General features: G+C 39.2%; 5 protein-coding genes and 1 long non-coding RNA gene across 6 annotated transcripts; 3 read left to right on the forward strand and 3 right to left on the reverse strand.

The window, feature by feature from the left end:
• The first annotated feature begins 29,873 nt into the window (after positions 1-29,873).
• Positions 29,874-31,788, forward strand: LOC134794979 (uncharacterized). Its single transcript, XR_010144738.1, has 2 exons — positions 29,874-29,992; positions 30,814-31,788. It is a non-coding gene; the product is annotated as an uncharacterized LOC134794979 (long non-coding RNA).
• Positions 30,010-187,789, reverse strand: LOC134794924 (uncharacterized). The gene is made up of 4 exons (XM_063766781.1): positions 187,774-187,789; positions 32,283-32,751; positions 31,640-31,731; positions 30,010-30,772 (listed from the first exon to the last, which is right to left on the reverse strand). The coding sequence occupies exons 2-4, from the start codon at positions 32,518-32,520 to the stop codon at positions 30,080-30,082; spliced, it is 1,023 nt and encodes a 340-aa protein (XP_063622851.1). The 5' UTR covers positions 32,521-32,751; positions 187,774-187,789; the 3' UTR covers positions 30,010-30,079.
• On the forward strand, positions 62,141-64,765 carry LOC134794783 (putative nuclease HARBI1). Its single transcript, XM_063766569.1, has 2 exons — positions 62,141-62,746; positions 63,646-64,765. Exons 1-2 carry the CDS (start codon positions 62,291-62,293, stop codon positions 64,420-64,422), a joined length of 1,233 nt encoding a protein of 410 aa, XP_063622639.1. The 5' UTR covers positions 62,141-62,290; the 3' UTR covers positions 64,423-64,765.
• Positions 62,753-64,963, reverse strand: LOC134794784 (uncharacterized). The gene is made up of 4 exons (XM_063766570.1): positions 64,767-64,963; positions 64,466-64,622; positions 63,562-63,590; positions 62,753-63,468 (listed from the first exon to the last, which is right to left on the reverse strand). The coding sequence occupies exons 1-4, from the start codon at positions 64,961-64,963 to the stop codon at positions 62,901-62,903; spliced, it is 951 nt and encodes a 316-aa protein (XP_063622640.1). The 3' UTR covers positions 62,753-62,900.
• On the forward strand, positions 71,907-89,952 carry LOC134795217 (uncharacterized). The gene is made up of 3 exons (XM_063767047.1): positions 71,907-72,123; positions 81,320-81,726; positions 89,486-89,952. The coding sequence occupies exons 1-3, from the start codon at positions 71,907-71,909 to the stop codon at positions 89,657-89,659; spliced, it is 798 nt and encodes a 265-aa protein (XP_063623117.1). The 3' UTR covers positions 89,660-89,952.
• Positions 187,790-188,724: 935 nt separating the features above from the next.
• On the reverse strand, positions 188,725-214,605 carry LOC134794966 (nuclear pore complex protein Nup58-like). Its single transcript, XM_063766838.1, has 14 exons — positions 214,353-214,605; positions 213,673-214,076; positions 213,003-213,134; positions 211,961-212,098; positions 210,037-210,081; positions 209,228-209,305; positions 208,663-208,793; positions 206,855-206,999; positions 203,505-203,648; positions 199,813-199,971; positions 196,996-197,112; positions 195,834-195,917; positions 189,742-190,759; positions 188,725-189,605 (listed from the first exon to the last, which is right to left on the reverse strand). The coding sequence occupies exons 1-13, from the start codon at positions 214,430-214,432 to the stop codon at positions 190,629-190,631; spliced, it is 1,788 nt and encodes a 595-aa protein (XP_063622908.1). The 5' UTR covers positions 214,433-214,605; the 3' UTR covers positions 188,725-189,605; positions 189,742-190,628.
• Positions 214,606-288,358: the final 73,753 nt, after the last annotated feature.

Consider the following 288,358-nt stretch of genomic DNA (forward strand, 5'->3'; position numbering starts at 1 on the left):
TATTTTTTTCATCTCTTGTTACTAATATTATATATACGACTATATATGCTGCTATTTTTAGAATCGAAGGAGGCAACGATGCAGACGTGTACCCAGCCCACCATCAAGTCCCAAGAATTCTGACGGGGAAGAAGTTGAGCTCCCTGTGATAAATATAAAAATAGTTGGGGTCCCCCCAGAGCCCAAACCTGTTGCAGAGGCCCCAGAGCTCAACCCCGTTGCAGAGATTCCTCTTGAAGCTCTGGCCCCGGAGGCTCCAGAAGAGGTCATAGAGCCGGCCAATGACAATGCAGTAAGTTATAAATATATGTATATAAATGCATAATGATAGGATTAAACGAACTTACCGTCCTTTATTTCTATAATATCTTTTTATGTATTTTTTTTAGATTAAAGCTACAGAGCTTTGGAAGAGAATTGGAAGATGGGTTCCCGGGTCCGGGACCCGGGGTCCCGACTCTCTTCTGGACCACAACTATGCGTTAAATTTACAAGAGGTATTGTAATAATTTATTAATTATTCTTTTGGCCCCTTTTTCCTTCTTTTCATGTACTTTCATTGTATTTTTATTGTTTCTAGGAGCCCGTAAGAGATGTCTAGTCCGTCTCCATTTTCAGGTAATAAAAATAATGTTTCCCAACTTTGTTAGATTTAAATATAAATAACATTACTTATGAATTCCCGTCAATTATTGTTCATCAAATCACCTTCTTTCCAAAATTGCATAAGAAAGAGAACGAAAATTATAGATGGATCAAAACAAGCCCTACTACTAAAGTGGAGATGGGCTGGCCATTTGTCCAGATATTTGGATGGAAGGTGGACCTTAATGGTAACAGAATGGCCTGACCATTGTTACCCTTAAGGTCCACCTTCCAAAAGGAAAAAGAGGTTGAGGAAAACCTCAAAAACGATGGACAGACAACATCATACAACTAGCTGGAAAGAACTGGATGGAAACAGCAAAAAACAGAGAGAAATGGAAGGGTAAAGAGGAGGCTTTCACCCAGCAGGGATCAGTGCCATCAAAAGTGCAACCTATCTAACATAACATAATGTAAAGCACTGAGCAAATAAAGCTATAATAAAAAAAGGATTTTAATAAGAACCCTATATTGTGAATTATTATTATTAGATGATTCGATAAATCAAACCATTATATGTTTGATTTATCGAATCATAGCCACTCAACCCATAGCAACAGTAACATTGTATTTTGTCTAAAATGTAGTTTGTAATAATCGCAGTAATATAATTTGTGTGAATTGAAAAAATATACCCTTGTTAGTGAATACTAAGTATTAATTTTTGGATTCCAAGAACACTAAGCACTAACCTCCAGGCCCGTGGACAACCCATGGAAACTCAATTTGCATTTCCCAATACCAAAATGATACATAAACAAATATTATAGGACATTCTTACACAGATTGACTAAGTCCCACAGTAAGCTCAAAAAGGCTTGTGTTGTGGCAAATAATAAGACAATATGAAAAGATTTTTTAGAGAAACACTGTGAAACAAAGAATGTTTGGCAAGGGCAGTTCACTCGCCACCACAATGGGCACCAAGGGCAGTCACAATTTTAAGACATTTGAAGAGAAAAAACACACAAGCATTGCACGAACAAACATGATTTTCCTTAGTTATGAATTTTAACTATATTAAGTTTCCTGAATGAAACAAACGTTTTACACATTGCTACGATTCATGTTGGTTTTCGGCTTGAAGTATCGCAACTATTAATATGCTACCGGAATGAAAAAAACGAGGTGTTAACATGAATAAATGGCGATGCTTCGATAACAGTAGGTACTCATTACACAACACATTCCATAACGCTTTGTACATAGATTACGAGATAAATGATACACAGAAAATATCTAAAACAATTGATTGGAAGAGGTTTTGCGGAATAAAATAAAATACTACTCGTTAAGTCGTTACAGTTACAATGTTCACATGATTTATGATTAGGGGTTAGAGTGGTTAGACAAAAGTGACAATGACAAATCCCAAATTGACATAATGACGAAATGTCTTATGTATTTTTTCTATCTGCCTCTATCACTCTTGCGGGCTCAGCACGGTTCCATTTTTATCGACTATCACTATGCGCGTCCCTTTCGCACTTACATACTTGTTAGAACGTGACAGGCATGGTGATAAGGGATAAAAACGCGACCGTGCTAAGCCGCTTGGTTATTCGAACTATAAAGCCCCTGCTACACGGCAGCCGACAAGCCCCCAAACCGCGTGGCCTTGGTCTGTCCCGGACCGTGTAGACAGTTGTTACCAACAAAATTTCGTTTGACCTCCGGACGCCCTTGGCATGCGAGCGCGCGCCAGCGACCGCGGTCTGAGCGGTCGGTCCGGAAGTCCGGAACCGTGTAGCCGCCCGACGCCGACCGCACTAGGCCATTTCGCTTGAAGGACGCGCCGTGTGCGCTCGTGTGGTTAATAGCCATGCCATGGGTACTCAGTAGCATTTCTAATAATTCATCAAATACTTTCCTCTTCATTCTCAGAAAGTTATGTATGTCCCCGTAGCGTAGTCCAGCGAATTCATTAAGTTGAAATGATTCAACAAATGCCGTTTTTTGAGCCAGCGTTTCATTCATATACCCTTTTCTTTTTTTACAAACTTTTTATTAACTTGCAATATACCTAATGTAAGTATGTAAATATGTTTTTATGGGTCAAATCTTGCAAGTTAAATTAGACCCGCTTTCTAGTATCCGATGGAGCTGAAAATTTGCATACATATATAAGTTGGGTGACAATGCATTATTATGGTACCATAGAGCTGATCTGATGATGGAGACAGGAGGTGGCCATAGGAACCCTGTGATAGAACAACGCGACCTAATTGTGTTTGGGGTTTTTAGAATTGTCTCGACGAGTATTAGATGCCTCAGGAAAGAAAAGTACAGTCAGCGATAAAAGCTTGTACCAAATATTATTTTTTTGCCAAAAACTTATTTTTTTGTCATTGCACTAGTATGAGTAGGTAGGTTATGAAATTTGGCGCCCCGGCCAATAAGTTTTGCCGCCCCAGAAGTGAAGGAAGAAAAACAAAATGCAATCCGCCAGGGGTGGCATACGCAGCCCTTAGGGCCATACGCCACTGAGTAGGTACTAATGCCATGCCAACTTTCTGAAAGGTTAGGGGCCATTTTGTGCGCTTGCAATACGTGTTGTCTGTCCGCGAGTTCTGAACACACTGTGGTTTGCCACCGTCTAGCCAGACAACTCAGACGGACCCACACACCAAGGACAGACCTAGGTCAGACGGTTAGTAGGCTTGTCGGCTGCCGTGTAGCAGGGGCTTAAAGAACCGAGAGACGACTGAAAGTCTCCAAACGAGCTTGGAGCCAACACCCCAAGGGCCCAACGTTTTCTGTTCTCTTTCACGGCGCAGCAACTAGTATCATTTCTCTCTCCTCGCTCTTTTAAAAATGCCGTTTGTCAAAAATGGACAACCATACTGTTGACAAGATGGACTTCAAATCAAGTGTTGCCTTTTGTGATGCGCCCAGGCTGTGTATGTGTGCGTAAAAGTGTATATGTGTGCTCTTTTAGGGATGTGAAAAGTCGATTTTAATCATGTTATATATCGATAAACGCTACACAGCGGAACGAAATAGCGATTAATTGAAGCTTCAATATCTTCGTTAAACATAAACATAATTGAAATGCTAATGGATAATGAATATATTATAATATAATTCAATTATTGCGGAACACCTATTTTAGGAGGTATTTATGTATTTTAATTAAATATCTGAACTTTCCCTTGGTTCCCTGCTGGGGCGTGACTATAAAATTGTGATCTGATAACCACAATAAAGAATAAAAGCGTTTTTGTTCATTTTAGGTACCGTTAAACCTTTGAAGTAAAATTAAAATTGCAAGAAATGTCGATAGTTTATCGATATGACTTTATCGACATGGCTACAGCAAGGTCCTTGTTAATCGTACACTAAACAAAAGTGGCAACAGTGACAGCTCGCTGAGACATCGTCTCTATATATTATAAGTCTATGCAACACCCAACAGTGGTTTGCGGTAGGCCCCCAGGTGTTGCCAGTTTACCACAATGTTTTTTTTTAATAGTTAAAGCCGTAATAGACTACTGCACCGCGACCTTAGTGCGTTAAAATATCGCGGTGCAGTAGTCAGTTACAGCTTTTACAGATACATTAACTGACAGGCGTACCCGGCGTACATGAAAGCCACAGAAAGCAAAAAAACTAGGTATTTTATCTAGCTGGATGCACGTATGACCGTACATTATTGACCCTGATTGACCCACGTAGGCACTTGTTGTTGTCTGTGGCATGTCTGTGGTAGGGTGCTAAAATTGTCAAAGTCAATTCGTTATTGGTCAGTTGGTCACATAAGTCACATAACGTAACGGTCTGGTTGTTTCTTTAGTTTGTGTCTTAAATTTAAGTTTTTAACACTGATATGTGTTTTGTTGTTGTTGTTTGGGTTGTTTAAAGAATAGGCCGAGTTATTCCACGTTATTTGGAGATTAATCTCATCCTTTTAATGTCACAGATGAGTCTTTTTTTGGTCCGCTCCCATCCCGTCTAACTGTTTCTCGGCTCACGAACCGGTTTGGCCATAGGATTTCTCATGTTGCTTGCTAGCTTTTCGTTTGATATTGGATCATTCCATTGACTGGTATGATTATTAGTTTTAGCATGATCAGTTAAATACTTTTTGTGGACTGTTAAGTTTAGTGTGCACTTACAAGCCTTGAATTGCACCATGCCTTTGTTATGCCGAGCCCTAAATGCGCTTAGTGAAAGGAACAGGTTTGACAATGAATTAATAATTGTAGTCCTGCGTTGTATTAATCATAATGATGTGTGTGTGAAATTACAATTAACTAATAATGTTTAATTATATCTTTAAGCCCTTTTATCCTGAATAATGAAATGAAAATGAAAAAAAAAAAATAGACTAGATTATATCTCTTAACTTCGTGTGTTGATTGGCAAAGGCCTGCTCTAGCTCTTTCCACTGTCATGTATAGTCACTTTAGATATATCAAGACCAAGGTGCTCACTAATATTTGGACATGCCTCTATTGTCAAGGCGCTAGAGTGTGTGTTCAGTTATTTTTTAAGCACCTCTGCCACTTGGTAGAGGATGGGCTGCAATAGTTTAAAGTTTTACTTAGCTGTATATCTTTGATGGATTTTTCCAGATCTTTGGACTTTTTCATTATTTTATTTTTCATTAAGTCATTTCCAAAAAAGGAGGATTTAAGTGTTTTGTTTAAGCCGGGTATTCATTCGCATTTCTAGTTTCTGTGTCTAGAAAATGGAGATCTGCTAGTAATCTTACAGAGTCTCAGTAGCTCCACATAGTCTTTCTTATTTCTATTTATGAGGTCCTTTAATATCTTATTTAAATTGGCGATAATCAATCCCAGTTGATTTTGTTTTTCACATAATTTCTCAACCCTGGTTTTGGTGCTTTTATTTAAGGTAATTTTGATTTCTTCATTTAGTTTTGGTGCTTATACAAAGCAGTTTTCTATCAAGCCGGGATTTTCTATTATGTAGTTTCAATAAATGTAAGTTGTGGTTTCTTTAATGTTTTCGGGAAATCAACACAATAGTGTTTCTCCTTCCTTTTCTATTGTATTTTTAATAAACCCGATATAGTAGGTCCATTTTTTTTTATTGTATTTAACTAGAACGGAATCATTTAGGTATTTTTTTCACAGCGTCACAGTTTTGATCTCTTGATCACTTTTTTAAATCTTATTTTTTTCACAAGCATCCTCTGCACCATATTCTTATTTACTTATGTTTAACATTTATATGAATATAAATGTTCACAAAACAATCTGAACTAATTTACCAAAAATAAAAAATAAATGACAAGTCGCTATACAACCTGTATAAGTGTATACCTAAGTAAGAGGTTGTTGACCCTAGTTCTTAACAGTTTAGATATTTTCCAAAAGTGAAATAGTTGCTTTATTTTTGCTATTTTATAAGTTTTGCTGTCTGTTTCTACTTGCCCTTTGTGCCCGGACCTACTCAATTGGATTTAACTCACATTAATAGAGAGGGAGTCTTAAAATGAGCGGCAATTTCATCAACTGCCAGTGCCAATACTCGTATTTTGGGTTTTCTTTTTTCACCAATACCCACAACTCTGGCCTTATGATACTTGCAACCAATAATTCGGCCCTTGTTTCATCCCATTTTTCAATTTTACTTGAGTGGCATGGAGCATTGTCCATAATAAGATTAATGAGCACGGAGTTCGGCTTTGGCTGACTAGTATTCCTTAAAATGTTTTGCATTCATTTCCTTGTGATAATCATTGCTCGCCTTTATCGCTGCCCGCCTGGCTAATAATACATCGCCTCCCCAGTTTTGCATTTTTGTCATGTGTAGTTGTCCTTGTACATGGTAGTACCAGTTGTGGTCTTTATTTGTGGTGTTCCATCTTTATCAACTTTATAATAAATATTTATTTTTCTGCGATTGCTATTTTCTATGCTAACATTATAGGCCGATTTTTGACATTTCACCTTTACCACCTCTTTCATTCTCCGATCTAAGCGTAGCTTATTTCGTAGTGAGGTAACAACGATGTAACGGTAATTTCTCTCAGAAGTAATGCCAGTTCTGCCAGCGCGGGTCTTCTGGAGAATGGAGAACGTCTGATCGTTGCGGAACCTCTGGAAGACACGTTGCACCGATGACTTCGATAGGTTCAGTTGTCGACCCACTGCAAGTTGACTAAGCCTTCCCTGCAATAGGGCAACTGCTTGGCCGGCTTCAGTTGGGGTGGTATCCATTTTTGTAGGCTGTTCAGTATTTCGATTTTGGCAAAGTGTTTTTGCTCATAATTTAATTCACCCATGGTGGGTCAACATTTCGCAAAAGCTAATATCTTCGTCAAAAGACTTTTTCGCGTAGAATTTCTAAAATTGGGTATCTGTGTCATTTGTGTAATCAGTCTTAGGATTATTATACGCGCATACTTTATATTGTTCCGTTAAATGATTGATGCGACACTACAAATGAATAAGTACTTACTAAAAAAAACTGTAAACATAATAGGTAATTATTCTAAAACTAAAATATATCAAATAATGGCCCCTGCGGCATAGTACCACCGAATGTTTATTTATTAAAATTTCATTGTTCTTAGTTTTTTTTTTCAGCTAAATGCAAGAGTCAAAAGTCAATACCTATTGATTCTGTGTTCAATAGTTAATATGACAAGATTACAGTCAATAGCCTCAGCCCTGACTTTGTTGAGCGTAGATAATTTTTGATTAGTTTTAACTTAGAAACGGGATTCTCGCAACGGGCATTGCTAACTGCTGTTGTCATCCCAAACTTTATAATGTTAGGTAACTCTTTTAGCCTTGCTCCCACTATGTATTTTAGCAAATCTAATAAGTTTGACTTCACTAGTTGTATATTCTTGTCTGCGTCTGAGGCTGTTACGAAAGCCCGGATCTTCTCCGTTAATATCTTTTTCAGCGTGATCGAGGTTGATATTGCCGTCGCCTAATAAAGTTTCCGGTCGCAAAAACCCATGTTTATGGGCTAGATCAACTGATAATCTTTGTTGGATCTCAGAAATCACTCTGTCTGTAGAAGCAAACATTTTTCGATGCAAGTCTGATTCATACGACAACCGACATCTCTGCTTCAAGCACCATACATATGCTTCCGTCTTGATTGCCTTCGGGGCTCGCAAGAAATATAGGCAGAGGGCCTTTGCAAATAATTCATGAATAACTCCTGCTCTATTTCTTGCTCTTCCTTATTTTTGGTGCGAAGTTATGCTTTACATTTTGCATGAATACCAAAGTCATGCTCAAGTGCTGTTAAAATGTTTCGATAAGGACAAGACCACATCAGTCGTAGCTTTATATTCCTTTATTGTCTCGAGGTTTCCTTGTCGACTAAATTATTTTCTTTGTAAAATTGTTCCTGAATTTCAGGATTGTGTCTGTTCACAGACCTGCAAGTTTGTTGCACATATTCCGCAGTAAAGGATTGTGGCATTCCACTTTTTCCATTATGTGGTTTTCGTCTGCAATATTTTTTAATAAGTATTTCGTTAATTGTTGTTGGCGTCGGTATTGGAGAGAGCGTAGAATATGGGTGCATGAAATAAAACAGAAACAAAGGAAACTTGGAGAAAATAAACTGTCTAGAATTCAATCACATGAAGATCGTTTATTATTATTTTTTAACAAGAGACTTAGAATAAATTTTATTCAGGACGCTTCATATACAACAAAAACATGTCACAAAAACGGTTTAAAATGTCACAGAAAAGGTTTCCACTCGGCTTGGTGTCAAGATACCTTAATACCTTGCCTGCTCTGACTGAGAAAACTTTATACGTTCTTGTTTTAGGCTTCTTAAGATAGTAGTAGAGATAGTAGTGCTTCTCCGCGTCGGATATATCCCTATTATCTACCAGTGATATAAATAGATCATAAAATGACAACCACTCTGGCAGGTTGCCACTGAAGGTGGGCAGCTGCACAGAGGGCAGTTTGACCTTACCTGACTGTCCACGGGGTGTGTGTGACTGGCCAGCCTCTCCAGCCGACGCCTAGTCTAGCTGGATCAGCAGCCGGTTCACCTCACTAAAACACTCCTGGTACTGGAGCCGCTCCTCTTCGGAGAGCTCACCTTCGTAGGCCAGCAGTGATTCGTGCACCTTGACATACTCGAGATATATGTGATCAAAGTGCCGCTTCGCCACCGACGCGGCCATGCTGTGCGGACGTGAGGTGACCGTGCCAGCATAGTCGCTCAACATCTGGTAGGTACTTGGTGCGAAGCTGCACCTTGATTGCCTTTAACGACATGATGTGAGAATCTAATTTACGATTAATGTGAAGAAAGACGCTAATTTGTTACACTTTTTGACTAAATAGGTGGCTTTGGCCTTTTACTTTAAAGTGTAATTACTATTAATCTATTGACTTGTTTAAGTTGACAGATAATTTATAACCTAAATGTCCCAACTGACGTTAGCTGGTAACCGGAAATGTCCTCTTTTAAAGATGGCCGCTCACCGCACTGTGCGGACTCCGTCTGCTCTTACGCAAGAAAATGGCGGCCGACGCCTTCACTTTTATTTTCACCTTTTTTAGTGATATTTATGCCTACCGCACTAGGCTTTTGTTCGATCACTGAATTTAACGGCAAACTAAGCTAATGTTGCCCCGATGACTATTTTGATGCGAAGCGATGATTAGGTACGTAACCCGTTGTATGCTACGATGTACCGCTGCGATACTGTATGACGTGAATATGGACTAGGCATTGATGAAGGTCTAGAAAAATATTGAGGGGATTGTGTATGACGTGCATATGAATTTTGGTTGATTCTGTTTATAAACAACCCATCTATTTGGTACTACATCATAAGTTTCCGTTCATCATTTGGCAGTTCGCGTAGCTTTATAGCTAATAGCTTTGTATATAAATCGCAATCGTCATCTTTGTCAACAGGTCTAGTTTCACTTTGCTTTTGACCTAAAACATTTGTTAGTTGTCCAAATGCTGCGGCCATTTGCTGTTCAGCCGTTTCAGAATCAGGGCGACGACGTTTATTAGTAAATGTCAATGGTCTGGATGGTGTAGTGACCGTACCGGTATGGTCTCTTAGCAAGGGATCTTCCTCTGTATCTTCTATTTCTTCAGGCATAGCATTTTCAGGTTCCAGATAACCGATTCGCTCTGGTAATATTCCAGAAACGATAAACTCTCTTCGTTCGACCAGCCACTCATTTAAAAAAAAAAACAAAGAACTAAACATGCGCTCGTCGCAAGATCACAATAGCTACTATGCTACTAAACGCGCACCAACATGTGAACGCGTCGCTAGCGCTTGCCGCAAGCGCCCTTCGATCTGTGTCCAAAAACCGACTCTGGACCGGATCGGAGACAAGCGTCCACAAGCTCACGCAAGCCAAGCCAAACGCCCTATTTCCACGCTTGTACTTGTCGACGATTGCCAAGGCTTGGCAAACGTGAAATGGCACCACAATGGGAACACCAAAATGTCGACGTCAAAGGCGGGCAATCCTGGATTGTCGTATGACGCTCTAAAATACTTCTTTGTACTTTTGGTGTTCATTGGTTGACGTGTAGTGCCACCACCGCTCCGGCGTGGCGTCTCGTAGTCCCTGGAGTAACTAGGCCTTCCCAAGCCTGCTGCGTTGCTGATGAGGACCCGGGCCGCTGCGGTTGCGGGGTCTCGGGTAGGTGTGGTTGCAGAAGGAAACGCAATCTTTCACTAACGCGTTGAAAAATTTCTTTAACCTACACTTAAAACTGGCTCGTACACTTGCGCCTGATGCGCGACAACCGTGATACGACGTTTACTATATTTTAAAATAACGATACACTGAATCATACGCGACGTGGTCAATGGCGTTGCACAAGTCTATCCTCAAACCCGGCAGCCAAGCAAGATACGTGCGTTCGCTTCAACTAGATATCCAACCGGCGACGGAAACAGAATCTATCGACATGAAGTTTTACGATAATTAATGTAATGACATACCATCTAAATTACTATTTAAACTCTAGGAAATTGGCCTGCAATTATTTATTGCACACGGCACATATGAACATTATGAACTATGCTTGCATTTGGCGCAAACATAAGTACATAGTTGAGTAATCTACCATATATTGTAGGAGTGTATGGCTAGTAATAAAGGTGGAGGTCTTGTATATGTAGGGTAACTTAATAATAACTCATATGTGGGTATAAATGAATCTGAAATAAATGGTGGGCGTTCAATACGTCTTTTATTTTACAATATGGAAAGACTCCTTTGCGCGACAATAAGTCAAACGCACCCTCCCCGTCAATGTCTTGCGAATGTGATTGTATGTGTTTAGGTAGGATTTTTAATTGCTCTCGCGATATTGTTGACAAGTTTGTCCAGGCTACTACTTAGAAATTTGTACGAGTCAATGAAACGAAGTGTCATATCTGCATTAATCTTCTTGTAAAAGGATATATACTTCTCCTTAGTATGTGGTATAGACCCAATTTCACCCCTTTTTAGCCAATTCGGTAAAGAATAAATGGCTATCATACTCGCTAAGATTGTGGAAAATAACAGGCAAAAATTTTGGGATAGTGTACTCGAGATTACAGTCTTGTGCGCTTTACCGCGTACTCGCCCCGTCACAATTACAATGATCAATGACACAATAACCTTTCAAGGGCTCTTCACAAATATGACACACGTTCGAGGCTTGATTAGTCATCGTCTCCATAGCGATTGGAACAATTTTTTTAAGAATTTTCAATATATTTCGAGCGTGTTTGTACAGTTGTCTCACAAAGATTTTTACACAATTTTTCCCTCGGTATGAGGAAATATAGCACAAACTCTCGTCATATTCACATGAACGTAGAACGCAAAACTATATACACGGTATAGATGTTGCGCAACATTAAATGTGTTTTTAGACTTGCTCTGCTTCCTGCTCATTGGTGAAAGGATCGACTCAAAGTCAGCATAAATCATGAATGGTACTTTATATTTACGGTGGAATTCCTTAAACTTGAGAATTTCTTCACCTGCCCGGGGTAGCACAGGTAATTCTTCTCCACACCACAGTTTCGCGTGTATATTAAATTAATTATACAGGGTGATCAATCCAAATGGGTCAGTATGGAGAAGTCAGAAACTATAAGAGATAGCGAAATCTGTTCTTAGGAACCATGGCGTCGATTTTAGTTTTAATAATAATGGCATTCAATTTTTTTTAATCTATCATACATAACTGGGATTCGAACCTGGTCAATATTCTTTATGTAATCGCGTGTAGTATTTGTTTGTATGGCAACTTTTAAACGATGCGTGATAGGTGGGGGGTGCTCGACCAAATATCATAGAGGGCCCCGAACAAAACAAACGACATTAAAAAAAATCAAAATGGCCGACTTTTATTTTTAATTTTTTTCATGTGGTCCGAGCACGCTGAGATTTGGCATGCGGCGAGCCTGGGGGCCCAAGATTACCAAGTCAAACAAATTTTTGAAAAAATCCAAAATGGCGGCGGACACGGGCAAAGTCAAATTTCCAAGTAGGTTAAGTGAGCCCGAAGGGCCATTCAGGCCGGGAGGCCTGAAGCTCACCCTTCGGGCCCACTTAACTCTGACTCCACCCCGACTCCCAAAACGCGACTCATAATAGGAAAAGTGTTGGGTCGTGTTTAAGCTCCAACTTCTCCCTCTCGTGTGACGCTTTGGGCCTTCGGCCCTACGCGGAGCTCGGCCTTCGGTCTTCGCAAGCCTCGACGCTTCGTCGTCGGGCATTCGGCCCGCCGGCTTCGCTCATCAAGACAGTTGACTTGGTAGAACGCTTGGAAGCACCGCATTCACGCTCTGCCTTCGGCCTCGCGTGTTGGGAGTTGGGGTGGAGGCTCTGGGCCTTTGGCCTTCCGCCGGGGTCGGCCTTCAGCCTCCCGGCCTGAAGCTCGCCCTTTGGGCTCGCTTAACCTACTTGGAAATTTGACTTTGCCCGTGTTCGCCGCCATTTTGGGTTTTTTCTAAAAAAAATTTTTGACATGGTAATGTTGGGCCCCCAGACTCGCCGCATGCCAAATCTCGGCGCGCTCGGACCAAATTAAAAAAAAAGCCGGCCATTTTGTTTTTTTTTTTTAAATGTAGTTTGTTTTGTCTCGGGGCCCTCTATGATATTTGGTCGAGCACCCCCCACCTATCACGCATCATTTAAAAATTGCTATACAAACAAATACTACACGCGATTACATGGGGGCTGTCCATAAATTACGTCATCGATTTTTGACGATTTTTGACCCCCCCCCCCCTATAATCATCCAAAAATCATGCTTCAAATGACCCCTTTTCCTCCTACTTCATGCTACCGTCATCCGATGTCCAGACCCCCCCCCCTAATTTGAAATGACGTAATTTATGAATAGCCCCATAAAGAATATTGACCAGGTTCGAATCCCGGTTATGTATGATAGATATAAAAAAAATGTAATGCCATTATTATGAAATCTAAAATCGAAGCCATGGTTCCTAAGAACAGATTTCGCTATCTCTCATAGTTTCTGACTTCTCCATACTGACCCATTTGGATTGATCACCCTGTATGTAATTTATATACGCTCAATATTTTGGTGAATTCAGGTATTAAGGCTGGGAGCTCCCAAGCCTTCAACAGTTCACAAACTTCCTCCATGTTGCACATACACTATTATACATTAGGTAGGTACACAAAGCAAACGTAACACGTTCTCTGTTCCAATCTGAAGGCTTGCCGTGAAATAAATACACAAGTACTTAAAGTTTATTTCGGTGAATGGGTACTTGAATGACTAAGTAGTTGTTCAAGCTGAACGCTGAGGCTGAGACTGACTCCCCGCTCGCACGAGTCGCACGGTCGTGCGCGCCTACCCCCCTTCTTATCTCTTAATTGACCAGATTAACCGATTATTTAATTTAATTATTAAGAAAATCGAGTTAACAAATAATTCTTACTATAATGGAATATTAGTTTCGTAATTAATACAATAACTTGATCATAATGGAATTGAATGTTTTATCTTCGTTGTTCTAAATATTACATGTTTAGTTGATTAAAATACCAAATCTTAAACATAATCACATAAACTATTAAAATGTTCATAACTATTAACATGTATATCTGTTTTAATTAATTTGTTAAGGATCGAATCAACCTACGTTACATAATTATGCCAACAAGTTAGTGATAGATGCAAAGCATACAATTGTTAGGATTTATAACATACCTACTTTATTAGTTCAATCGCAGATACACTTATTGTTTTAAGTAATCAGCTTTCTTTCATTTATATAAGATCGTTATTGGGGCTGTCCATAAATTACGTCATCGATTTTTGACGATTTTTGACCCCCCCCCCCCTATAATCATCCAAAAATCATGCTTCAAATGACCCCATTTCCTCCTACTTCATGCTACCGTCATCCGATGTCCAGACCCCCCCCCCCCTAATTTGAAATGACGTAATTTATGAATAGCCCCATTGTTGTAATTAACTTAACGTCAACTAAGAGAAAACTGCTCTTAGTTGGTCTTCATTTTTTAGAGTGCATACATCTTAGACCTCAGCCCTACGAATTCGGTTATTATTCTTCCTCTAACCTCATCCTTCATCATCCCCACAACTTTTTTTTTAACTCTTGGTAAATTATAAATGTTATCCTCTTGCAAATCCGAAGTGTCGAATTTCTCACTCACATTCGGTTTAATATCCTCATAGAAATCGTTACTGTAAATTTCATATACGAAAGAATCTGTGTCGGTATATAATAATTTATACTTGCCACCGTCATACTTTTTCACCATATAGTCATAATGAAACTCGTACATCAGAGTTTTTGAAAGTTCTAATATTGTAAAACCTACATACGTTCCTACGTATGTAGGTTTTATATTAGAACTTTAACAATCCTTTGTTATATACAATTTTTGCGCTGTTCAACTGTACCGCAACCAGATCTTCTGATGGGTCCTCTACACGATGGGTCAGTGCCGGCCACTTCAAGGGACGCATTTATGCGTTAGAGGGAGCAAGTGATAGTGCTATCTCATTCTACCGCATGGCTGCGTCCCTTGGAGTGGCCGGCGCTGGCCCATCGTGTAGAGGAGCCATGAAAAAACTACGCAGTTGTGGAAATGTGGTTTTGATATGTACCTCAGTAGCCCATATCGAGGCTTTGAATACTTACGTCACAATGTGATCCCAATGTGCAAAAATGCACTACTTTTCTCTTTTCAATATTATCAATTCTCTTACCAAAAATACTACTTACAAACAGTTTATACAGGTCTTTTTCAAAAGCGCTTGTCGCCTGCGCTCTTTTTTCAGAGTTGAGGTCGACGTACGGTTTCAACCATTGCTCCTGACGGAACGAATGTATTCTATGTATTTTACTTAAAACAAGTCCTTTTGATATAGGTACGCTGTTTTAAAACGTGAATGCAAAATTGGACATTTATCTAGACTTGAAAGCAGTTTATTTGTCTTAGACCCGGGTGGGCATTTAGTTTCAGCGCAAAAAGGATAATCTCGATGTGAGTCGCGTAATTCACCAGGATATATTAAATCTACTTACGTCTAAAATGTAGCCAACGGGAGAGCCGGGTTTGATCGAGTCGAGGTGGAATTATGAAATTTCCTCATCGGATAAACACTTTAAATTGGCGATGGGGAGGTGCTGCATCATGGCCCAACCATATAGACTGTTACATCAAGATACGTAATAAATGTGTCCACCTTCTGAGGGTCTTATATCCGCATGTACTTATTGTTTGCAATCGAATGTCGAATGACGCTTCGTCACATGACTAACACCGCCCATAATACTGACCTTTATGAATTGAATCATTTCATAATCCGTTAATAATTCCTATTCAACACGGGTGTAACGTAGCATAGCACTCCGTGAAAGACCCGGGCTGTTTAAAAATGGCAGCGGTCCAGTTTATATGCTTCAAGACAAATTAGACGAAAGTTTTCAAACACCTCCGCCAAAAGGAGCTCATCCGTCTTTAAGTTAAATCACTGTACTCACCGAGGGATTTTATTTCGTTTTTTTCCCAAGCATTAAGAGCGTGGTGAGTGAGTTTACTATAAAACTGCTTTCTTTTTGGTGTTTTTTCGTCTAGTTTTTCCCAACAGTCGACGTAATTATATTTAATTAGTTAAGTAATCTACCATATATTGTAGGAGTGTAAAGCTAGTAATAAAGGTGGAGGTGTTGTATTATATGTAGGGTGACTTAAATAATAATAACACATACATATGTGGGTAGCTAGGGATATTTTGTCTCATAATAAATGGTGCGCGTTCAATACGTCTTTTATTTGTCAATATGGAAAGACTCCTTTGCGCGACAACAAGTCAAACGCACCCTCCCCGTCAATGTCTTGCAAGTGTGTTTAGGTGGAATTTTTAATTGCTCTCGCGATATTGTTGACGAGTTTGTCTAGGCTTCTTCTTCTTCCTCCTCGCCTTTTCCCGTTATACGGGGTCGGCTTTCCTTATTTTGAGTCTCCAGGCAGTTCTATTCTGAGCGTCTTCCTTACGCAAGTTAAGGCTTTCCATATCCTTCTCAATAATTTTCGTCCATGAGGTATGTGGTCTACCTCGTCCTCTTTTTATAGTATTCATGGATAGGCATTTTCTGACGATATGATTTTCCGGCCTTCGCATTATATGACCATACCACCTTAGTCGTGCTTCAGATATTTTTACTTTATCACAAAGGTGTTGATCTACTATCACTCCAACTCCATTTCTGTTATTTGTTGTACCGTAATAGATAAGCTTGAAGCCGTTTCCAATCTGTCGTGATTTTTCGCCTTTCCATTTCGTCTCTTGCACGCAACATATATTGATGCGACGTCTCTGTAGAATAGCGCTGAGTTCAGCACTTCTTCCCGTCATGGTTCCAATATTCCAAGATGCTATCCGTAATTCGAATATTGGCTCCACGCCCTTATGGTGTTTCTTTAGCTCGTCGCTTAAGGGGAACGCCCTAATATTCCTTGTCGCATCGATGTCGTCGCTTGAGGGGGACGCCCTAGCTCTTGCTCTCTTTGCCTTATTCGTGTTCCTCATCATAAGTATGTATAGTGGCATTTGGTTTTTACGGCCGGTTGCCTCCTGACGCCAAGGCCGTAACCCTCTTTAAGGATTTGAGCGCCGCCGTTGACCACACCCGTGGTTCCTCCGCCGCCACCTCTAATGTGTGCTCCGGCCTGAACACCCATCACAGGGAAGAGCCTTTACTCTGGATACGCCTGAGCAGCCTCGCCACTGGGTTTGATAACGAAGTTTTCTCTCCGGCCTGTTTGGTCCGCGGGAGGTATTTTATTTCCCTCCTACCCTGCATATCTGCCGAGTCTTCCCCTATCCGCCACCTGGGGACGCGTTCTCTAGGGGTGAGGCTCCCCCGAGAAACGAGTTTGTCTAGGCTACTACTTAAAAAAATTTTACGATTCAATGAAACGAAGTGTCATATCTGCATTAATCTTCTTGTAAAAGGATATAAACTTCTCCTTAGTATGTGGTATACACCTAATTTCACCTTTTTTTTAGCCAATTCGGCTATCATACCCGCTGAGATTGTGGAAATTAACAGACAAAAATTTTGGGATAGTGTACTCGAGATTACAGTCATTGTGCGCTCTACCGCGTACTCGCCCCGTCAGGTTTACAATGATCAATGACACAATAACCTTTCAAGGGCTCTTCACAAATATGACACACGTTCGAGTCTTGGTCAGTCATCGTCTCCATAGCGATTAGAACATTTTTTTGAGAATTTTCAATACATTTCCAGCGTGTTTGTACAGTTGTCTCACAAAGGTTTTTACACAATTTTTCCTCTCTTATACTCTCGTCATATTCAGAATGAACGTAGAACGCAAAACTACACGGTATATGTTGCGCAACATTAAATGTGTTTTTGGACTCTTCTGTTTCCTGTTCATTGGTGAAAGGATCGACTCAAAGTCTGCATAAGTCACGAATGGTACTTTATATTTACGGTGGAATTCCTTAAACTTGAGAATTTCGTCACCTTCCCGGGGTAGCACAGGTAATTTTTCTCGACACCCCATGTTCGTGTGTTGATTCAATTTGTCATGGGTATTGCTTTTGTAAGCATCCATCACATAAAATAGTTTTTTGTGTTTCCACCTTTTTTCGAGCACATGGATAACAACCGCGACATACTTCTTATGTCCGAAAAGTGACAGCTTAGCGTATTTTCGTGAAAAAGTAAATGTACCTGTCTCGTGTGAGCGTTCTTTACCACATGGTAAACACATATGCGATATGCGTAAAGGTACAATTAGAGGCCAATCCTCCTGTGTATCATGCCGTATACGTGCACTGTCACGTTGTTATTATTTTCAAACGTTTTAATGACTTTCGACTGCGTGGGGAACGTAATAATAAGTCTAAAGAATCCTTATACTGCAAATACTTCGACACGCGGAAACCATTCCTATCTTGAGGATATAAGGCTGCGAGTACCGCCCACATGAAGCATGACTATCGCTAATTCTCACAATAACGCAATGCCTTTTTTTGCCTCGACCCAGTCGGGTCAGCGTATTTAGATCTAAACATTATGTATGAAAAGTTAGGCGAAGTTAGTTAGGCAACATATATTCATGTTTTGTTTTTCGTCATCAAGTAATAATCGTAAAACTAATAATATATAATCTAAAAAAAAAAAAAAAAAAATTCAGGACTAGTAGTGTGTAAATTAACGCGATTTGTCAAAATTTTAAGTATTAATATATGTCATGTCATGTATGTCGATACTTATTCAATAGTTGTTGAAAACGTAGAACAAGTACTTCATTGAGTTTTATGTATACTTAATTTCTAGCTTCGCAAACTCAGTGTAACCTCTTACTAATCAGCTGAACTTAAGCCAAGATAGGTACTTTTTCGTGCTTCTATATAAATATATGTTTAATAAAAATGGAAACTATAGGTTTAGATTAAGAGAAGAAACTGTAACAATATTTTTTGTATGACCGTTTGTTTCATATTTAAATAAATAAATAATTAATAAATTATACATTATTATGATTATAGATTACATAATAGATTATACTTAATGATAATCTTTGAAAGGGGGAAAAAATATGTGTAAAGAAAGACTATTCGGTTTAGTTTGATGTAGGTACCTTCGTCCAGTCTTCATCCTAGTCTTCTATTGTAGTATTGGTGGTCATGGTCGCTTGGTTGTGGCGTGTGGCTCGCCCTTGATTCTGCTTCCTTGACGTGTTGGCTTGGTGGTATTCTTGATATTCTTCCGCCTTATACATTTTTCTTAATTTCATTCTTATAATTCAGAATTCTTGCTCGTGATTTGTGGAAAATTGTTTATTATTTTAAGAATTGATCGCCAATGAGCCATTTTGTAACGTCTGCATTGTGACCTAATAATGTAAGCTGACTTCGTGATACTTGTCACCTGTCGTTTAAAAAGTACACAGCGCCTTTTAATATCGCTCTGGTCGGCCGACCTTTTTTTACATACAACATATTTATTAAGGATACAAAATTTATTATCTATTATAGCGCGCTAATACATATTATTATGTATTATCAGATAGTTGTTTTCACACATCGGAACAACAAAAAACCTTTTCGTGTGCCCAAGGACCGCTGCAATTGAGAGCTCGCTCGAATTGTTTTGGTTTCAAGGGTTATTGCCTGGTTGTATCCTGGTGTACCTTGCTTACATTATTTATTTCCAAGAGCATCAAGAAATCATCATTTTGAAAACTTTAAGCATATATGAGTCACAATAACTTTTAGGCAATCAGGCTAATTGTTGGTTGCAACACTTATCAGATTTTTTTTTGATTTAATAAGTTTATAGATTTGATCAATAGATTGTAGATTATACTTAATGATAATTTTAACTGTATCTTAAATAAGGAGAGAGAAAAAAGAAAGATCTTAACTAGTTGATGTGTTTGCTAGTTGGTGTGATTTCTTCTTTGCTGTCAGTGCTCCTGGTAGACTGGGTACTGCCCATGACTTGCCAAAATTTCGGCTTAGCTAACGCGGCGCGTTTTAGTCGGCCCGGAACCGGTTTACACCAGGACTGCTGAGAAGCAGTACGACGGGCAGGGTCGCCATGAAATATGATACGGAAGGGTAGAAAGTAACACCACTATAGTCGGGTAAATACTGAATGCTTTAATAGAATACTGTTGGCCTTACGAGTATATACTAATTTACATCCTTTGTCTGAGTTCAATCATGTGGAAAATCGAAATGAATCATAATAATATTAATTGTATTTTATTGTGTGAGTTACATTGGAATGCCGATTATTATTGAAGCGTGAAAGAGAATTATAATTTATCTATTTGTCAGCTGATCAGCTGTAGTCAACTGTGTGGCCTCACTACAAAGAAATTCTTTACTTAGATATTAGGTATCTATATCCTAGCAACGACTGCAGCGCTGACGCCTTTACTTTTTTTCACACACCGTACATTGTAACAAGCGTTTTGGTCTTATTAAACTATGGGCTATTGGTGGTACTCAGGGTTCGTGGGTCTGACGCTCTATTGTCACACTACACGTCTGTGTTATTCCTAAAAATCTATTTTAGTAACTAAATTAATTTTAGAGAGAAAGAGTAAGCAGTAATATTGGGCGCCAGCACGCTATAGAGCGTACAGATAGGTAAAACTAAGATGAGATAAAGAAAAACTATTGTTTAAGCTCGAGACAATTAAATATAATTTCAAAGCTTCACACAAGGAAAACAGTAGTAGTACAGTAAAGCAGTACAGAAAATAACCTTATGCTAATTAAGTATACTAAGAACACTATGCTATCGGACTGGCTAGGCAGTCTCAGTTAAAGTTTATTAAGTCTATACACTAATTATGCACTGAGCACTTGAAGTCTAATAAGAGGCCACTATTGCGTGAAGCTAATTAAAGTCTATTGATACTAGCACACCTAAATCACGTGTCTATAGTAAAAGGCAGTCTGGCTGTGTCCAATGGTTACGCCAGAGGCGCATAGGTTGGAGCCAAAAGCCGCGGTGACACGTGCCGAAACCGTCAGCCACGTGTCCAAGTGGCCGCCTATCTACCACGCCAACGTCGCGATGCGCAACAGTAATCACGAGCTCGAAAGAGCCAATAACAAATTAGATCTGACCACACCTGAGTCACGTGTCCATAGCAGAAGACGGTGAAGCCATGGCCACGCACTGCTCCAGAGGCGCGCAGGGGAACAGCCAAGAGTCGCGGTGACACGCGGTGATACCGTCAGCCACGTGTCCAGGTGGCTGCCTGCCCGCTTCGCCAACGTCGCGCTGAACAGCACGAAGCTCCAGCCCAAGATCCACAGCAACGCCCAGCGCCGACACGTGCCCGAAGAAAAAACCCAGGGTAGAGACCGGCATTAAAGCTGGATTTCATGAAGCTGCCGATGCTACACTGCCGACATTTATAAAAAAAATAATCCTAATTTGCCCTTACAGGGACTTAATATGGGACGCCATGTTGAGTTCTGTTTGCTTGCTACAAGAAGTCGAGATGTGTTTCCATATTTTACAGGGATGGCTCCCGTACAAAGCGACCAGAGAAGATCTGCACCAACTTTCTCACATGGCTGCGGAAATCTCAGTGACTTGATCGCGCTCGACAATCAATTTCCTCTCTTGTTATTTTTTTTTCAATCTACATCCGCGCTTTAGGGCAAAGGAATTTTGCCAGGCATTGCAAACGATGTCCCAAACAATATTTGAAAATTATCATATTAAAAGACTAACGATATTGAGTACTAATATTTTAGAAGAATTAAACCTAAATCTTTCAATCATTAAAGAAAATCTTTAATACTAAATAAGAACCATAAAGTTTCCTAGAGTAACAGCTTGCGACTAAGTGATCAAGTGCCATCTTGTGCGGATAGATGGCGCTGAAGACAATCCTGTGCGGTCTGTTCAACCACAATGCCGCTAGGTGTCGTTGTGAGTACCAAACTAAAAAAAGAAATTTCCCCTGCTACGTTTGAAACGTAACACGTCTTTCTTTTTGTTCGCTGGCACTTCAACATCATCATCATCATAATCATCCTCACATTGTTTTGTATCATCGCTATATAACTCCAATGCGTATGCATACATCTTAGACCTCAGCCCTACGAATTCGGTTATTATTCTTCCTTTAAGCTCAATAACCTCATCCTTCATCACCCCCACAACTTTTTTATTTACCCTTGGTAAATTATAAATGTTATCCTCTTGAAAATCCGAAGTGTCGAATTTGTCACTCACATCCGGTACGTAAGAATCTGTGTCGGTATATAATAATTTATACTTGCCACCGTCATATTTTTTCATCATATAGTCATAATGAAACTCGTACATGAGAGTTTTTGAAAGTTCTAATATTGTAAAACCTACATACGTAGGATTGTTATATACAATTTTTGCGCTGTTCAACTGTACCGCAACCAGATCTGAAAAAACTACGCAGTTGTGGAAATGTGGTTTTGATATGTACCTCACTAGCCCATCTCGAGGCTTTGAATACTTACGTCTCAATGTCCTCCCAATTATTGCAGAAATGCACTACTTTTCTCTTTTCAATATTCTCATTTCTCTTACCAAAAATACTATTTACTAAGTGTTTATACAGGTCTTTTTCAAAAGCGCTTGTCGCCTGCGCTCTTTTTTTAAAGTTGAGGTCGACGTACGGTTTCAACCATTGTTCCTGACGGAACGAAAGTATTCTATGTATTTTACTTAAAACAAGTCCTTTTGATATACACTTTTTTAGATTCACCCCGTGAATGACGTGATTTGACTTTTGATCTAGACTTAAAAGCAGTTTATTCGTCTTAGACCCGGGTGGACATTTAGTTTCAGCGCAAAAAGGATAATCTCGATGTGAATTGTGTAATTCACTAGGACATAATCTAACTCATGTGAAACGTGCTATTTTTAAAGGGTAAATTAAATTGCAAAGCTCCGGCTTGTTCAAGAAAGCTATAGCACGTTAGCACAGAAAAGAAAATGAAATAAAATAGTAAAAATGTGGTGTCTAAAAATGCTTGCTGGGGAACCTAATTTGGGAGTAAAAAGGCGAACAAAACTTATATTAAAGAACTTTATTAAACCTAAAATCTTGCCAGTGGAAAGTTTGTGGCTAAATCTAAACCTGTGACTTCTGCGTGAAATTTTAACTTGATGTTAAACTAATATGACACCTATGTATAGAACTTAGCTCAGTGTAAAGCTGGGCCGCTTAGAGGTCCAGAAATAAAGCTTCACACAGAATTCTACTTATTTATAACCTAATTTATTTTAATACTAAATACTATGTACCAGGATTTTCAAATGTCTTTATCTTACTTTAATAAAATAAAATAAACTAACTTTTAAACACCAGTTTAAAAAGATACTGCTTGAAAAACAAAAAACAGGGATACCATATGGCTTTTTGGTTGCGGATTTCAGGATCTAATCGGTAATTCGGAGGATTTCCAGGAGAACTAGAACCAAACCCTATGCACTTACTCACTTTTATTTTATTTTATGGCCACTTAATATTCTTATTTCTGTTTTATTTATGTATTTTTATTTCGGAACATTTTAACACCATTTAACTACACACTTTTTTACCATCATATTTACCCAACTGTAACGTGATCTGGGTTCCGGCAGAATATCAGTGCTTTGCTCAAAAGAGCGAAGCGTATAGCTGAGTCGGAACCCTTTTGTTTTTGCTGCAATGCACACAGTGTACAGCAAGTAAACCCATCTTTTCGTGTTTAAGTATTTTTTTTATTGTTAATTAAACTCTGTACATATTTTTAGTTTTGTTCTGTTTGTAATGCACCTATTTGTAAATTGTGTGTTTTTGCAGCATCCAAATAAACGTTTTATCTATCTATCTATCTATCTAATGGTTGCTCAAAATTCTAAATTCACTCTAACTTTGCAGCTGGCGCTGATGCCCTACAAAATTAAAACATGGAAAGGACCGACCTCAGGATTGAAACCTTTTTTCCCCCGTGAACTGCTAGAAGCTGAGCGGAGGCGTAGAGCACAGGGGCCGCGCACGTGGTACTAAGACGACGTGGCAGAGGCAGATGGTGTGCTTAAATTTTTCAATCCAGGAGGTCTCCAAAACTATATTCTTAAATTGACTTCTTAGATTTTGAACCTTTTGAAATGATGATGAAATAAATCAATGAATCAATCTAACTCTAAAATGTAGACAACGGGAGAGTCGGGTTTGATTGAGTCGAGGTGGAATTATGAAATTTCTTCTTCGGATAACCACTTTAAATTGGCAATGGGGAGGTGCTGCATCATGACCCAACCATATAGATTGTTAACATCGAGATATGTAATAAATGTGTCCAACGTCCACCTTCTGAGGGTCTTATATGCGCATGTACTCATTGTTTGCAATCGAATGTCGAATGACGCTTCGTCACCTGGCTAACACCGCCCATAATACTGACCTTTATGAATTGAATCATTTCATAATCCGTAAATAATTCCAATTCAACACGGGTGTAACGTAGCATAGCACTCCATGAAAGACCCGGGCTGTTTAAAAATGGCAGCGGTCCAGTTAATATGCTTCAAGACAAATTAGACGAAAGTTTTCAAACACCTCCGCCAAAAGGAGCTCATCCGTCTTTAAATATAAATCACTGTACTAACCGAGGGATTTTATTTCGTTTTTTTCCCAAGCATTAAGAGCGTGTTTGTAGTCTTCCTTTTTCACATGTGAGTCGGTGAATTTACTATAAAAATGCTTTCTTTTTGGTGTTTTTTCGTCTAGTTTTTCCCAACAGTCGACGTAATTATGTATATTTAAGTAGTTAAGTAATCTACCATATATTGTAGGAGTGTCCTTTGCGCGACAACAAGTCAAACGCACCCTCCCCGTCAATGTCTTGCGAGTGTGATGGTATGTGTTTAGGTAGAATTTTTAATTGCTCTCGCGGTATTGTTGACGAGTTTGTCTAGGCTACTACTTAAAAAATTGTACGGTTCAATGAAACGAAGTGTCATATCTGCATTAATCTTCTTGTAAAAGGATATAAACTTCTCCTTAGTATGTGGTATACACCTAATTTCACCTTTTTTTAGCCAATTCAGTGATGAATAAATCACTACGGCTATCATACCCGCTAAGATTGTGGAAAATAACAGACAAAAATTTTGGGATAGTGTACTCGAGATTACAGTCATTGTGCGCTTTACCGCGTACTCGCCCCGTCAGGTTTACAATGATCAATGACACAATAACCTTCCAAGGGCTCTTCACAAATATGACACACGTTCGAGTCTTGATCAGTCATCGTCTCCATAGCGATTGGAACATTTTTTTGTGAATTTTCAATATACATATTTCGAGCGTGTTTGTACAGTTGTCTCACAAAGATTTTTACACAATTTTTCCCTCGGTATGAGAAAAATTTGCACAAACTCTCGTCATATTCATAATGAACGTAGAACGCAAAAGTACACGGAATATTTTGCGCAACATTTAATGTGTTTTTAGACTCACTCTGTTTCCTGTTCATTGGTGAAAGGATCGACTCAAAGTCTGCATAAATCACGAATGGTACTTTATATTTATGGTGGAATTCCTTAAACTTGAGAATTTCTTCACCTTCCCGGGGTAGCACAGGTAATTTTTCTCGACACCCAATTTTCGTGTGTAGATTCAATTTGTCAAGAGTAATAAGCTTTTGTAAGCATCCATCACAATAAAATTGTTTTTTGTGTTTCCACCTTTTTTCGAGCACATGGATAACAACCGCGATACACTTCTTATGACCGAAAAGTGACAGCTTTGCGTATTTTCGTGAAAAAGTAAATGCACCTGTCTCTTGTGAGCGTTCTAAACCACATGGTAAACACACATGCGATATGCGTAAAGGTACAATTAGAGGCTAATCCTCCTGTGTATCATGCCGTATACGTGCACTGTCACGTTGTTATTATTTTCAAATGTTTTGATGACTTTCGACTGCATGGGGAACGTAATAATAAGTCTAAAGAATCCTTATACTGCATATACTTCGACACGCGGAAACCATTCCTATCTTGAGGATATAAGGCTGCGAGCATGAAGCATGACTATCGCTATTTCTCACATTAACACAATGCGCACATTTTCGCCTCGACCCAGTCGGGTCAGCGTATTTAGATCTAAACATTATGTATGAAAAGTTAGGCGAAGTTAGTTGGGTAACATATATTCATGTTTTGTTTTTCGTCATCAAGTAATAATCGTAAAACTAATTACAATTAATAAATTATACATTATTATGATTATAGATTACATTAATAGATTATACTTAATGATAATTTTTGAAAGGGGGAAAATATATATGTAAAGAAAGACTATTCGGTTTAGTTTGATGTAGGTACCTTCGTCCAGTCTTCATCCTAGTCTTCTATTGTAGTATTGGTGGTCATGGTCGCTTGGTTGTGGCGTGTGGCTCGCCCTTGATTCTGCTTCCTTGTTGGCTTGGTGGTATTGCTGAGTACGCTGTACTGGCGGGATTGGCGGTCGGGGTCGATGGCGGGTATGTGGCTGCTTCCGTGTCAATTTTGCTGTTCTTGTAGGCTGTCCTTCAGTATTTACTATTAGTGTTACCGTGATTGTATTTAGGTCGCACTGGGCTGAAGCTTTGCTTGGTTCTCCCATAGTTGTGCAGGGTCGTAGCTGCGTGGAACGGAATGTCATTCCAATTTTTTGCAGAAATGCACTACTTTTCTCTTTTCAATATTCTCAATGCTCTTACCAAATCTATTTACAAAGAGTTTATACAGGTCTTTTTCAAAAGCGCTTGTCACCTGCGCGTTTTTTTTAGAGTTAAGGTCGGTTTCAACCATTGTTCCTGACGGAACGAAAGTATTCTACGTATTTTACTGTAACGTCCCTTATTGGCTAACGCTATCTAAATCTGATTGAGGCTCAGTGAGCGGCCGCCAAGCCACTTTTTCCAACAAATTAATCTGTCTGTACCTCCTGCCTAAAGAAGTTCTTTAAACAACTAAATTATGGAGAGGGTAAAGACCCTACCAGAGTACAAAAAGAAAGAAATTAAGTTTAAACTAAAGGTTCGGGCGCCTGGCAGAAAGCACAGAAACAGATTAAATGACCAGATACCTCGTATGAGCAAAATAGACTTTTAATACTAGGGAGGGCTAGGAGAAAAAGAAAACAAACTTATTGCCTTACAACTTATATTGTATGGAAGATGCGGGTTACAATTAGGTTGACAAGATATTGGTTTTGCAGCCCCACAGAAGGTGGTATCTAAATTTAAGCTAAATAATTCTAATAAGGTTTTTGAGACACATTAAATAAAGAAGGGTCACCGACCTGTGGGTGGGCACTACATAATACCCGTTGGAAGCCTTGGGCAGAGGTCCTCACGCGGCACGAGCTCCACTGCGCGGAGACAAGGATCGTAGAGCCCGGAAAGGATGTTATCAGACTTCCCGCAGGTGTAGGCGGTTAGAGCTGTTCCGTCATCGCCGACCCGGGCGAGCACGTGGGGTACGGAGGTTAGAAAAGCATCATGAGCTCACTCGCCGCGATCTCATAGCCGGCGCATAGCGGCGGGAAAATGGAGGAGACGAAGGTTCTTTTTAAAAAAAAAAAAAAAAAAAAGGATTATAAGGGCTAACACGCCCCTTATCTGGAAAAGAAAAATGGCGCGAGTCAGCTAAAGTCGAACCGGAAAATTTAAAAGGAATCGCATTTTCCGAAAGACGATTGTGGAAATTGAGGAAAAACTTACGTTAGCCCTTCATTAGGTTGCCGGGGTTTGCCGTGGCGGCACTATTTTCGCCCCTAATCCATTCCTATAACAAAGGGGAATACCATGTGAAATCTGGCGAGACCGAATTTTCATATAAAATGGAAATACTAATAGAAATCTACATACCTGAGGGGCGGAGGAAACCTCCGGAACAAAACACTGCTGGTATTTCACCAAAATAATGGAAATTTACAATGATTTTCTCGGATCAAAATTTTATCTGTTTTCCAATGAGAAAGCTGCCAGTAAAATGACAAGACGGAATTCACATCGAACCATCGATAAGAAGAAATGTTACCAGATACGAAATAAGAATGATTTTTGCTAACCAAAATGCTAAAATTGTAATAAATTTTGAACAATTTTTGACGAATATATTATTAAATATATTATCAAATATTGTCGGATCTATTTTTCCTAAAACAAAACTACCACTTGCGAAATTTAAACGAAAAGAAGACTTTATCAAATATGAAAACGTTTGAGACAATTTTAAAGACATTGGAATGAAAGTTACCGAATCTGTCAAAGACAACGAAACTCAAATAGTTCGCTGTCAAACGTCAAAGTGACAAGCGAATGGTTGTAAATAAAACAGGAATTGGAAATATTTTCTAATTTGGAAATAAATCTAAACAAATGTAGGCTAACTCATGGAGAACTTTATTAAATATGTGTTTAGTATGTGACGTGACTTATTGACACGTTACATTACCCCCTTTCTATGAAAAAATAAAAAATAGGAACTATTTTTTATGGAAGAAAACAAAAGCTAACTCAAAAATAACCGCTAGACTAGAACTGAACTGCTGAGCTTAGAGTTTATCAAGGAATACTTTGGACGGAATACTAGAGTAAACTTGTAAGAGTAATTATTGTAATTATAGGACATAGAAAAACTAAAGTTGAAAATCCTGTAACTAACTTTAAAACTTGCTATTATTAATGGTTCTACGGTACAAGAGGGAAAGAGTGAGGAACGACCTGCCTCGGCACCACCTATCAACAGTTCAATTCCGCTTCTACATTGATTTTAGGAAAATTGAAATTAAACAAACTTAAATTTAAGGGATGTAAAATGAAAACTAACCATTAACTCGACAAACCCTTGATTGGTTAGGCCGTCAAGCCACCAATCAATTATACTCTACTCGTGCAGATGCAATGCTTTAAGTTAACTAACAATTAGAGACAGTTGAGCCCCAAAGCCACTGTCTGGAATTACTAACATGCGAAAACGAGGTTACCACTAAATTTTATTATTTATGAAGAAACAAAATTTATAGTATACTAAGTTAAGGGAATTATAATACAGTTAGGCACCTCTGCCACTGTCTTATGCTAAGCTGACGTGCTGAACTATTTTAATTTAATTAGAGACTTAAGGTAATACAAAACGAGGAGATAATTAGTACAGTTAGGCACCCACGCCGCTGACTAGTTTCACTTTACATGCCAAAGTAACCTACAGTTAAAGAAGAATTTGCTATTAACTAACAAAGGGGGTAGTGCAGCTAGGCACCATCGCCGCTGACTAATTTGGAAATAAAAGGGAATTTAGAGTGCAGTTAGGTACTGTCACCACTGACTATCGAAAAAGAAAGGAAATGGAATGTGTGTACTTTGACAACTCAATGAAACCGTTTGTGACTGGCACACCACCACCAGCTTTCCTTACACAATGGAAGGAAATGAAATAAAATGTAATGAGTGTACTGAGACAACTCAATGAAACCGTTTGTGACTGGCACACCACCACCAGCTTTCCTTACACAATGGAAGGAAATGAAATAAAATGTAATGAGTGTACTGAGACAACTCAAATAAACCAATTGTGACTGGCACACCACCACCAGCTTTCCTTACACAATGGAAGGAAATGAAATAAAATGTAATGAGTGTACTGAGACAACTCAAATAAACCAATTGTGGCTGGCACAACACCACCAGCTTTCCGCACACAACGGAAGAAAAGGAACTAGCACTAAATAGTGTAGCCTTTTAAGGTGGCGACTGACTAGTAACATTTCGGTGTAATGTATCGTTCGCGGCGATCGTGTTACATTACAGTTACATTACAGCTACGCGGCGAACGCTCGCCCTGAGCGCTCTGTTCGTTTGTGCTCCATTCTGTTTCAAAATGTCGGATATGGAGGTCGCGTGTGCTTCACTTATTGTACTAAGTTATTGCTATCTAAAATACAAGAAGAAAAAAACGAAACGATATTGGATATCTAATTTGTACCAAAGAAGGAACTATGATACGAATATAATGAATATTCTTCGAAACCAAGAGTTTACTGGACAATACAGAAACTTTATTAGAATGTCGTCTACCGATTTCGACCGACTCATTAATTTAATTGGACCGTTAGTGGGCAAGCAAGATACAAGATTGAGAAAAGCTATATCTGTTACAGATAGGCTAGCAGTTACACTACGTTTTTACACTTCTGGAGATTCTTTTACAAGCTTGCAATATCTTTTTAAAATTTCTAGACAGAGAATAGGCTTCATAGTAAAGGAAGTCAGTGAAGCAATAGTGAAAGTATTGAAGAATTGTATAAAGGTAAGCAAACCAACATGTGCTTTAGTTATTTTTTATTTAAAAATGTAATTTGAAAATAGGAAACCAAGACTTACACATTCTATATATCTAATCAATCAAGTCGCCAAATTCTCGCAAGAACCTGGCAGTTTCTTCACTGTTCTCCGGTATTTGAGGTGAAGGTGAGGAATAATTGCGTTGGGATGAAGTGAGGGTGTGAGTATCTGGACGTTGTAATCCAGCAGTATCTTGACTGCACTCCGACATTTGAGGTGAAGGTGACGAATAATTGCGGGCTGAAGTGAGGGTGTGAGTATCTGGGCGTTGTAATCCAGCACTATCTTGACTGCAATCCGACATTTGAGGTGAAGGTGTGGAATCATTGTATTGCTGCGAAGTTGTTGTTCTTGTAGAATGAGTTTGAATTGGTCCAGGTGTAGAAAAATAGCCTTGACGAGTCGAATAACCGTAACCATAGTTGGGTTCATATTGTCCCCGATCAGCATTGAATAAAATATTTGAAATATGGTGTTGTACGTAGTTTCTGGTCTGGTTAGAGTACGATCTCAATTTGTTTGCAATGAAAGCTCCGTAGCTGTCACACTCGTCCAAACTTTTCGAACTTTTCTCGCTTGACGTCTTTTTTAAAATGTCATATGTAGAAGCCATTATTTCCTCGGGATCCATGACTGCTTTTTTCTTTTTTTTAGCGACATGAATCGGTCGCTCGGTATGTGACCCGTTGTCCAAAACTGTATCCACGGTCGCACCACGTTGCTCGCTTTCTTCATCGGGGTTTAACTAAAAAATACATAAAAAAATATTATTATTGTTTGTTGCAGATGCCAACAACACCTGAGGAATGGCAAGGTTTAGTACAACAATATGACACATTATGGAATTTCCCCCATTGCCTGGGCTCTATGGATGGCAAACATGTAATAATACAATCACCGATGAATAGTGGAAGTGATTTTTATAATTATAAAAATTTCTTTAGCGTCGTATTATTTGCTGTAGTTGACGCTAAATACAACTTTGTATATGTAAATGCGGGATGTCAAGGAAGAATATCGGACGGCGGTGTATTTAACAACTCTGAACTTTGTCAAAGAATAAAAAATAAATCGTTAAATATTCCTGAACCCAACCCATTACCTTTGCGAACTCTAGACATCCCATACTATTTCATTAGTGACGAAGCTTTTGCCCTTTCAGAAAATGTAATGAAAGTTTACTCGGGATTCCATGCAAAAGGGTCTATAGAGAGAACATTTAATTACAGACTTAGCAGAGCGAGAAGAGTAGTGGAAAACGTATTTGGTATAGTTTCAGCAGTTTTTCGAGTGTTAAGAAAGCCTATGTTATTAGAACCAAACCACGCCTCTTCAGTAGTAATGGCAATAACGCATCTTCATAACTATCTCAGAAAAAGTGATGAATCCAGTGACATTTACACACCTTCAGGGACATTTGATCATGAAATAGAAGGAGTTGTTAGACCAGGAAATTGGAGAAACGACAGCGAACTTACAAGCCTTTTCGCTTTGGAGAGGCGACCGCGTAGAACAAGTACAACAGCGAAACAAATACGCCACGAAATTGCAGAATACTGTTCACGGGAGGGAGCTTTGAACTGGCAAGAAAGATATACTTAGAAAAACTTACCGTATCATTTGTATTTCGTGGTTTATTTCGGTCCAACACAAATAGTAATGGTTTAAATGCAAACCATGTACTAGTATAGATTTCGTCGGCACCTGAAAAATAAATAATATCATTAGGACACTTTAAAAATAAATACTATAAACAAGCGATTTGAGGCCTTTTTTTATTACCAGGGAGCGTACCTTTCATGCCGATGACATCAAATTGACGTCAGGTTGCATATAGGATGATACAATTTTTTCTGAAATTATCAATCATTCATCATGATACTTATGATGTATGTAACACATATGAATAAACGATTGATGATTAATGATTGATGACTACAATAAGACTAACTGGAATTATCCTACATATTTATATGCAACGTGACGTCAATTTGCTATCATCGGCACGAAAGGTACGCTCCCTGTTTATTACCTACCGCCCGTGGTTCGAATTTAAGTCTTGTCCTTTGCGGTAAGTGAGATTTGCCGCTACCCCGCGGCAAATCTCACTTACCGCCCTGGAGGGTGATTTTTGAGCAAGTGAGTGACTCGATATCACGTTTTTTTGTATGGAAAAAACGTGATATCGAATCACTCACTTGCTCAAAAATCGGGGCCCAGGCCCAGTGACGCGTAAAAAAACATTTTAAACTTACCTTTGCCCGTTCCAGTGCTGTTCTTTATTTTAGCCTTCTCTCTTCTTAGTGAGGCAAGTAAACTGGTAATTTTTTTCTTGGCCTCTTCAACCGTTATATTCATATCCTCGGATAATTCTACCCACGCATCGTTTTTTTTAAACTTATTGAAGTGATCTCCGTGCGTGGGGTCCCACAGTATTTCTTTATCTCTGTATTTGTCAATAAATAATAGAACTTTCTCTTTATCCCATTCCATATTTATTAAAATCCTGTTCCAAAAGCACAATCACGGAAGAAGTGCACTCGCGGCGACTTGCGAACCTGTACTGACTTGTAATGTAACACTCAAAGGGATTCGCGTAAAAACCGACAGCTGAGTGGAGCACGCGGTGCTCGCGTCGAGCGGCTCGGCTCGCTGCACTGACTGTTGTAATGCTCGGGTTGTAACACGTTACATTACACCGAAATGTTACAAGTCAGTCGCCACCTTTAAATGACCAACTTCGCTGAGGAAGTGGTGAGAGTAAAGTCCGAGTCCTTCCTCAGGGATCCAATGAGGGGAGGTAAAAGTCAAATCCGGGAAATATACTTATGCTAAATTTATACTAAACCGATCGGCCATCTAATTTTATAATTTTAATAACTACATTTTACTTGAACGAATAAATTAGGAATTTTTAGAGTTATCATGCGGAGAGATAAACTAAATTACAAAAAAGTTAAGAGAGAAATGGAAAAGGATTTCTAAACTAGAATAGTCCCTTTTCTGAACTCAGGAACTGGTTTGCACAGTTAGACGCCTCTTACGTCACGCTTCTGGCTGCGGTAGGGAAACGTATTCTATAACCCATCCCTACATGGGGACTGGTTTGCACAGTTAGACGCCTCTTACGTCACGCTTCTGGCTGCGGTAGGGAAACGTATTCTACTACCCATCCCTACATGGGGATTTAGAAGGCTGAATGATTCCTTCCTTTAACAACGATTCTACCTCCGCATATAATTCATTTTGTTTCGCAGGACTCAAAGGCCAATAACGCTGCTTTATAGGTTCACTAGTAGTAACTATTTTATGCTCTACCAAATGTGTAAGGCCTAGCCCCTTCTTTTCATACGAAATATCCTCAAATTCGGCTATAACCTTATCTAATTCTTCCCTTTCAGTTGGCGAAAGACGGACCGCCGATGTCACGGAACAAACAGAGGCTGATTTTTTGGACCTAAAAACTATTTGTTTAAGAAATTCTTCTGCTATACCAAAAATTAACCAGAAATCAAATCCAAGAATAATAGAAGGCTCAAAATTAGGGATTACCAAAAAAGGTACCAAATTAGTTACGCCGTCCACTGTAATAGGCAAGTCCATTACCCCCTTCACATCCGAGGCTGTACCGTCAGCGGTACTAGCACTGCCATACAAACGGTTAGGGTCTACAGTGTGTTTTTTTTAAGTGGGACAGTATGGGGAAATCCTAAAGTATAAGAGATACAGGGAAACTGTCTTAGGAAACATTAGGTACTTTTTTGTGAAAAAAAAATTGGTATAGTCAAAATTTTGGTCAAGTGTGAGTTGTCCCTAAAAATGATTAATTTTGATGAAATTTTTTTTTGACGCACATCTACTCAGTTTCATGAGGGGATCATTTTATTGTATGGGAAGAAAAAAATCGGGACAGCAGAAGTTAGGTAAATTTAATAAAATAATTTTACATTAAAGTAAATGTTCAAAGTGGCCTCCCTCTTGTCGAATGCAGGCACGAGCGCGTTTCAGAACACCTCTGGTAGCTTTAGACAAGGCGTTGTGATGTATGTTGTTCAAATGATAATGCACTGCGTCTTTTAACTCTTGTACCGAGTTGTAAGTATCTGCATAAATTCGACCTTTAAGGTACCCCCAAATGAAAAAATCCAACGGTGTTAAATCGGGTGAACGTGGTGGCCATTTAATAGGGCCATTTGTGCCCATCCAGCGATCAAGAAAATGTTCATTTAAAAACTGTTTCGTAGCGATACTATTGTGGGCAGGGGCGCCGTCTTGTTGGTAGATGATATTATTCAAATTATTTAATGGAATTGCCATATCTACTAAATCCACAGCCATGTTTAATATTTCCTGATATTTTTGACTATTCAATGTTCCATGGTAAATTTTAATGGCAAAGATTTTATTATCTAATATTGCACACCAACAATTAAAGGAAAAGCGGACCTGGTTATGGGTTGCCGTAGTTCGGAAGGGGTTTGTACGTGCCCAAAAATGATTATTTTTTCTATTGTACATGCCATTGTTTGAAAAATTGCATTCATCTGTCCAAATAATCCGGCTTGGAAAAGACGGGTTTCTAATCGAGCATGCTACAAACCACTGGCAAAATGCTAATCTCCGGTCAGTGTCTCCTGGAAGCAATGCTTGTACAAGATGACCTTCTATGTAACACTTGTACTTGTAAGCCTTCAATACCTTTCGTACTGTAGATTTATGCACACCGATAGTGTTAGCAGCTTCCCTCAATGAGGCTTTTGGGTAGGCTTCAAAATATCCTAAGATTGCGATAGTTGTAAATTCATTTATTACTGTGGCTCGTCTCTTCCGTTTTAATTTAAAACAGCCTCCCTTTCTTAAATTTTTCACCAGTTTGTCAAAAATTTTGCGGTCCGGTTGATCGCGGTCCGGATAACGTTCCCGATACCACTGTAACGCATTCACAGAGCTACGATAATTTACAAAATACGCTTCAATTAAATCTACTTTATGCGAGTTTGGTAATTCCATGACGAAAACTTAACATAATGTTAACTTTAAACAATGAAATATCAAGTAAAATACTGTTTGTTTCAAGAAGTTCCAAATTTAAAATTTGTTTTTTTTTTTAAATTAGATTTGTAAGGTAAGGCTCGCGTAAGAATATCTTAAAGTATTTTAATCCTTTTTAAACCAAATAAAGTGTTCCAAATTCAAATGTAAAACTGGAATAGGCAATATTTTTTAAATAAAAACCTTGCAGTGGGCAGTGGTTTTCAATTTACACGGGTTGTAAAAATGAAAACGATTTTCTTAAATTTGACTAACTTCTGCTGTCCCGATTTTTTTCTTCCCATACAATAAAATGATCCCCTCATGAAACTGAGTAGATGTGCGTCAAAAAAAAATTTCATCAAAATTAATCATTTTTAGGGACAACTCACACTTGACCAAAATTTTGACTATACCATTTTTTTTTTCACAAAAAAGTACCTAATGTTTCCTAAGACAGTTTCCCTGTATCTCTTATACTTTGGGATTTCCCCATACTGTCCCACTTAAAAAAAACACACTGTATAGTATAACCGGCTTCCAGAAAACGTCGATGTATATTGCAACCGAGAACACAAGTAGACGCACCACTATCCAACAAGCCGGAATGTTCTACCCCGTTCACATGGAAAGTCAAGAAGGGTCTAATGTCATCATCCTTTACAAACAACATAGGCGCTATCCTATGAAGGCCAGAATAAACTCTAATGAAATCTAAACACTTTTGAAGTTCTGACTTAATAACATCCGGGGAGAGGTTTAAACTGGGAATGGAATTGTTATCACGGCCGGCCGAAACACGCCTCACTTCGGAACGAAATGGTGTTCGACCGCCGTCTACTCGTTTTTTGGAGACGCTACTTTCGTCGGTTCAGTTGTGCCCGACTTACATATATCACAGGTTAGGGTGGTGACGTCCCTTTTTTTACACTTAAAGCAAATAGTGCCTCTTATTGTTTTACAATCCCTATAGTGGTGACCATTCTTTTCACATTTCAAACAGGTTAAGGGTTTAACAACGTCTATGGGATTGTATTTTCTAGTAGGCTTGTCCAAATTAGAGTTAGACGTACTTTGATGTTGTGAAGGTACAGTCATGGTATACGCATCAATTTCCTTACTAAGCCGCACAATAACATCCATATCATAAGTGGTTTTACCAACAAAGTGTACCATTAAAGACGGTAACATGTTATGTCTAAATATACCTAACAATACAGTTTCAGTTAATGGGAAGGTGAGTTGCCCATTCATATCCATGAGATCAATAATAAAATCCGAAAGTGACTCTTTAGGTCTCTGCTTACGTGTGCGAAGTTGATACTCAAGCTGATAATCAAAATCATTTTTATCAAACCGGCGTAGTAACGCGAGCTTTAATTCATACCAGGTAGTTACCCGGTGTCGAACAGTACGGAACCATTTCAAAGCAGAGTCTGATAGTAAACACGGAAATGCTCTCACTAAATAAGCCTCATCGATTCTCCGAGCATACTGAAGTTCTTCAACTCGAGTCAGAAACTCACGCACGCAAGTCCTACCATTGTAATTAATTTTACATTTTGTAAGGTCAGGCTGTTTGGTATAAGTATGGTTTATTCTATTGTCCATCAACATAGTCTGGTTAACAGGAGGTAAGTTGAGTGCAGTTGGAAGTCGCTGCGCACTGGTGTCCGTGCTGTTGTGACCAGCATCAGGGTATCCGGAGAGTGTTATTAAATCTCCCTGAGATGGTAAAAATTGGAATTGGTCACCCGCACCACTAATGTGTCGTTCACCGGTAGTCATCGACTCCATTGAAGGACGAGAAACCCCTGGGGCAGTCTCAGGTTCTCGATCCCCATTGACCGACATCTTGAAATTAAATCAAACCGACTACGTGGATGTACAACAAGACAAAGTTCAAAGTTAAAAATCTAAAAGTTCCTCCAAAATAAATCCGAATTTAAAATTTAATTAAAGTTTCTAAGTCGAAAAAAATTTTTTTTTAAACCTTCACAAAAATTTAAACCACCCTGTATAACCAAAGGTCACAGTTGCCAAAATATTCTAAGTTCAAAATTTAATTTAATTTAATTACTATCAATCTCAATTTCAATCTCACCCTGTATATTCTTAAGCGAGTACCACCCTGTATATAAAAAAGTTGTTGACCTGAAGTAGGTATTATACCTAGTCACTAAGTTTATTTTAATTGCAAATGATTAACTATTTTTTATATCACTGTATGTAAAACTTTAGTTTTTAAGTGGAAGATTTTTACAAAACAAGCTGTGGAACACACACAGAAATTCAAGAAAGATAAACACAGTATTAAACAATACAATAAACAATATACCACAGGTGTCTCAAACTTAAATTCAAAGGTACAATATTCTAATGAAAATTAAATTCCCGCTAAGGCAATAAGTTTGAAAAAGCAAGAAAAAGTCAAGTCCCTGTTCGCGACGACAAATATGTAACGTCCCTTATTGGCTAACGCTATCTAAATCTGATTGAGGCTCAGTGAGCGGCCGCCAAGCCACTTTTTCCAACAAATTAATCTGTCTGTACCTCCTGCCTAAAGAAGTTCTTTAAACAACTAAATTATGGAGAGGGTAAAGACCCTACCAGAGTACAAAAAGAAAGAAATTAAGTTTTAACTAAAGGTTCGGGCGCCTGGCAGAAAGCACAGAAACAGATTAAATGACCAGATACCTCGTATGAGCAAAATATACTTTTAATACTAGGGAGGGCTAGGAGAAAAAGAAAACAAACTTATTGCCTTACAACTTATATTGTATGGAAGATGCGGGTTACAATTAGGTTGACAAGATATTGGTTTTGCAGCCCCACAGAAGGTGGTATCTAAATTTAAGCTAAATAATTCTAATAAGGTTTTTGAGACACATTAAATAAAGAAGGGTCACCGACCTGTGGGTGTGCACTACATAATACCCGTTGGAAGCCTTGGGCAGAGGTCCTCACGCGGCACGAGCTCCACTGCGCGGAGACAAGGATCGTAGAGCCCGGAAAGGATGTTATCAGACTTCCCGCAGGTGTAGGCGGTTAGAGCTGTTCCGTCATCGCCGACCCGGGCGAGCACGTGGGGTACGGAGGTTAGAAAAGCATCATGAGCTCACTCGCCGCGATCTCATAGCCGGCGCATAGCGGCGGGAAAATGGAGGAGACGAAGGTTCTTTTTAAAAAAATAAATAAATAAAAGGATTATAAGGGCTAACACGCCCCTTATCTGGAAAAGAAAAATGGCGCGAGTCAGCTAAAGTCGAACCGGAAAATTTAAAAGGAATCGCATTTTCCGAAAGACGATTGTGGAAATTGAGGAAAAACTTACGTTAGCCCTTCATTAGGTTGCCGGGGTTTGCCGTGGCGGCACTATTTTCGCCCCTAATCCATTCCTATAACAAAGGGGAATACCATGTGAAATCTGGCGAGACCGAATTTTCATATAAAATGGAAATACTAATAGAAATCTACATACCTGAGGGGCGGAGGAAACCTCCGGAACAAAACACTGCTGGTATTTCACCAAAATAATGGAAATTTACAATGATTTTCTCGGATCAAAATTTTATCTGTTTTCCAATGAGAAAGCTGCCAGTAAAATGACAAGACGGAATTCACATCGAACCATCGATAAGAAGAAATGTTCCCAGCACAATTCCTATCACCAAATCAAAATTATTCACCGAACATTCTTATCGTGCGTAGTACGTCTTAAAACGTCGTCATTGGCAAAATCCCTCCTGCCAATACACACAAGAGGGGAAAGCCATAAAAAAAAAAAAAAAAAAAAAAAAAAAGAAGAAATGTTACCAGATACGAAATAAGAATGATTTTTGCTAACCAAAATGCTAAAATTGTAATAAATTTTGAACAATTTTTGACGAATATATTATTAAATATATTATCAAATATTGTCGGATCTATTTTTCCTAAAACAAAACTACCACTTGCGAAATTTAAACGAAAAGAAGACTTTATCAAATATGAAAACGTTTGAGACAATTTTAAAGACATTGGAATGAAAGTTACCGAATCTGTCAAAGACAACGAAACTCAAATAGTTCGCTGTCAAACGTCAAAGTGACAAGCGAATGGTTGTAAATAAAACAGGAATTGGAAATATTTTCTAATTTGGAAATAAATCTAAACAAATGTAGGCTAACTCATGGAGAACTTTATTAAATATGTGTTTAGTATGTGACGTGACTTATTGACACGTTACATTACTTAAAACAAGTCCTTTTGATATACACTTTTTTAGATTCACCCCGTGAATGACGTGATTTGACTTTTGATCTAGACTTAAAAGCAGTTTATTCGTCTTCGCCCGGGTGGGCATTTAGTTTCAGCGGAAAAAGGATAATCTCGATGTGAATTGTGTAATTCACTAGGATATATTAAATCTAACTCTAAAATGTAGACAACGGGAGAGTCGGGTTTGATCGAGTCGAGGTGGAATGATGAAATTTCTTCTTCGGATAACCACTTTAAATTGGCGATGGGGAGGTGCTGCATCATTACCATGATGATGAAAAATTTGCACAGACTCTCGTCATATTCACAATGAAAGTAGAGCGCAAAACTACACGATATATGTTGCGCAGCGCAACATTAAATGTGTTTTTAGACTCGCTCTGCTTCCTGCTCTTGGCGAAAGGATCGATTCAAAGTCTTCATAAATTACGAATGGTACTTTATATTTACGGTGGAATTCCTTAAACTTGAGAATTTCTTCACCTTCCCGGGGTAGCACAGGTAATTTTTCTCGACACCCCATTTACGTGTGTAGATTCAATTTGTCAAGGGTATTAAACTTTTGTAAGCATCCATCACAATTTTTTTTTTTTTGTGTTTCCACCTTTTTTCGAGCACATGGATAACAACCGCGACATACTTCTTATGACCGAAAAGTGACAATTTGCGTATTTTCGTGAAAAATTAAATGCACCTATCTCGTGTGAGCGTTCTTTACTATGTGCGACATGCGCAAAGGTACAATTAGAGGCCAATAATCCTGTGTATCATCCACCCCACCCCGTATACGTGCACTCTCACGTTGCTATTATTTTCAAACGTTTTAATGTCTTTCAATTGCGTGGGGAATGTAATAATAAGTGTTAATAATCCTTACACTGCTTATACTTCGACACGCGAAAACCAGTCCTATTTTGAGGCTATAAAATAATTAAAACAATAAAGCTGCGAGCACCGCCCACATGAAGCATGAGTCATCGCTATTTCTCACATTAACGCATGCCTTTTTAGCCTCGATCCAGTCGGGTGGAGGTATGTTCTTTGCAGCTCGCAGCGGTCAAAACTTGTTAATGTTTAGATCTAAAAACATAATTTCTTCCAACGCCCACCCACTGTCATGTTCTTGAAACTCGTTCACCTTAGCTGTAACGGTCTAAAGTACATTGTCGAAGAAGGCTTCTAAGTCCATTGCGACGTCCAACATTTCACAGTAAACGATTTGGTGTCTCGCATAATGTCGTCACCCTTTTCGCTGACAGTGGATTTCATGTAATTCGCCATTACCTCAACGTGCACCTTGATTTTTCTTCTATGTAGGCCTATTCAAATTCCAAAAGTTTCTTGAGTTTACCATCTTTGAGTTTATAAATCCCTCGGGGTCGAGCGTGTATTCAGTGGTAGCTTCAAACCGATAAGTAATAATTCGACACCTAAATGCTGATTGAACCTCATATGCACCCCCCTCGGACGGTTCTCACTCTGATAGCAACTTGTGAGGGGATAAATGTTGCCTCAAATTTTCCGCACGAACATCTTCATTACAATATTTACAGTGATAATTATCCATGACGAATGTACCTACACACTATATAAAATGTAACGCATACTGAATGAAGATAGGTATAGTGTTTGTTAAATTAGTAGTTATGTAACTATGTAACACCTAAACATAAACACCGGCTCGGCAATGCCCTCGCAAACACAATATAACTTCACTTCCACAACAGCACTCGCACAGCCCGCGGCCATCGTACCATTGACAGTGACAGTTACTTTTTTATGGCTTTGCCGCCAACACAAGGACACACGAGACGACGTATGTGCTATTTAAGCTACTCGCATAATCGCATACACTACAATATGTACGAAGGACGCAATTTATTAAACAAAATACATTCGATGAATTGAATGATGACAGCGGTTGCGGTGATGGGGATGGTAGTTAACCTTTTACACACGATACATTTTAGGTTTATTTTGCATCATCACCAATTTACGTTTAAAAAGAGAATGGTACATAACAAGGTCAACTTGTGGGGAAAGTGTGGTCGTAACAAAAACGTGTAATCATTTATTACCATAGACAATTTTCATAATTTAAAAGAACAGCGAAGCGTTAAATAATATGTCGGCGGCTATACGCTTGAGCTCACAATCAACTTGAGTTATGATCGCACAGAATGTCCATGTATAAAAATGCTGGAGTCACAGTTTCGGGTTTCTTCACTTTTAAATGTTTCTTGAAAAAGTTAAAACGATTCTCGTACAATCTCGATGCTCTTACTCAATTGCCTTATCTGCGCGCTCAGTCGCTCACACATGCTATATTTTTTTCAATATTCAACCAGTCGGCGCGTCCAATTAACAGAGCATTTTGTTCATCGTCGTGAAATATCAACTGGGGGCTGGGGGCCCGGTGAGGAGTTGGTGGTGTCGTCGGTTGAAGATAATGTAAATTTGCATAGCTGGGCACCGTTAATCAAATAGTTAACTTCGTTAATAGTTAATCCGCTACATAAAAAGTTAGCTTCGTTAAACGTTAAAGCTTTACATTTCGGAAGAATTAACGCAAGTTAACGTTAATCGTTAATCCGTTAATATGTGTAAAATTGCATTTTTATATCGTTGCGTTAGTGAACTTATAAAACCTGTTGGTTTAGGTTCTGGAAGTTAACAGGCTAGGAACAAAACAAAATACTTGTATAATCCAAATGTGTAATTTAATCGTCGGGCATAAGGTGCATATTCCCCTTCATGAACATTAACATGTTGAAGTTCTCGTCTGAAAGCGAGGCTCGTTTTGGTGTTACAATGTCTTTACCCGTGGAAAACAGACGTTCAACTGCAGCGCTTGAGGGTATAGCAGTATTGTATTTAATGAATAGATTTATCAATATCTGTAGCAGCGAAAGAACTATTAGGTATTGTTTGTCCTTGTCACAGTCTCACATTTTATAGAGTACAATACAGCTTGGCAAAAAAGAGTAGAAATTAAAAAGTGGCAACACTGTAGTATCGTCCCTTTCAAACCAATATATATAGATGGTCAAGCAAATCTTGTCAGTAGAAAAAGGCGGCAAATTTAAAAAATGTGGGCGCGAAGGGTTATCGTCCCATAGAAAATTTGAATTTTGCGCCTTTTTCTACTGACAAGATTTGCTTGACCAAGTTTATAAGAAAACGGGACGCCACTAAAGTGCTGCCACTTTTTAATTTCTACTCTTTTTTGCCAAGCTGTACTTATTATTAAAGTACGGGTGGCAACCCTAACGATAATCTATACATGTCGGTAGGTATGTACTTACAACGTCACTCTGTGTTAGATTGAGATCAGCTGGTTCACTCTTCCAGTTATTAGTAGGTTGTTACGAGCAAGAATTGCAAAAAGTTAAAAGATCCTAACATTTATCTTGTTGAGAAGGTGTTGAAGCGTAAAGGTAATAAAGTTTACGTTAAATGGCTGGGTTTCAACGAAAAATCTTGGATTGATACGAATAATGTAATCAATTGAAATGAATAAATTGTTGAAAATTAATAAAATAAAAAATGTTTCATTTAAAACCCCTCCTTTTTCAGATAAGTAAAAAACAAATGTTGCACACACAAAATATATTTTTATTTATTCTCTTTATTTATTTCTCAACTTAAGTTAGGTTATTTTATAATATGAATATAAAAGTAAAATATAAAAACACTTACAAAACAATAAAAATTAATATAAACACATTATAAAAAACCTAACCTAGGGTGCCGCCAGCAGCGGGGCAAGGCCCAAGCTACCGGTGGTCAGGGCTGCAGAGAGAGGAACCGGCGGACTATCCGCGCCGTGTCCAAGATCACCGCCTTCTGCATCTGACCCTTGATCCAACCACCCAGCGAGAGTCTCTCTAGGTGTTGGTCGAGACTCTTCGCTATGAGACCGTTCGCTGACACAACTATCGGAACAATGATCGTCGAGTCAACATCCCACATGGCGGTAATCTCATGAGCTAAGTCTAGGTACTTGCTGGACTTCTCCTTCTCGGCCTTCACGAGATTCTCATCATGGGGGATGGTGACGTCGGCGAGCACGGCCCGGCGCAGCGATCGGTCTATCAGCACGATGTCAGGCTTATTGGCGACAATAGTCCTGTCAGTGATGATAGATCGATCCCAATAGAGCGTGGCACGACCATTCTCGAGAACAGGTGCAGGTAAGTACTTGTAGTACGGTACTTCGCGGTCCACAAGGCCGTATAGAAGAGCAAGTTGCTGGTGAATAATCCTGGCTACGAGATTATGTCTGTGCAAGTACTTACCGTTAGCAAGATGAGAACAACCGGAAATGATATGCCTGAGTGACTCTCCGGGACGGCGGCATGCCCGACAAATGTCGACCGTACCGTCCTTCAGGATATATTTCCGATAGTTGTTCGTCATCATCACTTCGTCCGCAATTGCACAGGCAAAACCCTCGGTTTCTCCGAAGAGGTCCCCGAATCGTAACCAGTTCACCGACGCGAGCAGGTCCACATCGGGTCCCGTGAGGGCCTTGTAGAACCGCCCGTGTAGCACCTTATTCTCCCATGCCGCCTTGCGATCCGCAGTACTTAGTACCACAGGTTTGCGCCAGTTCTCGTTTGCCAAGGAGAGCGGCGTGAGGTTCCTGTCTACTGCCACCACATCACGATGCATCCCACACTCGTTGTTAAGGAAATAATTTCTGAGATTGTACACCTCGCGGTTGTGGAGATCCTTGGCGTTTAGGAAGCCTCGGCCTCCACACTTCCGTGGGATGTACAATCTCATAACTGACGAGCGTGGGTGTAGCATGCGATGTGTGGTGAGCAGTGATCGGACCCTCCGATCCAGGGCGTCCAGCTCGGTCTGAGTCCACCTTAGTATGCCAAAGGAGTATGTGAGTATGTATTATTTATTATTAGGTCCTTACCTATGAAATTGGCGTTTTTGTTCATAGATATAAGTCTGATCCTAGTTTTTTTTTTTTTACAAAAGTACATACACAATTACAATAAAACTACAGTGCACTCAATAAACAACGATTTTACATACAATTAATTGTTATTTTTTATTGTTAAGTGTTCAGAATTAAGCCTTGAAAATAGGTCTTTTCATGTGCTGTCGGTTCGAGTATTAAAATTACTTATATTTTTCTAATGGTACCAATTTTCAAGAAATGGAGATATTGAAAACATACCTTAAAGGTGTCAAAAATTACTGGAAAAATTTTGTTTGGTTTGAATTAGCCATCAAAAAAATATCCGCAAAATTAATTGTATGGAAATTCGTGTTTCGTTGAAATTCTCCGAACAAAACGCCAATTTCATAGGTAATGACCTAATATTATTACACACACAATTACATTACATTATAATATTTATAATTATTAAATAGTAACATTGATCACCGTGCTTTTGTTATTGTTTTTGATACACAGAAAAGAAAATTCGCAAAAGGGCTTAAATTAAACAATACTTCGCTAAGCTGTAAAATCGCAATATGCCTTACATTTCTAACTGATCACCCACAGCGATCATGAGACATTCGCAAAATGTATGCGACCACTGTGGGGTTACCACGCACTTCGAAAACTCTCACTGGCATGTCCTCCAATATCTCCTTAAATCCAACTCAATTTACATTCTTGTCCCCCAGGTGCTCCTCGATAAAATATGTCATTCCCCTCCACATTTCGTGGAGTGCATAAAAATCTTCAGTTATGAAATGAATTGAGAGGGCTCTCAAAATCATTGTTAGTATCATCGTTAATGAATGAGTATAGGGCCAACTCATTCTTCCATAACGCTAATAGTTTGCAGTTGTTGATTGTAAAGCCTGACAACAGTTTATTTAACCCTGAGATAGTGTCGCTGCAAACAGCTTACGTATGGCAATAATGTGCGTACGTCATGTATAGTCGGGGTAGTGGGCATTGGCTTCATATAATGTCAGAAACATTGCTTACAGAGAATTCGGTTCTTTCAATTTACCTATTCGTCAAAATCTGATTCTAAATATTCAATATTAATATATTCTTCGTTTTCTGACTCTGACGAAGTCTGATTTTCATCAGATGTTGTGTCGCTTTCAGGACCACCAACCTCGATTATAAAACGTTCAGTCTCCAATTTAATTATAGGATTTTTATCGTCGATCTACATAAACCTGAACCTTACCTGAACCTGAACCTTAAATGAAATATTAAAGTTTAAACCAAACAACTAACCAGTTCAATAAAACCGCGCTATAAAATGTCAATACCGGTCATGTCAACAACCAACTTCAAAACGTTGTTTATTTGAATGCTATGTAATCCTACGTCTTTTGTAAGTTGTAAGTATTTGATTGCATTCACTACAATTTTTTCGCATCTTTGGTTTTTTTAGGGTTCCGTACCTCAAAAGGAAAAAAACGGAACCCTTATAGGATCACTCGTGCGTCTGTCTGTCTGTCTGTCCGTCTGTCACAGCCGATTTTCTCCGGAACTACTGGACCAATCAAGTTGAAATTTGGTACACATATGTAAGTTTGTGACCCAAATACGGACATGTAACGTAAACAAATGAATTTTAAACATGGGGGCCACTTTTGGGGGGTAAATGAAAAAATGAAAAAATTTAATTTTTCAAACTATATCATGTTACATATCAAATGAAAGAGCTTATTGCATTTGTAAGCTATTGTAAGGATCTCGAATATATTTTTTTTATAATTTTCGAATAAACAGTTTAGAAGTTATTCAAGAAAATAGGCAAAAAATGACCATCCCCCCCCCCCCCCCCCCCCTTATCTCCGAAACTACTAAGTCTTAAATTTTTTTTTAAATACATAAAATAGGTCTATACCTATAGATGACAGGAAAACCTATTAGAAATGTACAGTCAAGCGTGAGTCGGACTTAATTACAGTTTTTGATCCGACCCCTACGGATTTTTTAATGAGATTTCACTCACGTTTCACATAAAAAATACATTGTTAACAGTGCCGGATTACTTAGAGTAGTAGTTTTCTTAGAGTAATTGGTGATAATTTTCTGATACGATAATCATTTTAAATATTTAACGGTCTTACCTACTTACGAGTAATTGTAAGGTCAAATTAAAAATAATGTTTAAAAAAATATGTTAAATTGAGAGCTAGCTCAAAGTTTTTTGTACTCGTCGACTTTAGTGGTTGAATTAATAAAGACTTTGTAACCAATAAGCAAAACAAGCACGTGCTTACGGCTCCACGTTCAGGGGGGGCACCAAAATGCCAGGTTGAAAAAGGTGAACAAATTTTAAAATTAGGGACAGACACATCGTTTTTACCACACGATTTTTTTAGCTGTCCAAAAGCTAATTTGCAAAAATAATGGCGCGTAATTCTTTGGGAAACAATCGGTAGCAGTAGAAGAGTCGTGATTACATGCATAGATTCGATTTCAACCCACTCTTTTGCGGTTCGGCGTTAGGTCTTATGCGAGGCCTTCTGCCTTACGGCAAAGTTGATCTTCTGCCTTAATTACACTTCGGCGTGGATCCAAATCCAAGCTTTCCTCTTTCGCAGCTGGGTCTACTGCCTTTCTCACACTTCGCCAATTCAATTCCAAGCTCTCTGCTTTCTTGCATATTTTATGCATGAAAACAACCTCGCTGAGACCCTTAAATATCGAGCCCTATGCGAAGCTAGGCTGATAGAAAACTGTCCCATCCCTTCTCTGTATGAAATCCTGGATTCGCGCCTGGATGGGACTATAACTAAAATTGCGTTTTTATATCGAAAAATTTTCGCGCTCGCTTCGCTCGCGTTTTCAATAACTTTATAAGGTATGATAAAGGTGACATTCGGGTGGCGACTGCAACAACATTACTCTGTTGCAACGTTACTGCTGCAGCACTGTCAACTTCCGTGATAAAATGATGTGACTGATTTCCATACTAAAAGTAAAAATGTACAACTGTCTATCATATTGCGTTTTTATATCGAAAAATTTCCGCGCTCGCTTCGCTCGCGTTTCTATTACTTTCTAAGCTATGATAAAGGTGACATTCGGGTGGCGACTGCAACAGCATTAGGTACTCTGTTGCAACATTACTGCTGCGGCACTGTCAATTTTCGTGATAAAATGATGTGACTGATTTCCATTCTCAGCTGTAATGCGGCAATGAACTTCTCTCAATTTACCAAAAAATCAATGTAATCTTGATGACCCTAGGGAGAGGGGGCACCTAGAAATGCTTAGGGCATCAAAATATCTTAATCCGGCACTGATTGTTAAAAATTGTGTAATATACGGAACCCTTGGAACGCGAGTCCGACTCGCACTTGGCCGGTTTTTTTTGGTATTTTTGTAATAAAACCGTTTATATTTGAATATATTCGTAGATATTTTCCGTTTGTTTACATCGGTGACATTCGATGACATCCAACGTTCGTTGTCAAAGAGTACTTGTTGGCAGTAAAAGAAATTAGTACCATTGAAAATCCGCAGAATGGCGAGGGTCAAATAAACTGTTGTCAGGCTTTAGTTATAAAATCATGTCGGACACCGATTCGGGTAAATTTTTTGGATGCGTAAATGAGCGCGGAGGACATGGTTTTTAAACTGAGTGTGCTATCAAAATCGTTGAAGACATTTCTTGGTCTAATACACAACACAAATGTTACATGACGATCTCCCCAAAGCATATCGGTCCGATCTTATTAACATTTGAGTAGGTTGGGATGGGGTTGCTGCTGACGTCGGTGTTGGCGGCGGTGGTGAGCATGAGGGTGGTGGTAACGATTGGATTGAAGGTCTCCTGAATGTCACTCTTCCGTGGTCACGTCCTATAATGAATAAATTGTTGAAAATTAATAAAATAAAACATCTTTCATTTAAAACCCCTCCTTTTTCAGATAAGTAAAAAACAAATGTTACACACACAAAATATATTTTTATTTATTATTATTACACACACAATTATATTACATTATAATATTTATAATTATTAAATAGTAACATTGATCACCATGCTTTTCTTATTGTTTTTGTTACACAGAAAAGAAAATTCGCAAAAGTGCTTAAATTAAAAAATACTTCGCTAAGCTGTAAAATCGCAATATGCCTTACATTTCTAAGTAATCACCCACAGCGATCATAAGACATTCGCAAAATGTATGCGACCACTGTGGGGTATAATTACCACGCACTTCGAAAACTCTCACTGGCATGTCCTCCAATATCTCCTTAAATCCAACCCACTTTACATTCTTGTCCTCCACGTGCTCCTCGATAAAATCTATCATTCCTCTCCACATTTCGTGGAGTGAATAAAAATCTTCAGTTTTGAAATGAATTGTGAGGGCTCTCAAAATCATTGTTAGTTTCATCGTTAATGAATGAGTATAGGGCCAACTCATTCTTCCATAACGCTAACAGTTTGCAGTTGTACCCGTTAAGATTGTGGAAAATAACAGGAAAAAAATTTGGGAAGAATTTACTCGAGATTACAGTCATTGTGCGCTTTATCGCGTATTCGCCCCGTCAGGTTTACAATGATCAATGACACAATAACCTTCTAAGGGCTCTTCACAAATATGACACACGTTCGAGTCTTGTTATCAGTCATCGTCTCCATAGCGATTGGAACATTTTTTTGAGAATTTTCAATATATTTCGAGCGTGTTTGTACAGTTGTCTCACAAACATTTTTACACAATTTTTCCCTCGGTATGAGAAAAATTTGCACAAACTCTCGTCATATTCATAATGAACGTAGAACGCCAAACTACACGGTATATTTTGCGCAACATTTAATGTGTTTTAGACTCACTCTGTTTCCTGCTCATTGGTGAAAGGATCGACTCAAAATCTGCATAAATCACGAATGGTACTTTATGTTTACGGTCGAATTCCTTAAACTTGAGAATTTTTTCACCTTCCCGGGGTAGCACAGGTAATTTTTCTCCACACCACATGTGTGTAGATTCAATTTGTCAAGGGTAACCTAACCTCTTTTCTTTTTTTTCTTCAAAGAATGACCTAACCTAATTAAATGGGATTCTTCCCGTTTGCATTTTTTATATATTTTTTGTAATATTTTCCATAAGAAGCCTTTTCTATTGCCACATGTTAATGTGTACAAGTTATTTACTTGTATGTTTTTTACTTTACCTTTATTTACTATCTTTACCGGTTTATTGTGTGTGTTATGTGTACTTTTACAGTTCTCTACTTACCCTTAGTTTTTTTTTCTCTTTCTACTGTTGTTAATTCTTCCGTTGCTTTCATGTCTCTTCTTTTCTCTGTTTTATTACCTGTTTCCTTTGTTGCATATGTTATGTGTAATGTGGGTACAATTTTCAACTTACCCTTTTTTTATCTTTTATTTTCGTTAATGTTTTCGCTGCTTTTATTTCTTTTTGTTTTATTACCTACCTGTCTCGCTTTTCGGCCGCCTTCAAATGTGCGCAAGTTCAATTGTGTTTGTATTTGTGTTTTATTCGTTTAAATTATTTTTATTACAGCTAAAATAAAAGTTTAAATATTGCCAGTCCATGTTATGTATTTAATGGACTTAAATATCTATTTACTGGATTCTTTTGTTATTAATGAATGTACTCTCAAAAAGAGTTTTTATTTATACTTTCGCCGAAATATTGCAGCCTGTTACGTTCGTGACAATTTTTCAGTGTTCAATATTTCGGTGTGTTAGGTGGGGAAGTGGTGAAACAAAACGACTATATGCACTTAACCTACGTTTATTTTTTTTGTATTTTTTATAATTTTTTCACTTAACCTAAGTCACTTAACCTAAGATTCTTAATTACGTTTAATTATCATTTTTTTTTTTTTGCTTTTTACAATTTTAATTTTTTATTTTTTATTTTTCATCCCTCTTGTCAACTACTACTACTTAGTGTACAGGAGTCGTTCATATACATTCTACACACTATTCCCTTATGATAGCTTAAATATATCTAGTCAACGTTAGTGTACGTAGCGAACCTTAATTTATATAGACGAACGGAGTGATAATGCCATAAGTTCGAAATATCAACGTCGTGCAAACAAACAGACAGTAATATATATTCGAGTAATAAGATAAATCGAGTGAGTGTGTTAATTAAATGTTAAGTAAAGTCCGGATAAAAAAAAACAACGGGTTGCACTCCGGGAGTGCCGACAGAAGTGACAACTCAATAACTAGTCCAAAATGTTTGCAGCACTATGTATAATTGACCCATCCTCCTTTCTATTGAAAAACTTTAGTTCCGAAATTGCTGGCCAGTGAACTTAAATTTGTAGCGTTAATTGTTTAAAATTCGAATAGAAATTGTAAAGTTACCTTGCAGACCACGCATCTAAATATATTTGGTCATGATATTTTGAGTTTTATTCACCAGTACTAGAGTTCACTTTTATTAGCGATTTCATCAAGATGAGACTTTATTGAATTATATTGGAGTGATATAAAGTTAGAATGTAACTGTGAGATCCTCGTATTTCAGCCCGTAGAAGATTAGAACATTGAGCTTTATTGCTTAATATAAAAGTCCAGTTTTAAATAATTGACCTGATTATGATACGTTATGACTAAAGTTCTTTGGTGAATAACATTGTCCGTCACACATGACATAAGTCACGCAAATAATCGCCCTGCGCCGCCTACATGAAACAGCCGGCTCAGGCATACATTTTCGCCGTGCGGTAGAAAGAGAGGAGAGACGCCTTCGCGTTACGCGTTACGCTGTCCCGAGTTTATCATTTTTTGCCCACCTCAAAAATTGCTCAGCGCCGCTAAAGAAGTTTTCACCCCAAAAAAATTATCAGTTATGTATCTACGACGACCGTCATACTATCATATTATAAGTTTTCCACAGAGACTCCCAGACGAATATAGAGCAATTAATATACTCGCGTATCGGTTTATTAAAGTCATATTGAATTGTTCTTTCGTCAATCGCGTCCTGGGCACCGCTTGTTTGTACATATGTCCCCAGATTGTGGTTAGCAGCACTGTATAGACAGCAACTCTCAACAACCGTTCGTTCTTTATATTTGATGTCAGTGTCCATCTTGGTGCCGGCCGCCAATAATTTCCACTGCTCAAATTGATTGTTTGTCAAGCGACATTCGTCCATAAAACAAGCATTAGTGTTGCAGACTATGGAAAAATTGAATGGACTATTCGGAGTGAGCCCCGTCAGACGACACGTGTTGTAATGCAAGTCGTGAACGGGTGCTGTTTGTGGAGACTTGGTCTGTTTAAGCTAACACAAGCTATTATACTTAGTAACTTTATTTTTATTAATTAATTACAGTGAGACGCCTCATTCTGCTCTCGTATGTTTCTTTTCTCTTAATGAATGTATTAATTATACAGGATATTGACTCTTGGAGACCCTATACATCTCTAAGGATAACTTGATAAACTATATAATCTTATAGTTCTGACACCTAGAGACATTTACACCTCTAAATATTATAGATTTTTTTTTGTGTTTTGTATCTGTATTTTTTATGTAATTCGACATTAAGAGACCATATACATCTCTTAGTAATTGTAATACGTTAGATTGAATTGTTAGTTTTATTTTATAAAATTGTTGATGTTATTATTTTTCCTTGTATGTAAATTCAATGATGACGTGTAAAAGTGCCCTTGTGGCCTATTTGCTGAATAAATGTTGATGTTTGAGTCTACCAACGATTCCATCAACATTGTCTTTCCAGTCGTTGGGGGTCCGTGGAAAAACAAGTTTTTTTTTTGCCCGTATTTCTGATTAAATGATTAAATGTATCCAGCTCAAAACGCGACACGCTAATCTCGTTTGATTGTAAAAGTTTGATTAATTATTCACGAATCGTTTCAACAATACTGGTATTTCCACACTCTGGATCGTTTAACAGTTGCCATTTTCTGCACCGTTCCATTCTTTTTTTCAGGCTTTCCTGAAAAACTAGTACTCTTGCAATATTGGTGGCTGTTTGGATCCTTTTTCGGGCATTCTTTCGAAACATGTATTCGATTCCTTCAGGCGTTTTTGTCAGAATTTTTTCAGCCTCCTGGTGTAAAAGCTTTTGAATCAACAAAGAGTAGAACAAGATTTGTACTGGATAAGTAGGTATTCATTACCTGGATCTCGTGCGGAGCCAGGCCCGTATCTTCGAGTACCCGGCGCCGGTTGTTCTCCAAAATTTGCGTTTTCCTGTTCATGCTCCACTTCCCGTTGTTCAATTCGCTTTTGAGCATTAAGATTGTCACCTTCTCCGAATCTTACATTCGTACCTTCCAAACTATGAAAAGTGCACTTGCAATTTTGGGAATCCTCTCTGGTTAGAATGTTCTTGAACACGGTACGACCATTGCCGCCACTAAGGTATTGTACTAGCTTTTGTAAGCATCCATCACAATAAAATTTCTTTTTTTTTGTGTTCCCACCTTTTTTCTTACGTGGATAACAACCGCGACATACTTCTTATGACCGAAAAGTGACACCTTTGCGTATTTTCGTGAAAAAGTAAATGCACCTGTCTCGTGTGAGCGTTGTTATATGCGTAAAGGTACAATTAGAGGCCAATCATCATATGTATCATGCCTTATACGTGCACTCTCACGTTGTTATTATTTTCAAACGTTTTAATGACTTTCGACTGCGTGGGGAATGTAATAATAAGTCTAAAGAATCCCTTATACCAATAGATAGTGTAACTTATATATTTTATTATAACCTTATGGCTCCTCTACACGATGGCCCAGCGCCGGCCACTCGAAGGGACGCATTTATGCGTTAGAGGGAGCAATTGATATTAGTATCTCATTCTACCGCATGGCTGCGTCCCTTGGAGTGGCCGGCGTTGGCCCATCGTGTAGAGGAGCCATTATACTTACTTGATATTGTCATGTTTGTATTGCAATCTGTGTTTGATTTTATCTAATCAAAATACTACACTGTTTTTCAAGTCGAAACCTTCTGTAAAATTATTTATCTCTTTGCGAGTTAAAATAATCAGTTCGTTCTGCAACTCTTCTATTATATAAATCCGTGGCAATATAATCGATAATCTCTTCATCGTCATCGGAATATAATAATAAATAATTTATCATAGTTCCGTCGTAAAACCAAACACAAAACAATAATTTTACTTCGCGCCAATAAACTGCTAATGATCCGCTATTCTTTTTTCAAAATAATTCGGTAATAGCCCAGAGTTAGCGATTTAACCCTGCTCCGTCGGCGAGTTAAATATTGAACAGTTTAATTCAGAGTTAAACCTTAACCTTTAACGGTGCAACACAAATTATTAGTTTAACCCTGTATTAGCGGTTAACTCAAAGTTAGTTGGATAATTCCGAATGGTGCAAGTGGCCCTAAGAGAGCTTTTGCCTATGATTTTGATATGAGGAGCTAAATAAAGTGTTGAAATTTGAAATAGGTAATGCTTTGCAGGTCGGTAGTGGGGGGAGGATTATTTGTGGTATTGCTGAGTATGCTGTACTGGCGGGGTTGGCGGTTGGGGTCTATAGGAATTAACTATCTGGGAGTGTATAAATGATAATCAGGAATACTGGTGGTGGAAGGACCGACAATACACCCACGCGTACCGAAATAATATTACGAAATAACTCAACCAGATTTTCCTTTAAAAGTCGTTTAAACAATTCACGAACACTAATTGTCACTGTTAATAGTTCCAGGTTCTCTAATTGTCGGGGTCACCAGTTATAGGAATTTAACTATCTGGAAGTATATAAATGATAATCAGGAATACTTAATTAGAACGTGTATTACTTAATACACGGCCGGGGGACAACTAAGGACCAAGCCGCGCGGCGGGCATTCCGTATAGCGCGGGGAATGCTGACCACGTAATCTGTCCCTATAGTGTCGATGGCGGGTATGTGGCTGCTTCCGTGTCCATTTTGCTGTTCTTGTAGGCTGTCCTTCAGTATTTACTATTAGTGTTGCCGTGATTGTACCTATTTAGGCCGCACTGGGCTGAAGCTGTGCTTGGATTTTTGGGCTTGGTTCGGGTCACCTATTTTTTCCCTTTCCTCTTGCATTTCTATCTGGTATGCAACAACAACCTCTCTGCAGTAAGAGTACCAATCCGTTATGGTGACCCGGGAAAGACAACGGCCAAATTCATCCCTGTTGGGGTCCTCGTGAATTACAGTATCATGACTCAATCGATATGCGAAGCAATACATGAAATAATACACATGGACCAGATTTATTTTTACGTTATCTAACCAAGTGTGTATCGTACTTACGTCTCAATGTCATCCCAATTTTTGCAGAAATGCACTACTTTTCTCTTTTCAATATTCTTACCCAAAATTCTATTTACAAAGAGTTTATACAGGTCTTTTTCAAAAGCGCTTGTCGCCTGCGCTCTTTTTTTGTTCCTGACAGAACGAAAGTATTCTATGTATTTTATTTAAAACAAGTCCTTTTGATACACAGTTTTTTACTTTCACCCCGTGAATGACGTGATTTGACTTTTGATCTAGATTTAAAAGCGGTTTATTTGTCTTAGACAAGGGTGGGCATTTAGATTCAGCGCAAAAAGGATAATCTCGATGTGAGTTGTGTAATTAACTAGGATATATTAAATCTACTTCTAAAATGTAGCCAACGGGAGAGTCAGGTTTGATCGGGTCGAGGTGGAATGATGAAATTTCTTCTTCTGATAACTACTTTAAATTGGCGATGGGGAGGTGCTGCATCATGACCCAACTATATAGATTGTTAACATCGAGATACGTAATAAATGTGTCCACTGCCCACCTTCTGAGGGTCTTATATCCGCATGTACTTATTGTTTGCAATCGAATGACGCTTCGTCACCTGACTAATAACACCGCCCATAATACTGACATTTATGAATTGAATAATTTCATAATCAGTTAACAATTCGAATTCAACACGGGTGTAACGTAGCATAGCACGCCATGAAAGACCCGGGGCTATCTAAAAATGGCCAGGGGTCCAGTTTATACGCTTCAAGACAAACTAGACGAAAGTTTTCAAACACCTTCGCCAAAAGGAGCTCATCCGTCTTTAAGTATAAATCACTACTCACCAAGGGTTTTTATTTCTTTTTTTTCCAAGCATTAAGAGCGTGTTTGTAGTTTCCTTTTTCACATATGAGTCGATGAGTTTACTATAAAACTGCTTTCTTTTCGGTATATTTTTTTGTCTAATAGTGTTTCCCAACAGTCGACGTACTCGACGTAATTATATTGTTAAAGTTAAGTAATCTACCATATATTGTAGGAGTGTGTGGCTAGTAATAAAGGTGGAGGTGTTGTATATGTAGGGTAATTTAGTAATAATAACCCATATGTGGGTAGCTAGGGATCCTTTGTCTCAGAATAAATAGTGCGCGTTCGATACGTCTTTTATTCGTCAGTATGATTTAGATTTAGATTTAGATATTTATTCTCATAATATTAAATTACATTATAAATTATGCTAGACTAATCTACACGAATTTATATTATGATCGTCATTCATATTTACATAATATTATTTAATACATACAAATTAAAAAATGTCTTGCAATAATTAATCTTATGTCAACAATTTATCCATTCATGTCAAAACAAAATACGGTAATAACTTAGTACGAGTATCTCTTAATGATCGTCATGTTCTAAATAAAATACTAGGTACATATTACAATATACATAAATCAATAACTGAGAACATGTCAAATTTATACGATTCAATTTTCAATTTAAAATGTCAGGGTCATATACTCATTTACAGAATAAAGTGGATTATCCAATAAAAGGACTCTCAGTTGACGTTCAAATGTTTCGTCAGATGTTTCCGTTCGTAATTCAGCGGGTAGACGCTCGTAGTATGTCGGGCCGATTACTCGCGGGTTTTTGCATGAAAGTGCCATGCGTCGCGGCACTGTTCTGAGTCTCCCCGTGGATCTGATTATTTTGCCCGTGACCTCAACACGTTTAAACAGTGGCAAGTTTTTTCTAACGAACATCAATACTTCGAATATGTATAGTGAGTAGTGCGACATTATTCGATTTTGCTTAAATAGTTCCTTACAAGGGTGCCTGGGTTTAACTCCTGCCAGTAACCGTATCGCACGTTTCTGGAGTATTAGTACGCGATTTGCATCCGTGGAATTGCCCCAAATAACCGTACCATATGACATCAAGGAGTGAAAATGCGAGAAATATACGGCCTTCAGTGACTTCCTAGATATCAATGGTTGTAGTTTTTTTATAGCAAAAATAGCACTACTCAACCTATTACATAGCCCGTCAACATGGCACTTCCAATGCAGATTTGAGTCAAGTGTAAAACCTAGAAATTTGGTCTCATTACATATAGGCATAGGCCCGTCAGCAATACACGGTGGCACTTCAGCGTTACGTCCTGAAAAAATCATAACATGTGATTTGGCCATATTTAAGAGCAGGCCGTTAGAGGAAAACCACGTTTGCAGTTGGTCACTTGCTTCGTGAATTTGTTCAGCAAGCTGCGTGTGCGTTTTTGCGTTGACGATGACTGTTGTATCATCGGCAAATAGAATAGAATTGCCACTCGTAATTGCCGACGGGAGGTCATTAATAAATAATAAAAATAATGTGTTGCCAGTTGCCGACCCTTGAGGGATGCCCAAATTGACAAAACCAGTGACTGAAGACACTGTTTTGCCACCTATGGACATTTTGACCACCTGCTTACGGCTAGACAAGAATGATGCAAACAAACTTAGAGCGGAATCAGTAATGCCGTACATACTTAACTTATTTAGAAGCAATTTATGATTTATTACATCGAATGCTTTCGAAAGATCGCACAGTATGCCCGCCATTTTGTACCTATCATCTAGACCAGTCGTAATACAGTCTACCATCTTATGTGCCGCCATGGTGGTGGATCTTTTTTGCCTGTATGCGTACTGATGGTCAGTAAGTAGCTTATTTGATTCCAAGTGGGCCATTAGGGAAGATGATAGAATGGACTCCACCAGCTTTGAGATGGTAGGCACGATGGTTATGGGTCTATAGTTGTTTACATCACTCTTGTCTCCTTTCCCTTTATATACAGGGCATACTCGTGTACTTTTAAGAACACTTGGGTATGTACCAACTAGAAACATGTCATTTAATAGAAATTCTAAAATGTCAGATAAAATAGGCCATATACTTAATATAATGTTTAAAGATATGTCATAAACGTCAACTGTAGTCCTGGTGTTTAACATAGACTTAATCGTCTTGTCTAGCAGTTCACGTGTTACGACAGGAAAAGTGAATGTCGGTATATCAGAGCCATCCAAGTGCCTACTGACGTACTGTTTGGATAATGACTCATCGCTGTTTATCACGTTTTTCGAAGCTATGTTTAAAAAGTAAGAATTAAATGCATTAGGGATTTCCTCATGAGACATGTAATCGGTCCCGTCAGGTTTTTTTAGAGTAACGGTTTGGGTGCATTTTTTCACGCCGACCTCTTCGTTAACAATCCTCCATATCTCTTTAGATGGATTTTTACTTTCCGCCAGTCTAGTTTCAACATATTGTTGACGGGCTCGTAATGTCTCTGACTTGATTAATTGCGAGTAATGCTTTATGCAGTCTGATATGATTTGGTTGTCAGGATATTGGCGCAATATCTCATGAAGGTCGCGGTGCCTTTGCATATATCCAAACAGTTCGTCTGTCGCCCATGGAACAGTTGATTTCTGTCTTAACTTCAATGTCTTAATTGGAAAATGTAAGTCTATATAATATGTCAATATATTAAATAATTTATCAAATTTATAGTTAATGTCAATAGTACTATCATAAATAAAATTAAAATTGTAATATGAAATGTCAGTGTAAAATGCATAAATAGATTGGCTATTGAATAATCGGCGTTCCATTGTCGTATTCGCTTTGGTGTCTAACTTTTCTATAGTAAACACATACCGCTGCGCGTTGTGATCGCTTATAGCGGTATCCACTGCTGTTACTGTGAGATGCTCGCGCGCGTAGTTAGCTAATCCGCAGTCAATGGACGAGGCAGAGTCGTCCGTAACGCGAGTTGGAAAAGTTACAAGATTTATACAACCAAAAGAATTAAGTACGTCATCCACCCGCCTTTTTGAACTATTGTCAGATAGATAATCCACATTTTGATCGCCAACAATGAGGTACTTTTTATTTTCGTCAGTTAGCTTATTTAATAATAATTCAATACGTTCTAAATAAATATCAATGTCGCCATTACATGTCCTATACAATACAATAATAATCATATGGTAATATGGTATTTCAATTGCAGTGAATTCTATGTGATATGGAACACATAGGTTATGTAGGTCATTTCGTAACTTATATTGTATATTGTCGCGTAAGAAAATAGCTACCCCACCGTGCGCGCCGGCGCGAGCGCGGCAGTAGCCGTTCGCGAGCGTGTACCCACCTAACCTAACGCGCTCCAATTCACTTTTATTACACCAAATTTCGCTTAATCCAAGTATATCTGGGTTTTCATCAAAGCATAATAGTTCAAGTAGTGAAATTTTTCCACAAATCGATCGTACGTTTTGGTGAATGATTGTGAATTTTGTTGTTACCGTGTTGTCGTGATTTCGCGTTGTGCATTGGAGTTTTTTGGTTGTACGACGTTAAAATATCGTACTCCAACCCCCGACGGCCAATTGGCAACATTCTTGGCGGTTTTCACCTTGTCAGCTGGCACATCTAGGCGGAACGAAGTGTAGTTTCCACGAGTGACCACCAGTTGCTGGCACACTGGTGCTGCGATACCCATGCTGGTCTGGACGTGGCGCACGACATCCTCCGTGGTGGTTTCCTCGCTGAGGTTATATACGTGCAGGCTGACCACGCGAGGGCCCGCAGCACGCAGGCCAGAGGTGCAGGGAGACTGTGGCACCGGACCAGTATCCCGGGGCTACTTACAGCAGGGGCCGTTGGAGGACAGTCAGCCTTTTTTGTGGCGCACGTCTTACTTTGGGTCGATGAACCAACTCCACGACGCGGTCGAGATCGGCGTGTCTCAGTCAGATGGTCAGGTTTTGTGGGTGCTGGATCTGGCTGTTGGGCACCAGACTTCACCGACGGCTTTGGATCTGCTGGCTTCTGAACTGGAAGGATAGGGCTCTCATGCCCAGGGGTCACGGCAACAGAGACAGGCTGGGTTGGAGGTGGTGCTGGTGATGATATCAGATCTTCATTTTGGATATCCAGTGGCAAATCATCTTGAAGGAATATAAATCCTTCCGGACCGGACTGATTTAGTGCTTCTTGCGTACTAGTCAAGGGCAAATCTATATTGGTGTTAGTGAGAGTGCCCAAGATTTTTTGAAGACATCTACTCTGATATGTAAGTAGCTTATTTTGTCCATTTATAACACCACAGCAAGAAGTAATCTGCTCTTTCATGTCTTGTATTAGATTTTTTAGATTAGCTACATCTTCCACCAACCTTGTAACGGCCGCTGCCTGTGTCACTTGTTTCGCCATTGATAACAACGTTTTTGTTATTGTTTTTATAACTTAATCACTTATTTGTATACAAAGTAATTGTATAATAACAAACGAAATAGCGTAAATGTATTAATTCAATTAAAAAAAAAAAAGGAAAGAAGAAAATATGGAAAGACTCCTTTGCGCGACAATAAGTCAAACGCACCATCCCCGTCAATGTCTTGCGAGCGTGATGGTATGTGTTTAGGTAGAATTTTAAATTGCTCTCGCGATAAATGTCGAGGCTTATTTAGAAATTTGTACGAGTCAATGAAACGAAGTGTCATATCTGCATTAATCTTCTTGTAAAAGGATATATACTTCTCCTTAGTATGTCGTATACATCCATTTCACCCCCCTTTTTTTTAGCCAATTCGGTAATGAATAAATAGCTATCATACCCGCTAAGATTGTGGAAAATAATTGGCAAAAATTTTAACGGCCAGACGAATGGGCATCTTGTATGAAAATTGTCAAAAATGCGGAGACGTTTCCGGACCACCAGCCACTCCATTCGGCGCTAGGTCACATGCCAGTACCGGCCATCCGCAGTGACCATGTGATCCAGAAACAGCAGCACCACGTCGGGATCCACGACGCGCAGCTCAGACTGCAGCGCCGCCTCCAGATGGGGTACCGGTTTGATGGGACACATCAGAGTGTGCCCAGTAGGTGCGTCGAACATGCTGACGTACTCAGGCACGCCTCCGACAGTCCTCAGAGTACAGCAAACAAACGCTACGGCTTTCCGCGCACCAAAGGAATAGCTGATGTCAAAGATCGCGAACAAGGTCGCATCGACATCCTATATGGGCACCAGATACAGGGACATAATTAAAGACAGGACAGTTCCACCCGAAAGTAAGAAAGTGAATAAATAAATCCAAGATAATAATGTAACAGAAAACCTAAGATCTGATCACATACCGCCATCCTAATAAGGAACCATAAGTAAAAGAGTGTCGTATAACGCATAACATGTAAACATCATACTAACTCTGTGTTACTTTTTACCCTTCCGCATCATATTTCATATGAATGGTACTTTATATTTACGGTGGAATTCCTTAAACTTGAGAATGTTTTCATCTTCCCTCCACACCACATTTTCGTGTATTTATATCCAATTAATTTTATATAATTTATATACGCTCAATATGTTGTCTTCACTATTCAGAACTTCTATTAAATCTGTAAACGTCAACATTTATCATTCAAAATGTACAATTCAAAAATCTTACAATCTATTACAAAATTACAATTGTCTTATCCTAAACTGACAAGACAAGACTCCGTTACCGGTGCCTCCCTGTCAGTTTGGGCCCTGTGGCAGGCCTTTTTGGGGTAAGGTTGGCTTCCTTAAGTCTTCGACGAACTGTCCACTTGCTGACTGGTTGCTCTCGGTTCTGCATCAGCTGCTGCTGGATGTCAACGCCGGTACGCTGTCGATCACGAAGACTGGCCGTAACGATGAAGTGGTCCTCTCTCCTCGATGTGCACCTGGGACGGCCAGATCCAGGTTTGCGAGCAAGGTTTCCAGTCCGAATGAACTTTTGGTTGACTCTGGAAACAGCAGACTGACTTAAATTCAGCTGTTCAGCAACTGCACGCTGCGTAAGGCCTTGATTGAGCAAGACGATAACTTGGCCGGCTTCAGTTTCTGTCGTGTCCATTTGCTTGCAGGTAATTCCAGGGAATGATTGCGGGAGATGTGCACAGGTCAACTTCTGATATCAGACTGATAAGAAAGAACCGGATACACCGGTTTTTATGGCCCTCAAAGGTGCGCAACTAGTGCATAATCAAAGCAGGTAAAATGTTGTTTTCTACAAAAAATAACAATAACCTGAAATTTACCAAACCGATTTCAACGGTTGTTAATGTTTTTGATAGCTTAATTAATAAACAATAACACTGCAATTTCATTTTCACTGAAATATTCAACGTTTTCAGAAAAATTGAAAAAAACTAAAAAATGTGACGAGTCGATTTTTTTGCTACCGAGTGTATATTGTTTGAAGTGTATTCTTGCAACGACTGCCGCGCTGACGCCTTTACTTTTTTCACACACCGTACGTCTTTCTTATTGTTTTGTATCATCGAACAAATAATCAGATATTTACTGGTGAATTCAGGTATTAAGGCTGGGAGCTCCCATGCCTTCAACAGTTCACAAACGTCCTCCATGTTGCACATACACTATTATACATTAGGTAGGTAAGTACACAAAGCAAAGGTAACAGGGTCACTGTTCCAATCTGAAGGCTTGCCGTGAAATAAATACACAAGTTCTTAAAGTTTATTTCGTTGAATGCGTACATGAATGACTAAGTAGTTGAATGCTGAACGCTGAGGCTGAAGCCTTGTTCGGACTAGGCTAGTATTTTAGTCTAGTGGCGAGTAATTTAGTAGCTAAACTATTCGCTACTGCCTAAAAATCGTTCGCATTACAGTCGAGTAAAGCTCACAAGTCAGTGGTACTCTGCAAGATGAACAGCCTACAGCGTAATAAAGTCAATAAACTGATAAAGCTAATCGTAACGGCTATTTTAGAAGAGGTGGATGAGGAAATTTGCGTGATTAATAAAAAGAAGCTGGGGATACGAAAATGGATCAATAGAAGAAATTACCTAGGAGGTACTAATTGTCTTCTAAAGGAATCAGCATTGGAAGATCCCAACGAATACTTGAATAGCTTGAGGATGTCCGAAAGTTGTGTGAATTTTCTTTTAATGAAAATACAGTCTACGATTCAGCGTAAAGATACCCTTTTAAGAAGTGCAATACCTGCAATTACAAAATTACAAGCAGTTCTATACTTTCTTGCTACTGGATGTAGTTTAAGGACACTCACACATATATTTAGACTCGGAAAATCAACTATATCTGAATTCATCATCGAAGTTTGTGAAGCTATCTATGAAGCATTAAAAGAATTTATCAAGGTTAGATTAAATAAGTACATCAGATTTATTATGAAACATTTATTAATTAATTAATCATTTTCAACATTGCTACGTACCATCTTATAACAAATATAACAGTTACTTATTTATTAAATATTAGATTAAAGTTACTTTAATTATTAGTTTGCTCCCATCATTTTTCATTATAAACATTAGCGTTCTGCAATGCTGTTAAAATTAAGTCATTTGATAGAATTGTAACGTTACTCAGCGTTTCATTATTGTTTATATGGCCCGATTGAATCATATTTGAGCAAAACTGATAATCAGTAGGTACAGGGTGTGCAGGTAAAACGGAAGGGGATAAAGATTCCAAATTAAAGTTACTGGTGTCATTATCAGTTATTGAAGAATCGCTATGTAGTGATTCTGTACCATACGACGACTGTGGCGTTATGGTGCTTCTATTTTGATCAGGTGCGGGTTGAAGATGTTGACGTCGAATTCTATTTAAATAAATTTGAATGTGCTCTTGTGCTTCTAATGCCAATAGTAAGGGTAATTGTTTCAGTTGAAGACCAACGTGTTTACCGAATACCTCAAACTCATTTTCTTCGACTCTAGAATTAGTAGTATCAGCTATCTCCTTTAATTGGCTAACCATGCTCGAGAGCTGAGCGACTTTCTTCTTTTTTGCTGCAGGTTGGGGTGTAGGTTCACGAAAACCACCTGCAGTACTATTTTGCTCATTATGTAATTGACTAGCTGTACTCGAGAGCTGGGTGATTGAGGATTGAGGGACCAGGTGTAGGTTCATTTTGCTCAATATGCGTAATATCTGTATCATCAGTGACACTGATTCAGTGTGTGAAGCATTGGAAGCCTGAAACAAATCATGTTTTTATTAGGTATCCAAAATAATCTTGTTTTTTTTTCAGGTTCCTACTACTGCAGGCTGGAATGCAATTGAAAATGGTTTTCGAAATCAGTGGAACTTTCCAGGCTGCTGCGGAGCACTCGATGGCAAACATTTTGTCATGAAGGCACCCCCTGACTCAGGAAGTTTATACTATAATTACAAAGGCACAAACAGTATTGTCTTAATGGCCGTTGTAGATCATAATTATTGCTTTAGTTATATAGACGTTGGGTGCAATGGAAGGGTTTCTGATGGGGGCGTATTTCGAAACTGTAGCTTGTACCAAGAATTAGAAAACGGTGTTCTACCAGAGGGTTATGTCCTAGTTGGCGACAATGCATTTCCCTTGAAAGAATACTTATTGAAACCTTATCCAGGAAATCGATTAACCTTACAGCAAAAAATTTTTAACTATCGCTTGTCTCGGGCTAGAAGAATAGTAGAAAATGGTTTCGGTATACTAGCTGCTAGATTCAGAGTGTTTGAGAAACCGATGCCCTTCAGTCCTGAGAAAATTGTTACGATAGTAAAGACATGCTGCGCTTTGCATAATTGGCTCCGACGAACAAAACTACAGAACAAACAGTATGAATACACAGTAGACACAGAAGATTTTGAGACAGGAACTGTCGTTTCTGGTAATTGGAGAAATGAACCACAGCCTCTCGGAATGCAACCGCTACCCGCTTCTTTAAGTAACCGATCATCGCAAAGGTCTACAGATCGCCGGGACAGATATGCGCAATATTTTGTCGGAAGCGGGTCTGTCCCATGGCAGACAAGAATGATACATTGAAAAATTACTACCCTCTGGTATAAGTAGATAAGTAGGTACTTACCAAATTACTTTCACTTGTTGTAAGTATTGAATTTAAATTTCGCAGGGATGCATCTAATATACTGAACCATTTTACTGATGGAATATAAACTGTGTCCGTTCCCGCGCCTGAATTTTTAGATTCCTTTATTTTTTTTAACTCCTGCGAATAGGTAGATCTAAAAAAAAGTATATCACGTTAGGTTAGGTTACTTCTTAAAACTATGGTAGTAAAAATAATTAAGAGCTAATTGTATCTTTGAACATGTTTAATTGTTAAATAATTATGCCTTTGAAATAAAATAACACCATTATTCACTAACCTGATGTTTTTAATTTTCAATTTTATTTCCTTTTCAGCAAATCCGGCAATATTCATCTTACTTTCTATATCGAGGTATGCGGATTGTTTCTTCTGTTTGTTTTTATAACACGGGGACTTAACATTCCATAAGCAATCATGTTCAATATAAATGGAAACAAATTTTAAAGTAGTTTCCTCGCTCCAGCGAAACGACATTTTCACGCCAACTAATGAACTCGACTAAATCGACAGGTTCGGACTTGTTTAGCCGGCGGCCGAGTGAGCACGGACGCGTGGTGGGGGGTGCTACTCGCTACTAAACTACTAAAAAAAATAGAATAAAATGGATTGACTCGACTAAATTACTTACTAATCCACTCGACTAATTTTTTGGTGTTCAGACACGTTTAGCTACTAAATTACTCGCCACTAGACTAAAATACTAGCCTAGTCCGAACAAGGCTTGAGAGTCTCAAGTGAGACTGACACCCCGCTTGCACGAGTCGCACGGTCGTACTCGCCGCAGTGGCGCGGGCGGGGAGGACCGCGGGCGCACAGGCGCCCCTCTATTTATCTCTTGATTGATCGGATTAAAGTTTCTTCATACCATCTTTGATTGAGTTTATATATCCCTCGGGGTCGAGCGTGTATTCAGTGGTAGCGTCAAATCGATAAATAATAGGTAATTCGACAGGTAAATGCTGATTGAACCACATACGCACCCCCCTCGGATGGTTCTCACTCTGATAGCAACTTGTAATGGGCTAAATTAGAATGTTCCCTCAAATTGTCCGCAGGAAAAGCTTCGTTACAATATTTACAGTGATAATTATCCATTACGAGTGTACCTACACACCAGTATAAAATGTACCGCAAACTGAATGAAGATAGGTACAGTGTTTGTTAAATTAGTAGTTATGTAGCTATGTAACACCTAAACTGTGCGGCACAATCGGCAACGGTAAGATTTTTACTTTCTTTGGAAAAGATAAATTTTATTGGCCTACAGTAACTTGTAGCTGTGCTCCACTGAATGCTTTGATGCTCCACTTCCGAGTCTGTTTATACGCCTGCGTAGTAGACTTGCTGTCAACGTAGTACGCCAAAGCTTCCTCACTTGACAAGCACCTATTTACACTTGGCTCACTTGAACTATTTATTTCATTACTACTCGAAGGTTCACTAAGATGTTTTATAGCATTTGCGGTGTTTCTTTTGCCAGATATACGCACTGATACTTCTGCAGCATATACTAACTCATCGGTATTTCGGGTCCGGATCAAGTCATCAACTCGCCGACGCTTAGTTTTAAGGCTCGAATCTGAAAAATCTGTCTTAGGTCGACCAGGTTTTTCAGTGCAATCTGATGACCCTGATGGGGAGCAAGGTATTATTGACACTCCTAAAGATAAATCTGCACCTTGTAACCACTCTATGTGCTTATTTTTAAACCGTTCTGGTTTTTTTCTGCGTGTTTCCATTTTTCATCAATAATAGCTGAAATTTTCACAATTTCATTTTTATATTTCTGATAGATTCTTCGGCAACCCCACTGAAGTCATGTCTTGATAAATAAAGTGAAACAAATCTTCATTTCTGGTTAACTTTGGGTGATCAAGCCATTCTTCAAAAAAGTCCTTCCTTGACACTTCATACACGGCATCTAGAAAAAAATAAATGATGTACCTACTCTCGTGTGCAATGTCAAACTACATTTATATGAAAGTAGATAAAATTTTCTACAATATATGTAAAAATTGGCCCTAGTACACGCGGGTACATCGCATTGCGCGTCGTATCTCCGCGCTCCGAGAGGCCCATCGTACTCGCGGTTCGCGAATCTTGCATTTTGCGCCATATATTCGATGAGCATGCGTATTTGTACGGCATTTGCACGGCTGAAAAAACACAGCCAGATATTAAGTTAACGATCAAACGAACTGCACGAAACTATATTTTTTCTGCAAATAAATTATTGTTGTTTTGTGCAATTACATTTTTGTTGTTTTGGGTGGCATCCTTCTTCTTCTTCTGCTTTTGTAAACACAGAACAGAATGAAAATTAATGTTTTCAATTTCAACTTTTATGATAAAAATAAGTGACTGGCGATTGCCATTTGTCAAACAATCCTCTTATTATAAATACTTAAGTTGATTTAGCGGGTTTATTAGTCCGCCGGTTTCCCCCAAAATCCTCAAACCCTTCAATAATGTCGTACTTTTTGGAATATTCCAATTAGACATAATTGTCATTTCGTCCAAGCAAATCACACAAGAGTTTTCCTTGATGTTAGCATTTTCAAAACGCTTTTCAATTTGTTTGAAGGTATCATTTGCTAGGCCGGGAGAGCTCTCAGGTTTTGCCAAACATGATCTAATCGTGGATGGAGCTGCTAGAACGATTCCTTGTCGACGCATAAAATAGAATTTTGATGGTGATTTATAATATAGGGAAAGACAAAAATCCCTTTCTTCTTTTGTCCATTTTTTTATGGTTCCTCGATCTACACTATGGGCCAGCGCCGGCCACTCCAAGGGACGCATTTATGCGTTAGAGGGAGCAAGTGATAATGCTATCTCATTTACCACATGGCTGCGTCCCTTGGAGTGGTCGGCGCTGGCCCATCGTGTAGAGGAGCCATTATTGTTACTGTATCACTTAGAATGTAGCTGATCGCTCGATGGTTGGTACTTCACGCTTGCGCGTACACGTAGAAGTTGTAAAATTACGACTTTTGAATTAAATGACACTCTTAGCGACATCTAGCGACGTAGGGTGATACTAACTTACGGGGTACGGTGCGTAGTATGAAGAATGCGGGTCCATTCATTTCTATCCTGTACATATTGGACCAACGCAGGCCAGTCCAAGGGACGCAGCCATGCGGTAGAATGAGATAGCAATATGCTTGCTCCCTCTAACGCATAAATGCGTCCCCCGGGCTGGCCCAATGTGTACAGGGGCCTTTATGTATCTTTCAGTAGGAGTAGCAGGGAAAGAACTATTAGGTATTGTTTGTCCTTGTCACAGTCTCACATTTTATAGAGTACAATACTTTATACTAAAGTACGGGTGGCAACCCTAACCATAATCTATACATGTCGGTAGGTATGTACTTACAACGTCACTCTGTGTTCGATTGAGATCAGCTGGTTCACTCTTCCAGTTATTAGTAGGTTGTTTCTACGAGCAAGAATTGCAAAAAGTTAAAAGATCCTAACATTTATCTTGTTGAGGTGTTGAAGCGTAAGATAATAAAGTTTGCGTTAAACGGCTGGGTTTAAACGAAAAATCTTGAATTGATAAGAATAATGTAATCAATTGAAACTAATAAATTGTTGAAATAATAATAATAATTGTTGTTGTTGTCGGAGTGCAGGCAGACCGAAAAGGAGATGGCGGGACGACTTGGACGCATTTTATCCGGATTGGCGGGAAACTACAAAAGACAGGGTTGAGTGGAGGAAGCGAGGGGAGGCCTTTGCCCAGCAGTGGGACACTTAACCAGGCTAAAAAAAAAAATTGAAAATTAATAAAATAAAAAATCTTTCATTTAAAACCCCTCCTTTTTCAGATAAGTAAAAAACAAATGTTACACACCCAAAATATATTTTTATTTATTCTCTTTATTCAATTAGGGTCTTATGTTAGGGTTTTACAATGTGAGTATAAAAGTAAAATATAAAAACACTTAGAAAACAACAAAAATATATAAACACATTATAGAAAACCTAACCTGGGGTGCCGCCGGCAGCGGGGCAGGGTCCAAGCTGCCGGTGGTCAGGGCCGCAGAGTGAGGAATCGACGTACTATACGCGCCGTGTCCAAAATTACCGCCTTCTGCATCTGACCCTTGATCCAACCACCCAGCGAGAGTCTCTCTAGGTGTTGGTCGAGACTCTTCGCTATGAGACCGTTCGCTGACACGACTATAGGAACAATGATCGTCGAGTCAACATCCCACATAGCGGTTATCTCGTGGGCTAAGTCTAGGTACTTGCTGGACTTGTCCTTCTCGGCCTTCACGAGATTCTCATCATGGGGGATGGTGACGTCGACGAGCACGGTCCGGCGCTGCGATCGATCTATCAGCACGATGTCAGGCTTATTGGCTACAATAGTCCTGTCAGTGATGATAGATCGATCCCAATAGAGCGTGGCATGACCATTTTCGAGAACTAGCGCAGGTGATTACTTGTAGTACGGCACTTCGCGGTCCACAAGGCCGTATAGGAGGGCAAGCTGCTGGTGAATAATTCTGGCTACGAGGTTATGTCTGTGCAAGTACTCGCCGTTAGCAAGATGAGAACAACCGGAGATAATATGCCTGAGTGACTTTCCGGGACGGCGGCATGCCGGACAAATGTCAACCGTACCGTCCTTCAGGATATATCTCCGGTAGTTATTCGTCATGATAACTTCGTCCGCAATTGCACAGGCAAAACCCTCGGTTTCTCCGAAGAGGTCCCCGAATCGTAGCCAGTTCACCGACGCGGGTAGGTCTACATCGGGTCCCATGAGGGCCTTGTAGAACCGCCCGTGTAGCTGCTTATCCTTCCATACCGCCTTGCGGTCCTCGGTGCTTAGTACTACAGGTTTGCGCCAGTTCTCGTTCGCCAAGGAGAGCGGCGTGAGGCCCTTGTCAGCTGCCACCACATCACGATGCATCCCACACTCGTTGTTGAGGAAATAATTCCTGAGGTTGTACACCTCACGGTTGTGGAGATTTTTGGCGTTTAGAAAGCCGCGACCTCCACATTTCCGTGGGATGTACAATCTCATAACAGACGAGCGTGGGTGCAACATACGGTGTGTGGTGAGCAGCTGTCGGACCCTCCGATCCAGGGTATCCAGCTCGGTCTGAGTCCACCTTAGTATGCCAAAGGAGTATGTGAGTAGAGGCATTACCCAGGCGTTTAAGGCGCGCACTTTGTTGCCTCCTGACAAAAGACTGTTGAGTACTTTTGTGAGCCTACTGAAAAAGCGCTCCTTCACCGACCGTCTAATACCTTCTTCCTCAATACCCAACGACTGTGACATGCCAAAGGTATTTATAGGTTTCTGATTCAGAGATGGATCTGAAAGACATTGTCTCAGAAAGTTGTAAATTTGTTGAATTTACAACTTTACAAATTTGTTGAATTTACAACTTTCCCCCGCTGTACATGCATAACCGCACATTTATCGACACCAAACTCCATGTTGATGGCATTACTGAAGACTTCGGTAGTTTTCAGTAGCTCCACCAAGTCTTGGCTATTTGGTGCAAATAATTTGAGATCATCCATGTACAGAAGGTGAGAAATGACTTCACCCCCTCTCCGAAGCCGGCAACCTAGTTCTAAATCCTTCAGCAAGGTACTGAGAGGATTCAGAGCTAAGCAGAACCACAGAGGACTCAGACTATCACCCTGAAATATTCCTCGCTCAATCCTTATAAAATCCTGCGGGCCAGGGCTCTCATCCCCGCCTCCTGGTTGACGAAGGACTGTGGTCCATTGCCTCATACACGCGCTTAGAAAGGCTCTTAAAGCTGTATCAACTTTATACAGCTCTAAGACCCTCTCCAGCCATGAGTGAGGCACCGAATCATAGGCCTTCTTGTAGTCAATCCAGGCTGCTGAGAGGGCCCCCCTGTTCCGCCGGATTTGTTGGCAGATGGTCATGTCTATGAGGAGGAGCTCTTTAGTACCACGGGACCCAACCCTACATCCATTTTGAGCAGAGGCCAAAATATTGTTTGCGACAATGTGCGCGTTGATTTTTGCTCTCAAAATGGATGTAAGGAGCTTGTAGAGTGTAGGCAAGCATGTGATGGGTCTGTAGTTCTTCGCTTCCGTGGTACTACCGGACTTATAGAGCAGGAAGGTGACACCAGTTGTTAAGGAAGGTGGGGGAGAACCAAGCTCGAGGGCTTGTTGAAATTGTGCTGCCAAGCAGGAGTGTGAGCATCGGAACCATTTTAGCCAGAAGTTGTGCAATCCATCCGGCCCAGGACTTTTCCAGTTCTGGGCCGTGCGAATGGCACAACTTACGTCATCGGGGCTGATGGTGACTGCCCCCATAGGTTCGATGGACTCGCACTCACGCTCGACAACACTCATCCAACTCCCCTCGGTGTGTCCGACAGGCACTGACCAGATGCTACGCCAGAAGTCATTCATGACAGTAGCATCCGGTGGCTGCGAGTCGGACGCACGAGGGTTGGTTTCCTCCCACTTTCGGTACATCTTCCTTTGGTCACTCTGGAAAAGACGGTTCTGCTGGAATCGGTCCACACGCTCTCTGTAGCGGCGAATACGGTTTGCCCATGCATAGACTTTCTGCTTTAGAAAGTCGATGCGCTCCGTAATGTTGGCCATGTAGTCGCGGGGCCTAATATCCGTCCCCGCGAATGCCTGGTTTACAAAGCGCATTACTCGGGGGCGATTGTTGCACCCCCTGAAGCAGATCAGCTTTGCGATAAGAGTCCTAAAATAGCTGATACGTCGCTCGATCCGTATTTGCCATGCGGGGGCACCCCCGGCGGTCCTAGGTGCACGTTCAGAGTCCGGAAACTTGACTCGTGCAACACGGCACGCCGCGATGGCTCCGCAATACATGATCGAGTGCGTATCATCTAAATCTTTACTAGTCCGCAAATATGGCTCTAGAAAAGCGTTTAGGGCTCCCATTAGCGCTAGATTGTGTCTATTCATAGGCAAACGTTGTAATCGTGGCCTAGTATTGGGTGTGGAGCGATACTGCGTAATCGCCTCATCCAAAGTCCTCCTCAGTTGCTCATTGGCTGTACTACTCACACTCTGCGCGAACTCCTCCTCGTCGGCACAGAGATCTACCCGCGGCGCCTCCGGTGCCTGGTCGGGTGCCGGCACCGGATCCGGCGATGTGGCGGGCGGGTCTCGCACCGAGGTGGAGGCTGCGCGAGCAGAGAGAGCCTCCAGGCGAAGCCGATCAAGTGTCGAGTCATCCAACCACTTTAGCCGCTGGATGACTCGCACCTGATCCGATAGCCGTTGCGCAGTCACGTCGATGGTTGGTTCGAGGGCCTGAAACAGTGGAAGCATTCGGACACGGTACGCGCATAAGTCGGTTCCCCCCTCTGTAGCCCCATAGTAGGCGCGCATGACGTTCTCATTCATGGTTTGAGACCATCTCATGCGACGCACTACACCACCGGCAGCGGGAGCCGTGGGCGGAGCAAGATGTCCCGCAGGTCCCAAGCGTGCCGGCAGCGGTGGCCGCCCGCGTCGCGCTGGTGGTCGTGGCGGCGGCGGCGGCGGCCCGCACTCGTCGCTCGACTCGCTGGTATCGGGCGCAGTGGCGAATTCATCGCCCGATGATTGTGAGGAGACGGACGAGACGGGCGAGGGTGGTGGGCGTGCGTTGGCTGTGGTAGATGCTTGTGAACGCGCTTTACTTCGTGTAATCATTTTCCTCTCTTTGTCATTCAACCATTGTTTGTCGGCTAGTTTCGTACAGTTACATTTTTTGCGGTCACGTATCCTTTTGCGAAGTGTCGCATTATTGTGAAGGTGACTTTTCCACAAAAAGAATCAACTAAAATGTAATAAAAGCCAGTAAAAACATATTTGATCGCATATAAAAGGAAAATTTAGTAAAAAACGCGTCTGACGTTGACTATTTATTATTATTACACACACAATTTTATTACATTACATTATAATATTTATAATTATTAAATAGTATCACAGAAACACAGACAGTTGTTACACAGAAAAGAAAATTCGCAAAAGGGCTTCAGCCAGAGGACGTCCACTGCTGGACATAGGCCTCCCCCAAAGAGTGCCACAATGACCGGTCTTGCGCCACCTGCATCCAGCGGACTCCCGCGACCTTCACCAGGTCATCAGTCCACCTTGTGGGGGGTCTACCCACGCTGCGCCTTCCGGTACGTGGTCGCCACTCGAGAATCTTTCCGCCCCAACGGCCATCGGTTCTACGGGCAATGTGCCCCGCCCACTGCCACTTACGTTTAGCGATTCGGAGGGCTACATCGGTTACTTTGGTTCTGCTGCGGATGGTCTCATTTCTGAAGCGATCACGCAGACACCCTCCAAGCATAGGCCTCTCCATTGCCCTTTGGGTGACTTTGAGCCTTCTTATGAGGCACACAGTAAGCGCAATATGCCTTACATTTCTAACTGATCCCGCACAGCCGCATTCCGCGAGTCCTTCTACTTACGCAACTTGCAAAATTTGTTAGGGAAACGTTTAGATCGACGTTTTTCAGACATTTGAAATATTGCAACACCAGTAATGATGAAATGAAGCTACCATCTTTTAAAAAAAGCATTATACAATCATAGCATCAAATGCACCTGTTGAACTGAGAAATAATATTTTACCGCATCAATGTAAAAAAAATCAAGAGAGAGAACACTAGCTCGCAAGCGTAGGGAGGTGACCATTAAACAGACATTGTCGAAAGACGAAAACTACGGTGAGCGAAGTAAACCCTACTGTTGATGCCGATGATAATGTTAAACTAGAGGATGTTACGGTTAAAGGGGGCGGTAAAGATCGTCTAACGGAGGATTGTTCAATATACACAAATACGCTGGAAGAAATGATAAGTTGGGCAGCAATCGAATTAAATAAACAAGTGACAATTAACTGTATGCACAAACGAAACCATCCCACTTTATCAAGAAAAAGTCGTATAACTAAAAGACGAATCCAGACATCCAGATACACATTGTAGCTCCATAATTTTAAAATGCCAGGTATTAAATTTACACACCCGTCAGCTAATTACATATGCGAACCTATAGTTTTATGTAGTACCTAATCGACCGTGAGCGTACATATTTAAGCGGGTTCGCGATGTTAAAGAGCGCCATACACTTTAACGCCTCACAAAGCGAGTTATCCGTGTAAATAAAAAAACAACAATGGCTCAACGTGCAGATACGCCGCGTCCATCAACATCTCCCGAGGGACGTTTGAGATCAGCACCTCCACCACCGCCACCACCAAGCCCTAAAGTGCGACATCACTGTCCGGTTACAGGATGTGACCACGGAAGAGTGACATTCAGGAGACCTTCAATCCATTCGTTACCGCCACCACCGTCATTCTCATCACCACCACCACCGCCGCCGCCACCACCGACCTACTTCTAAAATGTTAATAAGATCGGACCTTGGGCTTTGGAGAGACCACCTTGTACATCGCACTATGTCACAGTAAAGGAGTCAGCGGCCGATAAATATTTCGGGTAAGAATCAAAATTGTAGAATCCCTCAGCAAAAACCCATACCATCTGGGACCATTACAAAAATAATGGATGAAAAACAGTTGGAAAACAAATTGCTGGCGTTAATACGCACCCCCACTACCAGCAAGCCCTTCGAGGACAACGGAACGTGATGATGATGATGATGATGAGGATGAGGATGACACTGAGCAAAAATTTAAAACGATGCGGTATACGCCATACTTTTGAATAGTGGCGAGTCCAAGGTCAGCATGAGACGTCACATTGGGAAACTTTTAAAAAGAATCATGCGAAGAAAAAATAATAATGGTCCCATTGCGGTTTTCTTGAGGAGTGTACACACGCGATAAGTAAATTATCATTTCGCGCACGGACGACGACGACGCATATACTTATATAATTATGCGCGCGTATTTATAACTCATACAGTCGTCAAGCGCCAGTACGACTTGCAGCACGCGCTACGCACAAGCTTGCTTCGCACTCTCGGTTCGCCAATTGTGTTAAAAAATAAAAATCTTCAATAAGTACTTTAAAAAAAAATGTCGTCTTCATCTGAAACACTCGCCGCCTTCAACGAAATCGGGGCTGATTTTATAGAGTGGGTGCCTATAAAGGAGCTACCCAAATAGCAAAAACTGGCGATTGAGTCATGCAAACGGTGGGACTCGAAGTTCAACAAGCGAGGACGCCATGTGGTGGTGATACTCCGCGACTACGGGCACGTAGTGTCTCTTCTAGGCCGCTCCTCAAAGTTCACAGACGAGCAGTGGAGATAAATGATAAATATAATTATGATCGTAAAAGGGGACGTAGGGACACTGTCCAATTAGCATTCGAGTAGATTAATTTAGATTAATAATAAGCAACTTGTATTTAATTTTGACATAAGTACTACAACTTCACTATAAGCATGTTCGTATACCTATTTCTACTCGTATATATAATGTCTCGTAAATGACATGTTCTAGTTTTAATTTGTTATTAACCTGCATGCTCACTCATATTTTATGAATTATGTTGTATTTTTTCTATTTAAGTGAAATGTATAATAAATTCTTTAACTACAGATTGTATTTTTATTGTTATATAGCATACTTTTCATTATAATATTTGTGTTCTGTATTAGTGTTAGACCAAGAAATGTCTTCAACGATTTTGATAGCACTCGGTGCAAAAGTGTTATTTATACGTCATAATTTCATAGAAGTTTGTCGTTTAAAATAACACTTGTACTGCGTGTGCTATTAAAATCGTTGTAGAATTTTCTTGGTCAACTCTAGGTATATATGTATTGTTGCAGAAGTTTAAAAACCATGTCCTACGCGTCCAAGAAATTTACCCGAATCGGTTTCCGACATGATTTTATAATCAACAACTGCAAGCTGTTATTAGCGTTATGGAAGAATGAGTTGGCTCTATACTCATTAACGATTTAACTAACAATGATTTTGAGAGCCCTCTCAATTCATTTCAAAACTGACGTCACGAGGTCCCCTCTATAAGTATACCAATACAAACGAACAGAAAAACCGAAATAAATACATTCTCCCGATACGGGTGGTCGCCGTGGGAGATATAGACCGAAACCCTCCAGCAACACAAAACGCAGCACCAAATATGACAAGTAAAAGAAAAAATAAATGCACGGAGGGAGGCCTTTACCCAGAATTGGGTCCCCAAAAACAGTCGTTAATCTTAGTGTTAACTAGAAATGTAATTTAATTAAATAAATATTGTTTTGTATATTGTAGAATCATTTTGTAATTTTTACTTTATATAAGTACTGAAGTTAAATAATAAAACTTATCTTAATTTTAAGCTAGTTTAGTTATAGAACGTAATTTCAACTTATACTTACTTGAATCTTTAATGACAAAATTATGTTTATTTACACAAAAATATTAAAAGTAAGAAAAATAAATATTATGATACTTAAAATATTGCAATCTAAACTACTTAATAATACTAAAAAATAAAATATAGGTACGCAAATAAATAAAATGTATACTTAATAAATTTAATAATATAATTAATAAAATACGTGTGACTCAAATTCCATACACACGCCACGGACATGACATTTGTTTGACAAAACGGTCAACGCAATATTACGGCAAAACAGTAAATAACGTACGCAAAGAATGATTACGAGGAGTCAAAGACGTGCAGCGGAGTCGACCAACAACGCACGACCACCACCCCCGCCCGCTCCGTCCAGTTCCGCGTCCACAACGTCGTCAGGCGACGAGTTCGCAACGGCGCCTGACACAGACGGGTCCAGTGACGAGAGCGGGCCGCCGTCGCCGCCGCCACGACCACCTGCGCGACGAGGGCGGCCACCGCTGCCGGCACGCTTGGGGCCTGCGGGACATCCTGCCCCGCCCACGGCTCCCGCTACCGGTGGTATAGTGCGACGCATGAGATGGACTCGAAACATGAACGAGAATGTCATGCGCGCCTATTATGGGGCTACAGAGGGGGGAACACAGCTATCAGCCTATCGTTCGAGAATACTGCCTCTGTTTCAGGCTCTTGAACCTACCATCACCGTGTCGGAGCAGCGATTATCGGATCAGGTGCGCGTCATTCAGCGGCTAAAGCGCTTGGATGACGCGACACTTGATCGGCTTCGCCAGGAGGCTCTCTCTGCTCGCGCGGACTCCACCTCGGTGCGAGATCTGCCCGCCACGTCGCCGGATCCGGTGCCCGCACCCGACCTGGCACCGGGGGCGCCACGGGTTGATTTCTGTACCGACGAGGGGGACTTCGCGAGTCAGAATGTGAGTACAACTGCTAATGAGCAACTGAGGAGGACTTTGGAAGAGGCGATTACGCAGTATCGCGCCACAACCAACTCTAGGCCCCGATTACCACGTCTGCCTATGAATAGACGCAATCTAGCGCTAATGGGAGCCCTAAACGCTTTACTAGAACCACATTTGCGGACTAGTAAAGATTTAGATGATACGCACTCGATCATGTACTGCGGAGCCATCGCGGCGTGCCGTGTTGCTCGCGTCAAGTTCCCGGACGCTGAACGTGCACCTAGGACCGTCGGAGGTGTCCCTGCATGGCAAGCGCGGATCGAGCGACGTATCAGCTCGTTTAGGACTCTCATCGCAAAGCTGATCTGCTTCAGGGGGGGAAACAATCGCCCCCGAGTAATGCGCTTTGTGAACCAGGCGTTCGCGGGGACGGATATCAGGCCCCGCGACTACATGGCCAATGTCACAGAGCGCATCGACTTTCTAAAGCAGAAAGTCTATGCATGGGCAAACCGTATTCGCCGCTACAGAGAGCGTGTGGATCGATTTCAGCAGAATCGCCTTTTTCAAGGTGACCAAAGGAAGGTGTACCGAAAGTGGGAGGAAACCAACCTTCGTACGCCCGACACGCAGCCGCCGGATGTTACTGCCATGACCGACTTCTGGCGTAGCATCTGGTCGGTGCCTGTCGGACACACCGAGGGGGGTTGGATGAGTGTTGTCGAGCGTGAGTGCGAGTCCATCGAACCTATGGGGGCAGTCACCATCAGCCCCGATGACGTCAGTTGTGCCATCCGCACGACCCAGAACTGGAAAAGTCCTGGGCCGGATGGATTGCACAACTTCTGGCTAAAGTGGTTCCGATGCTCGCACTCCTGCTTGGCAGCACAATTTCAACAAGCCCTCGAGCTTGGTTCTCTCCCACCTTCCTTAACAACTGGTGTCACCTTCCTGCTCTATAAGTCCGGTAGTACCACGGAAGCGAAGAACTATAGACCCATCACATGCTTGCCTACACTCTACAAGCTCCTTACATCCATTTTGAGAGCAAAAATCAACGCGCACATTGTCGCAAACAATATTCTGGCTTCCGCTCAAATGGATGTAGGGTTGGGTCCCGTGGTACTAAAGAGCTCCTCCTCATAGACATGACCATCTGCCAACAAATCCGGCGGAACAAGGGTGCCCTCTCGGCCGCTTGGATTGACTACAAGAAGGCCTATGATTCGGTGCCTCATTCATGGTTGGGGAGGGTCTTAGAGCTGTATAAAGTTGATGCAGCTTTGAGAGCCTTCCTAAGCGCGTGTATGAGACAGTGGACCACAGTCCTTCGTCAACCAGGAGGCCGGGATGACCGCCCTGGCCCGCAGGATTTTATAAGGATTGAGCGAGGAATCTTTCAGGGCGACAGTCTGAGTCCCCTGTGGTTCTGCCTAGCTTTGAATCCCCTCAGCACCCTGCTGAAGGATTTGGGACTAGGTTGTCGGCTTCGGAGAGAGGGTGAAGTCATTTCTCACCTTCTGTACATGGATGACCTCAAATTATTTGCACCAAATAGCCAAGACTTGTTGGAGCTACTGAAAACCACCGAAGTCTTCAGTAGTGCCATCCACATGGAGTTTGGTGTCGATAAATGTGCGGTTATGCATGTACAGCGGGGGAGGGTTGTAAATTCAACAAATTTACAACTTTCTGAGACAATGTCTTTCAGATCTATCTCTGAATCAGAAACCTATAAATACCTTGGTATGTCACAGTCGTTGGGTATTGAGGACGAGGGTATTAGACGGTCGGTGAAGGAGCGCTTTTTCAGTCGGCTCACAAAAGTCCTTAACAGTCTTTTGTCAGGAGGCAACAAAGTGCGCGCCTTCAACGCCTGGGTAATGCCCCTACTCACATACTCCTTTGGCATACTAAGGTGGACTCAGACCGAGCTGGACGCCCTGGATCGGAGGGTCCGATCACTGCTCACCGGACATCGCATGCTACACCCACGCTCGTCAGTTATGAGATTGTACATCCCACGGAAGTGTGGAGGCCGAGGCTTCCTAAACGCCAAGGATCTCCACAACCACGAGGTGTACAATCTCAGGAACTATTTCCTTAACAACGAGTGTGGGATGCATCGTGATGTGGTGGCAGTAGATAGGAACCTCACGCCGCTTTCCTTGGCAAACGAGAACTGGCGCAAACCTGTGGTACTAAGTACTGCGGATCGCAAGGCGGCATGGGAGAGTAAGGTGCTACACGGGCGGTTCTACAAGGCCCTCACGGGACCCGATGTGGACCTGCTCGCGTCGGTGAACTGGTTACGATTCGGGGACCTCTTCGGAGAAACCGAGGGTTTTGCCTGTGCAATTGCGGACGAAGTGATGATGACGAACAACTATCGGAAATATATCCTGAAGGACGGTACGGTCGACATCTGTCGGGCATGCCGCCGTCCCGGAGAGTCACTCAGGCATATCATTTCCGGTTGCTCTCATCTTGCTAACGGCGAGTACTTGCACAGACATAATCTCGTAGCCAGGATTATTCACCAGCAACTTGCTCTTCTATATGACCTTGTGGACCGCGAAGTACCGTACTACAAGTACTTACCTGCGCCTGTTCTCGAGAATGGTCGTGCCACGCTCTATTGGGATCGATCTATCATCACTGACAGGACTATTGTAGCCAATAAGCCTGATATTGTGATAATAGATCGATCGCAACGTCGGGCCGTGCTCGTTGACATCACCATCCCCCATGATGAGAATCTCGTGAAGGCCGAGAAGGACAAGTCCAGTAAGTACCTAGACTTGGCTCACGAGATAACCGCCATGTGGGATGTTGATTCGACGATCATTGTCCCGATAGTCGTTTCAGTAAACGGTCTAATAGCGAAGAGTCTCGACCAACACCTTGAGAGACTCTCGCTAGGTGGTTGGATCAAGGGTCAGATGCAGAAGGCGGTGATCTTGGACACGGCGCGGATAGTCCGCCGGTTCCTCTCTCTGCAGCCCTGACCACCGGTAGCTTGGGCCTTGCCCCGCTGCTGGCGGCACCCTAGGTTAGGTTTTTTATAATGTGTTTATATTAATTTTTATTGTTTTGTAAGTGTTTTTATATTTTACTTTTATATTCATATTATAAAATAACCTAACTTAAGATGAGAAATAAATAAAGAGAATAATAATTAATAAATTGAATTAGTATAATTCTTTAATTATACTGAGAAATATTAATTGTTAATAAAATTATGAATAAACACTTGCATAATATACTTAATCACTTGCATGGTATGTGTAAGTTATGATTAGTTAAATATTTGATTGTGATAGATTTTACATAATTGAATGAAATATTTAAGTATGCACTTCTTTTTTTGTTGTAATAACTGTAATTGTTTGCTTGAATTTTATGATTTTGTGGGAATAAATTGCTTTATTATTATTATGCCAGTGAGAGTTTTCGAAGTGCGTGGTAATTAATGTAATTATACCCCACAGTGGTTGCATACATTTTGCGAATGTCTAATGATCGCTAGTTTGTTGCGTTTACTTGGCAATAGGGTTGATTCTCAGTCTCTTCCAAAGCTCACTTTGTCGTTGTGCAGAAGATTCCCTCGTTTCTTAATTTATTCGTAATCGCTTGTCGTTTTTGCTGCCTTATTTTTGGATCTTCGTCTTGGATTTATTTATACTCAACAACTGCGATTTCTTTATTGTGTCGTCTTGAAAGAAGTTTGTCACTACTCGTAATTCCTGGCAGTAAAAACGAGCATTTCTTCTGTCCCAAGTACGTTTTCCCACCTTCTTTATAACATTTTCTTCTTTATTATTATTTTATTTTACATTTTACTTCCCTTTGGTTAATCTATTTATTGATTTATTTTCCTTCCTCTTTTATAATCTGCAATTTTTTTAAATATTGAATAACCTTTTTTGTAGGAAATTTTATGCTAATTATTCATGTATAAAAATATTTTTTTCTATTGGCTTGCTTAAAGAACATTCGCTACTAAAAAAAGACACTAACAAACGAAATATTGGAACACATAAAACAAAATCGACTGTTTATAAATGAGATATAACTTACCTTTCTTACTTCTCTCTGGTAAGAACTTTAAGTTTTCTATCTTCCTTTTCACAGTTGCTTCGTTCGCGTCGGGTTAAATTTCTTTATATTTAGTAATTAGTATCTCCCAGGCATTTTTTTTTACACTTTTATCATATTTAATGGGATGAGAGATCCCATAAACAGGGTAGGTCTCGGTATATTTCTAATACTTCAGCGATTATTTCGCGTTCCCGCTGCGGAGTAGCCATGGCTAACGACGAGTAAAGGTGGGTCTGCACAGCACAGACTTTAGTCTGCGCAGCGTGTCTGTACAGACTTAAGTCGTTACAAATGGGACGTGTGGACGTGAAGTCTCAAGTCTGTAACGACATCTGTGCATTGTATCTGGCATCAAAAAGTCGGCCCAGACATGCGTGTTTGCGCCGACTACTGCACTGTGTGGACGTATGTTCACACTTCTTTGGGTCAACTTACGACAACTTTGGTTAATTCATTCACAGTTTGCTTTCTTTTTATTATAAAAATGAACGATTTAAGAAAATATTCAGGAGAATTCTTAGTTGAATTTATAGATCTATATAAGTCCCTTCCAGTTGTATGGAAAATTAAGTCCAAAGAGTACAGTAATAGGGACATGAAGACCCAGGCTTATGAGATATTAGTGAGAAAATGGAAAGAAGTGGAACCGAGCGCAGACCGAGATTTCGTAATGAACAAAATAAATAACATGAGATCAGTCTACAGGCGTGAATTAAAGAAAATTAACACTGAATATTCTGAATGTTCTGGTATGGGTTCAGATGAAGTCCCATCCCCAAGTTTATGGTACTTCCACTTACTTGACTTTTTAAGAGACCAGGAGATGCCTAGACCTTCAATGTCTAGTATGGACGAGGAAAATACTCAGGTAAGTCAAAATTCAAACATTTATTGTATAGGTACCTACGCTAATTACCAGTGCTCGGAATAGGTAGTGCCTATTTATTTACCTAAACTTCAGATGAGGACCTAACTAAGAGTGGTTACAACCACCAAAAAATATTATTTATTAATATTGTTCGCGGGATTTCCCGGGATTCATAAGAGTACCTAATCGACATATAATCAGACTCGGCGTCAAATTATTAGTAAAATTCAATAGTTTAATTCAGAAAAATGCGTGTCGTGACATATAACGTACTGTGTATAGGGCTTGCAAATATTCGAAACTTTCAGGTATTCGAATATTCGACTTTTTCTGACGACATATTCGAATATTCGAATATTATAAAAAATAAGAAAAAGAACGAGAAATCGGTTTATTATCGTTTTATTCAAAAGCTTTTTTCACATATTGCTAAAACTAATGATATTTTGCAGAAATTAACTAGATTTTATCATCCTACTATGAGATGCCCACATTTATAAAAACAAGTAAAACGCCAAAATAAGACGTATTCAATATTTCTAGATAAAACTTTTATTATAAATGTGTCGTTGCGTGAAATAATATAACTTTAACCATCCAAACACCTAGGTATGTAAGATATTTTTTTTAGTAGGTAATTATTTTTTGATTTAAATTAACTTGTAGTCACTCAGAGGCCTGTAAAAAGGCATGTACCTAATTCCATTGTATTTTGAATCTTTATTGACTTTGTTTGTTTTGGCAAGTTTTTATTCCTAAAGGTCGACTTAATTATATAATATTGGAATATTTAAGGGAAAAAGTTAGTTGACTACTGGGTGGACTATTCGTTAGCTAAAGGTGCATAGTTAGATTACCTACTTGGGCAGGTTTGGTATGATCAAATTTGAGAATTGCGATAAGTGCGGGCAAGGTTTAGTCTTCAAAAAATCGCTTAACGCACGCTTGCACTGAATAAACAGAATGACCTTTATAACTTAGAACTTACGCACCGTAAAAATAACATACTTTTTGATTTCGTTTTCTTTCAAATTGAGTTAAGTTTCACTGTATTCACGAAGTCTATCGAGAGGAATACAGTAAAAATATTATTTCCTTCGTATTTGGGTACCTATCGTTCCTCATTCACTGTAAATACCCGGAAAATACACAGAAACTGTAACTACAGCGGATGAAATAGATTTTTTATACTAATAAAAAATATTCGAATATTCGAAACCTGAGCGGCCGAATATTCGAATATCAAAACAGGTCGAATATTCGACAAATTCGAATATTCGAATATTCGAATTGCAAGCCCTAACTGTGTAGAAAATCGATCAAAAATGTAATGTGTAGGTATGTGTGTAACGAGGTAATTGAAATAAAAACTGGTTATCATATGTTTCAAACATTTAATGTATACAAATTTGTACTAAATAAACATCTTTCAATCGGTATCATCATCATCAACATCAAAAATATCATCAGTATCAGTACTATCTTTATTTATTTTTCGTCTTAAGTTAGGTATTTTTATAATATGAATATAAAAGTAAAATATAAAAACACTAACAAAACAATAAAAAATACATATAAACACATTATAAAAAAACCTAACCTATGGTGCCGCCGGCAGCGGGGCAGGGCCCAAGCTGCCGGTGGTCAGGGCCGCAGAGTGAGGAACCGACGTACTATACGCGCCGTGTCCAAAATTACCGCCTTCTGCATCTGACCCTTGATCCAACCACCCAGCGAGAGTCTCTCTAGGTGTTGGTCGAGACTCTTCGCTATGAGACCGTTCGCTGACACGACTATCGGAACAATGATCGTCGAGTCAACATCCCACATGGCGGTAATCTCATGAGCTAAGTCTAGGTACTTGCTGGACTTGTCCTTCTCGGCCTTCACGAGATTCTCATCATGGGGGATGGTGACGTCGGCGAGCACGACCCGGCGCTGCGATCGGTCTATCAGCACGATGTCAGGCTTATTGGCGACAATAGTCCTGTCAGTGATGATAGATCGATCCCAATAGAGCGTGGCACGACCATTCTCGAGAACAGGCGCAGGTAAGTACTTGTAGTACGGTACTTCGCGGTCCACAAGGCCATATAGAAGAGCAAGTTGCTGGTGAATAATCCTGGCTACGAGATTATGTCTGTGCAAGTACTCACCGTTAGCAAGATGAGAACAACCGGAAATGATATGCCTGAGTGACTCTCCGGGACGGCGGCATGCCCGACAAATGTCGACCGTACCGTCCTTCAGGATATATTTCCGATAGTTGTTCATCATCATCACTTCGTCCGCAATTGCACAGGCAAAACCCTCGGTTTCTCCGAAGAGGTCCCCGAATCGTAACCAGTTCACCGACGCGAGCAGGTCCACATCGGGTCCCTGAGGGCCTTGTAGAACCGCCCGTGTAGCGTCTTACTCTCCCATGCCGCCTTGCGATCCGCAGTACTTAGTACCACAGGTTTGCGCCAGTTCTCGTTTGCCAAGGAGAGCGGCGTGAGGTTCCTGTCTACTGCCACCACATCACGATGCATCCCACACTCGTTGTTAAGGAAATAATTCCTGAGATTGTACACCTCGCGGTTGTGGAGATCCTTGGCGTTTAGGAAGCCTCGGCCTCCACACTTCCGTGGGATGTACAATCTCATAACTGACGAGCGTGGGTGTAGCATGCGATGTGTGGTGAGCAGTGATCGGACCCTCCGATCCAGGGCGTCCAGCTCGGTCTGAGTCCACCTTAGTATGCCAAAGGAGTATGTGAGAAGAGGCATTACCCAGGCGTTGAAGGCGCGCACTTTGTTGCCTCCTGACAAAAGACTGTTAAGGACTTTTGTGAGCCGACTGAAAAAGCGCTCCTTCACCGACCGTCTAATACCCTCGTCCTCAATACCCAACGACTGTGACATACCGAGGTATTTATAGGTCTCTGATTCAGAGATAGACCTGAAAGACATTGTCTCAGAAAGTTGTAAATTTGTTGAATTTACAACCTTCCCCCGCTGTACATGCATAACCGCACATTTATCGACACCAAACTCCATGTTGATGGCACTACTGAAGACTTCGGTGGTTTTCAGTAGCTCCAACAAGCCTTGGGTATTTGATGCAAATAATTTGAGGTCATCCATGTACAGAAGGTGAGAAATAACTTCACCCTCTCTCCGAAGCCGGCAACCTAGTCCCAAATCCTTCAGCAGGGTGCTGAGGGGATTCAGAGCTAGGCAGAACCATAGCGGACTCAGACTGTCGCCCTGAAATATTCCTCGCTCAATCCTTATAAAATCTTGCGGGCCAGGGCGGTCATCCCGGCCTCCTGGTTGACGAAGGACTGTGGTCCACTGCCCCATACACGCGCTTAGGAAGGCTCCCAAAGCTGCATCAACTTTGTACAGCTCTAAGACCCTCCCCAGCCATGAATGAGGCACCGAATCATAGGCCTTCTTGTAGTCAATCCAAGCGGCTGAGAGGGCCCCCTTGGTCCGCCGGATTTGTTGGCAGATGGTCATGTCTATGAGGAGGAGCTCTTTAGTACCACGGGACCCAACCCTACATCCATTTTGAGCAGAGGCCAAAATATTGTTTGCGACAATATGCGCGTTGATTTTTGCTCTCAAAATGGATGTAAGGAGCTTGTAGAGTGTAGGCAAGCATGTGATGGGTCTGTAGTTCTTCGCTTCCGTGGTACTACCGGACTTATAGAGCAGGAAGGTGACACCAGTTGTTAAGGAAGGTGGGAGAGAACCAAGTTCGAGGGCTTGTTGAAATTGTGCTGCTAAGTAGGAGTGCGAGCATCGGAACCATTTTAGCCAGAAGTTGTGCAATCCATCCGGCCCAGGACTTTTCCAGTTCTGGGCCGTGCGGATGGCACAACTTACGTCATCGGGGCTGATGGTGACTGCCCCCATAGGTTCAATGGACTCGCACTCACGCTCGACAACACTCATCCAACTCCCCTCGGTGTGTCCGACAGGCACCGACCAGATGCTACGCCAGAAGCCATTCATGACAGTAGCATCCGGTGGCTGCGAGTCGAATGCACGAAGGTTGGTTTCCTCCCACTTTCGGTACATCTTCCTTTGGTCACTCTGGAAAAGACGATTCTGCTGTAATCGGTCCACACGCTCTCTGTAGCGGCGAATACGGTTTGCCCATGCATAGACTTTCTGCTTTAGAAAGTCGATGCGCTCCGTAACGTTGGCCATGTAGTCGCGGGGCCTGATATCCGTCCCCACGAATGCCTGGTTTACAAAGCGCATTACTCGGGGGCGATTGTTGCCCCCCCTGAAGCAGATCAGCTTTGCGATAAGAGTCCTAAAAGAGCTGATACGTCGCTCGATCCGTATTTGCCATGCGGGGGCACCTCCGGCGGTCCTAGGTGCACGTATAGTACTATTATCATTAAAGTTATTGCTTAAAGAATTATAATAAATAACCATAAGTTTTTCCATGTTTTCGACTTTCAGACAATTTCTTTTTACATTTAAAATCCACTTATACATAGAAAAAGACCTTTCAACATCAACAGAGGTAAGAGGTACAAAGTTGTAATTCGATAATGACGGATTCTCTTCCTGCTTATCCAGTACAATATCGTCACGGATGCCTCTAATTACATCGAGATCGGGATTCCTGTTTATGACATATTCAAGTTTAAGCTTGACTAGTTCAGATGAACACCACCCCAGCACGGCCCTTACTTCGTCAAATATATCCAACGCTTGTACTATAGACAAGTTTGATGTTTGTATGGACTTTAAAGCAATTGGAATAATTCTATAATATTCGTCAATGTACATTACGTCATTTTTTAAATTAGCTTTTTAAGAATATTTTTAGCATTTCTAATTGATATTGACTCGGAACTTCTTAATAGCCCTACAACTGTCTTAATTTCTTCATAATATTTGGCATAATATGAAGCTGCTTCCAACCAAGTGCCCCATCTTGTTATAACAGGTTGAGGTGGAAGAGGCATATTAGGAAAATTCTCCTTTAATATATTTACCCTGTTAGGGGCTTTTAAAAATACCTTCTTTACATTTGATATTAAAACATTAACATCTGAGTATTCATCCCGTATTTTCTCTGATACGCGATGATAATCTTTAATCCAGGTTTTTACAGATCCATCAGAAGCCATCTTGTAATTCACGCTGCTAGCGTAAATTCAGTAGTCCTAGAAAAAAAGTAACAAACAAACTGAGTATTTTTTGACAAAATCATTACAGTATCGTTTGTATACTTAGACACAAATCATGAATAAAAACACAACGTGTTGTATAGAGTATTAACGCTAAGCCTACACAGGTCAAAATCTTCTATTAAAACCATTTGGGAAAGTAACACCAAGAGGATTAATTAATTTTTACACTTCGTAATAGTTCAATCGTTTATTATGTGTCTAAATACCTACTGAAATAAATTAGTCTTGTACAAATAGATCTTTTTTCAACTTAGTCGTATGTCGCGTGGTAATTTACATATATTTAAAGTATTATATTTATATAATGTACAGTCGACGTCAAAGAGAAATTTACAGCCAAAGTAACAAAAAAATGTTTACACGACCTAAATGCTATGACAATAAAGTCGTGTAAATATTTTTTTGTAACGTTAGTCGTAAAGATCTCTTTGACATCGACTGTACAAGTACAAAACATTGTTTCGTTTAGTTTCACTATACTAAGTCCTGCAAGACTCCTGAATATGTATTTCAATAGGTATGTAGTCACATTTAGCCCTTTATACAAGTAATATTAGTAAATTTTACTTACCGTATAAATAGTTGATCCTCAGGCACAGCAATATCTATAGTCCTTAAGTCACGCCAATTTAATCGTATGAACAATATCCAAGTCCGTATAACAAGCCAATGTCAAAACAAAATCCACTGTTCAATTAAAAAAACACACACAACAACAAACAACAAAGGTTGAAGAGCGAGTAAACTTAAGTAGGTTCAAATTGAAAACAAATGGATTAGCAATATTAGCATCGTGTTATCTCGTTCGCACTCGCACCATCTTATAGAGCGTCCTGTTATCAGCAGGGTTGCATAATGCAGGTAGAAAAGTAAGTACACGGCCGGATGACGAAGAAAGTAGCGAAGAAGATTAAAAATTTACTTACGTTACGTTATAAGGTTGGTAAACTTGTTTTTATTTCAAATGGATAGTTTAACTTTTAACTAATCAGGTACAAGCTGTAAAATCACTTAAAATATGTGGGTAGATTTAGTTTTTTTTTGCTGGTTGTCATTTTATTTAGCATTAGTGATCTTGCTGAGCTTGTGACTGTTACGGAATAATTAAATATAATAATGTCAAACAGAGAAAGATCTACATCCCCAAGTATTCTTTCCGGAAGTTTACCTTCGAATAAAATCAAGTTATGTGAACAACAATCTTCGCCACTAACGTCTAAAGCTGATAAGAGTGATAAGGCTACACAAGTTGAGAACAATAATATTTTGGATTGTGCTATTTATAGCAGGAATCGACGAGACCCTTCGGATGTTCGAGCACAAACGTGTTTTTTGAAATTGACTCAACCAGAAGAACAACCGGACCCCAGGAATATTGAGTTCTCAAAATTGGTTGCATTTGAATTAGATCGTATACCAATTGAAAAACGTACCATGACGTACTCCAAAATTTTGGACTTAATTAGAAAAGTACGAAATGAAGACAGTTTACGTGACGTTAATTTGCCTAGTTTTAGCGATTCAGAGTAAGGTACTTACCTAATAAACCGCATAAATTATTAGTGTTGTTTTATTTACTTCATAGTGCTGTGAAAAATAATATGAATATAAAATGTGTGTCAAAAACTACATTTGTACTGCCTAAAACAATGACCAATATAAATTGGCCTTCACGCGTGTAGTAATTCTTAGTACCAATAGGTCAGCTTATACTGGTTTTTAATTTTAATATGATTTTGTAATTTCTTTCATTTCATTTCTATTTTGACATCATAATATGACCTACTAGAGTCGGTTTTGAGGCTTAAATAATATTGTCCACCTAGATCGGGGTTTCATCGCACTGTGCGGCCGTGCGGCAAGGTTCAATAAAATAAACTAGTATGTATGTAACAAAGATCTAAATATTTATGAAATACTTAGTAATTCTACACTTATTTTACAAAAAATACAAATAAATCAGAATATATCTGTAATATCTTCTATATTATAACACAATGCAAAAAAAAATAAAGGCCAAAAAAATAAATTTCGGGCTCATTTTGATGTTCGACGACGGCCACTTACGAGGTCGACTTTTAAGTTTTCAACGTAACCATTCAAACTATCGGCATTAAACAATTGCATTTAGTTAATAATTTGACCCCGAGTCTGAGTATATGTCGATTAGGTACTCTTATGAATCCCGGGAAATCCCGCGAACAATAATAATAAATAATATTTTTTGGTGGTTGTAACCACTCTTAGTTAGGTCCTCCTCTGAAGTTTAGGTAAATAGGCACTACCTATTCCGAGCACTGCTAATTACACATTGTTAATAATTATGTCCTCAACTTATAATAAATAGATATTCTACCCATGTTACTCATTCAATCCACATCTGTGATTTTGCCGAGATACACTGCCTTCATTATTAAAATAATCAACGAAAGTGTTTCCCCTATGAACCCACCATCACCAGCAAATTCAGCATCATCCTGTACCTCCTCTGCTTCACGTCATCCAAAAAAAAAGACCGCTGAATATGACCGACGGCATCCTAAATAAAAACCGGTGCAGCAACTTGATCGATTTGATTATATGGCCAAGTCTTGGTCCGAAACTTTAAGAATTCTTCCTAATCAACAAAGAATAATAGCAGAAAAAATAATCAATGGCGTATTTTTTGAAGCTCAGCTCAACACTTTAACACGGGAAGGCCACTTACAAGTAGAAAATGGTCGAACTTGGTAACTACTCAGTTCATACCCGGACACTATTCAACAGAAAATTTTGAGCTTCAGTCACCAGTTACACAGTATGAAGAGTCGCAATCTATTGTGAACACAGGAATGACTGTGTTGGACAACATTCAATTGCAGCCTCCTACTTCAGGAAGATTAATTGAAGAGTCGCAATCCATTTTACATACACAAGTTATAAACACTCAGTCTCAATCTCAATCAGTCAACCAATCAACCAAAGCAACTTGTTATTTCCGAAACTATCAACCATAAATAATGTTTTATTACATCTGCATTTGTACCTCTACATGCCTCTACTTACTAACTGTTGATTTCTGAAGATATTTTTTAAATAATAAAAACAAAAACAATGAGTATGAAATGTATTTTTATTTTAGTAACTTTAAAGGTACGTACCCTTTAAATAATCCTTTTTTAACACTGAAATTATAGCTTCGCAGGTTTCTGGTATAATTAAGCTCAATGCTTGTTTGGAAATCAAAGTTGTGAATTTTAAATCTTCATATGAGCGTCCTGTTGCAAGGTATCGCAAAATCTTTCGTGTGGAGATATAGATTTTCTCATACATGTGTCTTGTTTTAACAATAATGGAGTAACAAGGGATATCAATTCGTTCTTAAGTAATTTCTAAAATCATTTTCTTCGCTAGTTGCTAATTCCTTCAGTAAAGTTGTATGCGAGTACCTTTGTCTCTTTAATAACCATTTTTTCGACCATTTACTGCGCTTGGTAGGTACGTGTTTTTCCTAGTAAAACGGCAAGAGCAGCTAATTGTAGTAAACGACGCCGTCAATTGATATCTGCCATTGCAAACGTCCGCACACCACGAGGTTTAAAGAACAACTAACATGTCTGTATCGTGTGGACGATGTGAGTCGCACATACTTTTGTCCGTGCAACAGTCTGCGCAGCGCAAGTCTGCACCGTGTGGACCCACCTTAACTCGACTATTACCAATATGCATTTTATCGTCCTCGAGATAAACACCAAATGATATTTTTGGTGTTTTAACAAGATGTTTAATGTATTTATTTTGTAGATCATCAATACTACTATTACCACCACCTTCATCAATGTCCACAGTCTCCATTAATTGACATCGACACGTCAAGACAGTGTGACAGCTTCAACTCGGGAGATGGTGCTATTGATATTAAATTGGAAATGGAGTTTAAAGAGAATGTGCCGGCTAACACCACGGCATACTGTCTCATCATCAACGATTCACTGTTTGAGTACAAAGCTCTCACCAGTACCACTCGCAAAATTATTCAGCAGACCATTGACCGTCCTCACTTGTAAACGTGTCTTGGAGCCTTTCAAAAAAAAAAAATTATTCAAACATTTTTTCACCTTCTTACACACCGTCGATTGATTGTTCCGGCAGCGGTGATGGTGCCGGTCGCTGTGAGCTGAGCAAGTGTCTAAAATCTCAAACGCTGTCCTGCTGGTGTAAGTGCTCTGATTGAAAATATCCATGTATTCTTGAAGTTGCAGTTTATTGAGGCTAAAATCAGACTAGATGCCTGTGTCAATTTTAATGGGCGATATGAACTCACCAGTGAAGAATGGAATGCAATGTTTGCGGAAAAAGTTGAAGTCATTGGAAACTTCTTTCATAACCCAATGAGTGTTTCACCAGAACTGATACAGTGCGATCGTCTTCAGATGTGTATCTCTCCAGTGCCGTTACTTTTACTCACCTGTGACGACGACCACGAACCTATGACAAACTCACACCCCTTGGAGATAAACCACATGGAATGGAGCCATATCGAACATGTTGTGGAGTGTATTAACGCACGTATCGGATACTTGAACAAAACAAAGTCTACCTACGAGAACCGTCTCAACATTTTCAAGAAACATTTCAAGATATATCACCCCGTCAATATTCAACAGGCACGCAATATTATAGGTAGTTTGTGCAATGTCAACGATATTGTCGACTCTGAAATCAAGTGTTATGCCGCCGATATTTTGTGTAATACCTATATTTTTCATTGAATCGGTAAAATTTTGACGAAAATAAAATAGTACATTATTGTCGAGGCTCGGAAGTAGCTACTTGCAGGCTGAGGATTCGTTTTAAACGGACGACCTTGGGAGTCCGTTTAATTGAATCCGAAGCCAGCAAGTAGCCTTCCAGCCGAGTCATATATAGTGCTTTTCTCAAAAATGGTGCAAGAAATATAAATATCATAGAAATATTTTACAAAAGCAACTTTCTTACGTATATATTTTCACAGAAAAAAGTAGAAACAATTGAAAAAATTAGCTTTGCCGCCTTTTTATTTTTTTAATAAGAAAATAGAAGTGTATTTTTCTGCCGAAAATACGCCAACCTATTTGAGACAGCTAAATAGTCGCGGTACTAATCATCTGTTTGGCTGTTTAATGGGCCTGTGCCTTCATTTGATATGGCCATTTCAACTTTTAAAAAGTTTGGAACTCGACAAATAATGGAATTTGTATGCAACATTGCAGTTCCAAAATCGAGACTGCAATGTTTTTAACTTTTTAATTTTTGACTGACCATAAACTACGCGCTTCGCAACCTATTTTTTAAACGGCAAAGTCGACTTTGCCGTCCATTTTTGAGAAAAATAACTAAACTAACTCATCTTCTTTTATTTTACAATAGAAACTTCCAGAGAACACCTAATTTACGGAAAAACCCCGATGACGCAATATTGAGTCACTCTCAGTCGACTGAAACGTCGTAAGCGCCGTGAATTTCCCGGCGCTTACACGTTTAGGTCACGAGATTCACACCCCGCTTCTGTAACGACGTAAGCGCCATCAATTTCACGTCACTTACGACGTTTTGATGTTGCGATGACCGGGGGGGCCGCCCCGCATCACGCGGCATCCCACAATGCGCAAGTGGCCTGCACCTGTGTGACCTTGATGGCGCACCTAGCCGGCGAGTCTTAAAAACATTGAAAATGTGTGTGAATATTGTAGTCGAAACTTTACTCAGAAAGTTAACATGCTTAGATATGTGGTATCCTGCAAGAACTATTTAAAGCCGAATAAGTCGGCGAGTTTTTTTAGTTAGGAGCGCTGGTGGCCTAGCGGTAAGAGCGTGCGACTTTCAAGCCGGAGGTCGCGGGTTCAAACCCCGGTTCGTACCAATGAGTTTTTCGGAACTTATGTACGAAATATTATTTCATATTTGCCAGTCGCTTTTCGGTGAAGGAAAACATCGTGAGGAAACCGGACTAATCTCAATAAAGCCTAGTTTCCCCTCTGGGTTGGAAGGTCAGATGGCAGTCGCTTTCGTAAAAACTAGTGCCTACGTCAAATCATGGGGTTAGTTGTCAAGCGGACCCCAGGCTCTCATGAGCCGTGGCAAAATGCCGGGATAACGCAAGGAAGAAGAAGAAGTCGGCGAGTTTTAAACGTGCTAAGACCATACCTTGGCGCTTGGCCAAGCGTCATCAGCCCGACACCTGCTCGCCACGGGCACATTACACCTGCCAGGCCTGTGGTCGTGTTTGCCGCTCCCGTATTGGCTTACACAGCCACGAAAAACGTTGTCTCCCTACCTGACACTGCTTGTATAGTCTGTAATAGACTCGAAGGCCAATGATGATGATGAAGACCATACCTACCAAATGTGAAAAATCATATCAACGGTTGGGGAAGAAACGCAGTCGAGTTAGCGATGAAGAGCTGCCATTACGAGCTAAAGATGACGCATCACCCTCAAAAACGCGAAAATGTGGTATATGTGATATACAGGTAAAATCATTACATAATCATCTGAAAAGTGCAACGCTAAACACAGTCTAAAATGTAAGATGTATGATGAAGACACAGAAATTAATAACATCAGCGTTCAAGAGCCGGATCATCTCATATAGACTGTTTTCCAAGGAAGAATATCTCACTCCTGAAGATTTCATGGAGAGTGTACGCCTACGAGTTGTTAATCTCATAGAGGAGAACATTTTTAGGGTTAAGAGTGCTGTTAAGGTGAATTTGGAACTTTTCGAACGACACAGTAAATGGATCAAGGTGAATGATAATGATCAGGAGGTGGAGGAGGTGAAATCTTTCAACACTAAGAATAAAGTGATTTCATTAGATGTTAGCAACGTAAATGAAATATATCAATTGTTTATGGAGGAGATCCGAGTCAACGCTGAAGACTTTCAAGAACGTGACAGTGGGTGGGCTATAAGTAAAGTGCTGCATCTAGAAGTGAATATTAACAAGTATCAACCCTTGCGAGGATCATCATACCTGCCCCTACCAAAGTGGGTGCAAGGGAGGCAGGTCTGTATTAATGTTAAAAATCACGATGACGCATGCTTTGCGTGGGCCGTTGTTAGTGCTCTACTCTATATCCAGCAGATAAAAATGGGGATATATCCCCACTATAAGGACATACTAAATCTTGAAGGAGTGTCTTTCCCCATGTCATTGTGCGGGATTAAACGTTTTGAACAGTTGAATCATACAAGTGTTAATGTTTTTGAAATTATTGATGAGTCAATAGCGGGGCCGGTGTATCATACGAAAAAGCGACGCGACCGTCATATAATAGAAGATGTCATGCTCATAATAGAAGATGGCGATAAACAACACTTTTGCTGGATTAAAAATATAAGTAGGTTGATAAGCACGCAGCTTTCAAAACATCGTCACAAAAAGTTTTTTTGTGATGGATGTCTTTTACCTTTTTCCAATGAAGCAAAATTCAAGGAACATGTAAAACGAAATTTTACCGAATGATGGAGACAATATATAAAAATTTAAAAACTTTCAGTATCGATTATGAGCACCAGTTGTCGTGTATGCTGACTTCGACGCTTTGTTAAAACCTATTATAGGTACTAACCATATACTGTAGACTATATCAGTCACATGAGCCGTAAAGCTTTGGTTATTTAATCAAATGCTCATACGATGAATAAAAATCTAAATATGTGACACATCGCGGTGAGGACTGTGCGAAAGAGTTTATGAAATCATTAGAGACAGAGTTAGCGCCATTTGTAAGCAAGATTAAAACTATAATACCTATGCGTTCTCTTACAAGAGAGCAGCAGGTAGAATTCCAGTCTGCAATAAACTGTAATATTTGTGGGGGAGTGTTGGGAGATGAAGGGTACCGGATCACTCATCTCACAGGTGAGTTTAGGGGCGCTGCACATTGGAACTGCAACTTGAATTATAAAATTGTTAATGAAATTCCAATAGTCATGCATAACTTCAGTTGGTATGATTCACACTTTATAATTAAGTTGAGGTGTGCATATACTATACGTGTATGTAACTAGATGTAGAGAGAACATCTAAGTTAGTTTAGTCAGTCTGATTATAACCATCGAGCTAGACTCACGTCTTTTATCACTTTGTCACGCCTCTATGTAAATGAGCTGATAGCGGGCCTCAGCAGTATCCATGCGGGATGTTACATTGATGGCGTGTCTGCCAATAACATCAGTTACGCAGATGATATGGTGCTGCTGGCGCCGGCTGTCGGCGCGCTTGCAAGGTTGCTGAATATTTGCGAGACGTTTGCTAAATCCCATGGCCTCGAATACAATACTAAGAAAAGTGAAGTCATGGTTTTTAAGGCAAGAAAAATCAAGCTTTACCACGCACAGCCTGTTATTCTTAATGGCATGACTCTGGCATATGTGGACAAGTTTAAATATCTTGGTCATATTATCACCAATGATCTCAAGGATGACCAGGATATTGAACGAGAACGCAGGGCATTGGCAGTTCGGGGAAATATGTTGGCCCGCAGGTTTGCTCGATGCTCCAGTAATGTCAAGGTAACGCTCTTTAGAGCATATTGCCAATCCTTTTACTCAAGCGGCCTGTGGGTTAACTATACAAAACGAGCCTACAATGCATTAAAAGTGCAGTACAACAATACATTCAGAATGCTGTTGGGCTTACCTAGTAGATGTAGTGCATCTGGCATGTTTTGCGAAGCTAGAACAGACGGTTTTCCGGCAATCATGCGCAAGAAAATAGCATCTCTGCTAGGTCGAGTTAGAAGCAGTCCCAACAGTATTCTGAATGTCATTGCTGACAAATATGATAGCCCAATTCTCGCATATTGGACTGGGCAAGTTAAAGTGGTGGCAACTAGCCCTTATTGATAATTAATTATGTACTTATTGCTAATACTAACCTCTAGCTGTAAGTTTAATTTATTTGTTTTCATTTCACTGTGTTACTAACAACTATGAAGCCTGTGTTCTTCGAAATAAAGATATTTTATTTTATTATTATTTATTCCAACCGTCCACCATACCTCATGGCGACCGTTGACCGTGGCCTCGACGTACCTCGGCGCGCGATGGTATCGGATATATCATATAAACAACGACCGACCGCGGAGCGAGCGCGTACCGACCGAGCGATGAACTTTTAAATCAGTGAATTTTCGGACAGTTTATAAATTAAGTGAAAGTGAAAATGGGGCATCAGTACAATAAACAGGAAGAAAGGGAGTTCATCATCACACAGAATGCAATTGGGAGCAACTATGCAACGAGCTCAAATGAACACACCAGAATCAATAATATACTAGTGAGCATCCTATTTGTCATAATAGCGCTGATTTTCTGCTGTGGACTATGCGTGTTGGCGAGAAAGGCACAAGCGAATTGCGTCAGAAAAGAGGTGCGACGCGAGTTCTGGAGCAGGATGCAGACCAGGCTGTCCGGAAGGCGGGCAGCCCCGGCCAAAGTCACCGAAGAAGACGTCTAGGCAGCAAGGATCGGAGGCGAAGGAAGGAGCAAGGAACTTTACGTGATACGCGTATGTGAACTGAAAAGCGTTAAGGTTTCAGTGCGTCAAAGTGTGTTAAAGGTATGGATTTAAAATTAAATAGTATATACAGGGTGTCCCATAAGTGACACGTCACAGTGACACTGGATGTAGACCAGGCCAAGAGGACCCAAACCAACTTAACATGACCCCAGTAAAAGTGGCACGGTTTACGAATTATTGCCAAATTAAGATTTTTCATGAATTTTGGCCGTTTTTAACATTGTTAGTGCCAGTGTGCACTCGGAAAGGTCTCGAAGTTAGTTTTTTTTTTATGTGTACGGCATCATGAATAGTTAATAAAGATAACAAAATAGGTATTTTATCGATATACAATGTAATATGCAAAAAAAGTATTGGTTTATTCGTGAATTAAATTCACAGCGAAACATTAATTTCGACTTTGACCACCTGTCGTGAAAAAAAATTACTAGAAAAATAATGAGCAAATAACGTCAAAATATTGAACATGTTATGCAGATTCAAAAATGGTATAACACATGTACCTTCCTACAATAAAATAGGAATTACGAGTATTATCATCTTTCGAAAGCCTCATAAAAAATAAGTTAAAACTAGGAAATCTGCAATCCCTTGCTACTTAGTATAAAAATAACGATTTATGTTAAGATATCTAATTCTGGTTACAGAAATAAAAAAACGCCTATCCAGTATTTGCCGAATGCCTAAAAGAAAGAGATGGAAAATGGTTATCTCCTTTTTTAAGGATTGACCACCTGTCGGTCAAAGTCGAAGTTAATGTTTCGCTGTGAATATAATTCAAGATTAAACCAGTACTTCTTTGCATTTTACATTGTTTATCGATAAAATACCTATTTTGTTATCTTAATTAACTATTCATGATGCCGTACACATGACAAAACCTAACTTCGAGACCTTTCCGACTGCACACTGGCACTAACAATGTTAAAAACGGTCAAAATTCATGAAAAACCTTAATTTGGTAATAACTCGAAAACCGTGCCACTTTTACTGGGGTCATGTTAAGTTGGTTTGGGTCCTCTTGGCCTGGTCTACCTCCAGTGTCACTGTGACGTGTCACTTATGGGACATCCTGTATGAAAAGTTAGAAAAACTAAGAGTTGACCTGCGGAAATTAGGCGAGTGTAGAAGGCAACAAGAAGTAGGGTTAATACATTTTCTGAAGCGCAATTAATATATGAGGACTATAAGCAGTTAGTTACATCTGTTAATGTAAATGACCTGTAGAAGGAATGTTTATTTTCGGAATTATTATGTGAGAAAATAGAAGAAGTTTATGACAGAATTTTAAAGTATAAAATAATAGAGAGCGTGTCCGAAAAACCAACTAAAATGGCGAAACAATTTGAAATACGGGAAGCTAAGAGTCTGGCTACTGAAATATTACACAAATGTATGGCGGGAAATTCAAAAAATCTTGGGCTGGTCACACTTTGTGTAGTAGGAATTATAGTTTTGATACTAGAAAATATTTTTGATTTTCTGTGCACACGGAAGGTACCTAAGGATATAAGTTAAATATATGTTGATGTGCACTCAAAGTCAGCTCACATAATTTCTCCCACTATGTAAAGTCGCTCGAAACACACAGTTAAAGAACTTAAACTAAACATTGATAACAAAATTATAGATTCCAATTTAGAAGCATTCCTCTTGGCCTGGTCTACCTCCAGTGTCACTGTGACGTGTCACTTATGGGACAACCTGTATGAAAAGTTAGAAAAACTAAGAGTTGACCTGCGGAAATTAGGCGAGTGTAGAAGGCAACAAGAAGTAGGGTTAATAAAATTTTCTGAAGCGCAATTAATATATGAGGACTATAAGCAGTTAGTTACATCTGTTAATGTAAATGACCTGTAAAAGGAATGTTTATTTTCGGAATTATTATGTGAGAAAATAGAAGAAGTTTATGACAGAATTTTAAAGTATAAAATAATAGAGAGCGTGTCCGAAAAACCAACTAAAATGGCGAAACAATTTGAAATACGGGAAGCTAAGAGTCTGGCTACTGAAATATTACACAAATGTATGGCGGGAAATTCAAAAAATCTTGGGCTGGTCACACTTTGTGTAGTAGGAATTATAGTTTTGATACTAGAAAATATTTTTGATTTTCTGTGCACACGGAAGGTACCTAAGGATATAAGTTAAATATATGTTGATGTGCACTCAAAGTCAGCTCACATAATTTCTCCCACTATGTAAAGTCGCTCGAAACACACAGTTAAAGAACTTAAACTAAACATTGATAACAAAATTATAGATTCCAATTTAGAAGTAGCTACAGCATTTGAAAAATTTTTCACCGAGGTACCAGTATCCACAACTAAGGATTTAAATTCATCACCCTCATCTGCTGTTACATTATTAAAAGATAACGCTCCAGAGTGTTGTGGAGACCTTCATTTTGAACATGTTTGTACCTCAGATGTAATAAAGGCGTTTAAATCAATTAATGTCAAAAAAACTAGTGACCTCTGGGGAGTCTCTGTCCATGCTGTCAAATCCTTAGTAGAAATTGTAGCGCCTGACTTGGTAGTTATATTTAACAACAGTGTTGATTGCGGCGAGTTTCCTGATCTAATGAAACATAGTAAAGTAATTCCTTTATTTGAATCTGGTAGCAGCTCTGACCCCACTAACTTTAGACCTATATCTGTGCTACCAATATTTAGCAAGATTTTTGAAAAATTAGTTCTTTCTCAATTAGTACGACATTTTAACGTTAATAATTTGATGCATAATAAGCAGTTTGGTTTTACACGGGGTCGCTCAACAACCGATGCTGGTGTTGAGCTAATTAAGCATATTTTCGATGCCTGGGAGGAGTCACGAGATACTTTAGGTGTCTTCTGTGATTTATCTAAGGCCTTCGACTGTGTTTGTCATGAAACATTAATCAGGAAACTTCATTATTACGGAGTTAGAGGATCGGCACTGAATTTACTTAAGTCCTACTTAAATGGTAGAATACAAAGGATCGATGTGAATGGACAGCGATCACCTGGGTCATTGGTCTCTATGGGTATACCACAGGGGTCAATATTGGGGCCTTTCCTGTTCCTTATCTACATAAATGACTTGCCATTCCTTATTAAGACCCACCGTGACATAGTATGGTTTGCAGACGACACCTTACTTATTTTCAAAGTCAAACGACAACAACAAGCTTACAATGATGTAAACAATGCTATTTCAAAAGTAGTAAATTGCTTCAATGTTATTAATTTAATGTTAAATGAGAAAAAAACTAAATGTATTAAGTTTGTCACTAGTAGTAACGTAAGGCATGTGCAAACAAGTGTCATTGTGAAGGATGAGGAATTGGAATTAGTTGATAGTACAGTTTTTCTTGGTATAACTTTAGATTCTAAACTCCAGTGGGGTCCCCATATTGCTACTCTTTCGAATAGACTGAGCTCTACAGCTTTTGCAGTGAGCAAAATTCGCCAGTTAACTGATGTGAAAACAGCTCGATTAGTATATTTTAGTTACTTCCATAGCATTATGGCATATGGTATTTTACTGTGGGGTGGTGCTTCAGAGATAAATACCATTTTTGTTCTGCAGAAGAGGGCTATTCGAGCAATATACAAAATGAACCATAGATACTCATTTAGAGATAAATTTAAGGAAATTGACATAATGACAGTGCACTGTCAATACATTTATGAGAATATTCTGTATGTACATAAAAATATTGTAAATTTTAGGAAAAATTGTGAAATCCATAATATTAATACTAGAAATAAACATAGCGAGCTTATGTTTATTGCCCTTCACTCGGCTCCATAAAATTAAAAAAAAACCGGGCAAGTGCGAGTCGGACTCGCGCACGAAGGGTTCCGTACCATAATGCAAAAAGACAACGGTCACCCATCCAAGTACTGACCACGCCCGACGTTGCTTAACTTTGGTCAAAAATCACGTTTGCTGTATGGGAGCCCCACTTAAATCTTTATTTTATTCTGTTTTTAGTATTTGTTGTTATAGCGGCAACAGAAATACATCATCTGTGAAAATTTCAACTGTCTAGCTATCACGGTTCGTGAGATACAGCCTGGTGACAGACGGACGGACGGACGGACGGACGGACGGACGGACGGACGGACGGACGGACGGACGGACAGCGAAGTCTTAGTAATAGGGTCCCGTTTTACCCTTTGGGTACGGAACCCTAAAAATCATTCATGGGTAATTGTGTAAGATTTTATAATAAACTTCCAAACCATATTACTAAATTATCTATTAATAAATTCAAGAATTATGTAAAGCGTAAACTTATTTCTAAAGCTTATTATACCACACAAGAGTACATGAATGATAATACAACGTGGGATTAATTGTTATTCGGAATGATTATTTATTTATTAGGTATATTTGATTATTGATGAGGAAATGGATATTCCGATCTACTTCTTTTGTTACTTATGCTTTTTTTTTTGACATTTAGATTTTATTCTAGAAATTCTAGACTAGTATTTTTTTATACAATAGACGATCCTTTTGTGAAATTCTTAGTGTTAAATTTGATATGTATAATAATCCAATTTTATTATGGAATAATATTAACATCAATAAATTGCTCTGATAATTAGATTAAGATTAATTACGATTCATAAGAGCTTGTTGCTAGGCCTACATGAATAAAGTATATTTTGATTTGATTTTGATACGGAACGCACTAAGTAAATTACGCACTTTACGCGCACAACTCACACGCGGCGATATACGCACTTTACATTTCGGTCTCCCACCGGCCCAGCCACGCGGCGGAAGGGGACGAAACGGTTTATCTCAATCTTTAACTAAGAACCATCTACATAAATGCCAGCGTGTCCCAATCCGAACTCCCTCATCCAGCCCAAAATTCTCCCTACCGCTCAATTTCGTTTACAGACCGAAGATCGTGTACTGGGTACCAGTGGCGGCGACTCCATACAACCCGATTCCCACCGGCTTGCCTAACATATCTTGCTAAACTTATTATCCATAACGAAAACACTACGTAGTACTAAAAATTAGTAATAGATTTTTCAACCAATCATAGCGGGCGCGCGAAGTGTAGCTTCTCGAGTCTAAACTTCACTATTCATTGATGAACCACCACCACAGATACGAAAATTCACGCACACACGCATAAACTCCGCTATGGTAATCCGCGTATAAGAGCTCAAAAATAACTCGGTCCTGCGTCGAGTTATTTATTTGAATAGAAACCTTAAAAGTAAGGTAATAAGGTTTATATTGGAGTGTGTAGTGTTTTCCACATTTTTTTCTTGCTTCATTTTAAATAAAAACCTTAATTCTAGTCAATAAGGTTTATATTGGAGTGTGTAATTTTCCACAATTTTGTGGAAATTGCTTCATTTGAAAATATAACCCATAATTCAAGGCAATAAGGTTAAAATTGGAGTGTGTAATGTTTTCCACAATTCTTTAATGTTGCCATATATAACATTAATTGAATGTTAATGTGCAAAATGTTATCGTATTTCGCTGCTATTAATATCATATTTTGTGGAAACCTTGAAAATACAGATAACTTTTATTACTGAGCCCAAGAATCTTATGTAGTTTCAAATTGAGTTATTTATTAACGGAGGTTTCTTCAAATAAAGTCCTATTTCTAGATCTAGCTTTTTTAATTGGTGGATGAAAAAGAATATCATGGCAACATTCATACGCCATTCCCGGTGTTTTACAAACACTTGATATTGGAAAATTATATGTGATTTAGTTACTTTTGTGCATAAATTGATATTTAAAACTTACTTAACCAGTGAAATTTAGTTTTGCTAGTATTTTGCGTGTAAGTAAGTGTTGTGTATTGTTCGCAGTGCAGGTGTATTTAAGGTCAGTTCGTGTTTTTTAAGAATAGGTATTTTTACGTAGCCCATTTTTTGATTGTTGTGTTGTAAATTGTTTGCTAAATGAGTTAACACGTTTACCACGCTATCTTTTGAGATTAATTAGTGATGACAAGTACGGCAAAGGTTATATTATATAGGTACTAGGGGCTACACTAACTGCAACGGTTCGCGTCTAAGGTCACATCTAGCGCAGAAGAAGTAAGTAAGTACCTAATGTTAGGTTAGGTAGGTGTTTTTTTTTGCTACGGGTTACCTAGCAAAAATTCTCACGCGCCGCTACTGCTGGGTACACATTTATTTTTCAGGGTGCCGCCATAAGTTGGTGTTCGAAACGTCAACCAACTGTTGCACTATCAATTGCTGAAGCAGAGTATATGTCGTTATCTGCAGCTGTACAAGAGGGACTCTGGTTAAAGCAATTACAGATGATTTCTGGCCAGAGCTTTCAGAATCACCAATAACTATATTTTGTGATAAACAAAGTGCAATTAGCATTTCAGGTACTGAGGCATTCCGTGCTAGAAGCAAACACATAGATGTCTGGTATCAGTTTGTGAGGGAGAAGATAGCCACCAAACAAATTGTGGTTAAGTACATGAAGACTGAAGATATGGTGGCTGACGTATTGACGAAGGCTTTGCATCAACCAAAACACAAGGCCTTTACTGAAGCAATGGGTTTGCGTTCAGTGGAGGATGTTAGAGAATAGTATGAACGCAAGCCCCTAGATATCAATATATCCTGAGCAATCCAGTACGGTTACCATCAGTTTGTCACTGACATAAACGCCGTCGAGAACGTAATTTACTTTCTATACATCCCGTTTGCACTAATATGCGAGTGCGAGCGAGATGTATAGAAAGTAAATTACGTTCTCGACGGCGTTTATGTCAGTGACAAACTGATGGTAACCGTACTGATCAATGTCTCACACTCGCCGTGTGCACTAAACTTAAATAGGCGCTCTCTCTCCCTGTGTGCCTTCATAGCCGCGTCACCGTCTAAGTACTTGTAATTTTGATTTTCTTTTATTTAATATATTCATATAAGTCTGCTCTGCTTGTGTTATTTATGTCATCACGATCCATATCAACACGTTAAACGTCAAACCAACTTAAGTCTTTTCTAAATCGCACGATTCTCGAAAAATATATAGGTATGTTTGTTAATCCTTGCATTATTTTGAATGGTTAATAATAATTATTGATAATTACGTTTTTATTACTCCTTCCCATATTGTTTCATTTTGGAATATCTTCTCTGCCTTCTGCCTATGCAGGAACGAAACGCCTGTTTTTATTTTTGACGTTTCTTATGACAACCGTCGCACTTGCCCTTTATGATTCTAACCAATTTCATAAATGATTCTAATATAAGAATTAAATCGGGATGTGATGTGATTAATGTAAACAGTTACAGTGAACCGCGGGTATCATTTTGATATGCGTATCGTCAGGTTCGGTTCAGAAATTTCCGTGCAATTTGCGCGACAAGTTTCGTCTAAGTGGCGTGGTTATTCGGGCTTGGTTCTTCAAAACGAGCCGGCCAGGAGGCTGGATATGCTAATCAATCTACAGCTAAGAATTAGAGCAGGTACATTACATTTTTACATAAGTGTCCCACTCTGGTGTATGTTATTTTGTCGAAAATGCGACACCCATGTTGTACAGGTTATGTTCTATAAGAAAGTATTTGTTTGCAATAGGTAATTATGTAGCATCGCTACAGGCGGGATTAAGAACTAGAAGTTGGGTAGAACGACAAGCTAGATTACAGCGCGAGATCGCGAGTGAAAATAAAATTCCGCTACCGAAAGAGACCGCGCCGCCGCTGTAGTAGTGTTGAAGATGTTAAAAAAAAGATGGACTCGCTTCTCGTATCTCGTGTCGGTTTGCATTTAAAAGTATGCACTTCCTGATGGACAAATACAAACCGAGGAAGACATTGGAATTCAAAACTAGCCAAAATAAAAACACTAAGTACATTATAAATTATTGTGTTATTTTATTAAACACGGTTAGGTTAGGTCATGTATGTAAATTAAATACCATGACCTTGTGAAACAAACATCGGAAATCAGTGAAGTTAATGAAAGGTCTGTTTACAACGTGTTAAGTGAATATAGAAACACTCACAAAATAACAGAACCTGAAAGAGTAGTATGTTTGTGCCGGTTTTGGACTAAAACTTTTTCGATAGGGGGCGCCACTTTGTATGCGCAACGTTAGTTCCAAAAATCCCCGCAAGATGGCGCCACTTGTTAGTACCAAAAACGTCCGTAGAGCGCCACTTTTAGTTTCACACTACTCCCCGCTAAATGGCGCCACTTTGTATGTGGGTTATTGATTCGCTTAAAGGTTCTCTAAGAAATGTATAGATGTCTCTAGTGGAGTCGCCTCGTCAGTGGACACCGCTAATTAGTTCCGAAAACATCCGCTCCCCGCTAGATGGCGACACTTTGTATGTGAGTTGTTGATTCGCTGAAAGGTATAGATGTCGCTAGTGGCGCCTTCGTCAGTGGACACCGCTAGTTGGTTCCTAAAGCATCCGCTCCCCGCTAGATGGCGACACTTTGTATGTGAGTTGTTGATTCGCTGAAAGGTATAGATGTCGCTAGTGCAGTCGCCTCGTCAGTGGACACCGCTAGTTAGTTCCCAATGATCCCCGCTAGATGGCACCTCTTTGTATGGAGTTGTTGATTCGCTTAAAGGTATAGATGTCGCTAGTGGCGCCTCGTCAGTGCACCCCACTTGTTAGTTCCCAATGATCCCCGCTAAATGGCGTCACTTTGTAGTGAGTTAGTTGATTCGCTTAAAGATATAGATGATAGATTGGTAGTGCAGTCGCCTCGTCAGTGGACACCGCTAGTTAGTTCCAAAAACGTCCGCTAAGAAATGTATCAGTACGCTTAAAAGGTTCTCTTTCAAATGTAAAGATGTCGCTACTGCCTCGTCAGTGGACACGTGTGCATCAGGTGGTCAGGTCAGGCAAAAATACAAAACTGCAGTATCAGAGGAGAAACGCAAAAAGTGACGGGGTGGTCTCCAGTGGCGAAGGTCGGATTCGAACCGGCGCATCTTTAGCTAACCGGGGCTATCGTTATCACACTGTATGAACCCCTAGGCCACCCCGTCACGGGAGAACCAGCCGCAATTTCTCGACTATATGTGAGCCATCTTAGTGAGACTAGGCGATATGCTAAATTAGCGTGTTTGTGGATGTGCGTGTGTGAATACAACCCCTGCCCTTACACCCCGCTCTCCTATGCCCCGCTTCCTACACCCAGCACTCCTATGTCCCCGCTCCCCTCCACCGGGTTTATAAAAGAGCATGTTCAGCCAAAGTAAACAGTCATTTTACCACATTCCCACTAGAGAGTCACAATTCTACAACAATGGATCCACAAGCTTCGTCACATACCAAATGTAAGTTTCTTTTTAAGTATAGTTGTATCATACTAATTTTTTTGAGTATATCAACTCTGTTCTGTCTTTGTAATTTAAAAATTCTCAATTAGAAATACTTTTTGCTTACTTTTAATAGTTTTAATATTAACGATAACTATATTTTTATTACATCTTCCCCAGCTGACATTAACAGTAGGTACCATCACCACTTGGTGCTGCCAGTGCTGGTTGTCCACGACCACAGGCGGCGGCGGCGGCGGCTGTAGTGTTGAGTCGCTCACTCGCGAGGCACCTCATTTGTACCACTCATTTTGTTAATTTGTCGCAGTACTTCATACCGCAAAAATGTCTTACTTCACTCCTCTATTCATTTTACTCATTTACTCGCGCGCATCACAAACACCTCTTGCCACACAAATCATTCACACACTTCAAATTTCAAAAAACTCTTATCCTTTCAAATTCACTCGCGAACCTCAAAACTCATACACTCCTCACAACTCGCAAAAGAGTCCCTGGATGGCACGAGGCGCTAGGTGCTCGCCTGCTCGCCGACACTCAACTCTCAAAATGTCTCAAATGAAGAAACGAGTAATGGTCCACACTGTCAACTGCCGAACTACAAACCTTATTGCAACGACAAAAGGTCCACCGAGAAATGCGTTGAGTTTGTACCACTCACTGCCTCTTTGTGACATGAACACCTCAAAAATCCTTTCAAAATGAAACAATGAATTAGAAATACCCAAAGAGGGAGTGAGACAGACACGCGCCGTACTTCAATATCGCCTCGCGTCACCACCGAAAATACGTTAAAAATTAAACACGAAAGACAACAATCGTAAGCGCTGTAAGCTTTCATACATCTTACGCCTTTTTGATCCTAACTTACTTGTCAAAATGGCGCGAGAAATCAGTCACCAAAAGGAAGTTCGGCGTGTTGCTTCTCTGTTGCACTTATAAATTCGTACGTAAGTGTGACAGGGAGGCAACATGACGAACTTGGTTCGCGGTACGCACTCTGTATACCAGACAGGCATTTACGAAGCTTGCTTAGAAACAGTAATCATTTAGTGACTAAAATATTATTGAAATATAATAGTGTAGCGTACACAATATATGATCATTTCAATAAGTTTCAAGTTTATTAAATAAAAAGTAAGTATAATTTGCATAGGTAAAATAAACATGTAGATGTAAATTATAACGATTTGAATTTGCAATACTTTTTATTAACATTATTTGTAAACGACTTCGGACTGACAAATTATGATTTTGACATATTTATTTTGTTCGTACTTCGTTCACTACCTAGCTAATTTTAGTTATCTAATACCTAATACCTAGTGATAATTCTTATAATGATACCAAAATAACAAAATATGGACATAGTTTTCGCCATTAAATTTACCCGCGGATCTTCCTTGGTGCCTCTTGCATGAAAAAATGAAGTGTAAATGTAGCCGGCGGCGGCCGGCGCGAATGGTGCTTTGTTTATTATCATATTGATGATATTACTGTTAAATTATCTGAGGTGATAAGTTAGTCACTTCTATATAATAATGACTAGTGAAAATATTGAATTTGTTCTCCTTAGTTTGTTAAAAATGTGGTAGTTTTGTGGTTAATAGGTACTTATGAAATATATCACTACATATTATGAAACAAAGTCCCCCGCCGCGTTTTAAGCCCAAATTAAGTTGCTATGTGGGATCTTTCTCCTAAAAGTTCTATTCTTAACCTCCAGAATGGCACTCCTTAAATATTATTATTTATTTATTTATAAAGGAAGTGATGAATACATAAATATGTATATACATTAAATATTTTTGTCACCTTTGGAGTTAATAGAATAGTCGATGCTGAAAATATACTAGTACCTCACCTAATTTGAAGTAAGACATCGTAACACCTCATTTTAGAAAATGAGGTACTCAATGAACAAACTCATTTTAAATTGATGTCCTACCCATCACTAGGCGGCTGTGACGGTGGCTGTAGCAGCTCCACTTCACACTCGCCACCGCCACAACCGATGGCAACAGCAAAAGCACAAGACGTCGGGGGCAAGGAAAAACACACCAATCCCTTGTACTACTGCCATGTGAGCGATTCCAGCGATGAAATGAAATCTTTTCACCAACAATATAAAAACGAGTGGATGGAAGCGTTCCAAAAGAATACACTGATTAATAGATAGCGCCTCCCCAAGCCATTACACTCATTTAGAGCAGAAGTGGCGAGATTGTGTCGAAGGTCACCGTGACGATTGTCATGTTTACCGTTTAATTGTAATGTGGGACAATTTAAATGATGAAGCGGAAGAAATAGTGGGAGACGCCCAAATCAACTTTCAAGACTGGATTGACTTATTAGGTGGTGTTCTGGTGTTACAGCGGAACTTTTTTCACGCGCAGTGTTCAATATGGAATCTTTTAGGTACATATTTAATCAATGTAATATTTTGTGTGGTAGGTCCAAATATAATAGATTCCGGTGATTATTAATGTATGTAAGAATCCTCGTACATAAATATAACCTCGTACCGCTCAAGAAAAAAACGCAAGATCAGCTAAACGCCCAGTGTGCAATATATGAGCCACAATATTTTGAAGTCGTAACTGCTCACGCACTTCAAACATTTTTTTTTACAAAAAACTCGAGCAGGATTTTTTTTATTTTTTTCTGGGTATATGTGAATAAAAATGAATACAGTAAACTGAATTCCACCTTCGTATCTTTTGTTCATTGAAATGCACATTGCGTTTTTGATTGATGTTATAAGTAATATAATACATTTTTTTAAATCAATTTTAAGGCACGTAATCGTGATAACGGAACCTATGACTATTATTATTCTTCTTCGATCGATCCTGAGAACTCTCAAAGTAGATGAGCTGAATTCGATGTATTATTGAACTGTTCACACTATCCTATTTGTAATTCAGTAAAAAAGGTACTTACATAAAACTCGGAGAAAGCTGTAAGCGTAACCTACTCTTACCAAGAAGCCTGTAATTATTATTTTTCTTTATTTCAGCACGGTACCATGCAGTGGCGGCGCGTCAAACATATCCATAGGCAAGCCGGGGGGGCTAATTTGGCTTACATATTTCCTTTACAACTCCACTCAAACGTCCAAAAACAGGCAAGCCGGTGGGAATCGGCTTTTATGGACGCGCCGCCACTGGTACCATACTTACCACATACAACGCGTCCAGAAACTTCATGAAGGAGATTATGGAAAATGTGTAGCATTTTGCCTAACGATGTTGGAAAAAAGTGCAAGAGACCAAAATTACTTCGACAAAATTTTATGGACTGACGAATCACGATTTGAAAGGACTGGTGTGTTCAACATGCACAATTATCACAGCTGGGCTATTGAAAACCCACACTTAGGGAGAGGTTCAAATTTTCAAGTTCGGTTCAGTGTCAACATGTGGTCAGGTGTTGTGGATGGCCAATTGATCGGGCCCTTTGAATTGCCAGCGAGATTAAATGGTGCCGAATACCTAAACTTTTTGCAAAACGACTTGAATGGATTGTTAGATGACGTCAACTTGGCGACAAGGAGAAAAATGGTATTCCTAAATGATGGCGCCCCTTGCCACTATTCCTTAGACGTAAGACGACACCTGACCGAAAACTTTCCTAACAGATGGATTGGGCGTGGCGGACCAATCGAATGGCCTCCACGTTCACCGGATTTAAATGCCATAGACTTTTTCGTCTGAGGATACTACAAAGAGATGGTTTACGCAAGAGACTCAAACTCCGAAGCGGAGCTAAGAGACATGTTAAGAGAGAGCGAAAGGAGAATAAAAGAAAATCGAAATGCTTTCAGGAAGTTAAAAGCTAACTTTTTAAGGCGGTGTAGGCTATGTGTGGAAGTAGAAGGTCGAACATTTGAAAATCTAATTCTTTTTTGGGAGGTGGAGGGTTGTTATTGTAATTATTTATTCGTAGTTTAAGTTGTTTAATTTGTTGCGTAGTTTTAGTTAGTATCAAAACTATTTAATTTGTATTAAATGTTCGACCATCATACATGGCCTAGATAGCCTTAAAAAGTAACTTTGAAACTTGATAGAACATTTGTAAATGTAGTATTTATGTTCGGTTGTAATAATTATTTAACCAATTTTCCTTGTGTTTTATTTCATGCAGAATGATAAAAACTCGTTTGTTATTATGCTTGCTAATAATTATTGTGGCAATTGCGCTACGAACAACCGATAGAGAGTGGTTCCATAAATAAATGGCAGGTATTCGTGATGACATTCAATTCGAGCAGGTAAAAATGAACCCTTTGAAGATAACAACCCGCCGCGACACGGGTCCAGTTAAGATAATGATTAAGCTTACCCAAATGATGATTCGCTTATCGCATGTCACAACATTGACTCATCGTGGTCATTTCTGTGTTTTATTAAAGTTAGGAATAATAAAACCGTTTTTTTTTTTTGAATCACTAATTTGGGAACTTTCGATCTCAGTTCCTTTGAGTGCCGATTCTGTCAAATTTCGACTATTAAGTGTCACTTTCTTTTACATTTTTGTAAAACACTTAGTCTATCAGTTTTTAAAATCAGCAGAAGTCCTTGTAACAGCTTGTATTTTTTTTATTTAAACGCAAAATCTAAGCTTGACATGCTGGAGCGTAAAAAAATTATTTCTGTCATGTTTTTTACAACTTGTATCAACGTGAGGACGCTGATTTTTTTAAAATAATTACGTCATTTATTAAGGAGTATGTTATAAAAAGAAACATTAACAAAAACCCTAATAGTTTTTTTTATGAGTAAATTACTTCACCCCCAAAATTTTAACCAAAAAAACTTTAAAAATTCATAACTCGAAAACTACAAAAAATCGGCTAATATAAATGGGGTATATTCTGATAGCCCACGACTAGAGGAATCTAAAAAAAATTTTTGGACGTCAAGGTTTGGACCACCCTGTATAAACATGCTCATAATAGAAGATGGTGACAAAAACACTTTTGCTGGGTTAAAAATATAAGTAGGTTGATAAGCACGCAGCTTTCAAAACATAATCATAAGATGTGGTTTTGTGATGGATGTCTTTTACCTTTTTCCAATGAAGCAAAATTCAAGGAACATGTAAAACGTGACTGTTCCCATGTACAGCCTGGCAAAAAAGAGTAAAAATTAAAAAGTGGCAACACTATAGTGTCGTCCCTTTCAAATCAATTTATATAAGAGAACGGGACGACACTACAGTGTTGCCATTTTTTAATTTCTACTCTTTTTGCCAGGCTGTAAAGACAATTTTACTGTAGGATGGAGACAATACACTCGGCGTCACGGAAATCGCACACCCACGGATTTTTGTTTCAAGCCGTTATAAACCTTATGTTGTTGAAGGTAAAGTATGAATGAGTGTAGGGTTCGTTTTAAAGAGAATTTAACCCTTCATTTAAAAACAATGCAAAAGTTACTAAAGAGTTAAAAAAAGGCACCTTTTTTAATAAAAAATAAAAATCGTATATTTATGCAAAAAAAAAACAACAAATTAAAACACAATAAAATCAACAAATATTGGAATATATATGCCTAAAACTAAACTCAAAACCTAGTGTTGCCTCCTTTGGCCTTAATTACTGCCTCCATGCGAGCCTTCATGGATGTCACGAGAGTCACGGTCACTACGTACTCTTGAGGAATAGCATCCCACTCTTCAATGACGGCATCTCGAAGCTGTTCCAGGGTCGCAGGTGCAGGATTACGTGACCGCACCTTCCGTTTTAGGTGATCCCAAAGGTGTTCTATGGGATTCAGGTGTCACTCACTCACTCACTCACTGCTGGCCACTGCATAACGGTGATCCCAACCTGATCAAGGTAGTCCCGAACAATCAACGCTGTGTGGGAGCGGGCGTTATCCTGCATGAATGTGAATCCAGGACTATATATATTGCAGGTGTTCTTTCAGAACGCCGTAATTTCGTGATATTTTTTTTCCGAAAATGCTTTATTCATAAACTGAAATAAATGTCATATACTAAGAAAAAGTGACCAAGGCCTCCAGTGCCCCAGGCTGGAAACGAACCAGCGTCCTCTGCTATCGCGGCAGGTGCCTGAACCACTCGGCCACCGGGCCACAGCGACATTAGTCAAATTTTCCAAGTATATGCACTTCCTACTGAAGGCTTGTGGCGCCCCCTAGCCATCTCTAAGGTAGAACAGTATGGTTCGAACCTTCTATCTGGATCATTCTCATGATGATACCGAGCTAGCGAGAGAGATGGCGCTGCCAATCAATACTATGAAGTATTTGAACAAATTAAATTATCCCAACCTTATTGGAACGCAACCTGATCATCATGAGAATGATCCAGATAGAAGGTTCGAACCATACTGTTCTACCTTAGAGATGGCTAGGGGGCGCCACAAGCCTTCAGTAGGAAGTGCATATACTTGGAAAATTTGACTAATGTCGCTGTGGCCCGGTGGCCGAGTGGTTCAGGCACCTGCCGCGATAGCAGAGGACGCTGGTTCGTTTCCAGCCTGGGGCACTGGAGGCCTTGGTCACTTTTTCTTAGTATATGACATTTATTTCAGTTTATAATTTATATAGTAGTGTTTCTACTTGATAAAAACAAATTAAAATATTTTCTGAAAAATAATTTAATTTGTTCAAATACTTCATAGTATTGCTTTATTCATGTTTTAAAGCGTATTCATTGTGCTTTTAAATGATATATATATTGAGAGGGTTTAATACATATGATAAGAGCTATATTAGCTTGAAACAAAAATCGGTGGGTGTGCGATTTCCGTGACGCCGAGTGTATATTAAAATTTAAAAATTTTCGGTATCAATTACGAGCACCAGTTGTCGTGTATGCTGATTTCGAGGCTTTGTTAAAACTTATTATACCCACTTGCGCGCCATCTCCATCTTCCTCATATACTGTAAACTATCAGTCACATGAGCCGCATAGCTTTGGTTATTTTATCAAATGCTCATACGATGAATCAAAATCGAAATAGGTTTCATTTCGCGGCGAGGACTGCAGTGCGAAAGAGTTTATGAAATCATTAGAGACTTTGCGCCCTTTGTAAGCAAGATTAAAACTATAATAGCTATGCGTTCTCTTACACGAGAGCAGCAGGTAGAATTCCAGTCTGCAATAAACTGTCATATTTGTGGGGGAGTGTTGGGACATGATAGGGTACGGGATCACTGTCATCTCACAGGTGAGTTTAGGGGCGCTGCACATTCTAACTGCAACTTGAATTATAAAATAGTTAATGAATATTCCAATAGTGATGCATAATTTCAGTGGGTATGACTCACACTTTATAATTAAGTCCTTGAAAAAGTATGACAATGTTAATGTGTACCTCAGAATTCAGAATAAAGAGAAATTTATATCACTTACTTTGAAGAGTGATGTTTTAGAGTTATTCGGAACTAACGTTGCGCATACACAGTGTCGCCCCCTAGCGGAAAAGTTCTGGACCCGGAGCGGCACAAACATACTACTTGAAAGAAAACGGGATCGGCCGACTGTGGTGCAGAAAGTTGACGATTTGGATAAATCTGCAATAAGAAGTGTTCATAGTTTTTTATGAAAAGTGAACTCCCAACCCTAAAAAAAATTCAAGAGGGTGTGAATGAAGACGAAACTCTGCCCTCACTAAGCATTACGTCGTTGAGACGTATAGGCAAATACTTGAAATTCAAATTCATGAAACGAAATCGTAAAAGTATTTTGATTTACCGAGGAGACATTGTTTTATGGCGAATAACATATTTAAAACAATTGAAACAATTTCGAGAGGAAAATCGACGGATTTATTATACCGACGAGACTTGGGTGAATGCAGGTAAATTATTTCTTTATACATACCTATGTTTAAATTTTCATGGGTGTCTTTTGTTGCGCCAGTGAACGGGTACCAGTAGGCGTTCCACATGACATTAAAGCTCTCCAAAGGGCCTCTACGTGTTGGATCTATATCGCCACCCAAGCCTATCAAAAGACCGGGATTTATAGGCCCGTGAAATCCTAAACCGAGAAACAAAATAATATTATTATCGGAATAATTCCTTTGCCCAGCAGTGGGACATTATAGGCTCCCAATAGTCCCAATAAATAATTATTATTATTTAGGCACTACGCGCGCCATGTTTCAGAGTCTAGCTAGGTCAACATCTTCAAACACCGAGCTTGGAAGACAGTCGCATTCTAAAATTTCTAAAGTATGTACCTACACGAACTTGGTTTGGAATTAACAATACATAATAATGCTATAATATTCCTATTATAACCGCAAGCTCGGTACATGAATATGGAGACATAGGCTCTCTGATACATGTCGCGCAACTCGCGCGCAGTGACAACATACGTACATATAACGTGAGTTAAAACGCAATGCCTATTATATTAATTTAGATTCTGGAAGTATTTCAACTAATCCTATTTTTTGTTACAGATTCCTAGCTCATGGAATGTCTTTCAAGGCACTATCGCATTCATATCACGTCGGCCGAAGTACGTGAGTTAAAGCGCAATGCCTGTACTAAGTTTATTGCTACCAACATAATAAAAAATACTTTCTTTGGTATCATCACTATTGGAAGGTGGACTTCTAAGGCCTGTAACACACTTATACCTACAGCACCACGACCCTGGTGCGGAGCGGTTATGTGTAACGGCTTTAAAAAAAACATAACCATAGACATCACTCGTTTGTTTTTACGTTTCCCGCTTTTCCCGGTAATTTCTTGTTCTTGTACTTTGCGTTACTATTTGCTTTGCGTTCATAAAAATTGTTGAATATGGACAAAGAGGGCAACATTGTTTCTACACCTGAAGAAATATTCGCTGCAGCACAAGCAGCGACCGAAAATTTGTTGCCTAAGTACTAAATCGCAGCACCTATACGACAAATCTTATGAGAAGTTCATGGCGTGGAGATTGGAGCACAAAACTTCGTCATTCACTGAAAACGTCTTATTGGCGTATTTTCAAAGACTAATTGGAAGCACCGGATCAAATCTATCTTTTAAGCAAGGTTGGTATATGTTATATTTTTTTTTTATTTTAGAGTAGGTACACAGTAGTTACAACAAGCTATATTTATGTAAGTACATTTTATATTTTTGCATTCAAACTGAATATTATTTAATTCTCCTTTTTCTTGTTACAGGTTGCAGTAATATTTGCTATTATGGGTGCTTGTCGCAGACAAGAGCTACATACATAATACTACTATCCAAAATTTACATTTACCTACATTTTCATAAATAAAATTTTATTTATACATTTTTGTATTTTATTTAATATTGCCTACTCATAGAAAAAGCATTGTATGCAACGTTGTATAAGTAGTCAAAAAATGCTCATGGCGTATTTATTAACAATGTTCGCCTTTGGCTCACATTGTTACCCACGCCACTCACATTTTTTTACCCCTCTTATAAAACTGTTGCATAAAATACTATTTCATGTGTTGTTTTGCATTTTACTTTTTTACTAAAAGCAAATAATAATAATTTTCAGCAGACATTGAAGAAGACGAGGAAACCGTTATATGGCTTCAGTATAATAAAGAGCCGTTTCATGAAGTAAAAGATAAATGGCTACAAACTAGAAAATATCGTATACAAACAGATTACAAAAACGCGACCAAAAATTTGCAAGACATTAAAAAAATATCCCTTGTTAAAGCAGGGTTTTGGCTTTCAGCTTGTAAGTATATTTTTTTTATTAAAGCGGTAATACAGTTATACCTGTGAAAGTTAATAACGATTAAGGGCCGCTTGCACGAATCACTAACCCGGGGTTAACCGGTTACTCATACTCATTTATTTATAATATAATTACATATTACACGTCCAAATTGATGTTAAATTAAGTTAAACCTGCTGGAGTTATCATGGTTACCAGTACAATTTGACACTGGGTTAACGGTTTAACCGGTTAACGCCGGGCTAGTGGGATGGTGCAAGCGGCGCTAACGGATTAACTATTTTGTGACAAATAGGTATTGTCTTTCAGCACTGGTTAGTATTTTAATACCTTATATATGATTTGCAGATTGAGTTGGACTTTGAATACAGTCATCCTAAAAGGGACATCTCACTGTTTGTGAAGTTTCCAGAGTTTTTAGAAAAAGCTAATGCTGCTTTTATTGGCGTGAAAGTATTTCAAGATTTGAAGATCCTCTTCAACAACACAACAAAAGAAGGTAAATTTTGCCATTGGTAAATCTTATCGCGAGATAGAGATAGATTTCTCTTATGTGGATGGATCGAGAAATTGGGACACCGTTTCGCTCACACCAGGAAAAAAATATTAGGTTGCTTTTACCTTACCTGATCTTATACATAATAATTAATAATTGTCTTTATTGTTTTAAATGACCATATTTTATAATAAGCTGTAATAAGTAGGTATTAGGTATTTAATTTTTTAACTTTATCTTAATTGTAGTTGATTTTAGTTTTATGTTCATTTTACAACACTTATTATACAATAAATGAGTTCTTTCCAGTATAAACTCTAGTAGGTATAGTAAAATAAAAGACACTAATAAAATTTTAAAATTTAATTTCAGACACGAAAGCATTTATTGCTTTGTCCTTACTTTGTGCGAAACTTGTCCCGACTGTCGGCAGATCTGATAATAGAAGGAAAGATAAAGACGAAAAGGTAAGATAGCTGATAGGTTTTGATACATTTATTATAAATTAGTAAACACCCCTATCCTGGAACAGGCACCAGTAATAGGACAGTATAGACAAATCCTGTAAAATAAGTATGTATCATCAGTTTTCAAACACTGGCAAGATTTACTATAAACTGGAGCCATAGAGCTGCTTAAGTTTGATGTTTCATTGATTATTCTTTGTTTTAAAATTAATGGCACCCTACATCCCATCATGACTGGAACAAAAAAAAACATAGTTTTTATTTGTTAATAATATTGAAACCAATGGCAGTGCTTTCATTAAAACATTGAAAACATAAAGGACGAATAGGACATTCAACTTTTAACTCGTAAAGTTGTAGAAATTTTACAGGTGCTGCGAAATTATCATGCTCCAAATTTTCTTTTAAATGTCACACATGTCTGGTTCCCCTAACATAGGTTTATTAATCGACTTCAAAAAAGTGGACGGTTCACAGATAGTTCATAGTTCGTTGTCTCTAGTTTATCATACAGTTATTTACTCTATGTTTGTTAAGATTTTTATGTTATTTATTTACCTTTATTACATATATTGACTCTTTGCTTATGAATGTTTCTGTTTTTAGCGATCATCAAAGGATTCGGCTGAACAAATAAAATATAGCAAACCGACCATATTAGAATCACGTGACAGCTTGATATTGCATGTGAAGGTAAATATTTTTAATTTAATACTTTTAATTTTATACGTCCCACTGCTGGGCACAGGCCTCCTTTCATGCGCGAGAGGGATTGGGCTATAGTCCCCGCGTTAGCCAATGCGGGTTGGGGACTTCACATACACCTTCTGAATTTCTTCGCAGATGTATGCAGGTTTCCTCACGATGTTTTCCTTCACCGAAGAGCGTCTTAGCTAAGAATCTATAATAAATAAAGATTAAGCTAAGTACTCCAAACATGACCTATTGAATATTTTTATAAGAAATATAAAGTTTAAATTTTAATTTTTTTAGACTGCTATCAAATGATATTTCGTACATATAAAGGACCGAAAAACTCATAGGTACGAGCCGGGGTTTGAAACCGCGACCTCCAGATTGAAAGTCGCACGCCCTTACCCCTAGGCCACCAGCGCTTCTTATTGTGTATACTAAACCTGTAAAATGTAGATATTTCAATCGGCATATTCGGCAAACCATGAAGCAAATCCAATTTTTGGGTTTGTCTTATTCGGAATCTTCTGATGTCAAATGTGTAAGTAATTAAACTTTTTTTTGTTTTAGACTCGGAGTGACATTCAGAATTGCCTTGCAACACGTCGGGATATCCACCTTAAGAAAGGACTCACACCAGTGGTAATTTGCGTCGGGCCAGACGTCGAAAATATTACGGAGTTCTACATCAATTTTGATGACGTCACTTACCAGCTGGAGTCTCTTTTAAAAGCTGTTGATATTTGCTTCAAAATTTTTCATGTATTTGATATAGAATATCCCCGCGAGAGTATTCAGCCGTGGATGTTCATACAACACTACTTTTATGAAATTCACACGCCACAAGATCATACATTTCCGAGTGTTGCTACTTTAATTGCAGATTTAATATAAGTTACTATCAATGTTACTTTAGTGAAAATTACGTTTAATTGCTTTATCGTTAAATTTTTAATATAGCTGCTTACTGTCATAATTCATACATTTGCATAAGATAATGTACATACAGGTTTACATATAAGTAGGAATCAACTACCTCATTTGGTACAAAATTATTAATATCTGCAATTATTTAAGGCGGCATCACTCGGTTTATGATTTTCTCTCTAAACTCTGGCGCTCTGCTTCAACAATGGATATACATTTAATGTTTTACAACTTTCAAACGCTATCATTTCTGTGTTTTATATAAATTCTGGTATATAGGCGCCACTATCTATAGAGCAATAGGGCACTTTTCAGCCGTCCTAATATAAGGAAAAATGGGGTTATTCCCACTAGTTACCACCAAGCTGTTACCAGTGGTAACTACTGGGATATTTTTCCCACCTTTTACCTTTTTGTTAAAGTTCTGTACGGTGAGTAGCCACATGACGTGGTTAGTATTAGGGTCAACACGTCATGTGACATTTAAGGTGACATTTAAGAAATAGAAAACATATTTATTAAAATGAACAATAATTCTAATTACATTTATGTAAAGGTCACCTAAATGCCACTCACGTAGGCCACTAGTATATAAGCACCAATTTACTCAATAAAGAGGTTCAGTATTCAGCAGACTTTCTAGTATTAATTATTTACCCGAACGCCCCACATTACATGGCGACCCTGCCAGTGGAACTGCTCAGCAGTTCTGGTATGACCACCTTCGGAATCATCTAAGTTGCGCCGCCCAGCCATCAAGCCAGCTAGCGAGCACCACTAAGCCCAGCACTAGACCGCGTCGCGCAGCTACGACCCTGAACAACTATGGAACCGAGCACAGCTTCAGCCCAGTGTGGCAATACGATCACAGTAACAATAAAGGTGAACACTGATGGACAGCCTACAAGAACAGCACAATGGACAAGGAAGCAGCCACATACCCGCCATCGACCCCAACCGCCAACCCCGCCAGTACAGCGTACTCAGCAACACCACCGAGCCAATACGTCAAGGAAGAAGAATAAAGGGCGAGCCACATGCCACATCCAAGCGACCATAACCACCAATAATACTACAATAGAAGACCAGGATGAAGACTGGACAAAGGTACCTACATCAAACTAAATAATCTTCTTTACACATTTTTTTTCTGTCTTTCTCTCGAAAATTATCATTAAATATAGTCTATTAAATCTAAACTATAATCTTAATAATGTATAAACTATTCTTTAAACATGCAGATACGTCTGCGAGCTATATTCCAAATTCTACTATCCATTAATCTATTAATTATAATTAATTTACGATTACTACTTGATGACGAAAAACAAAACATGAATATATGTTAAAAAAATATATTCACCAGTTAACCACAAGTAATTAATTTTAAAGTAAACAAAAATAAAAAATAAAAATTTTCAGTACAAAAAAAAAAGGTTATATATGTACGTATAGATAAAATTTCATATCAACAACTTATTAAAATAAAACAAGTAATAAAATATACATATAGATACAATTAAATATCAACAACTAATTAAAATGAAACAAGTAATAAAACAAAAACATTTTCTAATATCCATCAATAATTTCAACCAGTGCATCATTCGTTAATTAAAACAAATAAACAAAATTTAAACAAACAATTTACCTCAAAAAGTTAACTCAAAAAAAAAATTATACAATCAGCAACATTAAATAACTAACACGGGGGTGCATTCCATTATTTCCATTTTGCAATTAACTTATATTATATATCTTTAAGACCACAATATAAAAGAAAAAAAAAATCTCAACACTAACACTAACATTAACATCATAATATCATTATTTAGCTTCGTTTAAAACAAAACAAACCACTAACCCACCACCACCCATAACTAACAATAACACTAACATTAACATCATAATATCATTATTTAGCTTCGTTGAAAACAAAACAACCCACTAACCTAACATTTCAAAAACCCACTAACCCACTACTACCCACCACTAACACTAATACTAACAAACTAACCTAACATTTCCAAACAAAACCCATTTCCCAACATAAAGACAAAACCACTAACAAACTAACCTAATATTAACTTTGACTAACTGACAAACACTAGAATCTACTACCTATTCCACACATTAAACAACATCGCTTATGGTCTTTTCAAATTATTATCCAATTTAACGTTCAAAAATTTAGCTTTTACACCATTTCGTTTTCAATAGGTAACATATTTAATATATGTTTGCAAATGCCCTCATATCCAGTTACAAATTAATTTCGTGTTTTTCAAAAAAAAAAAAAAACAATCTAATCATTTCACTATTACAATCATTCAATCAAACTTTTATTGGTAAAATAGAAGTATTTTACAAATCAACACATTATTTTTACACAGAATATCATTATTATTTTAGGTCAAATTATTTCAACTTACATACATACATACTTTAGTACCTTTAATGCAAATTCTATTCCATCTATTTCTATCTATTCTGTCTATTTCTTTTTAATTATTATTATTATCTATTCAATTTCAAAATTTGATATCTATTTTTATTTTAAATTAACAGTATAACTTTCCCATCACGGAACAATGGTGTTCCGGACCTTTGGGAGGCGTGCGCGGAGCCGAAGCCAACACGTAGAGGCCCTTTTGACACTTTAATGAAATGTAAGGGGTACACCGAGCGGAGGCTGCCCTTGCCCGTGACATGGGACGCACGCAGAGGCAGCACCCGCCAGGGTGTAAGGACTAAATATTGAGAGTTGATGGAATCTAAAATGAACTAGGTTATTGGGTGAAAGCGATGGACTAAGAATTGAGCTATGGGGTAAAAAACCGGACGCCTGCCTAATAAAACGGTATGCAATTTTATTTCCGGCAGACGGTGACTCGCCCTCACAAAATGGGCCCCCACAAAAAGCGACATCTAGGATGGCTCAAGGGCAACACCGGTGTGAGCGGCTCAGGGGTGTCGAGAGGTGTGCGCCGCTTTCTACCCAGTGGCTGTTAACAGCCACTGTGCCAACTCGCGTCTTATGCATATTTCACTTCCACCCCTGGAGCTTCACAGTATAACTTATTATTATGACATGTCATGGCAATCGTCAACCAAAATGTATAGCCAATCTGAGTAAATATTTTGTTTTTTTAATCTAAAGTAAATAAATAACAATCTTACATTAACTTACATTTATATATCAATAATATTCAAGCCACGAATCTACTACTTAACTAATTAATTGCCATCAGCCTCACTCACCACTCTCATATCCTTATAATATATATAACTTGACATATATAATATATAACTTGACGACCGGTCTGGCCTAGTGGGTAGTGACCCTGCCTATGAAGCCAATGGTCCCGGGTTCGAATCCTGGTAAGGGCATTTATTTGTATGATGATACAGATATTTGTTCCTGAGTCATGGTTGTTTTCTATGTATTTAAGTATTTATATATTATATAAATCATTGTCTTACCCACAACACAAGCCTTCTTGAGCTTACCATGGGGCTTAGTCAATTTGTGTAAAAATGTCCTATAATATCCAAATATAATGAATAATACAAAAAATAAATTAGAACATCAATATTCACATCCAAGAAATTGCCAATAACAACAAAACATACAAAGTAAAACATATCAACACTAACTACTAATCTACTTAAACATACGATTAATGGAATGCACCAGACTTGTGAAGGCCGCGTCACGCGTACTCATCACACGTCACCCAATACGAATGAACATGCAACACATGTTATGTCATCTCAATTTTCGAGTACATAAATTGAAGAAAAAAAAATAACCATAAACAGTTCATACATTTGACGCATTATTAGAGTTTTTAACTAAAAATTATTTACAACATATAATATGAAAATCAAGGCATCAATTAGGTACTATACGAGTAGGTATAAAATAAATATAATGAAAGACAAATAAACAAAATAAAAGGGAAGGAAAAATATAAACATCAGATTGAAAGAGCTGAAACAGATAAGTGTTGCAACCAACAATTAGCCTGATCAACTAAAAGTTATTGTGACTCTTATATACTTTAAGTTTTCAAAATGATGATTTCCTTTCAAAACGGGGTAGCTCGTGAAAATAAATAATGTAAGCAAGGTACACCAGGATACAACCAGGCAATAACCCTTGAAACCTAAACAATTCGAGCGAGCTCTCAATTGCAGCGGTCCTTGGGCACACGGAAAGGTTTTTTGTTGTTCCGATGTGTGAAAACAACTGTCTGGCAATACATATTACGCGTAATATGTATTAGCGCGCTATAATAAATAATATTTTTTTGTATCCTTAATAAATATGTTGTATGTAAAAAAAGGTCGGCCGACCGAGAGCGCTATTAAAAGGCGCTGTGTACTTTTTAAAAAACAGGTGACAGGTATCACAAAGTCAGCTTACATTATTAGGTCACAATGCAGACATTAGCAATATTTATCAGCGTAAGCCACTCAATATTACAGTTCTCATGCAAAGCAAAATGGTGTAATAATAATAGTAGTTTCAATAACAAAGATATTTTACAGATATTTTACAGATAGGATACACTAAAGTTACAAGTGTTGTCGTCAATCAAAATGGCTCATTGGCGATCAATTCTTACAATAATAAACAAATTTTCCACAAATCACGAGCAAGAATTCTGATGAAAAAATAAAATAAAAAAATAAATGAAAACCCCAGGGAAAATAATATACACTATAACACATTAGAATAGCATTTTTTTTTTACAAGCACTAAATCCTTGAGACATCATGATACGGTCGAGTTACCTTGCATGAAGGTCCTTGGACACATAATATGTTTATTAATATAAACATGTGTTAAAAAACAGCCTGTAAAAAAAAATACTTACATATAAAAATCAAATATAGCATTATACTAAATAAAAAAACAACTATCAATCAAAACAGAAAAGGAAATAAATGATTTTTACCCAAATAAATAAATAAATTTAAATGAAAAGAAAATAAATAACTAATATAATAAATTGTGTACTAAATATATTTTTGAATAAAACTGAATTAAAACAAAGCATATTAATTATATAAAAAAAAACAAACGTAATATCAACATTAAATAAATACCTACAGTGATAACAATAAACAAATCAATTAAATAAAAATAAAAATACATACTTAATTAAAAATAAGTTAAATAAAAAAAAAACACAATTAAATCACATAAATTACTTTATATATAAAATGTAAATACAATACACGTTGTATTGTGTCCAAAATGTAATAATAAATTAGTGAGTTAATGACCAGTTTACATGTCGAAGAGAATTCGCAAAGATACCTAACAACCTACTTGCCTTACCTATAAATAGGTCAATGTAATAAACAAACATATATAAAATAAATAAAATAATACAAAACTTATTTCACTCTAAAGAATACAACTTAATTTAAAAGTTTAGAGTATTATATTATACTACAATACGAGTTTTTCGTCATCAATGTAGAAAAATCCTTTTAACCACACAGTTATTATTACCCAATGTATAAAAGAGCCATATACTGTTATTCAAAATCAGGGTACAAATATTAGCATTAAGTAAGAACATATTGTAAAAAGAAAAACCCAGTCATACAGCACTAAAATAAAACAACACACACATATTAATGCAACCATTACATTGTCAATGACATAATTATTATAAAAATTATATATCAAATTTTCAAATTATTATATTTTTCGGCACCTAAAAATATCAGTTTACACTAAACCGTAATTTTATATAACAAATAGTTTATAATTTTAACTCTTATTCTCTAGAACTTAAGTATAGATTGCAAAAGTCCCAGGAGGACGCTAGACATAATTTAATTAAAACAAAACAACTTGAAAAACAAAAATATTAAAAAAAAATAAAAAAAATAATAATAAAAATTAATGTAACTATAACGTAGAAGACTTAATATTAATAAAAAAAAAAGGAAGATAGAGATAACATGGACCCAGTATACACAGTATTTCAAGACCAAGGTCAAAATTTAAAAATATTAGTATCAGGAAAAGAAAACATTGTACACCAAAACAGAACAAAGCACTATTACTATTAAAACTCACCTCTTCGGCACACCAGACACGAGAAACACACACACATACACACACAAACACACAAGTCAAATTCAAACGTAATTACAAGTTCCCTGATCGACCGACACAAATCCGCGAAGCAAGCGACAGAACTGATCTGTAATGTGGGGCGTTCGGGTAGATAATTAATACTAGAAAGCAAAATAATAAACAACGACACCAAGGTGTTTAGTGTAAATTAGTAGCAAAGTAGAAATACGTAACAGGAAGAGAAAACCAAATATTGTAATTACATTTAGAATATAGACCAGAATAATTTTAAGTATCTATTAATCTGTCATATGTTAACCAAATTTTTTTTATATTTTAATTATATATTACCTATATGTTAAGTCAAATATTTTCAACATTGTAAACCTTTAATTGTTTAAACCGTAATTTATCTTTAATCAACTTATTAAAATGATCCGTTACGTTACTTTAGTTAACATATAACATAGATACCTAATTAAAATTATATTCTATTTAATATTTTAAATAACCATGTATGTTTTTTTTTCAAGCTAGTTTTAGTGTTTTTGTTTGTATAACTATTATATGCTATATACGTTTGTTTTAGATTGTAAGATTGACATATATTGGAATAGTTAGAAATTAATGTCTAAGATTAGGCTAGTCGTCTTTGGAATTCACTCCCTCTAAATATTAGACAAGCTCCAAGTAAGTTTTCTTTTAAGCGGTTGTTGCGTAAGCATTTGCTAAAACAAGAGTTCGAATAATATCCATCATTATTATATTTATAGTATGTATTGTATAAATATGTAGTAGTTTATATATATTTTATTTATTTATGTAGTTTATATGTATAGTTTGCTTTTTTTATATTCACTGAATAGGTATATTTCTCTCTCTGCGCCAATTGTAGATGTCTGTTTGGCCCTATGGTTGACTGGTAGAGAATGCCATTTGGCATTAAGTCCGCCATTTGTACATTTTTGTATATACTTTGTGCAATAAAGTTTAAATAAATAAATAAATAAAATTAGGTTATTGTTTACATTGTAATTACGACAAAAATATATTGTAACCAATTTTTGTCTCAAAAAAAAAACGGGGAAGGTGTACGGTGAGTAGCCACATGACGTGGTTAGTATTAGGGTCAACACGTCATGTGACATTTAAGGTGACATTTAAGAAATAGAAAACATATTTATTAAAATGAACAATAATTCTAATTACATTTATGTAAAGGTCACCTAAATGCCACTCACGTAGGCCACTAGTATATAAGCACCAATTTACTCAATAAAGAGGTTCAGTATTCAGCAGACTTTCTAGTATTAATTATCTACCCGAACGCCCCACATTACATTCAAGACTAATAAAAATAGTATCGTATAAATATAGAGTAGTTTAATAAAATAATGATATGTCCATTAGTGTTCCAGTAAAATGCCTTAAAATGATAAATAATAGTTGGTTTTTAATTGCTTTGTATGTTCGTCCGTATAATAAATTCTAGTTACAATTAGGATTGTTCATTTTTTTTAGACCCCCATTATTATTTTATTTTCTGAAAATATAGGTTAATTTAAGATACCAATTTGAATGATTTATTAATTCACGGCTCGGTTGAATATTTATAATTTATTGAAAATATGAGATACGACTTCTCGTAAATTATATGTAGTGGCTGATTTGATAAAGCACAAGCAATAACAAATATTAAAAAAATAGTTGTAATTGTCAATTGATTGTAATGTCACCTGTCTACAATGTCAGTGTCACGCGTTTCTATAAATAATATCGTCTGGAAAACTCGTTTATTTTGAATCCCTAAATCAATAATTTCAAAATACCTACGCTATAAATTTGTGAAAGCTGATTCCAGAAATCTGCCTAAGTTATATAATATAACTTAGTTTTATTGGAGTATGTATCCATATAGCATCCAACTCCAACCATAACTTGGCTGAAATCAGGGGAGCAAAAATACAAATGTAAGTTACATCATATATTTTTTAACTGATTCGATTCGTAAGATGATTGGATTCATAAAATCGTTATAAGCGTCCATTGCTAAGGTAGCACCCAGTGGGTTCTACCGGCTTGTCACCATTGTTTGGATATTGTACTATATTAGGTACATGCCAATTTTGCTAATTATATCCTATAATTTCAGGTCATCATGTGATTCCTATTTAGATACGGCTGTGGGATACGTAATGTACGAAGGAGATTGATTTTGTTAAGGCACTTGGGCCCTGAACAAAGTTGAGCATTTTGTATCGAAACGAACGTCATATTAATCGTCATAATACTTTACGACAGTAAATAATGCCTGGGAACAGAGTAAATAACAAACCATACACTTCTCTTCTGGTTCGTCAACAAGAAGCCATTGTCAGCTGCTCGTGCAGAACATGATGAACATACATATATGTATAGTTACTTTTTTTTGGGAAACATATATACATATATTTCCTAAATTAATAAAAAAGTAGGTAAACAAAAACATGTTTTATTATTCACAACTATTAACTTAAGTCTTGTCCACCATGATATCAGCAGCTTGAACTGCAACATGTACCTGGAAATTAGAAATTATATCTTTTTAAAGCAGTTTCAGGCTGAATTTTGAGTATGACTATGTATTCTTGTATAGTGTTTCTTTCTAGTAGGCACCATCTCTGTTTAACGGTTTGTCTTTATATACTCTGGCTACATTACCACAGAAAACACATAGGTCCCCGGACCCTACCTACAAAGTGAGCTTTTAAATAATTGTAGTAAAATAATATTAATTTTATACTTACATCGACGTGATCCTCACAGCAATACTGTGTGTAAGTAGGTAGGTATTCCAAGTTCAATTTACGGCACCATGTTTCACGTCGTAGGTCTTCGCGGATTCGAACAATTATTTTTGTGAATCATTCCCACACGTAGGAACAAGGTGTTTGATATATTAAGCAACGAAAACTACTGTTTAGGTATCAATTATAAATCAAATCATAACAAACCAGCGCAGCGGTTTAACTGAAAAATTTCACTATGACAATGATAACTTTGACAATTACGTGAGTGACGGATTGATTTACTATGGTCCGATAACTTTTATTATGCGATGACTTTACATTCAGCCAACGAGAAAGGTCAAACTAAGGTCATAAGGATATTTGTTGAAATATCTTCAATCCTCAATTATTATATCGCAGCAAATGTCGGAAATTGTTTGAAAACCTCATATCTCGAAATGGTTTTCGAAATAGAACATTTAAAAAAAAATGAACAATCCTAATTATTAATAAGATAAATTTAATTCAAGCGTTAATTTCTCCTTGGTTATTTTAGTTTTTTCACAGCTTGCAATGATAAAACTGTTTTTATTTTTAATAACTTTTAAGGCAATTTACTGAAACACTAATCGGCTTAAGTATAATTATTTATTAAAGTGCAATATATTTATACAATAGTATAATATATATACTGTTATATTAGTAAAAAAAATTCCCAGTAGTTACCACTGGTAATTGGTGGTAACTAGTGGGAATACCCCGAAAAATGCAATAATTATATATTATATGAGATTGGTACATAGTTACTGCGTATTTTATTAGGACGGCAGTTTTGTGTAGTATATTTTTATGGCAGAATTGCTTGTAGGGAGTTGGCTACCTTTTAGAGTATTTTCCATTATAGTGTATTTTATAATAAATTATATATTTTGTTAAAGCCAGCCCTATAGGACTGAGCAAATACTAAATAAGATTAATTAATGATACACGTGTCCAAAAACTTACGATTGTTACATAACAGGCGGTCTAGCATGAGTTGCGTTCTCACGCGCGACTCCATACTTGATGTCGCGCCAGATATATGAAGTCGCGCGCGAGAACGCAACTCAGCCCGCCTACCCCATTGCGATCTTGTAGTCGGTTCGCAGTTGAAATGCAGTCGGGCTATTATACCTTTTCGTTTTTAGTGTTGAAAATATTTAATCTAATATTGTACTTTATTACCCAAAAACCATTTTGTTTTTCATACTACGACCCATGTTCATTAGGAAAAGTTGTTCAGTTTTGTGAGTACCTACTGTACGTCACTAATAGGTTTCGGGTTAAGTGTACAGGGTTTTGTAACACCTTGAATATACAGGGTGGAAAAATAAGTCGGGCCCTGGAGGGAAACTACCTTAAATCCTTAAGTTGGCTCATTTCACTTAAAGGAGACTGTGAATGCAGTTTTGTTTCTTTTTAAAAATAAGGGAATGTCTCCTTTAAGTAAAATGAGTCAACTTAAGGATTTAAGGTAGTTTCCCTCCAGGGCCCGACTTATATTTCCATACTGTATACTCGCACATAGATATATGTATAAAGTATCATAATATGCGCGCCACTTAAATCTAATTCGATTTTTTTCTATCTGTGGTAGGTTAAATTGTTTAAGAATAAACTTTTTGTCGTATGAATCGTTTTTTAATGTTCTTTTTACAGTACTTGCTATGTCGAACCAACTTGTTTTCGTAGTTAGGCTATAATTAACCTCGATTTTATTTAATTTGGCTGAAAGCTATGTGTACCTGTAGGTATGCAGAAAATATTTTTGTTTAGTATCGTGTCTACTTTCTATCTGTGTGTATTTGACTAATGTGTGTAAATTTATCACAATATTCAAGAAACTTATGTAATTATATTGTATTAACCTAGAATCAATTTAGTATCTGTAACAAACATGTTTTGCAGTGACTTCTACTAATTTTGTTGCGAACACTAAATGTTTTGTATTGTACCTAGTACTAACAACCTAGACATAATAGTATTGTCAACACAACAGTTTTGCTGTATCATGTTTGCATTTGTGTTGCACATTATGTACCTGCTCCCCTAGTCTGTTAGCTTTTATGTCCGATTTAGTCCTCTCTACTCGCATATTTGCCAGAAAGGGACGAATGCTTTATGTCCGACATACAATTTAGCGTACTAGGCTCCACAGATAAAAAAAGCCTTGAATCAACCTTTCGAAGTAAAGGTTGGCTCAACACGAGCTACAATGTTGAATCAACTTCCGCTATAAACAAGTTGTAGTCCTAACAACTATAGCGAAAGTTGATTCAACATTGTAGCTCGTGTTGAGCCAACCTCTACTTCGAAAGGTTGATTCAACAGTATTTTATCAGGTAGATGCAACACAAACGCACTTATTGACACTACAGAACTGTTTTGTTGAAAATACTATTTTATCTAGGTTGATACTACAAAACATTTTAAGTATTCCCAATAAAATTAGTATATGTTGACACAACTAAACTGCTTTGTTGAGAATACTATTGATTCTAGGTTAATACAACACCAAGACACTTATTGCCTCAACAAAATTACACTGTTAATTGTATCATTTAATTGAGGTTAATTTAACAAAACATACATGTAGATCTAACTATTACAGGATAAGTTGGTTCAACATTGCAGGACTGTTAACCCTACCTCTATTTGAATTTTAACCCTACCCTTTTTTTAAGGCTGCTATTTAACTGATCACCAGATTTAGTAAAATTTAATACCAAAAAAATCTATTTTACCACCCTAAAATAATGAATGATCACCAAAATTATAACACCATTTTAATGTGAAATGATTACCAATTTTATTACACTTTACTATCCTTTTAAAGGAAATGACACCAAACTAATCATTATTAACCCAAAAATACTAAATGATTACCAAATTTTAAAACCCCATTTTAATGTGAAATGATAACCAAATTTTTACAACTTGGTATCCTATTAAAGAAAATGACACCAAAATAATCATTCTAAACCCAAAAATAGTAAATGACCACCAAAATTAGAACTCCATTTTAATGTAAAATTATAACCAAATTTTTAAATCTTGATATCATATTAAAGCAAATGACTCCAAAATAATCATTGTAAACCCAAAAATAGTAAATGACCACCAAAATTTTAACCACATTTTAATTAAAAATGTGCAAATATTTAATATAATTATCGTTATCCTATTAAATGAATTAATCCACTTCGTCACCTTTTTCTAGTAGCATTTTATTTCTGTTACAGTCGCAGTTCTAACCTAACCTAACCCACTTTTCTAGTAGCATTTCGTTTCTGTAAGGGTCGCAGTTCAAACCTAACCTAACCTAACCCACTTTTCTAGTAGCATTTCTTTTCTGCAAGGGTCGCAGTTCAAACCTAACCTAACCCACTTTTCTAGTAGCATTTCTTTTCTGCAAGGTTCGCAGTTCAAACCTAACGTAACCCACTTTTCTAGTAGCATTTCGTTTCTGTGTGGGTCGCAGTTCAAACCTAACCTAGCCCACTTTTCTAGTAGCATTTTTTTTCTGTAAGGGTCGCAGTTCAAACCTAACCTAACCCACTTTTCTAGTAGCATTTCTTTTCTGTAAGGGTCACAGTTCAAACCTAACCTAACCCACTTTTCTAGTAGCATTTCTTTTCTGCAAGGGTCGCAGTTCAAACCTAACCTAACCCACTTTTTTAGTAGCATTTCTTTTCTGTAAGGGTCGCATTTCAAACCTAACCTATCCCACTTTTCTAGTAGCATTTCTTTTCTGTAAGGGTCGCAGTTCAAACCTAACCTAACCCACTTTTCTAGTAGCATTTCTTTTCTGTAAGGGTCGCAGTTCAAACCTAACCTAACCCATTTTTCTAGTAGCATTTGGTTTCTGTAAGGGTCGCAGTTCAAACCTAACCTAACCCACTTTTCTGATAGCAGTTTGGTTTTGTATGGGGCGCAGTTCAAACCTAACCTAACCCACTTTTCTAGTAGCATTTCGTTTCTAGAAGAATGATTATTTTGGAGTCATTTGCTTTAATAGGATAGCAAACCTAACCCACTTTTCTATTGGCATTTCGTTTCTGTATGGGTCGCAGTTCAGACCTAACCTAACCCACTTTTCTAGTAGCATTTCGTATCTGTATGGGTAGCAGTTGAAACTTAACCTAGCCCACTTTTTTAGTAGCATTTCGGTTCTGTGAGGATCGCAGTTCTAACCTAACCTAACCCACTTTTATAGTAGCATTTCGTTTCTGTAAAGGTCGCAGTTCAAACCTAACCTGACCTACTTTTCTAGTACCATTTCGTTTCTGTAAGGGTCGCAGTGCTAACCTAACCCACTTAACTGATAGCAGTTTGACTTACTTTTCTAGTAGCATAACGAAATGCTACTAGAAAAGTAGATTAGGTAAGGTAGGTATGCGGTGCGGGGTACGGGGGGTTGAGCGGGAGGGGCTAGTAATTTTGGCATCAGTTTACTTTATTTGGTAATATGTATACATTTTTTGGTAATCATAGTGGTTTATTTAGGTGAAAATATCGCATTAATTTGGTCTTCAAGATTTGGTGATCATTAATGATTTTTGGTGATCATTCAATATATTTGGTATTTGAATACAATTTGAAGTGCAGTCGTTATTAAAATGGTGGTACTTTTGTATTTTTAGGTCTTATTTTTTTGGTGTTCAGTATTTTTTTTTGGTAAGCATGATTTTTTTATTTAGGGTACCAAAGTATTTTTTGGTGGTCATTATATTTGTAGCCTTTTTTTAAGTACATTTAACCTTTAAAGCGGGTAATATCAACATCAATACATTTGATTGAATCAACACAACGAGTTGGTTAAAATTACTATTTAATCGAAGTCAACCCAACCTATGCTTTAAAGGTTAATTCAACATCAAGATTAGGTATTTTTAACACTAACGCAGTCATTGACACAACTAAACTGCTTTGTTGAAAATACTATTGATTCTAGGTTAATACAACACCAATACACTTATTGCCTCAACAAAACTACACTGTTGGTTTTACTATTTAATCGAGGTTAATTCAACAAAACATACATGTAGACCTAACTATTACAGCAAAAGTTGGTTCAACAGTGCAGGATTGTTAACCCTACCTCTATTTGAAAGTACATTTAACCTATAAATCAGGTAAATTCAACACCAAAACATTGATTGAATCAACACCATGATTTTGTTGGCTGTACTTAAAATATATTGGGTTGACCCAACAATATAGGAAGAGTTGATCCAATATAGTAACTCAGTTAACACAACCTTGAGTAAGAGGGTTAATCTAACATTAAAAACACGTAGATTTTACTGACATGGTTTGTTGTTTATACAGGTTTGTACCAAGTGCAAACTAGTAAAACTAACCATTGAAAGTAAGAAGATTCAACACAAACATACTTGTTTTTAACATTTCAAGTACGTTAAACCAAACCTTGTTAGAGAGTTAATTTTACTGTCATGGTTAATGTTTTTACAGGTTTGCACCAAGTGCAAACTAGTAAAACTAACCATTGAAAGTAAGTAGATTCAACACAAACATACTTGTGTTTTTAACATTTCAAGTACGTTAAACCAAACCTTGTTAGAGAGTTAATTTTACTGTTATGGTTTGTTGTTTATACAGGTTTGCACCAAGTGCAAACTAGTAAAACTAACAAAAATGTAAAGGTTAAGTAATGCATTAATAGTTTGCTAGACGGTTAAATTAACCATTGTTCTACTTGTAAAAACAACTAAAAATCGAAGGGTTGGTGCTATATTAACCCCTTGTTAGAGGGTTAATTTTACCATTATATTGAAATGTTGAATCAACAAATATGCAATAAGTTAGTTACCGTAACTGATCAACAATACAGTTTTTGTTGATTCAACAAAACTCAAGGGTAGGTGCTATATTAACCCATAAATTTTGTTGAAATATGGTAAAACCAACTAAAAAATTATTTCAGTGTATACATACATTTACTACAATACGAGTATACATATTAAGCAGATTCTCCTTCATACTTGAACAGGCTTAGGACTGTCAATCTAGAATTGTTTTTTTTAGGTTAATAAAAATTTAACCATAAACCCCTTTAATCTAGATTGGCGTATTTAAAAATCTGTGATATGTACATTGATTCAAATAATACTCAATTTAAAGCTTAATTTTTACAGTCTCATTTTCATTATTATTTCGCGTTGCAACTTAAAGTAATTCTTGCAACTTTTTGGGTGCAAGTCTTGTTCTCCGTTCTTTGGTTGCGCCAAATAGGTGCGCCAGTGAAACATACTATAAAGTGCACTGCGCCAGCAGACTGTGCCGTTTGTGCGCCAGAGTGTCGTGTCTCCAGCAGTGCGCCGCTGCGCCAACTGCGCCATTGCGCCGCGCGCCGCTGCGCCACTCCACCGAGCGCAACTGCGAAATTGCGCCGCGCGCCACTGCGCCGCTCGCCACTGCGCCATTGCGCCACTGCGCCATGCGCCGCTGCACCACTGCGCTATTGCGCCGCGCGCCACTGCGCCACTGCGCCGCTCGCCGCTGCGCCACTGCGCCGTGCGCCGCGCGCCACTGCGCCGTGCGCCGCTGCGCCGTTACTCCAACATTTTTGCGCCGCGCGCCGCTGCGCCACTACGCCGGCTGAAACATAAGAAGATACAACCAGGTGAGCCAGAAAATTTATCGACGACGCCACCCACCCATTCTGGATCGACCGCGCCAGCTGAAGTACGCTACTGCGCCAATATTTTACTCCGCGCCTTGCGCCAGTTGGGAGTGCGCCATTGCGCCAAATTCTTCGCTGGCCGCGTCATCAGCTAGCTGCGTCGCGTCACCTGCTTCGCCGCGTCGTCTGCGTCGCCTGTACGAGCTTCGCTTCGGCGTGCTCGTGCTAGACTTTTTAGTGTTAGTATAGTAATTATATTTTAATTTAGACCATTTAGGACGCGTCTTTTTAGACACTTAGCTATACTGGCCTATTCCCACAGGTGGGAACATTATATGTAGTATAAAAAACCAGACCTTTCGACCCTTCCGGCGCAATGTTTAGGACTCCCATGAAAGGCAAAGACGATCTGGGAACGGAAATGCCGTCTCCGTCAAAGACGCAAGAGGAGGGCACCTCACACAAAACACCGACGGTCGGTGGGCTCACGGAAGAGGCACCTGCCCCAAACGTTAGACGCAGTATCGGAGAGTGGGAGCAGGGAAAGAGACATATTCCTATTCCCCCCAAAACTACCCCGACCACAGGAACGAAGCAGGCAGGTCCCGCGGAACGGGTGAAGCTGGACTTTCACCAAGCCCACCGTCGGGAGGGGCCGCGGTTGCTGATGTGACATCAAAGCCAGCCTTCGCGGCCCTCCCGGTGCCGGCCGTGGGTACCAACATCCCAAAACCACAAGCCGACCCGTCGAAAAACAAAACAGCTATGTTCCCAAAAACCGCCGAGGCCAGAAGACTTATGGAGAAGGCTAAAGACCAACTGGACAAATCTGCGAACATAAAGAAGGACATAAAGCTGTCGGTAAAGGACATCCTAGACAAATTATACAAGTTGGTTAAGGAAGCCGAACAGAAAGGAGCTGGGAAAAAGGAAAGCCCCGAGAAGGACAGGGAGGTGCTCAAGGATAACAAAGAGGCCACTAAACACTCGGCTGGAGCGGACACTTACACCTTCCTGTTAAAGCTCGAAGAGCAAACCAAGCCCATAGAAGAGAATGGAAGGAAAATGGATGAGCTGAGAGCCTCGATGGAGACCCAAAATGAGACCCTTGGGAGGATGGCGACGACCGCGACATACGCAAGCGTAGCGGCGGCGTCGTTAAATGATAATTAAAATATGTTCGACTAAATGTAATATTTTTGGCAAAAGGTACAACTTTTACTGGTTGTTTATGAGACGCTAGAGCCACGAAAACTCATTTGGAAATGAACCCTATACACAACCGACGGTCTGGTGCCTTTTACCCTAAGCTTTTACCGAACTCGTATTATAATATGTTCCCTATTGTGATGATTAAATCGTCGGGTGACAAGCAAAAGTCACTAAGTACTATCAAAAAATTAAAGTAACAATGCACTTTATTATACTTTTAACACGGTTTATTGTCCAATAATTTCAATGGTGTTAGTTAGTGACTTTTGCTTGTCACCCGACGAAATGTGATATTTTTTGGCAAAAGGGACCACTTTGCCTTTGCATTTTTAAAGCCATATTTGGACGGCCGCCCTACTGCAGGCAATCTTCAACAGGAGGTTGACTTTGATAATAGTACTACGTCTAGTGAAGATTCTCTTCCCTTTCTTGAAAGTCCGAAATCACCTGAAAGCAATTTCTCCAGCACCAGTACTCCCACATCGAACGCGCCGTACAAACGAAAGACAAGTTGTAGTTGCAATAGGTGATATGATGAAACGTCGTAAAAATAAAAAAGTGGTCAGGTCGCTAAATCTATGGTACCGTGGAAGTTTGAAGAGCAGATAATTTTTACAGCCGTATATGGAATCTCGAGCTACAGTAACAAATCTTGAGTCACCACCAAATTCAACAGAATCTCAATTAGAAGAATCTGAATCAGATCACTCAATCTCAATTAGATAGCCGCTCACATACACTAGATCGTGGTGCTCTTCACAATCTAGCAGACCTGTACGAAATAAAACCAACTTACCTGTACCTTTGATGTAATCGTCGCATGATTTGCGATTTCAAAAACAAGGAAACAAGTTGCAAGATAAGAAATGGATGAAACTGACTTGTTCTTTCTAAGCATGAGCAAAGCCTTAAAAAAACTTTCCAAACTCGAACAGTCCAAAATTAGATTTGCACACTGCTATATCACAAGCCGAAATACGCATACTTGAAGCACAAGACCAAATCCGCAGAACACCAATCAATGTGACTCGCCAGATTATTCCTCAGCCGCAACAACACTACGAGGTTAGGTTTCTAAATCCAAACCGTGTTCTGCTTCATATTGTCGTCCAAAAGGATTTATTTTACATTGACCAAGTGTGTGACCATATGTGTGATCAAGAAAGAAGATGTCCGAACAAGATGGAAGATCTCTTCGTCCACGCAAACGGGATCCGGCTGTCCCCGCACCTACCCACTCCACCTCTCGTCGGGCAGGACTACGTCCGGCGAGACAAATATTACGTGGAGCAAAGGCACCAGTGGCAACCAGAAAACTAGTGGTGAAAATGAGTCGGTACACTCAGACGAATCTGGTGATACGGTGGTAGTTCGCAGCAGGTCGAATACGCTAGGTGATTTCGGACTTTCCATGAGATCCATGAAGAACCGGATTGCATGCGTCAAGAAGGCCCGCGGCGGAAATACAAAACATTAAACAGGAAAAATTAAATGGTTTTATCTCTACGAAATTGCTTTTATTCCCATTTTCAGGACGTTAATTGAACGTGATTTTACCCCATTTTGCTAAAATCGCTCAGATTTCAGTATCTGAAATAATACTTCAGGAATTTTGTGATTTTTAAAAAGGTAAATTTAGCAGCTTTTTAATGGTACTATTACTTTAAGAATACGCGAATTAGTTTCGGAGATATTTCGTTTTTAAATCCAACACAGATTTGAGTTTTTTTGCTCCTAAGTGTATTTATGAACTCGGTCACAAATCAGGCAAAAAGGACATTTCTACCTGCAACTATATTTTGGAAATCCGGAGAATCAGGAGAGGGGTGAGGGGAGGAGGAGGAGGACAACAACAGCGTGTATATATCAATTGGTCTTCCTGCCCTGTACGAGACTTTACCCTTTTGACCTTTGGTTATTTCTGTCAGCAATATGGATTCAGCGAGGAAGTCTCAGTCTTCACGTCAAAATGGTCTGTGGCAGCTGTAAACCGGAGTTTGAGAGGACAAAACAGGTGTATATTAACACGTTGGAGGCACAAAGGGCTCTCATCGACAGCTTGCATAGACAGCTTGTGGAGCAGTCGGCGAATGGGGACCTAAACCACCTCGACGACCTCGTCGCGATCCTTAGCAGCCCTGGCCCAGCGCCTGTTTTAAAGAAGACGAGAATTGGAGAGGGCTAAATAAAAGCACAAATTTTGATAAAAAACCTCCCGCGGGGAAAATGAAAAGGGAGAAATACTGAGAAGTATATCCAGATATGGATATTAGGTAGGTATCCACAAACGGCTTCAGTTAAGTGCTCGGTTACCTTACTGTTGTTTCCCACCTTTTACCACTGATAACTACTGGGAAAAAAAAATCCCACTAGTTACCACCAACTCGGCTTGGTGGGTACTAGGGGAGAGTGGGGGAATTGAGAACGGCGGGTAATTGGGAACAACTAAATAAGTAGTACTTCCCCCCGCACGACCCTGTCCCACACCTATCCTAAGGACGCTTCTAGCGCCCTCAGTGCGTGAGTGAAAGTGGGAGCGGAAGGCTGCGCGCGCGACGTCACCGTAAGTCGAACATTATTTTTTGCATTTTTGATGTAATTTTGGTAGTGTGTTAAAATGTATGTTATGATCACATTTTTGCATTCAATGACATCTTGTTTTAATAATATCTTGCACGTGGTATCTGATTTTAAATTTCGCATCGTTCGTAGTTCACAAAAAATACTGTTAAAGATGGCGGCCGGTTTGTTTTGAAATGACCATGGCGGGTAATTGGGAACGGCTTGTGGCGGGTATTTGCGACCGTTCTCAATTACCCCTTGCGTTCTTATTTACCCCTTCTTGCTGCTGGTTAATCATATAGCATTGTTTAACTTTATAAAATTGTTTTAGATGCCTCGTAATTACAAAAGAAAGACTGAAACAAAGTACGACTTTGAAGATCTTAAGCGTGCAGTTGAAGATGTAAAAAATAAAAAACTTTCATTAGGCAAGGCTGCCTTGCAATATTCTGTACCAAAAACAACGATATATAATCGAATAAAACAAAAAGAGCCCAAGCCACCCAAAAAAGGTCGGCGCGCGGTTTTTAATACAGAACAAGAAAGTCAGCTGGAAAAATATGTGCTCGACTGCTGCAAATCCTTTTATGGTGTAACACCGATTTCGTTACGCCAAATTGCTTTTAGGTTTGCCGAAGCAAACGGAATCAAACACAATTTTAACAAAAAAACTCAGCTGGCAGGCAAAGATTGGTACTATGGCTTTTTGGATCGACATCCGAATATCAGCTTGCGCGTTCCAGAGGCTACTTCACTCAACAGAATTACAGCTTTTAACGCTACGGAAGTAAATCGATTTTTTGATCAGTTAACATCGATCCAAACAAAACACAACATACCTGGCCATCGTATTTTTAACATTGATGAGACCGGTATTAGCACCGTTCAAAAAAATTACAAGATCTTGGCTCCAAAAGGACTAAAACAAATAGCAAAAGCGACAAGTGGAGAACGTGGTGTCACAACAACAGTAGTTTGTGCTGTCAGCGCCAGTGGCATATATGTGCCTCCAATGTTCATATTCAAAAGAAAAAGGCTGAATGAACAATTAATAAGGGGCTGTAATAATGACATGGTTGCCACAGTATCTGATTCCGGTTGGATTAATGAGTCTATTTTTATTGATTACATGCGACACTTCATATCCTTTGTCAAACCAACCAAAGAAGAACCAGTATTATTAATACTCGACAATCACGAAAGCCACATCAGCCTGGGAGCCTACGAGCTTTTCCGTAAACATAACATGCAAGTGCTCTCCTTGCCACCCCATGTATCTCACAAAATGCAGCCATTGGACCTGACGATTTTCAGTTCACTGAAGATGGCGTATAACAAAGAATGTGAGCTTTACATGGTTAACAATCCTGGTAAACGCATAAGTCAGTACGAGGTTGGTGAACTTTTTACAAAAGCGTTCAATAAAACGGCAAACATAAGCAAGGCTATTAATGGATTTAGAGCCGCTGGAATTTATCCTCTTGATCCCGACAAATTTAAAGATAACTTTGAAAATTTGGTGTTCCAGCAAGCTCAGAATAACCTGAATCCAGAATCAATTGTTCATGAAACTGCAGTTGAGGAAAGTTTGGACGAGTCTCAAAACACTGTTGCTCAGACTTCAACACCCATACGAAATATTTCTGTAAGTTCTAATACTGTCAGCCAGAGTCAAGCGCCGATAAGGAATATTCCTGAAACTGTAAATACTGTTTGTCCAGATCAAACACCACCACGAAATGTTCCTGGAACTTTCGAGCAAAATCAAACACCGCCACGACATGATCTTGAATCCGGGCAGATTACTCCTGAAAATAACCAAAACGTGACCATATTACCACCATCCACTCCAGCTACACAAATAAAAAGCACCCCTGTGCCTCTTGATGCGATTGTTACTGTGCCAGTAATTCCTACAACAAGAACCACCAGGTCCAACAAGAAACATTCTGAGATTTTATCCAGCACTCCAATAAAAACTCAGTTAGAAGAAAAACAGAAAAGACGGGTTTTATTACAGATGAAAAAAGAAAAAAGTTCCACTAAAACTGCAAAAGCTCCATCTAAAAGTGGAAAATCTCCAATAAACAAAATCAAACACTTCAAAAACAGCACAAAATAAGACAAAAACTAAGAAAGGAAAGAGCAAGAGAACTGAAAACGAAGAAGAGTTTTATTGCATTATGTGTAACGAAAAATATGTAACCCCACCAACGGAAGATTGGATCATGTGCGCCATTTGTAAGCTCTGGGCACATGAACAATGTACTTCTGGTGAGACTAGTAAAGGTTATGTGTGTGATATGTGCCATAACAAGAAATGTTAGTTATTATTAAGTCTGATAAACGTGCCATTCCTATTTACCCCCCCTGTTCCTATTTTCCCCGTGGCCTGATCTCAATTATCCCATAGGGGCTCGGGTAAAATGGAACGGCAAGTTTTTTGTTTCTTGCTTATATTTTTAACAGAACGTTGATTATTGAGTTTTTTTTAATGATACCTGAATAGATAGATAAATAAAGTTTAAGTTTAAATAAAAGTTGATTTATCTTTTGACCTATTTCTATTATTTTTTACCGTTATAAGTTAAGTGTTCGCAATTCCCCCACTCTCCCCTACTACTATTGTAAAATGCCAGGTATTAAATTTACATACCCGTCAATTAATTATTAATGCGAACCTAATGTTTTATATAATCGACTGTGAGTGTATTTAAGCACTTCAACGTCTCACAAAGCGAGTTATCCGTATAAAGAAAACAACAATGGCTCAACGTGCAGATACCCCCCGTCCATCAACATCTCCTGAGGGACCTTTGAGATCAGCACCTCCACCACCACGGAGCCCTAAAGTGCGACATCACTGTTCGGTTATAGGATGTGACCACGAAAGAGTGACATTCAGAAGACCTTCAATCCAATCGTTCGAGATCGAACCGATGGGCTTTGGAGAGACCACCATGTACATCGCACTATGTCACAGTAAAGGTGTCAGCGGCCGATAAATATTTCGGTAAGAATCAAAATTGTAGAATCCCTCAGCAAAAACCCATACCATCTGGGACTATTACAAAAATAATGGATGAAAAACAGTTGTAAAACAAATTGCTAGCGTTAATACGCACCCCCACTACCTGCAAGCCCTTCGAGGACAATGAACGTGATGATGAGGATGACACTGAGCAAAAATTTAAAAACGATGCGGTATACGCCATACTTTTGAATAGTGGCGAATCCGAGGTCGGCATGAGACGCGACATTGGGAAACTTTTAAAAAGAATCATGCGAAAACGAAAAAATATAATGGTCCCATTGCGGTTTTCTTGAGGGGTGTGTACTCATGCGATAAATAATAATCATTTCGCGCACCTACAACGACGACGGATATATAAGCACGCGCGCGTATTTATAACTCATACAGTCGTCAAGCGCCAGTACGACTCGCAGTACGCACTACGCACAAGCTTGCTTCGCTCTCTCGGTTCGCCAATTGTGAGTTCAAAAATAAAAATCTTCAATACTCAAAAAAAAAATGTTGTCTTCATCTGAAACACTCGCCGCCTTCAACGAAATCGGGGCTGATTTTATAGAGTGGGTGGGTGGGATATCTAAGTTTTGTTCAAATAATTAAGTTTACAAATATAAATGTGGAAATTATAGGAAAAATTAAAGCAATTTCTACATCGAAAATTAAAAAAAATAACTGTAATAAAAAAAAAATTAAGGGAAAAGGCGATACGTGCTGAAGATCTTGGGTCAAATCCACATTCAAATGGGGAGGATTTTTCTCGATCAATAAATGATTTTTTAGATAAAATTACGGATAAAAATATTATAATAATTGCTAAAATAATAAAAATAATTGAAATTAGTATTATTACGAGGGCTGATTGAAAAGTTCGCGGCCTGACCATTAAAAAAATAACTTTTTAATTTTTTTTCTGCCGCCATTTTGAACTGTCATTATTCAGTTGTCATCCCGCGAAATTTCAATTGTAAGACATTGTAAAAATAAATTATACGTCTGATTTAAAAATAAGAGTCAACAGATTTTTCATAATGGACAATTTGGAGCAACGTGCTGTAATTAAATATCTTCATAAAAAAGGATTGACTCAAAAACAAATTTTTGAAGATATGCAGTGTACATTGGGGCAATCCTGTCAATCATATACGACAGTAAAAAAGTGGGCAGCTGAATTCAAGCGGGGACGAGTCAATATCGCAGATGACCCTCGCCCCGGGAGACCAACCACTGCGACCAATCCACATAATGTGGCAATTATATGCGAGATGATAATGCAAGACCGACGATTAAAAGTAAGGGAAATAGCTGACATCGTAGGCATCTCCTATGAAAGAACCCAAAACATTATAGTCAACGAATTAGGTTTTTCAAAGGTGTCGGCGAGGTGGGTTCCGAAGCTCCTTTCAGTGGAACAAAAAATCACTCGTCTAACAATTTCACGCGACTGTCTCGACTTGTTTGAAGCTGACCCTCAAGACTTTTTGGACAAATATGTTACTATGGATGAGACATGGGTCCATCACTACACGCCCGAGACTAAACAGCAATCAAAGCAGTGGGTTCGTGCTGGATCTCCGCCACCCAAAAAGGCAAAGGCCATTTTGTCGGCGAATAAAGTCATGGCATCAGTCTTCTGGGACGCAAAGGGAGTAATAATGGTTGACTATCTCCAGAAAGGTACCACTATAAACTCGGACTACTATTGCGACCTTTTATGCCGATTACGAGAAGATCTGAAAGTAAAAAGACCTGGATTGTTGACAAAAAAAGTTCTCTTTCACCAGGACAATGCACGTGTGCACACGTCAATAAATCGATAGCAGAAATTCACAACTGTGGGTTTGAATTATTGCCCCACCCGCCCTATTCGCCTGATTTAGCACCATCGGACTTCCATCTATTTCCAAAAACACATGGGCGGTAAGAAATTTTTTACCAACGACGAGGTCCAAGCAGAAGTGGACACCTATTTTGAAGGCCTGGAGGAAAGTTTCTTCAAAAGTGGTATAATGGCTTTGGAATCCAGATGGAACAAGTGCAAAGAGCTCGACGGGGACTACGTAGAGAAATAAAAATATTAAATAAAATCTTTGGATTTGATTTCATACTTAGGCCGTGTACTTTCCAATCACCCCTCGTATGATAATTATTCCTCTCACTAACCTTTCTTATAATCCCGATATCCTCGACATGGCCCTTCTTAAGGGAGTGATCCTCAGCTTCAATAGTATAAATGTTATTCATGAATTAGACTCTGACCACCGACCCGTGTTGCGCAAGCTAGGCACGCGAGCTGACGGTCCACCCGAAACAAGAATGTTGTGACCATGACTGGGTCGAGCTGGGCAAACGCCTGGCTGCTGATGACCTACAGCTCCTGAATGTTCTTCCCAACAAGATAGAAACTAAGACAGAGACAGACGAGGCGATCTCTCTCCTCTCCAGTGGCCTCCAGAGCGTAATACCTAATGTTATATAAAGGAGCTACCCAAACAGCAAAAACTGGCGATTGAGTCATGCAAACGGTGGGACTCGAAATTCAACAAGCGAGGAGGCCATGTGGTGGGGATACTTCGCGACTATGGGCAAGTGTCCCTTCCAGGCCGCTTCTCAAAGTTGACAGACGAACAGTTGGCTACACTCAACAGTGGGGATAAATATATGATCGTAAAAGGGGACGTAGGGAAAACTGTCGATTGAGTCATGCAAACGGTGGGACTCCGTGTGGTGGTGATACTTCGCGACTATGGGCACGTGTCCCTTCCAGGCCGCTTCTCAAAGTTGACAGACGAGCAGTTGGCTACACTCAACAGTGGGGATAAATATATGGTCGGATACAATCAGCTGAGAGTCAGAAGGGAGCTAGCACTCGTTACATATATCTTTAAGCTGCTTAGAGGAAAGATATACAATGCGGATATATTGGGGTCGGTGGGTATTTGTGTTCCGCGCGCTTGCGTGGCGCGCCGGCAGCCCGGGCTGCTGGCTGTGCCGCGCGCGCGCACCAACCTGCTGCGCGAGGCGCCGATGACGCGCGCCGTGCGTACCCTGAACCTCATAGCCACGCATATAGACCTATTCTCATGTACGATGAGTGAATTCACAAAAGACGCATTATTAACTCTTTGTTATAATAGTGAATAGATTAGTGTTATGTAAAAAAAAAATGTTTTTGTTAGATATAGGTAGTATGTACTTGTTTTTGTTTGTCTGTTTATGTTTGAGTTTTTTTTTGCAACAATATCGCATTGGGTTCTGCCTGTAATGATATTTGTATGTGTGGAAATAAATAAAATAAAAATAAAATAAAATAAAAAATGATCGTAAAAGGGGACGTAGGGAAAACTGTCGAATTAGCATTCGAGTAGATTAATTTAAATTGTATTTTTATTGTTATATAGCATACTTTTCATTATAATATTTGTGTTGTGTATTATGTGTTGTTACAGAAATTTAAAAAAAAAACGTCTTCCGCCCTATTTTTCACGACGGTGATATACTATACCCGAATTGGGGTACGTCAAGACATTATAAGACTTATTAACAAGTTCAAACTTTTATCTGTATGGGAAAGTGAGATGGCCAGCGAGCGCCTCGTAGGTTTTACGAGGCTGAGATTCTGCCTGTCTTAAGAAATACCGGTTGGCCTAATGCTCGTCTCCCAAGTCTGCAAACAATTTTGTCGGCGAGTCAGAATCTACTGGATTTTAGACATGCTTAAGGTCGTGGAGCACCACGTTTAGCTGTGGGAATTGAAGAGGAGGTGTTAGGCTATTTCGCTAACAACCCGAGCCGAGGGCCAGCACAAATGACGCAGCACGGCGTTTCGGTGTGAGCCAGTATGCTGTGTGGAAACTTTTAAATTCAGCTGGAATGCACCCTTATCATTTTCAGCCGGTGCAAGCTTTAAATTACCAAGATGCAGGGCCATGACGAATTTTTAGTCATGCAAACGGTGGGACTCGAAATTCAACAAGCGAGTTGGTGGTGGTGATACTCCGCGACTACGGGCAGGTGTCCCTTCCAGGCCGCTTCTCAATTCATTTCATTATAAAAAAATAACTGAAGATTTTTATGTATTCCACGAAATGTGGAGGGGAATGACAGATTTTATCGAGGAGCACGTGTGCGCTCATTTACGCATCAAAGAAATTTACCCGAATCGGTGTCCGACATGATTTTATAACTACAATCAACAACTGCAAACTGTTAGCGTTATGGAAGAATGAGTAGGCCGTACTCATTAACGATGAAACTAACAATGATTTTGAGAGCCCTCTCAATTCATTTCAAAACTTAAGATTTTTATGCACTCCACGAAATGTGGAGGGGAATGACAGATTTTATCGAGGAGCACGTGGGGGACACGAATGTAAATTGGGTCGGATTTAAGGAGATATTGGAAGACATGCCAGTGAGAGTTTTCGAAGTGCGTGGTAATTATACCCCGCAGTGGTCGCATACATTTTGCGAATGTCTTATGATCACTGTGCGTGATCACTTAGAAATGTAAGGCATATTGCGATGTTATTGCTTAGCGAAGTATTGTTTAATTTAAGCACTTTTGCGAATTTTCTTTTCTGTGTAACAAAAGCACGGTGATCAATGTTACTATTTAATAATTATAAATATTATAATGTAATGTAATTGTGTGTGTAATAATAATAAATAAAAATTGTAACACTACTACCACTACCCGCCAACGGATGGCGCTACTAGTACCGCAATCTACACATCTCGCGGTGCAGCGCAGCCGCTGCACGATGCAACTCCACGTCTACCAATAGATGGCGCAGTGATCGAGTTAGTTCGCGCTATCGTTTGTTCAACGTAGAATCATGACCCTCGGACCACGGCATCTCAACGCACGCTTTATGCCTTAACCAGTGTTTACGCATTTAAGTGTCGAGCAGATAAAACAAATCTTACGGATCATATATGCATCCACCCTTCGTTGGGTCATATAGGATCAGAAGGCGCTTATATTGTATCACAGTGTAGTAGTCGCAATAAAGTATTGTATTGACTCGCGGCTTTTCATCATCGCCCCTCGCCACCCCGCACTATAAAATATATTTTGTGTGTGTAACATTTGTTATTACTTATCTGAAAAAGGAGGGGTTTTAAATGAAAGATTTTTACTTTATTAATTTACAATAATTTATTCATTTCAATTGATTACATTATTCTTATCAATCCAAGATTTTTCGTTTAAACCCAGCCAATAATAGCACCCGAACAAGGACCAAACCTACAAACCAATATGCAAACCTACAAAGTGTTCAATCAAGGTTATAATTCTGTTTCCGGGAAATCATCCCTTACCTCAGTCCATGTTTTTCAGGAGTTATAGAGTAAGAGAAACCTACTGTGGAAATAAAATGTTTTCCGTCATTGGTTCGCAACAGCCCGGATTTTTTTCCGCTGCCAAAGATCGTACAAATTTTTCATTATGTGTCTGTAGTACTAAGTACTAATGAATTAACTAGTGAAACTGAGAGGCTACAGCCAATTTCATTGAAATAGTAAACAACATGTTTGATGCTTTAAATAGCGGAAATCGATTCGACAAAAATTTGCTTCTATTGAAGCCCGGCCCATCACAGGCGGCGATGAGAGCGCCGGCAAGTGTGTTGGTGTGGGCACCGGCGCCAGAAAGTCCTCGTCGGCATCGAGTTGGCAGCGTTAACACAGCGTCTGCAAGCAGTGACGCCTTCATCTGCTGGGAGGTCTCCCCGTCATATGGCAAGACAACGCCGGAGGACACTAACGCCCTTCGACCGAGCGGCGAGTGAGTTTGTGTCAGTCGAAAAACCAACCAAAGTTAGTCCCCCATTCTCCTCTCTGGATATTAACTTTAAAGCCCGTCACAGCCGGAGCGTCAATATATCGGCAAAAACCGCAAGATACCGACAGATATCATGTAAAAGGCGAAAGTGTCGCAGTCATGTGGCGCGCGCATGACACCCGATCCTTCCCTCATTTGAAGTCACGGTTTCTCGCGGGTGAGGAGCGCAGAGCTGTTGCATCAAAATTGCGCGGACAGTGCGTTTCTGTGTTCCAAAAAGAAATTACTGTTGATATAATGGACCAGGGTGACGTCAAGCCTCCCCACCCCAAAGAAGTGCCACGCGAGGCAAAACACGAGGGTTGGACTGAGGAACTCTGAATTAAAGGCCCTACGAACCCAGTGCTTAACTTAAGCATAATGAAGCACGGTAAATATGCTGGGTCTATTCACGATATAAGTCTCAACAAATTTTATGTTCATTATTTCACTGCGGCACAAAATATTGGTGCTTAAAAACTACTGCGCCTCCGGGTACACCAAGTTAAGTGTGGACGCTACCAGAGGCGTAGTAAAAAAAAATTATGGTCCAGGTAACCATAGATCAGGTTACATATATTCTTGTACGAGGCGGCGGTCACAACACGTTTAATAAAAGGAAACTTACCGGCGTGCCAAATGTTGTCCGAAAAACATGACACTAACACTATAGTGTATTGTAATGAGTGGAGAAGGGCCGCGGGCGCCCGTGCCTAATGAAGTAGTTATAGACAATTCGGCGGCACTAAAGAGTGCTGATACAAAAGTATTTACGGATACTGACATCAGTACATATAAAGGGCCCGAAGGGCCAAACGTTGTCCGACAAACATGACACTAACACCATAGGGTATTGAAATGAGTGAAGAAGGGCCGCCGCCCGTGCCTAATGAAGTAGTCATAGATAATTCGGCGGCAGGCGGCGGGAGTTCTCCCAGTCATATGGCAAGACAACGCCGGAGGAGGACACTAACTCCCTTTGACCGAGCGGCGAGTTAGTTTATGTCGGTCGAAAAATAAACCATACAAAGTTAGTCCCCCATTTTCCTCTCTGGATATTAACTTTAAAGCCCATGACACCCGATCCGTCCTTCATTTGAAGTCACGGTTTCTCTCGGGTGAGGAGCGCACAGCTGTTGCATCAAAATTGCGAGGACAGTGCGCTTCTGTGTTCCAAAAAGAAATGGCTTTCGATATAATGGACCAGGGTGACGTCAAGCCTCCCCACCCCAAAGAAGTGCCACGCGAGGCAAAACACGAGGGTTGGACTGAGGAACTCTGAATTAAAGGCCCTACGAACCCAATGCTTAACTTAAGCGTAATAAAGCACGGTAAATATGCTGGCACTATTCACGACATAAGCCTCGATAAATTTTACGTACACTATTTCACTGCGGCACAAATATTGGTGTTTAAAAAGTACTGCGCCTCCGCGTACACAAAGTTAAGTGTGGACGCTAACGGGGGCGTAGTCAAAAAAATTGATGGTCCAGGTAACCATACGTCTGGTTACATATTCTTATACGAGACGGTGTTTACAACTGACTTAAAAAAAGGAAATCTACCGGCGTGCCAAATGCTGCCCGAAAAACACGACACGAATACTATAGCGCCGCCAACACCACGCCTCCCGCTGCTTTCGACCTCGTCGTCATCCTTAGCAGCCCAAGCGCCCAGCGCCTGTTTTAAAGAACAGAATTGGCGAGGGCTTAATAAAAAAAAACCATAGATCAGGTTACATATATTCTTGTACGAGGCGGTGGTCACAACATAAAAGGAAACTTACGGACGTGCCAAATGTTGTCCGAAAAACATGACACTAACACTATAGTGTATTGTAATGAGTGGACAAGGGCCGCTAAAATAAAGTAGTTATAGACAATTCGGCGGCACTAAAAAGTGCTGTTACAAAAGCATTTGCGGATACTGACATCAGTACATATAAGGACCAGTGTTTTAACTATTTAAAAATCCCCGGGGGTTTACCGAAATGTTATATCAGCCTGAATGTCGCGCATTTCATATGCGCGGCATGCAGGTGCAGGTCTGAGTCTGACAAAACGAAGGAACGTTTAAAATATTTTTACGTAAAGTAGACACGCTATTGACTTGACTTTAAGTTCTGGAGATGACCTCTATCTCCATATTCGTCCTCCCGGTAGAAGTAATGGTCTCCCCGCGCATTTGCGTGCAGAGGAAGTCCATAATTTAGGCGAAGCACAAATAGGGAACCACACGGCTATAATGTCTATTAGTTGGGCACCTAACAAACTTTATCCAAAACCAAGCGTTAATATTGAACATGAAATTACCATTATCTTCAACATTGCTGATCATTTCGACAAGATCGATTCATATTTATTTACGGGGCTGGGATACACGACATTTTTAACAGCCACGGGGTTGATCAGTTTAATGTGTCCAACTATGAGTAGGTAGGCTTCCGGATTCGCGCGTTTGTTTCAATGTTCGACCATCAAAGCATTCAAAGCTCTCGTCAAGCTTTTATTTACGATCATGCCAGTACCTTCAACTGGGTATATATGGCAAGACAACGCCGGAGGAGGACACTAATTCCGATTGACTGAGCGGCGAGCGAGTTTGTGTCGGTCGAAAAACAACATACAAACTTAGTCCCTCATTTTCCTTTCTGGATATTAACTTTAAAGCCCGTCACAGTCAGAGCGATAATATATCGGCAGAAACCGTAAGATACGGACAGATATCTTGTAAAACGCGAAAGTGTCGCAGTCATGTGGCGCGCGCATGACACCCGATCCGTGCCTCATTCGAAGTCACGGTTTCTCTCGGGTGAGCGCAGAGCTGTTGCCTCAAAATTGCGAGGACAGTGCGCTTCTGTGTTCCAAAAAGAAATGGCTTTCGATATAATGGACTAGGGTGACATCAAGCCTCCCCACCTGTGGCCCAAAGAAGTGCTACGCAAGGCAAATCAGGAGGGAAGGATTGAGGAACTCGGAATTAAAGGCCCTACGAACCCAGTGCTTAACTTAAGCGTAATAAAGCACGGTAAATATGCTGGCACTATTCACGACATAAGCCTCGACAAGTTTTACGTACACTATTTCACTGCGGCACAAATATTGGTGTTTAAAAAGTACTGCGCCTCCGCGTACACAAAGTTAAGTGTGGACCCTAACGGAGGCGTAGTCAAAAAAATGATGGTCCAGGTAACCATAGATCAGGTTACATATTCGGAGCGGTGGATTGATTGTGGATTGTGCGGAGCGGTGTTTACAACATATTAAAAAAAGGGAACTTACCGGCGTGCCAAATGTTGTCCGGAAAACACGACACGAATACTATAGTGTATTGTAATGAGTGAGAAGGGCCGGGGCCGCCCGTGCCTAATGAAGTAGTTAGGTATAGACAATTCGGCGGCACTAAAGTGTGCTGTTACTAAAGTATTTGCGGGTACCGACATCAGTACTTATAAGGACCAGTGTTTGTGCGCCTGCAAGCAGTGACGCCTTCATCTGCTGGGAGTTCTCCCAGTCATATGGCAAGACAACGCCGGAGGAGGACACTAACTCCCTTCGACCGAGCGGCGAGCGAGTTTGTGTTGATTGAAAAACGCCGCCTGCACTTTGAAGAGACAAGGGAAAAAAATCTACACGAAAGGGAAATGTTAAGACTCCAGTTGGAAAACGAGCGCGAGACAGAGAGGCTCCGTCCCGAAAGAGAGCGGATTGAGGTCGCGCGCCGTATGTCTGAAGTGGAACAAGCCTTGCTGGCGTATTTAACCAACAGAGACAACACCTTACATCTCAGTCAATTTGCTGTGTATGCATGTATGCACCATTCACTGGTGTGCGTGTTGCTGCCGCACACACGAATCAGTAATAAACGATCTATCATACGAGACGCGCGTGTTTTCTTTAGGTACTTACCTCCACCCATCCGGCTAGCTACATATCTATCAATTGGCGACGACGAGGGAAGAATCCACACGGAATATTCAAAATGAATGTCTACGTTGGTACCTTGGGGACTTTTGATTATAAAAATCAAGATTGGAAGATTTTTTCTGGAAGATTGGCGATGTTCATAACCTTAAATGACATCGCGGACGAAAAAAAAACTGCAGTGTTGCTAACGAGTTAAACGGAGGACACTTATCGGTTGGTTAGTAACTTATTGCATCCAAAATTAATAGAAACCTCAACGTACGAAGAGATTGTTTTACAACTCAACAACCACTTTACGCCGAAGAGATCGACTTTTGCAGATAGAAGCAAGTTCTATGACGCAGTGAAAATCGAGGGCGAAAGTGTCGAAGAATGGGCAGCACGCCTACGTGGGTTAGCGGTGCACTGTGGTTTTGGGACGGAGCTAAATGTTTTGCTGCGTGATCGGTTTGTGCTAGGGTTCAGATCGGGCCCCGAACGCGATAAACTCTGTGAACAAGATTTATCGACGTTGACTTTTGCAAAAGCACTAGAGATAGCTCAGCAGGCACTTTGTGCTAGAAATGCAAAAGCTAGCGAGCCCGCAGCATCAGCAGTCACAGTGAAAGAAGAACCGTTATTCAAGGCGAGCGTGAGGCGCGCCGGTGCCGGTGCCGGCGCCCGCGCACCGCGCGCCGCCACCCAGCAACAGAGCCAGGCCTCGGACTCGTGCACGGTATGCGGATTAAAGAGTCATTCGGCGGATCAGTGTAAATATAAGAATTACCGTTGCAATAAGTGTAAGAACAAAGGACATCTTCGCAAGGTCTGCGGGTCCAAGGTTCATCATTTGGGAATACACCAGGAGCAGCACGACGAGTGTGCACACGACTGCGAGGAATGCGACCTGCTTAGTATGAGGTGCGTAAACGAAAAGCCTATTTTAGTGTCAGTGGAAATAAACGGACGCGAATTTAAAATGGAGCTCGATTCCGGTGCAGCCAAATGTGTGATATCTCATAAAATGTACAAACAACATTTATCTAAATATCCATTACAAAATTACGATACGAAAATGTGTTTGTACAATGGCCACAAAATCACTCCCGTGGGATATATATTAGTTAAATTAGGATTTAATAATATGGAGGAGACAGTTAAATTTTATGTAATAGAAAATGGCGGAGAACCTCTATTAGGGCGTGATTTTATGGTTAAATTTGGTGTGTCGTTTACAGTTGATACTAGTAAGGGCAGTGCTAACAATAAATTAGATGTAATAACGCCTAAAGACAGCGATGTGTTAAGCTTACTCAGTAGTTACAAAGATGTGTTTAAAGACGAATTAGGGTGTTATAAAGGGTTAGAAATTAAAATTGCATTAAAAGAAGGTGTCCAGCCTAAGTTTTGCAAGGCTCGGCCCGTTCCTTTTGCCATCAAAGAGCAGGTGGAAAAGGAGTTAAAAAGACTTGTTGATGTAGGCGTTTTAGTACCAGTGACTCATTCCGACTACGCGACCCCTATTGTCCCAGTGCGTAAACCCAACGGTAGTGTAAGGATCTGCGCTGATTATTCGGTAACTCTGAATAACCATATACAAGTCGAAAAATATCCCCTACCTCGCATCGAGGAGGTTTTTGCCAAGTTGAGCGGGGGGGAGCAATTTTCAAAACTAGATTGTAGTCAAGCTTATAATCAATTAGTTCTATCGAAGTCAGCACAGAAACTTACAACTATAAATACACATAGAGGGTTATTTATGTACACACGTTTAGTTTTCGGATTAGCAAGTGCCCCAGCGATTTTTCAAAGAACGATTGAAAATTTACTGGCAGGGATTGAGGGAGTGTCTGTTTTTTTAGACGATGTCTGCGTAACAGGGCCCAACAAAATAGTTCACTTAGAAAGACTAAAACAGGTTTTCCAGCGATTTCAAGACGTAGGACTTAGGTTGGAAAGCAAGAAATGCGCTTTATTTCAAGATAGCGTGACGTACTTAGGGCATAAGATAGATAAAACCGGGCTACATAAGTGCACTAGTAAAGTCGAAGCTATTGAGAAGGCGCCTCGGCCTACTAACATAACGGAGTTGAAGCGGTTCCTAGGAATGGCAAACTATTACCGCAAATTTGTACCTAATGCATCTACTATATTAAGTCCTTTGCACGAGTTATTGCGCGCAGGCGCGCGGTGGGAGTGGACTGATCGGCAACAGGCGGCGTTTGACCAGGTAAAACGCGAGCTGGCATCAGAGCGCGTGCTAGCGCATTTTGACCCGAATGCGCAGTTGGTTCTATCAGCTGATGCTGGCCCCGAGGGCTTAGGTTCTGTTTTGGCCCAAATAGGTTCAGATGGGGTAGAACGACCATTGGCCTTTGGTTCTAGAAGTCTGTCGGCGGCGGAACGCAATTATAGCCAGCTTCATAAAGAAGCCACAGCTTTGGTGTTCGCAGTAAAACAATTTCACCAATATTTGTTCGGTCGTCAACAACCATTCATTTTAAAGACGGACCATAGACCCCTTTTAGCCATTTTCGGTAATAAAAATGGCATTTCAGTCACAACGGCATCGCGGTTAGTGAGATATGCGATTTTTTTGCAAGGTTATAATTTTACAATCCAGTATATAGCAGGTAAACAAAATATGGTGGCAGATTATCTCTCACGGGCACCGGTAAATAATGGCGATTCGGTACACACATACAAGCATTGTTCCGCGGTAGGTATTAATTATTTACAACTTCATAACTTCATCGAGTGGTTATTCCGGCGAGTTATAGGAATAAGTTACTGCTAGAATTACATAGCACTCATCTAGGGATTGTAAAGTCTAAGAGCAGGGCGCGCGCTCGCATGTGGTGGCCGGGCATTGACCTAGATATCGAACAGCTGATCGGCGCGTGCGACGTCTGCAGTGCACTGCGGCCCTCCCCGCCACGCGCGCCTCCCGCCAGCTGGCCGACTCCAGATAAACCCTGGAGCAGACTACATATTGATTATATGTCGATAGGGAATAGGACGTATCTAGTTGTGGTTGACGCACTGACTAAGTGGATAGAATGTATAGACATGGGCACTGGTATTTCAACAATTCATTTGATTAGAACGCTTAAGACTTTAAATTCAAAGTTCGGTTTGCCTCAAACAATTGTTTCGGATAATGATCCAAAAATTTCGTCGCAAGAGTTTACAGAATATTGTAAAAACAACGGTATTTGTCACGTTACATCCCCAATATACCACCCTAGTAGCAATGGACAGGCAGAGGGTTATGTCAAAATTTGTAAAAATATGATTAAGTCTATAATACAACAACATAAGTGTATTCACACCATTAATGAGAAATTGCAGGAATATTTATTCGAGTATCGCAATACTACTCATTCTATTACTGGAATGTCGCCTGCGCAAATGATGTTTGGCCGTAATTTGCGATGCAGGCTAGATTTAATCCTTCCTTTAAGAAAAGGGGAGGGGGTAAAAAGTAATGCGGATCTTTCCGATCCTCAGAATGAAAACAAGGCTAGGTCATTCTCAATTGGAGAAGCGGTATGGGTTAAATGTTTCAAAAACAGAAAACCTTTTTGGTCAAAAGGTTCAATTGTAAAAAAAGTTGGGTGTCGGTTATATATGGTCAATGTACATGAACTTAATGTGAATGTTAAGCGTCATATTGACCAATTATCGAGATATACAGATAATGTACCCTATCATGAACAAACAATGCCCAGCACTTCATCACCATCAGTGATGTATGAGGATAATGTTGGTTATCAGCTGGATATGGGTGGTACCACCAGTCCACCATCGTCGCCTCCAGACAGTTCTCTCGAGTCTGTTCCAGAAAATCAATTGACGGAGAATGAACCTTCTCGCGACCAGGAAGTTGATGAGTGGCAAGAAGCTTCGGAGGAGGGAACGATGGTTGAACCGGGCAGTCCGGTCATGGGAACTGAGCAGACAGGTTCGGAAGCGATCGCGGAAACTGTGCCCACAGCGGCCAATTATGAGCAATGCGATAGCGAGTTACCCAACCAAGGCCCACTGCACATTTCCCATGAGCAACGTCTGAGACCCAGAAATAAAAACATTAATTATAAGGTTTAATGTTTATTTAATTTTAAAATAGTAGGTATATAATAAATATATTATTAATTGTTGTATTGTTGTTAACAGAGTTTGAAACTAAAGGAGGAGGAATTGCTGTGTATGCATGTATGCACCATTCACTGGTGTGCGTGTTGCTGCCGCACACACGAATCAGTAATAAACGATCTATCATACGAGACGCGCGTGTTTTCTTTAGGTACTTACCTCCACCCATCCGGCTAGCTACATATCTATCACAATTACTTCAATTAGACGAGTAAAAATACAGGTGGTAAATACTGATATTGCGTCTCCGTGAAACTATACGACTTTGGAGCTACACGAGTTTGGAGCGGGCTTAACATTATTGTGGGCGCTACCTTGTCTTAAACTATTAAAATTTCTCTTAGATTTGTTTTCCTATAAAATGGGTCTTAATCACACAATGATTGCAAAATATATCCCGAGTTATGACGGTGACAGGTGAGCGTATCAATTTCAAAGAAGATTTATAACATCACAAAGCAATTAGCTTCTAAGGACAATTGTGTGTAATATTTTATATTAGAATACTATAGTGTATTGTAATATTAGATAATAAGAAACAGTCATAGTTATAATTATTAATGATAGTAGTAGCTGAATGATTGTGTTAACGTATTTCTCATTTTTTACCTCTCCTTAAGTACATTCTCCATGTAAAATTTTAACGCAAAAATAGAACCCGGTAACAACAGGCGGTCTTATCGCTAAAGAGCGATCTCTTCCAGACAACCTTTGACTATAGTCGGGGCTGTTAATTTTATCGCCACCAAATTGTTTTGTCCACAGAGTAAAGAAAAGTCGGAGGTTCCGGCGGACGACGCGGAGAACGAGCGGGTGAACAGATTATTTTTATTGTATCACATTACAACAAGTTTTAATGTAATACTTCTCATTTGTAAAGGTTTACAGTCCCCACTCTTAGAAATCTTATAGTTATACCTGTACTCAACTATTTAAATGAAAGAAAGCACTGTATGATTTCTCATTTCATAATGGACTCTTTGAGCTGTGATGTCTACGATCTTGAACTTATCAGACTCTGTGAAGAAATAGAAGAAAATGAAGATCTATGCGAGGCTGCTCTTGTGAGCCAACTTCATCGAGAGGCGTAAGTAATATTTTAGTGTAACTATTCCTGTTCATACATGTTATAACTGTTTTAACCAGTACCTGTTTAACAAAGGATGGGTTCCTAACTTGTTGTGACCAGAACTTATTGTTAGGATAAACGTGAGGTGGGAGAGGACTAATTATATAAGCGGGGTATCTCGAGTTCATATCATTCAGTGTTTTGGTATCGTGCTTGTACTGTGATATCCTTTTCCATTATGGTGTTTACTTACTATCATATTGGTCTCACTTTACCTCGTGATAAGATTGAGGAATCAAGAATTTATTTTAGCATATTTTCACAGAAATATAAGAATGTGGGTACATATCAAATAAATTACCTTACAAGTTTGTGAACTATTCTGATATTAGAACGTATACAACATGTGATGGTCATATCAAATATTCCAAGGGGAATACTCCGTCATCAGATGTGATTTTTCTTCTTTATAGAGCAAATCACAATGCTAGCTAGGGCAGCCAACCCAGATGCTAGGGCCCTATTACCGATAATAATTAAGAGCAAATTAAAAGGAGAGGCTATTAAAGCTGTAGATCACCGAATAACACTTTAGAGGAGATTGTACGCGCGCTCCAATCAAAATTAGGTGATAGTGTATGCGGACCAGTACCTACTTCACAGTTTCAACTACTAGTTGACTACATGCAAAAGCGCAACAAATTTGTCTCCGAGATAAGAAACGAGATTAATGATTATCGTTTTCTGCATAGACCTTATGAGACTCCAAATATACACTTTAATTAATTACTTTAATTTGAGTTAAATAGTCTGCCTAGTTTATATGATGAAATATTTTAGTTTCAGCAGGAGTAATGCAGCGGTCCTTGCGTCGTGTTACGTAATCATCGATCATCCGAGTCATCATCATCATCATCAGTAAATAATAAAACGCGTTGAAAACCCACGCGTGAAAAGACATAGGTTTTCAGAGGAAATACAGTATAGTGTTAATGTTTGGGCAGGAGTTATTTGTAATCAAGTGATTGAGACAATAATCTTCATTTTTTACAATCTGAAATGGAAAACTTAACAATAAAAAGTGGAGAAATGTTAAACGAATTTTGCGTTTAAAAGCAATACTTTTCTAACTCCGCAAGCTTTTCTTCCTATAAAAGAAAGAGAGAGTATTACAATAGGACTTAAAGCTCCATCAGAAAAAGGAAAACCGCTTATTATTAGCCTTATTGGCAGTGAAGAAGGATTTTTGGAGGATGGACTTTTATTATTTTAATCAAAAACTACGAATGATTATGAAGTAGCTGACAGGTATTCTGACTTTTTATGAAAAATGCTCCATATGCTTCAAATCGAATTTGGAACCACAAACAGATGGAATAAGGGGATGGAACACTGCTGGATGGGTGGTAACAAAAACAATGGCAAGCGCGGAGGCCAGGTGGTGGTTATACTCCGCGACTACGGGCATGTGTCACTACCGGGCCGCTTCTCAAAATTGTCAGCATGCGCACCCCCACTGCCTGCAAGCCCTTCAAGGACAATGAACGTGATGATGATGACACCGAGCAAAAATTTAAAAACGAAGCGGTATACGCCCTACTTTTGAATAGTGGCGAGTCAGAGGTCAGCATGCGACGTCACATTGGGAAACTTTTAAAAAGAATTATGCAAAGAAAAAATAATAGCCCCATTATGAGCGTGTCATGCGATAAATCATTTCACACACAGAAGACGACGGATATATAAATTACATAAGCACGCACGCGTATTTATAACTCATACACTTGTCAAGCGCCAGTACGATTCGCAGTACGCACTACGCAAGCTCGCTTCGCTCTCTCAGTTCTGCACTTCTTAGTGTTTTATATTATATCTAATTGCGAGGTAAAAAAATCATCAATACTTTAAACAACCTTACAATGTCGTCTTCATCGGACACACTCGCCGCCTTCAACGAGATCGGGGCCGATTTTATTGAATGGATGCCCATAAAAGATCTCCCAAACAGCAAAAACTGCTGATCGAGACCTGCAAGCGGTGGGACTCGAAGCTCAACGAGCGCGGAGGCCAGGTGGTGGTCATACTCCGCGACTACGGGCATGTGTCACTATCGGGCCGCTTTTCAAAATTGTCAGACGAACAATTGGCGACGCTCAACAGCGGGGATAAATTTATGATAGTGAAAGGGGACGTACGGAAAACTGTCGAATTAGCATTCGAGTAGATTAATTAAGATTGTATTTTTATTGTTATATAGCATACTTTACATTATAATATTTGTGTTGTGTATTAGAGTTAGACCAAGAAATGTCTTCAACGATTTTGATAGCACACTCAGTGCAAAAGTGTTATTTATATGTCATAATTTCACAGAAGTTTGACGTTTAAAATAACACTTGTACTGCGTGTGCTATTAAAATCGTTGTAGAATTTTCTTGGTCAAGTCTATATATGTGTTTTGTTGCAGAAGTTTAAAAACCATCTCCGCGCTCATTTACGCATCCAAGAAATTTACCCGAATCGGTGTCCGACATGATTTTATAACTAAAATCAATAACTGCAAACGTTATGGAAGAATGAGTTGGCCCTATACTCATTAACGATGAAACTCACAATGATTTTAAGAGCTCTCTCCAAAACTGAAGATTTTTATGCACTCCACGAAATGTGGAGGGGGATGACAGATTTTATCGAGGATTTCGTGGGGGACAAGAATGTAAATTGGGTTGGATTTAAGGAGATATTGGAGGACATGCCAGTGAGAGTTTTCGAAGTGCGTGGTAATTATACCCCACAGTGGTCGCATATATTTTGCGAATGTCTTATGATCGCTGTGGGTGATCACTTAGAAATGTAAGGCATATTGCGATTTTACAGCTTAGCGAAGTATTGTTTAATTAGCCCTTTTGCGAATTTTCATTTTTGTGTAACAAAAACAATAACAACTGAGAGGCTACAGCCAATTTCATTGAAATAGTAAACAACATGTTTGATGCTTTAAATAGCGGAAATCGATTCGATAAAAATTTATACGCCGCATGCATTGTCCAAAGTAGCAAATTTTGCGAGACAAGCAATAGAAAATGGCAAAAGATTGTTTCAAAATATGCAAAAGATAGTGTATAAAAATACAAAAGCGGACAATAGAAAAAAGTTTTTACACGCCCGCCATGCTTCGATGGGGTTATTCAGTCGTGTGAGGCTGTATTACAGTTTGTTGAAAAAACATCAGAACCAACAATACAATTTTTAATGGCCAAAAACTTAAATCGGGATCTTGTAGAGATTTTTTTGCCAGAACAAGATAAAAAGGATCCGAAAAAAGACGAAAGAATTCGTTAAGCAATTAAATTACCTGAGACAAGAAACCGTGAAGATGATTATAATGACATTAATAACCAATAAGTAGATCTCAGCGCTGAACTAACCCTGACATCTGGGCATAGGGTGAATAAGTGTGTCACAGTCACAGAACAGACTACAAGTGAACGCAGAAGCTGCTTGCACCGACTTTACTTTGTGAAAAAACTAAAACATTAATGTTCCTAAATCTTTAAAAAAACAACTCTTCAGAAGAATCTTCGCTTGCGTGTTTTACGGGTTATCGTGCCAAGTCTTGTCTTGCAAAGTTTGATTATTCAACGTGCAATGAAAATGTAATTGAAAAAATGTGATCTCGATGACGAGAAGCAACTTTTAATTTTAGTTTGTGTTCACCTGACGAAGCCTGCGTTGCGGGTATAAAATTATGGTAATAAATATACTATACCTATTTTTAATAAATCTGAAAATAAAAAGTGCATAAAACTTAAATCATCCAGTGATAATTAATCCGGTCATATGGCAAGACAACGCCGGAGGACACTAACTCCCTTCGACCGAGCGGCGAGCGAGTTTGTGTCGGTCGAAAAACAAACCATACAAACTTAGTCTCCCAATTTCCTCTCTGGGTATTAACTTTAAAGCCCGTCACAGCCGGAGCGATAATATATCGTCAGAAACCGTAAGATACCGACAGATATCTTGTAAAAGGCGAAAGTGTCGCCCTCATGTGGCGCGCGCATGACACCCGATCCGTCCCTCATTTGAAGTCACGGTTTCTCTCGGGTGAGGAGCGCAGAGCTGTTGCCTCAAAATTGCGAGGACAGTGCGCTTCTGTCTTCCAAAAAGAAATGGCTTTCGATATAATGGACCAGGGTGACATCAAGCCTCCCCACCTGTGGCCCAAAGAAGTGCTACGCAAGGCAAATCAGGAGGGAAGGACTGAGGAACTCGGAATTAAAGGCCCTACGAACCCAGTGCTTAACTTAAGCGTAATAAAGCACGGTAAATATGCTGGCACTATTCACGACATAAGCCTCGACAAATTTTACGTACACTATTTCACTGCGGCACAAATATTGGTGTTTAAAAAGTACTGCTTCTCCGCGTACACAAAGTTAAGTGTGGACCCTAACGGAGGCGTAGTCAAAAAAAATGATGGTCCAGGTAACCATAGATCAGGTTACATATTCTTGTGCGGAGCGGTGTTTACAACATATTAAAAAAGGGAACTTATCGGCGTGCCAAATGTTGTCCGGACACCACGACACGAATACTATAGTGTATTGTAATGAGTGAGATGGGCCGGGGCCGCCCGTGCCTAATGAGGTAGTTATAGACAATTCGGCGGCACTAAAGTGTGCTGTTATAAAAGTATCTGCGGGTACTGAACTCCAAGAAATTTACCCGAATCGGTGTCTGACATGATTTTATAACTACAATCAATAACTGCAAACTGTTAGCGTTATGGAAGAATGAGTTAGCCCTATACTCATTAACGATTAAACTCACAATGATTTTAAGAGCTCTCTCAATTCATTTCAAAACTGAAGATTTTTATGCACTCCACGAAATGTGGAGGGGGATGACAGATTTTATCGAGGATTTCGTGGGGGACAAGAATGTAAATTGGGTTGGATTTAAGGAGATATTGGAGGACATGCCAGTGAGAGTTTTCGAAGTGCGTGGTAATTATACCCCACAGTGGTCGCATATATTTTGCGAATGTCTTCTGATCGCTGTGGGTGATCACTTAGAAATGTAAGGCATATTGCGATTTTACAGCTTAGCGAAGTATTGTTTAATTAGCCCTTTTGCGAATTTTCATTTTTGTGTAACAAAAACAATAACAACTGAGAGGCTACAGCCAATTTCATTGAAATAGTAAACAACATGTTTGATGCTTTAAATAGCGGAAATCGATTCGATAAAAATTTATACGCCGCATGCATTGTCCAAAGTAGCAAATTTTGCGAGACAAGCAATAGAAAATGGCAAAAGATTGTTTCAAAATATGCAAAAGATAGTGTATAAAAATACAAAAGCGGACAATAGAAAAAAGTTTTTACACGCCCGCCATGCTTCGATGGGGTTATTCAGTCGTGTGAGGCTGTATTACAGTTTGTTGAAAAAACATCAGAACCAACAATACAATTTTTAATGGCCAAAAACTTAAATCGGGATCTTGTAGAGATTTTTTTGCCAGAACAAGACAAAAAGGATCCGAAAAAAGACGAAAGAATTCGTTAAGCAATTTAATTACCTGAGACAAGAAACCGTGAAGATGATTATAATGACATTAATAACCAATAAGTAGATCTCAGTGCTGAACTACCCCTGACATCTGGGCATAGGGTGAATAAGTGTGTCACAGACTACAAGTGAACGCAGAAGCTGCTTGCTCCAACTTTGTGAAAAACTAAAACATTAATGTTCCTAAAACTTTAAAAAACAACTCTTCAGAAGAATCTTCGCTTGCGTGTTTTACGGGTTATCGTGCCAAGTCTTGTCTTGCAAAGTTTGATTATTCAACGTGCAATGAAAATGTAATTGAAAAAATGCGATCTCGATGAAGAGAAGCAACTTTTAATTTTACTTTGTGTTCACCTGACGAAGCCTGCGTTGCGGGTATAAAATTATGGTCCCTGAATAAATATACTATAAGTACCTATTTTTAATAAATCTGAAAATAAAAAGTGCAAAAACTTAAATCATCCAGTGATAATTAATCCGGTCATATGGCAAGACAACGCCGGAGGACACAAACTCCCTTCGACCGAGCGGCGAGCGAGTTTGTGTCGGTCGAAAAACAAACCATACAAACTTAGTCTCCCAATTTCCTCTCTGGATTTGCCCGCCTTTAAAGCCCGTCACAGCCGGAGCGATAATATATCGTCAGCAACCGTAAGATACCGACAGATATCTTGTAAAAGACGAAAGTGTCGCACTCATGTGGCGCGCGCATGACACCCGATCCGTCCCTCATTTGAAGTCACGGTTTTACTCGGGTGAGGAGCGCAGAGCGGTTGCCTCAAAATTGCGAGGACAGTGCGCTTCTGTCTTCCAAAAAGAAATGGCTTTCGATATAATGGACCAGGGTGACATCAAGCCTTCCCACCTGTGGCCCAAAGAAGTGCTACGCAACGCAAAACAGGAGGGAAGGACTGAGGAACTCGGAATTAAAGGCCCTACGAACCCAGTGCTTAACTTAAGCGTAATAAAGCACGGTATATGCTGGGACTATTCACGACATAAGCCTCGACAAATTTTACGTACACTATTTCACTGCGGCACAAATATTGGTGTTTAAAAAGTACTGCGCCTCCGCCTACACAAAGTTAAGTGTGGACCCTAACGGAGGCGTAGTCAAAAAAAATGATGGTCCAGGTAACCATAGATCAGGTTACATATTCTTGTGCGGAGCGGTGTTTACAACATATTAAAAAAAGGGAACTTACCGGCGTGCCAAATGTTGTCCGGAAAACACGCCACGAATACTATAGTGTATTGTAATGAGTGAGAAGGGCCGGGGCCGCCCGTGCCTAATGAAGTAGTTAGGTATAGACAATTCGGCGGCACTAAAGTGTGCTGTTACTAAAGTATTTGCGGGTACCGACATCAGTACTTATAAGGACCAGAGTTTGTGCGCCTGCAAGCAGTGACGCCTTCATCTGCTGGGAGTTCTCCCAGTCATATGGCAAGACAACGCCGGAGGAGGACACTAACTCCCTTCGACCGAGCGGCGAGCGAGTTTGTGTTGATTGAAAAACGCCGCCTGCACTTTGAAGAGGCAAGGGAAAAAAATCTACACGAAAGGGAAATGTTAAGACTCCAGTTGGAAAACGAGCGCGAGACAGAGAGGCTCCGTCCCGAAAGAGAGCGGATTGAGGTCGCGCGCCGTATGTCTGAAGTGGAACAAGCCTTGCTGGCGTATTTAACCAACAGAGACAACACCTTACATCTCAGTCAATTACTTCAATTAGACGAGTAAAACAACAGGTGGTAAATACTGATATTGCGTCTCCGTGAAACTATACGACTTTGGAGCTACACGAGTTTGGAGCGGGCTTAACATTATTGTGGGCGCTACCTTGTCTTAAACTATTAAAATTTCTCTTAGATTTGTTTTCCTATAAAATGGGTCTTAATCACACAATGATTGCAAAATATATCCCGAGTTATGACGGTGACAGGTGAGCGTATCAATTTCAAAGAAGATTTATAACATCACAAAGCAATTAGCTTCTAAGGACAGTTGTGTGTAATATTTTATATTAGATAATAAGAAACAGTCATAGTTATAATTATTAATGATAGTAGTAGCTGAATGATTGTGAACCTTTGACTATAGTCGGGGCTGTTAATTTGATCGCCACCAAATTGTTTTGTCCACAGAGTAAAGAAAAGTCGGAGGTTCCGGCGGACGATGTAAACGAGCGGGTGAACAGATTATTTTTATTGTATCACATTACAACAAGTTTTAATTTAATACTTCTCATTTGTAAAGGTTTACAGTCCCCACTCTTAGAAATCTTATAGTTATACCTGTAGTCAACTATTTAAATGAAAGAAAGCACTGTATGATTTCTCATTTCATAATGGACTTTTTGAGCTGTGATGTCTACGATCTTGAACTTATCAGACTCTGTGAAGAAATAGAAGATCTATGCGAGGCTGCCCGTCTTGTGAGCCAACTTCATCGAGAGGCGTAAGTAATATTTTAGTGTAACTATTCCTGTTCATACATGTTATAACTGTTTTAACCAGTACCTGTTTAACAAAGGATGGGTTCCTAACTTGTTGTGTCCTGAACTTATTGTTAGGATAAACGTGAGGTGGGAGAGGACTAATTATATAAGCGGGGTATCTCGAGTTCATATCATTCAGTGTTTTGGTACCGTGCTTGTACTGTGATATCTTTTTCCATCATGGTGTTTACTTACTAACATATTGGTCTCACTTTACCTCGTGATAAGATTGAGGAATTAAGAATTTATTTTAGCATATTTTTACAGAAATATAGGAACGTGGTACATATCAAATAAATTACCTTACAAGTTTGTGAACTATTCTGATATTAGAACGTATACAACATGTGATGGTCATATCAAATATTCCAAGGGGAATACTCCGTCATCAGATGTGATTTTTCTTCTTTATAGAGCAAATCACAATGCTAGCTAGGGCAGCCGACCCGGCCCTATTACCAATAATAATTAAGAGCAAATTAAAAGGAGAGGCTATTAAAGCTGTAGATCACCGAATAACACTTTAGAGGAGATTGTACGCCCGCTCCAATCAAAATGAGGTGATAGTGTATGCGGACCAGTACCTACTTCACAGTTTCAACTACTAGTTGACTACATGCAATAGGGCAACAAGTTTGTCTCCGAGATAAGAAACGAGATTAATGATTATCGTTTTCTGCATAGGCCTTATGAGACTCCAAATATACACTTTAATTAGAGTTAAATAGTCTGCCTAGTTTATATGATGAAATATTTTAGTTTCAGCAGGAGTAATGCAGCGGTCCTTGCGTCGTGTTACGTAATCATCGATCATCCGAGTCATCGTCATCATCAGTAAATAATAAAACGCGTTGAAAACCCACGCGTGAAAAGACATAGGTTTTCAGAGGAAATATAGTACAGCGTTAATGTTTGGGCAGGAGTTATTTGTAATCAAGTGATTGAGACAATAATCTTCATTTTTTACTATCTGAAATGGAAAACTTAACAATAAAAAGTGGAGAAAAGTTAAACGAATTTTGCGTTTAAAAGCAATTCTTTTCTAACTCCGCAAGCTTTTCTTCCTATAAAAGAAAGAGAGTATTACAATGGGACTTAAAGATCCATCAGAAAAAGGAAAACCGCTTATTATTAGCCTTATTGGCAGTGAAGAAGGATATTTGGAGGATGGACTTTTATTATTTTAATCAAAAACTACGAGTGATTATGAAGTACCTGACAGGTATTCTGACTTTTTATGAAAAATGCTCCATATGCTTCAAATCGAATTTGGAACCACAAACAGATGGAATAAGGGCCAAATTATTCAGTGCATGCAAGATAGAAATACACCCTGTGACATGATAAAGACAGTTAAAAGAAATAGTGCAAAAAGAGAAACCCAAGTTTGAAAAAAGGCTGTCGATGAATTTAGCGGCTGCTCACAATGTTAAGAGTTTTAAGATTGCCCCTGTACCATTGTGAATTGAATCCGATTGAATTATGTGTGGGCACAAGTCACGTGTCACAAAAAATAATTAAAAAACTGATTCTTTCGTCGTTATTACTTTGAGGTACAAATTCTGTATATTTTGGCGTAGACGACGTTTAAAAGGCCACTCAACTCATTAAAATTGACGTCTATGATATGAAAAAATTTACGAGAGGTCCTAAACGATCAGCACTGGAAATTAGCGAATACTAGGATCAAGTTCTACACGCAGACTGAAGATGATGACTATTATTCTAACAGACAAGATTTAGTTAACAATATTACTAAACAGAAGTATTGCAACTAAAAACGACTGTAAAAAATATTTCATCGACGCTAAGTTATTAATCGTTCTTTACCCCGCCCACACGTAGAAGGAAAGGAATAGGAAACCAACCATACCGAATATACCCGTGGAAGTGAAACTACAAAATAGATCTACAAAACTCACTTTATGACAACAACTTCTATGAACGCTGTGAAGACGTTTCAGACCTCAACAAGTCAGTTTTTGATAAGCCGAGAATCAACAGCAAAATATGTGAGTACTAATATTTGAAACATGTTATTACCAGTTTTACTTTAATTAGTGTAAAATGAATAAAACGATCTGTATGATGTATGATTTAATAAGCATTCACCATCACGATGAAGCTTAATAGCGAATACATTAAGATGTTTAGCAAACCAGTGTTATTGAATAGATTTCATAAATAGTTTAGTTTATGGTTTATGGTGATCAGTGGAAAGCTCACGATCATGATTTTGAACCCTATATCCCCTTGTAGTGGACACGTAACAGTTTTGCGATTGTATATTATGGGCCCTAACTATAGTTAAGGAACCTGCTCCCCTTACTAAGCTTGACACGAAAGCCGGAGTGGAAATAGGAAACTTGCCGGGATCCGGACAAGAAGATGCCACAGTGACACTGAGCAATCCTCTCCTGTATAATTACACCTCCGCTATCAGTCAATCTTTCTTGACTACCCTCGCTGCCACTCTCAACAGCACCGATGCTAACATTGCCCAGGGTCAGGGGTTCATCCAAATAAGGAGTGTTAGGCTACACAGCCCTAACGATGGTGAGAGCGATGCTCAAGGACCCCCAACAGATGGCAAATGCATTCAGCAAGGCGCAATATAGGAAAAATGTGATCTCTCTACTAGCCTTAACTAATGCTGTGTATTGTCCTCCCTGCACCAAAGCACTTCAGGCAGCCGAGGATGCATTTAACAAACAGCTTTCTGGCCCTGTCATCTTCCTCTCAATGATAGTGAATCGATGAAAACAACTGATGAAAAGTCAAGACAAAAAGGCCTCAGCGATGCTAGGAGCCAGCTGTCTGACTCACACATCGTACAATGGTATGGCAATGATGCATCTCGTAGTGGAAGTGTGTCATCATTACAAACTCAAGTGGTATGACCTCTGCACCAGAGTATATTTGGATGTCACCCAAGACTCATGGAAAAGGGTCGCACAATTCATGGACAAATTTCAGTGTGAGACCGATCTTCAATATACTCAGCCCTGGGCCAGAGTTATCGATGACGGGTATCTCAAAGATCTTTCAGGGTTCGACAACTTTGCGCTATGCACCATTCTTGCTGCCTCTATAGATGAGACCGAAGATGGGACGGGTGGAGTCTGGGACTCACAATGGGCCAAAACTAGACAAGCAGAAGCTGAGGATCTCAAGAAAATCGGAAGGGCCCTGAGGAGAGTCTATGTGAAACGTCTACAGGACATGAAAGGCCTTACGACAGAATCCGCCGGCTTGCTTGACGCTGCTAAAACGGAGATCTCGCCACAAACTGTCCTTATGCCTACGACATCCCGATTGGGAGCGTTGAGTGCTCAAGATGTCTAGATCTTGAATAGAAACTACCTCTCTCTCTTATTATTATTATTATTGCGACTGTGTATTAACCATGGAAGTGTATTGTTCTCTTTGCCAGTCAGATTTAATGTCAGGTTTTACGGTACAAGTGACTTTTCGTACTTACTGTATTTATTTTACCCATTCTTGTAATTATTTTAACCAATTATTTTGTCTTATTGTTAGACAAGACGTGGAGTAAAAAGAAAACGTTGTCAGAAGAAACTATTCAACCATGTGATTCGTCAAGTCAGCATCCAGCAGTTGCCATGGACCCACTACCATCAACTTCCCGAATATCTGAACCATTATCTACTCCTGTCGTTGTTGAACATATTTTGATCATTACTGCTTGCATTTACGTGAGCGTATCAATTTCAAAGAAGATTTATAACATCACAAAGCAATTAGCTTCTAAGGACAGTTGTGTGTAATATTTTATAGATAATAAGAAACAGTCATAGTTATAATTATTAATGATAGTAGTAGCTGAATGATTGTGTTAACGTATTTCTCATTTTTTACCTCTCCTTAAGTACACTCTCCATGTAAAATTTTAACGGAAAAATAGAACCCGGTAACAACAGGCGGTCTTATCGCTAAAAAGCGATCTCTTCCAGACAACCTTTGACTATAGTCGGGGCTGTTAATTTTATCGCCACCAAATTGTTTTGTCCACAGAGTAAAGTCGGAGGTTCCGGCGGACGACGCGGAGAACGAGCGGGTGAACAGATTATTTTTATTGTATCACATTACAACAAGTTTTAATTTAATACTTCTCATTTGTAAAGGTTTACAGTCCCCACTCTTAGAAATCTTATAGTTATACCTGTACTCAACTATTTAAATGAAAGAAAGCACTGTATGATTTCTCATTTCATAATGGACTCTTTGAGCTGTGATGTCTACGATCTTGAACTTATCAGACTCTGTGAAGAAATAGAAGATCTATGCGAGGCTGCCCGTCTTGTGAGCCAACTTCATCGAGAGGCGTAAGTAATATTTTAGTGTAACTATTCCTGTTCATACACGTTATAACTGTTTTAACCAGTACCTGTTTAACAAAGGATGGGTTCCTAACTTGTTGTGACCTGAACTTATTGTTAGGATAAACGTGAGGTGAAGAGGACTAATTATATAAGCGGGGTATCTCGAGTTCATATCATTCAGTGTTTTGGTACCGTGCTTGTACTGTGATATCTTTTTCCATCATGGTGTTTACTTACTATCATATTGGTCTCACTTTACCTCGTGATAAGATTGAGGAATTAAGATTTTATTTTAGCATATTTTTACAGAAATATAAGAACGTGGTACATATCAAATAAATTACCTTACAAGTTTATGAACTATTCTGATATTAGAACGTATACAACATGTGATGGTCATATCAAATATTCCAAGGGGAATACTCCGTCATCAGATGTGATTTTTCTTCTTTATAGAGCAAATCACAATGCTAGCTAGGGCAGCCGACCCGGATGCTAGGGCCCTATATAATTAAGAGCAAATTAAAAGGAGAGGCTATTAAAGCTGTAGATCACCGAATAACACTTTAGAGGAGATTGTACGCGCGCTCCAATCAAAATGAGGTGATAGTGTATGCGGACCAGTACCTACTTCACAGTTTCAACTACTAGTTGACTACATGCAAAAGCGCAACAAGTTTGTCTCCGAGATAAGAAACGAGATTAATGATTATCGTTTTCTGCATAGGCCTTATGAGACTCCAAATATACACTTTAATTAATTACTTTAATTTGAGTTAAATAGTCTGCCTAGTTTATATGATGAAATATTTTAGTTTCAGCAGGAGTAACGCAGCGGTCCTTGCGTCGTGTTACGTAATCATCGATCATCCGAGTCATCATCATCATCATCAGTAAATAATAAAACGCGTTGAAAACCCACGCGTGAAAAGACATAGGTTTTCAGAGGAAATATAGTACAGCGTTAATGTTTGGGCAGGAGTTATTTGTAATCAAGTGATTGAGACAGTAATCTTCATTTTTTACAATCTGAAATGGAAAACTTAACAATAAAAAGTGGAGAAAAGTTAAACGAATTTTGCGTTTAAAAGCATATCTTTTCTAACTCCGCAAGCTTTTCTTCCTATAAAAGAAAGAGAGAGAAAGAGAGTATTACAATAGGACTTAAAGCTCCATCAGAAAAAGGAAAACCGCTTATTATTAGCCTTATTGGCAGTGAAGAAGGATTTTTGGAGGATGGACTTTTATTATTTTAATCAATAACTACGAATGATTATGAAGTAGCTGACAGGTATTCTGACTTTTTATGAAAAATGCTCCATATGCTTCAAATCGAATTTGGAACCACAAACAGATGGAATAAGGGCCAAATTATTCAGTGCATGCAAGATAGAAATACACCCTGTGACATGATAAAGACAGTTAAAAGAAATAGTGCAAAAAGAGAAACCCAAGTTTGAAAAAAGGCTGTCGATGAATTTAGCGGCTGCTCACAATGTTAAGAGTTTTAAGATTGCCCCTGTACCATTGTGAATTGAATCCGATTGAATTAGTGTGGGCACAAGTCACGAGTCACAAAAAATAATTAAAAAACTGATTCTTTCGTCGTTATTACTTTGAGATACAAATTCTGTATATTTTGGCGTAGACGACGTTTAAAAGGCCACTCAACTCATTAAAATTGACGTCTATGATATGAAAAAAATTACGTGAGGTCCTAAACGATCAGCACAACACAACAGAAATTAGCGAATACTAGGATCAAGTTCTACACGCAGACTGAAGATGATGACTATTATTCTAACACACAAGATTTAGTTAACAATGTTACTAAACATAAGTATTGCAACTAAAAACGACTAAAAAATATTTCATCGACGCAAAGTTATAAATCGTCCTTTACCCCGCCCACACGTAGAAGGAAAGGAATAGGAAACCAACCATACCGAATATACCCGTGGAAGTGAAACTACAAAATAGATCTACAAAACTCACTTTATGACAACAACTTCTATGAACGCTGTGAAGACGTTTCAGACCTCAACAAGTCAGTTTTTGATAAGCCGAGAATCAACAGCAAAATATGTGAGTACTAATATTTGAAACATGTTATTACCAGTTTTACTTTAATTGGAGTAAAATCTTAAACGATCTGTATGATTTAATAAGCAGTCACCATCGATGAAGCTTAATAGCGAAGACATTAAGATAAGATGTTTAGCAAACCAGTGTTATTGAATAGTTTTCATAAATAGTTTAGATTATGGTTTATGGTGATCAGTGGAAAACTTGATCAAAGTATAGCTCACGATCATGATTTTGAACCCTATATCCCCTTGTAGTGGACACGTACATAACTGTTTTGCGATTGTATATTATTATTATTGCGACTGTGTATTAACCATGGAAGTGTATTGTTCTCTTTGCAGTCAAATTTAATGTCAGGTATTACGGTACAAGTGACTTTTCGTACTTACTGTATTTCTTTGACCCATTCTTGTAAATATTTTAACCAATTATTTTGTCTTATTGTTAGATAAGACACGGAGTAAAAGTTGCCATGGACCCACCATCAACTTCCCGAATATCTGAACCATTATCTACTCCTGTCGTTGTTGAACGTATTTTGATCATTACTGCTTGCCTTTTTTTAGAGAGCTTCAGCAGGCACCGCTTACTTCGTCGCTACGACGGAGAAGGAAGTTTGGAGAATCAACCCTCCGCAACCGCCACGCGTTATTGATGGCCAGCGGTTGGAGCAAATGATGGCCGACACCACCACCACCGAAAGCCGGCAAAATAAATTGTTTTGACAGTAGTACAAAAGACAGCACGCGTTAATTTCGCTCGTGCTATGAGGGATTTTGATTTTACACATGCCATATTTTCCGACGAGAAGTCTTTTAAGTCGAGCCAGGTGGGTCGCCGGAATTTATGGCGTGTGGATAATACACGATACGACACGCGGAATCTGGTCCCATGTTTAGAGTCAGCAGGAAGACCAGTGGCCTATTTTATAAAGCTACAAGTTACAATTTACAAGCGGAAGTCTCTTTCTAACCCTATGTGTTAGAACGAGACTTCCGCTTGTAAATTGTAATTTGTAGCTTTATAAAATAGGCCACTGATGGCACACGTCACATTCGTTCGGCAAATAATGAACGTAACGACACGTCCCGCTACCATCACACCAATTTTCCGCAGTGTCCAATAACACAAATCCATTTAGATTAAAACTTTATTTAATAATTCTCCACGGTCCACAAAAACATCCACATCTATAAATGGGTCCATTTCGTTCAAAATCAGATGAAACAATAACTTGAGGGCCGAAACGAAATCCACTTAAAGCTTGAGGATTACATTTTTAATTAACCATTTCGTCAGTAATGGCAACGTTATTGCAAGAAGGCGACCAACTCCACCCAGGTTGATTAATCCAGTCGGCGTGAGATAAATTATGGCAGCCTTCTACCAGAATCCGTTCACCCAGACGCGCGCAAATCAATGTAACTGCCATATATCAACCGTCCGGCGAGCTCTTCATAATGCTGGAATACACTGCCGCATTCCGGCTATGAAATAACACCTTACAGATGCTCATAAGACAGCACGTTTTAGGTTCGCCGAAGAGATAAAAAAAAAAAGATTTTTCATGAGTCATATTTGCCGACGAAGACTTTCAAGTCTAGCCAACATGGCCGGAAGCATTTATGGCGCATGAATAATATACGATATAGCCCTGAAGATGTGCTGCAAAAACAAGACTGGAAGAGTGACGGTCAATATGTGGGCGTGGATGAGTGCTGATGGTCCAGGTGAGCTGGTATTTTTACCAGAAAAGGCCACTGGGGAAAATTACCTCTCAGTACTCAGAGATGTAAGAGCTCTCTATCCAGCGACAGAACGCCCGAAATTTAGGCAATTTACAAGTGTACACCAACGCCTCAATAGTAGAGGATCCAAATTAGTGAAGACACAATGGGAGAGCATACAACGGTGCGGGAGAGTAGTGCTACCAAAAAAGACCATTGAAGAAGAGTCCACAACTTACAGCGCTGTTAGTAGAGGAGGCTATAAAGCTCAACAATTGTATGAAGCTGCTCCTCAGTTTTTCAATGAGGCTAGCGAAATACTTGATGTCTGTTGTGGTTATGGACGGTTTGAAGCAACAATTGTATGAAGCTGCTCCTCAGTTTTTCAATGAAGCTAGCGAAATACTTGATGTCTGTTGTGGTTATGGAGGGTTTGAAGCAACAATTGTATGAAGCTGCTCCTCAGTTTTTCAATGAGGCTAGCGAAATACTTGATGTCTGTTGTGGTTATGGAGGGTTTGAAGACTTCTTAAGTTACCAATTTAAGGAGGCGAAACCCAAAACCATATATGTAAGTACATTAGTAGAGAAGCACCATCGGCAGCTTGATACCATGAGTCTAGGGTCTAGGGAAAGTAACGTAAAGTGTCAATGCCCGCCTGCTCCCCGGATCTCAATCCCATTTATGGGCTATTATGGTTCAGCGGTGAGAAATGAGAGCCGAAAGGACCAAGGAGGCACTTGTCGACCAAGATAAAGAGGTTTGGGATTCGCTTAGGGGAACTACTGTGTGTGAAAACTTAAGGTGTATGGTTATTGGTGGTGATAACGGGAATCGACCACAATTTATTATACAGACTTAAAGTCATATTGAAAGTGATTTCGAGTGGATATTCAATTGACCCTGAGAAATAGGGGTCATCCATTAATTACGTCACACGAATTTCTAGGTTTTTTGACCCCCCCCCCCCCCTTGTCACATTTGGCAAACCCCTCCCCCCTAGTGTGACGTCACATTTTTTCTACGAAATCGCCAAATCGAATTAAGTAAGTACCTAAGTATTATTAATATTTTATCAAAATATTTTTGACGATATAAATATTAGTAATTTTATAACCCAAAACTGCTTAGGAATGAAAATTAAAAGAATAAAAACGATTATCGTTTTAAAAACTTGTTATTTAAATGTACAGCGAATAAAATAATTTTAAAAAAACTTCGGTTACTGATGAAGTTAAAGTGACGTCACAAAGTTTGTGTCTCCCCCCTCCCCCATGTCACAATATGTCACATTTTCTTGACTCCCTCCCTCCCCCTAAACGTGTGACGTAATTAATGGATGACCCCATACGACAAATATGCATTAGATACTGCTCGTTTGTATGTAAAGTTGTATGGATGGCACCCAATGACACCGACTATGCACAAACTCTTCGTGCATGGATATGTTACAATAAAAAATGCGTTGTTGTCTATAGGGCAGCTGTCTGAGGAGGCTGCAGAGGCCCGGAATAAACATTTGAGGACATATCGTCGAGACTAAGCCCGAAAATTCTCCAGGGAATCCTGCAATAGGGATATTTGAATAAAGAATAAAATAAAGTTTCTAGCCTGAAACAATCGACATGTTAATGTCTACGACTCCGAACCCAGAAGAATAATATATTTAATCTTTTTAATATACAGGGTGTCCCATAAGTGACACGACACAGTGACACTGGAGGTAGACCAGGCCAAGAGGACCCAAACCAACTTAACATGACCCCAGTAAAAGTGGCACGGTTTTCAAGTTATTGCCAAATTAAGGTTTTTCATGAATTTTGACCGTTTTTAACATTGTTAGTGCCAGTGTGCACTCGGAAAGGTCTCGAAGTTAGTTTTTTTTATGTGTACGGCATCATGAATAGTTGATTAAGATAACAGAAGAGGTATTTTATCGATAAACATTGTAAAATGCAAAAAAATACCGGTTTAATCTTGAATTAAATTCACAGCGAAACATTAATTTCGACTTTGACCACCTGTCGTGAAAAAAAAATACTAGAGAAGTAATGAGCAAATAACGTCAAGCTATTAAGCATGTTATGCAGATTCAAAAATGGTATCATACATGTACCTTTCCGTAATAAAATAAGAATTATGATCATCTTTCGAATGCCTCATAAAAATTAGATTAAAACTAGGAAATCTGCAATCCGTTGCTACTTAGTAAAAATAACGATTTAATGTTAAGATATCTCATTCTGGATACAGAAATAAAAAATCGCCCATTTAGTACCTGTTTGCCGAATGCCTAAAAGAAAGAGATGGAAAATGCTTATCTCCCTTTTTAGGGGTATCATTGAGTTGATAAAGGTTCAAAGAAAATAAAATTCAGGTTGAAGTTTATTTGATTTATTAAAATAATGTTACAGTAGATGCTCGAATTGTTTTCCCCGGGCTCGTATGCACGCTTGGCACCGTTTTGTAAAATTTCTAGTTAATTTCCTTAAATTAATTTCGGTGTTTCGTGCTGCCTGGAACACACGCTGCCGTAGTTCCTCTTGGAACCTTATTGGTTTTGAGTCCGCGTTCTCAAAAGGTCAGGAGAATGAGACAACATAACATCCACTTGCTCTATCTCGCTCTTTTTATCTCGACTTTGTCGCACGGTCGACTGCTACCTGGGAATATCCCAGGGCTTATCACTACGAAAAACAAAAGGAGTGGGGATAAGCCACGCTTGCACAACTTTGTCATCCTTATCTCTAGTAAGCATTCAGGAATGCTAAACCTAGTTCGTTACCTTGCGTTTCGTGCAACACCTGTGTTGTCTTTGCACCTCTGTTTCTGTGTTCCTAAACAAATCGACTTGGCATTCAACTGGACTCTGATTTCTTTTTGACTTGGACTGTTTGTGGAACTGAAACGACGACTCTGCCCTCTTCTTGGACACTGATTATTGTTTTGTGGAACTACTCCACTACAATGGCAAATCGCAACAATTACACCCATCGTGAGTACAGTGACATGCACATGATTTATGGAGAAACTAGGCGTGTATCTAATCGAGGGAATGTCACTTACAACTCAAGATTAGCTGCAAGACTGTACAATGAAAGATATGCAGATCGTAATGCCACGAATCACGAAGTTATTTTGCGAATTGTTAATGCATATCGCAATGGCAGAATGCCAGGACGAGCTAACGCTGAAGGAAGACCCCGGACTATTGACGACAACGTGGTTTTAAATATGGTACGGAGAGAGCCAGAAATTTCAGTACGAATGATTGAACGCCGCACTGGCGTACCTAAGTCCTCAGCACAGAGAATTTTAAAACGTAACAAATATCATCCGTACCATATCCAACGCGTGCAAACACTTCTTCCGACGGATTACGCACCTCGAGTTGCATTTTGCCGACAAATGCTGCAAAAAATTAGAGAAAATGAAAACTTTTTTAATGAAGTTTTGTGGAGCGACGAATCTACGTGTAGAAGAGATGGGTATCTCAATCTCCACAACATTCATAGCTGGCAACTTGAAAACCCATACGAGGAAAGAGAAGACCGGTCCCAACACCAATTTAAAATTAATTTGTGGACGGGAATATTCAATGGCCAAATAATAGGACCGGTCGAGTTGCCAGCCATTTTGAATGGGAGAAATTACTTGCAGGCCTTGCAAGACGGTTTGCTAGACTTAATTGAAGACGCACCGCTCGCACTCAGACGGAGGATGTGGTTCCAGCAAGATGGCTGCCCAGCACACTACGCTCGCGACGTCCGCGACCACCTCACACGGACATTCCCAAGAAGATGGATCGGCCGATTGGGACCAGTGGCATGGCCGCCGCGTTCCCCGGACCTGAACCCATTGGATTTTTTTTATTGGGGATGCTTAAAAGATAAAGTTTACTCAAAACCAATAAGGTCCCAAGAGGAACTACGGCGGCGTGTCTTCGAGGCAGCACGAAGCATATCCGAAATTAATTTAAGGAAATTAACGAGAAATTTTATAAGACGGTGCCAAGCGTGCATACGAGCCCGGGGAAAACAATTCGAGCATCTACTGTAACATTATTTTAATAAATCAAATAAACTTCAACCTGAATTTTATTTTCTTTGAACCTTTATCAACTCAATGATACCCCTAAAAAGGGAGATAAGCATTTTCCATCTCTTTCTTTTAGGCATTCGGCAAATACTAAATGGGCGATTTTTTATTTCTGTATCCAGAATGAGATATCTTAACATTAAATCGTTATTTTTACTAAGTAGCAACGGATTGCAGATTTCCTAGTTTTAACCTAATTTTTGTGAGGCATTCGAAAGATGATCATAATTCTTATTTTGTTACGGAAAGGTACATGTATGATACCATTTTTGAATCTGCATAACATGCTTAATAGCTTGACGTTATTTGCTCATTACTTTTCTAGTATTTTTTTTTCACGACAGGTGGTCAAAGTCGAAATTAATGTTTCGCTGTGGATTTAATTCAAGATTAAACCGGTATTTTTTTGCATTTTACAATGTTTATCGATAAAATACCTCTTCTGTTATCTTAATCAACTATTCATGATGCCGTACACATAAAAAAAACTAACTTCGAGACCTTTCCGAGTGCACACTGGCACTAACAATGTTAAAAACGGTCAAAATTCATGAAAAACCTTTGGCAATAACTTGAAAACCGTGCCACTTTTACTGGGGTCATGTTAAGTTGGTTTGGGTCCTCTTGGCCTGGTCTACCTCCAGTGTCACTGTGTCGTGTCACTTATGGGACACCCTGTATACATATATATTTATTTATTTTGTATAAATATAATATTTTTCAACTCATTATACTTTGTTTTAATTAATTAAACCATTTACAAGTAGTTTCTGTATGAAAATAGTTGGGGCCGCGTAGATCGCTCAAATACCCCTGTGTGGCGGGGTGAGGTGCTAGCACCGCAAGAATTAAAGAAGCGGCGTATTGAAGCAGGATCCGTTTGACGAGTGGCAATTGCGGCTGGTACGGCCGAGGGCGGGCGTCCGCACCATAGAGGCGATCCAACCTGTTCTTCATGGATTTAAAGGGATTTTAGGGGTTCCCACATTCCGGCTCACACAGGTACTATCAGGGCATGGTTGTTTTGGCAAGTAGCTGCACGATAAAAGGGAGCCGACCCCAGAATGTCACAATGCGGAGCACGTGAAGAATGGGCCCAGCACACATTGGCTGAGTGCCCGGTCTGGGGCGTTGAAGAGGTAATTGCCCGAGTTAGGTAAGATCTGTCGATGCCAGCCGAAGTGTAGGCTATGCTGTCCGGTGAAGAGGTGTGGCAGACGATGCTGGATTTTTTAGAGCACGTGCAATGGGTGCAAGCTTTGCTGCCCGCTGACTATGAACCTAGATTGAGATTTTGCAGAGAGATGCTTCGACGACACAGAGAGGATCCGCAGTTCTTCAACAAAAGTGTTTGGACTGATGAGTCAAATTGTAGAAGAATGGGAATTTTTAACATCCACTATTATTTACACTTCTACTCCAGAGTGAACCCACATATCAGAAATGATCGATTCCAGCATTTGTTTGGTATAAACATGCGGGCTGGAATAATTGACCAGCAGCTTGTGCAACATGAAATGCCACCAAGGCTGAATGGTGCTCTGTATTTGAATTTTTTACAAAATAATTTGAACCAAATACTCAACGAAGCTGAGATTCCCGAAGATAGAGTGGCAGAAATGTGGCTGCAACAAGACGGCGCCCCGCCTCATTACGCTCGAGCAGTTCGAGGACATTTGAATGAGCGCTTCCCTGACCGGTGGATTGGTCGAGGCGGACCTATTGCATTGCCACCCCGGTCGCACGACCTTAATCCGATTGACTTTTTTGTTTGGGGCTATTTCAAAGAAATTGTGTATCAAGGAGAGAACAACACCGAACAAGAACTACGACAAAAGCTTGAGTTTGCTAGAGATTCCTCACTGTTTTTCAACGGTGGAGAATTATGAAATTCTATAAATAATGGACTAGTTTGACCATGGGATGAGACGCATTTCGTGGCTAGAGACAATTGTGCGGGGTGTGGAGTTTTTTTTATTTAAATGTAAGTAATTTTGATGTAGCCTTCAGTTTTAATCAAAATGTATTTGTGTTATTGGACACTGCGGAAATTTGGTGTGATGGTTGCGGGACGTTTACGATCATTGAGTGAAAGCCTATGCTTCAATTTTTTTTTGTATTTTGTAGCTATAATCATAACTTTACTCCTTCTTAATATTGTTATATTATCTTGTTTGCAGAGGAACAATGTCGTTAAATGGGTTAACCATTTTGAGAGTAATGGCAACGTTATTGCAAGAAGGCGACCTACCAGGCGGCTACCACCAGTTTTGACGTTGACATAACGCTCACGTCTACGTAATTTACTTTCTATACATCTCGTTTGCACTAATATGCGAGTACGAGCGAGATGCATAGAAAGTAAGTTACTTAGACGTGAGTGAATATGTCAATGTCAAAACTGGTGGTAGTGGTACAGCTCCACCTAGGTTGATTAATCCAGCCGGCGTGAGAAAAATTATGGCAGCTTTCTACCAGAATCCGTTCACCCGGACGCGGCATTTTGCAAATCAATTTAACTGCCACATATCAGCCGCCGGGCGAGCTCTTCATAATGCCGGAATACATTGCCGCATTCCGGCTATGAAATTACACCTTACAGATGCTCAAAAGACGTTTTAGGTTCGCCGAAGAGATAGAAAATTGTGATTTTTTGATGCGTCATATTTGCCGACGAAAAGACTTTCAAGTCTAGAAATCATGGCTGGAACCATTTATGGCGAAAACGTGCTGCCAAAACAAGTCTGGAAGAGTGACTGTCAATATGTGGGCGTGGATGAGTGCTGATGGTCCTGGTAAGCTGGTATTTTTACCAGAAAAGGCCACTGGGGAAAATTACCTCTCAGTAAATTAATTACAGTTATTTTATATCTAAACTATAGTATAGAAGTAAAAAAGTAGACGAAATGATAGGCTTCGGAATAATTAGTATCCGGCTCATCATTTGATATATTATGTAACAGGAATTTACTGCTTTATAATGACTGGATTTATATTGGGAATATTGTTACACGGATATCTTTACAAGTGCAAGATGTAATGCTGCCGTCGGTAAAAGCTCTCTATCCAGCGACAGAAACGCCCGAAATATTGTTAGTCCATAACAACTGTCCGATCCACAAGTGTCGATTAGTCTCGGACTGGATAGCGCGGGAACAACTTTGGACTAACAACATTACAGTGGCCCACTTGCTCCCCGGATCTCAATCCCATTGAAAATGTATGGGCTATTATGGTTCAGCGGTGGGACATGAAAGGCGAAAGGACCAAGGAGGCACTTGTCGACCATCGGATAAATATTGTTTAAAAAATGTTAAATCACCAATTTTGGAAATTGATACCATAGTGCGATAGTGACTTTGTACTAAACGTCAATAGAATAAGATTTCCTTATTTACATTGAGATAACAATTAACTGTGCATTCTGTTTACAGCGGAATAAATATGCCACCACCAACGCCGCCGGAGAGTTTAACACCTCCGACGCCGCCGACGCCGAAGGCGTCTACATCATTGGCGAGCGAGGCGGGCCCGCCGCCAAGGTCGCCGTCGTTGCCGCCAACGCCACCACCTGAGCTGGTGGCGGCTGTAATATGGTGACCGTCGGTGGAACCACCTGCTGCCGAGGCGCCCCGGAGTACTCGATCACCCGGAGCTTCCGCTGCCACAAGGCGTCCGAAGCGCCCATTAACACCCGACCCGGTAGGTAACCCGGCTCCTCGGTAGGAGCGGAGGTGCAGCGCGCCAAATTAATTAGGTTAGGTTGCATAAAATACTAGTGACTTAACCATCGCAATCATGGTTCACGGCAATTTGTCATCGTTGGTGCGAAACCGTATAAGACGAAGGATATCTTCTTCTTCTCTTGCGGTGCGGTGATATACACGCATCAGCTTTCAGCTGCTAGTGTATTAAACAATATAATATAATATTATTAGGTTATTAAGATTTAGTTATCTGGAGGTTCTGCAGGACACAATGGTGCCGTCAGTGACGACAGAGTATCCGGAAGAAGACGTGCCTGTAGTATTCAATACACGACAACGGCCCTTTACAGTTACGCGAATATCACCTGGTGCAAAATTGGCTTGAACAGAAACCCAGTGGCATCGAAGCAATACCATGGCCCTCGCGCTCTCCGGATCTCAATCACATAAAATTTTTGGCACGAAATGGTCCAACGCTGGGATACGAGATCCGAAAGGACCAATAACGCACTCGTCGCACAGGTTAATGAGGTGTGGGACTCGTTGCGCGGATCAAATTTGTGCAAAACTCTTGTAGCTTCGATGCGGAGGAAATGCGATGCAGTCATAGACCCTGACGGGGCACTAACAAAATATTAACTGTGCTTATATATTATAATGACGTACTGATATGCATCAAATTCGATTTTGAATATAAAGTAGTTTGTCCGAGGGCACTTGACACAGCAACTTTAAACCTCAAACTTAAAGTGGATTTCGTTTCGGCCCTCAAGTCATTGTTTCATCTGTGTTTGAACGAAATGGACCCATTTATAGATGTGGATGTGTTTTTAGACCGTGGAGAATTATTAAATTCTATAAATAATGGATTAGTTTGGCCATGGGATGAGACGCATTTCGTGGCCAGAGACAATTGAGCGGGGTGTGGAGATTTTGTAAATTTAAATATAAGACATTTTTATGTAGACTTAAGTTTTAATCAAAATGTATTTGTGTTATTGGACACTGCGGAAATTTGGTGTGATGGTTGCGGGACGTTTACGATCATTAAGTGAGTGAAAGCCTATGCTTCAATTTTTTTTTGTATTTAGTAGCTATAATCAATACTTTACTCCTTCTTAATATTGTTATATTATCTTGTTTGCAGAGGAACAATGTCGCTAAATGGGTTAACCATTTCGAGAGTAATGGCAACGTTATTGCAAGAAGGCGACCAGCTCCACCTAGGTTGATTAATCCAGCCGGCGTGAGAAAAATTATGGCAGCCTTCTACCAGAATCCGTTCACCCCGACGCGGCATTTTGCAAATCAAATCATTACGAGATCCGAAAGGACCAAAAACGCACGGTGTGGGACTCGTTGCGCGGATCAAATTTGTGCGAAACCCTTGTAGCTTCGATGCGGAGGAGATGCGATGCAGTCATAGACGCTGACGGGGCACTAACCCAAAATATTAACCATGCTTTGCACAAAGCATTGAAGTAGGTTAGTTTAAACACCGAATTCCAGACTCCAGAGAGGACGGCGCTGACGATTAAATTAGCTCTTGCGATGAAATATCGCCTAAGGGCCTAAGTGTTCTCTAACTTTGTACAGTAAAACATGTTTAATTCTATATAATATCAAATCTAGAATCAGTGGTTCCGGTTGGGCGATATAACCCAGTTAAGTACCTAGCATTAGGCCAAGAGTTAATAATGTTACATTGCTCCGACCGCCTGCCAAACTAGTACGCCTACCAAGCCTACCTACCTACTGAGCCCAGCGTTTAAGAAGTAATATTCATAAAAATAATAGTTTAAAATTTCAACATTCTTATCCCAATGTTGAACTTATTGAAACTGCATTTGGAAACAGATTATTAACTTATAGAATATCATCCAATCCGGAAAAAAACTAACCTTGAATTTGAGACACCAGAAGTTTTTTTGAGGGTATTAAAACATCTTTAAATAATTTAATAGATGACGCTATTCAACAGCTGACAATTTACGAGGTTAGTTTTATATTAAATACATACAGAATTCATACAAGAATCTAAAGGAATCAAAATTTTTGCGATGTTAACGTTTTGAGTTGGACTATTTGTAAACGTGATAACAGAGAAGAATATTTAGAAAATTTAAAAACTCAAAAAAATTTCAAACATCGGAAAAAGAAGACAACGGATGGAGTCTTAAAGACATAAAATACTTATACAAGAACGTTAATTAATTTAATCCGTTAAAATGAACACTTAAAAGAATATTCACCAGCTTCATCGTCTTTTTAAAGTCCACAGTTAGGTGGATTTAAATTTGGCAAAAGAAAATATAACAGAGGCAGACATGTGGAAGGACATTGAGTGATTGGAATTATTGAAGACGGAAGTACGATCGATATAGGTGTGTCCCTATAATGAAAGATCTGGGGACATATTGGTATTATTGGTGCCCAGATAGGCGACTCAAAATTTGGGAAAAGAAAATATAACAGAGGCAGACATGTAGAAGGACATTGGGTGATTGGAATCCCGGAAGAAGTAGAACCAAAAAGAACCCCCCCTCCCTTTGAGTTCACCGTAATTTGTTTTTATTGAATACATAGGTATTATATTTTTCTTTCTTATTCCGTCGTCGAAAAAGCCCGGCGCCAACGATACTTAAAATAAAAAAATAAATTTAACTAAAAATAAGTTCTTCTAAACTGAAAACTAATGACAAAACCAATCGTCATAGACGATCTGTACGCAGACCACGAGGTCAGGGATTAGATAGTGCAATAATCACTGTCAGTAGAAATCAAAACTTCAACGAAAGAAGAGAAGTTTTATATCTAAAATCGAATAAATGACGAATAACGGTAAGGCTAACTAATGACAGAACCAATTGTCATGGTTGGTCTGTACGACGAGCACGAGGTCAGGGAGTAGATAGTGCAATACTCACTGTCAGTAGAAATCAAAACTTCAATGAAAGAAGAGAAGTTTTATATCTAAAATCGAATAGATGACGAATAATAGTAAGGCTAACTAATGACAGAACCAATCGTTATGGTTGGTCTGCACGACGAGCACGAGGTCAGGGAGTAGATAGTGCAATAATCACTGTCAGTAGAAATCAAAACTTCAACGAAAGAAGAGAAGTTTTATATCTAAAATCGAAAAGATGACGAATAACGGTAAGGTTAACTAATGACAGAACCAATCGTCATGGTTGGTCTGTACACCGAGCACGAGGTCAGTTAGTAGATAATGCAATAACTACTGTCATCAAAACTTCAATTAAGAAGAGAATCTTTATATCTAGAATCGAAAAGATGACGAATAACGGTAAGGCTAACTTATGACAGAACCAATCGTCATGGTTGGACTGTACACCGAGCACGAGGTCAGGGAGTAGATAGTGCAATAACTACTGCCATTAGGAATCAAAACTTCAGTTAAAGAAGAGAATCTTTTATACCAATATAGACTTTCGAAGCCTCGGGTCAAGACTCAAGAGACCGAACACCGAAAGAAATTAATCTGGATGAAGATGGAACACCTGATGAGATATTGCGTGAAATGAATTACTTCAAGATAACAAGTGTGCTAAAAATCCCTTGACGTAATCAAGGTATTGCAAAGAAAAAAAAATCTTTTTTGTTTTTGCATCTGCAAGTCGCTTCTCGCAAGAACTTGTCGGAAGACGTCCTCCCTACATTTTACATATTTTTGAGAGAGTTGCTGCAAATTTTTAACAAGAGAGAGTAATAATTGGGATCGGGAGGATCCAGAAAGTGGAAACATTCTCTACATGAAATTTTATTGTATTTTAAAAGAAGCTCCTACCATATTTCGTCCTAGAATATTTTTCTAGCATAATTTCTCGAACATATTGATGTAATTCAGTTTAGGCCATTTTAAGTTTTATGATTAATTTATTCACTTCCTTGCTCTCGTTGGGGACTGTTCTTAATCATGTCATTTTACCTAGTAAATGTATCTGATGTCGATGTGACGTTGCATGCCGTGTTTGTGGCTTGCCAGTCCTTTAGCCTTCGGAACGGGATGGCCTTTTTCTGTTGTACTATCTATGTTTCTGTTATACTGTGGCGGACGAGCTCGAGTATGTGAGCATTTTTGATGTGTCTGTTGGCCATCACTTGATGTGCCCCAATAACCCCGCGCCCCTTCTTGCAGCGGTTCTGTATGTGGTGGGTCCCGACGGGCAGTCATTGTTAGTGGATCACATGTTGACGCCTTATGGGCGGTATTGGCATGTGATTTGGCGCCACATGGAGGGGCTGTCGGTGGCTGTCGAGGAAGCTGTTGACTTTGGTGGAGAGTTCTTTGATATTAGTGATGTCGACTTCGAGTCTCTGTTTAGTGGCAATGTTGACTTTTGGAGTGGAAGTGATAATTATTAATTGTTTTTTATTTTTATTAATATACTTGTACCTTATTTAATGTGTTTGTTGTTTCATTGATGTGTAGTAAGGTTTTGTTCTATTTTTATGCACAATGTGTTCTTTACCTAAAACTAATATTTTAACATTTGTACCTTGATCTTCATTAACAGTAGGTATATGGTCCCTTATACACAGGGTCCATTTTATCTCTATCTTCCTTTTTGACTAATACTAAATCTCCTATTGTATATGTTATTGGATTTGTTTTTAAATCATAACTTAGTTTTCTAGATAATTTTGTCTAAATTATTTCTAGCATCCTCTTGGGATTCTTGTAATCTATGCGCATGATTTCTTGAACATATTGGCGTAGTTCAGTTTAGGTCATTTTATCAGTCAAGAAGGCAATGGCTTCAGTTTTTTTTGGACTTTTAAAAGGGTGAACTGGTGAAACCGTAGATGATTACTATTGCACCCTCTTACAACGCCTGCGTGAACAAATTGTCCTTTGGCTACTACGCATCTCCGTATCGTGTTATGTATATTGTATTTCTATTTTGATCTGGCTATGGATTTTCTGACCTGCATTCATTAAAAGATACAAAGATAAGATAAGAGATAATAAAGATTTCATGAAAATACTTATAAGTGTAAAAAAGACCAAGGACAGAGTTTATTACAATCAAAACTAATTTTATAAAATTTCATGAAAATATTTATAAGTGTAATAATAGACCAAGGATCGAGTTTATTATAATCAAAACTAATTTTATAAAATTTCATGAAAATACTTAAAAGTGTAAAAAAGACCAAGGATGGAGTTTATAACAATCAAAACTAATTTTATAAAATTTCATGAAAATACTTATAAGTGTAAAAAAGACCAAGGATGGAGTTTATTACAATCAAAACTAATTTTATAAAATTTCATGAAAATACTTATAAGTATAAAAAAGACCAAGGACGGAGTTTATCATTCATGATGATGGGTCATCCACACCGCCGCGCTCTGCCATTTCCAATAAATCATAACTTAGTTTTCTAGATAATTTTGTCTTATATTATTTCTAGCATCCTCTTGGGATTATTGTAATCTATGCGCATGATTTCTTGAACATATTGGCGTAGTTCACATTTTATCAGTCAAGAAGGCAATGGCTTCAGTTTTTTTGGAACTTTAAAAGGGTGAACTCGTGAAACCATAAATGCTTATGATTACTATTGCACCCTCTTACAACGCCTGCGTGAAGAAATTGTCCTTTGGCCACTGCGCATCTCCGTATCGTGTTACTCGTATGTATATTGTATTTCTATTTTGACCTGGCTATGGATTTTCTGACAAAAGCAAGGGTCATTAGTGGAAAGCATTCCACTAATGACCCGGCTATGAACACTGATACTCCGAACAAGCTTTCCACGATTGACCCGGTTATGCATCTACTTGGAACGAACGATTCGATTTTGAACATAGACACCGATTTGACTGCGCTAGTATTGGAGCTTGCTGACGAAGTAAACTCATCAAGATACGCACAACGGTGATCCTTACGTAGCGTGGGACATTGAACCTAACGTTTCTAAACAAACTCTTTTAACTATTATTTCGCGATGTCGATTGAAGAATTGAGACTCATTCTCGAAAGGTGCGTCTACGCTAGGCGAGCCGAGCACGAGCCGAACACAATTCGTCTAATGTGGACCGACTTTAGACGAATTGCGAACGCGCTGCGAGCGTTTCGTTCGTGCTCGGCTGCGTTCCGCCAGTTGTCGGTTTTTTTGACGAACACAAAGGGATTTGCTTCGCGCTCGCAGTGCGCTCGTGGACGTGTTTAGTGACAGACGTCGGTCGCTCGAGCCGAGCATCATGGAAACGTGGACCGAAGATGCTTCCTTGCAATTAATTAAATTATATCAAAATAATCCATTGATATGGGACCCAAAACATGAGGATTACTATAAAAAAATAAGAAGATTGATGCATGGTCTCGTATATCCCAAGAATTGAATAAGGATGTAGAATTGTGCAAAAATAAAATTATTAGTTTATTGCAGCAGCCGCTGCAACAGCAGCGGCGGCTTGCTGCAATATTATTAATATCGTCCATATTCGCCAATTGCCACGAGCACACTGCGGAAAACTACGTTCGAGGAAAGTGATCGTTGTAGGTTCGTTGTACGTCCACACTTGACGCCGCGAACGACGAAGCCGAGAACGGCTCCGCTCGTGCTTCGCTCGTGCTCGGTTCGTCTAGCGTAGACCCACCTGAAGAATCTCACGTTGATCCTGAACTGGATTATCACTCTTCTTGATACGGACGAAGACGAAGAACCCGCTAACGATGAAACCCTCACTGCAGGAAACTCCAACACATGGAGTTACACGAGCAAGACCTCAAACGTCACTCATTTTAACTGTCTCTCAAACTCGTTTCTTCAAAAATGAAATATATATTTATTTCAAATAATTTTAAGAAATTTTGTTTCAATGTTTTGCATTGAATAGAAACTAACACCCACGAACATATTATGAAGCAATAAAACCAACGCAGGACAATTTTATTGTCTTAGCAAACCCAAACTCGTTTCTTCAAAAATATTTTTTTTTTAATATAAGTAAAACCTTTTATTTGTTTAGTCAAGGATTTTCCCACATACCCTCGACGATTATTAAATTATTTTTATTTAAAATTATTTTAAGGAATTTTGTTTCTATTTATGCATTAAATAGAAACCAACACCAACAAACATATTATGAAACAATAAAACCGACGCAGGACACTTATCTAAGCAAACCCAAAGTCGTTTCTTAAAAAAATATACATTTATTTTTAATAAATAAAACCTTTTATTTGTTTATTCAAGCATTTTTCCACTTACCCCCGATGATTATTAAAATATATTGTTTTCAAATTATTTAAAGGAATTCTGTTTCAATTTATGAAGCAATAAAACCGACGCAGGACACTTATCTAAGCAAACCCAAAGTCGTTTCTTCCAAAATTAAACATTTATTTTTATTAAATAAAACCTTTTATTTGTTTATTCAAGCATTTTCCCACATACCCCCGATGATTATTAAAACACATTTATTTCGAATTATTTAAAGGAATTCTGTTTCAATTTATGAAACAATAAAACCGACGCAGGACACTTATCTAAGCAAACCCAAAGTCGTTTCTTCAAAAAATAAACATTTATTTTTATTAAATAAAACCTTTTATTTGTTTATTCAAGCATTTTCCCACATACCCCCGATGATTATTAAAACACATTTATTTCGAATTATTTAAAGGAATTCTGTTTCAATTTATGAAACAATAAAACCGACGCAGGACACTTATCTAAGCAAACCCAAAGTAGTTTCTTCTAAAATTAAACGTTTATTTTTATTAAATAAAACCTTTTATTTGTTTATTCAAGCATTTTCCCACATACCCCCGAAAATTATTAAAATTCATTTATTTAGAATTATTTTAATGAATTCTGTTCAATTTATGCATTGAATAGAAATCAACACCAACGAAAACTTTATGAAACAATAAAACCAACGCAGGACACTTAGCAAACCCAAACTCGTTACTTCAAAAATTAAACATTTATTTTTATTAAATAAAACCTTTTATTTGTTTATTCAAGCATTTTCCCTCATACCCCTGTGGATGATTATTAAAATATATTTATTTCAAATTATTTTAAAAATAATTATAAAACAGAAACCAACACCAACGAACATGTATAAAAGAATAGAACCAACGCCGGACATTTCTCTGAGCAAACTCGAAGCGACTTTGCGTTTCAAAAATTAACATTTATTTTATAAAAAATCATATATTTTTTTTGTATATCAACAAGATTATTGAAAAAAAGAATTAGAAAACATACCACCACCAAAAATAAAGAAAACAACGTAGAACACTTTTTTAAGCTAAGCCAAACTTCTTTTCTCAAAAATTAAACATTTCAAGATGCATGACTTGCATCGGACTAGATTCAACATTCACAATGTTCTCGACAACTACTTCAATGATCACTTTTACATTACAACTTTACAAGTCTAACTCTATCAGTGCTTCGGAAAATAAAACATTTAGACATAAGAAACGAGACGAGATACTATAACTCATGTTTTTATATATTTTCTTCTAAGGACTTAATCTCATGTCTGTGTATGATAAAGTTTCTGACCGTATTTATAGTAATTTCTTTTCCATCACGATTTTTTCTGCACTATTAGCACAACCGAGGTTTGAACCCACGACTTTTTACCACCACACACATCAAAAGTTAAATTAAAAGGTTATCTTCTCTTACCTTGCCTGTAGTCCCGACACCCTTACCTGTAGAATTCGACGGGGCAGGGAATTCGCGTGTAATAATCATCAGACCTGCTATTGCTAGCATGAGTTGCGTTCTCGCACGCGACTCCATACATCTAGCGCGACTTTAAGTATGGACTCGCGCGCGAGAACGCAACTCATGCTAGCCGGTCAGGTAAAGTTTCAAATGATTGTGCAAAAATAAAAGAAGTCTAAGTTCAAGGCGTGCATTAAAGAAACATAATATTGAGCAAATCTACATGATTTGCGGTTTATAAAAAGACTTGTCACATAGTCCGTCAAGCCATTTCCGTCAGTAGAAAACAGCGGCAAAAAATGTCGGCACGAAGCGTTATCGTCCCATAGAAAATTTGAATTTCACGCTTTTTTCTAAGTTGTTTGACAGACTATATAATTATAATAGCTGTTTGCCTCTATAACGTATATGGTTGTTAGTAGAAGAGGCAAAGGTCATAAGTCATAAGCCTTTTATACATATAACGAGACCCAGAGGTCAATTAGATTGGTCATGCCATATTTCGATACAAAACTACTATAAATGTCATGAAATTAATTATTAATTCAAGTCAAAACAGTTCGTTATTGCACGCCCATTACCTAATTGTAACATAAAATTAACAATTAGTTTGTATATTTCCGATTTACATAAATTAAGAGTTGTAACAATTTCTATTACAGCCATGACACTGCCATTGGTTACCTGACACAACTGTTGGTCCTAATATTCTACATTACATATTGCGTATAATGTACAGTGGCGTTCAAAAGTGCATAGACATGTTTCAACAGTAATATCAAAGACATATGTAACTTCGTATAAGAGGAATAGTCTAAGAAAAAAACGTGCCTCGGAAATCAAGAAAAAGTCATTCTCGGATAGATGCCGCACACCCCTTTAGCCTATACTCGGCTAGATGGCATGACGACACCGTTTCATATTTAACATTATTAACACATAGATATCAGTGAATGAACATGGGTCAAAATGATATAAAAAAATAATATAATCATTTATCCATATATATATACATATATATATATAGGTACATTTTTTTGATAATTTTATACGTTTTCATTTTGAGTTTTAGTCGTGTGTCGATAGATGGCAGTAAATTTACTGTGACTACAAAATTTACAATGACAGGACCCCTCTATACTATCTATTCTTTTTGGTAATATTAAGGCATTACGGTTGACATCTATCCATGCACTTTTGAACGCCACTGTACATATTTACGTATGCTAACATGGAGTATGCATTTTAAAGTGATGTTTATTATGTTAAGACTCAACATAATTTTAGTTTGTATAGTACAAACAGACTGACATGTTATTCCAAAAGTTTCAAAATATGTGACTTTTACACCCACGTTTACATTACATTACATTTTTCATGAACACAATGATTAAGATAAAAATAAGACAATATTTACGATACAATACATCGGTCGCACAGCATTATATCACAGCAAACTTCACTTTGCAGTATTCTAATTGTGTCGCTTAACTTCAAACTCGGGTAAATCCATGCGACCCTCTCAGCAAATATCTACCCTATTGCCTTTTCTTAATACCAAAATCGCATAATCTGACAGATGGATTTACCCGAATTTGAAGTTAAGCGACTCAATTGTCCTCCAAATATCCGCCACCATCCCAACTATAGTTGGTCAAACCAATTTATCAGTCAGTAAGAACCAGGAAAACTATACTCATCCTTTTCTTTTGGGTGCTAGTACTGTGTAAGACAAAGATAGTATAATTTCTCTCTGTCAATGTTTGAAATGAAACAGTCTTTTGACAAACTATAATTACCACATCATTGAATAATTGTACCTATACATATCTCTGACTGAAGAAGTATTGAAGTGAATTGTCCGTTGACTTAACTATAAAATGCGTACCCATAATCGAGTATTCATGATACATTACAAGCCTCAATTAGTTAATTTATGTTTTATCCCTTTCTTGCTAATACATAAAGCAAAATGACAGATAAAAACAAACGATTAATAACTAAATGTGGCTTGAATCGCGTTTGTGAATAACGCCACAGGACTAATATTTCCACAGTTACCGTCAGTTTCTTCAGTTAACAGTCGAAGCTGGTGGAGCATGCCAAAACGCCCTCTCTCGGCGTATAGTTTTAACTAGTTGAATTGGTATTTTGAGCTAGTCTATATTCCGGATTATTTACCGCAGGGCTACGTCAGTCCCCGTTTACCGACAATACACGGCTTGCTACATTTTCCGGGCTGTTTCTTGACAAATTGAGTTGGTATTTTGAGCTAGTCTATATTCCGTGTTATTTACCACAGGGCTACGTAAGTCCTAAGCCCTGGTTACTGCCGATACATTGCTTGCTACATTTTCCGGGCAGTTTCTTCAGTTAAAAGTCGCGAATGCCAAATCGTTTCAATGGTATTTTAGGTCTAATTTCTGCTTGGTAGTCTATATCCAAGTTTATTTACCACAGGGCTACGTCAGTCCGTCAGCCCTGGTTACCGCCAATATCATTGCTTGCCGCGCTTGCCGGGCGGCTTTTGAAGCTGGAAACCGGATCCGGAGTCGGAGGCCGCGAAGGAGGGGACGGCCAGCGCCGGCGCCGGCGTCGGAGCTGCGCCCGGCTGCCAGCTGCTGCCTGCTACAAATAATTTAGTTTATTTATTAACCTTAATGTAACATGATCATTACATGGTAAGTCAGCATTTCACAATATTACCTATACTTACAGAGTATGAATTGACTATACAAAGTAAATACGCTTAGTAATAATAAAAATCTATTTACAATTTGCGTCAGTTAAAATATTTTTAATGAGAAATATTTAGTAATCGAATAGAAGGCATGGTTTTGGAAAAAAGTCTTGATTCTATTTTTGAATAAATTAAAAGGTAAATCCGTGACATTTGTGGGCAGTTTACTAAATATTTATTTATTTTTATGAAAATTCCCTGTTTTTGACACTTATCTGTCAGATAATATTGACACATTCAGTGCCGGAAACCTAACAATCGGGTATTTTGTGATTTCGTTCCCAGGCCGGACGACCCGATAGTCGGGATCGTGGTACTACTGCTTTATATGACGAAATTGTTGTGGCCTGGCGCCGATGTCTTGTTTGGCTGGGTGGCAATGAAGGTGTTAATAAATATAACCACCAAAACTACTGAAGTCATATCTATCTAATATCTTTAAACGAGCAATTCTTGTTTATCTATAATATAGGTACTCTTAAAACGTACCAGTTTTTTTATTTAAACAAGTGCGAGTCGGACTCGCGCACGAAGGGTTCCGTACCATAATGAAAAAAAAACGGGAAAAAAAATGCAAAAAAAAAACGGTCACCCATCCAAGTACTGACCACGCCCGACGTTGCTTAACTTTGGTCAAAAATCACGTTTGTTGTATGGGAGCCCCATTTAAATCTTTATTTTATTCTGTTTTTAGTATTTGTTGTTATAGCGGCAACAGAAATACATCATCTGTGAAAATTTCAACTGTCTAGCTATCACGTTTCGTGAGATACAGCCTGGTGACAGACAGACGGACGGACGGACGGACGGACAGCGAAGTCTTAGTAATAGGGTCCCGTTTTACCTTTTGGGTACGGAACCCTAAAAAACAGCCTATATACGTCCCACTGCTGGGCACAGGCCTCCTCTAAAGCGCGAGATTTTATTTATTTAAAGTTAATTACAATATATATTTACAATATTTACATAGGTACTAAATCAATTTTCGACGAACCCTAATGTCACTTGGGGCATAGTCCCCAGGACACGGCCGCATTTCCCCGCTGTATGGTCAAGCTAAACCTTTGGGCGAAATATGACCCTGCTCGTAGGTCGCCAGACACCCCAACAAGTTTTCGGGAAATACCCTTTATTAAAGTTTTGGTGTCTGACGGCCAAGGCCCGAAAGTCTCGACCGCCAGTGCCGCAAATTCAATATGAAAAAAAAATCATAAAAATAGTGCTTAATAAACTTATTCAAATATAATTAAAACAAACTTGATCAGTTAAGCCGTTTATGAGTTATCGCTAAAAGTCTTCCCTTCTTATTTCATTTAAAAGCCTGGCAACCCTTATTTGCGACCGGATTTTCGCAGGCAACCCTATACCATTGTATTTGCAATAAAATTACCATCATTTTGATGATAATTCAAGCGTCAGACAGATGAGTGCAATTATCGATATAAAATCACCTGTTTAAACACGGCAACCACATAATAGTGACCGGAAAAAGATAGGCAACCTAGTTGATTCATGTTGTACAAGTTGTATACTTTCCATTGAAACTTATTTCGTTCATCAGACAAATCGGTGAAATTTGACGAACAAAATTTTTTTTCAAAAACTCATTACATATAGCCTTGACCATATTTCTTTAGGCAACCCTATTTATTTATGTTCTGGAACATATTTTCTTTCATATAAGTATAGTAAATATAAGTTTAATCCGTCAGACGTATTGGTGAAGGTCACCAAATATCCCGGATCTTAGGCCATTTGCGGCACTTGGCAGTCTGGGCGTACACGTAATTGCCTCGGCCAGTCCGACATACCTGATGGCGACTGTACCAAGGTGGCATTTACGTAAAATGTAGCATAAAATCAATCGAATGTCGCGAACTAGACCTTTCTAATATTACATTAATACACTAAATGCATACCTGTTAAATCATCTTCAGTTTTACTGGCAAAACTCACTTTTGAAAACATTTTTTAAATTTCAAGACGGTACCACACAGAATCAAAGCACAAGATACACTGATCAGTATGAGACTGATCGGTGATCGCAGTTAGTAACGGCATAGCTTGAGCGCCAGCCGCGGACATCGTAAAGTTTCGTTCGACTCCGTCTCTATTGTTCGGCGCAAGAGCGATAGAGACGGGTATATAAAATATCTTGATTCGAAAGTCCCGAGGTTTACCGAGCAAGGAGGGGGTCGGGGTTATTGTCCGCGAACGGATAGTTAGGGCCAGGTAGTTGTTTTTTTCGCATTATGGAATGTCTGGGTTTCGCGTGGTATTTATATAAAAAAACAGACTTTAGTATTATTGAACTCGTACAAACATGTTTCTATATTATGTTACAGGGAAATAAGTAAGTTCAGAGTGCACACTCAATACATAGACTAAACTCAAACCTCCTTTATAATTTAAAAAAAAAACTTAAAAGTATTGAGTTTTCGGTTCAAAGATCTATAACTTTTAAGCAAGTTTTAAATAAAATACAGGCTGGCCCATTTAGATCGGTCAGTATGGGAAAATCTGAAACTATAAGACATACGATGATCTCTTCTTAGGGGCTATTCATAAATTACGTCATTTCAAATTAGGGGGGGTCTGGACATCGGATGACGGTAGCATGAAGTAGGAGGAAATGGGGTCATTTGAAGGATGATTTTTGGATGATGATAGGGGGGGGGGGGGGGTCAAAAATCGTCAAAAATCGATGACGTAATTTATGGACAGCCCCTTAGGAACCATGTCATCGATTTTAGTATCAATAAAAACTACATTCATACATTAAAAAAAACTCGGCTCGGGAATCGAACCCGGACGTTTCGAAAAATAAAACTAGTAACACTATTTTTATTTAGATATCGATTGTGTAGGTCTTAAGCAGTAAATGATACTATGAAACATGATGTCTGAAATGAATAAGATTCATTGTTTTCATACCTTTTAATTTATTTTAGTAAGTTTTTCGAAATGACCACCATTTTTTAGGGTTCCGTACCCAAAGGGTAAAAACGGGACCCTATTACTTAGACTCCGCTCCGTCCGTCCGTCTGTCACCAGGCTGTATCTCATGAACCGTGATAGCTAGGCAGTTGAAATTTTCACAGATGATGTATTTCTGTTGCCGCTATAACAACAAATACTAAAAAGTACGGAACCCTCGGTGGGCGAGGCCGACTCGCACTTGTCCGGTTTTTTCAATACAATATTCAACTTGTTTAGGTAACGATCTTACTACTGCGTTTTGTATCTTCAGGTAGTGAATTTGCTTTAAAATTGACTCCATGACTGCTTTTAGGTCTTCAATGGTGTCGTATAGTTGAATTATCGAGAAGATGGAATTGCATTTGTAGTGGTTGTATGCTGATAGTACAAGAAAATAGAAAATTCAAATATAGAATGCCTGTAAACAAACAATACTACTACATATGCAATTCCACGCTCTCGATGATACGACTATAGCTTGTTTTGTACACTTCATCCTTAACGTAACCCCACAAGAAATAGTCTAGTGGGGTTAAATCGGGCGACTTCGCGGGCAATTTGTTGGTGTTAGTTTTATTTTTCAAAACGTCCGGGTTCGATTCCCGAGCTGCGTACACATTTTTTTTAAATGTATGAATGCAGTTTTTCTTGTCACTAAAATCGATGACATGGTTCCTAAGAAGAGATCGTCGTATGTCTTATAGTTTCAGATTTTCCCATACTGACCGATCTGAATGGGCCACCCTGTATATTAACCTCGTAAGTCCCCGCGTACTACAGTCAAGTGTAAAAATAAGTTTTTGGCAAAAATTTCATTTTTGGTACAAGCTTTTATCTTTTATGACTGTACTTTTCATATGACAGACAACACTCATAGAGACAATTCTAAAAACCCCTAACACATTTAGGTTGCGTTGTTTCATCCCAGAGTTCCTATGGCCACCTCCTGTCTCCATCATCAGATCAGGTCGACAGTACCATATTATTGTATTGTCATCAGAACTACATACAGCTGCCAATTTTCATGACGCTACGATCCTTGGAAGATGGTTAAATTAGTTACCTTAGATTCCATTACATAGTTAGTTACATACAGGTCGACCTAATAAAAACTTTTTAATATGGGCGAATTCGCTTTGCGATAGTATGGGACATATTTTTGAGATGATTTGTGCACCCATATTTTTACACTTGACTGTTATGTACTACAGTACAAATACTAAATTAATAACTAGCTTAAATCTAAAATAGGCATTGTAACAAGGACGCATTAAACAGATGGCAGACCTGTGCTCTGTTTATCAAAACCTTGTATTATAAGTGGAAGTGCCTTTCTAACAAAAGCTTTCAAAAAAGGGACTTCCACTTGTATTTAAGTTAAAATACAAGCGTTTGATAAACAGGGCACTGTTCTGAAATCACGAGCTAAACCGCTAGAAAATAATTATATCGAAGATTCATTGATGGTATGTTATGTATTTTGTACTTCGATTTTGACAGCTATTGTAATTACATACATACTGTACGGCTCGTTACAGATCTAGTGCATATTCCTTTTCCACCATTTTTTCTGGGAAACGTTCGTATTTGTTATGCTACTTCAGTCAACCTCAGTACTTTCTGTACCGAGACTGACTGGAACAGCATAACAAGGTCGTGCGTTTCCGTGCACGATGACGAAGCATCATTAGCCGACCGGACAACATCGCAGATAAGTTCTGGTATAAAATAACTCAACGGGACTTACCATTGTCACAGAATAAATAATAGTACTAGGTACAGGACTCACTCTCTAACAAAACGCGTCTGTTACGATCAGGACAGATATGGCCGCTAGGTGGCGACAGCGCCACGCGCGGCTAGCCACCAAAATTAGTGTGGAACGGATGTACTTGTAGCTACCTGTTGCAAAGCGACGAAATCGCGGAGTGAGCCACGCCTGCCATTGTAAATTCTAGTATAAAATAACACAATAGGACTCACCACTATTATCGGCTCCGGGGAACGGGGACAATGAGTTGCCCAGGTAGCTGAATGGCGTGGGTCCAGCCAGCTGAGCTATGCTACCTGGGATAAAATGACACATGCTTCAAATATTCACAGTACACAATGGTAAAGTTTACAATTGTTGAAAGTAGATAACAAATATACAGTCAACCATAATTTAAATTCCTGACTTATCAAAGATTTATAGATAGTATCTATTTGACTTATTTGAGCTGTCAAACTAGACTAGACGGACCGTTTTTTCCTAGATTAAACTATTTTCTACAATCTTTTTGTTATTTAACATAGCTATATTTTTAGACCAAGAAAAGTCTGCAGGTATTTTAATAGCCCACACAGTGCAAGTGTTATTTTAAACGTCAAACTTCTATGAAATTATGACGTATAAATGACACTTGCACTGCGTGGGCTATCAAATCCGCTGTAGACTTTTCTTGGTCTAACTCTACTACCGACTGGTCCTAGCGCTTCTGTAGCGCGTACATCACACTTAGAGACAATTTCGTGGTAAACTTTAACTCTTACATATTTTATGTATACTTGTAGTTTTTGGTTTGGTTATACTTTTGTTTGTAATTTTAGTTTTAAGTTTATCACGAATAAAATACTTGATATTGATTCTGGCTTACATAGGTTTTAGGACGAATCAGACCGGAACTTCACTCAGCGAAATATGACAGCAAGTTTAGGCGGTCCGTTTTTGCCATACAAAGAGCTGTTTCAGTCAATTAAAAATTAGTGTTTTCAATAATCTTCCTTGGATGAACCAGAAACCACTTATATCTCAGAACTTTGAAATATCAAAAAATCTCGTATGCCTTATCGCGTTCGATCGTACGAAGTAACTTGCGGACCCGATATCGATATGGGACTCTATACTTCTATAGTCTGTATCTTTAGCTATTTTAATAAAAGTAAACAATATGAGGAGCCATTTAAGGGTAGATGAAAACATTACATGAACAAATAATGTAGGTTAAAGTCAGGTCGTTCAGTGACAGATCCAGGTGGTTTTGTATTTGGTTGGTTAATCAATAAATGTTATAACTACCCGAAAATGTACCAATTATTTGTTTACTTTTATTTAAGTACCTAAAGATACAAAGTATAGGGGTTGACAATAATTAAACAAACATACCTAAAGCGGCTCTAGGGTCTGACAGGACGGCTCGGCCTAGGCTGTCGTTGAGCCCTGACTTAGTCTTCTTTCTCGTGCCTTCTGCGTCACGCAGAATCTGATCCAGGCTGTGACTGGCTGAAATAAATAGAACAATTACTTCGTGCTGTATGACTTTGAGCTTAAGTAATGTACAAATAGTAAAACTTATACTTAGACTATATTTAATTTTATTTAATAACTAGACGGGCCCGCAGCTCCGCTCGCGTAAATGAAATAAAGAGTGTGTCAACCCTGCCAGGGTTCATAACGGTGATAGGGATTTCTTATTTGTACCCGTTATTTGGATAACTTAATACGCAAAATATCTGGAAAAAAAAAATGTGATTTGATAAAAGGCAAAATTATACTTTTTCATCTACGTAGTTATTTATTTAAAACTCGTTTCAACATAAAATTATTATTTATTTTTATAAGCCTAATTGCAAAAACGTTCATTAGATTAATATCCGCCTTAAGACGAATATGGACGACCACCGCCGTACGTACGTACTCCCCATTTCCCTTTCTGAATACTAACATTACTTACTACGGTTATGTGAATCCTGGCCTCCGAGAAAAGACAAAACAAAACACACCATGTTTCTCGGTCTTGCGATAGCTCTCGCCAGTCCCCATGGCCGAGGATAAGCAGATCTCGAGCAACTACGTCGTTCCAGCGGTAGGTACCTATGACGTCCAATTGGGCGTCTCCCATTTCGTTGTCCCAAGTACGCTCTCGTTACGGCACGATCCTCTCCCATTCTCTCTAAATGTCCGAGCCAATGTAAGCTTAGCCACTTATGTCTCTCAGTATTCCGCCAGTATATCGGAACACATCCTTATTTCTATAGCAACAGAGTTATATTACGATATTTGGCCGACTGCTGACTGTACGTTTGCTTATTTTCACCAGGTCGTTTCGCTCAAAAATATCTGAACATGCACTTAAATTTTATCTACCTACATTATAACTTGCTATCAACTTTGTATTTTTGGCCCATCTCGAATTTGTTTGCCGAAGCTGTGAAAGTAAATCTGAATAACATAACTCAAAAAGAAATTTAAAACAACAAAATACAAATTACTATTGATATTGATAAGTCATTATCAGTCATTATATGGCATGTCACTCGTATGGGCATAAACTAAGGTTGAGGTTGACAGCACTTTTTATTTTACTTCTAGTAAAAAAGGTCGAAATCACTGCATACCAACATAACAAACATAATTTTGGTTATTTGAAGTTCGAAACGAAACCAACCGAGAGTTTCCGAAAATAGCCGATAGTCGTAAAATGAAGAATGTTATGAAAATTTCTTTTTCTCAAAAATGGACGGCAAAGTCGACTTTGCCGTTTAAAAAATAGGTTGCGAAGCGCGTAGTTTATGGTCAGTCAAAAATTATTAAAAAGTTAAAAACATTGCAGTCTCGATTTTGGGACTGCAATGTTGCATACAAATTCCATTATTTGTCGAGTTCCAAGCTTTTTAAAAGTTGAAATGGCCATATCAAATGAAGGCACAGGCCCATTAAACAGCCAAACAGATGATTAGTACCGCGACTATTTAGCTGTCTCAAATAGGTTGGCGTATTTTCGGCAGAAAAATACACTTCTATTTTTTTATTAAAAAAATAAAAAGGCGGCAAAGCTAATTTTTTCAATTGTTTCTACTTTTTTCTGTGAAAATATATACTTAAGAAAGTTGCTTTTGTAAAATATTTCTATGATATTTATATTTCTTGCACCATTTTTGAGAAAAGCACTATATATGACTCGGCTGGAAGGCTACTTGCTGGCTTCGGATTCAATTAAACGGACTCCCAAGGTCGTCCGTTTAAAACGAATCCTCAGCCTGCAAGTAGCTACTTCCGAACCTCGACAATAATGTACTATTGCTTATTGTAAATTAAATACGCATCGAAAGCGATAGTTTTTATGCTCCAGTTATATTCTCATACTTAGATAATAGATTAGAACAGTTTTTTCTTATCATACGTGCGTCGTATTTGAGAAACGTGTCAAAAACTTTTTTAGAAATTTGTAAGGCGCCATCTCGCTTCTTCCCTCGTTTTTTATCCCGTTCTGGTTTTTCAATTTTATATATATGATAGGAATCAGGCAACAAGACCTATATTACAAATACCTTATAGACTACAATACACAATAGGGTATTTGACTACTAGTCAAATCAGTTTCTTTTTTCGAACTGTCAAAACGATTTTGCTTCTATGGAATTTATATGAAACACAAACATGTGACGTCACGATCAAATTACCTACTCTTTATAGTTTTATACGAATTTTAAAATACAGATTGTGTTTAAATATAACTGCTGTCTACGTTTCTCTATTAATCTTCAGGTGCTTTACTTCATGCATGGTATAAAATAATTTATTTTAAATACAGTCAAATACCCTATTCATATACAATTTATAAACATAAAACTAAACACTATTTAGACAACAAAACGGAATGGGAACTTTTTTATGGGAGTCAAAATTCGCTATTTCGGTCTTGGTCCCACACACAGTAAACTGCACCTGAAATATGACTAAGGGTTGAAAAAAAGAACTGCGTATTTAAACTAAAATATCTTACCTGACAGAGTTGAAGACGTCAGTGGAGTCCTAGAGCACGTATTTCCTCAGATTCAGGTAATGCTCTTTATGCGCCTCGACTTTCGTATGCACATGCACAGCTTGTAGACGACCCGCCAGCGCTACTAGCAACTCGCGCATGTGTATTATGCCGAGATTCAAATCTATACAAATACGACTACGTTGTAAAAAGCTTACCTGACATAGAGTTGAAGACGTCAGTAGAGTCCTTGAGCACGTATTTCCTCAGGTTGAGGTACTGCTCCTTCTGCGCCTCGACTTGCGTGTGCACAGCTTGTAGACGACCCGCCAGCGCTACTAGCGACTCGTGCATGCGCCTTATGCCGAGATTCAACTCTGTGGACAAAAATTTCTATTAGAATATATATAAACGTTCTAACGTTCAGTGTACGTAATATACAAAAACCGCGCTTGAGTTTTTATCGCTATAAAAGAGACTACAGTTTAGATAACATAGCAAAATTCAACGAATGCCTTAATAGTTTGTCATGGTCTGACGTGTACACTGAAGGTGATGCGACAGTGGCATTCAATAGTTTTTATGATACGTTTATACTATTTTATAAATTATGTTTCCCAGTTAATAAAGTAAAATTTATATTAAAACCTAAAAATAGTGTGTGGTTTACAAGAGGTATTAAAAATTCTGTAAAAACAAAAAGAAGACTGCGCTTCAGTTATTACAGAACACCGAAGAACCATGCTAGCGCTTTGCCAAGTAAAACTAAATTTAATAATTACTCTAAGCTTCTCAAGCGCTGCATAAATCAAGCTCAAAAACTTGCGAACATTAATCATATACATCGATCCAAGAACATGTGTAAGGCAACATGGGAGGTAATTAAGAACATAACCACTAACAACATAGGTGGGACAAACATCGAGAAACTGGTTGTCGAAGGTAGTCCTATATCAAGTCCTACTGACATTGCAAATACTTTTAATGACTTTTATATAAATTTGACTAACGTAAATAATAATCCTAAACCGAAGCCTGACATCTCACTAATCAATTGTAATAATGCTAATATGTTCTTATCGCCGACAGATGAAAATGAAATTCGTAAATTTATTGACACTCTAAATCCGACTAACTCAGCGGGCTATGACGAAGTCCAAACTAAAATATTAAAAGGGTGTAAACAAAGTATTGCTGCAGTCATAAGCTACCTAGTAAACTTGTCATTCACTTGTGGAGTCTTCCCGGAGCCCTTAAAACTCTCTCTTGTTAAGCCACTTCACAAAAAAGGTAGTAAAGAATGCGTAGAAAACTACCGACCAATTTCGCTGGTACCTATTATCTCGAAAATATTTGAGAAGGCGTTTCACGAACGCCTATTGTCATTTTTAAATAAGTTTAATGTATTGAAATCCGAACAATTTGGATTTCAAAAGGGTAAATCAACATCACTAGCTGCCTTTACGCTGACAAACAAGATTTTAGGTCACTTGAACCAGAGCTTACCAGTAACGACTATTTTCTTCGACATGACTCGAGCTTTCGATTTTGTGTGCCACGAGACACTCCTGGTTAAATGCGAGCTCTACGGTATCAGAGGTGTAGTTAATGAATGGCTCAGAGACTATTTACGCACTAGGAATCAATTTGTGGAAATATCTCAAATCGACTCGGCCAACACGATTGAGGTTTATAGATCTTCCACGAGAGTGAACAAGGTCGGCGTACCGCAGGGGAGTATCCTGGGTCCTCTGCTTTTTTTACTGTACATTAACGACCTACCGAATGCGATAAATTTTGACTGTATACTCTTCGCGGATGACCTATCGGTCGTCATACCATGTAGTGATGACAAAACGTATAATAGTGACATAAACAAAACAATCGCTGATGTAATAAACTGGTTGCATAGGAACAATCTTCAAGTAAATATATCAAAAACCACATTTGTCCAGTTTATAAATAGAAATGGCAAAAAGCAACAACTGACTGTAACTTTCGCAGATCAGGTAATAACGGAATCAAGTCAGACAATGTTTTTAGGCATTTGTTTAGATGACAGATGTTCTTGGGGTGAGCATATTAATAAATTGTGCAGTAAAATTAACACGTTTGCTTATGCGCTTTGGAAATTGGCTAAAATTAGCACCAAGCAGACCGCAATACAGGCCTATCACGGCTATGTTTGCTCACTCCTCAGATACGGCGTTCTCCTCTGGGGAAATTCAACCCATGCAAGACGCGCACTTTTAGCACAAAAACAGTGCATCAGGGCGATCTGTGACGTAGACGTCTTAACATCTTGTAGGCCGCTATTTATAGACCTGAATTTATTGACTGTGCCATGTATCTATATCTATGAAGTTTGTTTATTCGTTAAGGCCCACCCAGAACTCTTCAAAACTTTCAAAGATATATGCAACTTTCCTACAAGGTACCCAAATCGTCTGGCTGGTCCTGGCAGTAAGACACAATTGTACAGCAATAACGCATACTGTAAGTCCATTGACATATTTAATTGCCTACATGATGACATTAAAGATTTGCCTATCAGTTTATTTAATCGTAAACTTAAGAACTGGCTCATTCAAGAATGTTTTTACTCTGTTGAAGAATATTTTGATTACTTTAGACATCAAACTTGACATTTTATGATATAAGAAATTAGTTATTGAATCTGTATTGTAGTTATGACATTAGTAATTTAATTGTAATTTTAACATTTTAATAATACGCTAGATATAAGTGCACTAGATTGTTAGATTTAAGTACTCTAAGTACGTACCGTTGCATGCTTCTTTTTATATTTAGGTATTTTCTAGAATAGTTTTGCATGCCAGCTTTTGGTGGAATGTGTGTGACCACGATATGCTTTTATAACATCTTTTTGTACCACATTTTAAAGCGAAATAAAGATATTTGTATTTGTATTTGTAAAGGAAATTTTAACACGTATTCATAAAATTGTACAATCGTCATTTAGTTAATTTATGTTTTATCTAGTGTCCGACCGTTCTATCTAGTGTCCAACCGTTCTATCTAGTGTTCGGTTTTATAATTTCGGCTCTTTCGGATAAAAATCATTTTTCGGCCGAGAGTTCCGTTTCGGCCGAAACTAGAGCAAAACCGAACCTTTCTCCGACTTTTCGTTTTCGGTGGGAATCATCCTCACCGAAAACCTCACCTTCACCTCCTTCACCTTCACCTCCTCCTCCTCCTACATCACCTTGTTCAGTGAGCAGTTTGGGTGACGACTGCATCTGTTTATCGGCGACCTCCATCTGCCGACGGAACGTCACTATCTGCTGCTCCAGCTCTGCGATCAGCTCTTTTATGTACTTAGATAATATGATAACCATAACCCTTACATAGTTCTAAAGTGGTCACTAACCTAGTTCAGTGAGCAGTTTGGATGACGACTGCATCTGTTTATCGGCGACCTCCATCTGCCGACGGAACGTCACTATCTGCTGCTCCAGCTCTGCGATCAGCTCTTTTATGTACTTAGATAATATGATAACCATAACCCTTACATAGTTCTAAAGTGGTCACTAACCTAGTTCAGTGAGCAGTTTGGATGACGACTGCATCTGTTTATCGGCGACCTCCATCTGCCGACGGAACGTCACTATCTGCTGCTCCAGCTCTTTGATGTACTTAGATAATATGATAACCTTATGGTTAAGGGCGTGATAAGGGTTATCCCTTACATAGTTCCAAAGTGATCACTAACCTTGTTCAGTGAGCAGTTTGGGTGACGACTGCATCTGTTTATCGGCGACCTCCATCTGCCGACGGAACGTCACTATCTGCTGCTCCAGCTCTTTGATGTACTTAGATAATATGATAACCTTATGGTTAAGGGCGTGATAAGGGTTATCCCTTACATAGTTCCAAAGTGATCACTAACCTTGTTCAGTGAGCAGTTTGGGTGACGACTGCATCTGTTTATCGGCGACCTCCATCTGCCGACGGAATGTCACTATTTGCTGCTCCAGCTCTGCGATCAGCTCTTTGATGTACGCCGGCGGCGCCATGCCTTCCAACTCCGTGCCTACAAACAATGTACACGTCAAATAACTGCATGATGGAAATTAATTTTATTCTGTAGTAGGGCAATAAGTGTAGGTACGGATGTAGTGCATAATTGTTTTCCATCGTATTTTCACGGAAACTTTTGTATTTGTCATGCTACTTCAGTCAACCTCAGTACTTTTTGTACCGATATGGACTGAAATAGCAAGACACGTTCGTAAGTTTCTGTGAAAATACGATGGAAAATAATTATGCACTACATCTGTATCTAGTGGACTATAATATCTAACGTCAGCATCGGCTGTAGCTATTTCTTTCTTTATAATATAATGTCGATAGTTGTGGTTAATTATTACCACAATGCGTAAAAATACGTAACATGATGTTAATATCTGGAGAACAAAACGGTGACTTCGTTTGTATGGAGAAGCGATCGTCGTCCTCGTTTCCTCTTAAAGGCCTGTCATGTGCACACCAGATGCGTGTGTAGACGTGCACTTGCGCGTTGTATTATACAAATCCTTATGAGAGACGACACACCGCTTGGTTACGTGTGCGTGCACGTCTACGTACACCCAGCCGGAGTGCTCTGGCCTTAAAACAAACTGTTATGACAGTTTGCTTCAGTGTGAGTTCCGTGCTTAGAGCATGTAATAAATGAAGTCGCTTTTAAGAGCTTACCCCTCGGCCGAAAAACTTGCACAACTGTGCAAACTTTTGTATGGACTGACATGGCTATTTGTACGTTACCTACAAATCATGTAGAAAAATCCAATACATTTGACGCCCCCTACTCCGCAAAAATCGGCAGACTGTTTCGTACAGAAAATGACAGCCATGACGTCTCCAGTTACTAAATGCTCTAAGCATATGGCGGACACGCTATACATCAAAAATCATTTGCGTTTATATGTGTGCGCGGCACGTCTGTACACGCGTCATTGTGTATGTGTGGGTAAGTCGCTTTACTGAGAGGACGCCAGATTCATGTCGCGGCCATTCGCGGGGTGAGGTAATGCGAGTCGGGGCGGGGCGGTGCGTGGCCGTTCTGTATGTTAATACTATTACTTATTCTGTGCTCTAAGGTTCCGTGGCGGGGATGTTAGGCAGGTGACATACCGAGTGCGTCCCGGGCGGCGGCCTCGGTGTGCGCGAGCGCGGCGGCGGCGGCGCCGCGCAGGCGCGCCGACACCGCGCGCGCGCGCCCCAGCTCGCCGCTCAGCGACAGCGCCTGCCGCAGCGTGCACTCCGCCGTGCTCGCCACCTGCGACACACACATACCGAGCGCGTCCCGGGCGGCGGCCTCGGTGTGCGCGAGCGCGGCGGCGGCGGCGCCGCGCAGGCGCGCCGACACCGCGCGCGCGCGCCCCAGCTCGCCGCTCAGCGACAGCGCCTGCCGCAGCGTGCACTCCGCCGTGCTCGCCACCTGCGACACACACATACCGAGCGCGTCCCGGGCGGCGGCCTCGGTGTGCGCGAGCGCGGCGGCGGCGGCGCCGCGCAGGCGCGCCGACACCGCGCGCGCGCGCCCCAGCTCGCCGCTCAGCGACAGCGCCTGCCGCAGCGTGCACTCCGCCGTGCTCGCCACCTGCGACACACACATACCGAGCGCGTCCCGGGCGGCGGCCTCGGTGTGCGCGAGCGCGGCGGCGGCGGCGCCGCGCAGGCGCGCCGACACCGCGCGCGCGCGCCCCAGCTCGCCGCTCAGCGACAGCGCCTGCCGCAGCGTGCACTCCGCCGTGCTCGCCACCTGCGACACACACATACCGAGCGCGTCCCGGGCGGCGGCCTCGGTGTGCGCGAGCGCGGCGGCGGCGGCGCCGCGCAGGCGCGCCGACACCGCGCGCGCGCGCCCCAGCTCGCCGCTCAGCGACAGCGCCTGCCGCAGCGTGCACTCCGCCGTGCTCGCCACCTGCGACACACACATACCGAGCGCGTCCCGGGCGGCGGCCTCGGTGTGCGCGAGCGCGGCGGCGGCGGCGCCGCGCAGGCGCGCCGACACCGCGCGCGCGCGCCCCAGCTCGCTGCTCAGCGACAGCGCCTGCCGCAGCGTGCACTCCGCCGTGCTCGCCACCTGCGACACACACATACCGAGCGCGTCCCGGGCGGCGGCCTCGGTGTGCGCGAGCGCGGCGGCGGCGGCGCCGCGCAGGCGCGCCGACACCGCGCGCGCGCGCCCCAGCTCGCCGCTCAGCGACAGCGCCTGCCGCAGCGTGCACTCCGCCGTGCTCGCCACCTGCGACACACACATACCGAGCGCGTCCCGGGCGGCGGCCTCGGTGTGCGCGAGCGCGGCGGCGGCGGCGCCGCGCAGGCGCGCCGACACCGCGCGCGCGCGCCCCAGCTCGCCGCTCAGCGACAGCGCCTGCCGCAGCGTGCACTCCGCCGTGCTCGCCACCTGCGACACACACATACCGAGCGCGTCCCGGGCGGCGGCCTCGGTGTGCGCGAGCGCGGCGGCGGCGGCGCCGCGCAGGCGCGCCGACACCGCGCGCGCGCGCCCCAGCTCGCCGCTCAGCGACAGCGCCTGCCGCAGCGTGCACTCCGCCGTGCTCGCCACCTGCGACACACACATACCGAGCGCGTCCCGGGCGGCGGCCTCGGTGTGCGCGAGCGCGGCGGCGGCGGCGCCGCGCAGGCGCGCCGACACCGCGCGCGCGCGCCCCAGCTCGCCGCTCAGCGACAGCGCCTGCCGCAGCGTGCACTCCGCCGTGCTCGCCACCTGCGACACACACATACCGAGCGCGTCCCGGGCGGCGGCCTCGGTGTGCGCGAGCGCGGCGGCGGCGGCGCCGCGCAGGCGCGCCGACACCGCGCGCGCGCGCCCCAGCTCGCCGCTCAGCGACAGCGCCTGCCGCAGTGTGCACTCCGCCGTGCTCGCCACCTGCGACACACACATACCGAGCGCGTCCCGGGCGGCGGCCTCGGTGTGCGCGAGCGCGGCGGCGGCGGCGCCGCGCAGGCGCGCCGACACCGCGCGCGCGCGCCCCAGCTCGCCGCTCAGCGACAGCGCCTGCCGCAGCGTGCACTCCGCCGTGCTCGCCACCTGCGACACACACATACCGAGCGCGTCCCGGGCGGCGGCCTCGGTGTGCGCGAGCGCGGCGGCGGCGGCGCCGCGCAGGCGCGCCGACACCGCGCGCGCGCGCCCCAGCTCGCCGCTCAGCGACAGCGCCTGCCGCAGCGTGCACTCCGCCGTGCTCGCCACCTGCGACACACACATACCGAGCGCGTCCCGGGCGGCGGCCTCGGTGTGCGCGAGCGCGGCGGCGGCGGCGCCGCGCAGGCGCGCCGACACCGCGCGCGCGCGCCCCAGCTCGCCGCTCAGCGACAGCGCCTGCCGCAGTGTGCACTCCGCCGTGCTCGCCACCTGCGACACACACATACCGAGCGCGTCCCGGGCGGCGGCCTCGGTGTGCGCGAGCGCGGCGGCGGCGGCGCCGCGCAGGCGCGCCGACACCGCGCGCGCGCGCCCCAGCTCGCCGCTCAGCGACAGCGCCTGCCGCAGCGTGCACTCCGCCGTGCTCGACACCTGCAACACGCACACATTATTGTTTGTTGTCCTATGGCACCCCAGAGGTGCAAAGGGCCTTCACGAGCTCGCGCCACGCCTTCCTATCTTCGGCGACCCCTCTGGCCTCGCTCCGGCTCGACCCGACCGCTCGTTCATTTGTGACGGACCGCTGCCAAGAGTGTACAGGGCGCCCGAGGCAAACACAGACATTATAATCATTGTGAACTGCTAACTTAACTAGCTGAGGTGACAGAATAAATAATAGTACCAGGTACAGGCCCCAATTTCACCACGGTGACAGGTGCGATAATTGTAAAATCACTGTTGCTGACGTCACAGGCATCCATGGGCTACGGTTACCACTTACCATCGGGCGGGCCGTATTCCTGTTTGCCACCATCATTGTATTATTTAAAAACTTTATTATATCGGAAAAAAAAACAGATATTTCTTTTGCGAAGTTTCTGACAATTGTCAAGATTTAGACGAATTGTAGGTAATGACTAATGAGTTATATGTCGGAATTTCGTGACAATTGTAGTGTTTCTTGTGACAATTGTCATAAACTTAGCAAGAGAAATATCTGTTTTTTTCCGATATAATAAAGTTTTTTTTAATAAAACAATGATGGTGGCAAACAGGAATACGGCCCGCCCGATGGTAAGCGGTAACCGTAGCCCATGGATGCCTGTGACGTCAGCAACAGTGACGTTTTACAATTGTCGCACCTGTCACCGTGGTGAAATTGGAGCCAGAAGATTCACTCGCCTGCTTAGGTCTTGTCGAATTAACTTAACCATAGATAAAAAAAGTACATAGAGTACTCACTCCATACATCAGTTTTGGTACCAAAACGACTATTATTTTCGTAGTCGACAACTAGCATCGAGTATCGGAATTATCAGTACTGCTACTTGACAATAGATGTTGCGGCGACCGAAAAGTCTAATGCTCAACAATTTTCAGCTGATATTATAACCGGAACTCTATTTGGAACAAGAAAGTGGTAGACCACTTTCTTGGCTGACTGTACCATCGTCGAGCGTGACCTTATTAAGCTCTACGTTGACGCTAGCTGCGTCAACCACCATACGTCAACAATTACCAAAACGAATACAAATCTGATTAGTTAAAATACAATAGAATGGAAGACCTCCGGCTGACTGCACGCCAACTGCAACGTTGGCGTGCAGTTCCCATACAAGTTGCAGTCAGATTGCAGTCTGTCTGTACCGGCCCTAAATTTTTAGGGCAATTTTTAGGGTTCCGTACCCGAAGGGTGTTACTAAGACTCCACTGTCTGCCCGTCTGTCTATCAATCTGTCACCGGGCTGTATCTTATGAACTGTGGTAGCAGCTAGACAGTTGAAAATTTCACAGATGATGTATTTCTGTTATGCCGCTATAACAACAAATACTAAATGGTACAGAAACCTCGGTTGGCGAGTCCAACTCGCACTTGTCCAGTTTTTTGTTTCTTGCATCACCAAAAAAAGAAGCAAATAATAAAACTTCATACCTTATGCAACGGCTTGATCGACACTCTCATGATGTCTGAGCTGAGTGATTTTTGCTTCTTCACAAATTCTTTGAATGACTCCACATCGGTTAATAATTCATTTGGCAGCTTGGTCTGTTTAGGCGGTTCATCTAAAAAGACAACAAAATTATGTTACCTACTTCTTAATTAATTATATGGCTTTAACTTGGCTTTAACTAGTCGTGCTAGGCGAAAAACATTAAAAAATTTAATAAAAATCATGCTAACCTTTAAAATTACACAAGTACTAGTGTTTAGAAGTGGAGATGGACTGGCCACATGTTGAGAGACAGGCAGGAAAAATGGAGCAAAATCGTAACGTGTTGGTACCCAAGAGGTTACACACGGAGCCAGAGGAGACCGCGAACAAGATGGGAGGATGAACTCAATCTCGTATCGGGCCCGAACCGGAGAAGAGTGGCCCACAACAGACTCCAATGGAAAGAGCTGGAGGAGGCCTTTGCCAAGCGGCACACTGAGCTAAGAGACATACTCTAACTCAGAATAAAAGGGCTTAATAGATAATAGACTAGTGTTTACTTACTTTTTCCATCTCCTGTGGTCGTGTTCGCAGTCCCAATGCCGCTTTGCGATAATCCGCCTAAACCAAGACTGGGTGTCACTGTAAAAAAATATTTTTGTAGTTTCATGTATGATCTTTAGTCATAAGAGCCAGTACTTTATGGGAAGCCAATTTGCATGACTACAATAATTTACATTATTTAACTACCTTAAAAATAAGACTATAAGCATTCTGGGAGCCCAAGTCACAGGCATAGCCTAGTTTGCGCTCCACTTGTATTCATGTGTCTGGAATATTGTTTTCACCTCAGCAGCTCGAACAAGGGTACTTTGCTTCTTAAAAACAGTGAGCAAAATGGGATTTTGCTCACTGAGTCATTTTGTCTCGCTCAGTGAGCAAAATGCGATTTTTCTCACTGACGGTGTCTCACTCAGTGAGAAAAATGCGATTTTGCTCACTGAGTGAGACAAAATGACATTCAAGTGACCTTTATAGTCAAATGTCATTTCAACATGCGGGGTCTAATACAAGTCCGATATACTTGGGTTCTATTATCTCTGTCCCTCTACGTATGTTCTCACTGCTTAGGGTGAAAATTTTTGTGTACTACACGAGATCAAAGTTATTTACATCTCGTGCGCTTTTGAATCCCTTACTACGCTCAAGATTCTAAATTAGATTCACGAGCTACGCTCGTGAATCTATTATAGAATCTTTCGCTTGCACGGGACTCAAAATAAGCACTCGAAGAAATATCAAACTTTGATTTCTTGTTGTACAAATAACTATTTATTACTGTTAATTTTTTTTATAACTACATATAACCTTACCCGTAGTGGATGTTTGAAGTCCTGTGGTGGCCCCCAATTTAGCACCTGAAAACAATAAATATTAAGTTACATAAATTGTAGAAAGTTAATTAACCTTTTATTACCTTCAAGTATTACACATTACAGGACATCTGCTACTCTTACTAGAGTTGTGTTGTGCCATTCATAAATTCAAATACCTGCATTGCATTCAGGTAAAAGGTCGTAGAACGTTCATAAAGATTAATACAATACCGGCATAAAGATTTAACCCCTTATTCATAAACGTCTACTGAAGTTGACAACCCGATAATAATTGTTTGTCCCTTTCCATCATACCAATACGTCGGAAAGGGACAAACGATTATTATCGGCTTGTCAACTTTAGTAGACGTTTATGAATAAGGGGCTAAAGATTTAATCAAAATTATACTCTCTGCCTAAAAGTATTCCCATTTGTCCTCGTTGGACGCAGATGGAAATACATAGGTGCATTCATATGAATCATTCAGTTTTAGTACCAAAATGACTATTATAACACTTTAAACTCTCGCGTTTTGTACACATATTTAATTACACAAATGACTATTATTTTCGTAGTCGACATCTAGCATCGAGTAGTGGAATTATCAGTACTGCTATTTGATGATAGATGTTCCGACAACCGAAAAGTCTAATGCTCAACAATTTTCAGCTAATATTATATATCACCGGATTAACCGGAACTCTATTTACAAGTCTGTGGCCCTAGTGAAAAAGGGTACATGTCTTCCGCGGCTTAAGTGTAAAAGGGCATAAGTGTTACGTGGGACTTACACCCTTTTACACCTGCGCTGCCCAAGACTTGTACCGTTCTTCACTAGAGCTACCAGAAGTGAGTAGTGACACAAGAGAATTCTAGTATCAAGTATCGGTACTGATAATTCCGCTACTCGATGCTAGATGTCGACTGCGAAAATAATTGTCGTTTTGGTACCAAAACTGATCTATGGAGTGAGCACTCTATTCTTACTATATTTCTCTATGCCTAAGGGCAACAATTCCATAGACAAACTTTCAAAATTGTTTAAAAACCATATTTTACCACATGACGGTGTAATCGTCCGATACTGATCTCTTGAAGCGCACTTGACATGATACATAGGCGTCGCAGTTTGAGAACTACAGTTTGGTGACGCCATGTAGCAGGGGCCTTGGACGTCTTGGAAAGTTTGGGTGATCGGGAGGAAAGGTTCTTGGTAGGAGTGGTCTGGATATGTGGAATCTAACGAAAAGGGAAAGATGGCGTTATTGATAAACGGAGCATTCCACGGGCTGTTCTGTACAGACGCATTTTATTTCCTGTGTTCCGACTTTTTTTCGGCATTGACATAAAGCAGGGGATTATTTTTCTGTGCATATTTTTGACCATTTGTCATAGAAAACGGAATGGAAATGGAAAGGGGATGAATGGGGCATGGAATGCTCCAAACGCGTTACTGGCCTGAATTAGCTACGAATCATGTGTTTATCTGTTATTTTGACTATTTGTACGAAAGGTATAAACCATAAATAACTAAATCAGGCCCGTAAAGTTTTATGAATAAGGGGGTTAGTTTTTAATATATAAACTCTAAATTTAGAATCCTTGACGAATTAATAACAGGGTCATCTAATGAATTACGACCTATCCATGAATCAATGCCAAACATTCGTCAAACACTTGTGTGCGCGGCTTGTGCCTCGTCTGAGATTCATATACTGCCATTCCATCAAAGACAGGTCAATTTATTATTATTATTTTAGCCTTTAGTCGGACAACACATTTTTTCTTTTATTCATGTTCATATTATTTCACTTTTTTTCCATTTTTGTGTGTCCGTTTGCCAGGTGGCAAAAGCCTCCTCCAATCTTCTCCATGCTGGCCTTACATTAGGTAAATTACGTACAATTTGGTACAACTTACCAAATAAACTGTTAGTTGTGCTAGTTGTGGCTCCAAATCCAAAACCGCTCTGGGCAGTAGCTGCAGCCCCAAAACCGAAGCCCCCCAGTCCTCCGAGGCCCGTGCTGGCTGAGGTAGCTGGTGTGCCAAAGTTTAATCCTGTAAGTAAAGTGAAATGTTATAAAAGAAATAATTGTAGCAAATCTTTGGTAAGATAATAAACAAATTATTTTACACCAGTCTATTTTGATCATCATCTTCCTCGCGTTGTCCCGGCATTTTGCCACGGCTCATAGGAGCCTCGGCGTGTGCACAAGTTTTTACCAAAGCGCAGTCGCTTTCGTCAAAATCAAAATGGCAGTCATTTGACCTTCTAACCCAGAGGGTAAACTAGGCCTTATTGGGATTAGTCCGGTTTCCTCACGATGTTTTCATTCACCAAAAAGCGACTGGGAAATAATGGGTAAATATCAAATGACATTTGGTTTTGAACCCGCGACCTCCGGCTCCGGATTGCAAGTCGCACGCTCTTACCACTAGGCCACCAGCGCTCGTCTCCAGTGTATTCTATAGGGGTCTTAAAAGAATGCAATCAAAGAAACTAGTCACTAAGTACTGTATATAGTGTATATTTGTTTTAGTGTGAGTTTGTGTGATTCCTGAAGTGATGATATTGATTGCATGAATGTTGTGATTAGAAATGCCATCATTTCTAATATTAGACTCACAAAAATTTAAGTGGAAATTACCATTTTACTTGTTCACTGCAGCATTAGGCAGATTTTGCCCCAAAGCCAAGGCTCGGAACCGGTTTCTTTTTTCATACAAAAAATACCAGTATTATGATTATGACGTTCTTGGGTTTATTTTATTTTAAATGGGACAATCTAATAATACGAAGTTGTAACCTAAATACATGATTCAGTCCTACATAAAGAGCATAAAATAATTAAAAATGTTGTACTATTTCGGGGTTTAGAAAAATACTGGTTCCAAGCCTTGCAAATGCAAGTGTTAAATAGTTGCTATTTAAGTATTTGTTATAAACAGTAACATATCTCACCAGTGGAAGCAGTGCTGGTACCAGCCCCGAAGTTGAGGCCACCGGTGCCCAATCCACCACCAAATGAAGGAGCACTAGTTTGGCCGAAGGCTGGTGCAGTTGTAGCTCCAAATGCAGGCTGAGAGGTCGCTCCTGAAATAACCAAGCAACTCAGGATTAACTGCATTATTTATAATGGTTGTCAAGTCTAATAAGCCCTTGATAATAATTTCTCCTTAGGGGCTATTCATAAATTACGTCATTTCAAATTAGGGGGGGGGGGTCTGGACATCGGATGACGGTAGCATGAAGTAGGAGGAAATGGGGTCATTTGAAGCATGATTTTTGGATGATTATAGGGGGGGGGGGGTCCAAAATCTTCAAAAATCGATGACGTAATTTATGGACAGCCCCTTATCTGGCATTTTGACATTTCTGTTTGTTTGAAAATGACAAAATTTAACACAGGTTTGCCAAGTTTTATGGATAAGGGGGTAAGTGTTTTTAGATAAAACTAAGAAGCACAGTTTAACAACACGAACTATCTACATATATGTACCTACAAGATCTCACTAAATCCTCACTTGTCTTTTATTCCTTTTATAACTCATATTTCTCAGAAAACAACTTTAAGGATGACACAAAAAGACAATACTTTCATTATTAATATGAAATTGTTTGTTAAACTTACCGAAAGCTGGAGCAGTTGTGGCTCCAAAAGCTGGGGTTGCAGTAGCGCCAAAAGCAGGTGCAGTGGTTGATCCAAAGGCAGGGGCAGCTGATGTGGATCCAAATGCAGGGGTTGCTGTCGCTGCACCAAACCCTGGTGCTGTTGAAGTTGCACCGAATGCAGGGGTCGTAGAAGCTCCAAAAGCGGGCGCTGCTGACGCCCCGAACCCGGAGCTGGCCCCGAACGCAGGCGTGGAAGTCGCCCCCGCCCCAAACGCTGGAGTGCTCGTGTTAGCCCCAAAACTAGTCGCGGAGGCCCCAAAAGCGGGCGCTGCACCGAACGCAGACGCCGAAGTCGTCGCTGTGCTACCGAAACCGAAGCTCGAAGGCTGCGATGTTGCCAAACCGAATCCCGGCGTCGCGGGCCTGACAAAAGTGAGGTTATGTTAAACTTTTATATGGAAAGATGTTGTATATTTGTTTCAATGTATTACAAACGAGATATAGACCCGTAGAATAAAAAAAACGGGATTCACGGAGCAATTACATTACACATTACAATTACAAAACTGGCATGTCAGGTGAATTTTGGTTTTCGCAAAACGTCAGATTTCATGCAATTTACTTATGAGTTAACACTGTACTGTAGCCAGCTTTATGGTATTAAGGTTACGTATGTTCACAAAGGTTTTTAATACGTACTTGGCAGCGCCGAAGCTGAACCCTGAAGAAAGACCTGATGAAGCTGGTGCACTTGATGGAGTGCCAAATGAAAAAGACATTTTGGACGAATCACGCACTTTTTACATATAATCACAACACTAGAACATGATGATTTTCTGTAAAATTAATACCGCGAACATTAATTTGCTGGCCAGCAAGAATAGCAAATAAAATATAGACAATACAGCAAGCTGTAACGGGAACAACGGGGGCAACAAGACGGGCAACGGTCGCAGTCAATCGTACAGCAATCATAGACACAGACAGAGACGTCAAGTTTTTTTCATACCTAATGTACAGCCATGACAATGTCGGGCTAGATAATCGGCGTCCATAGTTGGTCAACACCAATAGTCCATACATATTAATATAAAATATTTTGGCCACTTCATACGTCTCCGATAATCACAAGTTTATATTAGCAATAGTCATGTGGGATTTGGTCTATCGATTAAATTCGTTTTTCCTTTACCAACCATTATCTAAAATCACAACGTCTGTAAAAGCCTTTTGGGTTGACATCTGTTGATGCTAAAGCCCCCTCCAGACTATGTGCGTGAATCGCGGCGCGACGTCGCGGAGCGAACATATCGCGAAGTTGACGTATGACTCCACACTCGCACACTTCACGGCGATTTCGCAGTTTGGTTTGCGGCAAGATGGCGGAAAAGCATCAGCTGATCGAGTTTAACTGTTAGTTATCTATGGCATCATATGTGATTTAGCTGTTTTTCCATTTTGTTTTCTTGTGAAACCGTAAAATATAGCTGCTTAATATAATATTATCATAATATAATTAATATTTATCTTGCCACAGAAGAGCCAAAATAGTGTGTAATGTGGAGTCTTGCAAGTTCGCGCTTCGGGTCTCCTTTGACGCGGGCCGAAATACCGACAAAAAACGGAGAACAAGGCGCGAAGGCGTGAACAATCTGCGAAATCGACGCCACACTCGCGTTCGCGGCTACGCCCGCGATTCACGCGCATAGTCTGGAGGGGGCTTAACAGACGAGCGCACCGGACCGCGAAGTTGATACTAAGAGAGAGAAGAGCAAAGAATATGAGTAGAGACATTCCGAACGGGTGAGACCGGCCTAACTCTTTGCTAAAACATCAAAAAATCGTCTAAATTTTACAGCATCAAATGTCAATTTTGGGACGTATAGGACGTGTTTGAAGCTCCAATTTTAATTTAATTCAGCGTAGCTACTATTCAAAATGAATTACTTATCGTGGGGCGGCAACATGATAAACTCGTGTAGAGTACTATTTAAAACCACACCGATATCGTCGAAGATTGATTTTAAAATTCGGTCAATACCTTCTATACCACGAAAACCAAAGATGGCTCCAGCGTTTCACCCTGATGAACTGAGTAAGAGGCTCTATAAAGGGAATATGCGAGTGGAAGCCTCTGTCGCTGGGGGTCGATCTAGAATTGTGAATGATACTAGATTTTAAAAAGTGCTGTATTATCTTCATTTGGATAATTAAATGTGTTTGTTCTTTAATAATAAATTTAATATTTGTTCTTTAGTAATGGTTTCATGAACATTGTATTGTAGATTGCAGAGATACTAGAGTTAAAGCGCTTCACAGTCACACATTGTATCATACTTAAGAATCCTAAATCCGAAAGGTGTAATCGCGTTTAGGCATTAAGCATCCTAAAAGCAACGCAAGTAGGTAGTCTGACTGCGCTAATAGTGTTTACAGACGGCCGCACCGGACCGTGACCTTGGTGCGGTCCGGCACACGTTCGATCGTGTGTAAGGTGGTCCGCCGTACGTCCGTTACGGACGCATTCTTTGGACGCAGCTATGAGTGAGTGAAAATGAAATATTTTGACCGCACCAAGGTCGCGGTCCGGTGCGGACGTCTGTAGACACTTAAAACTTAAGGCCCCTGTACACAATGGGCCAGCGCCGGCCAGTCCAAGGGACGCAGCCATGCGGTAGAATGAGATAGCAATATCACTTGCTCCCTCTAACGCATTTAAATGTGTCCCTCAGACTGGCCCACGCTGGCCATACGCTGGCTCATTGTGTACAGGGGCCTTTAGGAATACAATAGGATGGTAGTTAGGATAGGATACTAGGTACATTCCTAGTTAGCACGAGTAGCACGACTGAATTAAGTAAGGTGTGTGAAAAAGAGCTGAAACAACATCTACTCAGGGCACTCAGGCGCACCCCACAAAATAAAGCCCTGGGATCTCTGTGGCACCTGTTTCAATATAAAGCATATGTTTACATATGTTTAGCCGTAGACAATATTCTGCAAACAAACATTATATGCAGAGGGTGTCAGTTATCTCTGCTACCAGGGCCGGATTAAGCATGTCGGGGCCCCTAGGCAGTGCGAGGCTCGGGGCCCCCTACAGTCAATTCTGCACACAGCATGTTCAGTACAGGGAAATAAGTTTGCGTTTTTAATTTCAATCTTCAGGCGTCGGCCGAGCCGATCCAAATCGAACGATGTCTTTTTCGCTCTTAATGCGTGGACATAAAGCTTTATTCTATCGGTTGTTGCCGATTCCGCGTCACGTCAAGTGTTGGGAGAGCCCTTTAGGCTTAAGGCCAATTCCCAGTTGAATACCAAAGATGTGAAAATCAGCGTCACTTTCCTATCTACCTCTAATGACAAATTTTAAGCGAGGCTAAAAGCTTAGCTCAACTAGTGCCGCAAAGTTGATTTTCTCAATAGTTAATATTTTGCGAGGTTGAACAGCGATTGTCCGACCATAAGACCAAACGCCGAGCCACATGATTAGAATCAACCTAATAATAAAGAATTTCCATATGTTAAAATTACTTAAATTAAGTAGGTACTAGAGTTAGACCAAGATAAGCCTGCAACAAATTTTGATAGCACTACAATTTTGATTTTTGATTTTGATAGAGTCTGGCTACTGAAATATTACACAAATGTTTGGCGGGAAATTCAAAAAATCTTGGGCTGGTCACACTTTGTGTAGTAGGAATTATAGTTTAGATACTAGAAAATATTTTTGATATTCTGTGCACACGTAAGGTACCTAAGGATATAAGTTAAATATACGTTGACGTGCACTCAAAGTCAGCTCACATAATTTCTACCACTATGTAAAGTACAGTCAACAATAAACACATATGTAAACACGTTCTCACCATATACCATTGTTACAAGGCGAAAAATGAAATGAAGTGTAAATAAGACCTAGCTCGATAATACCGTAATATTAATCCATCACCAAAAAAATACTTCAATACTATGCCAAATATGCTAAATACTAAGTATCAAAATATTTATAGAGCACCAACCTCCTAATTTGTTTACATTTGTTTAGGAGTTGTAAACATTGCAGTTTTTCGTTATACAACGCTACACGTCGAATTCGCATATTGTCGTAATTATTTACGAGCTTAAATAATAGTTTGCGAACCTCACTCAGTATAGACATTATTAATATTATTTAAAATAAACCCATTATAAACCGCAAACAATTTGAATGAATGACATAAATTGACAACTGACTTTTAGCTTTTTTTAGGGTTCCGTACCCAAAGGGTAAAACGGGACCCTATTACTAAGACTTCGCTGTCCGTCCGTCCGTCCGTCCGTCTGTCACCAGGCTGTATCTCACGAACCGTGATAGCTAGACAGTTGAAATTTTCACAGATGATGTATTTCTGTTGCCGCTATAACAACAAATACTAAAAACAGAATAAAATAAAGATTTAAATGGGGCTCCCATACAACAAACGTGATTTTTGACCAAAGTTAAGCAACGTCGGAAGTGGTCAGTATTTGGATGGGTGACCGTTTTTTTTTGCTTTTTTTTTTGTTTTTTTTTTTTTTGCATTATGGTACGGAACCCTTCGTGCGCGAGTCCGACTCGCACTTGCCCGGTTTTTTTTTTAATCATAGACAATTGGTAATACAACAACGAAATATCTGTCAACAATTTTTGGCTAGCCAGACTCTAGCAATACATATTAGGCGGACATCTTACACAGATCAACCTAGCCCCAAACTAAGCAAAGCTTGTACTATGGGTGTAAATACATACTTATATACATAAAAAGCAACCATGACTCAGAAACAAATATTTGTGTTCATCACACAAATAAATGCCCTTACCGGGATTCGAACCCAGGACAACCGGCTTCGTAGGCAGGGTCACTACCTACTAGGCCAGACCGGACGTCAACTTCTATGAAACTATTGTCGTATAAATAACACTTGCACTGTGTATGCTATCAAAAATTCAAACTCATTGCAGACTTTTTGGTTTTTTGATTTTTTGGTCTAACTGTATTCATTTACCAGTCAAGCTAACATGTAGATACATGGTTAACTAAAGAACCAAAAATAAACGCGAGCGCAGCGAGCGCGAAATTTTTTTTGTTATAAATATCGCAAATTGTGAAAGCGTGTTAAAAGGCCGGGTACCGATCTTCATCTGGGCCTAAAAGTTTGAAGTGCCCCAGTGAGGCGTCAGGCGAGCTTTCATGCGCAGTCAAAGCCGTGCTTCATCAGGATTTAGGACAAATAGTTGAGCACAGACACGAACCAATGTCCATTGTATTAAAAAGCGAGACCGCAGGCCGAGCTTGGCGCAGCGAGGCCAAAGGCTAAGCTGAAGTAGAGGAGGTGTGGAACACAAACCAATGGTAAATTGAGGTAAAAACTTAAAAAGTGAGGCTGAAGGTAGAGCATGCCTATGAAAAACTGGGGACACTTTCGTCTTCTTTCTTTTTCTTTGTTTTAATCAATATCGTGATTCTGAGTCGAAATAACCCAAAAGTTGTTGGTTGTTCGAAAAAAAGTGAACCATTTTTCCTGAAAACCCCTATTATTACAATCTTACAACAGGTACTTACGCAGAATACGCCCCGTAAACTGTAACGCATTGCTTCAATTTTATTACAGTATTTCATTAATTTAAAGAATGGATCGAAAAAAAAAACAATAACAAAGCATACTCATTATTATAAGAATAAAAAAATTACTCATGAATTTTGACCCTATGGAACAAAATTTTATTTGGTATGCGCTGAGCCGCCGGGGCCCCCTAGCCGAGGTGGGGCCCCTAGGCAGTTGCCTACTTTGACTTAGGGTTAATCCGGCCCTGTCTGCTACTGACGAGTACAGTCAACAAACCACGGAAAAATAACAATTACAATTTTTATGATATTAAAGTAAGTACCTCCGAGTAAACGCTTAGCATGATCAAAGAGAATAGATAGTATAGAGGGGTCCTGTCATAGTAAATTTTGTAGTCACAGTAAATTTACTGCCATCTATCGACACACGACTAAAACTCAAAATGAAAACGTATAAAATTATCAAAAGAATGTATATTATATGGATAAATTATTTTATTATTTTTAAATCATTTTGACCCATGTTCATTCACTGATATCTGTGTTAAAATTGTTAAATATGAAACGGTGTCGTCACGCCATCTAGCCGAGCATAGACTAAAGGTGTGTGCGCTATCCGAGAATGACTTTTTCTTGATTTCCGAGGCACGTTTTTTTCTTAGACTTTATTCATCTTATACGAAGTTACATAATAATATGTCTTTGGCATGATGCACGGCAAGCAAAGATAGTACCTAGGTAAGGTAAATAAATATTCGGCATCTAACCACCATTGCACGTCTCGAGAATTGCCATTAGTTTATTTTGGTTTATTATGCAGGTACCTAACTACGTAATATCCATTTCCGCATATAAAACCGGCTGTAGTAATAAGTTCTCTCTATTCCATTCTCACCAACATCCTGAGTCCTGAGGGACTCGCGACACTAACGATATAGCGTAAGCCCTAGAACAACACACCGTTATTTCTAGAAAACTGGACCTTTACACATTGTAATAACGACTAATATAACTGCAAAGTTTACGTGGTCATATCATGACGCTCATGACCTTAGGGATTTGCTGCTAATTTCCGGGATTGTATGCCTTATTCAGTGGTATTTAGGTTTATTGTGTATGCAGGTTACGCGGTCATGTTCTCGTGGTGTAAATTATTGAATCCCGCAACGTAAAGGAGTCTCGCGGTGATAAAACTAGGCGTTCCGGGAGTCAGTATTGGTTTTCTTGAAATGAAATGTAATAGCAACTTTATTACTGTTGCCGGTACAGCTATTACCTGTTGGTGAGTTTATTAGATTTGAAAAGCTACAACAAATAAACTACTGTTTCCTTGTGTCGGAAGCCGGTGTTGCTCGAAGACTGTTTCGATATAGATATATAAAGGAAGATTTTGTTATGTCTGACCCATAGAGAAAGTATAAGGAAAGAGTGGTAACTCCATACATCAGATTTCTTATCAAAACGCGAGTTATTACGTAGTCGACATCTAGCGTCAAGTTGTGGATTTATCAGTACCGCTACTTGACACCAGATGTCACAAGTGTCGCTACTGAATGTACGGCTAAAACAATTTACAACTAATATTACAAGCAGAAGGAGTTGAAAATAGAGTTCCGGTTAATCCGGTTATAATTACATACTTATAATATTAGCTGAAAATTGTTGACCATTAGACTTTTAGTTCGTCGCGACAACTATTGTCGACTAGCAGTAGGTACTGATAAATTCCGCTACTTGACGCTAGATGTCGACTACGAAATAACTCGCGTTTTGGTAAGAAAACTGATGTATGCCTACCAATTTATATTTCTTTATGGTTTGACCGTCCGTATGGTACGAGTATTTCGTCCTCCCACCGAAACCGGTGGGAGGACGAAATTAAGCACACAGCGGGTCCAAGCTGGATGCAAACTGCAAAATCCAGAGACGATTGGTTCACCTTGGAGGAGGCCTTTACCTGCAGAGGGGTTCTTGCAGATAACTCTCAGGAAAAAGAATCAAACAAAAATGCTAATTAAATTAAATTTTTTTGTTATCTTAAAATTTACTAACACTATTTACTTAGTTTAGGTATTGTTCAAATTTCCATTAGAGTTTAGAAAATACATATTTGTATCGGTATTAATATTGTTAAATTGATCTGTACCTATCTTAACCTGAATCCATGAATTACTAGTATTTAAGTATAAATTGTATAATTACCATTGTATAAATCAAATTAGCATAAGTTTTAATGAATAAATATTATCTTATCTTATCTTATCTTACTATCTTTCTTTTTTTCACCATAATAAATATTATTATTGTAACTGTAAAATTAACTACTTATCTGTAAGAAATAAAGGCTTTTTTATTTTATTTTATTTTATTTATTTATGGTTTGACCAAACTCTGACGGATCTACAACAGACTCGGGTCTCTAATGAGTTGATAAGAACTCAAGTTTCGACTCAATTATAAGGGTCTGAAAAACTGAGTCGAGTCTTAAAATAGAGGACTTTTAAGGACTTGCTTGAGTCTTATACTTAAGCCTTATTATTAACCAACACTAAGTGCCATACACAAGTGTGGGATGTGTCTGACACGTTTATTTCATTAATGAACTATTTCTAATCATTATCTAGTTAATTACTAAAACCTTGCGGGCGCACCCAAAAAGATTACACAAGCAAACTATCTAAATGTACTTGTCCTTAATAAGTTCGGTAAGTGTTAAGTGCTTAAACTTGAGTGTTCTTACCGCAATTAGTTCTACATTTAATTTATACCTAGTAATTTCTTGTAGCCCGTAAATACAGGGACGGGTCGGCTAGATAATTGTATTAATTATACCTACTTTGGTAGGTACCGATGTAGTGCATAACTGTTTTCATCGTATTTTCTCGGTATTTGTCATGCTACTTCAGTCAACCTCAGCTTTTTGTACCGAGACTGACTGAAATAGCAAGATAAGTTCGTACGTTTGCGTGAAAATTCGATGGAAAATAATTATGCACTACATCGCTACCCCCTATCTACACCGGATTTATATTCCTTCTTGTTATAATTTTAAATTTAAAGTAAAAAGGATATTTGCGTTTGTTACGCTCGTAAACGATGCCTTCTTGGATGAGTATAGGCTGCATAAAAATATTTTTGGGCTTAGAGCAGAAAAGTATTTTTTTTATCCTAATATTGGCTTAGCTTCAAGACCATATGGCCGCGGATCAGCGGTTGAGAACCTTAAATGTTAAACCCAGCGTTAAGTGAAACCTCATGAACTGACAAGCTGGCTGAATTTTTCTAACGTTCTTCTTCTTGTTGTGCCATGTCCTCATGGACGTCGGCGACCATCTCTCGGAACTTATTCCTATATCCTGTGCCATTCTGCTCAGGTTGGCAGCTTCATTAATAGGTATGAATCCAGCTTTTAATATTATCCATCCAGGCTAGCTTCCTTCTTCCTCTACTTATTTTGCCCTCTATTTTGCCTTATATTATTTCCTTAGAATTTGATATTTGTTGTTACGGTATACATATTTGTCCAAAACATGTGATTTTTCTTTTCTTTTACTGTTTCCGAAAGTTGAAATTTTTTTCTTCATTCTTTGCAAAACTTCTACATTGGTTATTCGATCTCTCCATGATACTTTTAGCATTCTTCGGTAGAGCCCACGTTTTTCTAACGTTAATTAATGTTAATTTGTGACATGACGTGACTATTTGGCGCGTTCGTTTTGCTATAGTATATTCGTACAAACTGTACGTACCAACATTGTTAACTAGAAATGGACCCGAATAGCGAAACTTTACAGTAGTATCTGTTCCCTTTATATAACTTGCCAAAATAACACATTCGGCTTAAACATTAAAGTGCAATTTTGAACCACAACAAGGTCTTGTAAAATGTTACAACTTTAATATAACTTCCAAGTGGCACTAAACGCTATCTGTCTGTGATTACTGCTTACTATGTTGTATTATGTTGTTGTGGGACATATTTTACTGCCGAAAACATGCAAAACTTTATGGTAGTGCTTAATAAAAGATAGTTTAAACCTAATCATTTATACCAGCGGTCGGCAACCTTTTAGCAGCCAAGGGCCAAATAGTAGTTAACAAAGTTGACGCGGGCCGCACTTTGTTAATTATGATGACTTTATCAGACATTGTCGTTTGACAATATTATACATACAAAATAGCCAGGGAGGCTCGCGGGCCGCAAGTGTGAGCCTGCCGCTGATTTATACTTTCCCGTCGCTGGCCAGGGATGACGTGGGAGTGGATTGATAGTGCAGTCACTTTGTATAAGTCGTGTAATATCCTTGCACGTTTTACATAATAAAATTACGTTGTAGTACTTAATACAATTATGAATAAAAGGTCAGAGAGCGGCGTGTACGCCGGTGCTAGTCTAGATTGTCAAGATGGCGTGTAGGGGGTGGTGTTGCCAAGCTTAGATAAACTGTTTAAGCTATTTAAGTATTAACACGCCACAATACTATTGAGCGCCGAGGAGGTTTGAACTCTCAGAACCATCCGTGATTTCTGCCAAAATTAAGGGTTAAGAACCCATGGTAGGTAGGTACCTACCCGTCCGCGGATATTCTCAGAAATAAGCACTCAATTGTCTCTTATTTATTTCCAAAAATCATTAAATTATTCCGAGTATTGCCGATATTGGACACGTTCCTAGCGATTCCAAGAATATTTCGTTAGGTAACCAAAACATGGCTTTCAATAATTCCTGGTATTCACACACCCTTCACCATACCATAGGGTTAATGCGAAAAATCCTCTCTACAATACAAGTAGGCCGTAATATAATTTTTCCCTAGTATTTAATTACCAACCTGTGCCAAATTGCAGTTTTCTAGTTCTAGGTACTAAGCCGCGGGCGGACAGGCAGACGGACAGATAGACAGGATAAAGTACTCCTCACACCGGCCAGCTACTGTCACAAAAATCATTTTCACCATTAACTATGACGCAATTATTTGCTTACATTGCCTCTCAGTATAATCAGGCGTGGCTTACTCGCGATTTCGTCGCTTTGCAACAGGTAGCTACAAGTACATCCGTCCCACACCAATTTTGGTGGCTAGTAGGGATGTACCGACTAGTCGCCGACTAGTCGGGAAAGCCGACTATCCGGCCACATTTGTAGTCGGCGATTAGTCGGCGACTAGTCGGCAAAAATGGCCGATTAGTCGGCACTTTATTAGTGATAGAAAAACAAAAAAAAAAGAAATCAACAGTGGAATTTACCGTATGTTTTATGTTTATTTTACTAAATTACCTATTCAGGGTGCATACGAAAACTTTTGTTCATATAATTGACCGTTTGATCGTTATCATATGTTGGCGGGTGTTTTCGTCTACAGATCGATCTCAAATCTCAACTGATTCTCGTGTTATTTCATGTGCAAGTTCGATAGTTAATTTTTTTATTCAGTTTTTGTTTTTTTTTAATGGTGGAGGCATGAGGAACTATTAACTAGGGCACGTTGCTCGTAAAGACGCTGACCACAGGGAATAGGTTCTTAACTGGCGACTACGTATGGGAAATAGAGCCTTGGAAATACCTCCTACAAGCTGTAGGTACTGACGGTCTGCTCAGGATCGCAAAATAAAAGAACTAAAGACAGAAATTGAACGAGGATTCTTGTGATAGTCTTTGAACCTGTAGAGAACACCTTTTAGCCAAGCTAAATTATGATGAATAACGCAACCAAAGGAGCAGAACGATTGTTTTTCACCAGAACTTATACGAAACTAATGATCTGGCCGACTAGCCGACTAGTCGGCCGACTAATCGGCCATTCAAGCGCCGATTAGTCGGCTAGTCGGCTAGTCGGTCAAATCAATAATCGGTACATCACTAGTGGCTAGCCATAAGCCGCGCGTGGCGCTGTCGCCACCTAGCGGTCATATCTGTCCTAATCGTAACAGACGCGTTTTGTTAGAGAGTGAATGTGTACCTAGTACTATTATTTATTCGGTGGTATAATAAACAGCAATTACTGCAAAAGGGGTAATTACTTGTGTCAACATTTGTATTAATATCTGATAGTTAATTTTCACAAAATCAATATAAGCATTTTGAAAAAGGTTCTATGAGACTCGGTTTTGCTTTGAAGTTAGGCCGTTACGTAGTTGAAATGGTATTACCAGTAGGTATATTTAGTTAACCCCACCGTGAACTGGGGACAAAGTAATCAGGTCGCACTTAGCAGACACCGTTCAAGGAATATCGGATAATTTTCCACGATTTCAATTCTGAAGCTGTAGTGAGGGGCAAGTGTCGAGATAGGTACCGTAAACTAAAAGGTAAGTTTAGAGAGTCCACAATCTCACAACTATTCAAGTTCCAGTAAAATATGTATATTTTTTTTTCAAATTACATATAATAATTATTTAATATATTAAAAGCATATTAGTATATCTAAGTAACAAAATTAATATAACAAGTACAAATCAATAGGGCTCGTTTATAAGTAGTAAGTAGGTACCTAACGTTAATAAAAACTGGACCATAGGTTGTATTATAGGACTATAATTACCTGATTTTACGGTACTCTCGTTAATTCCTCGTCTGTGTTAAGAATTTTTAGTCATCTTTTTTTTTTCTGTAACGTTATTTTTCTGCTCTATACGTAACGACCGAGGCTTGGCTTGAAACCACACCCACGTTTTTACCACCACACATATTACACGAAACTGCTAACGGTAACGATCGATTTGTCTAATGGTAGGTATAAAAATCGGTCCCACAAAATTCTACATTTTATATCGCGTATAAAGTACCTAATTAATTTAAAATACATCCCGACGTTTCGAACCCTAAAGCCAGAAAAATAGTTCTTAGAAGTTTTATTTCATGCTTATCTTGTTCTTATCTCTATAAAATAAAATAAAATAATTTTATGTCGGTAATAAATCCATACTTGTTCGTTACATTTTAAAATTAACTTATAAAATGGTACAATGCCTCAAGAGCCTATTTTAGATTTAAGCTAGTTATTAATTTCGTTTAGTAGTACCACTGTATATACATTGTTTGTAAATAAACTTATAAAATAGTGTTAGTGGAATTACAATCTAATTTTAACCTAAGTACTTATTTACCTATTTACTACAGTGTCGAGTTTTGTCCACTGCGGCAGCAGAGGGGAGTCCCACCTATCCAACAACGCCATCATGATACTGTTAGTGCTGCTGATATAATAATAAGTACCTATGGCAATTTAAATACTCGACTATCTTCAGATAAAACGGTCACTTGTCCCTTCACTAGCGACCCAACTCTTGGCCAACTTTAATTGACTTTCTAGATTTTTAATTACAAACTTCAAGGAAAGATACACCGCTAACAGTGGCTCATAATGGAAGGTTTTACAATTCGTAAAGAAAAAGTTGGTTTTATTCGGGGAAGTGTAAAATGGGTAAGGATTTAGGTCCTTGAAGGTATTTTATTGCGTTTTAATTTGAACGCTCATTACAGGGATATATTTTCTTTGTTTTTTTTTGCTCATAAGGCAATTATGTACCTTAATAACCAATTTTGAAATTTGGAATACCTCAATAATATAAATAAATACCGACTTACATACTTGCAATCTAGTTGTAAGATATTCATGCGATAATTTAATATAAATATGTGGACCTTATTAATAATTATAGTCCCAGAATTTCCACACTTTATTCGATTTATCCATTGCGTTACCGTCAAACAAAGACTATGAGAAATGGTAACTTTTTCTTCTTCCTAGCCTTATCCCATTTACTTGATGGGGTGAGGGGGGTTACTATGAGAAATGGTAACGAAATAGGAATAAAATCCTTAATTGGGTCACATTGTACTCCTATACCTTAGGATCGATAGAGCTCTTGATTCTGAGTAGAAATAACATAAAAACCTTCAAATAATAAAAAAAATAATAATGTACAATTTTAAGTAAAATGGCCCCGAGATAAATAGGGTCTATAAAAACACATTTCCATGCCAAGTTTTAAAAATTTAGTTTAAAACGTCTCGTAATGGCGACTCTATGTTTAATGACCGTGCAGACTATAATAAAGAAAACTATACCATAGAGAAAAAATACATAGAGTGCTCACTCCATAGTTTCCACACTCCACTCAGTTTTAGTAGCAAAACGACTATTATTTTGGTAGTCGACATCTAGCATCGAGTAGCGGAATTATCAGTACTGCTACTTGACAATACGAGTAGATGTTGCAACGACAGAAAAATCTAATGCTCAACAATTTTTAGCTAATATTATAACCGGATTAACCGGAAATCTATATTCAACTCCTTTTGCTTTTAATATTATTTGTAAATTGTCGTTTAATACAATTTTCGTGAGTCGCGACACTAGAGAATTCTAGTATCAAGTAGCGGTACTGATGATTCCGCTACTGGATGCTAGATGTCGACTGCGAAAATAATAGTCTTTTTGGTACCAAAACTGATGTATGGAGTGAGCACTCTATTCTTATTATATTTCTCTATGACTATACCATCGACGTATGCAAGTGCCACACTTTCTTTAATTTTTTTACAGTACATATGGCGCTACTTTATCGCACTAGTGCGATAATTAGCATATTACGTCACATGTCGAAAATTAAAAGGGCCATGTACTGTAAAGCGTTGTATGATATGTATAATAATTATGGACTTTTACATAACAAATTATAGTAGTACCAGGTGTATACCAGGGAACGTGTTGCGTTAGCAAGATACCTATTTCACGGACGATGTACCAGCCTATCTACTTAAAACTATACCTAAAGCGCTTAAAGGATGACTCACGTTAGACCGGGCCGTGTCCGGCGGGCCGGAGCTTCCGGCGCATCGTTTTCTATGAATGCATCACGTGATCACCTGTCATGTTATAGAAAAATATGAGCCGGAAGCTCCGATCCGGGCACGGCCCGGTCTAACGTGAGTCATCCTTAACTCCTCAGAGAAACTAGGTAATCATTAAACCTCCACATCGCTACACAATGGGCCTAACTAGGTATCTCTCCCCTCTAATTCCATCAGCAAACACTTAGGACTTGATCTAAAAACCAAACAATAAGTGCACCCCACGCATCGATCGCGCACACACAAACACGCACACACACCAACGGGCCCCGTCGCCATTTGCAAATAAAACAAAATGCACCCCTCCCCTCTGTCTAGTCGGTAGACAACAAAGGCTGCTCGAACAAACTTTAAAAGAAACCCGGCCAAAGGAATATACCCTGTATCACAATGTGTTAAAAGTGATAGGAAATGTTTAAATACGAGGGTTTTAACTAGGAAGCGGTGTGTTAAGTGAAGTTTAGAGTTAATTGCGTTTGCAGATTTTACAGTAGATGTTGGGCTCGAGTCTTAACAGGACGGGTCGGAAACTCATTATGCACCTTATATAATGTGTTGTGAAGTTGTTTTATTGTAATTATTCATAGTACAAGACAGGCGGATGAACGTGCTTTGCTGCCGGCTTTGTGTTTAAAGCTATGGAAGAAGTAGCTTCTGCCCGCGACTCTGTCTGCGTCGGATGATGATGATTATTGATAAAAACTATCCTATGTCCTTTCTCGGGCCTCATACTACCTCCATACAAAATTTCATCTAAATCGTCTTAGGGGCTTAAGCGTGAAGAGGCAACAGACAGAGAGAGTTAATTTCGCATTTAAGCACTACATAAATTACATAATAGAGATTAGTAGGGATACGGCTCCGCAACTCCTTAAGGATGACTCACGCTAGACCGGGCCAGGCGCAGGCCGAGGCATCCGATGTGTCATATTCAATGACGGCTGATCGGTGATCACGTGGTGCTTTCCATAGAAAATGAAGCGCCGGATAATCCGGCCCTACCCTGGCCCGTGGGTCATCCTTTAGTTTAGTTGATCATTTCATCTGTACGATTTTCCCTATCACCACGTAAAAACGTCGATCAAATCTGGCCGGCCACCGGTCTGACCTGACCTAGTGAGTAGTGACCCTGCCTGTGAAGCCAATGGTCCTGGGTTCGAATCCCGGTAAGGGCATTCATTTGTGTGACAAGCACAGATATTTGTTCCTGAGTCATGGATGTTTTCTATGTATTTAAGTATTTGTATATTATATTTATCGGTGTTTGAGTACCCACAACACAAGCTTTCTTGAGCTTACCGTGGGACTACAGCCATATTCGAACTTTAAGATACGTCAAATAATAGATATGGAAACGATATAGATCGGATATGTCAGTGTCAAACTAGTTTCAAAAGTGACGTTTTGACACTTGAAACCTCACTTTTGACACTTGTTTGACACTGACATATATCCGATCCATATCGTTTCCATATCTATTATTTGACGTACCTTAAAGTTCGAATATGGCTGTAGTCAATTTGTGTAAGAATTTCCTTTTAATATTTATTTAAATTTAGTAGGTACGCCAGAGCCAATAGAGCCTTTGAGCAACTATTGGTACCAAGTTCATGTGGTGCGTCTGTCCGTCTAGTCTCGCCGCTACAGGTGTCGATCGATGCGTCGCGACGGCCCAACCCCATAGCACCCGGAATGCTACCTATAGCATTGCGAGGTGGGTTTTGGCAACGTTCTGATGCAGACATAGAACTACTAGATATGTTTGTCTATATGAAGAACTGGAGAGTTTGTTTAAGAGAGTTTTGGACTGTGTCAGGCGTGGCTCACTCCGCGATTTCGTCGTTTTGCTACAGGTAGCTAAAAGTACATCCGTTTCACACCAATTTTGGGGAAAGCCATAAGCCGCGTGTGGCGCTGTCGCCACCTAGCGGCCATATCTGTGCTGATCGTAACAGACGCGTTTTGTTAGAGAGTGAGTCTTCTGTACCTAGTACTATTATTTATTCTGTGCCTGTGTTGGGATTGGTGGAGGTGGAAATGTTCGAATCCTGTTGCGAATTCTGTTTTGATCATCGTGATCTTGCGGCTGCTGAGTTAGAAGTCGATCTTCATCAAGATTCAAGAGGGTGCTTCTGCTTCGAATTGCGTTTAAGACTTTTTATGTATATGACCTGTCATTAAAAAGAACAAAATGAAGTCTGTACAGATGTAGTGCATAATTAACTCACATTTATAGACGGGTCTAACGTGAAATTTATTCAATTACTTACCTTTATTTACCGACGTTTCGACACAGGTTTCACTGGTCGTGGTCGCGGCTAACTGATGTTCCAACAAAAATAAATAGTAATTGAATAAATTTCGCGTTAGACCCGTCTATAAATGTGAGTTAATATGTGTTCAATACGCGAAAGTTTTAAATATTATAGTGCATAGTTGTATTCCATCGTATTTTCTTACTTCAGTCAACGTAGGTACTTTTTTATAGAGACTGAAATAGCAAGACACGTTCGTACGTTTCCGTAAAAATGCGATGGAAAATAATTTTGCACTACATATGTAAAGGTAGTGGTATCAGTTTTATCAAATTTAACAAAGGTCTTTCTTTGTTTTTATAAAAAATATAATCATAATACCATCTTTGTAAAGGTGAAGACTAAAATAGGTAAATAATTGACCGAGAAACCGTCTTTAGGGTTCTGTAGTCAATTAGGAACCCTTACAGTTGTGTTTGTGAGCCCTTATGTCTGTCTGTCTGTCCGTGGTTTTGCTCCGTGAACCCTACACTGAGCATGGCCCGACTTGCTCTTGACCGGTTTTAGTATACATGTTTACCTACTTTATGATAGAAAACACATTACATTAAAAAGCTGCAAAAATGTACATGGAAAATCTACGAGCACTTTAAAAGCGAGTTCCTGAAAAATATCCCCGAAAATGCAATTAAAATGTCAATAATTGTCCCTTTGTGGGAGTTGTGGGACAGAATCAATTTAACCGGCTCGCCATCGGTTTTATTCCATTATTGGCGCTCTTACTGTCGAGTTTTTTGGAAACGCGGGTGTTTAGAGTTGATATGGATATGGAGACTATATGGAGTTTATTTTAGTTTGTTGTTCGAATTATCCGAGAGATGTCGTAGTTCCCGACGCAAAGTAGGTAATGATAGTATTGGCTATAGATCCCACTTTAGAGTACAGATGTATAATGCGACATAAAATATCTAGTAGAAATTAAATAAAATGGAACTAAAAACTTTCCATACTAAATTGTTGCCATGTATAAGCATTTTATGTTAAAAATGTGACAGTTACGTACGAAGTGGCGCCCTCAATAATTTTCTACGATTTCTTGTCGGACTATAATGCATTATTATTGTTTTAGAGTAAAGAGTAATAGGACCTTGTCTAATTAGTAATAGGGCCTAATAAGGATTTGTCCGGCCGACTCTGTTATCCATGGCAAAAAAGAAGCATTATTATTTAAATCAAACAAACGTGTCTTGCTATTTCAGTCAGTTTCGGTATAAAAGTACTAAGGTTGACTGACGTAGCACGACAAATACGAACGTTTCCGAGAAAACACGATGGAAAACATTTATGCACTACATCTGTATGTATTGTCGTATACGTATTATCATGACAAGCGACGTGGAATTTACTATGAAAGTGGTTTATATATTACAAATTCTACGCAGAATAAGTCTCAGGCATAAGCTAGTCGGTATACTCGTAGATACTTAACTTGGAACTCGCAGATAACTACGAGAGTCTAGGTATTCAGGAAAGCTGTTTACAAGTCAAAACTTAGTCGCAGTCTGGAGCAATGCTGCGAGTCTCTTGTCAAAGGAGTTCCGCTTCGATTCGCGAAGAAACTATTTATTCACTTGAAATAGGAACTTGATAAAAGTCATTAAGAGATGATTTTTGTTTAGATTAGAACTAACGAGTTATTAATCGTACAAGAGGTGTAAAGTGTAAGTTATTTGTGCCTTTGGGGGGCGATTTTTATGTTTTTGTAGAATAAATATACACCTTATAAAACAAGACCGCCGAGTTTGTTGTATGTTGTATGTTAGCGATAAACTCAAAACATACTGAACGGATTTTCATGCGGTTTTTACCTATCAATAGTAATTCTTGAGGAAGGCTTAGGTGTATAATTTGTTAAGATTTTGTGTAACCGATGCGAAGCCGGGCGGGTCGCTAGTATTCTCTACATATATTTAAGACTGAAAACAATATCATCTTTGACACATCGATTGTCGAGGTCTAGACCTAAACCTACTATAAGACACGGAATAAAAGTTAGGCTCAGTGCTCGTAAAAGACGCGGTTTACCTGAATTCAGGTCTAGATAGTCAATCTAGATTAATCGTAGGGTCAGCCGTAACTTCACCTTTTTCCAAAGGTTGTAAAACCACAATGGCCGCACACTGTACATGTTTATCGGCGAATCCACTTCAGTTTTATTGACAGTAAAACTCGACCGATGCCTCCAATCTGTCCTGTGCCATAGATTACATATACATGATATAAAGATATTCTACCATTGGTTTTTTTTCACAGCGATTGAAAGACAAAACTAGTCTGTTTTTTTTTTCTTTTTGAAAATAAGACAAAAAGGAGTCTGTCCCGCAAGATTTCAATCTTTAGTACAGTCAGGATCAGGTGGTAGATCAGACTATGAGTCAAAGGCATCTACCATTCCATACTAATGTGTCTCTATATGTAGAACAATTAGACTGTGGCAGTTACTTTTTGTTGTCACTGTAGCCAAAAAGAATAGATAGTATAGAGGGGTCCTGTCATTGTAAATTTTGTAGTCACTGTAAATTTACTGCCATCTATCGACACACGACTAAAACTCAAAATGAAAACGTATAAAGTTATCAAAAAATGTATATATATGGATAAATGATTTTATTATTTTTATATCATTTTGATCCATGTTCATTCACTGATATCTATGTGTTAAAATTGTTAAATATGAAACGGTGTCGTCACGCCATCTAGCCGAGGATAGGCTAAAGGTGTGTGCGGCATCTATTCGAGAATGACTTTTACTTGAATTCCGAGGCACGTTTTTTCCTTAGACTTTATTCGTCTTATACGAAGTTACATATGTCTTTGCTGTAGCTAATTATGTGGGTATCAGTCAAGTTCTTAAATTAGTCCTATTCTGCTTTCGTCACTCATTCTACATTCGTCACGATCGTCGGTGGCTTTCAATGTAGAATGAGTGACGAATGCAGAATAGGACTAATATAAGAACTTGCCGAAAAACGAATGGGACGACCCAAGACGATACCATTATGTGACATATATGCCACTATACAGATATGACACTGAAATCTGCACAAGTGGTAATGAAATTGTTACCTATGTTTTGTTTTCGTAAGTTACTATTTATTGTTTCCTTTTGTATTATTTAATCTGTGTCCCTATTTACGGCGTCATAGACAGACGTACAAACGGATATATTGCAGCGGTATATTGGAAAAGGATAATAATGATGGTATAAGAAACCGTTCGCTCAGATGGGGATTCGTTTTTGCAGTGATTCAGTTTGCCGATTGTGATTGGTGTGGCGATCAATTTTGTTAAAGATCGAAATGAGAAAATATAACGTAATCGCACATTCTTTCAGTATTATTGAAAACAGAAAATTGCTACTTTATCGAAAAGTGTAAGTTATATAGTTTAAGGATACCTATTCATTCGTGGTTTTAATATGATTTATTTATAGATACCGACTGACCCATTTTACTTTTGATATATAAAATAAATAAATAAATAAATATTATAGGACAATTGTACACTGATCAATCTAGTCCCATGGTAAGCTCAATTAGGCTTGTGTTGTGGATACTAGACGACGATATATATATTATACATAATTATATATTGGGTGTAGCCTGTAACATGAGCAAAAAATTAAACTGTAGGCTGTACTCCTCATACTGACCAACATTTGTTCAGCGACTTTTAAAAATAACTTGTTTGATTTTTAATACACTTTAAAGTTTATTCTAAGACGCAATGTATTGCGAATTTTGTTATGTTTAAGGCGTGACAAGCAACGTCAATCACAATGATATGGCGTGGCGATGGCGTCCATTGAAGATAATATTTATTTTGTATGAAAAATAGGGAGTCTAAATACTTCATAATTTTTAAAAGTTGTTGAACAAAAGTGTCCCCGTTTGAGGAGTACAATCTGTTTTAATTATTTGCTCGTGTTACAGGCCACACCCGGTATAAATACTTATGTACATAGAAAACATCCATAACTCAGGAACAAATATTTGTGATAAACGTATAAATAAATGCCCTTACCAGGATTCGAACCCGGGACCTCCTGCTTCGTAGGCAGGGTCACTACCGACTAGGCCAGGAAGCCGATAAAAAAATCAACACTTTTATTCTATGTAATATCTGGCGGCAGGATGGGAACACAAAGGAATTGACGTCGGCGGAAAGCAGTTAACCAATCTGCGTTTCGCCGATGACATTGTCCTGTTCTCATCTACAGCTACGGAGCTCCGCGTCATGCTGCAGGACCTAAGCAGGGCAAGCCTTGAGGTTGGATTATCAATGAACATGTCAAAGACCAAGCTCATGACCAATAGTGCACCAATATCAGTAGAAGTGGACGGGAGAGAAGTAGGATATGTCCGTGAGTATATATACCTGGGCCAAATTGTCTCCCTCCAGGCACGGCAAGACAAAGAAGTCGCAAGACGGACCGAGAATGCCTGGAGGTGCTTTTGGTCCATGAAGGAGCACATGAAGGGAAACCTACCTATATCACTTAAAAGAAAACTCATGGACATGTGCATTCTCCCCATCCTTACCTATGGAGCACAGACTTGGTCTTTGACAAAGGCTCAGAAATCCAAACTCAAGGTTTGTCAGCGAGCCATGGAACGTAGTATTCTGAGCGTGAAATTAACCGATCGCATTAAAAATACAATACTACGTTCCAAAACTGGAATAACTGATGTGGCTGAAACTGCCGCCAAGCTCAAATGGGATTGGGCAGGACACGTCAGCCGTATGCCAGAAGACCTGTGGGCCAAAACAGCCACCCGTTGGGTACCACAAATTGTAAGGCGTCACGGTAGACCTCGTCGGAGATGGCGGGACGAGATGACGCTTTTGACAGAGACTGCTGGGAGACTTCTGAGGATAGGGATACGTGGAAGAATAAGAGGGAGGCCTTTGCCCAACAGTGGGACAATATGGGCTCATAATAATAATAATAATGAACGCAGGGCAGCTTGTGGCGAGCTGTTGGGGATTAGCGACCTCACGTACCCGAGGGCTCCTGGAGAGTTCTGTTACCCGCAAGGAGGGTGGGTGGGACAGGATTCTCTGCCTCTGGCTTGCCTTAGCCGGCCGGCCAGAGTGGAGTCGTAAGAGCTATAAGCTCCAGGGGTGGAAGTGAAATATGCATAAGACGCGAGTTGGCACAGTGGCTGGTAACAGCCACTGGGTAGAAAGCGGCGCACACCTCTCGACACCCCTGAGCCGCTCACACCGATGTTGCTCCTGGTCGTCTTTACGACGGCAGTTTCAGGGGCCCATCTAGTCAGCGGCGAGTCACCGCCTGCCTCGATGACGGTGTTAACATTGTTATGGCAGGTGTCCGGACCTCTTTACAATAGCCCAGTTTCATTGTCCACCCAAATTTCAATCCATAGACCGGTATACTGTTCACTTTTTCTACAATAGTCCCAATGCCTGCTGCGACCGGTTCATGGGTGTCTATTGTTGCGCCTGTGAACGGGTTCCAGCAGGCGTTCTACATGACATTAAAGCTCTCCAAGGGGCCTCTACGTGTTGGATCTATATCCCCACGCAAGCCTATCAAAAGATCGGGATTTACAGGCCCGTGAAACCCGAAATGGAGTACAAATAATAAATAATATCGGCAAATATTCCTGGAATAAACTAATCTAACTGACCAAAAGCTAATTATACTGTAGGTATTGGGATTAGGATTACTTGATTATATAAATCAAGTAATCCTAATAGGCTGAACTGATTACCGCCTAATCTGCTCTGAATACAAATCGAACTACCAGATTATAGCTGATTATGACATAATGTAGCTTGCAATTTGCTGCAACAGCTAGCTTAGCATTAGCTATTTGTTGCTGTTCTAGCGTTGCAGTTTCGGAATTAATGACGTGTGACGTCACAATGCATATGTTGTAAACTGTGTGTGGATAGGTATCTACAGGGTGATTTCGGGGTCGTGATCCAGAACCACTTTTTCTGACTCTGTAAATGATCCACATTATCATATGGTAGTATTTGATTAAAAGATAATTTCTGGAATTATTCTTATTTTTCAAGTAAAATTAATGTTATACTAAGTAATTATGGTCACCCTATGACTTTTGACATATCGCTGTATGGAAAGCGACAAGACGTCACATTGAGTAGGGTCACCAAATTGTATGCAAAAATGTTTTTTCCTACTTGTCATCAGGAAAATCATCATCATTATTGGTGATAAACAATAATTAACAACGTCATTAGGCTCATCTTTGGATTCTGTATGATGTCTGGCTCTCTTGCTCCACGACCCCGAAATCACCCTGTATATTGTTTATGTCATATAGAAAATGACCTAATTCCAGTGTATGAAGATCAGTATCTTATGTTATAAGATAATGTTGTGTGTTCGCCCTATCTCTGTATCTTTAGGTATTTAAATAAATGTAAACAAACAATTCGTACATTTTCGGGTAGCTTTAACATTTATTGGTTAACCAACCAAATACAAAACCGCCTGGATTTGTCAATGAAGGACCTGACTTTAACCTACATTATTTGATCATGTAATATTTTCATCTACCCTTAACCTGCTTAAGGAGCCATTTTGAGGGTTGATTTTGTTTATTTAAATACCTACATATACAGAGTATAGAAAGCGGTTTGTGTAAGCATTGGTGTGCCGACGGTAAGTTTCGAAAATTTGTATGTAGTTTAATAATAAATAAATAAATATAATAAATAATAAATAAATATTAAGGACATTTTTACACAAATTGACTAAGCCCCACGGTAAGCTTAAGAAAGCTTGTGTTGTGGGTACTCAGACAACGATATATATAATATATAAATACTTCAATACATAGAAAACAACCATTACTCGGGAACAAATATCTGTATCATCATACAAATAAATGCCCTTACCAGGACTCGAACCCGGGACCATCGGCTTCATAGGCAGGGTTACTACCCACTAGGCCAGACCGGTCGTCAATAATGTAGCCTTTCTGATTACCAGAGTTTCGTTTATCAGTTATCAGCGATTCCGTGGTCGCAAATAAAGATTGACAAACTACACCTCTCGCGTCGATTGATCGCGCTCCTATGACGGCTCATTTTTAGAATTGCGTACCCATAGGGTAAAACGGGACCCTATCACTAAGACTCCTCTGTCCGTCTGTCTGTCCATCTGTCTATCACCAGGCTGTACCTCATGAACCGTGATAGCTAGTCAGTTGAAATTTTCACAGATGATGTATTTCTGTTGCCGCTATAACAAGAAATACTGAAAACAAAATAAAACAAATATTTAAGTGGGGCTCCCATACAACAAAGGTGGTTTTTTCTCCATTTTTTGCGTAATGGTACGGAACCCTTCGTGCGCGAGTCCGACTCGCACTTGGCCGGTTTTTACCTATATGAAGTAGCTGTCGCATAAAATGTGTGTAGACAGTTTTTGGAAGTTTAGCATATCAATTTGTTTTATTACTTTGACGATCGTCTTTGTTCAATCAGCGTTTGCGATCTTCAATGTCGTATCCAAATAAGATTAAAACTGTAGCAAGTTGTTACATCTGTATCGAGCTTCATGAAAAAAAAGTTCTGTTAGATACACTTATAATAATTTAGCAGTAAATGTATGAAATTGGCAAAAGTTTTTGCGCTATAGCGTGCCGCTACGCGCTACGATGCGGCTACGAGCTGCTACGACACGCCGTAGGCTCCAATTGGTAACGCTACGGGATACAGTGAATACAGTAGGCGTTACGGCCCGATTCGGGAAATGAATTAGAGATTCACTAGATATGAAATAGTAAAGATATGTGACGTTCCACGGCAAAAGGTACCTTATGGCGTTTGGCGCTTACGCTATTATTAACGCCGCTCTAATATTATTGCGGCAGCCATAAGGTACCTTTTGCCTTGGAACGTCACATATCTTTCACTACATATTTCATATCTAGTGAAACTCTAATTCATTTCCCGAATCGCGCCGTTAGGCACTTACGGCCCGATTCGAAATTTAAGATACGTTAATTATTAGATCTAGAAACGATATGGATTAGATGTTTAAGTGTCAAAAGTGACGTTTTTGTTTGAAGAAACGTCACTTTTGACAAGCATGTCGATTTAAAATGGGAGCGTAACTTAACTTCGATTGTATGGGAGCGGATTTTTGGCGAGGGGTTCGTGTGACCCTTAACGGTCGTATCTCCGACACAACCCGCTGCTTTCTTTCCAAGTTTGCAAATACATTTTTTTTTCACCACACCAGATCGGAAAGGCTTACTTTGCACTTCAAAAACTGATAGCAAAGTTGCATTTTATTCACATGTGAGGCAAAGTAATCAAATGCAAATTTTGAGTTGTTTTCTTATGTTTGCTGGTAGAATTGACTTTTCAATGATGATTTTGGATGATAATATTTAATAACATTCATTTGGATTTGATTTGGTTTGATTTTGTTTGATATTTTACATTTAATATTTGCTTCGGGTTGGTGTGGTGAAAAATTTTGTGTTTCACTCGGGGGCAAATTTTGTTTAACCCTCGTGCTTTGAAACCCTTGCAACGCTCAAGATTCTATTTTTCGAACCACTCGCTACGCTCATGGTTCAATTTTGGAATCTTTCGCTTGCTCGGGTATCAATATTAGCACGAGCGGTTAATCAACAACTTTGCCCCCGAGTGAAACAAAATAACTATTTTTAAAGTCGGCCTACTGGTCCCAAGTCCCCTACAAAAACCTTCTAAGAAACTCGCGTTTGTGAGTCTTCGTGACTCCAACTATTAAGTATTTATGAGTTATTATAATTACAGACTAAATAATAGTGGAAACAAACCGTTTAAACTTATGTAACGCTCGAAATGTGCCAAATGCCCTAATTTCGTTACTCATACAGTTTTATTGTATTTTCGTGTAAAAAACGGTCACGTGTCTAAGTTAAGGTGGGGTAAGACTATCACTTGTATGGAACTAGTAATGCGCAAAATGTATCGCTGAAAAGAAAATATTGATATGCATCTTTCGTACGCTGTGAAGTAGGTAGGTACTTCACTCTTTTAGTTCACTAGTTCAGTTTAGTTCAGTAGCTCAACAGATCCATCTATATCAACAGCACTGGTTTCATGTTCGCGGATATAATGAGCTGAATGAAGAATTTGATAAATCATTTCATTCGATATGATTGATATGAATCACTCAAATAAATTAATTTATGAATCGAAGGTTTAATGTGGCGTTCTTGTCACTCACTCTCTAAGCCAGCGGTTCTCAATCTTTTTTTTTTGACGGAACCCTTTTGGTAAGCGAAATACTTGATGGAACCCTACAATAAAACAATAGTTTTTAGAAGTGTGTTTTTTGCATAGTCAAATTTTTCGAGGCGACTAAAGCATAGTGTTCTAAATTCTTGTGGAACCCCTGCAGGGGTGTCGCGGAACCCTAGGGTTCCGCGGAACACACTTAGAGAATGGCTGCTCTAAGCGAATGAGCAAGTAAATGAAAAACTGAACTGCCGAAGTAAAGAATTAAATGAATCCGAGGTGAACTAGTGAATGAAAAAGTGACATCATTTGAAGTACTTCATTTGAATGTTTCATTCGCGAACTACTCATGTCTATATGGAACTCTCAGACTGTTTGTCTTGTCTCGACCAAAATAAACTATGTTAGTCTTAGCCAACCCTACCTTAATAGTCGATAGTTTTTTTTTTTAAATGACTTTCATACAACTTTTCCTTAATTTCACCAGAGAGTAGTAAATATTCAAGACGAACGGACTACAATACCGCGTTCTTCGTGACCCTTTTTTGTATTTTTCACGGTAACTTATGTACCTACAAACAGACTTTATACGTAGGTATATATAACGCTACTATTTGTCATAGCAGTGTTCATACAACGTATACCTACGGTACGTGGCTTTTTCAAGCCTTCATACACTCTACCCCCTCGAACATCCATTCCCAGAGTTAAAAAAACCGGACAACTTTTTAAATTTAAAGAGTTCAGATTTTTCCCTGTACTTGTAGTGTAAGACGATATTACTTGAGAGTGTCGAAATATATGTACGTATTATGCGGTATAAACGGCCGTATCTTTTTTTACATGCACTAACACACGGCTCGATTCGGAAAATGAATTAGATTTCTACTAGACTTCAACAAGTTACGATACGGATAATTTAAAGATATTTGTAAGATAGATATGTAAAATTTGACGTTTCCGCGATTCTGGAGGTCCTCTTGAACGATTTCGACAAGTTATGACTTAGATATCCAAGTCACATCTAGTCGATATCTAATGTAGATCTAGTTGATCTCTAAATCGTCTCAAGATCTTGTGATTATCTCGAAATCTGAATAGGCCTGTTAGAAGTTTGATTTTTTCACAGCTTCAAGTCAAGGGGCTGTAGACCCTGAGTATTATGGTTTTCATTTCAACTCGATAGCACGCGTTCCCGATATAAAGGGTCTTGATCTTGACAGACAGACAGACGGACGGACGGACGGACGGACGGCGGGCAACAAAGTATAAGGGTTCCGTTTTTTCCTTTTGAGGTACGAAACCCTAAAACAGAGACGTAAGGACCGAAAAGTTAAAAGTAACTCCGTAATATCTATCTTGTACACTCGGGAAGTGTGTCAACAGCAGACAGTTCGCTTTAATTTAGTTAAAAATACGTCCGGCCGCGAAGCGAACCGAAGCCACAAAGGAAATAATAGCTGGCCGCCGCTTCCCTCATTAGGGGACCCCGCGATGATTGTTAGAGCATCTAGCGGTTATAATTTATATCTTAGAAGTTACGTTTTATTGTCACTATTGTCACTGTTGTATCAAATTTTATATAAGCGATAAGCTGCTTACAAATATATCAACACGACTCTGTTAAGACGAGATATACAGGGTGATTTCTGGGTCGTGATCCAGAACCACTTTTTCTGACTCTGTAAAGGATCCACATTATCATATGGTAGTATTTGATTAAAAGATAATTACATTAATTATTCTATTTTTCAAGTAAAATTAATGTTATACTAAGTAATTATGGTCACCCTATGACTTTTGACGTACGCTGTATGGAAAGCGACAAGACGTCACATTGAGTAGGGTCACCAAATTGTATGCAAAAATGTTTTTCCTACTTGTCATCTGGAAAATAATCATCATTATCGATGATAAACAATAATTAACAACATCATTAGGCTCATCTTTGAATTCTGTATGATGTCTGGCTCTCTTGCTCCACGACCCCGAAATCACCCTGTATAGTGTGGACGTAAAAAGTACCTACATACTTACAAGACCAGTTCTGTAGAAAGCGATCTAATCTTTATTTTTATCAAAGTGACTTACACCATAAAGAATGACCCACGTTAGACCAGGCTGTCTCCGGGGCGGAGCTTCCGGTGCATCGTTTTATATGGAAAGCATCACGTGATCGCCTGTCATGTCATAGAAAAGTAACCGCCGGAAGCTCCGGTCCGGCACGGCCCGGTCTAACGTGAGTCATCCTCAACTCAGTGGCTTTGGTCGCTTTCTGCATTGATAAAAAAAGAATTAAGCTACTCAAGAGCAACAAAATACTATTGAATTTCTTTACAGACTGTGCACACACTGTAGAATACTAACGTAAACCTAGTGGCTCTGTGAGTTGTAGACCTCGCGAACCCCCATGACTCCGCCATATTATAAATTTCCAAAAATTGAGTCGACAAAAAGTTGTATATCCTAATTATCCAATCTGCTCAAAACTTCACGAGAAGCGGCTGAGAAATGTTGCCCTAGAGAACAACAGTCGAACATAATACAAAAGCGTTTTTACCCAAGCTGACACGGAGACCTTCGCTCCGTTTGGTCACTTACCAATCTTACCATAGGTTAATACTGTCCATACTCCGTGTAACGGCACTTCCAACCAACCTAAACAAGTTACCGATAAAACTTGCTATCGTAAAACATGCAAAATCTTAATTGAACAACATAATGCTACTTATCGCTTATCGATAAGTTCGCGATATCGCACCGCCCGGGCGAATAAATTTGTCGCGATAAGACCCAATAAATCAGAACGCGACTCTTGAAAGGAGGCACAGTGAATGTGTGGACAGAAGCACTACTTTGTAAAATAGCTCACATTCAAATAAAACTGGTTTTATTCCAATAAGCAAATATTAAATAATATGATTTGCAACCATGATAACAGATCATAGCTTCTGCCTGTAACTACGTCTGCGTGGGATGATTATGATGATTTATAACTATCCTATATAAACTATCCTTTCTCGAGCCTCAAACTCCATACGAAATTTCATCTACATAATTCGGTTCATCGGTTTAAGTGTGAAAAGGTAAAGTTAACAGTGATTACGTAAGAATTGATTTATGGACCATAGTTGTAGTACCTACTGGACTATAGCTGGGTGCTTTTACAGTACCTATTTTATCTCTCCTTATTAATTATTATTAATTCATTTATTCATATAAACAATTACAATGATACATATATACAATAAATGCGCCAAACTGGAGTAACCAGTTTGTTGGCGCGCCGCCCTCAACTCTTACTTAATATTAAGGTAAATGTTTACAATCGTGACTTATATACTATTGTTAGTAGAAAAGAAAGCATGCATTTTTTAACTATTTATATTGTTATTGATATTTTAATATGTACATGATTGTGGAATGATTTTATAATTTTCTAGGTAAGTATGTATTTGAAATTATTACTTTTTAGGTAAGTATATTTCCAACATCTCCAGTAGTAACTTTCTTTTAAACGCTGCTTTTGTAATATAAATTTGTAAATAAATCTAATTAGGCTCAATTAGACAAGCACAGTGGCAAGTACTGTTATTATACCTACTAGTCAAGTTAGGCCCTTAGAGCCTCTACCATCAGTTTTTACATTGACATAACGCTCACGTCTACGTAATTTACTTTCTGTACATCTCGCTTGCACTATTGCTCGCATATGCGAGTACGAGCGAGATGCATAGAAAGTAAGTTACGTAAACGTGAGCGTTATGTCAATGTCAAAACTGGTGGTAGCCGTATAGTTCTACTGTATTTGTCTCCGCATGTAAATGAACTCGGTCCCCGAACTGGATCGTATAAGACACTTATTACATTTAAAATTTGCATACAGATTGCTTTCTCTTGGCTTTCTTACTGACTCTACTCTTTACTAACATTGATATATTTACTCCTAAAATTTATGAGACGGGTTCTTGGTCCCTATTTGACTTGAGAAAGTGACGTGGCTGCTATTTCGCTGCTATTGTGATAAGTTTATTAGTATTTATTTATTATTTAATAAAATAAATAATTTAGATCGTTTATGAGGCGGTGTTGGCCGAGTGGATATGACGTCCGAATTTCAATCCGGAGGTCGCGGGTTCATATCCTGGCTCAAACCAATGAGATTTTCGGAACTTATGTACGAAATATCATTTGATATCTATCACTAGCTTTTCGGTGAAGGAATATATCGTTAGGAAACCTGCATAGGTACCTACATCTGCGAAGATATTCAAAGGTGTATGTGAAGTCCCTAATCCGCATGGGGCTAGCGTGGGGACTATTGCCAAGCGCTCCTCTCTCCCAAGCCCTCTCGCGCATGAGAGGAGGCCTGTGCCCGTGCCCAGTAGTGGGACGTATAGGCTGGATTATTAATAAGATCGTAATATGTGCTTAATTTGTCATGTCAAAAAACTTCCTCTTAGAAAAAATGGCTTCCATCATATTTATAATAATTTCGCCTAGGTATGTATCCATGCCAAATTGCAGCTTTCTAGCACTAACGATCACGGAGCAAAGCCGCGGACAGACAGACGGACATGGCGAAACTATGAGAGTTCCAAGTTGACTACGGAACCCTAAAAATCATAGAAAAAGATTTAAGTTAAAATCTTCACGTTATTCATTAATTCTTTTAAAATTATGGCTTCAGTCCAGTGGCATCATTTCGCCAGTATCAAGGACAGGACTTTAGGAGCAAGGTAATGCGACTAAAATTGTACGGTTATTACAACACAGTGTACGGTGATTTTAACCAAATGCAGATTGGTAACTTGTCATAAACCTATGATTATGTTAAGTTTCTCTAGGTCGTGGTACAGTTTCTGTATAAATGGTTTTACTCCGCGATACAAATACAGACTTTGATCAGTAAAGTCTTGTTAGATTAACCTGGTAGATGGAAGATAAATAAAGCCAACACCCGGGGATCGCTGAACGAAGCGACCCGCTGTGTGTACAACTTGAATACCAATAAAACTGCCGCTGATTTGCCGATATTGAATTTAATCTGGCCGCGCATTCCGTACATTCGATTTTAATACGCGACGAGTCACGGCCAACAAGTCCAATAACAAAGGCTAATTTAATACGTAAGTTCTATTCACATTTTATCGTATAAGCGCGTCGTGTAGTTTGATTTGGCTCGTTGACCACGTAAACGCAGTATTGTATACAATAACTTGGAAGTATTAAAAAATACAGGGAACGATATCTAAATTTGAGGAGGATTTTAATACAAAGTATCAGTAATGGATACCAGATTAAATCAAACCACTATAAATTAAACTAAAACCCGACTCTTTCCTCACACTAAATGTTTCACGTAACATGCTGTGAAAAACTCAAAAATGCGCGTTTTCCCAGAGATCTCTATCTATAAGACCAAGCTAGATCGATTTTTCGATCCCGAAAACCCCCATATACCTACCAAATTTCATCGAAATCGATAGAGCTGTTTCCGAGATCCCCGAAATATATATAAAAATGTACAAGAATTGCTCATTTAAAGGTATTAGATAATATATGTAGGGTATGGATAGTATATGTAGGGTAGGCAAATAAAACTGTCAACACATCAGCTGTAATTAAAAATTAATTTTATTATTACTGTGAATTATATGGCCCAATAAGTTAATTTTTTTAATGTCAACTTAACATCTATACCTACCAGCAGTTATCTCCATTCACAATTTACAAATAAAATTCCTCCACTTCACTCAAGATCAACATAACCTAAAAGTCAACACAAAATGGACTCTGTCAAGCAGTCTATAGATGAAATGACAAAGAACTTCAATGAGCAGATGGCGACCTTCCAGAGCCAGCTTGAGAAGACTGCTCCGACGAACCCCACTGCTTCATCACTGGCGGCCGAGTTCAATGCCTTTAAAAATTTTACAATAAAAGCACTGGAAACACTACAGTCACAGGTGAAGCTGCTGGCCAAGCAGGTGGACCAGCAGGAAATGAGGACTCGTCGTAAAATGCTCCTCTTCCATGGTGTGGCTGAGGCCAAAGATGAGAACACATCGGAATGGGTGCTTGAACTACTCAAGAAGCACTTGAAGTCCGACCTGGCTCTAAAGGATATTGCCCGCAGTCATCGCATGGGCCGGCCGCGAGGCAACCAATCTCGGTGCATTCTTGTGAAGTTTCGCGACCTCTCTGATCGTGACACGGTGTGGTATGCCAAAACTGCACTGAAGGGAACGGGTATTACACTATCTGAATTCCTAACGAAGCCCCGGCATGATGTGTTTATGGCGGCCCGGGATCGCTTTGGAGTGCGTGGCTGCTTCACTCGTGATGGAAGTGTTTTTGTCATCGCTGCGAACGGTGAACGCCGATGCGTGGCATCTCTCGAGGACGTGAATAAAATCCAAGTGGACGCTGATGCTAATAAGGCAGAGCCCGGGACTTCTTCGAACCAGTCGGACAAAGAGGCTAAGAGGCCCCGAAGGCAAGCAGCGAAGTTGCGCACTTAGTACCTATTACAGAATCATATTACTTTCTTCCTTCCATATTTATTACCGGACAAGTTTTCTTTTGATTAGTTTTTGTATGACTTTCATCCTTAGCCGTATAATGTCGTTTTTTTTTCGTACCCACTTTTCATATCACTCATTTAGTTGTTAAATTAAATTAAGGTATTTTGTGGCTTATATCTGACACTTGACAGTGACAGTACTGACATTTCTTTTTAATTTTTATATTGTTGCCAGGGTTTAAAGTAACGTTACGTTACTAATAACGTTTTTTGGATCGTTTTTTTTTTTCTGTATGTTTATTTTTTCAGTTGAAACGTTTTAATTGCAGTACTGCTGGCGGGTAGTAGAATGAAATTTAGTCGTATATTTTACTCATTTTATATTTTAATCATACACATTATTTTATATATATATATACCTATATCATTTATTTTTTATGACACAACATAGTTTAGCTTGCGACAGTGATAGTGGTGATGAGTTTACTTCTTTATCGTCTGGCGGAGATGAAGACAGCTTCCACAGCCTTCCGCCCTCCCTTCATGACATACTTAACGGACAACTAGTCGACGTGCCTAAAAATTTTAATATTGTACATATCAACGCCCAGAGTATTCCCGCCCACTATAATGACCTTCTATTAACCTTTGATTTAAATAACATACATGCCATTCTTGTTTCTGAATCCTGGCTCAAACCTTGCTTGCCGTCCACCTCATACTCCCTGCCTGGATTCCAGTTGGTGCGGAATGACCGCTCCGGTAGAGGCGGTGGTGGGGTTGCCATCTATATTCGATCTCACATTCCTTTTTCTATTATTAGTATGTCACCCACTTGTTCCAACGAAGCAGAGTATCTATTTCTTGACATTTGCTTATCCCATTCAAAGGTTCTTCTTGGTGTTTTTTATTCTCCTTCTATGCACATAAGTTACTTTTCTTCACTTGAAAAACTCCTCGAAGACCTTAAGCCTTCATTCAATCATCATATTATTATGGGTGATTTCAATACATGTTTATTAAAAAATGATTTCCGATCCAAATCATTAAATTCCTTAGCTAGCGCTTGCGACTTAGCCATACTCCCTTCTGGTCCTACTCACCACTTTCCCAATTGTTCTCCATCTTTACTGGATCTGACTCTTGTTTCCTCTTCAAGTCATGTTGCTAAATACGAGCAATACCCGGCAGTAGAATTCTCTTACCACGATTTGCTTCTCTTATCTTATAAAATTCGACCGCCTAAATCTAAACCCAGAATCCTATTACAGCGTAGTTTTGGTAGAATGAGCGTTGAGCACTTGTGCGATGATGCTCTTCAGATTGATTGGAGCGTGATTTCTAAGGCTAGTGATGTCAATGACAAACTTCTCTTATTTAACTCTCTTCTATCACAGCTTTATGATACCCATGCCCCAATCCGTCCCGTTAAAATTAAGCATCTTCCGGCTCCATGGCTGTCCGATAACGTACGATCTTTGATTGCTAAGAAAAACGTAGCTAAAGCAAAATACAGGATAAATCCATCTGACAGAAATAAGGAAAAGTACCATACGTTGCGTAACAGATGCAGCACTGTCTGCCGTGATGCCCAGAGACGTCACATCCACGGTTCCATTGAAAATGGCGATCCTACTAAGACCTGGAAATTCCTTAAAACATTAGGAGTAGGTAAATCTCAGCAATCCCCTGTGAATAAGGATGTAGATCTTGATTTGCTCAACCAGCATTTCTCCGCTTCTGCTACTTTCAGTGGACCGGTCAAGACTCAGACTCTCAACGATCTGTCTAATTTCACAACTTCTGTCTCCTCTCAATTTACTTTCTCAAAATTTTCCGAATGTGATGTTAAGAAGAACATACTATCAGTATCCTCCAATGCTGTTGGAGTAGACAATGTGAGCCGTAATATGATCCTCCCACTCCTTGATCTCCTTGTTCCTATCATTACCCACATCCTTAATAGTTCTATTTCTTCTAGTATTTTCCCAACGCTTTGGAAAGAAGCTCACATAATCCCTTTACCTAAAAAGTCTAAACCTTCTTCCTTTTCTGACTACCGTCCCATATCCATTCTTCCTTTTCTTTCCAAGGTTCTTGAGCGCTTAGTCCATCAACAACTAACTTCTTATTTAAATAGATATAGCCTCATGAACCCTTTCCAATCCGGTTTCCGTTCCGGTCATAGCACGGTCACATCGCTTATTAAAATCACTGATGACATTAGAGAGGGAATGGATAAAAGGATGGTGACGGTATTAACGTTGTTGGATTTTAGTAACGCGTTTAATACCGTCGATTTTGACATTCTCATTTCAGTATTACGTTCCCTTAATATATCACCTCCAGTTATTCAATGGTTTAGAAGTTACCTTGTCGGTCGTCGGCAGAGAATTAAAGTAGAAGGTTCTCATTCCTCTTGGTCCAACACTCTGGCCGGCGTTCCGCAGGGTGGCGTTCTATCCCCACTACTCTTCTCGATATTTATTAATTCCATCACCAGTAACATCGTCTCTTCTTATCATTTGTATGCTGATGATTTACAAATTTATTCTCAGGGTGTGCTTGACGATCTTCCATCCGTTATTAATACTACAAATATTGATTTAGAAAACATTTTAGACTGGAGTCATCGCTATGGTCTCATTGTCAATCCATCTAAAACGCAAGCAATAATTATAGGTAGTTCAAAATTAATCTCCCGAATAGATTTTTCTAATTTACCTACGATTTTATTTAACGGCACACAGATTCCTTATTCGTTTCAAGTTAAAAATTTAGGCATAATTATGGACCGTACTCTATCTTGGATTCCCCAGATCAATGAGGTTAGTAGGAAAATGTTTGCTGCTGTAGGATCCCTACGGCGGCTTCGTAACTTTCTACCGCTCGCTACCAAAATTGCGCTTGCTCATGCTCTGCTTCTCCCCATTTTAGATTATGCGGATATCAGCCATCCCGATCTTTCTGTAGAGCAACTAAATAAACTCGAACGTCTTCAAAATCTATGCATCCGGTTCATTTATGGCTTGCGAAAATATGACCACGTCTCGTATTACCGTTCGCAGCTCAAGTGGCTCCCCATACGTTTGCGACGCAATTCTCACATTCTTGCTCACCTGTACGGTATTCTCTTCAACCCCTCTACCCCTATCTACCTGAAGGAGCGTTTCAAATACCTCTCTTCTTTAAGATGCTCCCAGAACTATCTGCTTGCCCAAATTTCTTCTTCTTCTAAATTCTATAACGGTTCTTTTACCTTCCAAGCGATTCGGTTGTGGAATGCTCTGCCGTCTGAGCTAAGACATGCTAAATCGCTTCCCATTTTTAAGGCTCAACTCAAAATTCACTATCTGTCACTTCCTCAAACTCGCTAATAATTAGATTCTGTCTGTCTGTCTGATTCTGTGTTGTGTGATATATGTATGTATATATGTATTTATTTATTTATTTATTTATATATTTATTTATTTATATATCTCTTTAATGTATGTATTCATATTGTTATATATTTAGTTGTGCTGGTTTTTTTTTTTTTTTCCTGATCTTGCACTTCATTTATTTTTGCTACCCTTATACTTATTTCTTCCCTTCGATAATTTCTACTACCTGAAGGTTGTCTGGAAGAGATCGCTCTTTAGCGATAAGACCGCCTGTTGTTGCTTAGTTTTTTAATTATGTTAATTTGCTGTATTTAATCATGTTTTCATTGTGCACAATAAAGAATATTATTATTATTATTATTATAATATATAAGAAAATTGTGTAGGTATACATTTACACCTGAATATTATCGTGAAAATTTAACGAGTGCACAGAATACCCGTCTCGCGACTCCTCAAAATCGTATTTGGATTGCAATGGGATCGGCACTAATTTGCACTTAGCGCAGATTGCGTCGCGCAATTCGACTTGTAAGGACTTCGCGCCGCATTGAAAATGTAGCCATATTCCTAACTTTACTAAGGAATAAGGTGGTGGTACCAGGCGTGGCTCACTCCGCGATTTCGTCGCTTTGCTACAGGTAGCTAAAAGTACATCCGTTCCACACCAATTTTGGTGGCTAGCCATAAGCCGCGCGTGGCGCTGTCGCTACCTAGCGACCATATATATCTGTCCTGATCGTAACAGACGCGTTTTGTTAGAGAGTGAGTCTTCTATACCTAGTACTATTATTTATTCTGTGGTGGTACTAGTCACGTTGTAGTGTTCGACATGCTAATGCCTAGTAAATGACACCCTGCTGTCACTTCTATTGATAATGACTTATGTTTCAAGATGACATGTATTGGGACCGCGTCGAGCACCAGTACCACCATACGTGGTAGCGATTGAGGTAGATAAGATACAAATATACAATACAAAGAATACAGCGACTCAATAAGAGGTAAAAACAGTCGGTATTATATCTATAAAGCGATATCTTCCAGACAATATTTAGGTAGTGGAAATTAATAAATTTATGTCATGTCAGTAGGTGTTTCAGATCATCTTCCTCGCGTTATCCCGGCATTTGCTCATGGGCTCATGGGATCCGCTTGAGGTGTTTTAGATGCAATAGAAAAATTCTAGCACAGAATATACACAAAATAATACAACACATAAAAATAAACTAAACTAGGTACATAAATCAATATCATAAACATTAGCTCTAGGAAACCAGCTATAGGAAAAATTGAAAGTGAAGTTTAAGGAGTCTCTTGAAAGAAGTATGAGATTGAGTGCATCTTTAGTCTAGGGGCAGAGATTTTGCCTCCTGAAAGTAGGAGAATGAGCGCATCGTTCTAGGGGCAGAGATTTCCATAGTCTGACAGCTTGAAAAGTAAAATAATTATTATAAGTAGAATGTGGAAGAAGATGATTGGACATAAAGAAGCAAATATATTTAGGTATCCTAAAGACTTTTACGTAATATCTCCAGTTTCCTCATTTAATTTTGCTCCTCTGTTCAATGTTTAAATCATTCAATTTATTTAACTTGTTTCTTGAACCTACTCGGGTAGGTGTAACTAGTGCAACATGTCTGGATAATATATTTTATATATTTTGTAATTGTGAATGTATAGATAAGCAAATAGTTAACTGTTTTCATTCTGATCATAGCGGTCAAAGGGCTGTTTTCTTAAGCGATATTCATGATACTCCACAAACAATAACATATAGACCCATTACTAGTAGTCGCTTGGAATTATTCAAAAATGAAATTCAAAAAAGTCTCTGTATTTTACCATTTTCACATTACAACTGTAATAATTTGTATGAAGATGTTTTTAACGTAATTCTTTATCATTTTAATCAAAATTTCAGTATGAAAACTATTAGTGGGTCAAAAACTAGAACAAAGTTTAGTGAATGGGCTACTGCAGGCATTTATAAAAGTAGAAAAAGGCTTTATGAACTTTATGGTGAGAGAGAGCTGAACAAAAATACAGATTTCCTCGACTATGTGGGGAACTACTCAAAAATCTTCAAGAGAGTGTGTTTAACAGCCAAAGCAAACTATACAAGTTCTAAACTGAAAGTGTCGGACAACAAAGTGAAAACAACATGGAATATTATAAATAGGGAAGCTGGTAAATGTAAATCACGCGATTGTCAAGTCAACATTGTCTCGGATAAACAACTGACCATGTCAAACAACGATGTTGCCTCGGCATTCGAAGATTATTTTTCTAAAATAGCTATTAATACCACTAAATGTCTACATTCATCTTCTTCTCAAGCTCATTCCTTACTTTGTGCTAATGCTAAGAAATGTAATATTAACTTTGAGTTTAGTCTAGTAGATTCAGCAATTATTGTTAAAACATTCAAGTCACTCAATTTAAAGAAAACGGAAGACTTATGGGGAACACCTGTTAGAGTCATTAGTCATGTCTTAGACGTAATAGCGCCTTACTTAGCCGTAATTTATAATATTTCAATTTCACAAGGCGTCTTTCCAGATCTTATGAAATATAGCAAAGTCATACCTCTTTTTAAATCGGGTGATTCGAGTGATATGGCTAATTTCCGTCCAATATCAATACTTCCTGTACTAAGTAAAGTTTTTGAAAAGTTAATGTTAAATGATCTACTGGGTCACTTGAACAGACATACTTTACTTACAAGCAATCAATTTGGTTTCACAAAGGGCCGTTCCACGACCGATGCTGCTTCGGTACTTATTAAACATATTTATGATATTTGGGAAAATTCTTGTGATGCAATTGGCATATTTTATGATCTTTCTAAAGCATTTGATTGTGTGGATCATGGAGCGCTCATTTTGAAATTAGAACACTATGGTCTATCAGTAAATGCCCTAAACTTTATGTCTTCTTACCTTAGCAACAGAACACAAACAGTTGTTGTAAACAAAACCCGGTCTAGCGGTACTGTAGTCCAATTAGGAGTGCCACAAGGTTCTATTTTGAGTCCATTCCTGTTTTTGGTTTATATAAATGATTTGCCATGTGTAGTAGAAAATCTTTGTGAAATTGTTCTTTTTGCTGATGACACATCATTACTTTTTAAGGTTGATCGGAAATCTACCGATTACAGTGTAATTAACAGCACACTCGTTAATGTACTTAACTGGTTTACTATGAACAATTTGCTTCTTAATGCTAAGAAAACTAAATGCATTCGATTTTCTTTGCCGAATGTTAAACCAGTCGATACTAAGATACTTTTGAATAATGAATGCTTAGAGACGGTAGATAAAGCACTGGTTTAACATTGGACAAAAATCTACAATGGAGTCCTCATATAAGAACACTAGCAAACAAATTAAGTTCGGCCGCTTACGCTGTGAGGAGAATTAGACAATTGACTAATGTTGAAACAGCTCGCCTTGTTTATTATAGTTATTTTCATAGTGTAATGTCATATGGTATTCTGGTTTGGGGCAAAGCAGCTGACATACAGACTATATTTGTCTTACAAAAGAGAGCCATTCGTTCTATATATAATTTAAGGGTGCGTGAATCATTAAGAGAACTTTTTAAAGAAATTAATATTTTAACTGTAGCTTCCCAATACATATATGATAGTATTATTTATGTTGTTAAGAATCTAGACTCCTTCACTAAGAATTCTGATGTCCATAATTATAATACTAGAAATAAAAACAAGCTTGCTATCAGAAAGTTTCGTGTTCGTAAAGTACAGAAGTCATTCGTTGGGCAATGCATTCGTTTTTATAACAAGTTACCTGAGGATGCTTTAAGATTACCCTTTCCAGCTCTTAAGAATTACTTAAAAAAGTCATTGATGTTGAAGGCTTATTACAGAGTCGAGGACTACTTGACAGACAAACATGCATGGTCCAAACCAGAAACTGTAATAACGACAAGTAGCAATTAAAAGCATTGTATTATGTGTAGAGTTAAAGGTGACTCAGCTCAGGTAAGAAAGCACATCAAATTGTATGAAAGCATCTCATAACAATCAGTCAGATTCATATAATATGTATTCTCATTTCTTTTATTGATTTTATTTTCTTTTCCTTTTGAAAGAATTTGATATGTTTTCTGAAAGAGCTACGTATTTGTATAAAGTTATGTACTCACTGAGTATAATTGCATGAATTCTATAGTAATTTAAATTGTATTTTTCTTAATTACTCGTAATGCATGTTAATTATAAGATGTAATAATGTTTTGAAAAGATGTGTCCCGCCGAGTTTGTTGCGGTCTCGTAGCAGCTTAGTATTTAGTACATATTAGTCTCGTATGTTGTACAAGGAGGTTTGGGCTATACATATTCCTCACGCTAGTCCATTTTGGATTGGGGACTTCATAAGAATACACCGTGAATTTCTTCCCCCCCCTGTATGCATGACTTTTATTACATATGAGACTTTATATTCATACCAAGTAATAATAAGGTAATAACTACATTAGTTTATTACTCATCTGCACCCACATTTAAAAGCCCTCTTAAAAGCATAATTTCTAACTTCCACTAATTTTAAATAGCAAATAATGTCATTTTCAATTTCCCGACTTGTGTTTCGATTCATCCAATGCACAGATGTACTAATGAACACATTTGGAGGGACAGACAACAATATACTGCAATCGTACATAGCTTGTTCGATGGTCAATCCATGTGCCTTTCCCATGTACAACCATTCAAATGTAGATGTTCGGAGGGACACATAGAGGGGCTCACCCTCCCAGACAGCCGTATTGATTTTTGAGTTCGCCCCGTAGTTGTGGGGTGTTATTATTAAATATAAATCGCGACGAAATGTTGGCGGTGTAAATGTTTAGGGGGCCAAAAATCGATACCCTTGAAAATATCACGGGGGTTGGTTTGTTTGGTCGTGTGACTAGTCGAGACGCAGACAACAATGAAAACTGAAGTGTTTTCTCTAACTTTGAGTTTATTAAAACAAAAACTAAGTATAGAAGAAGTGAAAAAATTATTTCAAAAATTTCAAGCAGCCTGTGACTCTCACATAACTGAGGGAAATGTCAATTATGTCCAACGATATCGGACGATGAAATAAACATCTACCTAAAATCTCTTTATACGTTAACATTAACGTTATGAGCCTGGTTTAGTTTTCTGCTGGACTAAATCATCTCTCATTTTCCTTATTTAGGAGCATTCCACTGGCTGTTAAACTTCTTCAGCGTTTGAAGCTGGTGACTATTTTTCTAAGCATATGTTTGACCAATTTTCGCAGAAATTATCTTAGTTATTTATTTCAGATGATTGCATCCATAAATTCCAGAGATGAACAATCCACTCCGTTTGCAGTATACTGTTGTGACTGCCCCGCACCCGGCATAACAGAGACGTTATTCGCTCGAGTCTGGTGGTATAAAAGTCATCAGCTCATTCCTCGGCAACGAATACTCGGAATATGAAATATACTTATTTCGCAGAAGGATCCAGAACAAGAAATGTAAGTATGTTATTTTTTGTTCCGCCCAAATTGCTACTTGTATTATTCTGGCAACGTTACTACACCCTCTGCAGTGGAAATCTCAAGGGAACATTAAAGATTGTGTATCTAACTTTTGCCTTACCTTTCCGTTTACTTTTAAGTTCCGAAAACAAAGGCAATGTAAACATAATGTCTAGTTAGCTTGTAAAAACAAAGAATTGCGGTGAGCTTGCTGAATAAAAATACATACCTAAGTACCTACGACAATCGTATGTTTTTTTTTTTAATCAATCAATTCACTTCAGTATTACAAAATCGGTTAGAATAGTTATTGGTTACTTCAAAAACTTTTTAAGGTTACGCAGATCACAGGAGCCCGTTTAAGCGAACTCTGCACTGAGTTTTAAAGTGTGTCATTATAAACGTCTTATAAAAATTTGACGTTCATGATGACATTTCCACACTTTGTTGTAGCATAGTCCATGCAGTATGCAGTTAGTTTGATCTAACTCTCAAACGGCAAACGAGAAGTACCTGAACACGAACAGTAATCATTATACATATTGTACAAGCATTTACAGATTCTACTAATCGATCCGCATTATCTAGTCATAATGCAGCGAATCCTCGCTAAACACTGCACGTAGCGCCTCGTTTGCGATCACCAACCACCAATTTATATTAAAACTGATTCTTATCGTTCTGGAATAAGAGTTGTAATTGTTGAAAATTGAATATGGAAACAGCAAATTAAACTTTGTCGAGACGTCTGCCGATTCATTGAGCAGTTCCGGACCGTTGTTTTCGTTTGTGAAACTGTTTGCCATTTCAATGTGGACTTTAATGCACTCTGTTAAGGTTGGTGGGTGTGTTTTATGGTGGCAAACGGTTTTGGCGTACATTATGTCCTGTGCGTTACCATCGTCCGATAGTCAATCCAATTACGGCACTGAGAGGTATGAATATTCACTTGTGTTCGTGAATGTCGATCGGTGCTGATTCGATAATGTAAATTGCTATCGGTCTGCATATTATAGTGCACCAATGATGAAAACTTTTGTGAGATTGATAAAATTGCCAAATTTAGGAGATACCCGAGGTACCTGAAGTGTCACTGGATGCTGCCATGACGGACCTGAGCGGAGGGAATCGGTTTCTGTTAGTAAACTTGTATTCGCATCTTTTTTCTTAGGTTAGTTAAAAAAAGCGAAATGAAATACAGCAGTTGCAAATTGGTAAAATTACTGTACTATATTATCTTTATTGCACACTCAACAGATGGAAACAACATAAAAGAAAACAGTACCTAACACAAGTAGCGGTAAACAACAGGCGGTCTTAGTGCTAAAAAGCGATCTTTTCCAGATAACCTTTAGGTAGCGAAAATTCCAAGATTTAACCGAATATTCATCAAATGAAATTGCGTTCACAATGCCAACAGCATTGCGTGGTTTAGTGGAAGCACTTGCGGATATCAACCACACCGCCGCTAGTATTTCAAGAGCATTGTTTGACTGCGACCTCTATTCGACACGCACACAACCACATGACGGCTAGTTTGTAGGGTTTATTTCCGGATAACTAGGAATTTGTAAAACAAAAATCGTTTATTATAAACTGATATAAATCGATGACTAAAGAAAAAGTGACCAAGCCCTTCAGTAACGGAGGTCGGATTCGAACCTGCGGCGTCCTCCGCTATCGGATCTATATCTGAATCCCTAAAGTATTTTCTCCTATCTTTGCATTCCCTAATATTGTTTGTCATAATGATCAGTTGTCCTAACACTCGTATACCCTAATTTTGGTGTCCCTATTATTGATTACTTATCCTAATGCTATTAAGCAATTTTTTCTTTTTTGCGAGGGTCGTAGTTCTAACCTAACCTTACCCACTTTTGTAGCAGTAACTTCTAACCTAACCATTTTTCAGAACCATTACATTATGGAAAATAATCGTTACGACAATTGATCGTTAAGGACACCCCCGCTATCGCGGCTAACGCCCTGGCGGCCTAGCCAAGGTGATGGTCGCTTGCGCTTCGCCATCGAATCGCTTTGTGTCTCTATCACTCTTCCATATTAGTGTGATAGTGACAGTTGCGTTTCGTTCGCTACGGAGCGTTAGCGATTGGCACGTTGTCTACGGGGCCTGTACTTACCTCTGTGCTAGAGTTAGACCAAGAAAAGTCTGCAGCGATTTTGATAGCCCACGCAGTGCAAGTGTTACTTATTTTAAACGTCAAACTTCTATGAATTTATAACGTATACTCTACCTAGTCACTGCTTTACCCGTGCCAATTTATATACCTACCTACTACTACCGACTACCTACTACCTACTACTTTGACGACCGGTCTGGCCTAGTGGGTGGTGACCCTGCCTATGAAGTCGATGGTCCCGGGTTCGAATCCTGGTAAGGGCATTTATTTGTATGATGATACAGATATTTGTTCCTGAGTTATGGTTGTTTTCTATGTATTTAAGTATTTATATATTATATATATCGTTGTCTGAGTACCCACAACACAAGCCTTCTTGAGCTTACCGTGGGGCTTAGTCAATCTGTGTAAAAATGTCCTATAATATTTATTTATTTATTTTATTTACTAATTTTGTCAACAAATACAGCGGCGGCAACAACGACGCTGCAACAGTGATGCCGGTGCTGTCGACATCTAAACGTCACCTTTAGGGTAACATTCCATTTCTGACCGCAGCTGCACTACTAGTACGAACGCGTCGGTTTTATTGTCAATTTCCATAGTAAAATGAATGGTAGTGCTGTCGTTGGAAATGGACTGTCACCTTTAGCAGCAACGATGAAGTCGTGATCTAAATGTACAGTCACCTGCAATAATATCTTACATAACGAAGGCCGCAAAAATATCTGACACGATCTTATTTGTAGAGCCATGAGAGCGTGTCACATATTTTTGCGGCCTTCGAAGAGTAACATATTATTGAAGGTGATTGTACTCTTTATAATATGTGACGTTATCTATGAAGAGGGACCTTATTGTCGATGGCGCTTACGCTATTATTAACGATGCTCCGAAATAAATACAATGCCGCGCGACGCTGTGCGGCGTAAGCGCCATCGACAATAAGGTCCCTTTTCATAGATAATGCCCCATATTACAACGTAATAGTTTACCACAAGGACCGTCGGGCCATGACAGTGCCAGATCAATATTATTCCCCCAACAGAGATCCCGTTATTAATGGTCAGCCGTCCCGCTCCCACGCAGGGTCTGCCTGCGGCTGATACGGGCCCTGGGTTCAAATCCCAACAAAGCCGCCGATGAATTTTCATTTTTTTTCTATTTGTTCGGCTTAGGGAAGATTATGGAACGACCACATGCCGGGAATTGTACGCGGAGTTTGTTGCCAGATATAAAACAAATTAGTCATCATTGTATGCACCACAGACTCCACAGAAAAACTGAGTAATCACAATAGACTTGTAGTTATGGTTACATTTTTCTACAGAATTCCTGAAAATTCTAAAACTTGAATAAACTTGTAGGTACTAAAATCCTTTTTTCGGGAGTTCATAAAATAATTGCATGAGTTGCGTTCTCGCGCTCGAGTCTATTAGGGTGATTATCTCAACGATTTTTTTTTGCGGCGGAGCTGATAATGACAGTGTGGACTAATTGTTTCACAATGGTATTTTTTTTCTGAAAACCTTACAAAAATTATTATCTTAAGCCAAATCGCAAAATGTTATAAAAGTTATTGTTATTTATTAAAACATTTTTTTTCGCCGCAATTATAATTTTGGTGTACTGTCCCGAATCCGTTTTTCTTGAATGATTTCTATAGTAGAACCATAACATCCATTGATTTAACTAAAACTTCACAAACTTTTACTCGTTATTAGTCTACGTATATTATAAGAAAATAAAAGTGAAGATTAATACATGATTTGATACTCTAAACTAAGCGTCATAGTTGTCCTGGTAAAATAGTAAATTTTGGTGGTAAATATTGAAAATGAATTTTATGGTCGAACGAAACGCAACAAGGCTAACAAACGTGGAGTAACCTGTTAATTCAGGTCTGCTTTGGCACTGAGCGATGATGCACGTGTCGTATGACGCTAGATCTGTCCAGCAAACGCGTAAGTATCTAATTTTGGTGTATTAAAATACTTTTTAATGCAATTTTGGTGGTGTATCTAACTAATGACCGAAAAGTAGTTGTTTTTGTGTGAACTGTATTTAAAGCAGGTTTATAGTTTCTTTTTTTAAATATAAACTTGAAACTGATGTGAGTGATACGGTTTACTTTTAAATATTACTTTTATGCAATGGTTCTAATTTTGGTGCATCAATTTTTGTGGTGTTGGTGGTAATTTGAAAACCACCAAAATTGCTTAATGCCACCAAAATTGATACTTATGAGCCATAACTAAGTAATTTTGTATTTGCTGTCATAAATTTATATTTTGTATTCACAGCACTAATGACTAAGTCAATTGATTACCAGTAAAAAATAATTACTTTACAATAAAACAAAATTTCACATTTTGTAATTGCACTGACTTTAACCTACATTATTTGATCGTGTTATGTTTTCATCTACCCTCAACTGGCTTAAGGAGCCATTTGAGGGTAGATTTCGTTTACTTTTATTGAAATACCTAAAGATACAGACTATAATAGGGATGGTGGCCAGTAAATCTAATTTTGGTGGCCACCAAATTATTAAAATCATAATATCTCGAAAACTACTATGTATAATCAAAAAGAATAGATAGTATAGAGGGGTGCTATCATTGTAAATTTTGTATTCACTGTAAATTTACTGCCATCTATCGACACATTCGATATCATTTTGATCCATGTTCATTCACTGATATCTATGTGTTAAAATTGTTAAATATGAAACGGTATCGTCACGCCATCTAGCCGAGGATAGGCTAAATGTGTGTGCGGCATCTATTCGAGAATGACTTTTACTTGAATTCCGAGGCACGTTTTTTCCTTAGACTTTAGTCGTCTTATACGAAGTTACATATGTCTTTGGTATAATGAAAGGCCATTACTACACAATATCGATTGTGACTAGTTACGTATTATCGATACATAATTTAGACATAAACTTCAAAAATAAAAAATCCCACCAAAATTAGGTAAATTTTGGACCTGTTGAAATTCACCCCTACACTTGAAGTCGCGCTGGGTGTATGAAGTCACAGGTTAGAAAAAAGATGAAGACCCTATCTAACGTTAAAGTGTAATAGAATAATTCGAAATAAATAGGTTGGATTCTGGACAACTTAGCCACATGATTTGGAGTTTCAAAATGCTAAACTTGTAATGTACCTACCCATAAATCCCATGATACAATTTATAATGTAATTATAGTAGTTAAGGCGAAGTTATGTAAAAAAAGCGAATTTCGGGTACGTATTTTTGCCAACCCAACCCTTCAATGAACTGCAACATTGATGGGGTTCCAGTATACACACGTAAGTATGAATGTGTGTTCAATACACGTCTGACCAACGAGCTCGTTATGTCATATGTCAAAAAGTTGAAAAACAGAATCAGTAACAAGCGTAACTTTAGACTGGCAATTATACGGCGATGCCCAAGGGGGGTGGAGGGGGGGTGACATAGGCAAAAGTTGTCCGGTGCAATCAATTAAGTGACGGTGATGACATGGGAGCCGGTCACGGTCAAACTTATATAAAATAAAAATAAATAAATATTTTGGGGAACCTTACACAAATCGACAATCTCATTATCCTACATTTGAAGGGTCTTAGCTGAAATACACGCACTTGTCAGAGAACTAAATGCAGGTGACGAAATTATTATCTAATAAAGTAGCTTCATACAAATAAACAATTGTACCTATTTTATTAATGTGATAGGTACTTATTTTTAATACCTTTTGCGAAGTATCATTTTTCTCAACCCAGCCGCGCGCACGCGCGCGCCTAACGACAATCCGAAAGTATAAACAACAAGCATTAAGGATGACTCACGTAGACCGGGCCGTGTCCGGGCCGTATCGTTTTCTATGGAAAGCATCACGTGATCGCCTGTCATGTCATAGAAAAGGAAGCGCCGGAAGCTCCGGCCCGGACACGGCCTGGTCTAACGTGATTCATCCTTTAAACAAAGTCGCGAACTAAATTTTGAACTAATTACTAATATAACGTTTAGACCGGAATACAACAAGCTTTCAAATCATGGCAAACTTTTTTTATTAAAAGCTTTGTATTACATTTTATCACTCAAAAACTCTGTGGCATTACCTATGACCTCACTAAGTACAGTCAATGATAAAAACAAGAAAAATGAAAGTTTTTGATAAAAAAAAAATTTATATAATCAGCTCCCGCGCTACCGCGTTATGATAGCATTGGAAAGTTCCATGGGGTCGGTGGCAGTATCGATTTTCGGCGGACAGACAGACGGACGTGTCGCTGACAGCACGGCGGGGGTGCGATCACAGTGTGCTCAATAAAATGTATGAGCGGTGCTATAGATACGGCTGTTGAAATATTGTCTGGCAAACAGTAGAATAAAACAAAATCGAAATGATGTTAAGGGGCTACCCGGGGTCTTCATCGTATTTTGACAAGTTTTGAATCGTATCTCCTACTTTTGCACTACAGATAGAATTATAAGGCAAACGGCTATCGGTTCTTAGTTTTTTTATTTCCATTTTTGTCTACCGGATTTTGAAAGAAATTAATACTTATTATTTTACGATTTTTTTAAACATTGTCTAAAAATACACTTTTTTCGTATCTCGATCGCTGTTTGAAAGATCTATACGAAATCTACATATTTGGGTGCGTCTTTGACGTCTCAAAAAGGTGTCTAGGGTTTTAATTTTAAACTAATTATAACACAAAAGTTATTGCCAGAAAACCAGTTTTTTGGTCATTGGGGCATGGGAGTATTAAATTCAGAAGTAATATGAGACTGCATATATTATTTGCTTTCGTAAGAGTATTATATTGCAAGATATAGTCACCCATCGTATCCCCTGAATATAGCTTTTCATACTGTCCAATTTGGGTATATCCTAACGGCCGCAAGCGGCCGCTGTGAAGCTCATAAGTGGTCACGTTTTTCATTTGTTGTCTGTCTCCTTCGCACACATGAAATGTTCGTATAATGGCTTGCCTTTTTCACACTTCAATTATGGTATATTTGAATCCCGCTCGCAGCTTTAATACAAAACCCAATACGCAATTTCACGTTATAAAAAAAAAGTTTAAATTGGTCAGAAAAAGTTAGCCAATCAAAGGCTAAAACAAAATTCTGCATATCAAACCTACTCTTGCGTGGTATTGCAATATTTGATGTCATGTTGTCAACATGCGCGCTGCATAGTCCACAAGAAATTGTAGAACATTATTAAACTTGCACAATTGTGCAAACTTTTGTATAGACTGACATGGCTATTTGTACGTTACGTACAATTTATGTAGTAAAAATCGGCAGACTGTTTTGTACAGAAAATGACAGCAAAGGCGTCTCCAGTTACTAAATGCTCTAAGCTAAAACCCTTACTAAAGAAGAGACGCGTTCCATAGGTACAGATTTTCGTACATTGACCCGACTGTTGCTATCTCTATGGCACTCGCATAATTATATTGCTCCCCCGCCCATGATGCCGGTTGTCAATGTCACTGTGATAGCTTGACAGCAATATAATAATGCGAGTGCAACAGAGATGTCAACAGGCGGGTCAATGTACGAAAATCTATAGTCTGTATCTTCAGGTATTTAAATAAAAGTAAACAAAATCTACCCTAAAATGGCTCCTTAAGCCAGTTGAGGGTAGATGAAAACATTACATGATCAAATAATGTAGGTTAAAGTCAGGTCGTTCAGTGACAGATCTAGGCGGTTTTGTATTTGGTTGGATAGCCAATAAACGTTATTACTACCCGAAAATGTAAAAAAATATTGTTTACTTTTATTTAAATATCTAAAGATACGGACTATATATGGAACTCGTCTCTTATTATTTATGAACAAATCAAGTTCACATTTAAAAACTTGGAATATACCTCCTGGTTGTTACATCTCCGGCACACGAGCGCGGGATATAAATAGCATTGTAGAAGATGAGAGCATGCACTCAATTTCTCCCAGGCCGGCTAATTGAAATCTCGGCCGCCTGCAAATTAGTTGCGAACTTGGCGTCTTGGCTGGCGCTTCTGTGCCCCTCGGGGCCTTAAATTGCTTCATTTTTATAATTTTTTTTAGGTGTTTTTACATTTTTGTTTTGCAAGTTGGACTCGTAATTGGATAGCATTAATTCTTTCATTTTAGTTGTAAAAGCAATCCAACAGTTTTGATTTATATGAGTTTTATCTTCTAGCGATTTATTATGACAATAAACTAAATTCAGTGTAAGCCAAAATATTAAAAAAAAAACAAGCGTGAGGCGAGAGAGAACCTAGTGAGATAATGCAAAACAGACAAATCATTTAAGTTGTAGTAGATTTAGCCGGAGCTGTTTTAGAAAAATCTTAGCGCTTTTTTCGATCATAGTACGGTTGAAAAAAAATTGATTAGTAATCTTGGGGCTTTTCTCTAGTAACTTCATGGTTCGAAACCCGATACGCGGCTCTGTAAATGCATAATTAAACGTATGTAACTCTTGTAATGTGGTAAATGACCACTTTTAGTGTTTAGCAGTAACGCTTTGGTTTACTGCGACATAGACGCGTATTGCTTGTATCAGCGATAACTTCATATGTATAAAACAGGCAAACATCCTAATAAATACGTTCATTGTTATACCTACACTCGACTATTCATTATACTACCCTAATACCCCGGCTCCGCCTCAGTCCATATAAATTATCACCCTATTATTATATGGCGACCCTGCCATAAGCAACCAAGGAAAACTACGCAGTCAGTTCAAATACAAGCAAACCAGTTGAAGCAAGAACCAGAAGCCGAATTACCAAGGAACCAAGAATCAGAAGACTAAGAAAAAGAAAATGGATGCCACAACCAAGACCGCCATCAGATTAACCTTTGAAGGAGTAGACATCCACGTAGTGGGGCCGCTACAATTTGTCGAGAGCCTACGCATCACCGTCACCGGCCAAGAACGAACGGTGGAGAAGACCATGAACCTAACAATGACGATAGGGACACCGCTTCCAGAAGCACCAGAGCCAGCAACAACCACGCCCTCTGAACCACCAGCCGCGACAACACCAGCAGCAGCAACAGCAGTAAACATACCCGCCGCCGCCGCCCTAACCGTCCGACCTACGCAAAGTGTCGCGCCGCAACCGCGAGCGCAGTGCATCCCAGAGGATCAGGAACCAGGCCTAGCGCAGCGCAACCAAGAGGAGCGAAGGACAGCCTGAGCCCAACACCGACGGTGGATGAGGACGGTGCGCCTACCGCCGCCGAGGCTGCCACGTGAGGCCACCCGGCGAAGCATCAACGAGGCGTACCACCTCGACCACCTCCGAGCCCTCCAAGAGACGGCGCCACACGATCCCGGCAGAGGACGAGTGCCGACCCCCCGGAGCCCGACACTACCAGGAAACCACAGAGTTATAGGGAATCCTCACCGGTTAAGCTGTAGTTAGAAATCATTTAAACAGAAGTTATCGCTAGTACTCATCAAGTAAGATCCATTAGTTATCACAAGTCAACATAAATTATAGAATTCGTAAAGCATAATATAGAAATCATAATACAGTTGTAACATCCTTTTTTTAATTTTCTCAATAGGTTATCGCTGATAGTTATAATTTCATAGTTAAATTCGCCAAACGGTTATTTTCCAAAAAAATATAAAATACATTTTCTAACATAATAGATTATAAATTATAAATTGTAGGTGTCGAATAGTGTCCTCGATTAAGTATGTCGCAATCATCAACACGCGCCGAGTAATAAATAGGTGCGCGAGTCAGCAAAACGCGAGTAGGTCGCGCGCTGCTCGTCGATTTATAGCAAGTTTTAATATTAAGTGAATGAAATTTGATACCCACACTTAGAAAATTTTACAGCAATAAATTAGTTGTTTCTTAGGGATGATTAATACTTTAGCCACATATCAGACTGATCATCTGACATGCAGCGAAAGGTTAATTATTACTTTTTTTAAACTTAGAAAGTTAATAACAATTTTTTTTTACAATACGGTACATAGATATAGGCACATTCGTATAATGTGACCTTATAGCTAGAGCACTAGTCCTTCGTACTTGATCATAGTGTGATATACAGTATCCTCCGTGAAAGTTGTAGGAGACTTATTGTCTTAATGTATTTGTGTCTCTAGGTACAGGCAGAGCCGTACAGCCTGGCCTGGTATGCCGCTATTATTGTGTTTTAGGGTGACCATGCCCTTGGGTAACTAATCCCAGGTGTAATTATGAAGTTCGGGTACGCACGGGAGCGTAGCCCATGATGTATTGATTATAGGGTGACCATGCCCTGGGTAACCATTCCCATTCATTATGTTAGGAGCTTATTAGGCATTAGTTTATTTTATTACGAGATTTATAGGGTACCGTAACTACATATAAACAGCGAAAGTTGAAGAATAAATATTATAAAGTTGAATAGTAAATATTTTAAAGTTCAAGAGTAGGTAAATGTTTTAAAGATGAAGATTACATGTTTAAAGACGAAGATTATATTTTCAAGAAAGACGATAATTAATATTACAGTAAAACTGATAGCAAATTATTTAAAGGTAAAGGTTTAGATTTTTGAGGAAGAAGATAATAAATATTTTAACGTTTTACACAATAATTTTAGTAACGATAGTTTCTTATTAGCACAATGATGTTTTCTTTTCTTTAATAGTAATACGACACTTACGATACATGAGGACCCAGTTAAATAAAGATTGTTTCCATTCTACCTACACAATTTATTGATATTTTATTTTATTGATTTCAGAAAAAAATGTAAGCAAGTAACATGCGTTTAAATTTTTACTTCTGCCACGCCGGCGGTGAGAGGAACTTTCGGGGGAGGTGTAATGTGGTAAATGTCCACTTTTAGTGTTTAGCAGTAACGCTTTGGTTTACTGCGACATAGACGCGTATTGCTTGTATCAGCGATAACTTCATATGTATAAAACAGGCAAACATCCTAATAAATACGTTCATTGTTATACCTACACTCGACTATTCATTATACTACCCTAATACCCCGGCTCCGCCTCAGTCCATATTATCACCCTATACTTATATTATTATACTCTTTTTGCACAACTGCTATTGATGAAAATAAAATGAACAAGAAAATTACGTCTAAAAATGCGTAATCTTATTTTTGTTCGAACACATCATTTACTTTTTTTGACGTGATAACGTCTTATAAATCGATGACCACCGGTAGCATGCACGAAAAAGTGTCACGTTGTGGACAGATCTCCATGGTAACGTTGTGGACAGATCTCCATGGTAACGCTACGGCCACGTATTCTTATGACGTTACCGACTAAACCGTAAACCGACTTTACAGACAACCATTTTTTTGTTAAAAATTGCTAAAAATAATAATTCAATAACAATGATATCCGCGATGCTGGGCACGCACGGCCGTCCGCTCAGTGCTCAGCGAGCTGCATTCGGAGAAGGATCTGCAGCTATCATGATCGCGTTTTTATCACCTGTCATGTCATGCGTCACTTTCGCACTTACTTGTTAGAACGTGACAGGCATGGTGACAAATGATAAAGAGTAACCATCTTAGCCCTTCTGAACTCACTGCATCTTAACTATTTTAAGGGCCAGTTGCACCAACCATAATTAGGGTTCAGGCGGAGTATGTCACTTTCTTAGGACGTCACATTCTGAGGACGTCACATTCTGAGTTCGTCACTTTCTGAGTACGTCACTTTCTGAGAACGCCACTTTCTGAGGACGTCACTTTCTGAGTTCGTCACTTTCTGAGTACGTCACTTTCTGAGAACGCCACTTTCTGAGTACGTCACTTTCTGAGTACGTCACTTTCTGAGAACGCCACTTTCTGAGTACGTCACTTTCTGAGAACGCCACTTTCTGAGGACGTCACTTTCTGAGTACGTCGCGTTTTTTAGCATAGGTACGATTTAACAGTATAATATACCTGCACGAAAAATGTATACTGCCAGCAACCAGATTAGCTGTTCGACATACGGTCGCTTTTATATCCTACATACCAATACCAATCTCTGTTTGCCTTACGCCTGACTGGTAGAGAATTCCATTTGGCAAAACGTCCTATGTTTCGTGCAATAAAGTGAAAAATAGAGAAATAAATAATAAAAAAACAATCTAATTATGTTTAAATCATTATTTAATTCAGAATACTTAGAAACTACAAGCACCAAAACATTTAGCCACAGATTGGAGTTAGGCCGGCAACAGCTTCGATTCAATACACATAAATGTTTCGCACAGTAGGAACCATGATTTTATCATTCGCCGCTGTGATTAGCTGGTGAAGGTATCATGGCAAGCTCGCTGACACCAGTAGAAGGTCATTCCCACATATTTCCATTTAAACGAACTGCCGCTCCTTTCGTGACAACATATTCTTCAACATACCGCGTCTTCTGTCATGTCTCCATAAACTCACGTCTTTTTTTCTGATGATAGTGTAAATTTTGGATATCTGCGTATAAAAATCAGCTCTTGCAGTTTTGGTTCAGACAATATTTCTTCTCGTGTCACCTGTGGAGAATAGGCGTCAAAGGATTTTTTCTTCATATCGGCAACGGCATATTCAGAATATATGTTCAGCCATCAATCACTTCTGCGTATGGAGTGATCCATACTCTCATAGTTCTCATGTTCTGCATATATTTAATGTAATTTATTTGTTTGTTTTCTTCCTATATAGGTTACACGATGAATTTTTAAATTAATATTACATTGTACTTTTAGCCTGACAATTAAAATCTATCATGTCGCCGATTTGATATCGCTGATTTTTTTCTATTTAAAATCCGAAACTACAAAAAGGTTATAAAGTTTGTCAAAGGACTGTCTCATTTCAAACATAGACAGAGATAAACATACTATCTTTGTCTTACACTAGTACTAGCACCCAAAAGAAAAGGATGAGTGTAGTTTTTATTGTTCTTATTTAATGACAAATTTGTTTGACCACTTACAGTCCGTTAACTCTCAGAATGAACTTCGTTTTTCGGGTAAAATCGGACGTATTCGCGTAATAGAAAATGACAGCGTCGTACTGATTTAGTTGCAACTTGCAATCCAACACTCAAAACTATACAGGGTGGTCTATACCACGACGTCCAAATTTTTTTTAGATTCCTCAATTCAATTATAGAATATGTTAGCCGGTTTTTCGTAGCTTTCGAGTTATGAATTTTTGAACTTTTAACTTTTGTTAAGAAATTCCGGGCCGAACCAATTAATTTATTTAAAAAAAATTATTGAACTTTTTTGAATGTTTCTTTTTATAACATAATCCTTTACAAACGACGCAGTTGCTTAAAAAAATCAGCATCCTCACTTGGCTGCGAGTTGGAAAAAAAGACAAAAGTCAAAGTTTTACGTTCAAGCAGGTCAAGTTTAGATTTTACCTAATTAAAAAAAAACATGCGAGTTCAACGACTTTTGGTTATTTTAGAAACTGCTAGTCCCTAAGTTTTTTTTAAAGGTAAAAAAAAGTGACAATAGTCATAATTTGACAGAGTCACCGCTCAAAGGAATCGAGGTGGAAAGTTCCCAAATTAGTAATCTGATAGCCCACGTAGTGAAGAATCTAAAAAAAAAAAAACAACGGGTTGCACTCCGGGAGTGCCGGCAGAAGTGAAAACTCAATGACATTGTAACAGTTTTTCGATCAGGTCACGTGTCCGTCTTACGTCTTACGAATCTTACGGTCACGTGACCTGTCGCGAGTTTAACATTTTTTCCCCATCACAAAAAGTGCACAGCACCGCTAAAGAAGTTTTCACTTAAAAATTTTGGACATCGAGGTTTGTACCAACCTGTATAGAGTAGGTAAATATTTATATTCATATTAAAATATGTGACTTTTAATACTGTAAAATTATTTACAAATTAAATTTAAAATTTTTGTTTTAATTTACTTTTTTATGTTAAAGTAAATTTTAATTAAAACTAGAGATTAAATAAAAACAAACACAAACTATAAAAAATATACTTACCTACAAAAAAATATGCCTGTTATTATTACCACTCTGTATAATTTCAGCGAGAAGTAGTAAATGACGGTGTGACGTTCTGCTTTCAAATTCTGATTCTATTTTATTTAGATTATGACAAAAAGTCAAATCGCAATATAGTCATCAACCAAATATTAAGCATAACGTCATTAAATTAGGGCTTGTTTTACATTGAGACAATAGGTATCCCTAACTTTTTGCGAGTGAGTAAGAAAGCAGAACAACAGTATCACCTTCGCGTGCTACCGCCGATACCCGATGTATCTTTCTAAAATCCGAAGGTCATTCTGAGAGTTATGGAGAGATTTATATCTACGGACTGTAGATAGTATGTTGCGCAAGTTCGACCCGCGACTTCATCTGCTTGGAAATATGATGATGATGATGATATCGTACCTATGCTAAAAAACGTGACGTACTCAGAAAGTGACGTCCTCAGAAAGTGGCGCTCTCAGAAAGTGACGTCCTCAGAAAGTGACGTACTCAGAAAGTGGCGTTCTCAGAAAGTGACGTACTCAGAAAGTGACGTACTCAGAAAGTGGCGTTCTCAGAAAGTGGCGTTCTCAGAAAGTGACGTACTCAGAAAGTGACGAACTCAGAAAGTGACGTACTCAGAAAGTGACGAACTCAGAAAGTGACGTCCTCAGAAAGTGGCGTTCTCATAAAGTGACGTACTCAGAAAGTGACGAACTCAGAATGTGACGTCCTCAGAATGTGACGTCCTAAGAAAGTGACATACTCCGCCTGAACCATAATTAGACTGATCTACGTCAATCAGCAGAGAACTATGAAACTTTCCATACAATAAAATTTAACGAACGCTAAAACGATGACAGGCGGTTAATAAATATAAACTTGTAAAGTCTAATCCCAGGCTAACGTGAACTGAGCTCCCAGACTCAAAGGGCTTTGATTCATCGCGCGAGAATCTCAGGCCATCACCGTCACAGGAGATCGTATTTTCCAGCCGATGGGACGCCGAGCGTGATTCAGATTTATCGATTTGTTATGGTTTTGATCTTATATTGATACTAGCTGTGCCCGCGGCTCCGCCCGCGTGGAATTCGGTCTGTGTCAGTAAGCGGCTAATTCACCACTAATTTCTCTCCCTCTCCCCTGGAGGCGGAACTTCAAGTAAGTTGACAGATGGATACGCTAGAGGACTGTAGTCCAGATACCTACATAATATGGGCAAAACAGATAGCCCCATGTGCAGAGCGTGCATGGAAGAAGAAGAAACAGCAAAACATATTCTCCTACACTGTAAACAGGTAGAAGTATACAGGAATCAATACCTAGGGACTCCGTGCACACTGAAGGAGGCAGTTAGCAACCTGAAGGTTTCATGGTTTCATGGAGGAGCTGGGGTGGCTAGAGTAGTGCTACCTCTTTTTTCACGCAAAATAGGCAAAATGGTTGTCGACTTGCGGAAAATGCCCAGTATAACTAACTGTGCGAAAAATGCGAAATGAAGTGGAAGTCGTGCATGAGATGCGCGCCAGCATTGACGTATATCTCAGGACTGGCCTTACGGGCAATAAGAATTGGCATGAATGGGGCCAGTACAGCGGTGTGACACCGCTACAACGCGATTGGTTGATGAGTTCGTATCACGCGCGCGATTGGTCGCAACTAGTTGCGTTAGACTGCACGATTGGCTCAAATTCGTGAGTGACACCGCTGAACTGGTACCATTTTTAGTACCAAGTTTTTATATCTGAGTCAGGTTCGCCGTCGAGCGTGTTATCTCGCCGGAATATTTCACAAGCAGCTCCGTGCAGTTTCGGAGATTGGCCCCGATATTTATGGTAGCGCTTCCACCGATGTTCGATGAAGATCACATTCTTGGCATAACAACGCCTAAAAGGTATTGGCATCTGAAAAAGTACAATTTTGCGCCATACCAGCTTGTATGAGAACCTTTATTCTTTGAAATGTAATTAATAAGAAAGTTGCATGTTATCCACAATAATGGCAAAGTAATTAAGCATCTCTTTGTAGATTGAAACATGTCGAGTATTGTCGAGCAATCTTCCTCGTAAAATACGCGAGTGATCCGTTTTAATATGTACGTATGTATGTATATTCTTTATTGTACTTAGAAAAATAAATACCTACGACAAACATAGCTACAAAGAGAATTACATACAACAAAAGTGAACTTATCCCTATATGACAACTTTTATTAAGTATGGGACCAGGGGGCCGATTTTTGAATTTCGACTACTCGTTTCGTGTATTTCGTTAAAAAATAATATCTCCATTAAATTCTACTAATACAATTGAAATCGAGTGGTCAATACCACTAGTTTCCAAATTTCTATCGCTCGTATTTTAAAAATTTGCATTTCGCCCGTTTTCCACCGATTTTCGAGTGCCGAAATCGAGCGATCGAAATTCAAAAATCGGCCCCCAATGCCGAAATATGATGGCGTATGAAACAGCCATAAATTTTTTCGCGATTTCGGCATTAGTCCTATAATAAAAGTTGTTCAGTATGGCCTATAAAGTCACTACGCAGAGTATGGCTGGTGGTTAAAATTTAATTTTTTTATATTTATCATACCGTCTGTCCTTATTTTCGAGCAACACGGAAGGGAGGCGGCATTCGCACTATTTCCCCTCTGCCGAGGTACAAGATTAGCGCGTCAATTTAATCTAGCGCGGGTAATAAAACTAGTTGCACTTGGATTTTTCACTAGACCGAGTCCAGTCGCGCGCGTGAACACTGCTGCACAAAAATGCCTGTTTGCTCGGTTCTTTGTTATAAAAAGAGGTCGGGGACATCAAATTTACAAAAAGAAAGTGTTACATTTCACATGTAATATTTTTTTTGACATATCATACGTTTAATTACATTCAAACACAATTATTATATTTTAGTCTCATGTAATTGTTGGATTTATCGATTTTGCTCGCTCAGTACAAATTGCGGATCGGTCGAGCGACAAATCCGACTTCTCATCTCTCAGAATACAATAACATACTTCAACGAAAATGTGTTAGTGTGCGTGTTGTGACACTTGTCACTCGTCCGTACACAAAAAGAGATCGAGGTTTGCAAGATTTGTCTTTGACGTGTGTCATTTTCTATGTATTTGTGTCGTCATTACAGATTGGATTTTGTATGTAAGTGTGTGAGAAGTGCGACTGTGTGCACCTTTCCCCCCGCGAAAAATGGCAGAAAGATTTGTACGGTGAGATATCGCTTGGGCCCCTCCCTTCCGATGTGTCGGAAGCCGGTGTTGCTCGAAGGTCCTTATTCATAAAACTTTAGGGGTCTGATTTAGTTAAATTATGTTTTATCCCTTTTTTACAAATATATAAGTCAAAATGACAGATAAGGACAAACTATTATTAGGTAATTGAGATTTGTGGTGCGTTTATGAATAAGGGGCTGTCCATAAATTAATTCATCGAGTTTTGACGAGTTTTGACCCCACCCCCCTAAAATCATCCAAAAATCATGCTTCGAATGACCCCGTTTTCTCCTACGTCATGCTACCATCCTCCGATGTCCAGACCCCCCCCCCCCCCCTAATTTGAAATGACGTAATTTATGAATAGCCCCTAAGGGGGTAAAAGTATACCCTCAAGTTTGTAAATATTCGATCATGTTTCATTTTCATGTTAAAACCTAGTGAAATAACTTGCCGGCTTGTAGCTAAAAGTTTGCAGGCTCCCCTCGTTTCGCTGATCTTGAGTAAAAATACCTAATTAATATTGCTAATGAAGCAAGCCTCCGTACAAGCGCTTGAAGTTCCCTCTGAGGCTAGATCGATAGACAAGACTTTCGGAGGGTAGTTTTAAACTATGCTGTTATAAATGCGATGGTGTAGGTATTTTAATGACTTTGTTGCATTGCATCACGGCAAATTATATCGTTATACAGTGCATATTATAGTTCGTAGTATCGTTATAGAGTGATAATATTATTATTAACCATCAATTATAATTAATAATCATCGCATATACTTGTGCTAGTTTGGGCTAATGTCTTCTGTATTATTAGTTACTTTATATGCCTAATGTCAGTGATTATTACCCTTAATGACGAGCAAAATATAGTATACAAACTAAAATAATATGCCACGTTCACAGTATGTACTTATGTTGTAGCTAATCACACCGAAATATTCATCAAATATGAAGTCGGATGGGTTTAAATCCCACCAAACTTTGCCTCTACCATTTTTCTAAATAACATAATTAATTAACATAATTTTAATTATAAATATTAATGAAAAGAAACGAAAAAACTCAGCCTCACTGTGCAGAGGGGGAACGTGTCTAGTGTCCTGAGAACAATGCCTCAGGCTAATTTAGGTTTAGACTTATGATCATTTGTTTAATCTCTGTTTTATTGCTACTCAACAATTTGTAATACTATTAAGAAATGATTTGTGTTCGTATTATAAGTGACTGCCTAACAAGATGAGTCCAGAGTCCTGAGTTCAATAATTATTTCATGTAATAAATGTTATTTGTTTTGTGTGCCTAATAAGTAAAAAAATAATTTTCCATTTCGATTTCTGGAGCAAATTGTGAAGCATAGCAGGCACATTTCACGGCACATTAACAGAAAAGCTAACACACATCTTACTCCTACCACCTCTAAAGCCTAACATTCAAAACATCCGTAATTTTTTAATATATAGCCTTATAAATATTCATCCGTCCGGACTCGGCGTCGCAATTAGAAAGATGGACTTCTGAGTATTATGCAAATTTCGTGCTCAAATAACATTATGGGACCGTCTGTTATTTTTAAATGTAAGGCAAATCCTTGACAAGTTGAATTGCGTTTTCGTCGCAGTAAATCTATTATATTCAATTACATTTTTTATTTAGACGGTTTTTGAAGTGAAATCTTCTTTCTAGACGCGTTGGACATTTTTTGAGATGGGAAAAAAATATTGAACTCTCGACACTGTTACCGTTACCGTAACCGACACCTCTGTATATAAGTATATTGGCCCCGTTTACACGAGAGCTGAGTTTGGGTTGAAATACACGTAATTGTTCAAGTTTACACTTCTGCCGGCACCCCCGAAGTGCCACTGTTTTTTTTTTGCTTGGGGCAGTGGGGAGTTTGGTTCTTCTGACAATCAGAAAACTTGAAGTTTAAGGATGATTCACGCTAGTACGGTCGGTTCGGGCCGAGGCTTCCGACACTTTATTTTCTATGACACTATCGTAATCTAGAAATTATAACATCTCAATAAATATATTACGCTAGCGACCCGCGCCGGTTTCGCACGGGTTAGCAAATTATACACTTAAACCTTCCTCAAGAATCACTCTGTCGCAGTCAAAAGTGTGAACTGGTCAAAAGAACTTTTAACCGACAAAAACAGGCAAAACTGCTTTTGACTGAGCATGTTGGTCAAAAGTAGTTTTACCTGAAAATCATTGGTTAATAGTAATTGTGACTGTTACTATCAGTCAAAAGTACTCCCAGAAATAGGTAGGTTAGGGTTATTTTTTTTTGCTACGCCCTAAAAACGAAACTGTTCCCAGAGATAGGTAGGTTAGGGTTATTTTTTTTTGCTACGCCCTAAAAACGAAACTGCTGCCAGAAATAGGTATGATTTCCAGGTAAAACTACTTTTGACCAACATGCTCAGTCAAAAGCAGTTTTGCCTGTTTTTATCGGTTAAAAGTTCTTTTGACCAGTTCACACTTTTGACTGCAACAACTCTATTGACAGGTGAAAACGGGATGAAAATCCGTTCAGTAATTTTTGAGTTTATCGCGAACATACAAACACACAAACAGACAGACGCGGCGGGGGACTTTGTTTTATAAGATGTATAGATAGATAGATGTATACAAGGTGTATACGTTCGATTTCATGGGGACACCCAATCGCTTAACAAAATCGACGATCTCCTTTGCGTCGAAATGAGTACAATTTAGTCTTATGTAGGTATTTAGTCAAGGTCTTAAGACACAGCTGCCCAAAGTTGCTTGATGAAATACCTGTGGCTAGGGTTTGCAATCCGGATCCGAAATGTATGAAATTATCCGGATCTGGATCCAGATCCGCGGATATTCCCATACATTTCGGATCCGTCGTGCAAACCCTACCTGAGGCTTTATTAAAAACAATGCGGATTGCACCCAAACATTCGATTGCACACATATGCATACACATATGTGTGTAGTATTAAATGAATGAAATGCATAAATATTACTTATACCGGGTGTGGCCTGTAACATGAGCAAAAAATTAAACTGTAGGCTATACTCCTCATACTGACCAACATTTGTTCAGCGACTTTTAAAAATAACTTGTGGTTTGATTTTTAATACACTTTAAAGTTTATTCTAAGACGCAATGTATTGCGAATTTTGTTATGTTTAAGGCGTGACAAGCAACGTCAATCACAATGATATGGCGTGGCGATGGCGTCCATTGAAGATAATATTTATTTTGTATGAAAAATAGGGAGTCTAAATACTTCATAATTTTTAAAAGTTGTTGAACAAAAGTATCACCGTTTGAGGAGTACAATCTATGTTTTAATTCTTTGCTCGTGTTACAGGCCATACCCGGTATATATTCTTCGCTATTTCTACAGACTTTCTGAGAAAATATTCGGCCCTATTCGAACTTTAAGATACGTAAACATTACGGCTAGATACGATATGAATTGGATTGGATGTGACGTTTCTTCAAACAAAAACGTCACTTTTGACACTGACATATCTAATCCATATCGTATCTAGCCGTAATATTTGACGTATCTTAAAGTTCGAATCGGGTAGTTAGTCTTGCATTATCGCGTTATTTTGGACTTACGTTTACCTACGAGTTAAGAGCCAACGGGAGTGGTCATTTCTCCATACAAACGTACTCCTCGTTTTCCTCCGTGGTTTTTGAAGCTAGAGCAATGATTTTTTCAACACAGATTAATATTGTCAATATCTGTGTCGGACAGTTTTGCTTTTTTTTATATTTTTGTTTTTTAAGGTGCTAGAGCCCTTCAAAAATGGCCAAAATGGCCTAATTGACTATGCCGCAATGAGAAGCGTGGCATTCAAAACTGATATCAATTAGCCAAAAAAGCAAAACGGTCCGACACAGATAATTTCATAGTCATTTAGATTTCCAAATTTGGTTACGATTGGTTAAGTTTTGGAGGAGGAAACAGAGGAGTACGAAACCTCGATTTTTGAGATTTTTACGCAGGATTTTTCGCCTTGTCCTTGTCGCACTACTTTTAGGTGCCGCTTCCGTTAGCGAGACGGGTATATTTACCTAAAATATTTAAAACTCAGCTCCTGTTTCGTCTTAAATGTAAGTCTAAATATGCACCAATCACGTAAATACTAAAAGTTAGCATTTCGTGTGATGTTTATAAAACGCTTGTAGGACGCTAAATCGGGTCCATTATGAAGTGAAGCGCACTTCATTACCCCTGCGCAAACTTGAAATTTGTATTTAAATGAAAATATCCTGCATTCAGGAACTGGCAAACATATTCCCTTTAAGGTTGTATAAAGCCGCAGTAGTGTATGCGACAGTAGAGTATCTGAATTATTTATTTATTTATTTAATAAAATATAGAGTTATACTTAAAAATAGTCATAGCCCCGCAAAACTCAACAATGAGTTTGACTGTGGGGTCATCAGTATTATTAGTTTGTGTATCTAGCTTACATAGGTAAGCACATAAAATAATCAGATATCCATACTTCCATACTAATAATATTATAAATGCGAAAGTGTGTCTGTCTGTCTGTTACCTACCTCTTCACGCTTAAACCGCTGAACGAATTTAGTTGAAATTGGGTATGGAGATAGTTTGATTCCGGAGAAAGGACATAGGGTAGTTTTTATCACATAAATCACCCTTTAAGGGAGTGAAAAGGGGGCGTGGAAGTTTGTATGGGGAATCGATAAAAAGGAGATTGGATAAACAATAGGCTACCCAAATTACTAACTCCACGCAGACGAAGTCGCGGGCAAAAGCTAGTATAATATAAACTAACGACCCGCCCCGGCTTCGCACGGGTTAACAAATTATATACCCAAACCTTCCTCAAGAACAACTTGATAGGTGAAAACCGCATGAAAATCCGTTCAGTAGTTTTTGAGTTTATCGCGAACAAACATACAAACAGACAGACGCGGCGGGGGACATATTATGTATATTGGAACAATGCTGTCACTGTCAGATGTCACATTTGTCACAGCGATACGATCTGTCATTGTCAAAAGTGACGTTTTGGTCGCTTTGACATCTTATAAACATTGTCACAGAATAAGTAATAGTACTACCGTACAGAAAGGACACTTCCTACAAACCCGAAGTTTGACAGCGGTTCAGGGTCGAATCATACTATCCCTTTCTAATATATGGCATTATCCCTTTCGGTAGTTTAGGGTTGTCAAAATTCAAGTGATTATCTTATCTGTGGTCGTGCACGCAAAACGAAGTCAAGTGGTGCCAATCTTAATAATTGCTCGAAGCAATGCTGTGCCGAACGGAGCCGAGTTCGACCGAAGTGAGGAGTGTCTCCCCACTGACATTGTTCGGATCGGGCCGTTAACGTTTGCTACAATTCAATGTATATTTGTGACATGGGAGTAGGTTTGCAGAAAGGTTTTATCCTTGTTGTGATGGCAGTAATATTGTGAATATCATCGAAATCAGGGGTCGGAAACCGGTATTTGCTCCATACAAAAATACCGGTATTATTTCGTTTTTTTTTCGTTCATTGGCTTATTATTTAATTTTTGTTGGGCCAATCTAATAATACAAACTCGTTACCTAAATACTTGATTCAGTCCTACGTAAAGAGCATAAAATGATTCAAGATATTGGGCTATTTCGGGGTTTTTTAAAAATACCGGTTCCGAGCCCCGATCGAAATCACTCGTTACCGTAACCTATGAGTAATTTACAAATAAATATCAGCATAGCAGGTATATAGATATTTAGAATAAAGGATGACTCACACTAGACCGGGCCGTGCCCGGGCCGAGGCGTCCGACATGTAATTTTCTACACGAGAAAAATATCTATAGGTTATTTATAGCATTGACAGCAGTCTCATCTACGTCATTTCGATAGAAATTTAAAATAACTAAATCTGAAAACGACCTGCCTAATATTTACATCTCAAATACATCTCTACTGCCTTCAACGTATACTGCGTTCAGAGTTTACACTTCAAACGACAGGTCATGAATTTTGGAGTACAGCTCTACGATGCGGCTACGAGCTACGAGCTACGGCGTAGCACCGCTACGGCTACGCTGATTTGATTCCCAAGTCTTCCGGACATTTTTCATTAGGATCTTTCAAGCTGCTTTGCTGCGCATATTTCAGGAGATTTATTTTTAGTTGGTTTCGTGAAAAAGCGAAAGGACTATAAGGAGAAATGGTAAGATTTATATACTTGCTTATGTATTCATAGAGTGATAGACATTGTTAATGTACCTAGTCGAAATATTCCTATAGATAAATCCAACAATAGGTACCTTTTCTTATTTATTTTACACATTAAGTAATGCATACCTAATCGTGTCAACAGCAAATATACTCGTAATATAACATTTTTGTAAAAAAATAAAGAGAAGAATAATATTCATAATTGATTCACACTTATCATATAAACACTTTTTATTTCGCTTCGTGTGGCACATATTACGGATTCTGAAACTGTTATTATACTAACTACACACTATTTTTTTGAAAATAATCGCTTTACGAGTAAAAGTCTAAAAAAATATGCCTCGACCCTCTAAATTTGAACAGAGGTACGTAAAAAAAGAAAAAAATGGAGGATATACCGGGTGTGGCCTGTAACATGAGCAAAAAATTAAACTGTAGGCTGTACTCCTCATACTGACCAACATTTGTTCAGCGACTTTTAAAAATAACTTGTGGTTTGATTTTTAATACACTTTAAAGTTTATTCTAAGACGCAATGTATTGCGAATTTTGTTATGTTTAAGGCGTGACAAGCAACGTCAATCACAATGATATGGCGTGGCGATGGCGTCCATTGAAAATAATATTTATTTTGTATGAAAAAAAGGGAGTCTAAATACTTCATAATTTTTAAAAGTTGTAGAACAAAAGTGTCACCGTTTGAGGAGTACAATCTATGTTTTAATTATTTGCACGTGTTACAGGCCACACCGTGTATAACTACACTTTACAACTATGTACTAACGACGTAAATGCCGCAAAGTAAGTGGTTTCCTAATATCGTATGGAGGTACGGTACCCGCAATTAAAGATGACACGCTAGACCGGGCCGGGCACGGGCCGAGGCGTCCGACATGTCATTTTCTATGACGGCTGATTGGTGATCGCGTGGCTCGGCCCGGTCTAGCGTGAGTCATCCTTTATGCGTGGGCCGACACACGCAGTTGGACGGTTTTGTTTTCTAATATTAATTTCTTAATTTACAGTGTTATTACTTTAAAAAATGCAAGTGTGAGTCTAAATGTTTAATTACACACCACACGCAACGCTGCTTCGTATCCGCGGTGTCGCATGAATATGAAATACGACTCGAAAAGGAAACATTTTAAATTCCGACACTTGCCTCACTTGCATATGAATTGAAAAACAGAAAATGCACACCACTTGAATTACGTATATTTTTCACTTACGAAATGTACCGTGGGGCTCGAAAGAGAGTTATTTTTTCACACCACCTCATCAAATACTATTGAAACGGTCCGTTCCGTAAAATACATAAATAATGATAAATATGTAACTGTATCTTGGATATTTAATTAAAAGTTTAAAATGGTTTCATAAGTTAGGTTAGTAGAACCTGATGGAATGGCGGTTTTGTTTCTTTTAAATTCTACAATTGTCTATGATGGGTAGTGTTGTGACTAAAGTTTGTGATATAAACCCGCTATACACTTCCCAACCCACGATCTGTACCTACCGCTGCGGTTATAAAATACATCAATACATCATTATTAACTACTAATTTGTCTTCTAATCGTGATGAAACAAATTAAAAATAAGTAACTACTTGTTTTTTACTTTTGGTATTTTATTATTCGATATGGTTTGACATTAGTAAAGTAGTAAGTAGGAGTCTTGCCCATCACTAGTAAATTCATCATTCAGAGACAATTTCAATATGGCGGTAAGTTTACATAGTTAGCAAGTTCTATTGAAATAGACTTTAATAGCAGGTAGTGTGTATATGTCTACCACTTCCTGCTGATTTTCACTGTATGTCTATTAACGTTTGTATAGTGCGTCATAAAATAGTCAAAATTAAATATAATGGAACTAAAACATTTCCATACTAAATTATTGCCATGTTTAAGCATTATAAATCAAAAATGTAACAGTTACGTAGGAAGTGGCACCCTCAATATTTGTTTACAATTTCATGTCGGACTTTGGCTAAGGGAATATATGGTGTAGCCGCAAATGTAACTGTACGTCTACCATCAGTTTTGACATTGACATATACGCTCACGTCTACGTAATTTACTTTCTATGCATCTCGCTCGTACTCGCATATGCGAGCAATAGTGCAAGCGAGATGTACAGAAAGTAAATTACGTAGTCGTGAGCGTTATGTCAATGTTAAAACTGATGGTAGAGGCTCTGGTCACGGCGGCACCCAACAACACAAATTGCTCACACGACACACAAAAAAAAAATATCGAACCTAATTTTTCGGTTTCGAGTTGAAATCACACATACTCGATGATGTTTTACTCTGGTTAGTGAAAGACGACGGTTTGTAAGACGTATATTATGGTGAACTAAGGACTGCAACGGGTTAAAAGCTTGTCTGCGTGCTACTTATAGGTATTTTTATTAAGAGGGGTATATAATAATAATTCCTATGTTCAGCAGTGGACGTCTTAAGGCTGAGATGATAATAATAATTCAGCCTATATAGTAATACGTCCTAGGGTACAGGCTAGGGAGTGCTCCCGGTACCGGTTTTCTATACAAACACAGTACCGGAACCGGGAATTCCCGGTTCTCGCCATACAAACTCAGTACCGGGAGCATTTCCTAGTACAGGCCTCCTTTCATGCGCGAGAGGGCTTGGCCTATAGTCCCCACGCTAACCCAATGCGGATTGGTGACTTCACATACACGTTTGAATTTCTTCGCAGATGTATGCAGGTTTCCCCACGATGTTTTCCTTCAACGAAAAGCTAGTGGTAAATATCAAATGATATTTGGTACATAAGTTCGGAAAAACTTTACGAGCCAGGATTTGAACCCGCGACCGCCGGATTGAAAGTCGGACGTCATATCCACTCGGCCACCACTTCTTTTAAGAGGGTACGAGTATATTTATTATACTTTAGACTTAAAAAAACATAGATAATTATTAAAATGCAAAAAATAAATAATAATATCTATCCTTACCACATATTTTCATACTAATGTGTGTTTTTCTCAATATAATTCACTGGATCTTTCATAAAATATAAACCATAAATAGCTTAACACATAAATGGAATATACAATCACATCAATTAGGCTTTGTGCGGCCTAAAATGGACGCCTATAGGCGTACTGTCCGGAAATGTGTGAAATTTTATGCATTATGCCGTCGACTGTACACTACGGGAGTGACGCAAATATGAAATTATGTTGTTTCGGCGGCGCATTCATCTGGCGAACGGGCTGTATTCCAGGCAGACAGCCTCGCGGGCTTGAATAAAACGAATTCACTTCGGTACGTTTAGTAAGATTTATAACGAAAATAAAAACAACGGGTTGCACTCCTGGAGTGCCGGCAGAACTGAAAACTCAATGACATTGTAACTCAAAATATTGATGACAGCGCCATCTAGTGCAAAATGTCTGCAGCACTATGTATAATTGAGGTTAACGCCATCTAGCGTTATTTTGTCGCATTACTTGAAACCCCTAAGCACATCACAGTGAGTACTAGAGTTATATTAGTACCAGTTTGAGGGAAACTCACTAAATCAAAAAAGAAAAACTCAATGACATTGTAACAGTGTCCGTCACACGTGACGTCACGCAAGCGCCCTGCGCCGCCTATACGAAACAGCAGGCTCCGGCATACATTTTCGCCACGCGGTAGAAAGAGAGGGTTACGTCTTACGCTCTCGCGAGTTTAACATTTTTTCCCCATCACAAAAAGTGCTCAGCGCCGCTAAAGAAGTTTTCACTACAAAAAAAGATTTTCTACTCAATTGAATTCCATTATTGCAGATAACAAACCATATTTACATTAAAATATCTTAATACCAAAATCTGACAGATGGATTTACCCGAGTTTGAAGTTAAGCGACTCTAATATTCTTTATGGAGTCTGTGCGGAAAGAGAAGAGTCGTGGAATGTACTGGGCCCCATACATTCCACGACTCGCTCTTTCCGCACAGACTCTAGGTAGTATTTTTCAAGCTCGATGGGTGTCACCTAAAAACGCCAAATCTCAAACAATTGTATTGTAATGACAGCTGTCATCCTGCCCATCGAGTTTTGAACATGACTGTAGTTTCCTTTGCCAAGTTTCCAAGTTGTTATTATTTTGTTGTTAATTTATCTTTCAGCGTCCACCGGCTACTTGTTCGCTTATCACGTGCGGGTGACGTCACGCCGATAACGGCCTGCAGTCGACAGTTATGACAATGTCCCAGACAAAAAACAGGCGGTTTCCGCACGGGAGGAAAAGCTTTTATTGCTGGCCTGAAACTGTTGCTGAAGGAAATGGTTGCGTGATTTTCTTTAACCGAACTATTGGGTGATTTCATTCGTGTTTTACTGTTTTCGATTTGTTTCCGATTTCTTTGTTTTTCTGTTGATTTCCTTTATGATTGTTTTGTGAGTTTTATATTTATGCACTACATTTTTATGTATGTTAGTCTGTAAAGTAGGTATGTATTTATGGGCCTTCCGGCTCGATTCAGGTAATGAATTAGAGATTCACTAGATATGAAATAGTAAAGATATGTGACGTTCCACGGCAAAAGGCACCTTATGGCGGCTGGCGCTTACGTCGCATAGCGCCGCAATAATATTGGAGCGACGTTAATAATAGCGTAAGCGCCAACCGCCATAAGGTACCTTTACCCGTGGGACGTCACATATCTCTAATTCATTTCCCGAATCGCGCCGTTCGTTGCCTGACACTAAACGATCTTTGATTTGAATATCTCTTTGGTTTAGAAAGGTTGACTCATTCCAACTGGCACGGCCCGTGATGTCACGAACAGGATCCGTCACGTGTCAGCCATGTTTACATCCGGCCTGTTTACGTACGTTGCACACGTGGACTGAATTGCAATAACATGTTTTGCTGCGACTTCCTAAAACGATAACCAGCGGGATGAACTGAAACTGGTGTGTTAAAGAGGTTAATGTAACGCATCAATGAAAAGTAATTGAGCGTTTTCCAAAAAAAATTTACATTTCATTCATGTCTTCAAAAGATTGACTTCTTGGGCTCATTTTACTCAGAATCATTTGTACATTCACGCCTCATACATGAAAAAATGTGTCCCAAGATTTCCTTTCCAGATCGTCACATTTTTGTATGAATACTTAATTTTTTTATTTGTACCTATGAACGTGACGCACTGGAATAATATTTTTTCATACAAAATTTTGGGACACATTTTTTCATGTATGAGGCGTGAATGTATACATGTTTCTGAGTAAAATGAGCCCAAGAAGTCAATATTTTGAAGACATGAATGAAATGTACCTAAATTTTTTTTGGAAAACGCTCAATTACTAGAGATGCCCCAAAAAGTGGTCGAAATTTGGCCGAATACCGAATGCCCCTCTCTCGTCCGAAGCCCCTGTCATTTTGACTTATGTAATTGTAAGAAAGGGATAAAACATAATTTAACTAAATAAGGCCCGTAAAGTTTTATGAATAAGGGGCATCTAAGTACTTACTTAAGTCACTCCTTTGGCTCGACGTCTGTACGTCCTTAACGTAGTTCTTGGCACTGTCTGCTGAAAAAGGCATTCAAAAACATTCCCGCGGTCTACCTTAGGAGGTACTTGAGTGAATTACGGGAAATTTTCTTTAAGAAATATTTTACGTCTTATCAAATAAAATATTCTTAAAGGATAATACGTTACTTTCGATTACCACGAAAAACAACCAACACCCATTACTCGTGAAATAAAACTATTTTAATGGATTATATGTATAGCGTAAGTATACCTTACGCGGAACGCCGTAAAGGGTTTAAAACATCGGGATCCATTTTATATTCAGTATACGCGATATAATTCGTTAAAACAGTTTTATTCTTAAAGGTATTTTTGATAGTCTACAATAATTGCCTCTACGTACGTTTTGCAAAAACTTCCTTGTTGGTAACACTGCGAAACAAGTCAAATTAGTCGCCTAGGCGGTAAAATCAAATGTGTAACAAGTTTTGTCGAGGCAAATCAGGCGTTACAAATTAGCAGCGATGCCTTAGATCCTATACGTAGGTCTTGGGCCAGACCTACGTTGGCAAAGAATTTTTAGGAATATTTTTCTTACTTACACGTCTTTTACGAACGTCATTGAATATTTAAACTCATCCTTTAACTAAAATAAAACATGAACTCATTTATTACATACTAAATGTTATTACTCACTTCATAAACTAAAATTAACTACAATTATTTTTTTAGCTTTAGTTACTCGTATCGTATCTTAATTGTAGTTAATTTTAGTTTTATATTCATTTTATAACACTTATTATATATTAAATGAGTTCATTACATAAAAAAACATCATCATCAGTCGTTCCCTCAATGCTGAGGATCGTGACATCATGTCCTAATGTTGCTGACCAGTCTCTTCCATAGGCTTCTGTCACCCGCCATATGTACGGCTTCCTGCAGATGTAGATGCAGCGGTGTAGTGACTTGTGCGCTCCATAAAAAAACATACTATTTTCAAAATATATTCTTTTAGCTTTGATAAACAAGCGCAATCTTTGTCGACATATTTTTGGGACACCTGTATAAATTACCGTAATCGTATTGATTCCCGATAGTTTAAAAATATCGACATATTTTGTTTTCGTAACTGAAGATTATCATCACTCTTGTGTTAAAGAATTATTAACCATTTTGGGCCCGATTCGGATTTTGAAATAGACATCTATTAGACATCACCAAGATACGATAACGATATGTTTAAGATCTAACCTGTCAAATTTGATATTTGCGCGATTCTGGAGATACTGTTGAACGATTTCCACAGGATATGACTTAGAGATCCAATTCACATCTAATAGATATCTAACACTATCTGACGTAAAAGTGACATTGGTTGCCCGAATTGCGCTGCAAAAGAGAACTAGTTGATATCTAAACTATAACGTATCTAGAATGGAACTAGTACGTGTCGTCTCTTGTGAATATCTTGAAGTTCGAATACGGCAGTTTGTCCTTTTCTCGATAAGTTACTTACCCTGTATACTTTTTATCCTGCTGACATCATAATTTCTCGAGACTATAATTTTTCGTTCCGACCATACGCAATGTATTTGTACTATTCAAATCAGCTTCAAAGGCACTTCCTGAATGAAAGAGGCTTGATTGTGACCATTTGTTCAAAGGATTACAGGAAGTACCATCGCCCACACTGTTAACTGTACATCGGTGGACCTTATGCCTTTTGTAATAAGGTCCACCGATGTACAGTTAGGAGTGTTGCTGTTTGTACATAATCATTTCGTAACTTCAAACATGCAGAAAAATATGTTTACATAAACAGAATGTATGTAGGTACATACATGGTGTGTCTGACCATGGGGCTTTAAATCCAGGGCTTGATTTTACTCGCTAAACTTAGCTACTTTTACTATGGGACCAACCCCAAAATCGGGGAAAAAATCTTGGCTTTTCCATAGAAAACGTCGACATCTGATCAGCCAAAATGTATAAAAAAGTAAAAATTTTTTTCGGGATTTTGGGGTTGGTGCCATAGTAAAAGTCGCTCAGTTTAGCGAGTAGAATCGAGCCCTGGATTTAAAGCCCCATGGTCAGTAACACACAGTATACATTGACTGTACAGTCAACATCAGAAATAAGTAGGCGGGCAAGCAAGGTGTTCCAAGCTAATTTTTAGGAGAATAAGTTCCTGACTATAAAATGAAACCATAGTTGTTTTATAAGAGGGAAAGGGTGTTTGTCATCTGCAATAATTTACGGTGTGAATATATAGGTCATACAGACCAACTCTTACTAGGGTCATTCTCGCATTTCATGCAAATCGGTATTATTTGCAATTTACCAAAAATGTGTTGGTGTTTTCGAATACCTGTCAATGCAAGGTTGTAACATAGGACCTAAAGTATATGGGCCCGCCATGAACAATTCTAAAAAGGTGGTTATTTTCTTTATATTTACAATTAACCCCCACTATTTTCATTCCTCTCTGCACGTATCGCGTGAAGCTATACTTTGACCTCCATTTGAACCTTAAGATACTAAAAATAGAAAACTTCTTTTTGGTTCAGTAAACAAGTAATTTAGTTATGTTTTATATCGTATAATATTATACTCTAAGAAATTAACAATAAAACTATACAGCCTTATAAGTGTATGGTCCAAGCATTTTCTTCATTACCGACGCGAGAAATGGATTAGCTATATTTTGCTATATAGCAAGGGTATATAGCACTTCCCGCGGATACAACACATTGTTCGTCAGTCAGTTGGCCGCGTGCTACCACAGCGGTCGTCCGTATGTTACTTTTGACGAAAATACCTACGTTCTCTCGTGTCGGGAAGGAGTGTGGTTCAGATAAATCTTCATCGCCATCTAGTGATTTATACAGTAAGTACCAATTGTACATTATTAACATTATACCTAATTGATGTGTTTTAGGGTTGCCTTTCGGGTGGCTTATTCTGCGAAATCAAGGTCTGATATCAACCGACCTAGGCGACGAAAACTTCCAAAACTTCATTCATATCTGTTTCATTCATTTCTTTTCCTTCCAATTTTGCCAGGGAAGGTAATTAACGAATTTAGAAGGTAATGATAATGTATTAGAGGCAGTGCATTTAATGGAAAGAGGGTTAAGTTATTATAAATAGTATGTTGGTATAAGCATTTAAAACTGTATGTAATAATATATAGGGGATCTAACTAGAGCGCAGTAGATTAACATAACCTGCCGCTCTACATATAATACCAGACCGCACTCAAGGACTGTGCTGAGAAATTTGATACGTTAATAAGAGACTAAGTGAGTTGGAATTGGAATCATCAGGTACCTGTCGACGATAAGGTAGAGAACGGGGCAAATGTTTGGAATAAAAGGCAGAAACTACATGAACATAAACACAGGCCGATAAGTAATAATAGTGCCTCCGCTGTCAAAAGCGACAATTCCCAACCCGTGCGTGATAAATCTCAGAAAACTGATACCAGCAGTAAAAAACGGTGTAAACCTCTCAGGGCGATGGAGCATCGCAAGTTCATCCATCTGTGGAATATAGCTTGACAATCGGAGGACATACGGGCATATCTGCTGTTATTCATGGTGCACTGTCGACGAACTTAAGCTCAAAGGGGACTCCAAGACTTTCAAAATAGGAGTACCCTCGACAATGTATGAATCCTGTTTATTTCCAACTATGTAGCCCGATAATCGTGGTAATTTCGTAAATCCAACGTCAATGGGAGTCAGACAAAAACCAACCAGTAATACTTAGTTCGGAATCCTGATTCGAAACCTTCACTGGATCTAATTCACCAAAATGTAAGGGGTCTTAACACCAAAGTAAGTTTTTCGGGCTTCTATGCTGTTGGTCCAGACTACTTAGGTACCTGCATAAGGGGTCTTAACGCAAAAGTAAGTTTTTCGGGCTTCTATGCTGTTGGTCCAGACTACGTAGGTACCTGCATATATCTTAAAGGGGTGTTTAGAGCATTAGAATGGTCCAATACACTTCATGCTTAATCTGGTACATACTCTCCACAAGTACATATCCTCACCATTGGAAGATTTCACGGGTAAGACCGATCCCAAAGTCAAGGTATTCTTTTCGTTCAGCTTTAGCAAAGCTGTTTGAGTCCATACTCCATGGCACGTTGTCGAAACAAGTGAAACCATTATTCCTGTGCAACACTCCGCATGGTTTCAGAGCGAAACGGTCTGTGGAA

This window comes from Cydia splendana, chromosome 11 (assembly GCF_910591565.1).
Source record: "Cydia splendana chromosome 11, ilCydSple1.2, whole genome shotgun sequence".
Lineage (NCBI taxonomy): Eukaryota > Metazoa > Arthropoda > Insecta > Lepidoptera > Tortricidae > Cydia > Cydia splendana.

Coding starts and splice junctions, on each gene's coding strand:
- LOC134794924 (XM_063766781.1), bottom strand. CDS start 32,520: ATGGAATGGGATAAAGAGAAAGTTCTATTATTTATTGACAAATACAGA. Junction 31,732..32,282: donor CAGCACTGGAACGGGCAAAG/GTAAGTTTAAAA, acceptor TTTATTTTTCAG/GTGCCGACGAAATCTATACT. Junction 30,773..31,639: donor CACGAAATACAAATGATACG/GTAAGTTTTTCT, acceptor TGTATTTTTTAG/TTAAACCCCGATGAAGAAAG.
- LOC134794783 (XM_063766569.1), top strand. CDS start 62,291: ATGAACAGCCTACAGCGTAATAAAGTCAATAAACTGATAAAGCTAATC. Junction 62,747..63,645: donor CATTAAAAGAATTTATCAAG/GTTAGATTAAAT, acceptor TTTTTTTTTCAG/GTTCCTACTACTGCAGGCTG.
- LOC134794784 (XM_063766570.1), bottom strand. CDS start 64,963: ATGTCGTTTCGCTGGAGCGAGGAAACTACTTTAAAATTTGTTTCCATT. Junction 64,623..64,766: donor TTGAAAATTAAAAACATCAG/GTTAGTGAATAA, acceptor ACTTTTTTTTAG/ATCTACCTATTCGCAGGAGT. Junction 63,469..63,561: donor GCTTCACACACTGAATCAGT/GTCACTGATGAT, acceptor GAGTACAGCTAG/TCAATTACATAATGAGCAAA.
- LOC134795217 (XM_063767047.1), top strand. CDS start 71,907: ATGCGACGCACTACACCACCGGCAGCGGGAGCCGTGGGCGGAGCAAGA. Junction 72,124..81,319: donor GGACGAGACGGGCGAGGGTG/GTGGGCGTGCGT, acceptor ATTCATTCACAG/TTTGCTTTCTTTTTATTATA. Junction 81,727..89,485: donor TGGACGAGGAAAATACTCAG/GTAAGTCAAAAT, acceptor AAACCGGTGCAG/CAACTTGATCGATTTGATTA.
- LOC134794966 (XM_063766838.1), bottom strand. CDS start 214,432: ATGTCTTTTTCATTTGGCACTCCATCAAGTGCACCAGCTTCATCAGGT. Junction 207,000..208,662: donor CGATCAAGCCGTTGCATAAG/GTATGAAGTTTT, acceptor TGTGTGTCGCAG/GTGGCGAGCACGGCGGAGTG. Junction 195,918..196,995: donor AGACCCTAGAGCCGCTTTAG/GTATGTTTGTTT, acceptor ATTTTATCCCAG/GTAGCATAGCTCAGCTGGCT.